The 283,911-nt window shown below is 35.3% G+C and overlaps 25 protein-coding genes, 1 long non-coding RNA gene, 1 other non-coding gene and 4 pseudogenes across 51 annotated transcripts; 17 read left to right on the forward strand and 14 right to left on the reverse strand.

Moving 5' to 3' along the window:
• Window positions 1-22,883: 22,883 nt before the first annotated feature.
• Window positions 22,884-25,406, forward strand: LOC116127749 (annotated as a pseudogene).
• A 1,755-nt stretch (window positions 25,407-27,161) lies between these two features.
• LOC116127709 (54S ribosomal protein L19, mitochondrial) lies at window positions 27,162-27,723 on the forward strand. The gene has a single exon (XM_031413349.1). The coding sequence runs from the start codon at window positions 27,162-27,164 to the stop codon at window positions 27,627-27,629; it is 468 nt and encodes a 155-aa protein (XP_031269209.1). The 3' UTR covers window positions 27,630-27,723.
• A 2,453-nt stretch (window positions 27,724-30,176) lies between these two features.
• Window positions 30,177-32,004, forward strand: LOC116127816 (pentatricopeptide repeat-containing protein At2g17525, mitochondrial-like). The gene is given in 1 exon segment (XM_031413479.1): window positions 30,177-32,004. A coding segment is annotated over 1 exon segment (1,599 nt). The 5' UTR covers window positions 30,177-30,405.
• A 2,957-nt stretch (window positions 32,005-34,961) lies between these two features.
• LOC116127773 (amino acid transporter AVT3B-like) lies at window positions 34,962-36,415 on the forward strand. Its single transcript, XM_031413418.1, has one exon. It carries the CDS (start codon window positions 35,127-35,129, stop codon window positions 36,411-36,413), a length of 1,287 nt encoding a protein of 428 aa, XP_031269278.1. The 5' UTR covers window positions 34,962-35,126; the 3' UTR covers window positions 36,414-36,415.
• Window positions 36,416-37,404: 989 nt separating this feature from the next.
• Window positions 37,405-44,910, reverse strand: LOC116127755 (epidermal growth factor receptor substrate 15-like 1). The gene is made up of 13 exons (XM_031413389.1): window positions 44,672-44,910; window positions 43,105-44,242; window positions 42,526-42,744; window positions 42,220-42,425; window positions 41,628-41,702; window positions 41,068-41,139; window positions 40,876-40,974; window positions 40,660-40,728; window positions 40,466-40,580; window positions 39,888-39,956; window positions 39,366-39,705; window positions 39,054-39,177; window positions 37,405-38,375 (listed from the first exon to the last, which is right to left on the reverse strand). The coding sequence occupies exons 1-13, from the start codon at window positions 44,813-44,815 to the stop codon at window positions 37,566-37,568; spliced, it is 3,480 nt and encodes a 1,159-aa protein (XP_031269249.1). The 5' UTR covers window positions 44,816-44,910; the 3' UTR covers window positions 37,405-37,565.
• Window positions 44,911-51,313: 6,403 nt separating this feature from the next.
• Window positions 51,314-54,969, forward strand: LOC116127766 (SRSF protein kinase 2-like). Its single transcript, XM_031413412.1, has 4 exons — window positions 51,314-51,744; window positions 53,081-53,863; window positions 54,310-54,357; window positions 54,440-54,969. Exons 1-4 carry the CDS (start codon window positions 51,562-51,564, stop codon window positions 54,758-54,760), a joined length of 1,335 nt encoding a protein of 444 aa, XP_031269272.1. The 5' UTR covers window positions 51,314-51,561; the 3' UTR covers window positions 54,761-54,969.
• Window positions 54,970-57,610: 2,641 nt separating this feature from the next.
• Window positions 57,611-57,683, forward strand: TRNAR-ACG. Its single transcript has one exon. It is a non-coding gene; the product is annotated as a tRNA-Arg (tRNA).
• Window positions 57,684-58,349: 666 nt separating this feature from the next.
• LOC116127791 lies at window positions 58,350-60,656 on the reverse strand. Its single transcript, XM_031413447.1, has 2 exons — window positions 60,507-60,656; window positions 58,350-59,795 (listed from the first exon to the last, which is right to left on the reverse strand). Exon 2 carries the CDS (start codon window positions 59,709-59,711, stop codon window positions 58,539-58,541), a length of 1,173 nt encoding a protein of 390 aa, XP_031269307.1. The 5' UTR covers window positions 59,712-59,795; window positions 60,507-60,656; the 3' UTR covers window positions 58,350-58,538.
• A 1,180-nt stretch (window positions 60,657-61,836) lies between these two features.
• Window positions 61,837-69,687, forward strand: LOC116127719 (DNA mismatch repair protein MLH3). 3 transcript variants are annotated; one of them, XM_031413356.1, is made up of 25 exons: window positions 61,837-62,009; window positions 62,146-62,197; window positions 62,272-62,319; window positions 62,430-62,584; window positions 62,693-62,750; window positions 62,874-62,931; window positions 63,075-63,167; window positions 63,249-63,414; window positions 63,514-63,529; window positions 63,637-63,857; window positions 64,000-64,069; window positions 64,161-64,241; window positions 64,394-66,019; window positions 66,100-66,193; window positions 66,277-66,389; window positions 66,725-66,804; window positions 66,913-67,110; window positions 67,593-67,637; window positions 67,713-67,766; window positions 67,863-67,969; window positions 68,270-68,318; window positions 68,547-68,606; window positions 68,710-68,782; window positions 69,165-69,250; window positions 69,360-69,687. In XM_031413356.1, exons 1-25 carry the CDS (start codon window positions 61,884-61,886, stop codon window positions 69,531-69,533), a joined length of 3,903 nt encoding a protein of 1,300 aa, XP_031269216.1. In that variant the 5' UTR covers window positions 61,837-61,883; the 3' UTR covers window positions 69,534-69,687. The 3 variants fall into 3 exon arrangements, 2 of the variants coding, with proteins under 2 accessions (XP_031269216.1, XP_031269217.1); XM_031413357.1 differs by lacking the exon at window positions 64,394-66,019; XR_004127638.1 differs by lacking the exons at window positions 69,165-69,250; window positions 69,360-69,687 and having other exon boundaries at window positions 67,863-67,950; window positions 68,710-68,739.
• A 1,584-nt stretch (window positions 69,688-71,271) lies between these two features.
• LOC116127721 lies at window positions 71,272-71,923 on the forward strand. The gene is made up of 3 exons (XR_004127639.1): window positions 71,272-71,287; window positions 71,368-71,461; window positions 71,545-71,923. It is a non-coding gene; the product is annotated as an uncharacterized LOC116127721 (long non-coding RNA).
• A 939-nt stretch (window positions 71,924-72,862) lies between these two features.
• On the forward strand, window positions 72,863-74,957 carry LOC116127720 (DNA mismatch repair protein MLH3-like). Its single transcript, XM_031413358.1, has 8 exons — window positions 72,863-72,907; window positions 72,983-73,036; window positions 73,133-73,220; window positions 73,540-73,588; window positions 73,817-73,876; window positions 73,980-74,052; window positions 74,435-74,520; window positions 74,630-74,957. The coding sequence occupies exons 3-8, from the start codon at window positions 73,195-73,197 to the stop codon at window positions 74,801-74,803; spliced, it is 468 nt and encodes a 155-aa protein (XP_031269218.1). The 5' UTR covers window positions 72,863-72,907; window positions 72,983-73,036; window positions 73,133-73,194; the 3' UTR covers window positions 74,804-74,957.
• A 344-nt stretch (window positions 74,958-75,301) lies between these two features.
• LOC116127817 lies at window positions 75,302-77,668 on the reverse strand. The gene is made up of 5 exons (XM_031413481.1): window positions 77,417-77,668; window positions 77,011-77,095; window positions 76,825-76,879; window positions 76,001-76,139; window positions 75,302-75,790 (listed from the first exon to the last, which is right to left on the reverse strand). Exons 1-5 carry the CDS (start codon window positions 77,594-77,596, stop codon window positions 75,692-75,694), a joined length of 558 nt encoding a protein of 185 aa, XP_031269341.1. The 5' UTR covers window positions 77,597-77,668; the 3' UTR covers window positions 75,302-75,691.
• An 848-nt stretch (window positions 77,669-78,516) lies between these two features.
• Window positions 78,517-80,762, reverse strand: LOC116127767 (WUSCHEL-related homeobox 13). Of its 2 annotated transcripts, XR_004127641.1 has the most exons (4): window positions 80,253-80,762; window positions 79,307-79,747; window positions 79,123-79,196; window positions 78,517-78,868 (listed from the first exon to the last, which is right to left on the reverse strand). XR_004127641.1 is itself a non-coding variant. In XM_031413413.1 (3 exons), exons 1-3 carry the CDS (start codon window positions 80,509-80,511, stop codon window positions 78,783-78,785), a joined length of 786 nt encoding a protein of 261 aa, XP_031269273.1. In that variant the 5' UTR covers window positions 80,512-80,760; the 3' UTR covers window positions 78,517-78,782. The 2 variants fall into 2 exon arrangements, 1 of the variants encoding a protein (XP_031269273.1); XM_031413413.1 differs by lacking the exon at window positions 79,123-79,196 and having other exon boundaries at window positions 80,253-80,760.
• Window positions 80,763-85,171: 4,409 nt separating this feature from the next.
• Window positions 85,172-91,209, reverse strand: LOC116127809. 3 transcript variants are annotated; one of them, XM_031413472.1, is made up of 6 exons: window positions 91,020-91,209; window positions 89,928-90,130; window positions 89,374-89,450; window positions 87,324-89,036; window positions 87,035-87,203; window positions 85,172-86,225 (listed from the first exon to the last, which is right to left on the reverse strand). In XM_031413472.1, exons 2-6 carry the CDS (start codon window positions 90,007-90,009, stop codon window positions 85,594-85,596), a joined length of 2,673 nt encoding a protein of 890 aa, XP_031269332.1. In that variant the 5' UTR covers window positions 90,010-90,130; window positions 91,020-91,209; the 3' UTR covers window positions 85,172-85,593. The 3 variants fall into 3 exon arrangements, with proteins under 3 accessions (XP_031269332.1, XP_031269330.1, XP_031269331.1); XM_031413470.1 differs by having other exon boundaries at window positions 89,928-90,137; XM_031413471.1 differs by lacking the exon at window positions 91,020-91,209 and adding an exon at window positions 90,305-90,319 and having other exon boundaries at window positions 89,928-90,137.
• A 3,456-nt stretch (window positions 91,210-94,665) lies between these two features.
• Window positions 94,666-139,725, forward strand: LOC116127759. 3 transcript variants are annotated; one of them, XM_031413398.1, is made up of 23 exons: window positions 94,666-94,893; window positions 132,842-132,972; window positions 133,061-133,145; window positions 133,251-133,304; window positions 133,397-133,488; window positions 133,592-133,692; window positions 134,010-134,076; window positions 134,305-134,698; window positions 134,895-135,221; window positions 135,310-135,498; window positions 135,739-135,834; window positions 135,930-135,990; window positions 136,582-136,709; window positions 136,817-137,063; window positions 137,195-137,349; window positions 137,450-137,698; window positions 137,785-137,843; window positions 138,089-138,185; window positions 138,284-138,473; window positions 138,615-138,719; window positions 138,825-138,946; window positions 139,137-139,196; window positions 139,388-139,725. In XM_031413398.1, exons 1-23 carry the CDS (start codon window positions 94,855-94,857, stop codon window positions 139,490-139,492), a joined length of 3,153 nt encoding a protein of 1,050 aa, XP_031269258.1. In that variant the 5' UTR covers window positions 94,666-94,854; the 3' UTR covers window positions 139,493-139,725. The 3 variants fall into 3 exon arrangements, with proteins under 3 accessions (XP_031269258.1, XP_031269260.1, XP_031269259.1); XM_031413400.1 differs by lacking the exon at window positions 94,666-94,893 and adding an exon at window positions 131,434-131,451; XM_031413399.1 differs by lacking the exon at window positions 94,666-94,893 and adding an exon at window positions 132,707-132,754.
• Window positions 104,165-114,207, reverse strand: LOC116127760. 5 transcript variants are annotated; one of them, XM_031413403.1, is made up of 7 exons: window positions 114,019-114,207; window positions 112,927-113,136; window positions 112,373-112,449; window positions 111,452-112,035; window positions 106,317-107,445; window positions 106,028-106,196; window positions 104,165-105,218 (listed from the first exon to the last, which is right to left on the reverse strand). In XM_031413403.1, exons 2-7 carry the CDS (start codon window positions 113,006-113,008, stop codon window positions 104,587-104,589), a joined length of 2,673 nt encoding a protein of 890 aa, XP_031269263.1. In that variant the 5' UTR covers window positions 113,009-113,136; window positions 114,019-114,207; the 3' UTR covers window positions 104,165-104,586. The 5 variants fall into 5 exon arrangements, with proteins under 5 accessions (XP_031269263.1, XP_031269265.1, XP_031269264.1 ...); XM_031413405.1 differs by having other exon boundaries at window positions 106,317-107,416; window positions 111,423-112,035; XM_031413404.1 differs by lacking the exons at window positions 104,165-105,218; window positions 106,028-106,196; window positions 106,317-107,445 and adding exons at window positions 108,171-109,224; window positions 110,034-110,202 and having other exon boundaries at window positions 110,323-112,035; window positions 112,927-113,129.
• Window positions 139,726-139,928: 203 nt separating the features above from the next.
• Window positions 139,929-152,092, reverse strand: LOC116127763 (cancer-related nucleoside-triphosphatase homolog). Its single transcript, XM_031413408.1, has 7 exons — window positions 152,037-152,092; window positions 151,857-151,944; window positions 151,688-151,778; window positions 151,273-151,357; window positions 150,864-151,020; window positions 150,422-150,517; window positions 139,929-139,977 (listed from the first exon to the last, which is right to left on the reverse strand). The coding sequence occupies exons 1-7, from the start codon at window positions 152,076-152,078 to the stop codon at window positions 139,958-139,960; spliced, it is 579 nt and encodes a 192-aa protein (XP_031269268.1). The 5' UTR covers window positions 152,079-152,092; the 3' UTR covers window positions 139,929-139,957.
• Window positions 139,935-141,689, reverse strand: LOC116127761 (cancer-related nucleoside-triphosphatase homolog). Of its 2 annotated transcripts, XM_031413406.1 has the most exons (6): window positions 141,589-141,689; window positions 141,409-141,496; window positions 141,240-141,330; window positions 140,829-140,913; window positions 140,420-140,576; window positions 139,935-140,073 (listed from the first exon to the last, which is right to left on the reverse strand). In XM_031413406.1, the coding sequence occupies exons 1-6, from the start codon at window positions 141,628-141,630 to the stop codon at window positions 139,958-139,960; spliced, it is 579 nt and encodes a 192-aa protein (XP_031269266.1). In that variant the 5' UTR covers window positions 141,631-141,689; the 3' UTR covers window positions 139,935-139,957. The 2 variants fall into 2 exon arrangements, with proteins under 2 accessions (XP_031269266.1, XP_031269267.1); XM_031413407.1 differs by lacking the exon at window positions 141,589-141,689 and having other exon boundaries at window positions 140,829-140,908.
• Window positions 147,082-148,602, reverse strand: LOC116127764 (high mobility group B protein 4). The gene is made up of 8 exons (XM_031413409.1): window positions 148,450-148,602; window positions 148,301-148,355; window positions 148,084-148,182; window positions 147,925-147,982; window positions 147,788-147,832; window positions 147,620-147,700; window positions 147,446-147,532; window positions 147,082-147,351 (listed from the first exon to the last, which is right to left on the reverse strand). The coding sequence occupies exons 2-8, from the start codon at window positions 148,345-148,347 to the stop codon at window positions 147,331-147,333; spliced, it is 438 nt and encodes a 145-aa protein (XP_031269269.1). The 5' UTR covers window positions 148,348-148,355; window positions 148,450-148,602; the 3' UTR covers window positions 147,082-147,330.
• An 8,345-nt stretch (window positions 152,093-160,437) lies between the features above and the next one.
• On the forward strand, window positions 160,438-163,831 carry LOC116127797. The gene is made up of 7 exons (XM_031413458.1): window positions 160,438-160,722; window positions 160,832-160,911; window positions 161,255-161,325; window positions 162,556-162,626; window positions 162,711-162,792; window positions 163,111-163,160; window positions 163,680-163,831. Exons 1-7 carry the CDS (start codon window positions 160,609-160,611, stop codon window positions 163,746-163,748), a joined length of 537 nt encoding a protein of 178 aa, XP_031269318.1. The 5' UTR covers window positions 160,438-160,608; the 3' UTR covers window positions 163,749-163,831.
• Window positions 163,832-165,372: 1,541 nt separating this feature from the next.
• On the forward strand, window positions 165,373-168,562 carry LOC116127784 (heterogeneous nuclear ribonucleoprotein F). Of its 2 annotated transcripts, none has more exons than XM_031413438.1 (2): window positions 165,373-165,545; window positions 167,588-168,562. In XM_031413438.1, the coding sequence occupies exons 1-2, from the start codon at window positions 165,529-165,531 to the stop codon at window positions 168,363-168,365; spliced, it is 795 nt and encodes a 264-aa protein (XP_031269298.1). In that variant the 5' UTR covers window positions 165,373-165,528; the 3' UTR covers window positions 168,366-168,562. The 2 variants fall into 2 exon arrangements, with proteins under 2 accessions (XP_031269298.1, XP_031269299.1); XM_031413439.1 differs by having other exon boundaries at window positions 165,375-165,545; window positions 167,677-168,562.
• Window positions 168,563-169,254: 692 nt separating this feature from the next.
• LOC116127798 (rab escort protein 1) lies at window positions 169,255-173,448 on the forward strand. Of its 2 annotated transcripts, none has more exons than XM_031413459.1 (9): window positions 169,255-170,462; window positions 170,545-170,682; window positions 170,766-170,865; window positions 171,476-171,514; window positions 171,654-171,900; window positions 172,005-172,080; window positions 172,230-172,425; window positions 172,664-172,744; window positions 172,916-173,448. In XM_031413459.1, the coding sequence occupies exons 1-9, from the start codon at window positions 169,801-169,803 to the stop codon at window positions 173,009-173,011; spliced, it is 1,635 nt and encodes a 544-aa protein (XP_031269319.1). In that variant the 5' UTR covers window positions 169,255-169,800; the 3' UTR covers window positions 173,012-173,448. The 2 variants fall into 2 exon arrangements, with proteins under 2 accessions (XP_031269319.1, XP_031269320.1); XM_031413460.1 differs by having other exon boundaries at window positions 170,560-170,682.
• Window positions 173,449-173,676: 228 nt separating this feature from the next.
• LOC116127818 (protein RKD5) lies at window positions 173,677-177,667 on the forward strand. 5 transcript variants are annotated; one of them, XM_031413485.1, is made up of 6 exons: window positions 173,677-174,326; window positions 174,907-174,955; window positions 175,098-175,347; window positions 175,988-176,235; window positions 176,444-176,664; window positions 177,115-177,548. In XM_031413485.1, the coding sequence occupies exons 3-6, from the start codon at window positions 175,196-175,198 to the stop codon at window positions 177,304-177,306; spliced, it is 813 nt and encodes a 270-aa protein (XP_031269345.1). In that variant the 5' UTR covers window positions 173,677-174,326; window positions 174,907-174,955; window positions 175,098-175,195; the 3' UTR covers window positions 177,307-177,548. The 5 variants fall into 5 exon arrangements, 4 of the variants coding, with proteins under 4 accessions (XP_031269345.1, XP_031269344.1, XP_031269343.1 ...); XR_004127644.1 differs by lacking the exon at window positions 173,677-174,326 and adding an exon at window positions 177,580-177,667 and having other exon boundaries at window positions 174,682-174,955; window positions 177,115-177,383; XM_031413484.1 differs by lacking the exon at window positions 173,677-174,326 and having other exon boundaries at window positions 174,682-174,955; window positions 176,054-176,235; window positions 177,115-177,553.
• Window positions 177,668-180,004: 2,337 nt separating this feature from the next.
• LOC116127793 (probable serine/threonine-protein kinase PIX13) lies at window positions 180,005-183,857 on the forward strand. Its single transcript, XM_031413449.1, has 6 exons — window positions 180,005-180,141; window positions 180,263-180,603; window positions 181,024-181,159; window positions 181,268-181,410; window positions 182,775-182,898; window positions 183,090-183,857. Exons 1-6 carry the CDS (start codon window positions 180,057-180,059, stop codon window positions 183,506-183,508), a joined length of 1,248 nt encoding a protein of 415 aa, XP_031269309.1. The 5' UTR covers window positions 180,005-180,056; the 3' UTR covers window positions 183,509-183,857.
• LOC116127795 lies at window positions 181,735-182,514 on the reverse strand (annotated as a pseudogene).
• A 2,483-nt stretch (window positions 183,858-186,340) lies between the features above and the next one.
• LOC116127794 (dehydrodolichyl diphosphate synthase 6-like) lies at window positions 186,341-188,655 on the forward strand. Of its 6 annotated transcripts, none has more exons than XM_031413452.1 (3): window positions 186,368-186,610; window positions 186,880-187,023; window positions 187,109-188,655. In XM_031413452.1, exon 3 carries the CDS (start codon window positions 187,157-187,159, stop codon window positions 188,231-188,233), a length of 1,077 nt encoding a protein of 358 aa, XP_031269312.1. In that variant the 5' UTR covers window positions 186,368-186,610; window positions 186,880-187,023; window positions 187,109-187,156; the 3' UTR covers window positions 188,234-188,655. The 6 variants fall into 6 exon arrangements, with proteins under 6 accessions (XP_031269315.1, XP_031269312.1, XP_031269311.1 ...); XM_031413451.1 differs by having other exon boundaries at window positions 187,124-188,655; XM_031413454.1 differs by having other exon boundaries at window positions 186,880-187,005; window positions 187,124-188,655.
• Window positions 188,656-192,253: 3,598 nt separating this feature from the next.
• LOC116127819 lies at window positions 192,254-198,636 on the reverse strand (annotated as a pseudogene).
• A 2,930-nt stretch (window positions 198,637-201,566) lies between these two features.
• On the reverse strand, window positions 201,567-202,268 carry LOC116127750. Its single transcript, XM_031413386.1, has one exon. It carries the CDS (start codon window positions 202,266-202,268, stop codon window positions 201,567-201,569), a length of 702 nt encoding a protein of 233 aa, XP_031269246.1.
• Window positions 202,269-208,521: 6,253 nt separating this feature from the next.
• LOC116127729 (ubiquitin domain-containing protein DSK2b-like) lies at window positions 208,522-214,484 on the reverse strand. Of its 2 annotated transcripts, XM_031413371.1 has the most exons (9): window positions 214,401-214,442; window positions 213,889-214,139; window positions 211,835-212,608; window positions 211,047-211,288; window positions 210,855-210,968; window positions 210,402-210,460; window positions 209,680-209,708; window positions 209,034-209,123; window positions 208,522-208,949 (listed from the first exon to the last, which is right to left on the reverse strand). In XM_031413371.1, the coding sequence occupies exons 2-9, from the start codon at window positions 214,124-214,126 to the stop codon at window positions 208,801-208,803; spliced, it is 1,695 nt and encodes a 564-aa protein (XP_031269231.1). In that variant the 5' UTR covers window positions 214,127-214,139; window positions 214,401-214,442; the 3' UTR covers window positions 208,522-208,800. The 2 variants fall into 2 exon arrangements, with proteins under 2 accessions (XP_031269231.1, XP_031269232.1); XM_031413372.1 differs by having other exon boundaries at window positions 211,047-211,285; window positions 213,889-214,484.
• A 14,019-nt stretch (window positions 214,485-228,503) lies between these two features.
• On the forward strand, window positions 228,504-236,803 carry LOC116127790. The gene is made up of 15 exons (XM_031413446.1): window positions 228,504-228,610; window positions 228,732-228,798; window positions 228,918-229,022; window positions 229,519-229,616; window positions 229,727-229,810; window positions 229,927-230,063; window positions 230,216-230,288; window positions 230,412-230,457; window positions 230,577-230,686; window positions 230,938-231,045; window positions 231,137-231,196; window positions 231,847-231,908; window positions 233,818-234,094; window positions 234,854-236,302; window positions 236,395-236,803. Exons 1-15 carry the CDS (start codon window positions 228,545-228,547, stop codon window positions 236,488-236,490), a joined length of 2,838 nt encoding a protein of 945 aa, XP_031269306.1. The 5' UTR covers window positions 228,504-228,544; the 3' UTR covers window positions 236,491-236,803.
• Window positions 236,804-252,697: 15,894 nt separating this feature from the next.
• LOC116127752 lies at window positions 252,698-254,048 on the reverse strand (annotated as a pseudogene).
• Window positions 254,049-283,911: the final 29,863 nt, after the last annotated feature.

The following is a 283,911-nucleotide window of genomic DNA, read 5'->3' on the forward strand; positions in this document are numbered from 1 at the left end:
TCAGCTTCGCAGTACTTGAGCAACCAACTCTTGCTTCTTAGAGCACATGAGAACAACCCGAACCAAAATGAAACAAATCAGTTGTGCTCCTCATATGATCAATTGAACCTGCCCAGTCACTATCTGAGAAGCATGAAATTCAAGGACTGAACACTGTGAGAATTTACAACCATAGTTGGCAGTGCCCTTCACATATTGACAACTCTCTTTGCTGCTTGAAGATGCACTTCACTAGCACAGTGCATAAATCTTGAAGCATACTCACAGATATAAGATATCAGGCCTGGTTGCTGTGAGATAGATCAGGCAGCCTATTAAGCTTCGATATAACCCTTCATCAACTTTGTTAGACCCATCATCCTGTTGAACTTCTCCTTTGAACCATAGGAGGAGTTGTAGCCTTGCAACTCTCCATATGAAACTTCTTTAGAATCTCCTTGCTATTAGTCTGACAAATAAAAATGTCTGTTTGCCTTGCCTACCTCTATTCCAAGAAAATAAGACATCAAGCCCAGATCAGTCATTTCAAACACTGAACATTTCTGTTCTGAAGTCTTTATAAGCTTTTCATTTCCTCCTGTGATAAGCAAATCATCAACATAAACAGATACAATAATTAAGTCAGAATCCACCTTTCCACATACCAAGTGGCTTCACTAAGGCTCTTATCAAAGCCTAGGCTTATAAGTGATCATTAATTCGGCTGTACCAGGCTCTTGGTGCCTGCTTAAGACATACAAACCTCCTTAGTAGATACACCTTGTCCTCATGACTTCACCACAAATCCCTCTGGGTGCTCAACATAAATCTCCTCCTGCAAGAAACCATTAAGAATGCTGACTTTACATCCAATTGATACATTTTCCAACCCCTTGTGCAGCCAGTAACATTTGATGGTATCTAACCTTGCAACAGGTGCAAAGGTCTCTGTGGAAGTCCACACCAAACCTTGAGCATACCCTTTAACAACAAGTCTTGCTTTATACTTGTTGACTGAACCATCTGAGTTGTATTTGGTTCTAAACAACCATTTAACTCCAATAATTTTCCTATCTTGGGTTTATCAACAAGCTCCCAAGTATGGTTTTCTCAATCATCTCATTTCTTCCTTCATGGCTTCCACCCATCTTTGGTGTTTCTCAGCATCTTTGTACTCTGCAGGCCTCATCACAGCAACGTTACATTTTGATAGATTTCTGAGAGATATCTGTCCTCTTACAGGTGGATCATCTATGTTGCTGTCATGAGTACATAGAATTTCTGAACTTGCTCCTCCTTGGTTTGATCCCAATTCCATTGTTCATCTTCATGAACACAACATCTCTGTGGTCAGAATTTTTCTAGTTTGTGGTTGGAAAATCCTGTAAGCTTTAGAAGAGCTGTTGTAACCAATAAACATCCAGGCTCTACCTTATCAAGCTTGTCCCTCTTCACTTGAGGAACATGTGAAAAAACAAAACAACACCGAATATTTTTAGATTCAATAAGGAGGGTTAAATCCATACTAGACTTGAAAAGGAGTTTTATTTTCCAAAGCCTTGTGGCAACCTGTTTAAGAGGAAAAAAGCAGTACTAGCAGCCTCTGCCCAAAAATTTTAGGCATTCCTTCTCATGCAACAGCACTTGTCATTCCATGATCGATCTATTTTTTCTTTCACTTACTCATTTGTTGTGGAGGATAGCAGGCTGTCAGTTGGTGTTCAATGATCTTCTCACAAAATTGATTGAATTGAGTTGAGGTGTACTCCTTCATTGTCTGACCTTAATATTTGCATCTTGCAGCCACTGGTTCCACAAAAGCCTTGTATCTCCAGAACACTCCGCCACTTCAGACTTGAACTAATCTTACAGATATGCATGTTAAGTGAATAAATCTATAATAGGATATTAGGATTGAAAATACAATAGGAACAAATCTGAAAATAGGAAGTTAGATTTTATTTCCTAGATTAGATTATTTATTCCTAGATTAGTTCTTTATTTTCCATATATTGAGTATAATTTGTCAATGCAATACAAAAGAAAAATACAATCAGTTCTCTGTTTGTAACATGGTATCAGAGCAATACAAGCAATTCTAGGTTGTTTTTTTTTTTTCAGTTTGTTTTTTTTTCTTTTCTGCCCAAGTGAGCATTTTTCGTGAGTCACCCTAGAGAGTGGCCATTTTTTTTTCACGCCTGCTAGGAAGAAGCCTTGTCTGCCGATCAACCATTCCTGAAGTCCGGTCAGGAAGAGTAGCGCATGAGTCTCACGCGCCACCCTTTTTCATCTGGTCAGATCCACGCGCCGGCGCGTGTGGGCGCGTGTGAGGAGGAAAGTGCTCCGATCACCCTTCCGGCTTCGTCTTGTTATTTTCGGCAAGTTTGTGTGATTAGTTCCTAGTTTCCAGCCAGGTCAGAACTTTTGTTGATTCTGTTGATATCAGTTTTGTTCTGTTGATATAGAGTTCGTTCATGAAGAGTTTTTGTTGGCTATTTTCGTCTTCTTACCAGACTGTAGTCTATAATTGATATGGTTCCTGTAATGTCAAAAATTACGGAACATAAGCTTAATAGGTCTGATAACTTCTTGATTGGAGTAAGACAATTCGTTTTATCTGCGAAGCTTGGTAAAAATGATCATCTCACAAAGATTCATTGAAGACGATTCAAAACAAACATGGTTAAGAGAGGATGCCGGGTTCTTGCAGATGCGGAACTCCATCAACAGTGAGGTACTTGGTTTAATTAATCATTGTGAATATGTGAAGGAATTGATGGACTATCTAGATTTTGTATTCTGGGAAAGGGAATGTTTCTCGTATTTTTTATGTATGCAAAGCTTTTTATCGAGCTGAGAAACAAGATAGGTCTCTTACGGCCTATTTTAGGATTTTAAAAAGACATATGAAGAACTTAACATTCTTCTACCGGTGAGTGCTGATGTGAAAGTTCAACAAGCTCAACGAGAGAAAATGGCTATATGAGTTTCCTAGCTGGACTCCCTTATGAGTTTGAATCTGCTAAATCTCAGGTTCTTGCTAGTTCTGAGATCACCTCCCTCTAAGACATATTTACTAGGGTTCTTCGTACAAAAAGCACTCCATCTATTCAATCGAGTAGTGCTCGTGAGTCAGAATCAGACACTGGGCGTTCATAACAGGAGCAATAATAGAGGAGGGGTTCGAATTATCGTGAGAATCGGAGTTGGAGTCAGGAGGGATTGTGTGCTACTATTGTCATGAACCCGGTCATACAAGCGCACGTGTAGAAAGTTGCAAAATAAGACCCAAAAACTCAGTCAGCTCATGTTGCCGCTACGATACTTCTGAGAAGAAGGTTATGATTTCAGCTGATGAGTTTGCAAGTTTTCTCAGTATCAAGAATCATTGAAGTCCTCTCACTTCCATCACTGCTCTCGCCGAGTTAGGTAAACCAAACACATGTCTATTTCCTCATCCTCCAAATGGGTCATTGATTCTGGTGCCACAGATCATATGACAAGTAATCCTAGTCTCTTTCATCATATCAGTCACATAATTCCTGTCTAGTTACTTAGCTGATAGGTCAACTTCTTGTGTTCTGGGTCTGGGTCTGTTACCCTACTCCGTTAATTTCCCTATCCTCTGTATTGAGTCTACCACATTCGCTTTTAATTTAATTTCTGTGAGTAAACTCACTCGCGCTCTAAATGTTGCATCTATTTTTCCCTGATCATTGCCTGTTTCAGGATCTTACGACGAGGCAGATTATTGGAAAGGACATGATCTAGAAGGCTTTACATCCTGACACACAGGTGCCCAAACCAGCATGTTCCAGTATTTCGACCCCTTTTGAGGAGTATTGTCGGTTAGGACATCCTTCTTACCTTGTTAAAGAAACTATGTCCTCAGTTTAATAAATATCTTCGTTAGATTGGGAGTCATGTCAATTTGCCAAACACCACCGTCTTTCTTCAAGTCCAAGAGTCAATAAACGGGCTAGTACCCTTTTGAATTAGTTCATTCAGATGTTTGGGGTCCGTATTCTATTGTGTCTAAACTGGATTTAAATATTTTGTTACTTTGTTGATGACAACTCTCGTGTAACTTGGCTTTATTTAACGACGAATCGTTCTGAGTTGTTTTTCTCATTTTGTGCCTTTTGTGCGAAGTTAAACTCAATTTAATACTTCTGTCCAGACATTAAGAAGCGATAATGCCAAAGAGTATTTCTCAAGTTCTTTCAGTCTATATGCACCAGCATGGCATTCTCATCAATCCTCTTGTGTGACACACCATCCCAAAATGGAGTGCCGAGGAGAAAATAGGCACCTTCTTGAAACCGCTCGAGGCCTATTATTTCAAATGCAAGTTCCTAAACAGTTTTGGGCCGATGCAGTTTCACAGCTGTTGTCTAATAAACGCATGCCTTCCTCTATTTGAAGGTTCCACTCCTTACAGTGTTTCTTCCGTCTAGTCTTTGTTCCTATTGCCCCAAAGATATTTGGTAGTATTGTTTTGTTCGTGATGTTCGACCCCAAGTAACCAAGTTGATCCCAAATCTCTTAAATGTGTTTAGTTACTCTCGTCTTCAGAAGGGAACCGATGTTATTGTCCTGGTCTTAATAGATATCTGGTGTCACCTGATGTACTTTTAGAAAACACCCCTTTTTCCCACTTCGTCTACCTATACACGTCAGGGGAGGACGATGACTTACTAATCTATACATCACACACACCTGAGTCTTCCCCACATACTGTCCTCCCTGGCACCACCACTTGTCTGTCCACTACCTCCAATCGCATTGTCTATTCTCGTCGACAGGAACCCCTGTACCAGTCCTTCGTCGTTAGACCCAGTCCCAGTGATCCGGAACCTGTGTTCCTCGTCAAGAAGACACCAGACTTCATGTCCTACCCAAGACTCTTCGTCGTTGGGACAACCTTGAGTGATCTTGTCTTCCTATTGCTGTTCGGAAAGGTAAACGTCAGTGTACTTATCCATATCTTCATTTGTTTCTTTGATCACCTATCATCTTCTTCTGTTCTTTTGTGGCATCACTAGACTCTGTCCTTCCTGCAACTGTCTATGAAGCTTATCTCATCTTGGTTGGCGTGAGCTATGATAGAAGAGTAAACGCTTTAGATGTTAATGGTACTTGGAACTTGGTTGACTTACCTACTGGAAAGAGCCTATTGGATGCAAATGGGTGTTTGTGTTAAGTAAATCGCTGGGTCAGTGGCTCGGCTTAAAGCTCGTCTTGTAGCTAAAGGCTATGCTCAAACTTATGGATGGATTATTTTGACACTTTTTCCCCTGTGGCTAAATTGACTTTGTGCTTATATCTCTATGGCGGCTAATCATTCTTGGCATTACACCAGTTGGACATAAAAAATGCCTTTTTACATGGTGACCTTCAGGAAGAAGTCTATATGGAGCAACCACCTGGATGTGTGCTCAGGGGGAATATGGGAAAGTTTGTCATCGCAAATCGTTGTATGGTTTGAAACAGAGTCCACGTGCTTGGTTTGGAAAGTTCAGTGAGGTAGTTGCAAAGTTCGGAATGACAAAGAGCAAGTCGATCACTCAGTCTTTACAAATAATCGGCAGTTGGCATTTTCTTCTTGTGTATATGTTGATGACATTATCATCACTGGGAGTGACATACAGGGATTGCATTACTTAAGTCATTTCTTCACACTCAGTTTCATACAAAAGATTAGGAGTGTTGAAGTATTTCTTAGGGTTGAGGTAACAAGGAGCAAGAAAGGCATCTTCCTCTTCAGAGGAAATATGTACTTGACTTATTAATGAGACAGGAAATGAGTGCTAAGCTATGTAGTACACCAATGTTTCCTAATTGCAACTTACCAAGATGGTGAACTATTTGAAGATCCGAGAGGTATAGAAGAAGGTTGGAAAGTTGAACTATCAACAGTCACTCATCCTGATATTGCGTACTCTGTATGTGTAGTAAGTCAATTCATGTCTTCTCCTATGTTGATCATTGGGCAGCGTTAGAACAGATTCTGTGTTATCTGAAAGGAGCTTCAGGACGTGGTATTTTGTACGGAAATCATGGACATAATAATATTGAGTGCTTCTCTGATGCAGATTGGGCGGGTTCCAAGATAGATAGGAGATCCACTACGGGTACTGTGTTTTATTGGTGGAAATTTGGTCTCATGGAAAGTAAGAAGCAAACTGTTGTGTCCGATCTAGTGCAGAATTGGAATATAGGGCTATGGCCCAGTCTGTGTGTGAAGTAATATGGATATATCAGTTTTTGACTGAAGTTGGCTTATGGCCTCTTTGCCAGCAAAAGTGGTGTGATAACCAAGCCGCTCTGTATATGCTTCTAATCCCGTATTTCATGAATGAACTAAGCACATTAAAATTGACTGTCATTCATTCGTGAGAAAATACAGCAAGGTTAATTTCACAGGATATGTGAAGACTGGGAGAGCCACTAGGAGATGTTTTCACAAAGCTTTGAATGGGGTTCGGATTGATTATTTTGTAACAAGCTGGGCATGATTAACATCTATGCTCCATTTGAGGGGGAGTGTTGTAGATTGTTGTAGAAATCATGCAAAATTTACATATTGCATGATTAAGTGATAAAATCTATAATAGGATATTAGGATTGTAATCAATACATAATAGGAACAAATAGTAAAATAGGAAGTTAGATTTTTTTTTATTTCTAGATAGATTATTTATTTCCTAGATTAGTTTTCTTATTTCATATATGATGTATAATTTGTCAATGCAATACATAGAAAAATACAATCAGTTCTTGTTTGTACACTTAAAAAATAAATCCAACACATTCTTGTAGATCATCTATAAAACAATAAATACCTATTCCTTTAAGTGATGGGTCTTCAGTGGTTCTCCAAGGTCAGTATGCACAAGTTGCAACTTTGTGAGGCTCTCCAGGATTTCTGAGGGATGGCAACCTATTTTGCTTGCCATACTGACAAGCTTTGCAGTTGGTAAGTGATTTTCCAGTGGAGGTAGGCCCTGTACCAACTCATGCTTCGCATAAACAAGAGTGCTTGATGGTGAAAATGGCCTAATCTATGCCATGTCATTGCATTGTTTAATGAAATTGATATGCAGCTTGTTCCTCTTCCATGAGATCTAGTGAAAAGCATGCCTCTCATCTTATAGTAAACCACTCCTGATCCTCGCATCCTTAATGATACCCCTCTTGTTCTCAAAAAACACTTAACCCTTTCTCAAGAAGTGTCCAACACTTAGCAAATTTTGGTCAATCTCGGTACATATAAAACATCATTGATTAGTTTAGTACCTGTAACACTTTCAATAGCTATGGTCCCTCGACCTTTAACTTCAACATACTCTCCCTTGCCGACTTTGACTTTGGAGAAGACAGACTTATCAACACCTTGAAGAGCTCGGATCATTCGTCATGTGGTTTGTACAACCACATCTATAAGCCAAGCCTCACTCAAGCTACTACTTGCAAAACAAGATGCAACAAACAGTTGCTCTTCTTCCTCTTGAACCACAGCCTTAGCCTCATCTTCCTGCTGGTACTATGCTCTTGCAAATTCTTTCCACATGGCCCATTTGATTGCCTCTATTGCACTTAACATCAGGCCTACTCGCCCCTGTTCTGAGAGTGATTAGTCCTTCCACACGTGAGGACATGAAGGAAACCTTCCAGCATTACTGTTGTTGTTTGAGCACTGCATTCCCATTAGCTGTTGGCTCCAGCACTTTGTGTTTCCTCCATTTGTCTTCTTGTCTTTACCACTTTATAGATTTGCAACTTTGTTTGTAAAGCACTCTTCAATAGACCCTCCTCTCTAATTTGTCTCTTTGCTGTGCTTGCAAAGATTTAAAAGTTCTGCCAATGAGACCTCTACAAGATCTCTAGACTCCTCCAAAGCAGATATCTTGGCTTCAAACTTCTCAGATAAGGTCACCAGAATTTTCTCCACAATCCTCTGTCAGAAAACTGCTCTCCAAGAAGCCTCACTTGGTTAACAATGCTCAAAAGCCTGTTGCAACTCCTTGATAGTCTCAGATTCTTTCACTTTGGAGCTCGAATTCCCTTCTGAGATTAACACCTGCATACTTCTTGTTCTCACGTTGCCTTGAAAATCCTCCCTGAGATACTGCCAGATTTCAAAAGCTGAACAAGTTCATGATCTTGGTAAATAATGCTCAGACACTGCTGAATAGAGGCATGATTGGCCTTGAACTTCTTAGTTCTTCTCTCCTGTGAACCTTAATTTGGCATAATGGGATTGTCAGGGAATGGGTCAATCATAGTCTTCCTCGACTGCCTCCAAAGGTCCACAGCTTGCAAAAAGCAGACATCTAACTGCCATGTATGATAGTGTGCAGTTTCACTAGTGAAAACGGTGGAGAAACTGGAGAGAATGCATTGGAAGCCATTAAATCAAGGTTTCGTTTTCCGGTTTGGTGTTTGCAAATAACACTACTCACAAACGTCACACAGATCTTAAGAAAAAAATGCTCTGATACCAATTTGTAGTCTTAATTGTGCAAGAAAAAATCTGAGCAACTATAATGCAAAAAAAGGCTTAATACAGACAGCAAACTGCAACAATCTTTATTGAATCAGCAGCAATATATACGGATTTTGTAAACAAAATACGTAACAAACTTGCTAAAAACACTGAACATGACTCCACCCACTACAAACTTATTCACTACTGAGATAACGTATTCCTAAAAAACAGCACATGACCAGCTCTACTTCAAAGACAAATCTGGAAATACACACGTTTAACAACTTTCAGCACCAAATCAGCAACCATCCATATGCAGCAATCCTTGACCAAATCATAACCACCTCATCTGCCAAATCAGCAGCTGAGAAATATTCAACACTATCTGAAGTAATCTCATGGGACCTGTCACACCAGTCTTATCCTGTAAATATTATGTAGCAACAGATTCCCTCCATTAAATGTGCTCACTGCATCAGAATGAAAATCTTTCCCTGTATATTTGAAATTTACGATCCCTGGAAAATGAAATATTTCCCCCCTGATTGAAAAATGCATCAATTGCATCAGCAGAAGCCAAACTGTATCATAAGCATAGAGACCATAAGCAGTCAACCCAATTAAGCCATTAAGTGTCAAGTTCTTCTACACTTATCACAAACTCCCTTTTTTATATATGGAGGATTTTTTTCTCATGTGAGAACCCTTGAATATTATCATATACCCCTAAAGGCAACAAAGAATTAGTATCCAAGACACTTGACAGCAGTCTGTAGTATCACTGTTGGTTCAGATGGAGAGATGATGAGAGTAAAGTGAGAGTGTTTTGCAATAGAGAGGGACGACAAAAGCTGAAAGTTTTCTCTGTATGTATCATTCACTGAACAAAAAAATATTTATACAAAGCAGCCCACTGTTTTACCTAAGCAACCTACTGCAGTGGATTAAAAATATACATTTGAATTTAAACAAATACAATACCCAAACAAGTCTTAATCTCAACAAAAATGTCATACAAAAGCAATGACTGTGCCAAATATCTGCTACATCAACTACTGCAGCCTGACCAAAACAGAATTGTTGGCGCCAAAAATATATTTTGAACCTCAACCGAATTTTGTTCCATTTCAGCAAGTTATCACCAACTTCATCACTCCTCCTTGATAATCTTGCTGGAAACACCAAGTCTAGTCTTAAATTCTCAAACTTGGTTTTAGGTAAAGCCTTAGTCATATATCAGCTATTTGTTCTTAACCTTGCAGTGGATTAGCTTCACTTCACCATTACTCTCTGCCTTCTCACAGCATGGAAATTGATTTTGATATGCTTGGTTCTGTTGTGTAAGATGGGATCTTTGCCATTGCAATCTGACTAATTGTCACAGAACATCACAGTGTTCATTCTGAGTTTGTTCAAATCTTGCAGAATTTTTCTAAGCCATATGGCCTAGTTTACAGCGTAGCAGAAATGTATTTGCTTCTGCTGTGGACTGAGCAATGGTGTCGCTTCTTGGAAAGCCAGCATATAGCTCCTGAATTAAAAGAAGACATAACCTGAAGTTTCTCTTATCATCAATGCATCTAGCTAATCATTGTCAAAGTACCCAATAAGCTGCAGATTTTTGGTCTTTTTGAACCGTACACCAAGCTCTGCACTCCCCTTAACATGCTCAGCACCCTCTTGGCTGCTGAGATAAATTTCACTGGGCTGGTCATGAATCCAGGGAGAAGCTGTTGCAAACATCAAGTCTAGTTGGTGGCAGTCAAGTACAGTAGGCACCCAATCAGATTCTATACATTTTTAATCAATTTTCACAGCCCCATCATCCTTGCTCAGCTTCAAATTTGCAACTAATGAAGTGTCCACTGGTTGCATATATCCATGTCAAAATTATGTAGAATTTCATTGGCAAACTTCTTGGTTAACAAATATCCCATGACGACTTTGATGAATCTCCATTAAGGAAATATAACATTTCCCCAAGATCAGTCATTTCAAATTCATTGTGCATGGCATCTTAAATTGTTCTAGCTGAGTGGAGTTGCCCCCATGATGAGTAAGTCATCAACTATAATGACACTATAGTGAATTACCCTTCCATCCTTCTCACATATAGTGTATATTCATTTGAGCTCACATATCCCAAGCTAACCAAATGCTCATTGATCCAACTATACCAGGCTCTAGGAGCTTGTTTCAGACCTATAGGGCCTTCCTAACAAATAGACTTTATTCTCCCTGCCCTTCCACTTCATAACCCTCCGGTTGTTCCACATAGATTTCCTCATTGAGCCAACAATTTAGGAAGGCCATTTGACAACTAGTTGATAGATTCTCCACTCAAATTGGGCTGCAAGGCAAAGAGAAGCCTAATTTTGTCATGCCTAGCCACAGGTGCAAATGTATCCGAAAAGTCTACTCCAAATGTTGAGCAAACCCCTTGACAACCAATCTTGCTTTATGTTTGTACATTGTCCATCAGGTCTCAGCTTCCTTTTGAAATCTATTTACTTGAATTACTCTCCTAGTTGCTGGTTACCTACCAATTCCCATGTGCCATTCTTTTCAATCTTTTATCCCCCTCCATTGCATTCCTCCAAACCTCTGACTTAGCAGCCTCTTTGAAATTTGCAGGTTCAAGTAAGGTTGCATTACATCTTCATAAACCTCTTCCAGAGGCCTTGTACCCCGAACTAGAAAACATCAACTGAATCTGCCTTTCTGTACATGAAATCTATCTGCTGCAATCTCTGTAATTGCCTCTTGAGTCTTCTAACTCATTTTTTCCAATTCCAGAACCTCTTCATCTCACCTTCACATCTCTAGTGAGTGAATTTTCTTGGTTGCTGGAACATAGCTCTATAGGCCTTAGACTGCTTACTGTATTCTATAAAGATCCATGTATAGCCTTCTCATCCAGCTTGCTATTTTTAACTGCTGGAATGAGTGCATTGCTTACACTCCCAAAATTTTCAAATTTCTAACCGAAGGCTTCACTCCATACTAGGCCTCATAGGGTGTTTGATTTGTTAAGGCCTTAGTAGGGAGTCATTAAGCAAATAGACCCCTGTGTTTATGCTCCGCCTAAAAAGACTTGGGCAGTTCTTTTCTGCAACCATGCACCTGGCCAACTCTATAATAGTCCTATTCTCCTCTCACTAACTCCATTCTGTTGTGGAGTGTAGGGATTGCTAAACTAGTGCACAATTCCAGCCTTCCTGCAGATTGTTCAAACTCACTAAAGGTGTACTCACTCCCATTATCACTCCTACAGTTTTGGTAAGTATGGTTTGTTTTTCAACCTACAGCTTAAACCTTTCAAACGCAGCTGCAACTTCATTTTCTGTTTCAAAAAGGAAACCCAACACATCCGGGACAAGTCATCATGAATAAAAAATTATTTGCTTCCATTTAAAGATGGTGTTTGCATAGGTCCACACACATCTGTGAAGATAAGCTAGAGCTTTCAGCAGCTCTCCAAGCTTGTTTGCAGGGAATGGTAATCTATCATCTTACCAAGTTGACAGGTAGCACATACAACTTTGGTTTCCACAAATTCTGGTAGATTGTAGACCAATTCTTTGGTTTGAATTTCCCTAAGACCATGATAGTTGAAATGCCAATCTTTTGTGCATAATTCTGACTAATTCACATCAGCAACATAAGCTTCAAGTTTTGGTTTTTTCCAGCTAATAGGGAAGCTTTTCCATCATTCTAACGATCATTAACTCATTGCCTTCACTGTCCAAGATTGTGCAAAACTGATCCTGGAAGTGTAGGGCATACTCCTTTCTAGCATTTGTCCTACACTAAGCAAATTATGGCTTATATCAAGCACATACAAAACGGTAGGGATTAGTTTGATATTGAACTTGTTTGCAAACAATATAACCTCTCCCTTTGACAACCACAAACTCCCATTTCCAACTTTAACTTGGAATGGTATGACTTGTCCAAATTGATAAAACCTCCAGGTTGCTGTCATATGATTGGTGCACACCACTGATCAGCCATGCACTTGTAAGTTGAACTGCATAGCATGGAGCCACAAAAATTGCTCAGAATCTAAATTTGGCTGCTGATCCTCAACAATTTGTGTTTGCTGTGTTGGCGATTTGGTCTGTTCTTGCACACTTTTTCATTGATCATATTGCTGCATGCCCTACATTAGACATTAGGTCTGAACAGCACTTTTTCAACACCCTTTTCTTGCAGTGAAACAGGTGGAAAGTCTCTCATTCCACTTGGTTTGCTCACTAGTTGGCCATCTTCTCCTTCCCATTCTATCTCCCGTAAGACTCTTGCTTCCTCCTGACCTGGTTTGCCTTAATCTTGCCACCATTGCTCACCTCACTTGAATCCTCTTGCCTCAACAATCTCCTTTGCTCTTGAGCTTGCAAAGCAATACTAATTCGGTGAGAGAATTTAGGACAAATCCTTAGAACCTCAAGTGAAGATATCTTGGATTCAAAAACTCTTAGGTAGATAACTACGACTTTACCACTATCCTTTTTATCTATCATTTCCCTCCCATTAACCTGATTTTATTCACCACATCATCAACATATCTACATAATCTTTACGATTATAACTCCTGCATCTCAGCATTTCAAACTCCCTCCTTAAGTTCACACCTGCATGTTTTTGTTGTATCACTGCCACCGAACTCGTCCTGAGTTTATCCCATGCTTCCTGGTGTCTCATAGCCATGATTCTTTTAAACACTTGTTTGTCACTGCACATGAATATGTGACCAAGTTCTAGGAGATTTGTGGCTTCTCATCATGCAACCTGATCTGAAAGAGGGGGTTTGGCCCCAATGCTGGTGGTTGTCTATTTTCTTCAACATACTGCCATAAACCTTGTCCCCCAGAAAGGTTTTCATTTGATGACCATAGTTGGTTGATCACCGTTGAAGGTTGGAGGAGTAAGAGAGGTTGTGTACTGTGCCATTGAATAAGGCTATGGGAGTTGACAGGAGGTTTACCAGAACAAAGGCTGAGAAAATGGGGTGAAAGAGATGAGTTTATCAGGCCCTTAAGATTAGTAGAGCTCTGATACCCATTGTGGTTCAGATGGAGAGATGATGAGAGTAAAGTGAGAGTGTTTGCAATAGAAAGGGACGACAAAATCTGAAAGTTTTTTCTCTGTATGTATATTCACTAAAACAAAAAACATTATCCAAAGCAGTCCCACTGGTTACCTAAAGCAACCTACTACAGTGGATGAAAAATATTACATTTGAATTTAAACAAAACATATCCAAAACAAGTTTTAATCTAACTAAACATGTCATACAAAAGCAACTTGACTATGCCAAATATCTGCTGCATCAACTATGCAGCGACCAAAACAGAATTATTTCAGCCAAATTTGTTCCACCTTCAGCGAATTTGTCCAGTTCCAGTAGATTATCACCAACTTCATAATCCACATGCTCATATTTAATCATCCAAGATCTCGTGTACACACAAGCATTGTAATAAACTGTCATCATCATAAAATGAAGAACAATAACCCGAGAATCCATTAAAGCACACAGTAGCAAGTGTATTGGTTATCACTGGTGGCGGTAGGACTCAAGGGTGCTTGTGATGAGAGTTTATAGCGCTTTTCGGCCAGCTTGCCTCCTAGTGCGCAATAGTATTACGTCCATGATATCATCCAAACACATAGCTATACATCTCCCATCCATAGTAGTCCCAATATCAGCTACTCACAGCCTCTGAAAGAGATCACTCTGTGTTGCTCTAACAAAGAATGGATACTGAAGTGGAGTTAGGTTGGATCTGTTGCTGAAAATGATAAGAGAGGGACTTGAAGCTCATTAGCAATGTGTGAACCAAATGAGCTGTAATGAAAATTGTGGGCCTATACAGCCACAGTTCTCTTCCAAAAACACCAAAAGCTGGAGACAATGATAAAAGAAATAAAAATATGAGAAAACTCTGAATGCTTGCTTTAGAAAGAACCAAATGAAATGTTTTAAGGATTAACCACTCAAGCACGGCCAGAAACCGCTGTAATTTGTGTCCTGCATTGTTAGCTTGAGCTTAGTTCCACAGAGGATACTTGGGTCAGAATTCAACTCTTCCACGCATCGTCTACAGCAACTTTACAACTTCCTATGGTAGAATTGAAAAAGAAAAGAACCCCAATATTTACAATAGGGGGCAATAGCAAGATTTGAAGTATCCCAACGAAATAAAACTATAGAAAACACCCTAAACCCAAAAGCAAAAATTAGTCACGGTGAAACAACGAAATAAAGATTGCAGATATTATCAGCAAATAGCAATGTGTAAAATTTGAAGGAACACTGTCAAGAGACTTCTAATATGAAGTCATAAAGATATAAAAGGAAAAAGACAAGCTAAAAAATCAAGGAAAGTTGAGCAACATGAGAAGAAATGAAAAGAAAAGCACAACTTTATGAAGAACAAGGGGTGATCAAAAATTGAATGGCAGCAATTTTGAGAAACTTAACTGTATGGAATTGGAGTTGGGGCTATATTTTATTACCCCCTATTTTCATTACTTGCAGATTAAGCTCATCCAAGAGTTTGCTAACAATATAAGGGGGGAAGAATTTAAAAGTAATAACTGATAAATGGGCTCAAAACTAGATATGGTTCACTTTACAGGCAACAAAAAAACAAGCAGAGTTAACAAGGAATCCATTAATGTGGAATCTGTAGTGGTGTGAACAACTCTTGATTCCTGGTCAAATTTAATCGAGAGTATTCTAAAGTTATGTCCCCAAAAGATGAAAATGATCAAAAGTTAAAGCTTAATTGAATAGGGAAGACTAGCACACAGTTCTAACTTCTAAGCAATTGCTGGAATTATAGGGAAAGAACAGTAGTATCTTGTAAAGACACGAGTTTAGCTTAAGCCAATGTAAAACAATGAAATTCTGACATATCAATTTGAAGGCATTAAAGCAATCAAATATTTCTGGTTGATTTACACAAGAGCATGGCAGAATGATAGCAAAAATAGGAGAAAAGAGACTGCATTTTTGTATTTCTTTCATGAGAAAAGTGCAATTTATACAAGTAAAATGCAACAGAAAAAAAAACATGAAAAAAAGCCTAACAAATGCTGCACGTTACAATGAAGAGCAGCTAACAAACTTAATGCCTAATTTCTAGCAACAACTAGTTTGACAGCTTCAAAACTGACTTATTCTTCAACCGCAACTAAAACACTATTCTCCAACTTCCACCTCATCAATTAGTCACCAAGTTAGCAACTCTATGGCAGCATCTTGAGACACACTTCAAAACTCCTCCTTGTATCAGATGACTGTAAATTCCCAGCTTTCCTCTCAGAAAAACTAATCTGGCTTTTGGCAGTGCATAAACAAATGTACTTCTCCTTCGTTCTGCACATCCCTCAGAAAATAATATTAATTTTGAAACTGGTCCCACCATGAAAATATGGATTGTTAGATATAGTTATAGAAATTGGTATCTACAAATATTTGTGCTTTCTTTCTGCTCATATGCAAAACATCAACACACTTCCTGAACCATAAAGCATGATTAACAGCGCATAGCAGCTACATAATCAACTTCTGCAGTACTTTGTGCCACTAATTGCTCTTCTTTGAGCACCAAGAAAACATCCAGGACCAAGCTAAAACAGAATCCAGTGTACTTCTCATATCATCAATGAACCGTGCCAATCAGTGTCAGAAAATCCATGAATATTTAAAATTTTGACAGTGACAGATCTAATACCATAGTCGACTATGCCTTTGATATATTAACAATCCTTTTGCAGCTTGAAAGTGTGTCTCACTGGCACAGTGCATAAACCAAGACAATAAGCTCACGCATGCATTTATGTCAGGCCTAGTTGCTGTAAGCTACATTACGCCACACAATCAGACTCTATAAAGCCCTTCATTAACCTTGTCAGCTCCATCTTCTTGCTGAATCGGTCCTTTGATTCATAGGAGTAATTGGGCTTTGTAGTCTTCATATGAAAATCTTTGAGATCTCCTTTGCATATTGGTTGAAAGATAAAAATTTCATTCTAACGTTGCTTCTTCCATCCAAGAAAGTTAAGACATCATGCCAAGGTCAGTCATCTCAAAAACCTTTAACATATCTGCCTTAAACTCCTTATAAGTTCTTCATTGCTTCCTGCACAAGTAAATCTTCAACATAGACAATACTATAATCAAGCAGCGCAATCTTTTAACATACAAGGTAGCTTCATAGGACTTTTCCAAATTCTAGACTGCAGATGATCATCCATCTGTGTACCAAGCCTTCATGCTTGTTTAACCGTGTAGAGCCTTTTTCAGCAAGTACACTTTGTCTCATGTCCTTTACAGCAAATCCTTTGGCTGCTCCAATATATCTCTTCCTGCAAGAATCCATTTAGGAAGGCTGATTTAACATCACAACTAGTACACTTTCCAGCCTTTTGAGCTGTAATTGACTAGTAACATTCTAATTGTATCTAACCTTGCAACAGTGGCAAGGTTTCAGAAACGTCCACTCCAATATCTGAGCAGAGCCTTTTACCCACAAGCCTTACCTTGTGCTTGTTGACAGAACATCTACATTCAATTTGGTTTATACACCCATTTAACCCTAATATCTTCTGTTTTGAGCCTATCCACTAGCTCCCAAATGTTATTCTTCCTACATTCTTAGTCTTCCTCCATAGCTTTCAACCACTTTGCTCTTCTCAGCTTCTTAAATCCTGCAAGCTCAAAGGACAGCAACATACACATTTTGGTAACAACATCGACAGCAACCTTGTTCCTCTAACTGGCACACATCAACATACTTCAAAATGCGTCAAAAACTCAGAGTTTCAATTCTCCTACCTTTCACCAACTCCATACTCATCTTCCATGCATGTGAATCTCTGACTACAGAAGTCTTGCCTGTTTGAGGTGGAAAATTTTGTAGCCTTGAGATGTACTGTAGCCAATAAAATCCAAGTTTGCATTCTTGGTCTAGCTGTCTTTCTCACCTGAGGTACATGTGAGAAACATAAACTACTAAATATTTAAAATTCTGCGAGGATGGTTTATACCCATGCCAGCTTCAAAAGGTGTTTTTGTTCCAAAGTTTCTTGTTGGAAGCCTATTCAGCAGGAGGAAAACAGCAAGTATTTGCAGCCTCTGCCCAGAATCTTAGGCAAGCCCTTCTCATGTAGCATTGCATTTGGCATTTCCATAATTGTTCTGTTTGTTCTTTCAATCACTCCACTCTATGGTGGAGTGTAAGGAATGTAAACGGATGCTCTATTTTCTGCTTCCACACAAAAACCTGTTGAACTGATTCTGAAGTTATTCTTTGCCATTGTCTGATCTTAACACTTACATTCTACAGCCACTTTGATTTTCAATCCATGCCTTGAATTCCAGAACACAACAGAACCTCAGATTGAACCTTAGAAAGTAATCTAGCAAATTCTAGTTAATCATCAATAAATGTTATATAATATTTACTTCCCTTCATGATGGGTGTTTTCTGAGGTCCTCCAAGACAGTGTGAATGAGCTGGAAGCTTTTGTGATGCTCTCCAAGTAGTCTTCGAAAATGGCAGCCTGACTTGTTGCCATATTGGGAGGCCTTGCAATCACGTAAGGCCTCCTCCAAGTGGTAAGCCTTAGCCAACTCATCCTTACATGAACAAAAGTGCTCTATGATGAAAATGACCTAGCTTTGTGCCATATCTCTACATTGCATAAAACTTGGAAAAGCTGATGCTCCTTCTCATTAGATTCTAGAGAGAAGCTTTTGCCTCTCATTTTGACTGTGAAACTCCCTGGCACTTGCTTTCTTTGATCCTGCCATTTTATCCTCAAAGAGCACTCTAAAAAACTCTTTTCCAACAACTGACCAACACTTAACAAATTTGGTCAATACAGGCCACATAAAGAACACGGTAATGAGTTTATTACCTGACAAGCTTTCCAATGGCCATATCCTCTAAGCTTAACAGCAATGTGTCACCATTCCAATCTCCCTTGGGAAATTGCAAATTTATCAAGCTCTCTAAAGAGTCGTCATCATTTGTCATGTGGGTTGTACAACCATCTATCAACCAACATCACTCGAGCTATGTTTGCAAAATAGGAACAACAAAACAATTGCTCCTCCATCTGTTGGTCAGCAACCTGAGCCTCCTTCTCATGTTGATTGCCTTTGTTCTTGCAAATCTTTTCCATATGGCCAATTTGGTTGCACATTCCTACACCTCAATCAGGCCTCCTCCAACACTTATATTGAGGTGATTAGTTCGTGCACAATGCTGACATGGAGGATGTTTTCTCCATTGCATTGTTCCAGATCTCTTTGTTGGCATTATTCTTCCCTTCTTTTTCTTTCTTGCCATCATCTTGAATTGCAAATTACGCTTGTAAAGCACCTTCCACAGATCCCTCTTCTCTGATAACCTCCTGCTCTTGTGCCTGCAATGCATTCAACTAATTCTGCCAAGGAAATACTTGACAGATCCTTGATATCTTAGAGTAGATATTGGATTCAAACCTTTAGGAAGAGTCACCAAATCTTTCTACGATTCCCATAGCAGACATTTCTTCACCAAGAATTCTTCTTTGTTGACAATGCTGAAGCCTGTCAGAGTATCCTTGATGTCTCTGTTCTTTCATTCTTGCATCTCAAATTCCCTCCTCAGATCCGCACCTGCATGTTTCTGGTCCTTTCATCCCTTTATATCTCTTTGAAGAAGTCCCAGATATCTTTTGCTAACTCTAACTGTATTATCGGTGAAAATGCATCTGACACGCAGCATATAAGCAAGCCTTCTTGTACTTCCCTATCTTCCTCTCCTTATTGATCCTCAATAGAGCCATTGGAGGATTGTTTGGCAATGGGAAATCTCGTAGTCTCTTCCACTGCTCCCATAGATCATGAGCTTGCAGATGATGTGTCATCTGACCAGCCCAAGCTCAAATTTTCTCTAAAAAGAGAGGTGGGACTGTTGAAGAATAAGCTTCTGCGGCCATGATGAGTTGTTTTGTTTGTGTTTAGGTAACTCACAAGACCAAACTCTCACAGATTCCCTTAAGAAATCAGCTGATACCAAATATGTGTTGTTTAACAAGAGCACTGGCGAAATAGCAAAAATAGGAGGAAAAGGAGACTGCTATTTTGGTATTTCTTTCATTGAATGAAAAGTGGTACATTTATAAGAAATGCAACAGAAAAACATGAAATAACAAAGATCAAAAGCTGCACTTTACATGAAGAGCAGCTCACAAACTTCATGCCTATTCTAGCAACAACTAGTTGACAGCTTCAAAACTTGACTTATCACAGCAACTAAAACACCTAATTCTCCAGCTTCCACCTCATCACTCTAGTCACCAAGTAGCAACCCTTCTGCAGCATCTGAGACACACTCAACAATTTCGACCAAAGAGATATTCAGGGCTTTTCAATATCCAATTAATGTTTTGCCAAGAGTGACTCCTTAACATCCTAGAGAAAAGTCAGTGATCCTATTGCAGGGGGGCTGCCACTGGACTTGACAAAACCTCCAAGTTTTCTCATGATAGCCAGCGATAAAAAAAACATTTTTGTGTTTAAGTGAACATGATTGAATAATCACAAAAGTGAAAGACAGTCTATTGGATTGGTATCTCGAACATCGTGCAATAGTCATGTAATAGAACCAAAAACGGTTCCCGATTCTAGTGTATAAAAGAAAAGAAGTATCCTGAAAAACTATGGAGAGATGCCCTAAAAGAAGTAAGCGAACAAATTCGCTCTACGGAATAATTATGTCTTCTTTGCATCTATCTTAAACTAACCTTGTTGTTACTTCAGGCCAAATCACCGAACAATATCTGAAATAGAACAATTTAACAAGACTTTCGTCTTATATCCTTGGCCACAACCAAAAATACGTTCCAGAAAAATAGGTTCTGCGTGAATATGAAGCCATTTCAAGTCTTCTGAGATGGGTTGGAGTGGCTATGCCTTTTCGCAAACAAAATAAAAGAAAGTGTCGAAGACAGTGTGAATTGTGATTTTCCATCTGCAGATCAACCTTATCAGGTTAGAATGGATGTCTGGCAAACTGGTGGACTAAATTTAGGAATAAAAATGACGTCAATCAGTAAACGATAATGAAGCCATTTCAATTTTCTTCTCCTGGAGTGGGTTGGGAGTGGCTTATGCCTTTTCAAAAACAAATAAAAGAATGTTCGAAGCATGTGAATTGGGATTTCCATCTGCAGACTCAACCTTATCAGGTTAGAGTGATGTCTGGCAAAATGGTGGAATAATTTATGAAATAAAATGACAGCAATAAAGCAAACAGAACCACACATAACAAATAGACCCCAAAAGCTTCTGAGATGAAGTGTTCTACTTCTTTTGTGCCTTGTGAACTGCAAGCACTTCGAAACATTTGTCATGAATTCTCTGAGCATCTCCATCTCGGCTAGATGTAGAATGGAGTGTGACAAGTCAACGCCAGCGGTGAGTCCTGGAAAGCCTGGTAGAGATCAGAATTAAATTCATTGAAGTATAGAATCCAAGATTACAAAATTAAGTTCAATTGAAGAAGAAATAACAAATCCCACCCTGTTGTGAATCTCTGAACTATGATACTGAATGGCAGTGAGGTGAGAGGAAGAACATTAACTGTCAAGTTGGCCATTAACTTTCAAGTTGTTCTTCCATTTAGTCACAAAATCCCTTTTCTGTTCACAACGGAGTGTCTTTCCTTAATGTCTAGTGTCTTAGATAATAATTCTTGTTGGCCTTTAGAGTGAATGATAAAATTCAAATACTTGCTTATCTCCGAGTTCAGCAAAGTATTAATTTCTTCCATGATCATCATCAATAACACAGCTATTACATCTCTCATCCATAGTAGTCCACAATAGTGTGTGGTATCAAAGAAGGGATACTGAAGTGGGGAGTTAGCGTTGGATCTGTTGCTAAAGGGACCTGAAGCTCATTTGCAATGGGAAACTAATGGGCTGTGACTGAAAATTGGGGGCTATTACAGCCACAATCTTCTTCTCCAACACCACTCAAGCTGTAGACAATGATCCAATTTAAAAAATGAGAAAACTATGGCATGAATGTGATTCAATAACTTATCTAAATTGTAAGGATTCACCTGACCATGGCCAGAAATCCGTTTGTAATTTGCATCCTCCATTATTAGCTTGAGCTTATAGCTTGGGTCAGAAAATCAGAATTCACACTTCACCCTAAGGCGTCACTGCAACTTTGCCGATTGGTAGAATTGAAAGGGAAAATAGCCCAATGTTTACAACAGGGGCATTGTAACAAACGTTTGAAGTAATCCCAGATGAAAACGAAGTGTATAAAACTATTAAACCCAATAGCAAAATCTAGTATGGTGAAAACAACCAAATACAGATTGCAGAAATCATCAGCAAATCTCATGTTATTTAGAGATATAAAAAGGATGTTGGCAACTTCAGACGAAATGACAAGAAATGGCACAACTTTATGAAGAACAATGAGGGTTATCAAAAGTTGAAATGCAGCAATTTGTCTCGCAGGCTTAACTTGCCTTGAAAGGTGAGCTCTTAGGAATCGGAGGTAATTATCCAAATCGTGTAGATATTCCTCATTGATCACAGATTTTTTGCTTTTCCAATAGATGTTTAAGAAGGATTATACTTATAATCTATGTGAATGAAAGCTTTTCTCTGAATCCCATTTTCTGATTATAATAATAGTTATATGGCAGATGGGTTCTCACTGTTTACAGACCTCTTTAACCCATTGATTATATAAAAACAATATACAGTTTTAGTGCTTCTATGAATAATCCATAAAGCTATAGCTAGCTAACACTTAATTGAGACAAACTTGTGTATCTTTTTATCTGTTTATAGTAATAAGCTAAATTCTTCATGCACCGAAAGGTCTCAGTTTCACCAAATCTGTAAATTAATTTATATTCTTTTTGACCGGCATCTATAGACTATACCTAGGCATATTATGACAATCATTATCAACATGTGTAACACATGTCAACAAAATTCTATGATATCATGAAGGTTAGATTGGGAGGAATATGATAACCAATATTCAGGCACTTATGTTAATTTTCCATCAAACTTTCAAATTTTCTGCATAATGCATGTCCTACTACATTAATCTTAAAGTATTTAAAAATAGTTTAATATAGAAATAAATGAGGCAAAACTGTGAAATATGTAGATAATAATCTCCTCAATTTATAAAATCTCAAAGATCTTGTAACAACCTCAAATCTCTGACATAAAATATGCAACACATATTTATATTTATAAACATTGTTATATGAATTATATAAGTAGAATTAAGAGAGAAACAATTACGAGATAACTAAATAAACTGTAAAATCAAACATAAGCAAAGCAAGACAGGGGGGAAGAGATCCTGATGGGTAGTGAACAAGAAGATCTTAAAGTCAAGCACGCGAGAACCCCAGTGACAAACCTCCGTCCGGTTTACCGGGAAACTGGAATTTCCAGTGGCTTAACTTAACTACTTTTCTTTTCCCCTTCCCTTCCCTACTACTATGCTTCTGCCTTTCCCTCTTCTTTCTCTTCTTCTCTTCTTCATCCTCCTTTGAATTCTAAATTCTTTCAGATTCTGGGGTTATCGTGAAACCACCGTTTAAATCTTGGACAAGTTATTATTACAGTTTCTGACAGCTTTATTGTGGGGTTGTAAATATGCCTTCTTTTTAAGTTGTTTTCAAGGCTCAGCTAAGTGCATTGTATATACGAAAAAGGCTGGCTTTTTGTTTTAATTATATTGAATGGAGTAGGAGGAGTTAGTTTATTATGTCTGTCGGATTGTGGGGGGGAATGGCTGTTTCACACAAACACATAGCCAGATGGATGCCAAAAGTGTGTAATGGGAAGTGTCAGCAATTCAATTGAGGAAATGATGGAGTTTGGACATTCCAATCAAATCTCTCGGGAAACCCCCCAGGAGTCTCTCTACTGGTCAGGCATTGCAGTAGCTCTGCTTTTTGTCTGAACCGGTAGTAAAATCTTTATCTTTTTTCAATTGGGTATGCTCAGCAGTTAAGTTTTATCAATTGGGATGATGATTTTTTATGATTTGGGTTAAGAATTTTTTTGTAGTGGTGTGTTTGTTTGTGTAGAAAAGATATGTGAGAATTTCATGGAAATTTTGTGGGGATCCTTTTGATTCTGCTCATGAAAAAATAACAGCATTTTGCCATAGAATTTGTTGAAATTAAAGGGTTATTCTCTCAAAAACATCATAACATAAATCAGGAAAAAAGATTTTTTCTCTGATTCACTTTATGCCAAAAGTAATTCTGAAAATGTTTAAAATGGAAAATCAAATGCTGATTTTCTCTAATCTTGATACCGAGTAAGTAACACACATATAGGATTAGGACAGAAAGATGCAACCATGGCAAAATCTGAAATTCCTACAGCAAAGTGCTTGCTGGAAGTGGTATAACATTCTCTTTGAAGCGGTGCCATAATGCCCCATGATTATTTGAGCCCAAAACCGCTGCGTCTATTATCTGTCTGCTAATCTGGTTTATTCTGTGTGCTTCTGTGTGTACGTATGTGTGTGGATGGTTTGTTAGCTAAGGGGAACGCATATTTCTCAGTAGTTTCTTGATTAGTCTTTATAAACTTATCTCAGCCCATTGCTTTGATACCTGAGAATGAGAAACAGATTTGATTATTCTCACTGCCGTGAATGTGGAATAAGATTTATCTAAATATTTTCACTCTTTCTTCATGCAGGAACTAGAAAAGGAATTACAGGCTTAAAGCTACTGCCAGCTGATATCTGTGTTTTCACCTGTATTTCGTTCAGAAGCTATTCTGAGAAAGGACCAAAACAGTACATGGAGATGAGTTCATCTGTGTTGACAATCTTCGTGAAATCTTCCTTCATCTTCAAATTCCTCTTCTCCCGCAGCATTTTATGGGTATTAGCTGTGCGTTCCGTTGAAATACTTGTGATATATAGATGAAATCTCTGTTAATTTCATAATGACAGTTTTGGGGCATGACCAAACCAAGACATATGTGGCAATCTGTAACACTAAAATGATAATTACCTTGTATCCGAGTTCAATAGGTTGTGCACTGAAACATTTGCTCATAACTGCAGGTGTTTGATGGACATGGTGGCATCGATGCAGCAACTTTCACCAGAGTACATCCTCAAGTTTATAGTCGAAGACTCCCACTTCCAGCCGGCATAAAAAGGGTGTTAAGAATGCTTTTGCCAGGCTGACATGCACTTGCAGATGCCAAGTCTCTTGATAGTCCTCCGGCACCACTGCCTTGCTGTTTGTTGGACAGGTGTGGTCTTCATAGTTATAATCGACACATCCATAACTTCTGAATGTTGTTTGACACCAATCTTACAGAATGATGCTGATAGCCAATGCTGGAGATTCTCGAGCGAGCATAGTAGGCAAAGCTGGAAGAGCAATCGAATTGGCAAAATCATAACCCAAGTGTAACCTCCGAAAAGAAAAGAATCGAAAATAGGAGGTGTTATATACGACGTGTATTGAATGGCCAATTATCAGTAGCCGCGCTACTTGGAGACTGGCACATAGGGCTCAAAGGGTCAAATTGTCCCTCTAAGTTCAGAGCCAGAGTAGGAGAAATAATCCGGACGAAGAAGATGGATTCCATATCTTGGGGTGTGATGACTTGGATGTATGAGTAGCCAATGTGCAGTGACAATGGTGAGGAAAGCGCTAATGCAACATAATGATCCGAAAAGTGCTCAAGGCACTTGTGAAGAAGCTCTCGCGCAACCCATGTGACAATCTTACAGTTGTAGTAATCTGTTTTTCTGCAATCCACCTCAAGCATTGAAATTCCTAAATATCATAGAAGAAGAAGTATATCAGTGAAGGCCTGGATCATCTTAGGGCGCCTTGAATAGCTTATGAGCACGGTAGACTTGTTATGTAATTTTTTGTTTTGTTTTTTTTTTTTGGTTGTTGTTGTTGTTGACATGACTTAATGTAAGTCTTTTAACAGTTTTGGTAGTGTTTGTATTTTTGAGTTAATGGTGATATTCAAACATGTTATCTAATGAGAAATAATTCTTCTTCTCTTAATATGCTGAATGGATTGCATTTATTCTCACTGTAATGTCAAATGTGTGTACCACTGTGGAGAGCATAAATGACGTAGGTGTGATCAAATAGCAAGACTTTGGGTTGTCAGACTCTAGAGATCTTATGTTCGAGTCCTCCAAAGTGGTTATTTATTATAATTGTGACTTACTTGGCTTATTGAGGATTAGTTGAAATACACACAAGTTTTACCTGACCCATTAGATTTGTAGAGTATTCAATAGACCCTATAGATTAGTTAAGGTACACAAAAACTTTTTCTGGCCCATTGGGTTTGTAGGGTATCAAATGGACTTTGGTAGAATGTTCAATGAACTCCAGAGATTAGTTAAAGTAGGTACAAGCTTTACTTAGCTCATTGAGCTTATAAGATATTCAATGAATTCCGAAATTAGTTAAGGTACGCACAAACTAGCTCAAACATCTCGATTACCCCAAAAAAAAAAAAAAAAAAAAGGAACTGAGTTAACTAGTCAAAGAAGTTGCAATATGAATAAGGGCATATGCATAATAAATGATTGTATTTATTCCCATTATTTTGTGTCTAACATTACCATTGTTGAGAATAAAAACAACTTACCTGACCCATGAAATTTGTAGGTATTCAATAGACCCCGATGACTTACTTAGTCCATTGAGCTTGTAGGGTTCAATAGACCCCGATGACTTACCTGGCCCCTTAGGTTTGTAAGATATTCAATGGTCCTTAGTGACTTACCTAGCCTATTGGGCTTGTAGAGTGTTCAATGAACCCCGGACTTGTAAGGTGTTCAATGAACCTTGGTAACTTAATTGGCCCATTGGGCTTATAAGGTGTTCAATAAACCCTATGATTACTTGAGGTACGCACAAGCTTTACTTAACCCATTGGACTTGTAGGGTGTTCAATAAACCCCATAAATTATTTGTGGTACGCACAAACTTTACTTGGCCTATTGGACTTGTAAGGTGTTTAATAGACCCCAGTGATTAGTTAAGGTACACACAAATTAGTTCGGACAACCCAGTTACCAAAAAAAAAAAAAAACTCGGTTAACGAGTCAAAGAAGTTGCAATATGAATAAGGGCATATGTGTAATAAATTATTGTATTTATTCCCATTATTTTGCGTCTAACATTACCATTGTTGAGAATAAAAACAACTCTTATCTTTCTTTTCTTAAAGAAGAAATTTGTTTTCATAGAATAGTATTACACATACAATATTCTCATACAATATTTTTCATACAAATGACAAAAGATGATTAGGTAAAAGTTTAATTTTAATTTAAAATCAATCAAAAGATGATTGGACGAAAGTTTAATTTTAATTTAAAATCAATTAATTATATTTTACCACGTAATATTATATAAAAATGACATTTACATGCATCATTGTTGAGATTAAATATGATATCATTTTTCTCTTTTTAAAGAAAAATAAATAGCACATGATATGGGCTGGGCCTGGGATTCTCAAGCCCAACCCCAAGTTTGAGAAATTGCAAATAAACCCTCTTTGTCTCAAACTCAAGCAACTTACATTGCTCTCAGTTTACACTCCAAAACCCTCAGGCTACATGGCAACTTTAAAAGAGATCCTCACTCGCCGCCCGGTCGCCGCCACGATCAGGCTGACGGTGCCAGCCGGTGCCGCAAGGCCGGCTCCTCCGGTGGGTCCAGCTCTGGGTCAGTACCGACTCAATTTAATGGCTTTCTGCAAGGATTTCAATGCCCGTACACAAAAGTACAAGCCAGACACGCCGATGGCGGTGACGATTACGGCGTTCAAAGACAACACCTTCGAGTTCACTGTTAAGTCTCCTTCAGTCACGTGGTACCTTAAAAAGGTGGCGGGGATCGAGTCCGGTAGCGGCCGGCCTGGGCACGTGGTGGCCTCGACGTTGTCGCTTAAACATATTTATGAGATAGCAAAAGTTAAACAGTCGGACCCGTATTGCCAGTATATGCCGTTGGAGAGTATTTGTAAGTCCATTATTGGGACTGCCAACAGTATGGGGATTAAGGTTGTTAAGGAATTGGATTAAATTACATCAGTGTTTAGGGTTTTGTCTAAACAAAAATTTTGAAATGTTTGTACTTTTTTTATTCGGTGGATACGAATTGTTTTTGTTTTCTTAAGCTTTGATTTTTATGGGTTGTACCTCCCATTTCTCTAGTTAACGTTTATCAATCACACATTTTATGTGACTAAGATAATGTAGTGTATATTGCATAGTTTTTTATTCTGTTAGCCGTCTGTGTTATGAAAATGATATTGTGGTTACTATGACCCTTTGATTTTGTAGCATTCTCATGCATGATCTTAACATGGCGTGGTTAGGCATGGACATTGCCTTCTTTTTGGTTTTCCAAGAGTTCAGGCAAATGGTTGTTTTAATATCCTATGATTAATATGATTTTTAGCTTGAATTAACAGAGATCTATGCTGTGTATGGTGCCAGTTTGCTGAATATGTTGTCGATATTTGAGGGAGAATATTTGTTCTTGGTTAATGTTTCATCTTGAGGTGAATAAGTTGTGTTTGTATATTTTTTTTTCTTAAGTTCTGCTTTAATGGAAGTACTCCCCATTAGTGTAGTTCCATACCTATCATACACAGATCACACATCCCAGTCAGTGAAATGATTTTATTTACTATTCATATTTCGTTACTCCATTAAATTTTGAGGTGTTTGGAAATTTACATTGTAGGTTACAGCAACCCATTTGATTCAGTAGGACTAACCTGCATTATGCAAAGTCACAAGATTAGGCACTGTCAATGACTTCATTTGCACTTTAATAGATAGATGGTGAAATTTCAAGGGCTGTTGTTACTTTAATGTTCATTGAAATATTGGATTCAGTGCAAAGGTTATTTTGATATCTTGATTTAATGGAGATCTAATGTAGAAGTGTAATCCCCATCAAGCTAGTTAACATTTATCAATCACCTATTTTATGTTACTAAAATGATGATTTGTACATTTCATATGTGGTTACTTTGTTAATAATTGTGTTGCCGAAATGACATTTTGGTTACCATAATTTGTCGGTTTTGTGGCATTCTCATGCTGATCTGAATGTGGTAAGATTAGGCAGTGGACACTGATTTCATTCCATTTTTCAAAGGTAGTTGTTACTTTAGTGTTCATTGACTTGGTCGGTTCTGGAAAAAGGTTGCTTCCATATTGGATACGATTTTGAAGTTGGAATAATGGAGATTTATTATGTGACATCTGCCAATTTGCTGAATATGTTATCAAATTTTGAGGGAAAAATTCATTCATAGTGTGTTTTGTCAAGCAATTTCAATGGTTTTTAGCATATCATGAGGTTGCTGAAAAATAACTTCGGAGTAGTGGTTTAAACACTTGAACTAGATTTGCTGAAGGAGATGATACTGGTAGTTTTTTCTTCATATATTATTTGCTTGGTTGATATGGACATTGTGTGGCTCTATATCCTAGATTTCGCTGGATGCTAAATAAATTTCTTGGTTTATAGCTTTGAAGAATTATCTTTGGGTTTTGATTCTTAAGTTTGCTGGACTTAGCTCCTACTTTATCGTTGGAACTCAATCATCTATTGTCTTGTTTTTCTATTCCAACCTCCTTAGCATTACATCACAAATTGAATGCTAGAGATAGCTTTTTTTCTTTCGGGCATTTTTTTTTTTTTTTCTCCTATTGCTTGCAGTGTAATAGAAATTTGCTTTGTTTAAGCATGTTGAGTTTGTATTTCTTCTTGATTTTCTGGGTTTAGCAGCAAATCTTGGTATATTGTTTTAATATACAGTCTACTGGCCTCTGCTTGTGACCATTGATGGTTCCACCAGCTGCAATCTTTTCGTTCCTTGACTGATCTCTGAACAAATCATCTCCTATCTCTTTGTCTAAGACAAGAATTTGAATTGATTAAAATTCAAACTAATTAAGGAGAATGTCAACTTTATCAAGCTTAATGTGTTTGCTAAATTATTCATGCCAACTTTATCAAGCTTAATGTGTTGCTAAATTATTCATGCCCATATTATTGCTGTGATCACTTCATATCTTGTGAGTTATGAACTGACTAGCGACAGCAAGTTCCTGTCAAGTGGCAATTTTGTCAAGTTTTTGTCACCTATCATTCCATTAGGAACTGCAGATTTTTTGGTACTCAACAAGATATATTTACTTTTTTGTATAAATTAAGTACTCCATGTGCAAAATCCACCAGCCAGCAGCTTCCACACAAGTGAGTTTGCTAAGAGCAGTGGGTGATAAATGTGGAAAGAGTTCTATTTTGATGAAAGGGTTTTGTATAAACTCCATTACATCACAATTTGGATTAGTCAACCAAACATGAAAGAGTGATTTTTTACTTCATTTTTCAGTTTTGAATGGACTGAACTGAAGTCTTGTAAGCTTCCTTTTAAGTTGTGAAGTAACGAAGTATCGACTCTGAAACACTCCAAGAAGAAGAAGTGAGTCAGTTAAGAAAGTCGTAATTAACCATTGGAAAGAGCGTCCAAGAACTTCCTCAATGCTCAATATCTCAAACCCTTTAAAGCTTAGACTAATAAAAGCTACTACTTGTCTTAACCCACTTCTCACCTCGCAATCAAAACCCAGTTCCTCGTCATCCTTTCCAGTGCCAACTCACGAACATATAGCCCGTCTCATTTTAGATCAAAAATCAGCCTCCCAAGCTCTTCAGACATTCAAATGGGCTTCAAAAGTCCCAAATTTCACCCACTCACAATCCACTTACCGTGCTTTGATCTACAAATTATGTGCATTCCGTCGCTTTGACACCGTCAAGGAACTGCTTGATGAAATGCCCCACTCAATTCAATCACCCCCGGATGAATCTATTTTCATCACAATTGTCCGCGGTCTTGGCAGGGCGCGGATGATTAAAGAAGTTACTAAAGTCGTTGATTTGGTTTCAAGGTTTAATAAGGCGCCATCCCTTAAAATTTTTAATGCCATTCTTGACGTTCTTGTTAAGGAAGATATTGATTTGGCAAGAGCATTTTATAGGAAGAAGATGATGGCAAGTGGGATTCAAGGTGATGAATACACGTATGGTATTTTGATGAAGGGTCTTTGCTTGACTAACAGGATTGGTGATGGTTTTAACCTCTTGCAAGTTATGAAATCTCGGGGTGTAAAGCCGAGTAGTGTGATTTATAACACGTTGCTTCATGCACTTTGCAAAAATGGAAAAGTTGGGAGGGCAAGGAGTTTGATGAATGAGATGCAGGAACCCAATGACGTAACTTTTAACGTGTTGATATCTGCTTATTGCAAAGAAGAGAATTTAGTTAATGCTCTTGTGTTATTGGAGAAATGCTTTAATTTTGGCTATGTACCTAATATTGTCACTGTTACTAAGGTTGTGGAACTTCTATGCAATGCAAGCCGTGTAACGGAAGCTGTTGAAATTTTTGAGAGAGTAGAGAGCAAGGGAGGTGTAATTGATGTCACTGCTTATAACACCTTGATAAAGGGTTTTTGTAGATTAGGGAAGGCGAAAGTTGGGCATCGGTTTTTGAAAGAGATGGAGAGGAAGGGTTGTCTTCCGAATGCAGACACATATAATATATTGATTTCTGGTTTTTGTGAATCTGAGATGTTGGATTTAGCTCTTGATATGTTTAATGATATGAAAACAGATGGGATCAATTGGAACTTTGTTACATATGATACATTAATTAAGGGTTTGTGCTCAGGAGGGAGGATAAAAGACGGGTTTAAGATTTTAGAACTGATGGAGGATGGTAAAGAGGGTTCCAAGGGCCGCATTAGTCCATATAATAGTGTGTTGTATGGTTTGTACAAGGACAATCAACAGGATGAAGCACTTGGGTTTCTAACAAACATGGAAAAGTTATTCCCAAAAGCTGTTGATAGAAGCTTAAGGATATTAGGCTTTTGTGAGGATGGTAGCATAGATAACGTGAAAAAGGTCTTCAATCAGATGACTGAAGAAGGGGGAGTTCCAAATGTTCTTGTTTATGATTGCTTAATCCATGGTTTTTGCCGAAAAGAGCACGTGCGAGAAGCATTTGAACTAATGAATGAGATGATTGAGCATGGCTATTTTCCAGTTGCATCGACATTCAATGCTCTGATTAGTGAGTTTTGCAGGCAAGGAAATGTTGTGACAGCTTTGAAGCTGATGGAGGATATAGTAAGGAGAGGCTCTGTACCTGATAGAGAAAGTTATAATCCTTTGATTGATGCTTTTTGTAGGAAGGGAGATATCCAGAACGCTCTGAAGATCTTCTCACACATGGTGGAGAAAGGTCTCCTTCCAGATTATTCAACATGGAACTCTTTGCTTCTTTGTCTTAGTCAACAAACAATATGGTTAGAGAGCAAGAATATGTCCAATCTAAACAAATTATTGCAATAGATTATAAAGACTTGAATCATCATTCTTGGAGCTATAGCACTTACATATTATCTGCAGTGGTATTTTGATGTGTTATTATCACCATCAGTGATGCCCCAAATGGTTTTAACTGGTCATTAATGAACAAAACTGTCAAAATTCTAGAACAGAAAGGTATAATATCACAAGAGTTCTTGCTTACTTATCAAATTTGTCATGTCACTTTCTCCGCATAACAGTTTTAAAGAAGTGGTAAGGAGTTTTAGTTTTACCATTAAAATGAAATCTTCTATACAATGGATGTTCATACAACCAACTAATCATAAGACGTGTTTATGTTATTCTTGTTGATGTAATACGTCATTATTAGTTAATTGTATACATAATATAGCATTAGTGCATCAAATAGACATATAATTAACTAATAAGAGTTTGTCTATATAACTTATTTGTGAGTGGTCCAGATAGTTAAGATGGATTGGAGATGATATGAATAAACATATGGTTTCAAATTTAATTATCTAACAATAAATTATTGTGTTAATTTCTACTTAAAATTAATTGAAATATGTGTAAATGGACTTATTTGATTATAAGATGGTTTCCTGCCTATATAATAGAAAACAAAGTGAATTGATATACGTAATATAAATGATAAGATGACTTGCCTCTATACAAAGATAAGAAAGAAGAATCAAAGACAGGCAGGCAACCTGGTCCAATAAGACTGAGCCATAACGTGTACGGATAGTAATAAAGTCTTAGTCATTTGGCCCACAACATGTTAGGTTCCTTGTATTTTTCCATTTGTATGGTGGAGGTTGCAGAATTTATGCGCATAGCGACACTTTTATCAAACATTTTTGTAATTGTATTAGCCGTTATAATTGACTGTGTGATCGATTAGATGTCGACTCAATGATTTGTGTTCGTTGTTTTTGTTAGGCCATAAAAATCTGGGCTGCTTATTACTTACTATCTATGATCACATAACCTATTTATCAAATGAAAATGATTTTACCTTGACCCAATTGAATCATTCTGCCAAAGATAAGAGATTTGTTTTTATTTTTCGTCCTTTTTTCACTTTATGTCTTGTTGAGATCTTGTTTTCATGGAGGATGGTGTCAATTTCCATATGGGTTCTTGGACATTCTACCAACTTCTTACCACTCCATTTCTTTCCAATTGGCTTCTTTCATGATTCAAATTTGTCAAGTGGTATTCTATCAATCACAATAATATTACTTTATTTGCACAATTAAAAGGTAAAGAAAAACTTACCTATAACTATCTATAAGTAGTTTAATGGTTCATTTGAGATTTATTGGTGTATTATTTAAGAGAGATTAAGTTTGAATTTTTAAGACTATTAATAAGAGGTAGTTATTAGAGGTTTATTTGACCGTTAACTTTAAGGTTTCCAGGAAATTAGTTATAGATAAACGTCTCCAAAGTTTTTTTTTAATTTTCATATTTAGATTAAGGACGGACGTTCCTTGTTTGCAGACACCTATCCAAAATGAAGGGATCCATCCCTAAATGTTTTTTAATTTTTTAAAAAGAATTGTTAATAGACGGGCGTCCATTAAAATATGAACGCTCGTCCAATATTTAGGGACAACCGTCCATAACCTATGAACGACCGTCCCTAATTTTTATAAAAAAAAATTATTCCATTTTACTGATGGACGGGCGTCCTTTAAATGGGGACGCCCGTCCGTAGTAAATGGACCCATGTCCACATAATATGGACGGAAAACGTGTCTGGTTTGCTGGTGTGAATCAAGGGATACGTAGGGCAGTATAAGATTTTGGTATAAAAATACCGGTGTCCGTAGCATTATTGTTACTTTATTTGCTCAATTAAAAGGTAAAGAAAAACTTACGTATAACTACCTCTATGTAGTTTGGTGGTTCATTTGTGACTTCTAAATGTATTATTCAAGAAGTATTGAATTTGAATCCTCACGACTATTAATAAATGGTAGTTATTGCAGATTTACCTAACCGTTAACTTTAAGACCCCCGAAAAACTAATTTAGGTACGCGTAAACTGACCCAAATACCCTAGGATGCCAAAAAACCCGAGAATTAGTAGAGGTAAGACGTATATATGAGTTTATATATAATTTGTATGGATAGTAATACACAATAATCACAATTCGGACACGGGATTTATTTTCTGTGGGTTCACATGTACTGGATAAAAAATATTGGCACGAGGTTTATTTTCTTATTATTTTATAGATACAAAAAGGTTTAACTTTAGTCAACAAAAGTAAGCAAATATATATCGGGCAAGTAAGGGCATTATTGACATTTCAGTGGTTTTAATAAAGGAAATCTAATCACTTTTATCCTGTCGGAGAGATTTGTTCAATTATAGGGCTTCCCTTGAAATTAAAATAAATTAAGATTTTTTAGTTTTTACCCAAAAGAAATTAAAACCACAATAGTTAAGTACATATAGATCCCTCGAGTTTAGACTAATTTTCCACTAATAATATTACACTCACAAATCATTTTTACTAACTTTCTTTCACAAACATGACATGTCAACTCATAATTTATCAGCTCGTAATGAGTCTCGTCTGTCCAAATGTTAGCTAACCAATTGCAAGCTGCCACGTTAGCGTTTATGAGAGAAAATTGTGAAAAGTGTTTGTAAACCTATCTTTATTCATTTTTCACTTATCAATCATAAGACATAAAGTAACACTTTGCTTTCTATCCGTTTACAAAGAAAAGGGTGCTCTTGTAATTTCATTGTTTTATTTTAATAGTTGAAACCTGACGACATTATACTGTTGGAGATATTTTTTAAATTTTAGGGATCACAAAAAAAAAACCGAAAATACGAGTAGATGATGTGTTACTTTTTAACCAAATAAAAAGTGGATCAATGTGTTACTTTTTTAACTTGAGGGATGTAAATGTATTTATCCCAACACCTATTATTTAACATTACACAACAGTACGAACTCTCGCGATTATAAATCTTTTCTTCATCTCCAGTCTCCATCTTTCATCGCCATAAAGCAACAATCTTTCAACAACTCTTCTCAAAACTTCTGAATCCCCATTTGCAAATCAACCCATCTCTCTCTCAAAATTTCACCAATTCGATCAAAATTGGAGCTAATTAAAATCAAATCATGGGGTTTGATAAAGAGGCAAGTTCGTCTTCACATGTGTTGCCTCCTTTTCCCAGAGAAGATACTCCACTTTTAACCAAATCACCGCAACTTTCTACTCGATCCAAGACCTTTGCAAACGTTTTTATAGCCATAGTTGGTGCTGGAGTTTTAGGCCTCCCGTACACCTTCAAAAAAACAGGATGGATCATGGGCTCACTCATGCTCTTCTCTGTTGCAGCTTTGACCTATTACTGTATGATGCTCTTGGTTGTCACACGCCGGAAGCTTGACACTCTTAATGGCTTCTCAAAAATTGCCTCATTTGGTGATCTCGGGTTTGCTGTGTGTGGTTCAATTGGTCGTCTTGTTGTTGATGCCATGATTGTCCTTGCGCAAGCTGGGTTTTGTATCAGTTACCTCATTTTTATTGCTAATACTTTGGCTCATTTATTTAATAAATCATACGATGATGTTACTAGTGCTGGTAAAATTCTAGGTTTTTTGACCCCAAAAGCTTTATATATTTGGGGTTGTTTTCCTTTTCAATTGGGGTTAAATTCAATTCCATCATTGACCCATTTGGCTCCTCTGAGTATTTTTGCTGATGTGGTTGATCTTGGAGCTATGGGGGTGGTGATGGTGGAGGATGTCATGATTTTCCTCAAAAAGATGCCTGATTTAAAGGCTTTTGGTGATTTTTCTGTGTTTGCTTATGGTATTGGTGTGGCAGTTTATGCTTTTGAAGGTGTTGGCATGATAATGCCACTGGAATCTGAGACTAGAAACAAAGGTAGATTTGGGAAAATACTAGCCTTATGTATGGTTTTCATTTCTTTGTTATATGTAGCATTTGGGGCTTTAGGTTACTTTGCATTTGGTGAAGACACGAAAGATATAATCACTACCAACCTTGGACCAGGAGTGGTGAGCGCTCTGGTGCAGCTGGGACTGTGCATCAATCTGTTCTTCACTTTTCCACTGATGATGAACCCGGTTTATGAGGTTTTCGAGAGGCGATTTTGTGATTACAGGTACTGCATGTGGCTGAGATGGTTGATTGTATTGGCAGTGAGTCTGGTGGCTCTACTGGTGCCTAATTTTGCAGACTTTTTATCACTGGTGGGGAGTAGTGTGTGCTGTGTCCTGGGATTTGTGTTGCCTGCTTTGTTCCATTGGTTGGTGTTCAAGGAAGAACTGGGATGGAGCGGCATTGCTTGGGATGGTTGCATTGTGGCATTTGGAGTGATCATTGGAATCACAGGAACCTACTCTTCACTAATGGAGATTTTTGCATCCAAAGCTTAAGAGTTGAGTTGAGTTGAGGCCTTTTGATTGTTATTAGAAGAAATAAACCAATGTTGTTAATATGAGTTAGTTTTTTGAATGTGAAATTGTGTGTTGTAATATTATTATTAGTATTATGTGTAGCTTGTTCAAAATTATTGTGAACAGGTAATCAATCAATTGCAGCTGATCTATTATTTTATCTGTAATGTTTTAAATCTATCAATCTTTTGATGTTGGATGAAATAATGGGTGCGTCCCTCCCTGAAATGGTTAATTAGATGGATCCACACGTCTTTTTGTTTCACATTTACACAAAGGCGTGTAGCATTTGAGTTCTCCTTTTATTTAAGGCTATCAAAAGGAACTGAGTTGTATAAATTTTTTCTATTTTTGTCCTCATCTGTTAACTTATTTAGAAGATTCCTTGTACAATATTTAGGCTGTTGACGTGTTGGATAACTTTCAAGTAAACATAATTTAGAAGAGATTACGTGTCAAATATAATAATAATATATTGTTTGTTGACTATATTATTTATGGCTCCTTTCTATCAAAATGTGAACTCAACCCATTTGTTCATTGAGTTATTAGTTTATGGTAACCCCTGCGTCAACCCAATAACTCATTAAAGTTACAAGGCCTTCACAAATGCCCAAGAGATATCAATGTAGATCACATACTGAGTACCCAAAAAGCACATTTCAAAAATCCCCAAGTATGGCAAACTTGGATCCTCCATTACAAATTGAAGACCGACAAAGGAGTAAGAAAATGTAGTCGAGGAACAAGATGACGCAGATTATAAATATCACAAATAATGATTAACGCCTGATATTTGAAAGTGAATTACATGTATATCAAGGCTATCCTGATGATGATGATGATGAAGAAGAAGAAGAAGAAGAAGAAGAAGATATTACAAAAGAATACAACACAATAAGTAATTCAATCATCAAAAAAGAAAAGAAAAGAAAAACAAAAATTGAAGAACAAAATGAACCTTATGGCACAATCACTCAATTGTCACATTATATATACTCTCTTCAAAGAACCCAAAGCCGCCACACCTAATCCAATATTTAATAAATCTTACCAGCAAAGGAAGGAAGGCTTCAATTTGTCAAGAAAGACAACATGTAATCTAATAGTACCGCACTCCCTTCTCTCCTACTAAAATGCACTCCATTCTGAGGTTTTCTTTGGAGTTTGACTCTCTACTGATGTGCTAAACGGCCCTGTTGAACCAAATGGATCTGAGTACTCAGAACTTCTCTTTTGACTTTCTACTGACATGCTAAATGGTCCGGTTGACCCGAATGGATCAATGAAGTCAGAACTACTCTTTGGAGTTTGACTCTCTATTGATGATGTCTTAAATGGTCCACTTGATCCAAATGGATCTGTCTCATCAAATGCTGGGAACCCATGACCATGATCTGAGTCTCTGGCGCTGCGGACGGAATCAAACCTTGCAAGGGAACTCTGTGACGATTGGAAGAATCCGCTATCATTTGCATTAAATGAATCAAACCTCATTGAGAGACCATGACTCTGTTCAGTATCTTTGGTGCTACGGATAGAATCAAATCTATCAAGAGTATGGCGTGGAGACTGGAAGAATCCACTGTCACGTGTGTTGAACGAATCAAACCTAGAGAAGCTGTCAAACGAAGGCTCCTCTGATCCCATACTAAACCTTCGTGGGGAGTTTCCAAAACTATAGGCAGGAGTGCTAGGAACAGAATCTGCAAATATACTCTTCCCCTTGTCGAAGGAATAATCATCTGGCCCTGAACTAAATCTCCGTGGAGAGTTTCCATAAGTACTGTAAGCAGGGGTGCTTGGAACAGAATCTGCAAAAATTGATGAGCTCTTCCCCAGAAACATGTTATTGCTGCGAGAGGAATCTGTTTTTATGGGCTTCAGACCAAAGTCATCAAGACCATATAGAGAACTTTCACGTCTGTCATGATCCATGTCCTGCATTGGAAAAGAGAGAAAAATCATTGAACCAATGTATGTGCATTTTAAGAACTCATCACACTTGACAAATTTTCTCATGCAACAAGTTCACCAAAAAGCTTTCACAAATTTCTCAACAAGCATGCAAGCAGCCAATTGTTCCCTAGCTTTACAAAATGATCCCCGTTTCAAATTACAGTTTTTAAAGCAACATCTAACGCATTAGATACAATAAAATGTTCTAAAACACAGAAGAAGAATAAAATATTTAGGTTTTTGATGCATGAGTTAATCTGAGCAATTTCTCCAAGGATAACTGAGCCAGTTCACATGTCTAGAATAGAACCAAAAACAAACTAACAGGCTAACACCAAAAGCCTTGCAGATATAAAAATATTAATAATATATAAAGTTCTCTTCTTCTTTTTCACCTATCAGTATAAAACCAAAACAAAACATACTAAAAGTAGATAAAACAGATTTTAGCCTCCTGCTTCAACTTAAAACAGATTACAGAATACTTGGATGCTAAAATAGGATTCATGTAGCCTACACAATGATATAAGAGAAAATAAATGATCATATGATAAGATAAATCAAAATAAAAGAGCACTGCATTCAGTGGCGCTCTCCAGTATTGCAGTGTGGCACGACTAGCACATGGAATGCAGTGCACAACAATAATAGTTCACAAACCTTGGTACTCTCAGTGTCAAAGCCCCAAACTGATTCTGTATCATAATGAGTATCAAATGTTCCCCAACTAGGTTCATCAAATACTTTGTCTCCCGAAAAAACGGATTCAGTACCGTCCTGATCACTGAACAAGTAAATCACCAAAAGTTTCAGTCTAATGAAGCATAACATAAACGAAGTAGAGAAATGATAATGAAACAGAATCCCAACTGCAAGCATGCTTCACACAACATTGGCTTCCTGCAGACCCTTTCCAAAGATGAAAAATGAAACAAACTAAATTAAATTAAAATAAGAAAGAAAGCCACAAACCTTCGTGTTTCTTTATCATGGGGTGAGCCATCAGCACCAATGTTCCTCATTTGGGAATCTTGGACTTCTTGAGATTTGCTCTCTGCTGCAGCACTTCCAGCTGGACTGTCAGGAGGACTTCTTGCCAAGCCATTCTCAGTTTGATCATGGGCCAATTCATTTTCAGTGTTCTCTTCACCTTTACTCATGACCTTCTCGGGTTTAGCTTCAGTATCTGAGGATGAAGTATTTAAACCATTGTTCATAGAAGTCACATCTTTTCGAACTAGTGAAGATTTTGGTTTTGGCGGGGCTATGACATTTTGCACATCAAGCGTGAGTTCCTTGACAAAAGTGAATCCTGAAATACATAAAAGATAACAATTCATCCAAATAATATTGCAATGCAATTTACAACTAAAAAGTTTAAACAAACCATCAAAAGAATACAATTCTATGATACCAAATAAGTTCTGTGTTACAAATTCTCAGGCCAAACAAATAATAATAATAACAAATCCCAAAGGCAACTCTTTGACAGACCTTCGTCTTCAAACTTGTCCCAATCTTCATCCCAATCAGCTGTTCCTTCTTGGATTCCAGGTTGCCAACCTTAAGGAATACCATTAAAAAAAAATTGAGAAAAGTTAAAGCATGATCTCTTATAAATAAATAAATAAATATCAATCACGCAACTAGATAAAAAGGAAAATTAGAAGGATGAGAGATAATATAAAACTCAAGAAAAAAAATTATAACACACAAAAACCCACTATAACAACTTTTTTATCTATACAATTAAACCTATGTAACCCATTTTATCAAAGTACAGCCCTTGTCATTTCAAAAAACAATATCCCTATACATACATCAAAGAGCACATTATATAATGTACAAATACATCATATTCAGTATGGTTTACTCTATTCAAAGATCAAAACGACACATATACAAGAGATTTATTAACGTACAAAAATTGTGATTCTCATATACTAAAAATAATTGCAGAAAATAGATATTTTGATTTAAAAGATATTCCTCATCATAGTCAGATAAATAAAAGCCTCCAATGGGGCATGAATTAAGCAGACCATAACATTAGTAAGACAGTAGAAAAGTACCAAAGGGAAGCTCAACCAGTGAAGTTGGTTTAGCACGCAATCCATATTGTTTGCAGCGTTCATTCAAATTTTTCACTAGTTCTTCCAGGCCTACTTGGATTGTATCAGCACGTTGCTGCAAAGCCCAATAAAAATTGACTTAAATATATGTTCTCATAAAATCTCCGCCTAACTAATCACAGTAAAAAGCATACCTGAAGAGAACCATCACCACTATCTCCTTCCATTTTGACAATTGCCTGATATAAATCCATTTTTTTCTCCTGCAAGTAAAACCAATTGCAATATCATATAGTTAGATAAAAGGAGAACTATACAGCAGTTAGAGAAGCCAAAATTAATAGCAAAATGACCTCAACTGACTCCAAAGAAGAAAAAACATTCATTGGCCATCACTGAACCAAAATTACCTGAATATCACGAAATGTGGACTCTTCAAGAGTTAGTTTGGAGGCTACATCTCCAGACTGCTTATATTTCTCCTCATACTTCTTCGCCAACAACTCGACCTGAATTACAAGTCACCCCAATTGGTCCAATACAAAGCAAAATAATATAACGAACACATGTATAGCAAATAAGCAAATAACAAAAGGAGATACCTCACGTCTGTCACCAGCCACCCTTTCTGTGATCTCATTTAGTCGATTGTCACATCTGCTTTTGTATAAAATCTGAACCGGGTAAAAGAAAAATAAAGAGTAAAGAAAAGGAAATATCAGCACTTCATCTTGACATTTCCATCACAAAAATGACAAATATAAAAATTTTCCCCCTAAATTGCCTTCAATGAACTATCATAAATTAATGATTCCTAGCCAAAACCCCAACCACCCCAAAAAATATTTTCAAGAAATAAAAAATTAAAAAAATATAAAAGAGAAATCTGCAACTACTTGCACCATATGTATGGAAAAGGCAGCTAAACAGATTTTATACAGAAAGAAAACTTAATTATGTAATATTAATTGTTTTGTTTATAGCATAACTATTTTTAATTTCCCAAAACTCACATAACATGTGAGCATAAAAGCATGAAATCATTTGAAACCTAAGTTTATCTATCATTATCGTGGTCGTTTGGCATAATTCAAATCAATATGACTACTTTTAAAAATCAGATGGTTGTTGAAAAGGAAATACTTCAACGGGGCATACTCACAAGTTCCTGCATCTTGGCATGATAGAATTGTATCTTCTCTCTAGAAGTCAATATCTCCTTTTCCAATTCTTCAACCTTAAATAATAGAGGAGAAACAAATCAGATTTAAGATTTCCAAAAAAAGCTACAATGAGTACTTCCACTCAAAATATAGCCATAAGAACAGTAGTTAGTGCAATTCAAACCATTCCACGTCTCAATACAATTGATTGGTCTCACTTAAATGCAAAACAATATATATAAGACTGCGAAAGTCAGTCAAATTCTACTGATTTTGATGCACACAGAAAGAAAAAAAAATTAACTGTAGACCGAATACTCTGGAACACAACCATAATTTATAGAATAAACAAACATGTAAAATTTGATTTAACTGGATAAATCAGTGTCAGGTCAATGATTAAAGAATTAACAAATTGCTCAAATGATTTGGAAGAGATTCCTTAAATGTGGATTCCGATTGAAATTATTCCCAGATATATTTGGAAATGATGTAAACATATATGACTTTTATATTAAAAGAAATACAACGCATGAGCCTTAACAGGTGATGCATGCTTTAAACTAGACATAGTAATTGCATAGTAAGTACCTTTTTATCTGCCTCAGTTGCCTCTTTAAGCTTTGCGTTCAACGATTCCTGTTCTTCTTTGCTTAGTTGATCCACAAGATGCTTTTCCAGAGGAGGAACTTTGGATTTTTGTTGAACCGGCTGTACAGTTCTATCAGGCTGATGAGCAGGAACCGGCCTTGGTGGCTTTCCTGCAGGAGGTCTAGCACCATGTGGTGGTTGTAAACCTGTTCAAAATTTTCCTTTTTAACTTGCAAATACATAAATAAAAGGGAGACAGGGTTGCAACTACATCGAATGATTGTGACACAGTAAGAAATACTATACCTCCAACATGGCCCCAAGCTGCACTACCATGTGGAACTGTAGGCTGGCCTGGAAGAGAAAATAGAGCATCTTCAGGCACGATGGTGCTTGGAAGCATCGTAGGAAGAGGGCGCCCTTCTCTGAAACGTTCCATCAAATAGAGAGCAATGCAGAATTCCTTCAAAGAGAGCATACTGTCGTTATCTTGGTCAGATAGATCCCACACCTGTTTTAAAACCTCTGAAACACCAACAAGAATAACATACACAATTATCATGTGGTAAGAGAAAAATTTAGTTCCCACCAACAACCAACCTGTTCACAAATTTGTATAATCCAAATTTATTATAGTGTCATGTCAAATGTTCAGCCAAAAGCTAGCAAAGCATATTGCAAAACATCCCAACAGTTATCTCTTTCTGACCAGATGACCACAAACCTTATCTTTAAATGAATAGCATGCCTTACAACCAAAAAATAACTAACAATCAATATAGAGATACAAGTTAGACTAGACCAAAATTGAGCTCACACTTAACCAACAGAAGGATCCTAGCAGGAAAAAAAAAAAAAGGAACATCTCAACATCTCAAATACTACCTCTTGGGAGCCTCCAACTCAAGAACAGGTTACGCGCCTGTTCACCAGTGATTTTCCCATCTCTATCTGTGTCTACTTGCACAAAAACTTTAGTATACTTCTGAACCTCAGACTGAGTCATTTTTGACCATGGAATATTGGGCTGAGTAGAAGCTGGATTTGCAGCTCCAACAGGAAACCCAGTTGAAGTAGAAGCAGTGGTACTCTGAACTGGAAACTGGTTATTCAGTTTCACTGCTGACCGACCTTGCTGATACTGACCACCCAAAGGTTGCTGAGGAATTGAAGTCTGTAAGGATTCAACTGAACTGGGTTTCACTGATGGTTCAGGCGCAGAGGATGCTGGAACAATTGTGCTTGAGACAGGTAAGCTACCTGCAGAAGATGTCACGACAGGTTGCTTTGGTTGAACTAGAGTTGCAGAAAATACATCTCCAAAAAGTGAGCCAGAGGCAAACCCATTGCCTGAAACAACCAAAGCTTCAGAATTTGAAACTTGGTGCGCTGGAGCAGTAGCTGGAGTCTGCCCTGATGTTGCTGGTGGTCTAGGTTGAACAGAGGGAGTCAAACTTGAAGCTGTCAAACCAAATCCATCCTGAGCCTTGGAAGGACTAATCCCTCTGGTAGGCACTTGTGAAGTTGCAGGCCCCAAAGGACCACCTGTAGCTCCACCAAGATAATTAGTTGATACATTTGAAGTTGGAGGGCGAGCCACTTGCATAGTACTTCCACTTAGCATACTTCGGCTTGCAAGCATTTGTTGGGGATGAGGTCCAGCACCAGAAGACACTGATTGGGGTGGCCTAAACTGATTTGGTTGAGATGGGAAAAACTGTTGGTTTGTGCTTGCATTTCCAAGGCCTTGTGGTCCTCTAACACCAATGTTTTGAGGTGATGGTGGTTGGTTAGCACTCAACTGTGGAGCAGGTGCTCCCGGCCTAGACTGAGAACTCGGTGTAGCTGCAAGATTTATTTGGGGAGCAGGGATTTTAGCTGAAGCAGGACTGTATAATGCTGCCTTCACTATGTCTGGAGTCAATTCTCGCTTACTTTGTGCCACAGTAACGAGTCTAAGAGCATTGTAAAATTCTGCTCGATTAAGAAAGCCAGCTTTTCTCTGATCAGCATGTGTCCATACCTGCACAAAACAGAACCATCCATAGAGTGCCAAGAGATCAAGTTCCCAACAAAAAAGTGTGTTAAAAAAATTGCGAAACCATTATAGTAAATCACTCAATCCTGACACACACACAACGCTTATTCTTCTCCCAACACTGCCTCTGGACTCAAAAACGAAACTAAAACTATTAGCATCTCAACAAAACCAAACAGCCATTACAAACACGAAATGCCAAACATCCAATCAAAACAAAGCCAAATAATTCAACATCGCCATTCTATTCAATCTCAATCAAACTCCAAAGCTTAGCCCTAACTAACTGTCCCACAAACTAAATCTCCAACTCAAAATTCGCAACAAATTCAACGAAACAAGCAACTCTCGAAAACGAAAAAATCGAAGGAAAACAAAAACGGTACGGATTGGATTGAATTAGAGGATGAATACCTGCGCGAGGACTTGTTTGGGTAAATTTGAGCCTTGGAAGAAACCGACGGCTTCAGCTCCACTGATCTGACCGTCACCGTCCAAATCTGCTCGTCTGAAATACGCATCGAATAGATCAGTGTTGGTCGCATTTTGCCCCGCCATTTCTGATCGATCGAGAGATGAAACTCTCGCCGGATCGCGACGAGATAATTAAATAAATCAATGTTTCGAGACACCGTAAAAAAAAAAAAAAAAAATAGTGTGGGGAAGCCCAAAAATGTCCTTAAAATGCCGAGAGTTGGCTTGATCTCATTCGCTAAGCGGAGGAATCAGTATTTCAATAACTGTACGGTTTGGTCTGCCCTGAAACGATGTCGTTTGACGGAATCGAGTTATGAGTAGACAGGAACGATTTATATAAACGCCGGCATTCCTCCGTGTACTGACGTTCCTTTACACGTGTTAAAACTAAGCATGTGTTTAGTTAGGGGTAATTCCCCGTTAATGTCATTTAATATTACTTAGATTACCACGTTTGTTTATCAAGTAATATAATATTCTTATAATCTTCCCAAACTAGTAATAATTGATGTTGGTTATATAGGAGATAATAATAACCTCCATTCTTTAAAGGTTGGTTATATATGATGGATTTGTTTAAGGGAATGTTATATTACTAAGAAATATTATATTACTAGAAAAATATATTACTAGGGAATCTTTAGAGAAATGTGTTTGGTGAGTACGTTATAATAATATGTTTGGTTGGGAAGATAAATGAGTGGGTATGTTATATAGATTACTAAATTGCCCTCATTTTTAAATAATAATATAATAATATTTTTATTATTATTTTATTCTATTATTTTTTAAGTTATTTTTTTTAACCCCCCTACATTTGAAATTTTACTAAAATACGCCAACCATATACAACTTTAATTTATAACAAAATCACCCCCACTCACCCCAAGCCACCACCGTAATGGCCCACGATCGGTCGGATCTGGCTAGTCATACACCGATAAGGACTAATCCAGCCAGATCTGGCTGTGAATATGGTTGTGAAACAACGACCATTTCACGACCAAAGATCTGGCCTTTTCACAGCCAGATCTATGGCATTTCACGACCACATCTTTGGCCGTGAAACGACCAGATCAAGTCGTTTCCGGCCATGGATCACAAATCCATGGCCAAAAACGTCCTTATCGGCATAAGACCGACAGGATCTTGCCGGTCTTGTGCCGATACAACGACTTTCGCTAATGGCTAGTGGTGGTGGCTAGCAATCGACGGTGGTCTTGGGTGGTTGGGGGTATTTTATTAACTTTTAAACTTTTTTGTAGCCGGGGTATTTTAACTAAATTTTCAAATGTTGGAGGTCTAGGTAATTGTTATTTGATAGGCATATGAGGGCAAACGTGTCCGAAATGATAAAATATTAAGGGCAAAATAGGGTCAAAATTAAAATTGTCTCGGTAATCTTATATTAACACCCCTTGGGAAGGTAATTTGATTACCCCTAATATTACCAGCAGTAAACACTATCTCATAAAAGATTACATAATATTTTATTACTTGACAACCAAATGAGGGAATCTTGAAAATTAAACAAAGATTACAGGATTAATCTTATATCACCCCAAACTAAATGTTACCTTAGGTATTTTAAGATTACTTAATAATCTTATTTTTGTTACTATTTTACCCTTTATTAATAAAATTTTTGGACAATAATGTCTTTATTTTGAAATTATTTTACACGAATCTTGCATTATAATTTTACCTCTAATTAATTAAGTTTTTGGATAATAATATCATTATATTTAAAACAAATTGCAGGTCACCCAAGACCATTGCCGCCTGGTAGCCACCACCATCAGTAGCTGGCCAACCATCGTCTTCAATCACCATAACGATGCACAACCAGTTGAATCTGGGCGACTGTGCACTAATCTGGCCGTTTTCAGCCATATTGATGGTCGTAGATTTGGCCAAAAACGGCCAAATCCATGGTTGTAGATGCCAGAATAGATCTAGCTATTAACGGCTAGATCGATGGCCACAGATTTAGCCATTAACGATCATTGATCTAGTCGTTTCCGGCCAAATTAGCGCATAATCGGCCAGATTCTGTCTGTCGTGCACCATTCCAGCCACTTTCGACGACAGTTAGCGATGGTGGATGGTGGCCAACAATGGATTGGGATGGGTGGGGGCGATTTTGTTACAAGTTAAAGTTTTATATAAGCTGTGTGTTTTAGCAAAATTTCAAATGCAAGGGGTTAAATGAAATGATTGAAAAAATAATTTTATATTAATATTTAAAAAGGGGGGCAATTTAGTAATCTATATAACATACCCATTAATTTATCCTCCCAACCAAACATATCAATATAACATATCGACCAATTTATTCCAACTTAACCAAACACATTTTCCTAAACATTATAGTAATTTTTAAGGTAATCTATCTTTCCATTAATATAACATTTTCAATAATACAACATTCCCTGATAAAAGAAATAAGAAAACATATCAAAATTACTGAGATATTAAAAATAAAATAAAAAAAAAAAAAAAAAAAAAAACTTTGTTATCTTAATAATTTACCCAATTTTATTTTAACATACTCGAATAAAATGAATACCCCGACCAACTGTTAGATATTGTCCACTTTGTGCCCTCCTTCCGGCCTTGCCCTTCATGTGTCTCACAACTTTGCTCGGGCCTTGCCTTTCCTGGGCCTCACGGTTTTGCCTAAAACACCTCCCCTTTGGGCTCAACGTCCTTGCTGACACCTTGCTTGGGGCTACTCTAGTTTTTTGCTCGGGACTTGCCCTTCTTGTGCCTCACGGTTTTGCCCAAATCACCCCTCCCCCCTTTGGGCTCAACGTCCTCGTTGACACCCTTCTTGGGCCTACTCTGATCATCTGCACACCAACCCAACTGTCAAATATTGTCCGCTTTGGGCTCTCCTTCGGGCCTTGCCCTTCCTAGCCCTCACGATTTTGGTTTTGGGCTATCCCTAAAACGTGTCTAACAAGTTAAGAAACCTTAGGATATTTAACTAGCTCAGCCCACTCATTCACAAACGATGTGGAATGTTAACAAAAACATCTAATAAATATTTTGGGTATGTTTGTTTATATACTCAATTCTCTATTTTCATATTTTGGTCTTTGAAAAATGTGAAGCACTAATTCATTTATGTTTTTGCTCTTTGTTGTCCAAGTAAAATAAAGAAAGACATAGATCTTGTAAATCAACAGTAACATAGGTCATAGATATGAATTTTGTTGAATTATGACCAAATAGTTTGTGATTTAAATGTATAATAGCTACCACTATTTGGATATTGTGACTCGTTTTCTTTTATGTTCTCATGTAAAATAATATGTCCTTAGGAAAAGCTATTTAATAAATAATACAATTGTAAATAAAAATATAATTATATGAGTTTTATTAGGAATTAAAATATAGATTCTATTAAAAATAGAATGTCTTATATATTACCTATAAATATAGAGGTAATAACCAATTCAATATTGTGAGAGAATATGAGAACATAAGGTATTTAATGTAAAGGTTATTAGGTGTGCATTAGAAAGTGTACTGGTTGTGTATCGGGGTTTATGGTGCTGTGTACTCTTGTATATCGTGTTCATGAAATTATGTCGGCCGATTATGTCAAATCACGTAAATATTGTACCTCTTTGTATGGTGTGATTTTATTCCTATGTTATTAATCTTGAATGTATGTTTTCTGCTGTGCGATCTCCTAACAATGATAAAATTTTTAATTTTTGGATTAGCATTAAAAGGACTCTATGATTTAAAATTAAATTTACAAAAAAAAGTTTTTGATATATGTTTTTAATTCATATAAAAAAAAATACATAAACATAATTAGAGATACCATATACCTTTAAAGGGTCAAAAAATGAAAAGTCAGTATGATTTTAGATAAACAACTAGGATTAGTTGAATTAGTAGCCTAATGGATTAATTGAAGTCAAATTGACTAATTAATTTTCCAGTTAAGCAATTATATTTGATAAAACCATTATGGTTCAACAATATACAGTAGAACTTCTTTATACTCATAATGTTGAGACCAACTAAATTTATTACTACGAAAAGATTATAACTTAATAAAGGTGTAGTTACAATAATTATTTTTTATATTCAATTTTTTATTTTTTTTTATAATTCATGTATTAATAGTATTAGGATTTCAATTCATTATTTTAGTTGCATTAGGATAGTACGAAAAATGGATATCAAAGAGTTATTACATAATTAAGTTATCAGATTCGACAACTTAATTACACTAATCAAATGGATATTAATGTGTTCCTCAATCATCCAAATGAGTAACAAGTCATGTATGTTTTAACTGAAGAAAAAAACATTACTAGAATTCGACAAGAAGAGGAAGGAGATAATCTTGAGGATGATAGTATGAAAATACGAAAAGTTTCGTGTCAAGAAACTCTAAACATACTTGAGAAGTTAGAAATATTTTGATTTCAATAAGAAGGTGTTTATGTTGGCGACTTATTATGAACCCATAAGATAAAAGATGTGGTAACAACTCTATAGTATAAATCATTGTCAAACAACTTTAGATAAATAATTTATTCCATCTTAAACCTTTAATGTAACATAACATATATTTTTCAAATATATATATAATTATTACTATGTAGAGGCAAGTTCCTTAAGACGGAACCTAGAAAAATTATAACTTATTATAATGTGAAATTTATTCTTATTTATAACTAGCCCAAGTTAGGACTATAAATTTTTATGACTACATGGAGGTTATTCCTATATAGAGTATCACTATAGAGAAATTATACTGTATGTGCATTACTTAATATTAATTAAGCCTTTCTATGATTAAATTTGTTTATGCAACATAATACATATAATACTATTTAATCACTATATATTATTAAGGGTTTTAATTTTAAAAATATTCAACTTTTTGTGAGGATAAAAAAGTAATTGTATATATTTAAATTATTTATTTGATCACATATTTATATGTAAAATGGAGTTTTTTTTTTTTAGCAATGCTAAATAGACCCCACTTATTTCCTAAAAAGCCCCCATTTCCAATTTTAATTAGGAAAAAACTATAAATAAAAATAAATAAAAGGGATTGCTCCACCATTATTATTATTTTCTCTTTTTATGTCTTTTGCAAACTTTTCTATTGTTCCACCATTTTTTTTATTTTTTTTATGTATTAAAAGGGATTATTTTTTAATTATATTATCGACTATAAAACTATTATGTATGTCAGTATAGTGAAGATGTCTATTTAAAAGTTTTTAATAATGGTTGAAAATAAGAACGAAAAGCACTGAAAAAGAAAGGTTTTGATTTGATTTGAAACTAAACTGATAAATATTAATAAATAAATGAGTGCACTTTAAAGTGTAAATTACTTTTTTATTTTATTATGACGTGTATAGATATATGTTGTTATTTTGGCATGCATTTGATAATGAGTTAGGGCAGATGGCCCAATCATAAAGCTGAGCTCTTCCTATCTTCTTAGTCCAACTTTCCAATTATCACCTTCTTCTTTTTCCTCAATAAATAAAGTCTTTTATCATCCCCTTTTTTAAAAAAAAAAAAACTCTATTTTATTATCCTATTTAAAATAATCAGTAAAAAACGTGTTTATTTTAATATTGATGGAATTAAATTCAAAATTCAATCCTATTTTATTTAACTCAAAACATTTAACAATTAAAGTTTATAAAATGACAAAAACACCCTCACCCACCCAAACCACTATTAGTTGCTAGCAACCACCGCCGGTCGCCAGTCGTCGCCACTACCACCATCGGCGATAGAACGATGCACGACCAGTCAGATCTAACAGGTCATGTACCATTCTGACGACTGCCAGCTACCATCCGATGGTGGTGGCAAGCTATTGACAGTCGGTTGGGTGGGTGAAGTGTTTTTGTTAATTTATAAGTTTTTATTGTGAGGGTGTTTAGCTAAATTAACAAATATAGAGAGTTAAAAAATAATCTAAATATTTTCAGAAAATATTTTTAAAAAATATACCAAACACATTCTTAAAATCTTATCCTATTTGATTTAATCATATTCTATCATATTCAGAATAGTTTTTTCATAATATCACATTTCAAATAATGTACTAAACAGACCCATTATTATTCTAATATTTTATTTAATAAAATAAATAAAATGATAAACATAAAATATAGTTTGATTAAGGAATTATAATCTTACTCGTAAAAAAATTCACACACACACACACACACACACACACACATATATATATATATATATATATATATAATTTTCTGGTTTAAAAGGAATGAAAACTGTTGTAAAAGTGAATTACCGGATATACCCTCCAAACGATGATGTAAATAAAATAAAAAAGTGAAATGGATTAATTAACCATGATCATGAAGCAGTTGGCTTACCAGCATCAGCCATCAAACCAAACCTGTACAAGAAAATTTGATCACAACACTCTACCTAATAAAAAATACATAACACGTAAGGTAACCAACCCCGACACGGGGCCGGGAGGGGCAAAATAGGAACCCCAAAAAACTCAACTTTAAAAAGGGCAATTACGAAAGTTAAAAAAAGAAAGAAAGAAAAAAAGGGAGAGAGAGAAGAGTCTTCTATTGAATCGAACCGACGCCACACCACAGAGCTTGCAAAAAAGCAGGAAAACCAAAAGCAAAGCATTAACTAGAAACCAATTTCAAAATCATATTTCTCGTTTTTGTTTTTTTAAATCTTCAAAACGTACATCATCGAGATTCAATAAAAAATAAGTTTAACTCGAATTGGAAATCAAATCGAAACAAATCAAATCAAATCACACGGTTGATACAAAGATGTCGTGTTCATCGTCATCAGGTTCGGAGGAAGACGATGAGGGAGTCGATTCCTACCGGAAGGGAGGTTATCACGCCGTTAGAATCGGCGATCCATTCGCTGGCGGTCGTTATATAGCTCAGAGGAAGCTCGGTTGGGGTCAATTCTCTACTGTCTGGCTCGCTTACGATACTCGAACCTCGGTACGTTTTGCGTTTGATTTATTTCTTTTTTTTGGATTTATTTGTTATGATTGTGATAGTATTCAACGAGATGATGCGTGATCCCGGTTCTGTTACCAGAATTTACGATCATTTTGTTAAGATAATAGTTAGTTAGCAGTAACGTTACTGCGGCTGTATCATAATGCTCTTTTGTTTATACGTTGTTGCTTTATGAACTTGCGTGATTAGTTGTAGATTTGATTAATTTTGATATATTTTTATTAATTTTATGTTTTGGTTTTGTTCACAGTTTGGTTGAGTATATCTAGATTCTGATGCTTAGATCTTCATTTTTTTAAATAATTATAATAATTTTAGGACGTAGTTTAGGATTATTTTATATTATTCGTATCAAATTCTCTTTTTATAGAAAAAAACATGGGGTCATCTTTTCGAAGGAATAAGTTTCTTGTTTCTATATTTGACTTGATATTTCCACTCCTTTATTGTAGACGATGCGATCAATGCTAATGTTAAATGATGATTTGACTGCTATAAATATGGATAAAAATGATCTACTTGGTTTTATCCTTAACAAGTAAATTTTTGTCTTGTACGTCTATTTTTTGACATGTTTGATAATGGACAAGCGTATATTTAAACTTCCATGTGTTTCATTATGGGCTTACTATCTATATCTTGTTTATTAAATATGCAGCAATGGTATAGGTATTTACAATAATCTTGATCTGCAACTTCCGAGAGAGGTTGTGGTTAATGCAAATAAGTCAAAAACACAATGTAAATAATGTTGCTTGCTGCAAAATTATGCTGTATCTGAGAGTGTAGATTATAGGACATTGAATATTTGGTCATGGAGTCTTCTTTTAAACTGTTAAAATTTTCTTTTCTTCATATTGGTAACTTGTATAGTTCATCACGGATAGAATATGGTGAGATCATTAATTAATGACATAACCATAAAATAAGAAACTCGCATGAAATCATTCCTTTGTTTGAATTCAGAACATATAAGCATTCACGAAGGTGACAGTAATTAAATTTAGGAATCCTATCCTTTCATTTGGGACTTGGCTTCCATATGCATTACATGCGTGTAATAAATATGGTGTTGTCAAGTGATCACTAACAGAAGCCTCTTGCTAAAAGACTTCGGGATGACCGTATTCTTTTATTGCTTCCATTTTCTTAATACATCAATGTGAAGTTTAAAACAATTATGGAAAATATATTCTTTATACATGCATTCTTCTCCATTTTTTTCATAAGATCATTCCTCTTCATTTCCCAGCGGTGGAGTAAATTTTTTTTGATCTGGTTCCTGCATCCTTATTATTTTCTTTTGCTTTCCCAGAGTTATGTTGCTCTTAAGATACAAAAAAGTGCTGCAGAATTCGCTCAAGCTGCTCTTCACGAGATTGGAATTCTTTCAGTTATTGCTGACGGTGACCCCTCTCATTCCAAGTTTGTTGTCCGACTGATTGACCACTTTAAGATTTCAGGGCCAAATGGGCAGCATCTTTGCATGGTCCTTGAATTTTTAGGCGATAGCTTACTCCGGCTGATCAAGTACAACCGCTACAAAGGGCTTGAATTGAATAAAGTTAGGGAGATTTGCAAATGCATTTTGACAGGTCTGGATTACTTGCATAGAGAACTTGGTATATTACACAGTGACCTAAAACCGGAAAATATTCTTCTCTGTTCCACCATTGATCCTTCCAAGGACCCAATTAGATCTGGACACAGTCCAATTCTTGAAAAGCCTGAGGGAAGCCTAAATGGTGGAGCTACCATGAATCTTATTGAGAAAAAGTTGAAGAGGAGGGCTAGGAGAGCAGTTGCCAAAATTTCAAGAAGAGCTTCAATGGGAGGGGTAGTAGCAACAAAGCCTGAGAGATCTATGGATGGGATTGATGTTAGGTGCAAGGTTGTGGACTTTGGAAATGCATGTTGGGCAGACAAGCCGTTTGCGGAAGAAATTCAAACAAGGCAGTATAGAGCTCCTGAAGTCGTACTAGGGTCAGGATATTCCTTTCCTGTTGATATGTGGTCATTTGCTTGCACAGCATTTGAACTTGCTACCGGGGACATGTTGTTTGCTCCTAAGAGTGGACAAGGCTATAGCGAAGATGAGGTAGGAAGGCATTCTATTAGTTAACTGATATCTTTGCTGGGTTATAAGTTTCCCTTTGAATTCTTTGTTTTCTAGTAAAAATTTCCATCTGAATATTGTATTATAGCAGACTGATTTCTCTTTATTCTGTGACTAATCTTTGGTTATCAAAAGAGAGAGAAACCAAAAAATAGTGAAGGGGAAACATATGCTACATGTGGAATCACATAATCTACCATAAAAAACCCTTGGTACTTCATTAAATCTGTAAAAAATCATTAGTTATCAATATGTCAAATGTCCTGTTGATTAGTCTGGTAAATTTAAAAGTATCTTACCTGTTAATCTGTTTTACATTGTTTACATTATGATGAACACACCCTCTTCGCTGCCCTGGGCGAAAGAGAAGAAAATGATAAAGAAACTGTTTATAGATGCTGATGAACTGTTCATTGGGTTGATTTTAGGATCACCTTGCACTCATGATGGAACTCCTTGGAAAGATGCCTCGAAAGGTAAGCAGATTATAGCCACAATATGTTCCATTGTTATTGACGTACCTTAATACCATTTCTCCTCTAATGCGTATATGAGCAGATAGCTATAGGAGGAATTCGGTCAAAGGATTATTTTGATCGGCATGGGGATCTTAAGAGGATTCGGAGGCTGAAGTTCTGGTCACTAGATCGATTGCTTGTTGAAAAGTACAAATTCTCTGAGACTGATGCTCGTGAGTTGGCAGAGTTTCTTTGTCCCATTCTCGATTTTGCACCAGAGAAGAGACCAACAGCACAGCAGTGTCTACAACATCCGTGGCTCAACCCCACGAATACTCCTCAAAACGAAAAGAAAAATAACCCTAAGGTGGAGAAGCTGGACGTTGGAATGAGCAAACTTCAGATTAAGGTGGGTAAATGAAGAAGGAATTGCTAATGCTACCACCACCGTCGCAGCCACCACCAGAATCAAGTCCTCCCTCGTTCCTCCTGTATGAGTATTGATTGTGATTGTCATTTTTTGGTTTGTTATATTTTTAATAAGATTAATTTTTGACTAATGATTAACTAAAATGTAAAATAGTAATGTACGTTGTGCGGAAATGACATGAAAGAGAAGTTTAACTGCAATGACGAACACTAGTGCATCTTGAATGGTACCGTTTTACGCCCTCTTACTTCTTCTTAATTGAATATCAACCTTTGTTTTGTCATCAATCAAGAATTAAGTGACAAACTGAGGCATAACTGAGAAGTGCATGAGACTTCAATATGCTTGCTTAAAGTATTTTGCTGAGGGTTGAATGTATATTGAAAAGGTTGCAGATTTGCCGGGAGGCAGATATCGTAGATAGCTCTCTTCATTGTACATTGCCTATATGAAAACTTTCAATTCAGCATGTTTTGGGTGGTGGGTATCATATAGTCATGAAGACACTTTAGTTTTGCTAATGTTCCTCTAGTCGATTTTCATTCACTGCAGTGTCATGTCATGCTTTCACCATGAAAAAGAACATAGATTCATATGTGAAATGAGTTTATTCAACGAGTGTTCCAATGATTTGAGAACGGGTTGAATGTATAAAATATCTTACTTGGTTTCATGATAGCTCTCTTCATTATGTTCCTCTAGTCTATTTTCATACACTGCAGCTTTCACCCAGAAAATCGTAGATGAGATGGTTGTTTTGGATGAGGTCGAGTCCATAGATGACGATAGATTTTCACTTTGAATCTCCATAAGTGAAAACTTCTTTTCCAGCCTAACAGAGCTTTTACCACCACAATGGAGAGCTGAGGAGAGGACCCATGAATGAGCGGTATCTTTGCCACATTCACTCTGGGTCATTATTAAGCGTGGCAGGCAGTGGCTGCAACCAACAAAACCTTATGGTATACAAATTCAAAGTGGCCGACTTGATAGTTTGGTGGCCTCTTTTATGCCCACACACAATGATTATATAATTCAGCGCTTTTGTCCCATTTGGAAAATTGAGTCTTCCTCTTCCAACTTAAGAGAATTAGCAAAGCCTATTTCTGTCATTCTGTGCAAATTCTGATCTCCCCTCCCAAATAGAAGTGTGAAATTGGAGCACGGCCAATATTTTGTGGACCCTGATCTGATTTCTAAGCTTGCTCTAAGATTTTTACCACTTTTATTTTTTAATTAGCTTTCGGACTTGCTTTGTTTTGGTAACAAGGCAGGTTGATGAGTTCTTATACCCAAGTGGGTTGGTCCCCAACATTATTTATCATCTAGGAAAAAGGTCTCCGGACGTACATTCTATTAGTTAATGAAAAAGTGTATATATCACATAGGTTGATATGACGCGTTTTTATTAATTGATTGTATATATATCCAAAACCTAACTTCAAACGTCCGCATCTGAGATTAATTGATCATTATACAAGTAAGATCATCTTAATTAAATCTTAAAAAATCTTATCATACTAAAACCAGAAAACCATAGGGTTTTTAGTGAAATATTAGTTAATTTTTGGTGAGGGTGAGATTGGGTATAAAGGTTACTATATACACCCATAAGAGATTTGCATCTAAGATCTCAGAATGACAGAACAGGACAACCACAAACAGCTAATAAACACAATACCAAAATCAAATTTCATGTGGGCAACTAGTTAACAGTCTTTGTATTGATTATAATATCAAATAAGTCCATTCATTTCAATTAGTTACATCACGTGCCCATTTTGTTATTATTATTATTATTCCTAATCACGTAATTACGCAATCTTTGTATGTTTTGTTTATTCTTCACTAATTATTTTCAGTATGTCGGTGGCAGCTTCTTTATATACATTTAATATTTCTTTAAAGGACGATTCTTTCATAACATGACATGGGCCACCCAAGGCAACTTGGACCTAGTGCTATACGATTTTTTTTTTCTTCAATTCCAAAATTACCCTTCTACATTGGGCACTATCGTAATACTTGGCCTATAAAGACAAACGGAAATAGGTTTTATTTATTTATTTTTATTTTTATTTTTTAAGATGTGTTATCTTATGTGAATAGAGACGGAGTTACTTAATATCAGATTTCATTCCTTAGAATTTATTGTTTTCTTTATCGTTAAACCCCCATTTGTTTAACTTGACCTTCTGATCCCCCCATGTGGCCATGTCCATGTGTTGAACTCTACTTCATTTGACCCCCTCATTTGTTGTACTGAGCTTTTTTTACTGCCTCATTTGTTGAACTCTCCTTTGCCCCCCTTCCCCCACCAAATGTAATTCCTTGATTCTGCCCCTATATTTGATGTTACCTACTTACCTTATCATTTATTACGTCCACTTCCCATAAAGATGAAAATTTGAGATTATAACTTCAAATGTGTAACATTTTTCACTAAAACTATTAACTCGACAAATAGCTATTTTCATCTCTATCATTTGTATTAACTTTGAGATTTGTATCGATGATATTGTATAGAATCATAATGGTCATTTTAAGTGATTCTCAATTCAATAAAGATTGACTCATAACCCAAATTTACAAATTTTATCTCACAATTTCGACTTGACAGTTTGCAATTGGGTAGACGAGACCCATAATGAACATATTAGACTCATTTGTAAACTGCCACGTCAAGATTATAAGAGAAAGTTTATGAAATTGAGTTGTAAGTGTAATATTGTCATTCTCAATTAACGATGATGAAAAAAATATGCAAATTGTAACTTTTTATGTAAAGATAGCCAACAATTAAAAGATAGTAAATAATTACAGCGGACGCAATACTAAAAGGACTCCATGGCCCAATGGATAAGGCGCTGGTCTACGGAACCAGAGATTCTGGGTTCGATCCCCAGTGGAGTCGTCCTTTTTCCTAATATTTTTCGCCAAATTCCAATACTGATGAACAGGAACTCTGTGGTACTGGCTATCAATTATCATATATAACATTACTGTCAATATCTTTTCAAAGCCATTAATGTCAATATAACCATTTAAAACTAATCCTTCTAAGATTACAGCATAGGCCATTCACAATCCTGAAAGGTGTTACAACTCAAGAATTCATCATTCTGAATCTAAGGCCAAATTTTTTAACTTGATTATGAAATCATGCAATAAATTGAAGTAGTCATGCAAGGTAGTAAGAACATGATTGTGAAAGATAAATAAAGTTGTTCGACTTGGAACAGATTGGTTTTATTCAACTCTCTCAAATACAATCTGATCATTACATAAACATTATTGTGTCTTGAGCAAATCCCAGTTCCCCAACATTGTATCATCAAAATTACTAATGAAAACTGCAAGACAGGACTATTGAATCTCAAACCCTAATTCTTGTATGGCAAAAATTTCAATATAAGCAAGCAACAAGAAAGAATAACTTGCTATGAGTACAAACCAAAGAAATTAACATTAACTTTGAAAAGATGCAAAAGATCAATATAGTGCTATCTAATATTGCATCCCTCTCTTATCTCAAACTCCAAGCTTTGTTGTCATGTAAAGCAGCTGGCACTTTATCAAATGTAAAAGGTAAAAGCAAGCATTTAAACATTAAACATATACAGGGCAATTCAACTTCCTTACAAAGCCAGAGATGAGCAAAAAGATCAAATCAAAAGAAGCCGTTTCTATAAAAAGAGCATCACAAATCCTACCTCAGCTAACAACTTCTATCATGGTAGTCACCTGTCTCCACAACAAGATTTAAACATTATGATTGCACGACTTTGTTTTGTTTGACGCATGCAGGTGCCTTGAACTCCTGGCATTTCCATGTTGGTGTAGGTTCGATTGGCATCACACCGTCGGAAGAAGGCTCCAGAGAAAACAAAGGCATGTTACCAGGGGGTGGATTACCCATGTTCTTATCAGCCAGCGGAGAAGCTCTACTAATCAGTTCCTCTTTAGGATTTACTCTGTCCCTGTAGTTGCAAATGCTTAAGGGCAACTTTTTTAACTTGAGCCTTCCCCTCTTTTTACCAGGAGAATTTGTGTCTTCCAAATTTTTCTCCTTTAAGTGACTTGATTCCGCTATCCCACTGTCCCTCTCTACTTGGCCAGATTTTTCATATTTAGAAGCCTTTTCGTCTGCTCTAACTGTGTATGCCTCCCGAGTGGAGACCTGATTTTCAGAGTCCAACTTGCCTTCTACAGCATGTCCACTGGATGCACAAGCTGGATTTCCTCTCAAGATCAAAAGCCCATTGGGAACCCTAACTTTCTCAGAGGTGTGCAAGTTTTTAGGCCTCTTATGTTTATGACCTTTCAAATCAGAACTTGAAAAGTTCTTTGAGATTCTGGGAGAGCTGTTCATAACTCGATGCAACCTTCGGGCTAGTTCTTCATCACTCTTATTATTCTCAATGGATTGATGCTTTTTGTACAAAAGCTGAACAGGAACATGCTTCTTAAACTTATTCTTTTTCAAGCATCTCTCCTTGGAAGCCATCTCTTCGTTAAAAGAAGCAACCAAGTCTAAAGCACTCTTAGCAGCAGTAATCGCTTTTGTGGCAACAGCAGCCTTCTCCTCGGCAGCAGCTCTTGCATCCTTTGCAGCCTCAATCGCAGTGATAGCTGCAGATTGAGCCAACTCTGCAACCTCCTCATGTGAAAAAGTTGAATTATTCATTGTCGAATTCAATAAATTGTTAAGACGGGCATTAAATTCAATTGAAAATTCACTTGAATATTCACTTGAATAAGGATTATAAGGAGGAGATGAAGAAGAAGCCACTGCTGGTGGAGGTGAAGCGCCATCACCATCACCATCACCATTTCCATTGGCATCAGAACTCTGTTTCTTGAATCCAGCAAGAAGACGCTTTCGGGGAGGCAAAAGGACATCAGCATCCAAGTGGTTGATGTCACAAATATTAGCCTCCATTATTCCTCGGTAATCAAACCCTAGACACCCAAATGATGGAAAATTCTCTAAACCGACGATATGATCACCCCAACTACATTCACACTAAAACAAGATGAACCAATACTCAGTTAGAATTAAGCCTATAGCCAAACCCTAAACAAAATCTAAATCACTTAAAAAACCACAGAGACTTTATAAAAAATTATTCAGAACCAGCATAGATTTAACCACACTTTGCAACTGAATCAGATTTCAGCAATGCTCAATTTTTACAAACAGAATCCAACAAACCAAATATAAACGAATAAAAACTTTGGAACCCTACACTTCATTTCCATTCAAGATTTACAATACAAAATAAAAAAAACCAACTTTAACTAAATTCCACAATCATTTTATCAGATTTGAAGATTACGTTCTTCTCTTATCTTAAAAACCAAGTAATCCACAATGCAAAAGCTCAAGTTTGATTCTATCCCACCTTCACAACCATCCAACCAAACCACCATTAAAATCCAAAACTCATCAACACAACAAGTAAAGATCAAAACACAAAAGAATTCACACAAACAAGCACCATGCACAGAACTCAACACAAACAGTCAAGACAGTTATTAAGAAAAAAAAAAAAAACAAGAGAATTCCTTTATTCCCATCTGAATTACAATCCCACCCACCAAATAACACAACAATCCGGAACAACAGAAGCTTGATTCAATGGAATTACGTGAATCAGTTCAAATTCAGGGCCATTTTACGTGAAATTAAACAAGGGTAACAGCTGAATTTTAATAACAATATAGGCGAGCGAACCTGATGATATATCAAATGATGTCTTGATGTTAGGTGTTGTGAAAGATATAGAAGAAGAAGAAAGAAAGAAACGGCTGAGTTGAAATTAGGGTTTTCGATAAAAGGAGAAGAACAAATCCAGGGAGTTGAAGAAAAATATAAAAGAGACGAGAAAGAAGATCTTGCGTTGTCTATTTGTTTAGTTTATATATGTTAGAATTTATTTTTTTTCAATTTTTTTAATATTTTTGATTGGTTCTGATTCTAGAAACCCATTAAACTAACACACCTTCATCACCACTACCATAGTTTTAATCTTGTCCTTTTCTTACAACTCCCCTCCCTCTTGTCCCTTAATTACATCAACACCACCCCTTCTCTCTTATGATAAATTCATTTCATAATTAGGGTAACTAAACTTGTCCTTTTTTTCTTAAACCAAGGTGTTCGGATAAGTTTACACGTACTTTAATTAAATATTTCAGAATAAACTAGCACAGTAACCCACCCGTCACAACTCCCTACTTAAATCGTGAATGCTCAGATAGAGAATCGAACCCAAAACTATACGCCTATCTACACTATCTCTGATTCGCTCTAACCATTTGAACTATCTATAAATGGGTCCTTGAATTTGATTTAAAACTGAGTTCTCAAACATTAAAATATCTACTTGTTTATATTAAAAGATTAGGTACCATCAAGGGATATGAAAACAAATTAAGCAACTTGCTTAGTTAAACTTATCACACTATTTCTAATCATGACTCAAATATCTTTTATATTTTCTTCTTATTTACTTTACTTGTTTTAGTTGCCAAAAGAGATAAAAGGGTATTTTAATAATTACAAAATGACGTGATATTATACTAGGGTTTTAGATAAATAACACTTACGTCAAACTTAAAAATACGTTTTTAAATATAAATAATATATAATTATCTATGTTTTGTCAAATTTTATTTAATTTAGTTTTAATAATGTATGTTAAATCTATCATTTTTAGATTAAATATGGTAAAAGGATATCAAAATTAGGTTATTAATCAAAAAGGGATAAAGGGTAATCTAGTAATTTCAAAATTTCTCTTCTGGGTTTGAGAATGGATAATAAGTATTTTACCCGGGAGAGCAAAAAATTAATTACGGCAGTCAAAGTTTAATTAATTAATAAAAAAAGAAAATCATTAACTCAGTGGACACGTGTCGGTCGATGAGACAAGACAACTAACACCCTCACGTGTGATTTCATCAACACAAGTCTTCGGAAAAAACAAGATACGCTTACGGCGCACATTAGCTTAGTTCGTTACGCATAGTTACATAAACCGCCTTTTTTGTTTCTCCTTTGAGGTTTCAAAACTCCCCCACCTGAAAAAGGAGAGAAACTTTTAGGTCAATGGGGACTATCAAAAGATTACCAGAGACTGTTCGCAATACGGTGCGTTCTGGGGTTGTCTTGTTTGATCTAACTCGGGTTGTGGAGGAGCTCGTTTTTAATAGCCTCGATGCTGGTGCAACCAAGGTACTTACTTTGTGCTGAGAAATTGTTCCAATTTTTTAGTTACATCTGGGTTTTTGAAAATTCACTTGAAATGTGAAATTTTTGTTGCTACTTTACCACTGAAGCTAGGTTTTTGGACATTTGTTTGCTGTTTCAGGTGTCAGTCTTTGTGGGTGTAGGGACTTCTTTTGTGAAAGTAGTGGATAATGGTAAGTATTTTAGTAAACTTTTGTGGGTTAAAGTTGATAATTTGTGTAGTTGATTCTGTTTTTTGTGTTTTCAGGTTGTGGTATTTCTCGAGATGGGTTGATGCTGTTGGGAGAAAGATATGGTAGTTGAATTATTGGTTTTTTTATTTATTTATTTATTTTAGGAGTTTTTGCTAGTTTTCATATAGTTTAGTGATAATGGTTGTGTGTTGTGTTTACAATTTGTTGATAGCAACATCAAAACTTCAGCATTTGGCTGATATGGATGCTGCAAGTAGGACATTTGGATATCGTGGAGAAGCATTGGCTTCTATTTCGGACGTTTCATTGTTAGAAATTATGACAAAAGCGTATGGGAGGCCGAATGGATATTGCAAGGTCATGAAGGTATGTTTGTATTTTTATGGGTTTTTTAAGTCTATAAGAAAATCTTTGTCATCGCTGCTATTTTTGGCTAGATTCATTTTTGTTTAAGCATTTGACCATTCTTTACAGGGATCCAAGTGTTTGTATCTTGGAATTGATGATGATAGGAAAGAAGTCGGCACAACAGGTAAAATATTGTTAGCATGTTACTTGGAACTTCCATTTCATGAGAAGGAATTTTGTCTTTCTCCCTGGTGCTTAACTATCAGAAAGTAAACATCTAATACAGTAATGACTTGGCTTCTTTCAGTTGTTGCTCGTGATTTATTTTACAACCAACCAGTTCGGAGGAAATATATGCAATCCAGGTTTTTTTTTTTCTACTTTAGTTCATGGTGATGGTTCTCAAATTTCTCTAGCCAATTTTTTTTTTCTTTTTTTTTTTTTTTTTTTGCTAGCAATGCTTTTTACTGACTTGATGTGCATGTGATTTGCATTACTACATTGGAAGCCCAAAGAAGGTCTTGCATTTGGTCAAAAAATGTGTATTCCGGATTGCCCTTGTGCATTCCAAGGCTTCATTCAAAGTTGTTGACATTGAAAGGTTTTTTCCTGTCACAATTCTAATTTAGAGCTTGCATGCGTTGTTTTGTTTGTTTATTGACATTTTATTTCTTTGTTTCAGTGAGGATGAGCTCCTCAGCACACATTTTGCTTCTTCTCCACTGTCACTATTGAGGAGTGGCTTTGGGATTGAAGATTCCAGTTTTCTTCATGAAATAAGTGCTAAGGATGGTGTATTAAGAATTTCTGGCTACATATCCAGTCCTTGTGATAGTTTCTCCATGAAGGTATAGCAATTTATATCAAATAACTGACTGAAAAACTGTATTAATTATACTTTCTTTTGGTTTTCCCTCTTTCTCATGATAGGATATTGTTTTTTGCAGACCTTTCAATATGTCTGTATCCATGTCTGTTTAAATCCACTATTGATATGCAGTTTTGTTTGCTATCTTGGGATATAGAGGATTTGGTACATCGTGTTTGGTTGTTGACCTTCATAATGGCAGATATCAACTCACGATTCATATGCAAAGGTCCTATTCACAAATTGGTGAATAACTTGGCCTCTAATTTTGACTGTTTGGATTCATGGAAGGCAAATAATGGATCCCAAAAAGGAAAGAAAAGTAGGTCTCAAGTATGTCCAACCTACATTTTGAATTTAGGTTGCCCGCAGGCTCTATATGATTTAACCTTTGAACCATCAAAGACATATGTTGTATTCAAGGTAATCCTTTTCATGTCTGATCATAAATTATGACCTAATTATATACATGTAATTAACATCTTCAAGATTTTAAACCCTAAATCCTAAGGCTTAAAAATTCTTTGTTCGCCACTGAATTTTTTATGTCTCTACCTTTTGCCAGGACTGGGAACCTGTACTTACCTTGATTGAGAAGGCTGTTCAGACTGTCTGGATGAAAGATATAGTGTATGGTATACCCACTCACCTGTAACTTTCTTGTTATGTAATTGCCTTCGTAAAATGACATTTACGATGATTATTTAACTTTTGAGACGTTTCCAGGAGAGTCCTTTAGTCATGCAGCTGATAAACTAGGAAAAGATGAACTGTGGAAGAAACATGACAACCTCATATCAGCTGGAGGTAACATTCATAGTCTTGAGCTGTTTAGATTAGGATTTTTTCATTAAATGGGAAAAGCTATCAGGGTAAAAAGCTTCATGATTAACTTTGGAATTATTTTATTTTTTACTTATCTTTCATATCCAAGGAATTTTTTCCCCTTTTGTTGCTAGAGTTTTTTGACGGAGATGGGGATGCTGAATTTGCATTAGAGACTAGCAGGTTCCCAATTGATCAGGCTTCTTTTCGCCTTCCCTCCTCTTTGGAGAAGCTCACCAAAAACAACAGCCATTTGTATCATGGGGAACGTGAAAGAACCACTTTTCGGGAGTTTCAGATAGATACTGCAGAACTTGACGAGAAAAATACAGAGATGGAATTTGTTTGTCAGAGTGACTATTCTTTTCGATCTTCTGATGGTTCATTCACTGAATGGTTAACTTCAGTTCCCCAGAGGGAGGTTCAGATAGATACTGCAGAACTTGAGGAGAAAAATACGGAGATGGAATCTTTTTGTCAAACTGACTATTCTTTTCAATCTTCAGATTCTTTGTTTGCCAGATGCTTAACCACAGTTCCCCAGAACATTGACCAGCATCCTTGGACAGCTGATATTTATTCTTCATCTAAAGAAGATTATTTGTTGGATAATAGCTTCTCAGCTTCTGGAAAATCTAATACTTGTGTGGAGGATGAGTTGATGAGTTTTCAATTTGGGAAAGAGTACGTTAAAATTGAACCTGCTGTGAGCAGTGGACTGTCAGAAAATGCATTAAATTTTGATAGGGATGAATTTAGCCATGAATTAGAGACAAACATGAATATCAAAAAGCCTTATCTGTCAAGTTGCTCCTCAGGGAAAGGCCTGCCATTTGGTGGGGCTTCATTCGCTGGTGTGGAAGAATTTGAATGTCTGATTGATAGATTCAAGTACAAACGCAGGAGGATTTTGTCTGATGAAAGAGATGATATCCTGGAAGTTGATGCAAGTGACCAAGGTTCTGATTTATATTCAAAGAGTTTATGGCAGGATGAGGCATCCTGTGCTCAGCATGTCCCCAAAGTCATGAGTAAACGAGACATACCAACTAGTTTTGATCTTCTGTCAAGAGTTTCTCCAAAGACATTTCCATCTTATGGCGAGTCTTTTACTGAAGAGACTAGCCTCCTCTCAGATTCAAACACACGACTGGGGAAATCAGGCTCAGGTCATCGGTCCTTAAATTCTGAATGGTGCAACAGAATCTCAGATCCCTTCTATCAAGCTGCTTCTTGGGATGTTGGACATTTTGACAATAAAAATGGTCTTGAAGGAAGCTCCAGATTGGGTAAAGGGGCTAATTACGGGCAATTAGACGATACTCTAGAAAACTGCAATTTTGGTTATGACATTAGGTTGAAGAGCACCAACCAAGAAAACTGCACCTCTATTCACACAAGTACTGCATTGGATTTTAAGGATTATCATCAGTCTAGCGAATACTTCTTCAAATTGCTTCAGGAACAAAATCTTCCTAATAGATTCTCCCCAGAACATTCTGATATGTTAGTTGACGAGACAGACTGGTTACGCACTGTCTCATATGGTCAAGATTTTAGTAAAAATGAAAACCTAAGGCATCAGTTTAGATATGATAACCGTAAACCAAATCCTATTTCAAAAGAAAGGTCAAGAAGAAGCCGTTCTGCTCCACCTTTTCACAGACATAAGAGGAGGTTTATCTCCTTAAGTCATTGTTCAAAAATGCAAGCTGGAGAATCAAATATTAACACCTTCCATTGTGCTCTAACTTCTCCAGGTGGTTGTCCTGATATGTATTGTTCTTATGAGACTTGGCACAATGATGCGAGATTAAATATTATGTCTCTATTTTTGCAGAAGCTGGTCTGATGAAGAATCTCCATCGATCTTCTGGCGAATGTCATCCAAACTTAAACTCAAGTTCTGAGGAGGACTTGGAGTTAAGCATGAGGTGCTACAATTTTTTTATAGTGCCCAAATAAGTTGTTTTGAAGTTGCAAATTAATTTTTTTTCTAACCCTCGCATATGAGCAGACCAACTATTTTGAAGAAGCCAGATACCGTGATAAACATGAAGAAAACTCAAAAAGTTGAAAATTTTAAGCAATTGCAATGTTTGCAGGCTCACCATGCAGCTAATATTAAAGGTAATTATGCTTTTTTCGGCTGAAGTTGGACTTCGTTTTAGGTTTAAGGATGGTAATCATATCGAAGGAGCTTGTATAAATGTGAAGTTATAGCAGGAACTGTCAATGTTACAAATTATAAAAACTTATAGAGCAGCTTGTTTCTTATTCTCAACTTATTTTCAAAGAACTCTGATGAGAATAGTTGTGTTAATTGACAAACTGTAATGAATCCAAATTATGCCTTTTGTTTTTGAAAAAATTTCCCCATTATTAAAATATGGCTTGTACTCCTGGAAAACATAAGAATTTTTTGTCTCAATTGATATATTACCAAGCAATTATCTCCTTTTCAGACTTTATCTCTAAGGAAATTCTGGATTCAATAGATTCTGGGACCAAATGGCGGAATAGCTGTCCACAGGCAACAGTTGAGGTGCTTTTATTATTTGATTCCGTTTTCTATGGGTTTCTTTTAGTGCAGATAAGTTTTACGTGATTGTAAATTAGGCTTCAATAATTTTTATCTTCTTTGTTTGGTCAGAATAACAACAGATCAAGTGATATTGACAATCAAGATAATATCCTTGACATCTCTTCGGGACTCCTGCATCTTGCTGGTGATTCATTGATTCCTGAATCTATCAGTAAGAATTGCCTTGAATATGCCAAAGTTCTCCAACAGGTGGATAAGAAATTCATCCCAATAGTGGCTGGTGGAACACTTGCTCTTATTGATCAGGTTCATCCTACACCTCTATTTTTATTTTTATGTCTTTTGTCATAGGATGCATTTCTTGGAAAGTGTGCCTAGAGATCATATATTCTGTACAATAAATTTGCATGGATATGATCTGGATTTGACTGTTACTTAAAACACATATATGCTTTCTAAGGGAATTGGGGAACTAATGTTTGATATCAGTGTCTATCTGGTATGAATTTCTTCATTGCCTTGTTTGATGAAAACATGGGCGCTGCAGCTATGATTTAAAGCAAATTCTCATATGTAAAGATACTTGTACACTCAACCACAAACGAGTTAATATTAATACTTTGCTCATTGTGAATATGCTTTATACACACAACCATGCACAAGTTTTTTGCCTAATGTATTTATAACTGTTCCACTCTTCTGGATATTATCACTCTCAAACACACAAAAGAGGAATCCTCACTAAGAATTTCAGCATTATTGACTTTGATTATGGTCTTCTTCTGCAGCATGCTGCAGATGAAAGAATCCGACTGGAAGAACTTCGTAGAAAGGTAAAGATTATATTGTAATTTAAATTTGCAAAATTTGTATCTAGTTCAACTTATAGGACTTAGTTGAATGTTTAGGTGTTATCTGAGGAAGGGAAGACAGTTACCTATCTAGATGCTGAACAAGAGCTGGTATGTTTTTCCAAAAATTTAACGCTATATAAGGTTTGCTGCAGGCCTGCTAAGATTGATTTTGCATGGTCTATGATCCTTAATATATAATAACAGGTCCTTCCAGAGATTGGGTATCAGTTACTGCATAACTATGCTCAACAGATGAAAGATTGGGGATGGATCTGCAATATTCACAATCAAGGTTCGAGGTCCTTCAAAAAGTAAATCTCTATCTATCTAAGACTGCTTTCATACTTAAATAGCATCTAAGTGAAAAACATAAAATTGATGTCAGTCTCTTGAGTGACATCCAATTACAGAGATTGATGTTATTGGTTGGAATGAATTGAAATAGGGATTTTGCCAGCTGTAATGTTTCCTACATGTGTTTGTAGAAGTGTTGAGGGTTCTAAGTGTGGTTGATTCACATGTTCTATTACTTCATATAGTTCATCAAATTATATTCGTTGATTATTACTTATCATTTTGAGTGGGGTTTGTGACTTGAAACACGTGTTTAGGAATTTGAATCTCCTTCATCAGCGGCCAACTATTGTGACACTTCTTGCAGTAAGCACTGTCACTTCCTATTTGACTTTATTTATTTTCTTTCTGCTAGTTGAATTCTTGTTGGGCGAGAAATTTATTATCTATTTTTAACTTTGTGGATCTACGGTTGGAAATGATTCTTTGAAACTTATAGCTGATCTCTTGTTCACTTTTAATGTGCAAAGTAGGCTTCTTTTGAGCTGTTCGTTTCATTGTTAATATAATCGTTTCATGTAACATGGCATGCAGGTACCTTGTATTCTAGGTGTCAATTTATCTGATGTAGACCTTTTAGAATTTCTTCAGCAGGTAAGCTAGAAACTTCATCTCATTTTTAACCATTCCTCTTATTATTGTTTTTGTCTCTTTTCATATTTACTGTTTCTAACTCTAGTTTGTATTGCACTTCTAGCTTGCTGACACAGATGGATCATCAACCGTACCTCCTGCTGTTCTTCGAGTCCTCAATTCCAAAGCATGCAGAGGTACATGCTTAGTCTTGGTAGACATGCTTGCCATGTGGCGTGATTAAATGTAAAACTTGTCCCTGTCAGTTTTCACTGACATACGACGAATATGTGATCGTAAATCCTTTCTAGCAAAATACTTCTACATGGACAAGTACTACTCTGGAGACGCAATACGTCACCAGGCACATCTAGGATTTCTTTTCCCCCTTATGCTACATTTCACCAAGTCCAGTCTGTTAGCCAAATGTGCCAATTTTTATTTCTTTGAACTCGTTTTTTCTTTTCTAAGTTGTGCTGTTACAACTTGTATGTTGGCAGAATTTTTTTCTCTCTCTAATTTCCTCCCAACTTTTTTAACGAACTAAATTTATGGAACTGGTTTTTTTGGATTGTTAAGGAGCAATCATGTTTGGAGATTCTTTGCTACCTTCAGAATGTTCACTAATTGTCGAAGAACTAAAGCATACCTCTCTGTGTTTCCAAGTAAGTTAAGCTTAGATGAAATTTTCGTGGAAGTGATATCGTGAACTTTGTAGACTTTCTTGTTTAAGTGAGAGATTTTTTGGATAATTAGAAGATATTTTTTTTGCAGTGTGCTCATGGGCGACCAACAACAGTCCCGCTTGTCCACTTGGAGGCATTGCATAAACAGATAGCTCAGCTCAGAGTATTGAATGATAATTCAAGTGAGTCATGGCATGGGTTGCATCGACATGAAATGAGTCTTGAACGTGCAAATCAGCGTTTACGTGCAGCTAGAGGATAGTGTTCTGTATATGTAATTGAGACATTCATTCAATGTAAATTCATTATCATTCTTTTTTCCAGTTTATAGCTTTATCCTTATACGATGATTCATCCTGTAATAACAGATTTTGTATGTAATAAAACATAATTTCCTCTCTTCTGTTTCTTGTTAACTTTTTTTCTGCTCTATGGGTGTGCAGCATCTTAAATAACCCATCTTGAATATGAGATTTGACTCTGGTTAATGTAAGGGTTTCGTTTCATCTGCATGAGATCAGTAAATGTATAAATCGTTTAACTTCATTTCAGATGAACTAGTTTAGGCGTTTATCTTTTCAGTAGGAACTACAATGTTGCATGTATATGTTGAGATCAACTGATTCTTGCATTTGCTTAGTCACCCTCTTCAAAAACAGACAACAATAAGATAATTGAGAGGCGACACCAATTTTTTTTTTTAACTTTCTATTAAACTGAAAGATAACTATTAAGAAAGAAACTATCATAGAAGATCCAAGTAAAGCCTCCTGAACTATCGCTAGCAGTATCATAATGGGGTTGCACATTGATTATAAAACAAATGTACATGCAACAAGTTAGTGTACAGTGTTATGACACTCATTGAAGCTTGTTAAGTCTGCAGATGCATTTCACCTTGATCAGAACTCAAGCTTGTAAGTTCATCTTCTTTGAAAAGTTTGATTTAACGCTGCCCGTTCAGCGAACAGACTTACTCCAACAATCTCAAACAACAGGACCTGATATTCTACATAAAGTGGAGTGGTTGAATTGACAACAGTAAGTTGGTTGAACTCGACGACCATGCACCTCCACTTATCCCATAATGTGTATTGCCCACAAGTGGTTCTCCATTAAATCACATTTGTTGATATACAACTCTATAAAATCATGAACCATCATCCGTATCTAGTCCTTTTTTATCATCAATGTTGGCACACAGAGCCTTCCAGATGGGAACTAACATCTTTACTGGTGGACGTAATTCCTGAATAATAGATTCAAAGTTTTTATGAACCAAAAAAAAACCCATAGGCAACAATAGAATTACATTAAGCTGGTCAATAATCCGTCTATTTTTTTTTTTCTTTTTTTGTCTTTATTGTCCTAAATTGCCTACTGCTAAATCTTAACCCACATGCATTTTCATAGCCATCCGTTTAATAAAAGTTTATTTTGAAACAAAGATGAATTTTACCTGGAACACAAGCATCAATTCTCCTTCATCACGTACAACTAATGATAGGCGAAGTGTTGAGGGTTCAAGTTTGGTTGATTCACTGTTCTATTACTTCATATAGTTCATCAAATTATATTCATTGATTATACTTATCATTTTGAGTGGGGTTTGTGACTTGAAACACGTGTTTAGGAATTTGAATCTCCTTCACACAAGTACTGCATTGGATTTTAAGGATTATCATCAGTCTAGCGAATACTTCTTCAAATTGCTTCAGGAACAAAATCTTCCTAATAGATTCTCCCCAGAACATTCTGATATGTTAGTTGACGAGACAGACTGGTTACGCACTGTCTCATATGGTCAAGATTTTAATAAAAATGAAAACCTAAGGCATCAGTTTAGATATGATAACCGTAAACCAAATCCTATTTCAAAAGAAAGGTCAAGAAGAAGCCGTTCTGCTCCACCTTTTCACAGACATAAGAGGAGGTTTATCTCCTTAAGTCATTGTTCAAAAATGCAAGCTGTAGAATCAAATATTAACACCTTCCATTGTGCGCAAACTTCTCCAGGTGGTTGTCCTGATATGTATTGTTCTTATGAGACTTGGCACAATGATGCGAGATTAAATATTATGTCTCTATTTTTGCAGAAGCTGGTCTGATGAAGAATCTCCATCGATCTTCTGGCGAATGTCATCCAAACTTAAACTCAAGTTCTGAGGAGGACTTGGAGTTAAGCATGAGGTGCTACAATTTTTTTATAGTGCCCAAATAAGTTGTTTTGAAGTTGCAAATTAATTTTTTTTCTAACCCTCGCATATGAGCAGACCAACTATTTTGAAGAAGCCAGATACCGTGATAAACATGAAGAAAACTCAAAAAGTTGAAAATTTTAAGCAATTGCAATGTTTGCAGGCTCACCATGCAGCTAATATTAAAGGTAATTATGCTTTTTTCGGCTGAAGTTGGACTTCGTTTTAGGTTTAAGGATGGTAATCATATCGAAGGAGCTTGTATAAATGTGAAGTTATAGCAGGAACTGTCAATGTTACAAATTATAAAAACTTATAGAGCAGCTTGTTTCTTATTCTCAACTTATTTTCAAAGAACTCTGATGAGAATAGTTGTGTTAATTGACAAACTGTAATGAATCCAAATTATGCCTTTTGTTTTTGAAAAAATTTCCCCATTATTAAAATATGGCTTGTACTCCTGGAAAACATAAGAATTTTTTGTCTCAATTGATATATTACCAAGCAATTATCTCCTTTTCAGACTTTATCTCTGAGGAAATTCTGGATCCAATAGATTCTGGGACCAAATGGCGGAATAGCTGTCCACAGATAACAGTTGAGGTGCTTTTATTATTTGATTCCGTTTGCTATGGGTTTCTTTTAGTGCAGATAAGTTTTACGTGATTGGAAATTAGGCATCAATAATTTTTATCTTCTTTGTTTGGTCAGAATAACAACAGATCAATTGATATTGACAATCAAGATAATATCCTTGACATCTCTTCGGGACTCCTGCATCTTGCTGGTGATTCATTGATTCCTGAATCTATCAGTAAGAATTGCCTTGAATATGCCAAAGTTCTCCAACAGGTGGATAAGAAATTCATCCCAATAGTGGCTGGTGGAACACTTGCTCTTATTGATCAGGTTCATCCTACACCTCTATTTTTATTTTTATGTCTTTTGTCATAGGATGCATTTTCTTGGAAAGTGTGCCTAGAGATCATATATTCTGTACAATAAATTTGCATGGATATGATCTAGATTTGACTGTTACTTAAAACACATATATGCTTTCTAAGGGAATTGGGGAACTAATGTTTGATATCAGTGTCTATCTGGTATGAATTTCTTCATTGCCTTGTTTGATGAAAACATGGGCGCCGCAGCTATGATTTAAAGCAAATTCTCATATGTAAAGATACTTGTACACTCAACCACAAATGAGTTAATATTAATACTTTGCTCATTGTGAATATGCTTTATACACACAACCATGCGCAAGTTTTTTGCCTAATGCATTTATAACTGTTCCACTCTTCTGGATATTATCACTCTCAAACACACAAAAAGAGGAATCCTCACTAAGAATTTCAGCGTTATTGACTTTGATTATGGTCTTCTTCTGCAGCATGCTGCAGATGAAAGAATTCGACTGGAAGAACTTCGTAGAAAGGTAAAGATTATATTGTAATTTAAATTTGCAAAATTTATATCTATTTCAACTCATAGGACTTAGTTGAATGTTTAGGTGTTATCTGAGGAAGGGAAGACAGTTACCTATCTAGATGCTGAACAAGAGCTGGTATGTTTTTCCAAAAATTTAATGCTATATAAGGTTTGCTGCAGGCCTGCTAAGATTGATTTTACATGGTCTATGATCCTTAATATATAATAACAGGTCCTTCCAGAGATTGGGTATCAGTTACTGCATAACTATGCTCAACAGATGAAAGATTGGGGATGGATCTGCAATATTCACAATCAAGGTTCGAGGTCTTTCAAAAAGTAAATCTCTATCTGTCTAAGACTGCTTTCATACTTAAATAGCATCTAAGTGAAAAACATAAAATTGATGTCAGTCTCTTGAGTGACATCCAATTACAGAGATTGATGTTATTGGTTGGAATGAATTGAAATAGGGATTTTGCCAGCTGTAATGTTTCCTACATGTGTTTGTAGAAGTGTTGAGGGTTCTAAGTTTGGTTGATTCACATGTTCTATTACTTCATATAGTTCATCAAATTATATTCATTGATTAGTACTTATCATTTTGAGTGGGGTTTGTGACTTGAAACACGTGTTTAGGAATTTGAATCTCCTTCATCAGCGGCCAACTATTGTGACACTTCTTGCAGTAAGCACTGTCACTTCCTATTTGACTTTATTTATTTTCTTTCTGCTAGTTGAATTCTTGTTGGGCGAGAAATTTATTATCTATTTTTAACTTTGTGGATCTACGGTTGGAAATGATTCTTTGAAACTTATAGCTGATCTCTTGTTCACTTTTAATGTGCAAAGTAGGCTTCTTTTGAGCTGTTCGTTTCATTGTTAATATAATCGTTTCATGTAACATGGCATGCAGGTACCTTGTATTCTAGGTGTCAATTTATCTGATGTAGACCTTTTAGAATTTCTTCAGCAGGTAAGCTAGAAACTTCATCTCATTTTTAACCATTCCTCTTATTATTGTTTTTGTCTCTTTTCATATTTACTGTTTCTAACTCTAGTTTGTATTGCACTTCTAGCTTGCTGACACAGATGGATCATCAACCGTACCTCCTGCTGTTCTTCGAGTCCTCAATTCCAAAGCATGCAGAGGTACATGCTTAGTCTTGGTAGACATGCTTGCCATGTGGCGTGATTAAATGTAAAACTTGTCCCTGTCAGTTTTCACTGACATACGACGAATATGTGATCGTAAATCCTTTCTAGCAAAATACTTCTACATGGACAAGTACTACTCTGGAGACGCAATACGTCACCAGGCACATCTAGGATTTCTTTTCCCCCTTATGCTACATTTCACCAAGTCCAGTCTGTTAGCCAAATGTGCCAATTTTTATTTCTTTGAACTCGTTTTTTCTTTTCTAAGTTGTGCTGTTACAACTTGTATGTTGGCAGAATTTTTTTCTCTCTCTAATTTCCTCCCAACTTTTTTAACGAACTAAATTTATGGAACTGGTTTTTTTGGATTGTTAAGGAGCAATCATGTTTGGAGATTCTTTGCTACCTTCAGAATGTTCACTAATTGTCGAAGAACTAAAGCATACCTCTCTGTGTTTCCAAGTAAGTTAAGCTTAGATGAAATTTTCGTGGAAGTGATATCGTGAACTTTGTAGACTTTCTTGTTTAAGTGAGAGATTTTTTGGATAATTAGAAGATATTTTTTTTGCAGTGTGCTCATGGGCGACCAACAACAGTCCCGCTTGTCCACTTGGAGGCATTGCATAAACAGATAGCTCAGCTCAGAGTATTGAATGATAATTCAAGTGAGTCATGGCATGGGTTGCATCGACATGAAATGAGTCTTGAACGTGCAAATCAGCGTTTACGTGCAGCTAGAGGATAGTGTTCTGTATATGTAATTGAGACATTCATTCAATGTAAATTCATTATCATTCTTTTTTCCAGTTTATAGCTTTATCCTTATACGATGATTCATCCTGTAATAACAGATTTTGTATGTAATAAAACATAATTTCCTCTCTTCTGTTTCTTGTTAACTTTTTTTCTGCTCTATGGGTGTGCAGCATCTTAAATAACCCATCTTGAATATGAGATTTGACTCTGGTTAATGTAAGGGTTTCGTTTCATCTGCATGAGATCAGTAAATGTATAAATCGTTTAACTTCATTTCAGATGAACTAGTTTAGGCGTTTATCTTTTCAGTAGGAACTACAATGTTGCATGTATATGTTGAGATCAACTGATTCTTGCATTTGCTTAGTCACCCTCTTCAAAAACAGACAACAATAAGATAATTGAGAGGCGACACCAATTTTTTTTTTTAACTTTCTATTAAACTGAAAGATAACTATTAAGAAAGAAACTATCATAGAAGATCCAAGTAAAGCCTCCTGAACTATCGCTAGCAGTATCATAATGGGGTTGCACATTGATTATAAAACAAATGTACATGCAACAAGTTAGTGTACAGTGTTATGACACTCATTGAAGCTTGTTAAGTCTGCAGATGCATTTCACCTTGATCAGAACTCAAGCTTGTAAGTTCATCTTCTTTGAAAAGTTTGATTTAACGCTGCCCGTTCAGCGAACAGACTTACTCCAACAATCTCAAACAACAGGACCTGATATTCTACATAAAGTGGAGTGGTTGAATTGACAACAGTAAGTTGGTTGAACTCGACGACCATGCACCTCCACTTATCCCATAATGTGTATTGCCCACAAGTGGTTCTCCATTAAATCACATTTGTTGATATACAACTCTATAAAATCATGAACCATCATCCGTATCTAGTCCTTTTTTATCATCAATGTTGGCACACAGAGCCTTCCAGATGGGAACTAACATCTTTACTGGTGGACGTAATTCCTGAATAATAGATTCAAAGTTTTTATGAACCAAAAAAAAACCCATAGGCAACAATAGAATTACATTAAGCTGGTCAATAATCCGTCTATTTTTTTTTTTCTTTTTTTGTCTTTATTGTCCTAAATTGCCTACTGCTAAATCTTAACCCACATGCATTTTCATAGCCATCCGTTTAATAAAAGTTTATTTTGAAACAAAGATGAATTTTACCTGGAACACAAGCATCAATTCTCCTTCATCACGTACAACTAATGATAGGCTCCAGTAACAAGTGATTGGAGTCACACATTCAAGCAATACAGGTCTCAAAATCTTGTCAAGGGGGAAAAACTGGCGTATAATTCTTCCGCTGAAAGTAAAAAAAACATATATGAATAATAACAATGAGGGACATGTCCTACTACAGGCAGTATAAAAATTGAAAACCACAAAGAACTGGTTCACAAAGGAAATAGATCAAAATCCTCAGCTGTCTCTACTACATTAGCTTCAAAGGCCAAGGCAAGATTAATCATGTTTGCGTGTGGCAGAAACACCACAGAATCACTTTCAGGTCCAAGGGAGAAACTATAGAGGAGAAATTTGGTCCAAGAGAATCAAGGTGCATTTGACTAACAGTTGCCAATATATTACAAGAGAAAGTTCGGACGAGAAACATGGCTCAAAAAGACTCAAAATGGATCAGCCTAAAGTTTGTAAAAAGAAGCAAGTTTCTACCCAATTTATTGCCAGACCTTAACATATGTTATTAGTAACAGTAGACACTCCCCTCTTCCATTATAATTTTTATTTGCCTGTTTAGAAAGGAACTAAATGTCCACATTATTTTGAAACACAGGGACATCTATTGCAAACATGTCCATGCGAGAAAGTTAAAACAACAAGCAGGATGAAAAGAGATAATAAAACCCAAAGAATAGTTTATACTGGTAATGCCCGTCAGAATAACTACTTAGAGATATAACATAACTTCACTACTCCAATCAATTGAAAAATATCATATCCAACTAGAAAGAAAAGAGTAAAATAGTTACCTTAAATAGTGAGTTTCAAGTTGAACTCCCAAAGCTGGCATAATTATAACAGTTTCTGAAATAACTCCAACATTAAAACAAAGTTAATTGATGCCAAATTTTTTCTCAAATTGATAAGATAAATAACTCAATCTTTTGTGATTACTCTTCAGAACATTAGCAACAGAAGTTTATTAAATTTCTAACCTTTTTCAACAGGCTTCCAAAGCAACAGCTTAATAAAGAATCCACTTAAAATAAAGCTCCATAAAAGAAAAGGAATTGATTGGTCCTGTTGTTAAAACAGTATTTACATTAGATACTAACTCAAACAACTCTACTGTAAAAATTAAATTTTGCAGAATTCATTCAAAAATCAGCACTAAATAAAAAACCCCACATGCATTTTCAAGAACTAATACAAAATTCACCATTATAATGATCATTAACGAAAAATATTCAGCATAAAATTCTGGGTACTTGTCTAAACCCTAAAAAAAAAAAAAAAATTTGAATAACACCTAGAAGCTAAGATTCACGAGAATGCTAATCTGGGAAACGAAATTGAAGCAAAAGGGTACTGAAAATTACAATGAAGATAAGAAGTTGATACCTTGGATAGAAGAAGAAACAATGATTTTGATAAAACAATGATGACGGACAGATAAATGAAGAAACGCTTCGCCCTGCTTCTTCTAACAAAAATATGGTGTATGTCAATGGCTTCAATGGGCCATTTACATTCACGCGTGTAAGTATATCTTCGATTAACAATTGAATTTTCATCCACCATTTTAATACTTCAAGCATTCCTTGTTTATAACTACGGGAAATTATGAATTCCTGCTCAACAAGAAAGTAAACAAAACCATGTACTGGGGGCTAGAGATCGAGCTCATGAAGGAAACGGCGTCGTTTCGTTTATATATGTTAAATGAGTGAAACATTATATCTCACCTTTTAAAAAATAAGCTTCTTATTTTATTTTTTAAAATTTAAAATTTATATTCAGAAATGAAAAAAGTGAAAACGGATTTGTTGTTATTTTCTTAAGATAAATATGAAATATTGTGATAACAGTAATGCTATGTCAGGTCCGCAACCCAATCTCATAACCTTCTTTCACAACCTTTGAATAACAGCTTGTAATTAATCCACTCGTAAATGAATCCTGCTTACTCACTATAGAATCATCTATCTATTTGTGAACTGACCAATTACAAACTGTTACGTCTGGGGTTGTGAGATTAAATTGTAGACATTGCATTACTATTATGATAAAAAAGAAAAAGAATTGAACAAGTATTATACACTATCTTAAAAAAAAAAAAAAAAAAAATCATTTTGGGATAAGAGTTATAAAATGTAGCATTTTTTTCTTTTTTGGTTGTAACTGGGGTGTTCGAGTTAGCTTGTGTACATCTCAATTAATCTTCGGAATCTATTGAACACCCTACAAGTCTAATGGTCAATTAAGTCACAAAATGTAATAGATTACCATTTTGTCTGACTCGAACATAAAACCTTTGGACACCCACAGTCTTGACATTCAATCAGAGGCCGAGTGTTAAGAGTGAAATAAGAGGACCTTCCAAATTAACTTGAGCAAACAAAGTAATTAATGAATGATAAACACATCCAAGAAAAGCAAGAATCAACAAATGCAAATCTGAAGACCATTCTATTAACAAAATGGAAAGAGGGGCTTTAAAATTGAAACTCAAAAGCCAATACAAAATTATATTAATGCCATACATACTGTAAAGAAAGTTCATTCTTCAAATTACATAAACCAGTTCATTTGATAAAAATATCAAACCAGAAGAAGATGAAACTTTGCTACATCAGGCATTAATGGTGTAAGTTTCAATAATCAGACTGAAGTGAAACTACCTCTTCATATCATGGCTTCTACTCATTACATAAACTTTGTCAGACAAATTAATCACAGCTAATAAAATTATTATAATGAGTCTCTGTCACCCAGCCATGCTGTAGTCTTCTGCATGCTCATAAAGATTGTAGCTCCCTCCCATTCCCATTTTTCCAGATAGGTGTTCATCTCCTGCATCAAGTAATTTTGGAGTTAATAACAGCAATGTCATCTGGATTCAAATTGGAGAAAGAACACCAAAGTTTTTCTTTAATGGAATAAGGCTTCTAAACTTAAAACTGGGAAATTTTCAGAAGTTATCTGTATTTATCATCAACCTAGAATGTTTTTATGCTAAAGAGACTAGATCACACTTAGAACCGGCTACTTTTAGCATATTCTCTTGATAAATGTAAGTAAAAGAAGTTAACTCTAATCAATCTTACCAGGAAATATGCACCATTACTTGATTGACATCTACTGACATCTTTCAGAGGACATCAAAGCTATTCTGAAGTTACTGAAATTTCAAGTTTTATTAGCCTTTTGCTTTCTTGATTGTGTAAGCTGTTTAAGATTCAAAGTTTTGGCTTGATATAAAAAATAAATCTAAACAAGTTATGCACTTACTTGCATTTGACAAAACGCCCAGAAAATGCAGTTCAGGGGCAATCTCGTTGCTTTGAAAGCAAAGATCATCAGCCCTAGGAGCTGTGTTCTGTTGGGAGCTAAAGTTTTCTGGTTTAGCCTTCTGTTCAATCATTGAATCAACCTCTGTCTCTACTTCTGATTCAGCATTAGACGATGAAGCAACTATTTGCTTCCTCTTTGATCTAGCACGTCTATTTTGGAACCAATTGTAGACATTTGTTTCAGATATTTGGCCATGCTGGCTGAGCTCAGAGGTTATCTCTTTAATCTTTTGCTTGCTTGGAGTTCCATTTCCTTGATCAAAGATGCTCTCAAGAATTTGAAGCTGCACAGGCGTCGGAGTCCACCTCTGTCTGGCCGTAATCTTGTGCCCGGAAGAAGTCATCAATGGATCACAGTAGAGATTCCCTAACCGGGCTCCTGCAAGAAAAATTCCATAACTTCGTAAAAACACTAATACAAAACACCTCTAGAACAGAGAGTCAAACTCAAACTCAAGCCAAAGTATGTTTTAGTTTACAGTTCAACGCCCAAGCCGCAACCAAATCTTCTAAAAATTTCATAGAATTTCCCAATTGCCTCCCATATGAACACCCCAAATCTGAAGTATTCATATGCACACACCATACAAAGAGGTCTGAAAATCTAGGAGACAAAACTCTACACTAGATCAAGCAACTTTAAAGTACCATAAACAGAATGAAATTGAAAAATAATTTCAATTCAACCAGTTAAGCATAGTTAACCTACCAAAACATTAAAGAGAAAATTGGCAAGTAATTCAACATCAAAATGAAAGATCAAGCTGTATATATATAAACAGAGAGAGAGAGAGAGCCTTAAATCATACAAATCATAAACAGACATTACCTTTCACATTCAACAAAAGAAGTAAAAGAGAAAGAAGGTTGAGAAATTAAAAAACCTGCAAGATCTTGCTGGGCAGAGAGGGATTTATGCATTTCAACGAGCTGATCACAAATAGTAGCGTAAACCGCAATCTGTTTCCTCAGAGTTTCAAGTTGTTCATCAGTCATAACCTTCACATACATTGCTCCATTAACACTACTTCCATTCTGATCACCTCTCTGGTTACTATTATTATTGTTGTTATTATTATTACTATTATTATTATTATTATTCTGATGATTCTCCAACGATTCTTGATTATCCCATTCCATCATCTTCTTGCTCTTGCTCACTTCACACGCAGTACAATTACATCAAGCTCAATCAAACCTTTTTTCTTTTGAGAGCTCTCCCTGTGAAACCGAAAGAGAAGTCAGTGTTTTGAGTGGGAAAAAGAAGGAAACGGACAAGAAGACAATAAAGAATAGGCGTGGAAGAAAGTGAGGCGATGATGGAAGGTGGGTTTATGTCCCCTCCGGCGTACTTTAGCACCAGCTCTTGCTTTTCAAAGCCTTTGTTTTGTCTTCTTCTTTCACTTTCTTTATGGATCATGGAAGATTAAGAATAAAGATTTCATTTTTATTATTATTAACGGTCAAAAACCACCGTTTTTCGGAAATATTTTCTTTATAAATATCAATTAATATAATAAAAAAAATAATTATTAGTTGGGGACTTATATTTACCTAACTTAGAAAAACCTGGCCGTTATGTTTGAAATTATTTTGTTATTTACTATTTAAAGATTTTTAATTTAAAAAAAATTTGAAGGTTTATCTTAATATATGCATCTTAAAATTACTATAAAAAATATGTTCATTATATTGATATATTGAAAATATGTTTTTTTTTTCTTGTCAATAAAATATTTTTTTCTAGTAAATAAAATAATTATTAGTTGGGGACTTATATTTACCTAACTTAGAAAAACCTGGCCGTTATGTTTGAAATTATTTTTTATTTAATATTTAAAGATTTTTAATTTAAAAAAAAAAAATTGAAGGTTTATCTTAATATATGCATCTTAAAATTATTATAAAAAATATGTTCATTATATTGGTATATTGAAAATATGTTTTTTTTCCTTGTAAATAAAATATGTCTTTAATGATCTTAATGTATGTTTTAGAGACACATGTTAATACGGTTCATACTTAAAAAATATCGATATAATTAACAATTGATAAGTTTTATCTTGTGATATGAAGCGGGCATAGTAGAAATATTGTGAACGGGGATACGTTAGAAGTTAAATTTGTTCTCTCCTTCTGGAGTTATATGTGGTTGAATTCTCTCCTTCTGGAGTTAGTTTTTAGGAGTGAATTATATCTAATCCATTTTATTATGGTATTAAAGTCAAGTTTGTTTGAGACGATAATTACGTTTGGACCCTGATCCTACGCGCCGAGAATGAAAAAGAGTATTTTTTAGCTGACTTTTGGGCTTAGCTTCTACCAAACCTATTTTAGGATGTATGTAACTTAAAAAGTAAAACATTGGATGAGTTAAATGGGTAGATATCAATAATAATATTTAACTTGAAAAATCAAAATAAAATGATGAAAACTTAAAAAGTGAAAAAGTTGAAGCTTAAAGCAAAAAAAAAAAATAAAAAAAATAGAAAAAATCAAGGGCTAGTTCTACTAGATTTAGTTACAAAGTCTAAGACTAAGAGTAGGTGTGTTCTGACACAAAGCCCAAACATTCCTATTTATATAATTCATTAATTAATTAAATAATTTGTAAATATTAATTGCAGGGAGATGAGATGATGTGGGCAGGGCCGGCGGAGGCCTGGCTGAGAGGCTTTGGAGAAGCGTGCCGCCTCTGACAATTTGATTTTGTATTGGAATTTAATTATGTCCGAACCCACACCTGTCTCTTTCTTATTGGCTGTCTCATTTTTAGGTCGGTACGCTCACCAGTTCTGACATCTACACTCTAACGAACTTATTAACTTCTGCACTTCTAACCCCATAGTATTAAGGAGGTAACGTTACCCATTTGTGGAAAAAAAAAAAAAAAAATGTGAGCCAAAAATCATATAAAAATGAGGTAATGTTACCTATTTCTTGATCGAATTTCACATCAATCTGTTATGCGAGTCTTTTTTTTAACTAACTATTTGAATCATCTTACGTGTACCTCTACTAATCTTTAGAACAAACTAGAGCAACAAACCACTGTTACAATTTCTCACTAAAATCGTGGATACTCAGATCAGAATCGAACCTGAGACTATGCATCTATCAATACTATCTCCAATTCGTCCTAACCATCTGGACTGCCTATATATGAGTTTATGTGCATTTCTCATTCTTTAGGATTATTGAGAAAACCCTTTAAGATTAGTAGAATAGTAATTGGGTCCGTTTGTTTCATTATTTCTTATTCTATTTTCAATCATATCCTTAAAATAAATGTTTATTTCATTATCCTCAAAATACTATTATATTTTCTTCAACTATTTTTAAATCCCTTAAGTTTATTAATTTAAATAAACACCCTCAGAAAAAAAGTTTAAAAATTAAGAAAAACACCTCCACCCCCCCACATTTGTCAGATTCCAGCCACCACCGTCAGAAGCTGGTCAGAATCTGGTATAATGGTACACTACCGTCTGGATCTGGCTAATAATATGCCGATTTATCATTTTCCGGCTAGATCTACGGCCAGATCTTTGGTCGTAATTGGTCGTCAATGACGACTAAAAATGGTCGTAGATCTGGCCTTCTACGGATCTGGCCAGAAAAGGCCATATCGGCACACGAACGGCCAATCATGCGCCATAACGCCAAATTCCGATGGTGGTGGCCGATGTGGGTGGGGGTGTTTTTTTGTCATTTTATAAAATTTTTATATATTGGGGTGTTTAGTAAATTAGCAAATATAGATGAGTGTTTTTATCAATTTTCAAATCCTACCTCGTTATTCCCACCCAACTTTAAAAATATCAAAAATCCTATCCAAAATACTAAAACAAACGGACTCATACTTTTTTAGATTGGTCCAATAGTACAAATTGGGAAAATTTAGAAGTTGAGTTGATGAACGTGTTATTATCCTGAATGCATGTGAGAGTTGGGCATGTTAAACGATTTGATGAAATGTATTTGGAGTATGATCCACATGGTGATGGTTTGGCTTTGTCTTTATGCAGAAATTTCTGGTTATTCCAATTTGACCTAATCATTATCATTCCACACAATTTTAGATTAGATTAAGATTAAGATTGAATATTAATTTGACAAACAAAACCACCCTATTGATATTATTCTTTAATCTTTGTGTTTTATTATTGTACTATTGACATGCATGTGCCCCTCCACCATCAACTCCGGGTCAAAAGTTGAGAGGACCCACCCACCCGCCTAAACTATTAAATCAAATACCACTTGTATTTTGTATTTTCTACACCTTTTACTTGGGCTTTTTAATATTTATTAAATTCACATTTTTCACAAAAAAAAAAAATATCTATAAAAAATGAGTAAAACTTTGTCGTTTTAACTTATTTAAGTCAACACTATCAAATACCACTTATGTGTTATGATTTGAAGTCTCATATCGCTTCCGTGTGAGAACAGTTGAGTGTTTAAATTGAGTTAATAAACTTATTCTTATAACAAATCTTTGAGGCAATGTCTTTTTCGGGGTTTAATGAAGTCAAATATTTTCATAGAAAAGTAGGTATACATTCATATAGGAAATTTTATTTCATTTGAAGACTTGAAGTCTACATTTCATCTTCAACATTGAATAAATAGCATAAAGAAGATGCTAATGTTGAAAAATATTCATTTGGATAATACCAACAGCCTTCTCGTGAGTTGGAGTAGGTATATAAATATCATAAATTTATAATGTGGATATTGTTTGTATATATATATAATTATTCTAAACTTATCATCTTATATCGTAGAAGTTGTATTTATCCCACATCCTTTGTAGGAGTGAATTCTATCTAAACCTGTTTATTATCATATATAACTGGGACTCCATCTTTTGTAAGATAGAATTGTTTAACTAAAGTTTAACCGGGAAATCTATTAACAAGGAAGAAGGGAGGTACTGATACGGTATGAAAGGTCTATTTGACAAAGAAAATTGTATAAAATAAGGACTTGTTTAAGTGATTTTCTCTCACTTTCTCTTTAAGTTGTGGCAATCCAAACATTTATATTCAATCAATATCAACAGTTTTTAGTACTTTTGAGTCTTTTAGCAAATTCCTTCACCATCAAACCTTATGAAGCTTAGCTTAACAGATGAAGTGTGGGTGGGAGTGGGACAATCCAGAAGCTGCAAAATAGTGAACTTCTGGTAGAATGTTGCTCTCACATTTTGACAAAATATTTGATGGTTTTGATTGGCTCAACTTGGTTAAGATATCCTTTCAAAATCATAACAATCTCTTGGATTCTTTCTTCTTTCTTGGATTCTTAATGTATTTTCACTATTTGGTATACCAAACTAAATCACCAACCGAAAGCCTACTTCCCATTGCAGATTTACATTCCTTTTTCTCTCCCTTTTTTGACTTGTGGTAACAGAACTTGTTGGACTCTCTGTTTACACTAAGAGGGATTAGTTAATTAATAGATAGTAATTAGTTTGAAAGTTGGGAAATTTCTAGACAAAGCAAAGTAGAATTGAACCATAATGATCACTTGACCAACACTTTTTTCTTTGTCACACTCACTTTGTCATGTACCAATACCCATTTGGAAATCAATTGTAGCTAGCAGGCCCAAAGCTTTTCCAGAGTCCATCCAAATGAAATGGTCACAATACAAATGATTTGTTCTACCTTAGATTTATGAGAATGAACATCATTTGCTTGTTCAATAACAACAGATTCTTGGCATCTGCTGCAAGTCTTGGACACATAACACAAGAACATGTTAAAAATCATACCCATAGGTGAAGTAGTTATCTCCCTCAAAGGGGATTCAAATTGTTATATTTACTATGACCTTTAAACATTCAAATGTTAAGATAAAAATCAGAAAATCACATCCAATAAATTGCCAATTAAACAATAGATATATAAGAAAAATAACCTAATGATACATGCAATCATGTACAATACGTACAACTTCGATCGATCAACTCCCCCGCACAATATATATACAAGCACCTGCAGTCTCCCATCAAACACTCTTCTGTGTCAAGAAAATGTGAAAATACCCAATTTAGGATTTAACCATTTAATCATGTATAAATCTTGCCTCCATGTACAAGTCACTCCTCAGCAGCCTTCTAGGCTGGTTTAGTTTCTCTACTGAAGTGTGATCACCAGCTGAACATGAGAATGATCACATTTGAGAATGTCAAAACCTCAATAATGTAACCATTTATAACTGCATATCCTTGAGAATATCTTCAACTAGATCTCCAATAATGTGACATTCCACCTCTCTTCCTAAAGCATTAGTTTCTTCATCCATCAAGCCAGACCAAGGGGTGGATCCTAAATCATCTGCCACCATGCTATCAAGTGAATAATAAGATCTGTCGGTTGGAGGGTATAAATATACACGAATAATTTCCCACACAGATTCCAACAATTTTCTTCCGTGTGGAGGTGGCAACATCGAAGAACCAATAATCTTTCTCCTGAATCTGGATTTGGTCACAGGTGGTCCTAGTATAGTTGAAAGTGCTTCATTCAATAAGTCAAGTAACATTTTGCGATCACCCTTCTTCTCAATATGTTCCTTTATCAGAACTTCATTTTCTTCCGCTAATTTTCTGTAAGATTCTTCCACTTTTTCGAAGACTGAGCTACTGATAGGCTTTGCAAGTGGATCCCACCTCGATAAAGATTTATCGGATGAGCCGTCATAAAAACCAGATGCAACAAGCAGGTCTCTTATGTAAGCTTCTGCCTGATCATCTAAGTCAACTATTTCAGACTCAGTTGGATCCTGTTCAACATATATGTCCTCTGGCAGGTTGTCAAGTTGACTCAGTTGTCTGCGCAGTTCTGTATGGTCAGCAAATAAAAAAAGGCTATCAGAAAAGAGTTTCATAAATCAGCTTACCTTTGTATTGATTCATATTTCAGTTTCAGTTGACATTTTAATTCTTGTGTTCACGAATGAGTGGACACCATATTAATGGGTGCATTCATACATACGTATCAGCATAATATTACGGAAATACATTTAAACATTCAAACATCAGATACATCTCTCTTTGTATTAAAGGAATAACATATTCATGAATATGCACACACATGTATATGTTATTATGTTGTGAATGTCTTTTCTTTCCCCAAATTTTTCACACAACACCAATAATCAAATTTCTAGCTCAGATGCCATTCTGAATAAATCAGGAAAGCAAGTCAAAACCTACAGTTCAAGAAATTCTTGGTTCTTGAAAAACCATATTTCAGAATGTCAAGTATTTCAGCAAGGTAGTAATTGCATCATCAAAAGGCTTTAAAAGAAGTACATAATAACTAAATAATGAACAGGATCAACATCTGGAATTTTTCGCACAATTTCTGTGGTTGATACTGAGTGTAGGAAAAAGAGGAACATTAAATCTAGTCAACTGGTGATTCCCTCCATCGTCTTGAAGTGTATTAACAAGAAAATTCATCTGTTTGTCTATAATTTTAAAATCCATGACATCATCAAATGGCTAATTTGGCACCTTGAAGATATTTAGCCATGAAATCAAGTCATAGGCAAACATCATCACTGAATTCATGCATGCACCACATTTGCAGCATCAAGACTCTCATATGTAATCTATATAAAAGCCTTAGAAATAATGTTTCCATACCATTCAGATTAGAACTGATCTCTCTAAAAACTTGTGGCATAGAATTGTCTTCTCCCGGAGTCACATCTGGTGTTGATATTGGACTGAGATAATCCACTGGCCTCCAAAACTCTTCTTGAGAGCTACTGCAGACAGACGCAGGGCTAGGAGGCACCTCAGTGGAGTTTTCCTAAGACCACATGACAGCGGATATGTTAATTAGATACAAGCAGAGATGCTTAAGCAAATCCATAACACGGAAAAGTCAAGAAAGAAGAAAGAAAATGAAAGAAAAAGATTCTACTCTTACATGCCTCTCGCCAGAGTTCATGATCACTGTTGGTCCACTGAGGATATCTTTTACAGGATTATATTCAGAGCCATGAAATTCTGTCATTGACTGAATCTTCCGACCAAACAGCCTTCGTCTAAGAGTGAAAGTATATCTGAAATTGGAAACTCTTTCTCTGAAATTAAACCGCTCTTTCTTCCTTTTTCTCACATCCACTAAAACATTGTCAATGGCTTCATGCTTCCTCCTGATTTGGGCACCAGTTAAAATATGACGGTCCTCTAGAAGAAGCTGCCCAAATGATGTTCCCGATACAGGGGCTGACAAAGACCTAATGAGATTTCTTGGAGACAATTCTCTGTTCAGCACTCCATTGTCATCTCCATGTCTGAAAGATCTCGTTTGCATTTCTTGTTCATTTCTCTCAATTTCCCAGTGATTCAACTCATTTCTAGCCATTGAGGTGTCTCCCGATTGCTTTAGCCCAACCCTTCCATTATCTAGTAAGGAAGATCTTGATCTGCCACTAACAACTTGGGGAGCATCCGAACGCGTTTCTCTCTTCAGAACATTCCTTAGTCTCTCTGAGAGGAATCTCCTGGTATCCCTGTTGATGAACTCTGGGGAACCTGGACCATTGAACTGAATTTCACTTCTATATGATCTTGTTGATTCTGATCTGAGCAGATTCATTCCAAGGTCTCTAGTAACACTCTCTCGGACATGCTTTGCTATATGCTGAGCAATCTGTTTTGGATTTGATGGCTTTTCACTGAAAGGGGTTTCAATTCCACTTCCTCTGACCACTGAACCTTTTTTAAGAGTTTTACCCTGCAGTTCGCATTTTAGTCGATCCTTCACCTCCTCAAGAAAATCTTCTATACTACTTCTCTCCTCTAAAGTGCCCATGGAACTAGTCCAGGATTCATCATGGTCATAAATCTTATCAGGACCGGGCTTCAAGATCACTATCTTTGTAGGAGCAGTGTCCAGTTTCTCTTCATAATTCAACAGGGAGGATTGCTGAAAGTCTACACTTTTGCTTCTGCTTCTTAAAGGAGTAGATTCCTTCTGCTCTATGGGGAAGGATTCCACTTTATGTCTGTGATGTTGTAAACCATCCCTGTCATATGATGTTGATTTTAATGTTCGACTCTTTGATTCTACAAGCTTCTCACTTGAATTTGCCCAAGAATTTGCATAAATCGCCTTATTTTCCCTGTTGAGGTTCTCTTGTACAAGCCACTGTCTAGGCATGCTGTCAAAATCAACAATCTTTGAACATTCCCTAAACCTGGCTGCCTGCCAAGCCTCAAATTCTTTCTTGAACTTCTGTAGTTCCTCCTCTTGTGGATGTTCTCGAGGCCTTGGCCTTCCAAAATTCTCACCATTGCTCCATCTATCAGCATCTCTGTCTTTACTCGGGTAAATGGAGTCGAGTTCCATATGCCTGGAAGAATCTGTGTTAAAAGAGAAATGATCAACTGAGCTCCTTCCATTCTTTTTCGAAATCTTGCTTCCTGCTTGCTCATTCTTCTTTTCAATAGGCTGAATTACAGGTTTTGTATCCACTGGAAGTACGTCCATCCCCATCAGTCTAGCCACAATGCTAGGTGCACTTTGTCTGGTGTTAGATTGTTTAGATATTTCCTCATTAATTAATTTCTTCATTGAAGTCTCGGTTGGATAAGAGCTCTTTTTAGACCAGTCTTCTTCCAATGGGTAAGAATACTGAATTCATGGAAAAGAACATTTGAATTTGTAAGCCTAGAGGAAGTGTGAAAATGTTAATTTATTCATAGAACTTAGTCTGCCTCGAAGTAGCAAAAGAATGCAAAGTGTAGAAACAACTTATTATAAATGACAAGAACACTTTCTACAAGACTCTGAACTTGGAATAAAAACCAGAAATTGAAACTGAAGAGAGAATATAAAAGTGAAACCATAAGGCACCTAATTTCAACAACATAAGGCCAAATTTATTATGCAGTATCACAAAAGAAGTCACAATTTCAAGGACCCAGAAGCATTGTTAAACAGAATAAGAGCAATATAAAGCAAATCTTACTGGCACATCTCCTACTGCAGGATAGGTGTTCGAATTCTCTACTTGCAATTCCAAGCTATTCCGAGGAGCTTCCAAACCTGCACAACAGTTGAATCAACAGCATTACTTTTCTAAGCCAAGAAGGGGAGATAAAAATTAAAAAAGATTAAAAAATTAAAAAAAGACATAAATTGAAGTTAATTTATCCCATTTGATAGCAAAAGAGCTTGTCATTCTATGGAAAATCGTTAACCCTTTCAAAGGTGCAAAGAAACTGGGGCATCTCCTCTGTCTAAAGAGCCTAGATATGTCTTGCTTGACTTTGAAACTTCTCCTTAAGAGATTAGACAACCAATTTTATATCAACATAAAATTTAAAGCTGCTGATAGGATAAGTCATAATATTGCCACAAAATCAACAAGCTGTGCCATTATGGCCTTCGGCGATTAAAAGGGAAATAAAGTAAATCAAATGAAACTCTTAATTCAGCTCGTACACAAGTCATTCTCGAACCAAGATTTCTTATTTTATCTACAGTTTTCCATGATGAGTACTAAAGAACAATATTACTTACCATCAGCATGTTTCTTATGTGCAAGAATTTTCCTGGCCATACTGCTCTGATTGAAATCAAAAAAGTGCAACAAGCGTCCCATGCAGCCAAGAAATTCTACCAAATCGCTTTCATTTCCTTGTTACTGCTGCATCATCTAACTCTACCCCATTAAAATCCAGAGAAACTTCTTTCTTTCTTTCACCAAATGTGGACACAGATTTCTGTATTCTGCAAAGAATCAAATTAACTCCATATCACCTAAAGACAATAAAAGAATGCCAAGAACAAACTCGTTGAAACTTTGATTATCAAATTAAATCAACAAAGAAATTCAGTTTCATATAAGCAACTCTTAATTAATAACATAAAACATTCTCATGGTCCAATAATAAAACCTGAGAATAAATACATTTGATCAAAAGGCTTGATCTTGTGTTCTAAGCCTCTAAATTATGCCATTTTCACTTTCTTTTTTTGTTCCTTCTTCTGGGTTCTTGATTGCAGTCCAAAATTAAAACTGATAATTACAGTAACATTTATGCAATCCAGAAAATAAAAAATAAAAAAAAGTTGCCGACAGTTTAGGATGGGATAAAGCTGGAATTGAAAATAATGCAGCGTCAAATCACATCTTATTCCCCAATTCATGGGCATCAAGACAATTACAGCAAAAAATTCAATATTAATTAAAGGTACTCCGTACTACACATTAAACACCACCGTAAAAACATCATAAATTTAAAAAGAAAAAAAATTCTTTTAATCATCAAGCAATCAAATTAAGAAACTGGAAAAACCATACACCTGTTTCCAATTAACAGAACTATATCCATGAACCTAAATTCAGAAGTCAGAAGCCTTTAGTAAACTTATAACTTAACCCAGAAAAACAAGTTGAATTACACCACCAAACCAGAGCAAACCCACCATGAAAAAAACCAAAACTTTACTCAGAATCTCAAAAACTTAAAAACAAAACAACAACTTGATCGTAATGCAGAACAAAACACCAAAAAAGAAAAAGGTTGAAGACACTTTCAGGTTCGTTTCCCACACTCTGCAAAAGCACGCACTTAAAAACTCGACACCTGGAACATTCATCAAACTTACCGTTGAGACCAAATCAAGAAGAAACATGAAGGGTGAGAAGTGAAGTTGATGATTAAACAGAGGATCTTGGATGAACAAGAACAAGAAGAACAACAACAACAGTGGAAACTTGAAAAAGCAGAAGAATTGTAACAGTTGAACGTAAAAGCTGAGAAGCTAATAATAATAAGAATAATGATGAAAGTGGTGATGATAAAATTAATAATAGAGACGAAAAAGTTAGCTTTTTGTAGGGGAGTTCATGGCTAGACTGAATAAGCTATAAACCACCCAGCAGAAAGCGAAGGTTCCATATTTTTTATTTTTTATTTTTTTAAGATACTTTTTTTCATGTAATAATAATAATAATAATAATAATTATAATAATAATTATTATTATTATTATTATTATTATTACTTCCTTGTTAATTGAAAGCTATATATTATAATCATGTCGTTTTGGACCACTTAGGATTATAAAGGATGTCGTCTTGTTGTGTTGTGTGGTCGCAATCTCTCATTTAATTTCATTGACTAACCAATTTTTCATCTCATTTAAAAAATATTTTTAAGAACATTTTAACAAAAAAATATTTAAATTTGTTTAATTTATTTAAAAAATAGTATTTAAATTGTTACTACATAAAAAAAATAGTTATTAATATAAATGATAATACGAGGAGTCAAAAACAAAAGAAAAAACAAACGTAGATGGCGTGAAGAGAATTAAATTATATAATTAAGAATTAATTAATATAAATTAAGTGTAACGAACAGCTCATGGACAGTTGATTCTGCGCACGACACTTCCATTTGGCGCCATAAAAAACGGAGAGTATTATATCTATTTTGTTTAATTGTTATTCCCTGCGTATCCAACTCATTACCCATCATACACCATCGTCAATCAGAGCCGTCTAATTGAATATTTTAATCAAGTATTTTTTTTATTAGATTTGATTGGCCACTTTGTTTGACCATTAGGTTTCGCTGTTTTAGACTTTTTTGTTTCGTAACTACTTTGACATACACGGTTTGTTGTCCCTATTCACACTTCGACTACTCCTGGAGGAGATTAACGGGATCGAGATTATATATTCGTCAAATTAACTTATAAATTCTAAAATTAATTTTATAATTTTATAATATATTTTTATTTTTATATTTCAAACCGGTTATATTATTATAGTATTATTTTTAATCATTTTAATAATAAAATGTACTTATAAACCATATTTTACCAAACGCGTCAACTACTTATCAATCACTTATAAATACTTTAACCAAACACGTAACTGCTTAAATTTCAAATGCTTATAAACTCAAATTAGCTTATAAGCTCAGACAAACACCCTCTTAATAACCTATTGAACCTGATATCGTTCAGTTATTCATACTATCTCTTATTCGTCATAGCCATTTGGGTTATCCACAGATGAGTTCAAAATTCAAACTTGATCAAATACATATTACAAAATACAAAGACAACATTCGTGTATACATTCTACCATATTCTTTCATGAAAATATCGAATCGAAGATATTACGCTTGTATATGATAATAGACATGGAAAAGTGTATAATTTACATGTGGAAAGAGTAACAAAGCTGATGTTACATTAAAATGGTAGTTTTATTTGACCAGTAATAGTATTTGTATGAATGAGATTTAATGTAAGAAGAAGCCTCCACAGGTTAGGTTGGGGACATGAGTGGTTATACATGGAAGAACTAAAACAAAGAGGAGAAGAGTGTTGAAGGAAATCAGGAATCGTATACCAAATGAGTGTAAAGAGAAAGAGAGGGGCGGGATTCCCAAGGAAAAGGCAAAAATAACAACTCATGAAGATGATGAAGGTGGTGGTGGTGGGGGCTAAAGGGGGGGTTTAGTTGTAAAGGGGGGAAGTAGGGACTAGGGACGACGACGAAAGCCTCCTTATCTAATGATGTTAAAGGACGTCTGTCATGTGGGTGAGTTTAGGTTAATGTGTGATTGAATCATAGCATTATTGGGGCCTTATGAGTTAGGCTAACTTTTGATTGAGAACAACGTGGAACAACAAGACTAGGGGGGGAAGGACAAAAGTTTATTCATTGTAAAGTTGCATTGTTCCATTATTTTTGGGGGCGGCTTTCTGTGTTGTTAGGGAGCTTCCTTATCAATACAATGGACCACCTGTCCCCAAAGTGCTTCCACTTTGGTTCTGTTGGCTTTTGAGCTCATAATAACAATTGGGTTGTCTTCTTTCCTTTTAACGCAAACCCACAATCACACAACCAAACCTTAAATTACTTCTTCTGAGATCATTTAATATAAACCCACTACCATATGAAAAGTGTTAGGTTCACACCCCAATCTCACTTCGTAATTCGTCAACTCAAAAATTGGTCACATCTACTTACTATAGGTCCTGCCTATCTGACTAATTGCGAGCCGTTATGTCTTATTGGAAGAGGGGGTGGTTTTGATGCTTTTGAAAAAGGGGTTTTTTCGTATTCTTTTTTATAATTAACAGAGTATATAAGAATTGGGCTGGTTTCCACTTTGGTTCTTATGTTTCTTGGGCTGATAATAAGAAATAAGCCTTCGATCCTTTTAACAAAGCCCGCAGACCTTAAGAATTTGGATTACCCTTGACATAGCGCCATGAACTTCTGTAAAAGAAGGCCCATAAGTCAATTTCATTTTCATCCACATTAACATTATTGTTGTGATGTCATAGTTTACAAGGGTATTTTAGTAAATATGGAAAAAAAATTTAATCTATTTTATAAAGATATTGTTCTTACATCACATAATCTTATTAATATCATGATATCACAATTTTTTTCTCACCTAATTATCACTTCACGTATCATTTGTCACGGATCTAGAGTTTCAACAAGGTAGAACAGCCCGTGTAGCACCCCAACGTCCCACTTGAGAGTGAGGTAAATCTAAATGTACGTCGTTCATCGGTTTGAAGTTTATTAGTTTCATCATGCATAGACTTATTAAGGAAGCGACTCCCAACTCTCAACCAGTTTGTACATGGATGGTCTAATCCCTTATTCATTGTCGACTATAAAAAAAAACAACTTTTAATGGTTCCCATAGTCCCCTTTCATTGAGAAAATACATTTCAGGTCTCACTTATGACACCCCATATATATATAGGACAAAAATATTCTAAATAAATGTGTTGGATTTTGTGACTTTATAATACCATTGATATTGACCATCAGCAACATGTACAAACGTTACATATTATAAAATTTATCATATCCATTAATTGTTGAGCAAAATTAGTACAATTTGAATCAAATAAAGTTCTTTCCTCTCAAAACAAATAAAAAAAGAAAAAGAATTCAATTGACGTTACACAAAATGAAAGGCAAAAAAGTTGGCAGCTTTCGGTATTGCCACGTAATCTCACCAAATAGCTGGGACCCAAGTAAAGACCCCACACAATCAGATCATATCTTCCACGTGTTACTTCTTAACTTGTCCTGGGACGGTCAGTTTCTTATTTATTGTCGTGTATCGTTGAAGTCACATCGTCAAAACAATTTCTTTTCTCATAGATCACCTAATCAACCTCCACGTGTCCGTATCACCTTCGTCTTCATAAATCTCCAAAATAAAACTATAAAAAACCGCTCAGTTTTTGTCAGTCAGTGTTATCAAACAAACTGCAATCGGCCTTGTTTTCACTCACTCGTAAACAAATCTCTCTCTCTTGTCGGTTATCTCAAGGCAGCAGTGGACAGAGTCTCTTGCTTTTGCTGACTCTTTCTAATTCAGTTTTCGTTTTTGCTTTTTGTGTTGACTGAAAATTTGAATCGTCATCTCGATCTTGAAGCTTTGATTCTCAGAAATGTTGAAGAAGCTGGTGGAGAAGGCTTCTATGAAGAAGGTAACTCAAACTGATTCGTTTGTTTGATCTATCTTTTCTCTTATCAATTACTTCTAATTATTTCGGTTTATTTGGAATCTTTTCTTTTTCTTTTTGAGTTTTTTGTTTTTAGAAAATGATAATGCTGCGGTCGTTGCCTTGATAACTCAATAGAAGATTTAGGAAACATAAACGGAGAAATAGAAATTGCTTGATTTTCAGTTTCAGTTGACATTTAATTCTTGTGTTCACGATGAGTGGACCATATTAATGGGGCATTCATACATAGTTCAGCATAATATTACGGAAATACCTTTAAACATTAAACATCAGATAATCTCTCTTTGTATTAAAGGAATAACATATTCAGAATATGCACACAACATGTATGTTATTATGTGAATGTCTTTTCTTTCCCCAAATTTTTCACACAACACAATAATCAAATTTCTAGCTCAGAGCCATTTGATAAATCAGGAAAGCAAGTCAAAACCTACAGTTCAAGAAATTCTTGTTCTTGAAAAACCATTTCAGATGTCAAGTATTTCAGCAGGGAGTAATTGCATCATCAAAAGGCTTTAAAAGAAGTACATAATAACTAAATAATCAACATTCAACATCTGGAATTTTTCGCAATTTCTGGGTTGATACTGAGTGTAGGAAAAAGAGGAACATTAAATCTAGTCAATTGTGATTCCCTCCATTGTGAATGTATTAATAAGAAAATTCATCTGTTTGTCTATAATTTAAAATCCATGACATCATCAAATGGCTAATTGGCCCTTGAAGATATTTAGCCATGAAATCAAGTCATAGGCAAACATCATCACTGAATTCATGCATGCACCACATTTGCAGCATCAAGACCTTATATGTAATCTATATAAAAGCTTAGAATAATGTTTCATACCATTCAGATTAGAACTGATCTCTCTAAAAACTTGTGGCATAGAATTGTCTTCTCCCGAGTCACATCTGGTGTGATATTGGACTGAGATAATCACTGGCCTCCAAAACTCTTCTTGAGAGCTACTGCGAAGACGCAGGGCTAGGAGGCACCTCATGGAGTTTTCCTAAGACCCATGACAGCGGATATGTTAATAGATACAAGCGAGAGTGAAGCAAATCCATAACACGGAAAAGTCAAGAAAGGAGAAAGAAAAGAAAGAAAAAGATTCTACTCTTACATGCCTCTCGCCGAGTTCATGATCACTGTTGGTCCACTGAGGATATCTTTTACAGGATTATATCAGAGCCGTGAAATTCTGTCATTGACTGGATCTTCGACCAAACAGCCTTCGTCTAAGAGTGAAAGTATATCTGAAATGAAACTCTTTCTCTGAAATTAAACCGCTCTCTTCTTTTTCTCACATCCACTAAAACATTGTCAATGGCTTCATGCTTCCCCTGATTTGGGCACCAGTTAAAATATGACGGTCCTCTAGAAGAAGCTGCCCAAATGATGTTCCCGATACAGGGGCTGACAAAGACCTAATGAGATTTCTTGGAGACAATCTCTGTTCAGCACTCCATTGTCATCTCCAGTCTGAAAGATCTCGTTGCATTTCTTGTTCATTTCTCAATTTCCCAGCGGATTCAACTCATTTTAGCATTGAGGTGTTCCCATTGCTTTAGCCACCCTTCCATTTATCTAGTAGGAAGATCTTGATCTGCCACTAACAACTTGGGGAGCAACGAACGGTTTCTCTTTCAGAAAATTCCTTAGTCCTCTGAGAGGAATCTCCTGGATCCCTGTTGATGAACTCTGGGGAACCTGGACCATTGAATGAATTTCACTTCTATATGATCTTGTTGATTCGATCTGAGCAGATTCATTCCAAGGTCTCTAGTAACACTCTCTCGGACATGCTTTGCATATGCTGAGCAATCTGTTTTGGATTTGTGGCTTTTCACTGAAAGGGGTTTCAATTCCACTCCTTGACCACTGAACTTTTTAAGAGTTTTACCCTGCAATTCGCATTTTAGTCGATCCTACCTCTCAAGAAAATTCTATACTACTTCTCTCCTCTAAAGTGCCCATGGAACTAGTCCAGGATTCATCATGGTCATAAATCTTATCAGGACCGGGCTTCAGATCACCTATCTTTGTAGGAGCAGTGTCCAGTTTCTCTTCATAACAACAGGGAGGATTGCTGAAAGTCTACACTTTTGCTTCGTCTTAAAGGAGTAGATCCTTTGCTCATGGGGAAGGATTCCACTTTATGTCTGTGATGTTGTAAACCATCCCTGTCATAGATGTTGATTTAATGTTCGACTCCTTGATTCTACAAGCTTCTCACTTGAATTGCCAGAATTTGCATAAATCGCCTTTTTTCCCTGTTGAGGTTCTCTTGTCAAGCCACTGTCTAGGCATGCTGTCAAAATCAACAATCTTTGAACATTCCCTAAACCTGGCGCCTGCCAAGCCTCAAATTCTTTCTTGAACTTCTGTAGTTCCTCCTCTTGTGGATGTTCTCGAGGCCTTGGCCTTCCAAAATTCTCACCATTGCTCATCTATCAGCATCTCTGTCTTTACTGGGTAAATGGAGTCGAGTTCCATATGCCTGGAGAATCTGTGTTAAAAGAGAAATGATCAACTGAGCTCTTCCATTCTTTTTCGAAATCTTGCTTCCTGCTGCTCATTCTTCTTTCAATAGGCTGAATTACAGGTTTTGTATCCACTGGAAGTACGTCCATCCCCATCAGTCTAGCCACAATGCTAGGTGCACTTTGTTGGTGTTAGATTGTTTAGATATTTCCTCATTAATTAATTTCTTCATTGAAGTCTCGGTTGGATAAGAGCTCTTTTAGACCAGTCTTCTCCAAGGGTAAGAATACTGAATTCATGGAAAAGAACTTTGAATTTGTAAGCCTAGAGGAGTGTGAAATGTTAATTTATTCATAGAACTTAGTCTGCCTGAAGTAGCAAAAGAATGCAAAGTGTAGAAACAACTTATTATAAATGAAAAGAACACTTTCACAAGACTCTGAACTTGGAATAAAAACCAGAAATTGAAACTGAAGAGAGAATATAAAAGGAAACCATAGCACCTAATTTCAACAACATAAGGCCAAATTTATTAGCAGTATCACAAAAGAAGTCACAATTTCAAGGACCCAGAAGCATTGTTAAACAGAATAAGAGCCATAAAGCAAATCTTACTGGCACATCTCCTACTGCAGGAAGGTGTCGAATTCTCTACTTGCATTCCAAGCTATCCGAGGAGCTTCCAACCTGCACAACCGTTGAATACACAGCATTACTTTTCTAAGCCAAGAGGGGAGATAAAAAAAAAAAAAAAAAAAAAAAAAAAAAAAAAATTGAAGTTAATTTATCCCATTTGATAGCAAAAGAGTTGTCATTCTATGGAAAATCGTAACCCTTTCAAAGGTGCAAAGAAACTGGGGCATCTCCTCTGTCTAAAGAGCTAGATATGTCTTGCTTGACTTTGAAACTTCTCCTTAAGAGATTAGACAACCAATTTTATATCAACATAAAATTTAAAGCTGCTGATAGGATAAGTCATAATATTGCCACAAAATCAAAGCTGTGCATTATGGCCTTGGCGATTAAAAGGGAAATAAAGTAAATCAAATGAACTCATATTTAGCTCGTACACAAGTCATTCTCGAACCAAGATTTCTTATTTATCTACAGTTTTCCATGATGAGTACTAAAGAACAATATTACTTACCATCAGCATGTTCTTATGTGCAGAATTTTCTGGCCATACTGCTCTGATTGAAATCAAAAAAGTGCAACAAGCTCCCATGCAGCCAAGAAATTCTACCAAATCGCTTTCATTTCCTTGTTACTGCTGCATCATCAACTCTACCCCATTAAAATCCAGAGAAACTTCTTTCTTCTTTCACCAAATGTTGACACAGATTTCGTATTCTGCAAAGAATCAATTAACTCCATATCACCTAAAGACAATAAAAGAATGCCAAGAACAAACTCGTTGAAACTTTGATTATCAAATTAAATCAACAAAGAAATTCAGTTTCATATAAGCAACCTTAATTAATAACATAAAAAATTCTCAGGTCCAATAATAAAACCTGAGAATAAATACATTTGATCAAAAGGCTTGATCTTGTGTTCTAAGCCTCAAATTATGCCATTTTCACTTTCTTTTTTGTTCCTTCTTTGGGTTCTTGATTGCAGTCCAAAATTAAAACTGAATACAGTAACATTATGAATCCAGAAATAAAAAAATAAAAAAAAGTTGCCGCAGTTTAGGATGGGATAAAGCTGGAATTGAAATAATGCAGCGTCAAATCACTCTTATTCCCCAATTCATGGGCATCAGACAATTACAGCAAAAAATTCAATATTAATTAAAGGTACTCCGTACTCACATTAAACACCACCGTAAAAACATCATAAATTTAAAAAGAAAAAAATTCTTTTAATCATCAAGCAATCAATTAAGAAACGGAAACCATACACCTGTTCCAATTAACAGAACTATATCCATGAACCTAAATTCGAAGGTCGAAGCCTTTAGTAACTATAAATTAACCCAGAAAACAAGTTGAATTACACCACCAAACCAGAGCAAACCCACCATGAAAAAAACCAAAACTTTACTCGAATCTCAAAAACTTAAAAAAAAACAACAACTTGATCGTAATGCAGAACAAAACACCAAAAAGAAAAGGTGAAGACACTTTCAGGTTCGTTTCCCACACTCTGCAAAAGCACGCACTAAAAACTCGAACTGGAACATTCATCAAACTTACCGTTGAGACCAAATCAAGAAGAAACATGAAGAGAAGTGAAGTTGATGAAAACAGAGGATCTGATGAACAAGAACAAGAAGAACAACAACAACAGTGGAAACTTGAAAAAGCAGAAGAATTGTAACAGTTGAACGTAAAAGCTGAGAAGCTAATATAATAAGAAATGATGAAAGTGGTGATGATAAAATTAATAATAGAGACGAAAAAGTTAGCTTTTTGTAGGGAGTTCATGGCTAGACTGAATAAGCTATAAACCACCAGCAGAAAGCGAAGGTTCCATTTTTTTATTTTTTATTTTTTTAAGATACTTTTTTTCATGTAATAATAATAATAATAATAATAATATAATAATAATTTTATTATTATATTATTATTCTCCTGTTAATTGAAAGCTATATATTATAATCATGGTCGTTGGACCACTGGATTATAAAGGATGTCGTTTGTTGTTGTTGTGTGGTCGCAATCTCTCATTTAATTTCATTGACTAACCAATTTTTCATCTCATTTAAAAATATTTTTAAGAACATTTTAACAAAAAAATATTTAAATTTGTTTAATTTATTTAAAAAATGTATTAAATTTACACATAAAAAAATAGTTATAATATAAATGATAATACGAGGAGTCAAAACAAAGAAAAACAAACGTAGATGGCGTGAAGAGAAATTAAATTATAATTAAGAATTAATTAATATAAATTAAGGTAACGAACAGCTCCTGGACAGTTGATTTGCGCACGACACTTCCATTTGGCGCCATTAAAAACGGAGAGTATTATATCTATTTTTTTTTTAATTGTTATTCCCTGCGTATCCAACTCATTACCAAATACACATCCCAATACAGACCGTCTAATTGAAAATTTAATGATGTATCAAGATTTTTTTTAGATTTGATTGGCCACTTGTTTGACCATAGTTTCGCTGTTTTAGATCTTTGTTTCGTAACTACTTGACATACACGGTTTGTTGTCGTTAAATACACCTCGACGGAGGAGGTTAAAGAGATCTGAGTTTATATGCTGATCAAATATTTATAGGTTCTAAAATTAAATTTATATGTGTTTATATTTTTTTGGACTTATAATAAATAAAAAAGTAAAAAAAGTTGAAGAGAAAAATTTTAAAATTTCAAATATATCCATTTTATATTTCATACAGGTCTCTGTTACTATAGTATCATTTTTAGTCATTTTAATAATATAGTAAAACCTCTCTATAGTCATAATTGGAACTACTAATTTTATTACTATAAAGAGATTATAACTTAATGAAAGTGTAGTTTAAAATTATAGTTTTGATTTTTATTTGATAATTTATGTTTTAGTAATACAGTATTAGGATTCAATTCATATTTTTGAATAATTAGGATTTCAATACAGCGTTTCAATTACCTACTTTTAAACGAATAAAGATCATTTCTTAGAACCAGCAAAAATAAGTGTCATTGATGGAACTGTAAACATAGTTGATGCATGGTCAATTGATGTGAAGCCACAGAAAATTGTTGATGGTTTTAAGCGTGCAAAATTGAGACCATTAATGTTAATGAATTGTAAGTTACAATGAAGTGGATGAGGAGAATAAAAGAGTCACCATAGAATTGAGTGATTAGATTTGACAAATTCACTACACTAATACGAATGTTTTATAATGTCTTTTTCGATTATCCAAGTGAGTAACAAATTGTGTATACTTTAATCAAATGAGAAATCATTGTTGTAATTAGATAAGAAGAGAAAGAAAATAATCCTAAGGATAATAGTACGGAAATCCAAAAAGTCTTATGCCATGAAGCTCTAACATGCTTGAGAAACTTAAAATATTTGGTTTCAACAAGAAAGTATCCATGCTAATGAGCTATTATGTATTCGTAAGGTAAAAGATGTGATAAAACTCTAAAACATAAAATTATCCAAACAATTTTAAATAAATATTTTTTTATTTAAACCTTAATTTTACAAACATATTTTTTTTTGTAATATACAGATATTATATATATTAGAGGTAACTTCTTTAGGTGAGAATTAGAAAATTTTAACTTATTACAATGTAGAGTGTATTATATTTATTAACTATCCCAAATGGGGATTAGAATTTTTTTGACTATGTAGAGTTTATTCCTATATAGAGTATATTTATAGAGAGGTTTTACTGTAAAATGTACTTATAAACCATATTTTACCAAACGCGTCAACTACTTATCAGTCACTTATAAGTACTTAACCAAACACGTAATTGCTTAAATTTAAATGTTTATAAACTCAAATTAGCTTATAAGTTAATTTTCATAGTTCAGACAAACACCTTCTCAATAACCTATTGAACCTGACATCGTTCACTTATTCGGACTATCTCTTATTCGTCATAACCATTTGGGTTATCCACAAATGAGTTCAAAATTCAAACTTGATCAAATACATATTACAAATACAAAGACAACATTCGTGTATACATTTACCATTCTTATGAAATATTGAATCTGAGATATTACGCTTGTATATGATAGTTGTTATGCTGGGAACATAGGGCTGATGTGGCGCCCAGTTAAGTGCGAAAGGTCAGATCTCAAGAAGAGTCTACTGCCATTCTGGCATAGCTGGCTTCGTCAGAATAATGGGTACACTTCAGGCCAGCAAGAGTGTGATGGTCCCGTGTGTCCACTCCCTGCAGCAAATCGTGAATTACTCTAAATGGATGATTTGCACAGACCTCCCACCACATTACAGACAGTGATCATTACCTCAAGACATTCCACTAAAAATGGGAGCTCCTCTCTCATTAAGGGGATTCGCACTTTTTACTTTGACAAAACTCTTCCTCTCTAGAAAAGACAGTCTTTGAATACTTGTATCATCAGTGTAAAGTCAGTCGTCTAAAGCGACCTGACCATTATCATTAATAAAAATATCAGTGGACGTAGGATTTGCTTCCTTACATCCTAACCACTTTAAAACTCATTTTTCTTTCCATAAGAGGAGCAGACATTGAAAGGAGTAGCCCTTGGCTATTAGTGGTTTGCTAAGGGATTGATTCCCAGCAACCCTACTAATAAAGGAGCTCGAAAGCCACAACACAATTAAGGGTTTTAAAACTCGCGTTTTTGCATTTAGTGTTATTTTTCTTTCAATACGTGTGTCTTTTGGGGCCAACCAACATTTTACACGTGTATTTCGTTGTGTCAAAATTACACATCGATAATAGAGACATGGAAAAGTGTATAATTTACATGTGGAAAGAGTAACAAGCTGAGGTACTTACGGGGTTTAATGAAGTCAAATATTTTCATAGAAAATTAGGTATACATTCATATAGGAAAATTCTTTTCATTTGATGACTTGAAGTCTACATTTCATCTTCAACATTGAATAAATAGCATAAAGAAGATGCTAATGTTGAAAAATATTCATTTGGATAATACCACCAGCCTTCTCGTGAGTTGGAGTAGGTATATAAATATCATAAATTTATAATGTGGATATTGTTTGTATATATATATAATTATTCTAAACTTATCATCTTATATCGTAGAAGTTGTATTTATCCCACATCCTTTGTAGGAGTGAATTCTATCTAAACCTGTTTATTATCATATATAACTGGGACTCCATCTTTTGTAAGATAGAATTGTTTAACTAAAGTTTAACCGGGAAATCTATTAACAAGGAAGAAGGGAGGTACCGATACGGTATGAAAGGTCTATTTGACAAAGAAAAGTGTATAAAATGAGGACTTGTTTAAGTAATTTTCTCTCACTTTCTCTTTAAGTTCTGGCAATCCAAACATTTATATTCAATCAATATCAACAGTTTTTAGTACTTTTGAGTCTTTTAGCAAATTCCTTCACCATCAAACCTTATGAAGCTTAGCTTAACAGATGAAGTGTGGGTGGGAGTGGGACAATCCAGAAGCTGCAAAATAGTGAACTTCTGGTAGAATGTTGCTCTCACATTTTGACAAAATATTTGATGGTTTTGATTGGCTCAACTTGGTTAAGATATCCTTTCAAAATCATAACAATCTCTTGGATTCTTTCTTCTTTCTTGGATTCTTAATGTATTTTCACTATTTGGCATACCAAACTAAATCACCAACCGAAAGCCTACTTACCATTGCAGATTTACATTCCTTTTTCTCTCCCTTTTTTGACTTGTGGTAACAGAACTTGTTGGACTCTCTGTTTACACTAAGAGGGATTAGTTAATTAATAGATAGTAATTAGTTTGAAAGTTGGGAAATTTCTAGACAAAGCAAAGTAGAATTGAACCATAATGATCACTTGACCAACACTTTTTTCTTTGTCACACTCACTTTGTCATGTACCAATACCCATTTGGAAATCAATTGTAGCTAGCAGGCCCAAAGCTTTTCCAGAGTCCATCCAAATGAAATGGTCACAATACAAATGATTTGTTCTACCTTAGATTTATGAGAATGAACATCATTTGCTTGTTCAATAACAACAGATTCTTGGCATCTGCTGCAAGTCTTGGACACATAACACAAGAACATGTTAAAAATCATACCCATAGGTGAAGTAGTTATCTCCCTCAAAGGGGATTCAAATTGTTATATTTACTATGACCTTTAAACATTCAAATGTTAAGATAAAAATCAGAAAATCACATCCAATAAATTGCCAATTAAACAATAGATATATAAGAAAAATAACCTAATGATACATGCAATCATGTACAATACGTACAACTTCGATCGATCAACTCCCCCGCACAATATATATACAAGCACCTGCAGTCTCCCATCAAACACTCTTCTGTGTCAAGAAAATGTGAAAATACCCAATTTAGGATTTAACCATTTAATCATGTATAAATCTTGCCTCCATGTACAAGTCACTCCTCAGCAGCCTTCTAGGCTGGTTTAGTTTCTCTACTGAAGTGTGATCACCAGCTGAACATGAGAATGATCACATTTGAGAATGTCAAAACCTCAATAATGTAACCATTTATAACTGCATATCCTTGAGAATATCTTCAACTAGATCTCCAATAATGTGACATTCCACCTCTCTTCCTAAAGCATTAGTTTCTTCATCCATCAAGCCAGACCAAGGGGTGGATCCTAAATCATCTGCCACCATGCTATCAAGTGAATAATAAGATCTGTCGGTTGGAGGGTATAAATATACACGAATAATTTCCCACACAGATTCCAACAATTTTCTTCCGTGTGGAGGTGGCAACATCGAAGAACCAATAATCTTTCTCCTGAATCTGGATTTGGTCACAGGTGGTCCTAGTATAGTTGAAAGTGCTTCATTCAATAAGTCAAGTAACATTTTGCGATCACCCTTCTTCTCAATATGTTCCTTTATCAGAACTTCATTTTCTTCCGCTAATTTTCTGTAAGATTCTTCCACTTTTTCGAAGACTGAGCTACTGATAGGCTTTGCAAGTGGATCCCACCTCGATAAAGATTTATCGGATGAGCCGTCATAAAAACCAGATGCAACAAGCAGGTCTCTTATGTAAGCTTCTGCCTGATCATCTAAGTCAACTATTTCAGACTCAGTTGGATCCTGTTCAACATATATGTCCTCTGGCAGGTTGTCAAGTTGACTCAGTTGTCTGCGCAGTTCTGTATGGTCAGCAAATAAAAAAAGGCTATCAGAAAAGAGTTTCATAAATCAGCTTACCTTTGTATTGATTCATATTTCAGTTTCAGTTGACATTTTAATTCTTGTGTTCACGAATGAGTGGACACCATATTAATGGGTGCATTCATACATACGTATCAGCATAATATTACGGAAATACATTTAAACATTCAAACATCAGATACATCTCTCTTTGTATTAAAGGAATAACATATTCATGAATATGCACACACATGTATATGTTATTATGTTGTGAATGTCTTTTCTTTCCCCAAATTTTTCACACAACACCAATAATCAAATTTCTAGCTCAGATGCCATTCTGAATAAATCAGGAAAGCAAGTCAAAACCTACAGTTCAAGAAATTCTTGGTTCTTGAAAAACCATATTTCAGAATGTCAAGTATTTCAGCAAGGTAGTAATTGCATCATCAAAAGGCTTTAAAAGAAGTACATAATAACTAAATAATGAACAGGATCAACATCTGGAATTTTTCGCACAATTTCTGTGGTTGATACTGAGTGTAGGAAAAAGAGGAACATTAAATCTAGTCAACTGGTGATTCCCTCCATCGTCTTGAAGTGTATTAACAAGAAAATTCATCTGTTTGTCTATAATTTTAAAATCCATGACATCATCAAATGGCTAATTTGGCACCTTGAAGATATTTAGCCATGAAATCAAGTCATAGGCAAACATCATCACTGAATTCATGCATGCACCACATTTGCAGCATCAAGACTCTCATATGTAATCTATATAAAAGCCTTAGAAATAATGTTTCCATACCATTCAGATTAGAACTGATCTCTCTAAAAACTTGTGGCATAGAATTGTCTTCTCCCGGAGTCACATCTGGTGTTGATATTGGACTGAGATAATCCACTGGCCTCCAAAACTCTTCTTGAGAGCTACTGCAGACAGACGCAGGGCTAGGAGGCACCTCAGTGGAGTTTTCCTAAGACCACATGACAGCGGATATGTTAATTAGATACAAGCAGAGATGCTTAAGCAAATCCATAACACGGAAAAGTCAAGAAAGAAGAAAGAAAATGAAAGAAAAAGATTCTACTCTTACATGCCTCTCGCCAGAGTTCATGATCACTGTTGGTCCACTGAGGATATCTTTTACAGGATTATATTCAGAGCCATGAAATTCTGTCATTGACTGAATCTTCCGACCAAACAGCCTTCGTCTAAGAGTGAAAGTATATCTGAAATTGGAAACTCTTTCTCTGAAATTAAACCGCTCTTTCTTCCTTTTTCTCACATCCACTAAAACATTGTCAATGGCTTCATGCTTCCTCCTGATTTGGGCACCAGTTAAAATATGACGGTCCTCTAGAAGAAGCTGCCCAAATGATGTTCCCGATACAGGGGCTGACAAAGACCTAATGAGATTTCTTGGAGACAATTCTCTGTTCAGCACTCCATTGTCATCTCCATGTCTGAAAGATCTCGTTTGCATTTCTTGTTCATTTCTCTCAATTTCCCAGTGATTCAACTCATTTCTAGCCATTGAGGTGTCTCCCGATTGCTTTAGCCCAACCCTTCCATTATCTAGTAAGGAAGATCTTGATCTGCCACTAACAACTTGGGGAGCATCCGAACGCGTTTCTCTCTTCAGAACATTCCTTAGTCTCTCTGAGAGGAATCTCCTGGTATCCCTGTTGATGAACTCTGGGGAACCTGGACCATTGAACTGAATTTCACTTCTATATGATCTTGTTGATTCTGATCTGAGCAGATTCATTCCAAGGTCTCTAGTAACACTCTCTCGGACATGCTTTGCTATATGCTGAGCAATCTGTTTTGGATTTGATGGCTTTTCACTGAAAGGGGTTTCAATTCCACTTCCTCTGACCACTGAACCTTTTTTAAGAGTTTTACCCTGCAGTTCGCATTTTAGTCGATCCTTCACCTCCTCAAGAAAATCTTCTATACTACTTCTCTCCTCTAAAGTGCCCATGGAACTAGTCCAGGATTCATCATGGTCATAAATCTTATCAGGACCGGGCTTCAAGATCACTATCTTTGTAGGAGCAGTGTCCAGTTTCTCTTCATAATTCAACAGGGAGGATTGCTGAAAGTCTACACTTTTGCTTCTGCTTCTTAAAGGAGTAGATTCCTTCTGCTCTATGGGGAAGGATTCCACTTTATGTCTGTGATGTTGTAAACCATCCCTGTCATATGATGTTGATTTTAATGTTCGACTCTTTGATTCTACAATGACACCATCAAACCTTATGAAGCTTAGCTTAACAGATGAAGTGTGGGTGGGAGTGGGACAATCCAGAAGCTGCAAAATAGTGAACTTCTGGTAGAATGTTGCTCTCACATTTTGACAAAATATTTGATGGTTTTGATTGGCTCAACTTGGTTAAGATATCCTTTCAAAATCATAACAATCTCTTGGATTCTTTCTTCTTTCTTGGATTCTTAATGTATTTTCACTATTTGGTATACCAAACTAAATCACCAACCGAAAGCCTACTTCCCATTGCAGATTTACATTCCTTTTTCTCTCCCTTTTTTGACTTGTGGTAACAGAACTTGTTGGACTCTCTGTTTACACTAAGAGGGATTAGTTAATTAATAGATAGTAATTAGTTTGAAAGTTGGGAAATTTCTAGACAAAGCAAAGTAGAATTGAACCATAATGATCACTTGACCAACACTTTTTTCTTTGTCACACTCACTTTGTCATGTACCAATACCCATTTGGAAATCAATTGTAGCTAGCAGGCCCAAAGCTTTTCCAGAGTCCATCCAAATGAAATGGTCACAATACAAATGATTTGTTCTACCTTAGATTTATGAGAATGAACATCATTTGCTTGTTCAATAACAACAGATTCTTGGCATCTGCTGCAAGTCTTGGACACATAACACAAGAACATGTTAAAAATCATACCCATAGGTGAAGTAGTTATCTCCCTCAAAGGGGATTCAAATTGTTATATTTACTATGACCTTTAAACATTCAAATGTTAAGATAAAAATCAGAAAATCACATCCAATAAATTGCCAATTAAACAATAGATATATAAGAAAAATAACCTAATGATACATGCAATCATGTACAATACGTACAACTTCGATCGATCAACTCCCCCGCACAATATATATACAAGCACCTGCAGTCTCCCATCAAACACTCTTCTGTGTCAAGAAAATGTGAAAATACCCAATTTAGGATTTAACCATTTAATCATGTATAAATCTTGCCTCCATGTACAAGTCACTCCTCAGCAGCCTTCTAGGCTGGTTTAGTTTCTCTACTGAAGTGTGATCACCAGCTGAACATGAGAATGATCACATTTGAGAATGTCAAAACCTCAATAATGTAACCATTTATAACTGCATATCCTTGAGAATATCTTCAACTAGATCTCCAATAATGTGACATTCCACCTCTCTTCCTAAAGCATTAGTTTCTTCATCCATCAAGCCAGACCAAGGGGTGGATCCTAAATCATCTGCCACCATGCTATCAAGTGAATAATAAGATCTGTCGGTTGGAGGGTATAAATATACACGAATAATTTCCCACACAGATTCCAACAATTTTCTTCCGTGTGGAGGTGGCAACATCGAAGAACCAATAATCTTTCTCCTGAATCTGGATTTGGTCACAGGTGGTCCTAGTATAGTTGAAAGTGCTTCATTCAATAAGTCAAGTAACATTTTGCGATCACCCTTCTTCTCAATATGTTCCTTTATCAGAACTTCATTTTCTTCCGCTAATTTTCTGTAAGATTCTTCCACTTTTTCGAAGACTGAGCTACTGATAGGCTTTGCAAGTGGATCCCACCTCGATAAAGATTTATCGGATGAGCCGTCATAAAAACCAGATGCAACAAGCAGGTCTCTTATGTAAGCTTCTGCCTGATCATCTAAGTCAACTATTTCAGACTCAGTTGGATCCTGTTCAACATATATGTCCTCTGGCAGGTTGTCAAGTTGACTCAGTTGTCTGCGCAGTTCTGTATGGTCAGCAAATAAAAAAAGGCTATCAGAAAAGAGTTTCATAAATCAGCTTACCTTTGTATTGATTCATATTTCAGTTTCAGTTGACATTTTAATTCTTGTGTTCACGAATGAGTGGACACCATATTAATGGGTGCATTCATACATACGTATCAGCATAATATTACGGAAATACATTTAAACATTCAAACATCAGATACATCTCTCTTTGTATTAAAGGAATAACATATTCATGAATATGCACACACATGTATATGTTATTATGTTGTGAATGTCTTTTCTTTCCCCAAATTTTTCACACAACACCAATAATCAAATTTCTAGCTCAGATGCCATTCTGAATAAATCAGGAAAGCAAGTCAAAACCTACAGTTCAAGAAATTCTTGGTTCTTGAAAAACCATATTTCAGAATGTCAAGTATTTCAGCAAGGTAGTAATTGCATCATCAAAAGGCTTTAAAAGAAGTACATAATAACTAAATAATGAACAGGATCAACATCTGGAATTTTTCGCACAATTTCTGTGGTTGATACTGAGTGTAGGAAAAAGAGGAACATTAAATCTAGTCAACTGGTGATTCCCTCCATCGTCTTGAAGTGTATTAACAAGAAAATTCATCTGTTTGTCTATAATTTTAAAATCCATGACATCATCAAATGGCTAATTTGGCACCTTGAAGATATTTAGCCATGAAATCAAGTCATAGGCAAACATCATCACTGAATTCATGCATGCACCACATTTGCAGCATCAAGACTCTCATATGTAATCTATATAAAAGCCTTAGAAATAATGTTTCCATACCATTCAGATTAGAACTGATCTCTCTAAAAACTTGTGGCATAGAATTGTCTTCTCCCGGAGTCACATCTGGTGTTGATATTGGACTGAGATAATCCACTGGCCTCCAAAACTCTTCTTGAGAGCTACTGCAGACAGACGCAGGGCTAGGAGGCACCTCAGTGGAGTTTTCCTAAGACCACATGACAGCGGATATGTTAATTAGATACAAGCAGAGATGCTTAAGCAAATCCATAACACGGAAAAGTCAAGAAAGAAGAAAGAAAATGAAAGAAAAAGATTCTACTCTTACATGCCTCTCGCCAGAGTTCATGATCACTGTTGGTCCACTGAGGATATCTTTTACAGGATTATATTCAGAGCCATGAAATTCTGTCATTGACTGAATCTTCCGACCAAACAGCCTTCGTCTAAGAGTGAAAGTATATCTGAAATTGGAAACTCTTTCTCTGAAATTAAACCGCTCTTTCTTCCTTTTTCTCACATCCACTAAAACATTGTCAATGGCTTCATGCTTCCTCCTGATTTGGGCACCAGTTAAAATATGACGGTCCTCTAGAAGAAGCTGCCCAAATGATGTTCCCGATACAGGGGCTGACAAAGACCTAATGAGATTTCTTGGAGACAATTCTCTGTTCAGCACTCCATTGTCATCTCCATGTCTGAAAGATCTCGTTTGCATTTCTTGTTCATTTCTCTCAATTTCCCAGTGATTCAACTCATTTCTAGCCATTGAGGTGTCTCCCGATTGCTTTAGCCCAACCCTTCCATTATCTAGTAAGGAAGATCTTGATCTGCCACTAACAACTTGGGGAGCATCCGAACGCGTTTCTCTCTTCAGAACATTCCTTAGTCTCTCTGAGAGGAATCTCCTGGTATCCCTGTTGATGAACTCTGGGGAACCTGGACCATTGAACTGAATTTCACTTCTATATGATCTTGTTGATTCTGATCTGAGCAGATTCATTCCAAGGTCTCTAGTAACACTCTCTCGGACATGCTTTGCTATATGCTGAGCAATCTGTTTTGGATTTGATGGCTTTTCACTGAAAGGGGTTTCAATTCCACTTCCTCTGACCACTGAACCTTTTTTAAGAGTTTTACCCTGCAGTTCGCATTTTAGTCGATCCTTCACCTCCTCAAGAAAATCTTCTATACTACTTCTCTCCTCTAAAGTGCCCATGGAACTAGTCCAGGATTCATCATGGTCATAAATCTTATCAGGACCGGGCTTCAAGATCACTATCTTTGTAGGAGCAGTGTCCAGTTTCTCTTCATAATTCAACAGGGAGGATTGCTGAAAGTCTACACTTTTGCTTCTGCTTCTTAAAGGAGTAGATTCCTTCTGCTCTATGGGGAAGGATTCCACTTTATGTCTGTGATGTTGTAAACCATCCCTGTCATATGATGTTGATTTTAATGTTCGACTCTTTGATTCTACAAGCTTCTCACTTGAATTTGCCCAAGAATTTGCATAAATCGCCTTATTTTCCCTGTTGAGGTTCTCTTGTACAAGCCACTGTCTAGGCATGCTGTCAAAATCAACAATCTTTGAACATTCCCTAAACCTGGCTGCCTGCCAAGCCTCAAATTCTTTCTTGAACTTCTGTAGTTCCTCCTCTTGTGGATGTTCTCGAGGCCTTGGCCTTCCAAAATTCTCACCATTGCTCCATCTATCAGCATCTCTGTCTTTACTCGGGTAAATGGAGTCGAGTTCCATATGCCTGGAAGAATCTGTGTTAAAAGAGAAATGATCAACTGAGCTCCTTCCATTCTTTTTCGAAATCTTGCTTCCTGCTTGCTCATTCTTCTTTTCAATAGGCTGAATTACAGGTTTTGTATCCACTGGAAGTACGTCCATCCCCATCAGTCTAGCCACAATGCTAGGTGCACTTTGTCTGGTGTTAGATTGTTTAGATATTTCCTCATTAATTAATTTCTTCATTGAAGTCTCGGTTGGATAAGAGCTCTTTTTAGACCAGTCTTCTTCCAATGGGTAAGAATACTGAATTCATGGAAAAGAACATTTGAATTTGTAAGCCTAGAGGAAGTGTGAAAATGTTAATTTATTCATAGAACTTAGTCTGCCTCGAAGTAGCAAAAGAATGCAAAGTGTAGAAACAACTTATTATAAATGACAAGAACACTTTCTACAAGACTCTGAACTTGGAATAAAAACCAGAAATTGAAACTGAAGAGAGAATATAAAAGTGAAACCATAAGGCACCTAATTTCAACAACATAAGGCCAAATTTATTATGCAGTATCACAAAAGAAGTCACAATTTCAAGGACCCAGAAGCATTGTTAAACAGAATAAGAGCAATATAAAGCAAATCTTACTGGCACATCTCCTACTGCAGGATAGGTGTTCGAATTCTCTACTTGCAATTCCAAGCTATTCCGAGGAGCTTCCAAACCTGCACAACAGTTGAATCAACAGCATTACTTTTCTAAGCCAAGAAGGGGAGATAAAAATTAAAAAAGATTAAAAAATTAAAAAAAGACATAAATTGAAGTTAATTTATCCCATTTGATAGCAAAAGAGCTTGTCATTCTATGGAAAATCGTTAACCCTTTCAAAGGTGCAAAGAAACTGGGGCATCTCCTCTGTCTAAAGAGCCTAGATATGTCTTGCTTGACTTTGAAACTTCTCCTTAAGAGATTAGACAACCAATTTTATATCAACATAAAATTTAAAGCTGCTGATAGGATAAGTCATAATATTGCCACAAAATCAACAAGCTGTGCCATTATGGCCTTCGGCGATTAAAAGGGAAATAAAGTAAATCAAATGAAACTCTTAATTCAGCTCGTACACAAGTCATTCTCGAACCAAGATTTCTTATTTTATCTACAGTTTTCCATGATGAGTACTAAAGAACAATATTACTTACCATCAGCATGTTTCTTATGTGCAAGAATTTTCCTGGCCATACTGCTCTGATTGAAATCAAAAAAGTGCAACAAGCGTCCCATGCAGCCAAGAAATTCTACCAAATCGCTTTCATTTCCTTGTTACTGCTGCATCATCTAACTCTACCCCATTAAAATCCAGAGAAACTTCTTTCTTTCTTTCACCAAATGTGGACACAGATTTCTGTATTCTGCAAAGAATCAAATTAACTCCATATCACCTAAAGACAATAAAAGAATGCCAAGAACAAACTCGTTGAAACTTTGATTATCAAATTAAATCAACAAAGAAATTCAGTTTCATATAAGCAACTCTTAATTAATAACATAAAACATTCTCATGGTCCAATAATAAAACCTGAGAATAAATACATTTGATCAAAAGGCTTGATCTTGTGTTCTAAGCCTCTAAATTATGCCATTTTCACTTTCTTTTTTTGTTCCTTCTTCTGGGTTCTTGATTGCAGTCCAAAATTAAAACTGATAATTACAGTAACATTTATGCAATCCAGAAAATAAAAAATAAAAAAAAGTTGCCGACAGTTTAGGATGGGATAAAGCTGGAATTGAAAATAATGCAGCGTCAAATCACATCTTATTCCCCAATTCATGGGCATCAAGACAATTACAGCAAAAAATTCAATATTAATTAAAGGTACTCCGTACTACACATTAAACACCACCGTAAAAACATCATAAATTTAAAAAGAAAAAAAATTCTTTTAATCATCAAGCAATCAAATTAAGAAACTGGAAGAACCATACACCTGTTTCCAATTAACAGAACTATATCCATGAACCTAAATTCAGAAGTCAGAAGCCTTTAGTGAACTTATAAATTAACCCAGAAAAACAAGTTGAATTACACCACCAAACCAGAGCAAACCCACCATGAAAAAAACCAAAACTTTACTCAGAATCTCAAAAACTTAAAAAAAAAACAACAACTTGATCGTAATGCAGAACAAAACACCAAAAAAGAAAAAGGTTGAAGACACTTTCAGGTTCGTTTCCCACACTCTGCAAAAGCACGCACTTAAAAACTCGACACCTGGAACATTCATCAAACTTACCGTTGAGACCAAATCAAGAAGAAACATGAAGGGTGAGAAGTGAAGTTGATGATTAAACAGAGGATCTTGGATGAACAAGAACAAGAAGAACAACAACAACAGTGGAAACTTGAAAAAGCAGAAGAATTGTAACAGTAGAACGTAAAAGCTGAGAAGCTAATAATAATAAGAATAATGATGAAAGTGGTGATGATAAAATTAATAATAGAGACGAAAAAGTTAGCTTTTTGTAGGGGAGTTCATGGCTAGACTGAATAAGCTATAAACCACCCAGCAGAAAGCGAAGGTTCCATATTTTTTATTTTTTATTTTTTTAAGATACTTTTTTTCATGTAATAATAATAATAATAATAATAATTATAATAATAATTATTATTATTATTATTATTATTATTACTTCCTCGTTAATTGAAAGCTATATATTATAATCATGTCGTTTTGGACCACTTCGGATTATAAAGGATGTCGTCTTGTTGTGTTGCGTGTCGCAATCTCTCATTTAATTTCATTGACTAACAAATTTTTCATCTCATTTAAAAAATATTTTTAAGAACATTTTAACAAAAAAATATTTAAATTTGTTTAATTTATTTAAAAAATCGTATTTAAATTCTTACCACATAAAAAAATAGTTATTAATATAAATGATAATACGAGGAGTCAAAAACAAAAGAAAAAACAAACGTAGATGGCGTGAAGAGAATTAAATTAGATAATTAAGAATTAATTAATATAAATTAAGTGTAACGAACAGCTCATGGACAGTTGATTCTGCGCACGACACTTCCATTTGGCGCCATAAAAAACGGAGAGTATTATATCTATTTTTTTTTTTAATTGTTATTCCCTGCGTATCCAACTCATTACCCATCATACACCATCCCCAATCAGAGCCGTCTAATTGAATAATTTAATGAGAGAGAATGTATCAAGGATTTTTTTATTAGATTTGATTGGCCACTTTGTTTGACCATCACGTCTCGCTGTTTTAGACTCTTTTGTTTCGTAACTACTTTGACATACACGGTTTGTTGTCGTTAAATCACACCTCGACCGGGAGGTTAAAGAGATCTGAGTTTATATGCTGATCAAACTAGTTTATAGGTTCTAAAATTAAATTTATATGTTTGTTTATAATTTTTTTGGACTTATAATAAATAAAAAAGTAAAAAAAAGTTGAAGAGAAAAATTTTAAAATTTCATAATATATCCTTATTTTTATATTTCATACAGGTCATGTTACTATAGTATCATTTTTAGTCATTTTAATAATATAGTAAAACCTCTCTATAGTCATAATATTGGAACTAACTAATTTTATTACTATAAAGAGATTATAACTTAATGAAAGTGTAGTTATAAAAATTATAGTTTTGATTTCTTATTTGATAATTTATGTTTTAGTAATACAGTATTAGGATTTCAATTCATATTTTTGTAATATTAGGATTTCAATACAGCGTTTCAATTACCTACTTTTAAAACGAATAAAAGATCATTTCTTAGAACCAGCAAAAATAAGTGTCATTGATGGAACTGTAAACATAGTTGATGCATGGTCAATTGATGTGAAGCCACAGAAAATTGTTGATGGTTTTAAGCGCTGCAAAATTGAGACCATTAATGTTAATGAATTGTAAGTTACAAATGAAGTGGATGAGGAGAATAAAAGAGTCACCATAGAATTGAGTGATTAGATTTGACAAATTCACTACACTAATCGAATGTATATTAATGTCTTTTTCGATTATCCAAGTGAGTAACAAATTGTGTATACTTTAATCAAATGAGAAATCATTGTTGTAATTAGATAAGAAGAGAAAGAAAATAATCCTAAGGATAATAGTACGGAAATCCAAAAAGTCTTATGCCATGAAGCTCTAAACATGCTTGAGAAACTTAAAATATTTTGGTTTCAACAAGAAAGTATCCATGCTAATGAGCTATTATGTATTCGTAAGGTAAAAGATGTGATAACAACTCTAAAACATAAATCATTATCCCAAACAATTTTAAATAAATATTTTATTTTATTTTAAACCTTTAATTTTACATAACATATATTTTTTTTGTAATATACAGATAATTATTACTATGTAGAGGTAACTTTCTTTAGGTGAGAATTAGAAAATTTTTAACTTATTACAATGTAGAGTTTATTCTTATTTATAACTATCCCAAATGGGGATTAGAATTTTTTATGACTATGTAGAGTTTATTCCTATATAGAGTATTATTATAGAGAGGTTTTACTGTAAAATGTACTTATAAACCATATTTTACCAAACGCGTCAACTACTTATCAGTCACTTATAAGTACTTTAACCAAACACGTAATTGCTTAAATTTCAAATGTTTATAAACTCAAATTAGCTTATAAGTTAATTTTCATAAGTTCAGACAAACACCTTCTCAATAACCTATTGAACCTGACATCGTTCACTTATTCGGACTATCTCTTATTCGTCATAACCATTTGGGTTATCCACAAATGAGTTCAAAATTCAAACTTGATCAAATACATATTACAAAATACAAAGACAACATTCGTGTATACATTTTACCATATTCTATGAAATATTGAATCTGAGATATTACGCTTGTATATGATAGTTGTTATGCCTGGGAACATAGGGCTGATGTGGCGCCCAGTTAAGTGCGAAAGGTCAGATCTCAAGAAGAGTCTACTGCCATTCTGGCATAGCTGGCTTCCGTCAGAATAATGGGTACACTTCAGGCCAGCAAAGAGCTGTGATGGTCCCGTGTGTCCACTCCCTGCAGCAAATCACGTGAATTACTCTAAATGGATGATTTGCACAGATCCTCCCACCAACTTACAGATTCAGTGATCATTACCTCAAGACATTCCNATTTGAAGGTTTATCTTAATATATGCATCTTAAAATTACTATAAAAAATATGTTCATTATATTGATATATTGAAAATATGTTTTTTTTTTCTTGTAAATAAAATAATTATTAGTTGGGGACTTATATCTGCCTAACTTAGAAAAACCTTTTTCAAGTTCTTTTAAACCTCCTAAATTTGTTAATTTAATTAAACATCCTCAAATATTTTTTTAAGAAATTACAAAAACACTCCGACCACCCTCCGATGGTCGTCGCCGACTATCTGTATTTAATGAGTGGGTTGAGGGTATTTTTGTTAACTTTTAATATTTTATTATAGAGGTGTTTAGTAAATAAACAAACATAAGGGATATTTTTGTTAATTTCCAAATCCTACATCGTAATACCCGCCAAATTTAACTTTTTTCAAAAGATTATTGTAAAAACTATCAGAATAATGAACCAAACGGAGCCCTAGCCGTTATGTTTGAAATTATTTTTTATTTAATATTTAAAGATTTTTTTTTTTTTTAAATTGAAGGTTTATCTTAATATATGCATATTAAAATTATTATAAGAAATATGTTTTTTTTTCTTGTAAATAAAATATATATTTAATAATCATAATGTATGTCTTAAAAACACATGTTAATATAGTTCATACTTAAAAATTATCGATATAATTAACAATTGATAAGTTTTATCTTGTAATATGAAACGAGCATGGTAGAAATATTGAGAATTGGGATATGTTAGAAGTTAAATTTGTTCTATATTGTTAAATTGTTTAACTATTATGGTGTATATATATGATTGAGTTCTTTCTTTCTTGAACTAGTTTTTAGGAGTGAATTCTATTTAATCTATTTTATTATAGTATCAGAGTAAGTTTGTTTAAGAAGATAATTGCGTTTGGACCTTGACTATGCACGCCGAACATAAAAAAAGGTTTGAACCTACACGTCGAGAATGAAAAAGAGTATTTTTGAGCTGACTTTTGGGTTTGGCTTCTACCAAAACCTATTTTATCAGGATATATGTAGCCAAACCTACGTAACTTAAAACGTAAAACATTGGATAAGGTAAATGGGTAGATATCAATAATAATATTTAACTTGAAAAATCAAAATAAAATGATGAAAACTTAGAAAGTGAAAAAGTTGAAGCTTAAAGCAAAAAAAAAAATAAAAAAAATAGAAAAAATCAAGGGCTAGTTCTACTAGATTTAGTTACAAAGTCTAAGACTAAGAGTAGGTGTGTTCTGACACAAAGCCCAAACATTCCTATTTATATAATTCATTAATTAATTAAATAATTTGTAAATATTAACTGCAGGGAGGTGAGATGACGTGGGCAGGACCGGAGGTGGCCTGAGAGGCTTTGGAGAAGCGTGCCGCCTCTGACACTTTGATTTTGTATTGGAATTTAATGATGTCCGAACCTACACCTGTCTCTTTCTTATTGGCTTTCTCATTTTTAGGTCGGTACGCTTACCAGTTCTGACATCTACACTCTAACGAACTTATTAACTTCAGCTCTTCTAACCCCATACTAAGGAGGTAACGTTACCCATTTTGTGGAAGGTTAGTGAAAAAAAAAAAAAAAAAAAAAAAATGTGAGCCAAAAATCATATAAAAAGGAGGTAATTTTACTCATTTCTTGATCGAATTTCACACCAATCTCGTTATGCGAGTCTTTTTTTTTTTTAAACTAACATGTTTAAATCATCTTACACGTATTTCGATTAATCTTTGAAGCAAACCAACATAACAAACTGCTGTCACAATCTTTCACTAAAATCATGGATACTCAGATGAGAATCGGATCTGAGACTATGCATCTATCAATACTATCTTTAATTCGTCATAACCATCTGGACTACCTACATATGAGTTTATGTGCATTTCTCATTCTTTAGGATTATCGACAAAACCCTTTAAGATTAGTAGAATAGTTATTGGGTCCGTTTGTTTCATTATTTCCTATCATATTTTCAATCATATCTTCAAAGTAACTATTTGTTTCATTATCTTTAAAATACTATTATATTTTCTTCAACTATTTTTAAATCTTTTAAGTTTATTAATTTAAATAAACACCCTCAGAAAAAAGTTTAAAAATTAACAAAAACACCCTCACCCACCCAAGGTGGCCGGAATCTGATATAATGGCATACTACCGGCTGGATCTGGTCGGTAGTATGCCGATCTATCATTTTTCTACCAGATCCACAGTCAGATCTTTGGTCGTAGCTGTTCGTCAATGACGGCCATATCTATAGCGGTAGATCTAGCCTTCCACACACACGAACAGCTAGTCATGCATCGTAACGCCAGATTCCGACGGTGGTGGTCAGAATTTGGCAACTGTGGGTAGGGGTGTTTTTGTCATTTTACATAAATTTTATATATTGGGGTGTTTAGTAAATTAACAAATATAGAAGAGTGTTTTTATTAATTTTTAAATCTTACCTCGTTATTTCCACCTAACTTTAAAAATATCAAAAATCTTATCCAAAATACTAAAACAAACCGACCCAATACTTTTTGGGATTGGTCCAACAGCACAAATTGGGAAAATTTAAAAGTTGAGTTGATGAACGTGATATTATCCTGAATGCATGTGAGGGTTTGGCATGTTAAACGATTTTACGAAATGTATTTGAAGCATGATCCATACGGTGATGGTTTGGCCTTGTCTTTATGCAGAAATTTGTGGGTATTCCAATTTGACCTAATCATTATCATTCCACACAATTTAGATTAGATTAAGATTAAGATTTAATATTAATTTGACAAACCCTATTTATATTATTCTTTAATCTCTGTGTTTTATTATTGTACTATTGACATGCATGTGCCCCTCCACCATCAACTCCGGGTCAAAAGTTGAGAATGAGAGGACCCACCCACCCGCCTAAACTATTAAATCAAATACCACTTCTATTTTGTATTTTCTACACCTTTTACTTGGGCTTTTTAATATTTATTAAAATTACATTTTCCAAAAAAAAAAAATATCTATAAAAAAATGAGTAAACTGTTGTCGCAGTTCCTAATCCCCTATTTACCCAGTCAACACTATCAACATACCACTTATGTGTTATGATCTAAAGTCTCATATCGCTCCTGTGAGACAGTAGTGTTTATTGATTAGAAAAATTATAACTGGAAGTTTCGGGGTTAATGAAGTCAACATATTTCATAGAAAATTAGGTATACATTCATAGGAAATTCTTTCATTTGATGACTTGAAGTCTACATTCATCTTCAACATTGAATAAATGCATAAAGAAGATGCTAATGTTGAAAAATATTCATTTGGATAATACCACACAGCCTTCTCGTGAGTTGGAGAGGTATATAAAATCATAAATATAATGTGGATATTGTTTATATATATATATATATATATATATATTATATTAATGTATATCCCGTGTAGGATGAAGTTATCTAAATCCTTTTATTATCACTTAGAACTGGGACTCCACTTTTGTAAGATAGAATTGTTTAACTAAAGTTTAACGAGAATCTATAACAAGGAAGAAGGGAGGTACTGATACGGTATGAAAGGTCTATTTGACACAAGAAAATGTGTATAAAATAGGACTTGTTAAGTGATTTTCTCTCATTTCTTTAAGTTGTGGAATCCAAAAACATTTATATCAATCAATATCACATTCCTTAGAAGATTTAGCTTAACAGATGAAGTGTGGGGGGAGTGGGACAATCCAGAAGCTGCAAAATAGTGAACTTCTGGTAGAATGTGCTCTCACATTTTGACAAAATATTTGATGGTTTTGATTGGCTCAACTTGGTAAGATATCCTTTCAAATCATAACAATCTCTTGGATTCTTTTCTTTCTTGGATTCTTAATGTATTTCACTATTGGTATACCAAACTAAATCACCAACCGAAAGCCTACTTCCCATTGCAGATTTACATTCCTTTTCTCTCCCTTTTTGGATTGTGGAGAACAGGTTAACTGTTGGAATCTCTGTTTACACTAAGAGGATTAGTTAATTAATAGATAGTAATTAGTTTGAAAGTTGGGAAATTTCTAGACAAAGCAAAGTGAATTGAACCATAATGATCACTTGACCAACACTTTTTTCTTTGTCACTCTCACTTTGTCAGTACAATCCCATTTGGAAATCAATTGTAGCTAGCAGGCCCAAAGCTTTTCCAGAGTCATCCAAATGAAATGGTCACAATACAAATGATTTGTTCTACCTAGATTTATGAGAAATGAACATCATTTGCTTGTTCAATAACAAGATTTGGCATCTGCTGCAAGTCTTGGACACATAACACAAGAACATGTTAAAATCATACCCATAGGTGAAGTAGTTATCTCCCCAAAGGGGATTCAAATTGTTATATTTACTATGACCTTAAACATTCAAATGTTAAGAAAAAATCAGAAAATCACATCCAATAATTGCCAATTAAACAATAGATATATAAGAAAAATAACCTAATGATACATGCAATCATGTACAATAGTATAACTTTGATCGATCAACTCCCCGCACAATATATATAACAAGCACCTGCAGTCTCCCATCAAACACTTTCTGTGTCAAGAAAATGTGAAAATACCAATTTAGGATTAACCATTAATCATGTATAAATCTTGCCTCCATGTACAGTCACTCCTCAGCAGCCTTCTAGGCTGGTTTAGTTTCTTACTGAAGTGTGATCACCAGTCGAACATGAGAATGATCACATTTGAGAATGTCAACACCTAATAATGTAACCATTTATAACTGCATATCCTTGAGAATATCTTCAACTAGATCTCAATAATGTGACATTCCAGCTCTTTCCTAAAGATTAGTTTCTTCTCCATCAAGCCAGACACAAGGGGTGGATCCTAAATCATCTGCCACCATGCTATCAAGGAATAATAAGATCTGTCGGTTGGAGGGTATAAATATACACCGAATAATTTCCCACACAGATTCCAACAATTTCTTCCGTGTGGAGGTGGCCAACATCGAAGAACCAATAATTTCTCTGAATCTGGATTTGGTCACAGGTGGTCCTAGTATAGTTGAAAGTGCTTCATTCAATAAGTCAAGTAACATTTTGCGATCCCTTCTTCTCAATATGTTCTTTATCAGAACTTCTTTCTTCCGCTAATTTTCTGTAAGACTTCTTCACTTTTTCGAAGACTGAGCTACTGATAGGCTTTGCAAGTGGATCCCCTCGATAAAGATTTATCGGATGAGCGTCATAAAAAAACAGAGCAAACAGCAGGTCTCTTATGTAAGCTTCTGCCTGATCATCTAAGTCAACTATTTCAGACTCAGTTGGATCCTGTTCAACATATATGTCTCTGGCGGTTGTCAAGTTGACTCAGTTTCTGCGCACGTCTGATGAGTCAGCAAATAAAAAAAGGCTATCAGAAAAGAGTTTCATAAATCAGCTTACCTTTGTATTGATTCATATTTCAGTTTCAGTTGACATTTTAATCTTGTGTTCACGAATGAAGTGGACACCAATATTAAGGGTGCATTCATACAATGTATCAGCATAATATTACGGAAATACATTTAAACATTAAACATCAGATACATCTCTCTTTGTATTAAAGGAATAACATATTCATGAATATGCACACACATGTAATGTTATATGTTGTGATGTCTTTTCTTTCCCCAAATTTTTCAACACAAACCAATAATCAAATTCTAGCTCAGATGCCATTCTGGATAAATCAGGAAAGCAAGTCAAAACCTACAGTTCAAGAAATTCTTGGTTCTTGAAAAACCATTTCAGAGATGTCAAGTATTTCAGCAAGGAGTAATTGCATCATCAAAAGGCTTTAAAAGAAGTACAATAATAACTAATAATAACAGTTTCAACATCTGGAAATTTTTGCAAATTTCTGGGGTGATACTGAGTGTAGGAAAAAAAGAGGAACATTAAATCTAGTCAAATGGTGATTCCCTCCATGTCTTGAATGTATTAAAGAAAATTCATCTGTTGTCTATAATTTAAAATCCATGACATCATCAAAGGCTAATTTGGCGCCTTGAAGATATTTAGCCATGAAATCAAGTCATAGGCAAAACATCATCACTGAATTCATGCATGCACCACATTTGCAGCATCAAGACTTATATGTAATCTATATAAAAGCTTTAGAAAATAGTTTGCATACCATTCAGATTAGAACTGATCTCTCTAAAAACTTGTGGCATAGAATTGTCTTCTCCCAGAGTCACATCTGGTGTTGATATTGGACTGAGATAATCCACTGGCCTCCAAAAATCTTCTTGAGAGCTACTGCAGAAGAAGCAGGGCTAGGAGGCACCTCAGTGGAGTTTCCTAAGACCCATGACAGCGGATATGTTAATTAGATACAAGCGAGATGCTTAAGCAAATCCATAACACGGAAAAGTCAAGAAAGAGAAAGAAAAGAAAAAAGATTCTACTCTTACATGCCTCTCGCCAGAGTCATGATCACTGTTGGTCCATGAGGATATCTTTTACAGGATTATATTCAGAGCCGTGAAATTCTGTCATTGACGGAATCTTCGCACCAAAAAGCCTTGTCTAAGAGTGAAAGTATATCTGAAATTGGAAACTCTTCTCTGAAATTAAACGCTCTTTCTTCCTTTTTCTCACATCCACTAAAACATTGTCAATGGCTTGCTTCCTCTGATTTGGGCACCAGTTAAAATATGACGGTCCTCTAGAAGAAGCTGCCCAAATGATGTTCCGATACAGGGGCTGACAAAGACCTAATGAGATTTTGGAGACAATTCGGTCAGCACTCCATTGTCATCTCCATGTCTGAAAGATCTCGTTGCATTTCTTGTTCATTTCTCTCAATTTCCCAGGATTCAAACTCATTTTAGCCATTGAGGGTCTCCAATTGCTTTAGCCCAACCTTCCATTATCTAGTAAGGAAGATCTTGATCTGCCATAACAACTTGGGGAGCATCCGAACGCGTTTTCTCTTCAGAACATTCCTTAGTCTCTCTGAGAGGAATCTTGGTATCCCTGTTGATGAACTCTGGGGAACCTGGACATTGAACTGAATTTCACTTCTATATGATCTTGTTGATTCGATCTGAGCAGATTCATTCCAAGGTCTCTAGTAACACTCTCTCGGACATGCTTTGCTATATGCTGAGCAATCTGTGTTTGGATTTGATGGCTTTTCACTGAAAGGGGTTTCAATTCCACTTCCTGACCACATGAACCTTTTTAGAGTTTTACCTGCAATTCGCATTTTAGTCGATCCTTCACCTCCTCAGAAAATCTTCTATACTACTTCTCTCCTCTAAAGTGCCCATGGAACTAGTCCAGGATTATCATGGTCATAAATATCATCAGGACGGGCTTCAAGATCACTATCTTTGTAGAGCAGTGTTCCAGTTTTCTTCATAATTCAACAGGGAGGATTGCTGAAAGTCTACACTTTTGCTTCTGCTTCTTAAAGGAGTAGATTCCTTCTGCTCTATGGGGAAGGATTCCACTTTATGTCTGTGATGTTGTAAACCATCCCTGTCATATGATGGTGATTTTAATGTTCGACTCTTGATTCTACAAGCTTCTCACTGAATTTGCCCAAGAATTTGCATAAATCGCCTTTTTTCCCTGTTGAGGTTCTCTTGTGCAAGCCACTGTCTAGGCATGCTGTCAAAATCAACAAATCTTGAACATTCCCTAAACCTGGCTGCTGCCAAGCCTCAAATTTTCTTGAATTCTGTAGTTCCTCTTTGTGGATGTTCTCGAGGCCTTGGCCTTCCAAAATTCTCACCATTGCTCCCTTTCAGCATCTCTGTCTTTACTCGGGTAAATGGAGTCGAGTTCATATGCCTGGAAGAATCTGTGTTAAAAGAGAAATGATCAACTGAGCTCCTTCCATTCTTTTTCGAAATCTGCTTCCTGCTGCTCATCTTCTTTTCAATAGGCTGAATTACAAGGTTTGTATCCACTGGAAGTACTCATCCCCATCAGTCTAGCCACAATGCTAGGTGCACTTTGTCTGGTGTTAGATTGTTTAGATATTTCCTCATTAATTAATTTCTTTGAAGTCTCGGTTGGATAAGAGCTCTTTTAGACCAGTCTTCTTCCAATGGGTAAGAATACTGAATTCATGGAAAAGAACATTTGAATTGTAAGCCTAGAGGACGTGTGAAAATGTTAATTTATTCATAGAACTTAGTCTGCCTCGAAGTAGCAAAAGAATGCAAAGTGTAGAAACAACTTATTATAAATGAAAAGAACACTTTCTACAAGACTTGAACTTGGAATAAAAACCAGAAATTGAAAATGAAGAGAGATATAAAAGTGAAACCATAAGGCACCTAATTTCAACAACATAAGGCCAAATTATTATGCAGTATCCAAAAGAAGTCACAATTCAAGGACCCAGAAGCATTGTTAAACAGAATAAGAGCAATATAAAGCAAATCTTACTGGCACATCTCTACTGCAGGATAGGTGTTCGAATTCTCTACTTGCAGTTCCAAGCTATTCCGAGGAGCTTCAAACTGCACAACAGTTGAATCAACAGCATTACTTTTCTAAGCCAAGAAGGGGAGATATAAAAAAAAAAAAAAAAAAAAAATAAAAAAAAAAAAAAAAATTGAAGTTAATTTATCCCATTGATAGCAAAAGAGCTTGTCATTCTATGGAAAATCGTTAACCCTTTCAAAGGTGCAAAGAAACTGGGCATTCCTCTGTCTAAAGAGCCTAGATAGTCCTGCTTGACTTTGAAACTTTCTAGAGATAGACAACCAATTTATACAACATAAAATTAAAGCTGCTGATAGGATAAGTCATAATATTCCACAAATCAACAAGCTGTGCCATTATGGCCTTGGCGATTAAAAGGGAAATAAAGTAAATCAAATGAACTCTTAAATTCTGTACACAAGTCATTCTCGAACCAAGATTTCTTATTTTTATTACAGTTTTCCATGATGATACTAAAGAACAATATTACTTACCATCAGCATGTTTCTTATGTGCAAGAATTTTCCTGGCCTACTGCTCTGATTGAAATCAAAAAAGTGCAACAAGCGTCCCTGCAGCCAAGAAATTCTACCAAATCGCTTCATTTCCTTGTTACTGCTGCATCATCAACTCCCATTAAAATCAGAGAAACTTCTTTCTTTCTTCACCAAATGTTGACACAGATTTCTGTATTCTGCAAGAATAAAATTAATCTCATATCACCAAAGACAATAAAAGAATGCCAAAACAAACTCGTTGAAACTTTGATTATCAAATTAAATCAACAAAGAAATTCAGTTTCATATAAGCAACCTTAATTAATAACATAAAACATTCTATGGTCCAAATATAAAACTGAGAATAAATACATTTGATCAAAAGCTGATCTTGTGTTCTAAGCCTCTAAATTATGCCATTTTCACTTTTCTGTTTTTTGTTCTTCTTCTGGGTTCTGATTGCAGTCCAAAATTAAAACTGATAATTACAGTAACATTTAGATCCAGAAAATAAAAAATAAAAAAAAGTTGCCGACAGTTTAGGATGGGATAAAGCTGGAATTGAAAATAATGCAGCGTCAATCACATCTTATTCCCAATTCATGGGCATCAAGACAATTACAGCAAAAAATTCAATATTAATTAAAGGTACTCCGTACTACACATTAAACACACACCGTAAAAACATCATAAATTTAAAAAGAAAAAAAATTCTTTTAATCATCAAGCAATCAAATTAAGAAATGGAAAACCATACACCTGTTTCCAATTAACAGAAATATACATGAACCAAATTCAGAAGTCAGAAGCCTTTAGTGAAATTATAATAAACCAGAAAAACAAGTTGAATTACACCACCAAACCAGAGCAAACCCACCATGAAAAAAACCCAAAACTTTACTCAGAATCTCAAAACTTAAACAAAACAACAACTTGATCGTAATGCAGAACAAAACACCAAAAAAGAAAAAGGTTGAAGACACTTTCAGGTTTGTTCCCACCTCTGCAAAAGCACGCACTTAAAAACTCGACAACTGGAACATTCATCAAACTTACCGTTGAGACCAAATCAAGAAGAAACATGAAGAGAAGTGAAGTTGATGATTAAACAGAGGATCTTGGTGAGAACAAGAAGAAACAACAACAACAGTGGAAACTTGAAAAAGCAGAAGAATTGTAACAGTGAACGTAAAAGCTGAGAAGCTAATAATAATAAGAATAATGAGAAAGTGGTGATGATAAAATTAATAATAGAGACGAAAAAGTTAGTTTGTAGGGAGTTCATGGCTAGACTGAATAAGCTATAAACCACCCGCAGAAAGCGAAGGTTCCATATTTTTTATTTTTTATTTTTTAAGATACTTTTTTCATGTAATAATAAATATAATAATAATAATAATAATATTTATTATTATTATATTATTAATTCTCGTTAATTGAAAGCTATATATTATAATCATGTCGTTTGGACACATTGGATTATAAAGGATGTCGTCTTGTTGTGTTGGGTCGCAATCTCTCATTTAATTTCATTGACTAACAATTTTTCATCTCATTTAAAAATATTTTTAAGAACATTTTAACAAAAAAAATATTTAAATTTGTTTAATTTATTTAAAAAATAGTATTTAAATTACTACATAAAAAAATAGTATTATATAAATGATAATACGAGGAGTCAAAACAAAAGAAAAAAAAAAAACGTAGATGGCGTGAGAGAATTAAATTAGATAATTAAGAATTAATAATATAAATTAAGCGTAACGAACAGCTCATGGACAGTTGATATGCGCACGACACTTCCATTTGGCGCCATAAAAACGGAGAGTATTATATATTTTTTTTTTAATTGTTATTCCCTGCGTATCCAACTCATTACCCATCATACACCATCCCAATCAGAGCCGTCTAATGAATATTTAGAAGCAAGTATTTTTTTATAGATTGATTGGCCACTTTGTTTGACCATTAGTTCGCTGTTTTAGATCTTTTTGTTCGTAACTACTTTGACATACACGGTTGTGTGTCCCTATTAACACTCGATACTTCGGGAGGAGTACGGGATCGGATCTAATCTTGATAATTATATAAAATTTAAATATTAATTTTTAATGTTAATATATTGTTGTTTATATTTCAAACCCGGTTATATTATAGTATTATTTTTAATCATTTAATAATAAAAATGTACTATAAACCATATTTTACCAAAGCTGTCAATACTTATCAATCACTATAAATACTTTAACCAAACACGTAACTGCTAAATTTCAAATGTTATAAACTCAAATAGACTTATAAGCTCAGACAAACCCCTCTAATAACCTATTGAACCTGATATCGTTCAGTTATTCATACTATCTCTATCGTCATAGCCATTTGGGTATCCACAGGATGAGTTCAAAAATTCAAACTTGATCAAATACATATTACAAAATACAAAGACAAATATTGTGTATACATTCTACCATATTCTTTCATGAAAATATCGAATGAAGATATTACGTTGTATATGATAATAGACATGGAAAGTGTATAATTTACTTGTCGAAGAGTAACAAAGCTTGATGTACATTTAAAATGGTGAGTTTATTTGACCAGTAATAGTATTTGTATGAAAGAGATTTAATGTTCAAAGGTTGGGGTGGGGACATGAGGGTTATACAAATGGAGAAACTAAAACAAAAGAGGAAGAGAGTGTGAAGGAAATCAGGACAGTTATACCAAATGAGTGTAAAGAGAAAGAGAGGGGCGGGATTCCAAGAAAAATGCAAAAATAACAACTCATGAAGATGAAGGAAGGTGGTGGGGTGGGGGCTTAAGGGGGGGTTAGTTGAAAGGGGGGAACGTAGGGACTAGGGGACGACGACGAAAGCCTCCTTATCTAATGTGTTAAGGACGTCTGTATGTGGGTGGTTTAGGTATGTCGTTGATGAATCATAGCATTATTGGGGCTTATGAGTTAGGCACTTTTGATTGAGAAACAAGTGGAACAACAAGACTAGGGGGGGGGGAGGACAAAAGTTATTCATTGTAAAGTTGCATGTTCCATTATTTTGGGGGGGCTTTCTGTGTGTTAGGGAGTGCTTGTCAATACATGGACACACTGTCCAAAGTGCTCACCATTTGGTGGCTGTGGCATTTTGAGTCATAATCACCATTGGCTGGGTTGGTCTCTTTCTTTTCTAACCGCAAACCCACAATCACACAACCAAACCTTAAATTACTTCTTGTGAGATCATTTAATATAAAACACTAAAAAATGTCTCGGCTCAAATAGGATAACACATTTGACAAAGAGGAAAGCCTAGGTCTAGTCCTAGTCCCGATGTGGCCCAAGCCAGAATTCCCCAGATGAGGCACATTCGGTATGAAGTATAGTCGGTCTATACCATCTGGACCCAGACCTCCTGATCCCAGCACACCATTTGGGCCTATGGTCCAATTCGGAGCCCACAATCACCTACGTATCACACTCCTACTTGAACTCTGATAATGCAGTCCACTACTATCCCAATTTCTCCAAGATTCGTATCTGAATCATACTCGGACTCCCTTTCACGCTAGGATAAGGTGGCCAAATGATACATCCCTAAGAGGAACAACTACTACGAGGACTCCCAATCCCACCAGGATTGGGAGTCCACACAGTCACTATTTAAACAGAGGCTAGCCCTCCCACAAGGCAGATGACATTACACCTTCAAACCCTAGAGTTCCCACTTGAGAACTTCGCATTACAGCCGTAGTCACAGTCCCCGACTAGACTTCTGTTAACCTCTCTTCTCCCTAGCCCTCACTAAATTAGCCTCTTTCAGCCTTGCTGACTTGAGCGTCAAAGTGCCTATGGCAAACACTACCCCGGTGTTTTTCGTCACTTCATATTTATTTCCTTACGTGTGCAAGTGCAGCAGATCGCTAGTGGCCTCAACCTCACGGGATTAGTCCCTCCTTCCGTACATGTAGATTTTTACGTCTACAGTAACTACTATCATATAAAAAGTGTTAGGTTTACAACCCAATCTCATAACCATATTTCACAACTCCAAACGTAACAGTTTGTAATTAGTCAACTCAGAAATTGGTCACATCTACTTATTATGAGTCTTGCCTACCTAACCAATTGAGAGCCGCTATGTGAGAGGTTACAATTGGGTTATGGACCTACTATTATTGCTATCATATACCTCCCTATTGGGGGAGGGGGTGGTTTTGATGCTTTTGGAAAAGGGTTTTTTTCATATTCTTTTTTATAATTAACAGAGTATATAAGAAGTGGGCGTTGGATGGAAATACACTTTGGTTCTATGTTTCTTGGGTGATAATAAGAAATAAGCCTTCGATCCTTTTAACAAAGCCCGCAGACCTTAAGAATTTGGATTACCCTTGAATAGCGCCATGAACTTCTGTAAAAGAAGGCCCATAAGTCAATTTCATTTTCATCCACATTAACATTATTGTTGTGATGTCATAGTTTACAAGGGTATTTTAGTAAATATGGAAAAAAAATTTAATCTATTTTATAAAGATATTGTTTTACCTCACATAATCTTATTAATATCATGATATCACAATTTTTTCTACCTAATTATCACTTCAGTATCATTTGCACGGATCTAGAGTTCAACAAGGTAGAACAGCCCGTGTAGCACCCCAACGTCCCACTTGAGAGTGAGGTAAATCTAAATAGTCGTTCATCGGTTTGAAGTTTATTAGTTTTCCATGCATAGACTTATTAAGGAAGCGAATCCCAACTCTCAACCAGTTTGTACATGGATTGTCTAATCCTTATTCATTGTCGACTAAAAAAAAACAACTTTAATGGTTCATAGTCCCCTTCATGAGAAATACATTTCAGGTCTCATTATGACACCCCATATATATATAGGACAAAAATAATTTCAAATAAATGTGTTGGATTTTGTGACTTATAATACCATTGATATTGACCATCAACAACATGTACAAACGTTACATATTATAAATTTATCATATCCATTAATTGTTGAGCAAAATTAGTACAATTTGAATCAATAAAGTCTTTCCTCTCAAAACAAATAAAAAAAGAAAAAGAATTCAATTGACGTTAACAAAATGAAAGGCAATAAAGTTGGCAGCTTTCGGTATTGCCACGTAATCTCACCAAATATCTGGGCCAAGTAAAGACCCCACACAATCAGATCATATCTTCCACGTGTTACTCTTAACTTGCTGGGCGGTCAGTTTCTATTTATTGTGTGTATCGTTGAAGTCACATCGTCAAAACAATTTCTTTTCTCATAGATCACCTAATCAACCCACAGTGTCCGTATCACCTTCGTCTTCATAAATCTCCAAAATAAAACTATAAAAAAACGTCAGTTTTTGTCAGTCAGTGTTATCAAACAAACTGCAACGGCCTTGTTTCACTCACTCGTAAACAAATCTCTCTCTCTCTCGGTCGGTTATCTCAAGGCAGCAGCGGGCAGAGTCTCTTGCTTTTGCTGACTCTCTCTAATTCAGTTTTCGTTTTGGTGTGTTGACTGAAAATTTGAATCGTCTTCGATCTTGAAGCTTTGATTCTCAGAAAGTTGAAGAAGCGGTGGAGAAGGCTTCTATGAAGAAGGTAACTCAAACTGATTCGTTTGTTTGATCTATCTTTTCTCTTATCAATTACTCTAATTATTTCGGTTTATTTGGAAGCTTTTCTTTTTCTTTTTGAGTTTTTGTTTTTAGAAAATGATAATGCTGCAGTCGTTGCCTTGAAAACTCAATAGAAGATTTAGGAAACATAAACGGAGAAATGAAATTGCTTGATTTCATTGGAGGAATTTTAAAGTGTGTTTTTCGATGCACCGTATCGATTCGCCAACATACAAATATCTTCTGCTTAGATATGTATATATATACATATAGTATGACAATATAGTGGCAATGTGTTTCTAAATATGAAAAATGTAAAGGTTATTTTACTTTAAGTATCTTATTCTTAAATATAACAAAATGATACGAAAGTATTTATATAAAAGAGAAACATTTTGTAGTACAATGTATTCGACCAATCAGAGTTAAGTTTTTTAAAGGGTATAGAATATAATTATTTTTTTTTTTTTCTCATATCTAATAGTAAGATGGTCCTAAATCTTAATTAGATTGTTAGTATTTATCAAGGTGAATATTATATGTTTTTTTTTTTCTCTATATCAACTTCTTGATATAATCTATACTGTTAAGGCTTAATTACTTTAATACCTACATAGTAAAACAAACCTTGGATTCTTTTATTGAACTTTAATAAAGATTTTCATTTTAACACACATTATGTCAATGGTCAATATCCAAATTTAATAGCTGTTATAAGAATCCAAGTAAAGGAAAAGAAGCTGTCTTATTCTTATGACAAAAACTTCCATCAAGGAGTAATCTTTGAGATGGGTATTTGTCTATTTGAAAATGATTTTTTTATAAGTGCTTTTGATATATTTTCAAAAGGGCTTCATGTTACGCAACCCATTTATAAATAGAACCTTATCCACTTATGTCGTAATTTACTCATCAATTACCGGTTCAAGTGGTGGTCGTTGGCTACGACGGTACCCCACTGTCCGAAAATTATGCTCACAGATTTTAGAAAATAATAATATATAGATCAACGGTCAGAGATTCGGAATGTTCATGTGATGGTCGGTGGTTTTTTAATGTAAGAAGATTGATTGGGCCCATGTGGTGTGAAACCTATCCACGCAAGCTAGATGGGTTTTTCAGATAGGCCCACTAAAAAGCCCAATAATTTTGTGTTTACAAACAATTGTATACATCAAATCATTACATGCATACGGATCAATTTCATAACATGGAAATCATTAATTTGACCAAAAAAAAAAAAAAATCTTTGCATGATTTTTCAGTTAAATGCAGCAATTAATATGGTATTAGCAATAATATTACAAGTTACTTCCTAATACAAAAATATGCTACTTTTATTTGACATTTTTTTTGAGGTTGTCTTAATGCAGCCTGGAGGAAATTCAGATGGTTTGAAGTCAAGTGATGTAGAGCCACGTGAGGTTTTCCATTATGGAATCCCTTCAGGATCTAACATGTTTGCTTATGATCCTATACAGAAAATTCTTGCAGTTGCCACAAAGTGAGCTTCCTTAGCCATTACATGTACCATGTCTTGTCTTAATTAATGTTGTGTTGTTGAATTAGTACTTTCCATTCTTTTTACTTAGGGATGGGAGAATTAAGCTATATGGAAAAGATAATACTCAAGCTTTGCTTGAATCAAATGAAGCTGTATCAAGCAAGTTTCTTCAGGTCTTATTTTCCATGACTTTTTTTTTTTTTTATCATGCTTATATTTTGATTAGGTTGTTTAGATTTTATTAATGTACTTATAGCAGTTATGATTTTTGTCTTCAGTTCCTTCACAATGAAGGCATTCTTTTAAACGTAACTTCCACAAATCACATCGAGGCAAGTACTGCACTAAATTATTCAAGTGGTTCTGTATACAATTTTTTTTGAGCTCTGAATATTTATCATGTTTGAAATAATTATGAACTTAGGTTTGGGACATAGACAAGAACCTTTTGTCTGACGTTCATCTTAGTAAGAAAGAAATTACCTCTTTTACGATCATGCAAAGCAGTCACTTCATGTAAGTTTAGCTTGATTTGAAAAGAACGAGATGATAGAAGATACGAATGAACTGCTTTTCATTTGTAAAACTTTATGGGTGAAATGTTTGTTGATATTGGCAGGTATGTTGGAGATGCTGGAGGTAACATAACCGTTTTGAAGCTTGATCAATCATCTCGTGTAGTACAAATGAAGTACACTATACCTCCCTCAGCTTCTCATGGTGAGATACATTCCTTTTGGCCAATTCTTTTCTGTTGATTGCTTTATATCTTTTGATTGTCTCGAGCACTGTTGTATCGCTAGTTGTCTGATTTAGGCTTGGCTGTTGCTATTGCTGGTGCTGCATCTATTAACCAAATATAAGAAATAAGTATCATTAGTAAGAATCTTTTGTGTTCCTGCTGATAATATACTGTTTCTGCATCATTTGAATGCTTATGATGCTTCTTTGAGGATTTTTATTTCTTTCTTCTCTTAAATTCCATACCTATTTGTCATTTAATGTTACAACTCAATCTGGTCAATGATCTCGTTTAGGGAATGAAGTTTCTGGTGATCCTGCTGTGTCACATGTACTGCCTCCACCTATAGCTGAAAGTAAGAGGTAGTAATCTCCGGCCACGATTTTCCTTTTAAGTAGCTTTCTCAATGTTTAGAAACGGAAATTAATAACTGTGACAGTAGAGTTTCAATTTTGGAGGTACACAATATTTTGAATTAATTTTTTTTGCTTGTCTTTCCGAAAAGCTGGCCAAGAAGAAACAACTGTTTTCGTGCATTTTCTTATATTTTGTGATCTGTGAAGCCCTCAAGTTGCTTTATGTCATTGCAGGATTCTTATAATATTTAGGGATGGCCTTATTACATTGTGGGATATTCGAGAAAGTAAATCCATTTATGCAACGGGTGGGAACATATTGCAGTCACTATACCATGAAACAAAACAAGTGACATCCGCGTGTTGGGCATGCCCTGTTGGAAGTAAAGTTGCTGTAGGATACAACACTGGGGAGATTTTCATCTGGGGTGTTCCTTCTACCCCAAACGTCAAAGCTGAACTATCATCAGAGTTTAATACTCAGAGCACTCCTATTTGTAAACTGAATCTTGGATATAAATTGGAAAAAATTCCTATAGCATCATTGAAATGGGTTTATGCTGATGGAAAGGCTAGTCGACTATATATCATGGGCACCTCAGACTTGGTTTCTGCAAACTTGCTGCAGGTAGTTGAACGACAAGTTCTAAATAGTTATGCATGCCAATACGTTGAATATGCTAAGCATCATGAAGCAGCCTGGTCCTAATTCCTTTAAAAATTTGTTCAACCATATAATACTTGCGTATATGATGTCAATTCCTTAGTAAATATGTGTTTTTCTTATCTTGGTCACAAGTTCATTGAAGATTGTGGTGTGTCAGGTAATCTTACTTAACGAGCAAACTGAATCCCGCACAATTAAATTGGTGCTACCTTTGTCTGAACCATGTATGGACATGGAGATTATTTCAAGCTCTAGTGAACAAAGCAAGCAAAAACAAGATTTTTTCTTTCTACTTGGAAAGTCTGGGCATGTTTATGCTTATGATGACGGTCAGATAGAAAGGTATCTTCTACAATACCAATCCCGGTCTCCACCTTCACTCCCAAAGGAGATCATGGTGAAGATTCCATTTTTTGATTCAAGTGTCACCGTAGTTAAATTCATTGCCGAGAATCCATCATATATGTTAAGTTCTACGGATGAGGTAACGTTGTATACAACTTAACTAATTGTACAGGAATGCATTCTGTCTTTAGCATGTTATAATCTTATTTAACACTTGGATAATGTAGGATTACATGCTTCTGGCGAAAAGTTCTCCATCTCTTCTTCCTTTTGAGACAAAGCAAAAAGATGTACCACAGTCCCATGGATTTGCAAAGGTTAAAAACTTGTTCATAACCGGACATAGTGATGGAGCCATAAACTTTTGGGACGTATCATGTCCAATTTTTATCCCCATTTTATCAGTAAAGCAACAGGTAACTCTTTACAAGGCATTACAAGTTTATTGTTACAAGCTGCATGACTGCTAATTCCTTTATTTATCGTGACAGATTTTCTTTTTGTTAACTTCATAATCATATTGACTGTACCACAGTCCCATAAGTGGATGTGTGTCTCCGTCTTTCCAGTCAAGGAATTCATACTCATTTCACTTTCATTAGGCAGTGGATAATTCTGTTTTGGTTTTGCTTATTCTATTGGTTTTTCTAATGCAGAGTGAAAATGATTTTTCATTGAGTGATGTAGCGCTGACAGCACTGTATTTCGATGGCAACTCTCGAGTTCTTGTTTCTGGAGATCAAAATGGAATGGTAAAGGGCCACAGCTAATGTTTTTAATTAAATATGATAAAGTTTTTTATGTTTGGATAATTTTTTAATAATTTTACTTCGTATATGATCCGCAGGTTCGCATTTACAAATTTAAATCTGAGTTACATGCCATGGACAACAGTATGCCTTTTTCAGGTATGTGTATGCACATGATTTGGCTTTCAGATTTACAGCCAAGTGTTTCCTAAATCCCGTTGCAGGAATCTTTAATAAGAAGTCTACACAGAAACTTTCAATATCTTGTAGTCTTTCATGTTATAGAAACCATGAGGTAGAAAAATTACGCACTGTTTTTTAAATTTAGAGAGTTCTCTTACTACTAATTGGAATATTTTAAGGGAACAGCCTAGACAATAACCAACTTTCTCCGTTAAAAACGTAGTTCAAATTATTAGTTTACAAAATGCAAGATACTAATTCCTTCTCATAAATTTAAAGATACAGTTTCCCTTTTTATCAGTTAGGAAAGGTTTCAATGCCTATATATTAACTCCATGTTTAATGTTGCAGGCCAAATTAACCTTCGTTTATGATCTTTTAACAATCAGTTATTCATATCTAAATTGTAGGAGGTCTGTGGTTTTGCTATTACCTTGGGACCAGTCTGAATCTTTCATTAGTTCATATGAATATGCAAATCTAATGGGTCATAGGCTTAACATTATAGTGAAATACTGCATTCTAAACAGGGTAACCTTTCTGACATTCTACTGTCTGTTTCGCCAGGTATTATGAAGAAAGGAAATAGCCACATCTTCCATAGTGTTAAAGTTATAAAGGTTAATGGTTCTATACTCTCTCTAAACATAAGCCAAACTTCACGACATCTTGCTATTGGATCTGATAAAGGATATGTGAGTCTTGTTTTACTCTTCTTTCCCTTCCTCTCTTTATGTGTTAGAATATTGTGTTAGATAGAACTGATTCATAAGTAGTATAATTCTACCAATTTCCCTTGCAGGTTTCCTTAGTTGATATAGAAGGCCCCACTGTGTTATACCAAAAACACTTTGATAGTGAAATTTGTACTGGCATCATATCTATGCAATTCGAAACTTGCAATTTGCATGGTTTTGACAAGAATGTTTTGGTGGTTGGAACAAAGGATTCATCAGTTTTGGCTCTTGATTGTGATTCTGGAAACATGCTGAGCACTAACACAGTTCATCCCAACAAACCGTCCAGAGCTCATTTCATGCAAATTCTAGGTAGGCAATGCACTACTATCTTCATGTTGCAATATGTATTGATGGCCAGTGTTTGAACTTACAATATGCACTTTGGTGACCTTAAGATGATAAAGAACCACTGTGAAAGAATCATCTTTGACTGAGTGCAGATGGGCAGGATGCATTAGCTAGAGGGGCAAATATATCAAATGGTATAGATTTCAGCAAAGGGAGTCCTGCAGAAAATGTAATACCCAAACAGTTGTTTCTATTGTTATGTTCAGAAAAAGCGGCATATGTATATTCCTTAATTCATGCTGTTCAGGTACTAAATTTATAGCTTATTTAGCTAGGCACAAACGTTAAAAAAAAAAAAAAAAATAGCTTGATACACATAATTCACTTTCTTTTTCTTTCTGTCTCAGGGAGTTAAGAAGGTGCTCTACAAGAAGAAGTTCAATTCCTCTTCTTGTTGCTGGGCATCAACATTCTACAGTGGCTCTGATGTTGGCCTAATACTGCTGTTTACTAGTGGAAAAATCGAAGTAAGATCCTTGCCGGAGTTAAGCTTATTGAAGGAAACTTCAATTAGAGGTTTCACATATTCTATGCCAAAACCAAATTCATTATCCGACACTTTAGTTTGCTCTTCATGGGATGGAGAACTTGTCATGGTATAGTCTCATAATTTCACTATCTCAATTGAATTGTTTTAAGGATACAATTTTTTTGTTTTATGACTGCCTTATTCCTCTCTCAGGTAAATGGAGATCAAGAAATCTTTTTTGTCTCAGTGTTGCTACAAAAGGATTTCCTTAGGTATATATATGACACTAAATATAACTTCTACTGTCCCTGTCAATAATTACTAACTCCAAAACATATGCATCATGTTCTTTTCTTTGATCCTTCTGTAGATTTCATTTCTCTAATATGAATAAGTAAAGAGTACTAATGTTTAAAAGGGATAAAAAGAAAACAGTACAGCTCAAATTCAATCTGTTAAGTCTAGATTGATTGATTAAATACGTTAATGTCTTGCTTTATGGTTTACTTCTTTCTAGGCTTTTGGACTGTGTCAGCCAAGTTTACAGGAACGATCAGACACTTTCACAAGAAGGGCTTGTGTCTGGACCCATTGTCCAAAAGGAGAAGAAAAAGGTATGTAGTTAGATATAAAACTGTTTGTACTAACTCTTCCTGTCACCAAGTTGTTGTTGTGGAACTCATGGTTTCCATAATTGTATTTGGTGTGGTAGGGTATATTTGGTTCTGTTCTTAAAGATGTAAAGGGCAGCAAAACGAAGCAGGCTCCTGAGGTGGAAACGGAAGATACCAAAGAAAGTATTGAAGAACTTTCAACAATATTTTCTATTGCTAATTTTCCAAGTGAATCTGAGAATACAGATAACTTGGCACTTGAAGAAGATGAGGTTGAGTTAAACATAGGTACAACATTAAATGCCTTAATTATGTTCCTAGTCACCCGTATTCCATTAAAAGCTGTTTTGCTGGCACTCAAAACATACTGATTTCATATCAAATGCTTCCTCAAGATGATTAACTGTTTTTGTTTTCTTTGTTTGGAAGATGATATCGACCTGGATGATAGTATTGGAGAAAAACCAAAAGAACGGGGTATGTTGGGAAACCTGAATAAGCAGAAATTGTCAAGCAAATTCCAGGCTTTTAAAGGTGAGTGAAAGATGATAGATATCCTCTCCTCAGCTTATTGCCAGGGAAGCTTTGTCCCGCTGCAGCCTGTTCATTTGCTGATGCGATGAAAGTTTTCATTTTCAGGTACATTGAAACATATGAAGGTTAAGAATGAGAAAAATATTAACATCAAGGAAGAGCAGCAGGATGATAAGAACAGTGCAGTTGATCAAATTAAGAAGAAATATGGGTTTTCTTTATCTGGTGTAAGTGTACATTCATTGCATAAAAACTCGATAAAATTGTTGGATAGGCATCTGATATTTCTATGCCTTCCCAGTCCCATTGATGAGCTTTTAGGATTTTGCAAAAGCATCCCACGATTACATATTATAACACCTTCTAATAATCAAGATGAATGAAGTTCATTTGTTTTGTTTCTACCTCCGGATGCAGGAATCAAGTGTTGCTAAAATGGCCGAAAGTAAGCTGCATGAGAATTTGAAAAAGTTGCAGGTAATGTTTAACCATTGTCCTACAGCCCTCCCTGTAATTTCCAGATTGTCACTAGTTTTTGGTTAATGGGGCATAGTAAAGCAAGACTCTCTCTTGCATAAGGAAAATGTTCTAAACTCAAGGGTAATTAGAGGTCTTGCACAGATTCACAGAAATTTCATTACATACAAAATTACTTTCTTTATTGGCAGGGAATTAGCTTGAGAACCACAGAAATGCAAGATACAGCTAGGTCATTCTCCTCCATGGCAAAAGAGGTGCTGAAAATTGCAGAACATGATAAACGGAGTTCATAAACTCTCTTTCTTCATTGTGATTGGTAAATTATATAATCTTCTTTTCCTTTTCTTCAATTCTTTGGTTGTGTATATCCATTTCCGTATTTCTGAGTTGAAGATTGCTATGAGGCTACTACAATATAGTATTGTACAGGATTGGTTTTAAACAGCTATGTAAAGTTTGTATTTTCTTACTCCGCTCGTTCGATTTCCATAGACCATCCTGTATAAAGCGAATATTTTTCATTCCACTTATTTTCATCCTTCCCATATTAAAGATTTCTTTTCGTCTTCATTGCTATGAAGCATGAATTTTCTTTCACTTCTTTTACCCATTTCAGAAGCATTAAGAAAAGAAAATAAGTTGCCACTAAGTAGATTTGCATCTCAAAATTTTATACCTCACAGACAATATGCTTAGTCATATTAGCTGCTCGGGGTATTCCTCACAACATGAAAAAGTCGGGCTCATTTTGCAGCATATTAATGTTTAGATAGTACATCTACTAACTGGGAAGAGACATTTTCTCTTATAGCTTCCCTGTTACTTTGGCTCAGTGTAAAAATGGTTGCCCCTGGATGATTCTTCAACCTCGCAACTGCAAAAGTTAGACAACACAGTCAAATATATTCTCAGAAGAAGGGGGGAAAAAAAAAAAAATAGGAAAGGGGCAAGGGATCCATTAGCTTGTGGCTCTAACACATTTTACAAAGGCATCCTAATTTTTTGCATCACAAAAGTTTAAAATCCTATACAATTACAAGTTATCAAGAAGAAAGTGTTTTGAGTTAATGTTTCCATAATCAATTGTAGAACTCCTTTCATCAACCAGAGGTCGTTGGTAACAGAAATGTATGAAATATACCAACAGTGCAATGCAAGGTAAGCGTATTTACGAGTAATTATAAATTTTCGAGAAATATAACAGCGTAAGGCAAGTGTACCTGCAGGTATATCACGGCCAGATTTTGGAATCGGAATGGAAGCCAGAAGTGGTATATCTGATTCCAAAACTTTTAGAACAGCAGGGAAGAATGATGAACTAAACAATTCCATTTTACCAACTTCGTCAATGACAAAGAGATCAGTATCTTCCCTGACCTGATAACAAAACACATGCCTTTAGACCTTCAAACAACAGCTTTGAAAAATCCAATGAAAATATAACTATTCAACCAACAAATGTAGTCCCAATAAGGAGGTAACAAATCTAATAGTGAAGACGTTTAGTACTCCAGCGCATTCGTTGCTCTTCTATAACCAAAACGAACATGAAAAATACCTCGAATAGGGTAATTCGTCTATCACAAATTATATCCACTCATCTCTAACAAACAAAACAAACCAACCAACCTGCAACTCCGGCAATGCCAGTGACTCAAACGATGCTACATCGACTCTGTATTTCCCAACAGTTGGCCATCTGTGTGACTCTGAGCTGCCACAGAAAAACACGGTTTAGCTGGAGATGAAAAAACGTGACATGAAAGCCAAGACATGAAGAAAAACTCAAAGGGTTGGGAATTAAAATTCGAAACAAAATTTCACAGCAAATACAGATCGCCATGCACAATCCACAAATGAACAAAACATAATTTCATGACTTTCCACACAAATTTTCATGCTTGAAAGTAAAATAAAAATACAAAAGACATAATTTCATAAATTAATTATCGAATTGAGACTTATCAGCTAAGTGCCAACAAACCCATATGATTAAACAACAATTAGAAGCAATGAATCAGAGAGAGAGAGAGACAAAACCTTGAAACAATGGTGGAGGCAAGTGGGCCTGTACGACCATCTAATGTAACAACTTCGAATCCAACTCTTTCACCTCCTTGTCTAATTTCTCCTATTAATAATAATTTCAAAAACAAATCACCATCACCAGCCAAATGAAACGAACTAAACTAAATGGAGCATAACTTACGAGTATAGAAACCCTGAACCTTTAAGCTGGGTTTTGAGACTCTGAGGCTTTCGAAAACTCTCATTATCAGAGTGGTTTTGCCTACTCCCTACACAAAGAGAGAGATGATACCTAATCTGTTCAAATTAAGATTTCAATTGAAACAAACAAACAATTGAATCGGGTTAGAGATATACTCACCGGAGGGCCCGTTACTAGGAAGCATTTTCCGGGTCCTGCCATTTCTATTTCTGAATTCTGAGACAAGGCGAGTGAAACTGAGAAAAAGGACGCTGTAAAAGCGGGTCGGTTCAATTAAAAGACAACTTTAACCTGAGCTCGACTCTCCAATTTTTAATAGAGTTAATGCCTTTTTTTCCATCCCAATAATAGTTTAATTACACTTTTTCATTTATATACTTTTAAAATATTATTTTATTATCCAAATTTATATTTTTACAACAAAGAGGGAGAAAACTTGACCTAAACTATTAAAACTTTTGAAAAGGAAGGTCGATAAATCTTTTAATGGTAGAAGATTGGATTTTGGTGATTGAGATTGATCAGAATTTGATTTGGGAAGAACAGTTGCGCAAACACTCATCACTCAATTATAGACGACTAACGGGATCGATAAGAGTAAAGTTTGAGGGTTTTGATGAGTGATGATTAGAAAAGAAAATGACTGTAGTATAGGATCACAACGATGTCGAAATCGAAACAAAATATGAATTTAAATAGAAAAAATGGTATTAAAAAAATTTATGGGTGAAAAAGTATCATTAAATTATTATTTAGGTGAGAAAAATCGTTTACTCTTATTAATAATTAGAATTTGATAATAAACTGTTTAAAAACAATAATTTACCGAGGTGTTGGGCTAACCTGACAGAAATCATGCACAAAGAATCAAAGGGCGCGTTTGGCTAAGTATTTTTATTCATATTTTAGACCGGATTTTACAGATAGTGTTTGTTTTATTATTTACAGAATCCTGTCCTGATAATTCAATCCTGACAAATTTTTTTTTGACCGTTACAATTTGTTTTTTTTTTTCACTGCATCTTCACTGCTTCACCATTTCACTTTCTCATATCCATCACCAGCTTCGTGCTTCACTTCTCAGTTGGCATTGCCGTTTTCAGTGCTTCACTTTCTCAGTATCCATCACCACCATTTCAGTTTCTGATAATCCATTACCAGGTTCAGTGATTCACTTCCTAGTTTGCATTACCACCATTTCACTTTCTAGTATCCAGTACCAGCTTCAGTGCTTCACTTCTCACCGTGAACCCGCAATGCCCTCTGTCACAATACCACATCCTAACCCAACGTGAACCCACCGTGAACCCGCAAATCCCTCTGTCACAAACCCACCGTGAACCCACCTCAGATCCCCAACCATGAACCCATCGTGACTCGATCTGTCACACACAAACCCACCGTGACCCGATTTGATCCTCATAACGCCACTGTGACCCGATTTATCGCAAACGCACCCGCGGGACCCGATCTATCGCAAACCCACCCACCCTGACCCGATCCGATCCTTAGAACCCCACCGTGACCCGATCTGTTACAAACACACCCACGGTGACCCGATCAACCGCAAACGCACCCACGGTGACCCGATCTATCACAGACGCACCCACCGTTACCCGATCTGTCGTAAACCCACACCCTGAGCACACACAACCCCACCGTGACCGTGGCCCGATCTACCGTAAACCAACCCACCCCGATCACACCGTCACCGTCACCCGATCTGTCGCATACCAACCCACCCCGATCACACACAAACCCACTGTCATCGTGACCGGATCTGCCGCAAACCCACACCCCGATCTGGATCAAACCCACCTCAGATCTGTGTACAAGGGGATGCTGTTTTGCGTTTTTTCTTTGTTTGGCATGAATGGATTGTGAATGTGCATGGATGGGTTTTTGTTTTAATTGGGTTTTTATTTTTTTCGACAATTGGCACAGAATTGTTTTAATTGGGTTTTTATTTTAACAAAATGCAATAAAATATTATATTAATAAATCATTTATAAAAAAATATATTAATCAAATATTCAACACAAATATCAAGGTCAAAATACTCTACCAAACACATATTTTAAAAATCCTATTTTCGTAATCATAACCCTATCCAACTATCCCCAAAATTATATCCAAAATAATAAACCAAACGCACCCAAAAATGTTAAATGGAGATAAGCTTAGAAAACGAGAAACCACGAGTTATAAAAACCAAACTATCAATAAATGTGCAATTGAAAAGAATTCCGTACTTACATCAAGTCTTCATATGATAAAAACAAGTAGCCTCTTGATCAATTCAATTGAGAATAGTTATCTTTCTATTCTATTCGAGTGGTGATATTGAACTATTTCTAAACTTTTCATTAAAAAATAAACCCGTTTTGCTTAAGAATTATTTTTTCCTCTTTACCGCTAGACTAAACTCCTTGGGATTATAATTATTCGCTTTTTGATGATAGTATTTCATCTACAGTCTATAAGATGATCTAAGAGTAATATTGAAACTTTTAAGGGCGTGTTTGGCTTATTATTTATTTGTATTTGAAATCGATTTTCGCAATAGCGTTGGCTTATTATTCAGACAATAGGACTTTGAAAATTTGATCCTGACAGTTTGGACTTTTACAATTTGCAACTTTAATTTTCTAGCTTTTTCTTTACTGACCGTTAAGTTTGCAGTTCTTCTCTCTCTCATTTGTATTTCATTTTGTCAGTTTCTTCACTGCATTTGTGTGTCATTTCTCAGTTTTCTTCACTGCATTTGTGTTTCATTTCTCAGTTTTCTTCATACCGGGAACCACCCATACCATCAGATCTGTCACACATTTACCATGACACCACCACCGTGAACCATATCGTAATTGTTAATAGAGTATACATGTAATACGATTGTAAGGGTTAATAATTAGTACTTTTGTCATATATGTATTAATTGATGTTTTAAACAGTTGGATTAGTACTTGAAATTAATTAAGTTTTGTTTTTTTAATATTAAGGGTGACAAATTACCAATAAAATATTTAGTATTATTAAAATGTAACTTGATATAGTATATAATAATACATTATTTAACAAAATGCAATAAAATATTATTAATAAATCACTATAAAAAAATATATAATCAAATATTCAACACAAATATCAAGGTCAGAATACTCAACCAAACAATATTCTGTAAATCTTATTCTCGTAATCATAACCCTATCCAACTATCCAATACTATCCCAAAATCCTACAAAATAATAAACCAAACGCACCCAAAGATATTACATTTACACTGGACAGAGAATCAAATTGTACAGTCCCTTGATTCACTTTTACCTCGTTCTGACGCTGGACTGCCATGAGTGGGTAATTTACTTGTTATTTACCAATTAAAGATGAAAGTCATAAATACATTTACTAAATTTAAAATATGGCTAGAATTATTCTTAAATAAGAATTTAATTTATTTTGAAATAAAATTTAGGAAAGTTAATACATATTTTATAAATGATAAATATATGGTAAAGCATAGTAATTTAAAATGATTATAATGTAATTAAACAATATCGTCATCCACCCTAGTACATGGCTTCTGATGAATTAATAGCTAAAATTTTGGCATTAAATTTATAAAGCCTCACCCTATTATAAAAATAATATAACACTCTTTTTTTTTTTTTTTTTTAAATAACTAAATACTACGTCAGTTTACGCACACATCAACTAATTCTATGTCGTAGTCCCACCTAACTAATCCTTAGAAAAAGTTATCCCACGATAACCCACGTTGTAACTTTCCAAGTAAATATGGATAAAGGTAAATCTTCTCATCTAGTGAGAAATCAAACTTGAGACCGTCGTTTGAAGTCATGAACAACCCTTGCACTACCGGGTGGGTATAAACACCAATTTAGAGGACAAAAGATGAATGACAGGCTCCGTTGGTTCACAATTTTGTGTTTTGGGAAAAGTTTTTTGAAAAAGTTAAAAAAAAAGTTGATTGGACGGGTATTCGATGTAGGATTTACAAATTATAAAAACCCCCTATGTTTGTTTTTTTACAAAACACCCCTTATAATAAAACATTAAAGTTAACAAAAATACCCCAATCCACCCTCAAATACGGACGACCGGCCACCACCGCCGGAGGGTGGCCGGAGTCGCCGTAACAAAACATTAAAAATATTTAGGGGTATTTAATTGAATTAACAAATTTATGGGGTTTAAAAATATTGATAATATTGTGAGTTTTTGAGTATTTTACTGTTTAACTTTTTGGGAATACTAAAAGTAGTATTCCCAAAATCCAACCAAACGAAAGCCTAAAACTCCCACTTTATTAAAAAGTTCAAAATTTCAAATAATTAATGGAAGAAATTTACACTATCTTTTAATCCAAATTCAGAACCCACTAAAGAATTTCTGCAGTTCTTACTTTTGTCAAGCAACAATAATTCCAACATACATAAAATTCACACAACCATTCTTCATTATACAGCACATTGATGGTCAAGAAATTATCCACCTCAATGATAATAGTCAATCATTATTTAGTCCAAAAGTCAAATGGACACAAATATATGATACTTCTCATCATTTTTTCTCTCAAGTACTAACGTAATAATTCATAATTGATTACTTTGTACTTAGTCAAATAAAAGTTATTATTAGATAAATGAGATCTATTACGATTAATTAAAAATTGACACATCATATTTGCGGAAAAAAAGACAATTGTACAAGAAAATTAGTGTAAAGGGGTTTTAACAAATATGCGCTTTGGTTATCATGGGACCCCCAAATCTTTTCTTACATGTACTAGTAAATCTTTCAGAGAAAGTGTCATTCAAACTCTGCATCAGACTTTCAATCACAAAAAGGCAAAGCACAATCCACTAAAGTTTTACATATATATGAACTACGTAGCCAAACACCTCAATTATTGATTAAAGTCAACAAACCATTCCCCCTGCACGGTACCAACTACCAAAACCAGGCATGGCCAATCAATTTTAACATCATATATAATAGATGCACCGAAATCCATGCACTAATTGTTGAATCAAACCTGCACAAATGATAACACTTTCGAGAATGTTAGCGGATTTTAGAGCTTTGGGAACTGAAGATTTCCCAAAATCAGACCATTTTCATACAATATGTGATAAACGACAGTTATTGCTGTTGACACAAAATCAACAATTCCAGCATTTCGATGCAATAACCAGTAAGAGAGCAATTTATTCACAACTCGAATATTACCCACCCACCATTAACCCGCCACTCATACAGTGCAGAGAATATGCTTAGCTAAATAAATCTTATTTAGCTTTGTCAGAAGAAACATAAACATAAACCAGACGGAAAGAAACTGAAATAGTAGGAGAAGTTTCCAGTTAACTATTGCGTATCATATTAGCAATCCACGTCCAGTGATGCCAACCTATTCTGCAAATCAACAGATATTTCTGAAAAAAAAGTCAAACTTATAAAAATAAAGTAACGCAAGTGGCAGTCTTCTAGTTACAAAAAACAAAGGAAACCAAGATACGAAGGACAGGTCACTGGTCCCAAAACTGAGATGTTTTTCAGAATTATCAGATCAATCCACAGCAACTAATGGTCTCAGTAATTATAAATCGGATGCAATAACAAACAAGATAATTGATGAAAGACTGAAACTAGATCATTAAGAATTACTGAATTACGGAACTTTAAGTACATGATCCATATGTGCTCACAGTAAATTCCTGAAAGGCTGAACTGAAACCAGTCCTTTCTCTGTTCTGTGTTTTTAAACTAATAAACTAATCTAATTAATCTAATCTAAAACACTAATTATGTTTTATCATATTATAAGCAATTCTACTAAACTGCTCATGTCCCACATGGATCTTCCTCCTCTGCCTTTCTCTAATCATCATCTTCATCCTCCTAAAAAACCAAACAGTACAGTTAATTAAAACCCGTATTATTTTTTCACTATGCTTATTCAATTAAGTCATTGTTTCAAGTATAAAAGAAAAACCTCTCCAGTGCCATCTTCATCCTCGTCGTGCACTTCAGACTTTGACTTGTCAGATTCATTCTCCTCAACTCCATTTTCTCCGTCAGCCTATTATATATATTATGAAAAGCCCATTAATCACCAAAATTTTCGTACTTCAAATTTAAGTTAAAAAAGCTTTAAAGATTTATTCACCAATTTCTTGTTGTAAGCCGTCATGTTCTTGTTGTAATCATTCTTTCTTGACTCAGCCCTAGCTACAAATGGAGCTTTCTCCTGATATTGTAGCAAAAACAAATTAAACAAATTTAATTATGAAAAGTCAATTTTAAAAAAGCTATAACTAAGTCTGATAATACTCACAGCGTCACTCAAGGACTTCCATTTCGCTCCACCAGCTTTGCCAACCTGATTCGTAAAAATAATATGAAAAATGCAAAAATTAAGTTCCCGAGAAATTAAAAAGAACTGTGCTTATAATTACTTATGTCATTACTTACAGCAGCCACGGATTTGTTGTTAGGATTTTCTCTTTTGAATTGCTGCCTAAACTCCTCCCTTCATTACACAAAGATATAAATAAATAAATAAATAGCAAAAATAAATAAACTCACGACAAAAAAAAATTAATAATCAAACAAAAAAGAAAAAACTCGTACATGAAAACGAAAAAAGCACTAGGAGGTCTCTTCGGCTTGTTTGGATCCTTCGGAGCCTTTGCCTTTCGCTTTCCGGCTCTCGCGCCTCTGCTCTTCAGCCTATAAAACGAAGCGTCTAACATGAAAACGATCGTAAAACTCAAGCATACTAACAACAACACGTCAGCAAAACAGATCTACGGAGACGAAGAACGAGAAATAAACAATCAAAACGTACTTCGTATCATTGTCATTCTCATTAGCTCTTGATCTTCCTCCCTTCATGACGAAACCTGCGGGAAAAAAGAAAATCGAAAACCGGTGAGAATCACAAGGAAATCGGTGTGACTCGGACTGAGTCAGCGCCGCACAGACTCGCCGAGTTACCTGGAGCGATTAGGGTTTTTGAGAAAGAGAGACCAAATGATGTGCTGGTTTGTAACTTGTATTTGTTTGTTGTTTTTTATTACGTGCGTGCGAGAGGGGACTTTTTTTGGGGCTCAAGGAACGTAGCGAAAATAACGAAAGGATTATTTGGGAAACTTAAAAAAAGAAAACAAATTATATTTATGAAAAAATTGAAGTCCGGGTTTAGGCGGGATTTCGAATTGATCTGCCACGTCGTCTATTCCAGTGCTTTAATGTCATTGGCTAGATGCCAGTTCTTTCCTTGTTGAAGTGGATGAAAGAGCACGTCACGTGATAGATTATGACACGTGACCTCACTTTGTCTGCATTCATCTCTTGCGTACACGTGTTTATAGAAGATCTGAATCACGGATTTCACCTTCGGTGTAGATTCATTGACGTTGTGTGAATTCAATTGTTGGATATTTTGCTTACGCACTGTTGTCCACGCAACCGCTAGAAGGAGGGGCCGAGGGGGTAGAAGAATTTTTATAGAATTTGTCAAAATCATTCTTGATTATAATAATAATAATACGATAATAATGTTCACTAATTACAAGGCATGATCCTGTAATGTTGGCAATGTCAGATATTATTAATAATTATTTATATATTTATTGTTTTTCAATATCGTGCCACGGTGTATTTATAATGATAAATAACGGTAAAGCATAGTAATTTAAAATGATTTAATGTAATTTAACAAATATGATTATATGTAATTACACATTATCGTCTATCCACCCCTAGATCATAGGCTTCTAATGAATTGATAGCTAAATTTTGGCATTAAATTTATAAAGCCTCACCCTATTAAAATATATATAACATCCTCTCTTTTTTTTTTTTTTTTTTTTTTTTTTTTTTATAACTAAAGTACTTGGGTTATTTACGCACATTAAACTCAATTCCATGTCGTAATCCCACCTCAACATTCTAGAAATTATCCCACGATAACATCATGTAACTTCTCAAGAAATCAGTGATAAAGGTACACCTTTGCATCTAGTGGAGAAATCAACTGAGACCATCAGTTGAAGCTCTGAACACCCCCTTGTATTACCCATGGGTGGGTATAACCACACAATTTGAAGCAAAAAGAATGAATACATCTCCCACTTTATTGTTCAAAATTTCAAAATAATAATGGAAGAATTTACACTATCTTTTAATCCAAATTCAGAACCCACTAGAATTTCTGCAGTTCTTACTTTTGTCAAGCAACATAATTCCAACATACATAAAATTCACACACATTCTTCATTAACAGAATTGATGGTCAAGAAATTATCCACAATCCATATCTTTAGTCCAAAAGTCAATGGACACAAATATATGATACTTCCATAATTTTTTCCTCAATACTAATGTATAATCAAATTGATTACTTGGTACTTATCAAACGAAAAGTTATTATTGATAAATGAGATCTATTACAGATTAATTAAATTGACACATCATATTTGCAAGAAAAAGACAATTGTACAGAAAATTATTGTAAAGGGGTTTTAACAATATGCGCTTTGTTTCATGGGACCCCCAATCTTTTCTTACATGTACTAGTAAATCTTTCAGAGAAAGTGTCATCAACTCTGCATCAGACTTTCAATCACAAAAAGGCAAAGCACAATCCACTAAAGTTTTACATATATATGACTACGTAGCCAAACACCTCAATTATTGATTAAGTCAACAAACCATTCCCCTGCAGGTACCAACTACCAAACCAGGCATGCCCATCAATTTAACATCATATATAATAGATGCACCGAAATCCATGCACAATTGTTGAATCAAACCTGCACAAATGATAACACTTTCGAGATGTCTGCGATTTTAGAGCTTTGGGAACTGAAGATTTCCAAAAATCAGACCATTTTCATACAATATGTGATAAACGACAGTTATTGCTGTTGACACAAAAACAATTCCACCTTCCTAGATAGTACATCTACTAACTGGGAAGAGACATTTTCTCTTATAGCTTCCCTGTTACTTTGGCTCAGTGTAAAAATGGTTGCCCCTGGATGATTCTTCAACCTCGCAACTGCAAAAGTTAGACAACACAGTCAAATATATTCTCAGAAGAAGGGGGGAAAAAAAAAAAAATAGGAAAGGGGCAAGGGATCCATTAGCTTGTGGCTCTAACACATTTTACAAAGGCATCCTAATTTTTTGCATCACAAAAGTTTAAAATCCTATACAATTACAAGTTATCAAGAAGAAAGTGTTTTGAGTTAATGTTTCCATAATCAATTGTAGAACTCCTTTCATCAACCAGAGGTCGTTGGTAACAGAAATGTATGAAATATACCAACAGTGCAATGCAAGGTAAGCGTATTTACGAGTAATTATAAATTTTCGAGAAATATAACAGCGTAAGGCAAGTGTACCTGCAGGTATATCACGGCCAGATTTTGGAATCGGAATGGAAGCCAGAAGTGGTATATCTGATTCCAAAACTTTTAGAACAGCAGGGAAGAATGATGAACTAAACAATTCCATTTTACCAACTTCGTCAATGACAAAGAGATCAGTATCTTCCCTGACCTGATAACAAAACACATGCCTTTAGACCTTCAAACAACAGCTTTGAAAAATCCAATGAAAATATAACTATTCAACCAACAAATGTAGTCCCAATAAGGAGGTAACAAATCTAATAGTGAAGACGTTTAGTACTCCAGCGCATTCGTTGCTCTTCTATAACCAAAACGAACATGAAAAATACCTCGAATAGGGTAATTCGTCTATCACAAATTATATCCACTCATCTCTAACAAACAAAACAAACCAACCAACCTGCAACTCCGGCAATGCCAGTGACTCAAACGATGCTACATCGACTCTGTATTTCCCAACAGTTGGCCATCTGTGTGACTCTGAGCTGCCACAGAAAAACACGGTTTAGCTGGAGATGAAAAAACGTGACATGAAAGCCAAGACATGAAGAAAAACTCAAAGGGTTGGGAATTAAAATTCGAAACAAAATTTCACAGCAAATACAGATCGCCATGCACAATCCACAAATGAACAAAACATAATTTCATGACTTTCCACACAAATTTTCATGTTTGAAAGTAAAATAAAAATACAAAAGACATAATTTCATAAATTAATTATCGAATTGAGACTTATCAGCTAAGTGCCAACCAACCCATATGATTAAACGACAATTAGAAGCAATGAATCAGAGAGAGAGAGAGAGAGACAAAACCTTGAAACAATGGTGGAGGCAAGTGGGCCTGTACGACCATCTAATGTAACAACTTCGAATCCAACTCTTTCACCTCCTTGTCTAATTTCTCCTATTAATAATAATTTCAAAAACAAATCACCATCACCAGCCAAATGAAACGAACTAAACTAAATGGAGCATAACTTACGAGTGTAGAAACCCTGAACCTTTAAGCTGGGTTTTGAGACTCTGAGGCTTTCGAAAACTCTCATTATCAGAGTGGTTTTGCCTACTCCCTACACAAAGAGAGAGATCATACGTAATCTGTTCAAATTGAGATTTTAATTGAAACAAACAAACAATTGAATCGGGTTAGAGATATACTCACCGGAGGGCCCGTTACCAGGAAGCATTTTCCGGGTCCTGCCATTTTTTATTTCTGAATACTGAGACAGACTCTCCAATTTTTAAAAGAGTTACTGACTTTTTTTGACCTGGATAATAATTGAATGATAATTTTTTACACATAGGTTTTTAAAATATTATTATTTTTATTTGAATTTATATTTCAACAACAAAAAGAGAGTGAACTTGATTCAAACTATTAGGACTTTTGAAGAGAGAGGTCGATAAATCTTTTGATGATAGAATATTAGATTTTGGTGATTGATATTGATCAGAATTTGACTTGAAAGGAGCAGTTGTGCAAACACTAATCGTTCAATTGTAGACAATTGATCGGGTCGATAAGAATAGAGTTTGAGGGGTTTTAGTGAGTGATGATTGAGAAAGAGAATGACGGTAGTATGAGATCACAATGATATCAGAATTGAGACGGAATATAAATTTGGATAGTAAAATAGTATTTAAAAAATTTATAAAATGAAAAAGTATCGTTAAACCATTATTTTGTGAAAAAAAGTCGTTTACTCTTATTAATAGTTAGAATTTGATAACAAACTGTTTACAACAATAATTTACCGAGGTGCTGGGCTAACCTGACAGATAAATCATGCACAAAGATGTTAAGCTTACACTTGACACAGAATCAAATTGAGACTATAGATTATACAGTCCCTTGATTCACCTTTACCTCGCCGTTACCGCTGGACTATCATGAGTGGGTAATTTACTTGTTATTTACCAATTAAAAGATGAAAGTCATCAATATATTTACTAAATTTAATAAGTATGGCTAGAATTATTCTTAAATAAGATATTTAATTTATTTTGAAAATAAATTTTAGGAAATGTTAATACATATTTTATAAATGATAAATATACGGTAAAGCATAGTAATTTAAAATGATTATAATGTAATTTAACAAATATGATTATAATGTAATTTAACAATTATCGTCTCATCCACCCCTAGATCATAGGCTTCTAATGAATTGATAGCTAAAATTTTGGCATTAAATTTATAAAGCCTCACCCTATTATAAAATATAATATAACATACTCTATGTTTTTTTTTTTTTTTTTTTTTTTTTTTTAATAACTAAAGTACTTGGGTTAGTTTACGCACACATAAACTAATCATTGTCGTAATCCCACCTAAATACTTAAGAAAGTTATCCCACGATAAACCTATCGATGTAACTTCTCAAGAAATCATGAATAAGGTATACCTTTGCATCTAGTGAGAAATCAAACTTGAGACCATCAGTTGAAGCTATGAACAACCCCTTTGTATTACCCATGGGTGGGGATAACCACCACAATTTAGAAGACAAAGAATGAATGACTAAAACTCCCACTTTATTAAAAAGTTCAAAATTTCAAATAATAATGGAAGAAATTTACACTATCTTTTAATCCAAATCAGAACCCCATGAAGAATTTCTGCAGTTCTTACTTTGTCAAGCAACAATATTCAACATACATAAAATTCACACAACATTCTTCATTATACAGAATTGATGGTAAGAAATTATCCCTCAATCATTCTTTAGTCCAAAAGTCAATGGACACAAATATATGATACTTCTACATATTTCTCCAATACTATGTAGTAATTCATAATTGATTACTTTGTACTTAGTCAAATAAAAGTATTATTAGATAAATGAGATCTATTACGATTAATTAAAAATTGACACATCATATTTGCAAGAAAAAGACAACTGTACGAGAAAATTAGTGTAAAGGGGTTTTAAAATATGCGCTTTGGTTATCATGGGACCCCAAATCTTTTCTTACATGTATAGTAAATCTTTCAAGAGAAGTGTCATTCAAACTCTGCATCAGACTTTCAATCACAAAAAGGCAAAGCACAATCACTAAAGTTTACATATATATGAACTACGTAGCCAAACACCTCAATTATGATTAAAGTCAACAAACCATTCCCCCTGCAGGTACCAACTACCAAAAACAGGCATGGCCAATCAATATTAACATCATATATAATAGATGCACCGAAATCCATGCACTAATTGTTGAATCAAACTGCACAAAGATAACACTTTCGAGAATGTTAGCGGATTTTAGAGCTTTGGGAACTGAAGATTTCCCAAAATCAGACCATTTTCATAATATGTGATAAACGACAGTTATTGCTGTTTACACAAAATCAAGAACCAGCCTTTCCATGCAATAACCAGTAAGAGAGCAATTTATTCACAACTCAATATTACCCACCCACCATTACCCGCCACTCATACAGTGCAGAGAATATGCTTAGCTAAATAAATCTTATAGCTTGTCAGAAGAAACTAAAACATAACCAGACGGAAAGAAACTGAAATAGTAGGAGAAGTTTCCAGTTAACTATTGCGTATCATATTAGCAATCCACGTCCAGTGATGCACACCTATTCTGCAAATAACAGATATTTCTGAAAAAAAAAGTCAAACTTATAAAATAAAAGTACCCAAGTGGCAGTCTTCTAGTTACAAAAAACAAAGGAAACCAAGATACAAGGACAGTCAGGTCCCAAAACTGAGATTTATTCAGAATTATCAGATCAATCCACAGCAACTAATGATCTCAGTAATATAAATCGGATGCAATAACAAACAAGATAATATGAAAGACTAAACTAGTCATTAGAATTACTGAATACGGAAATTAAGTACATAAACCATATGTGCTCTCAGTAAATTCCTGAAAGGCTGAACTGAAACCAGTCCTTCTCTGTTCTGTGTTAAACTATAAACTAATCTAATAATCTAATCTAAACACTAATTAGGGTTATCAATTATAAGCAATTCTACAAACTGCTCATGTCCCACATGGTCTTCCTCCTGCCTTTCTCTAATCATATCTTCATCCTCCTACAAAAAACCAAACAGTACAGGTAATAAAACCCGTATTATTTTTCACTATGCTTATTCAATTAAGTCATTTTCAAGTATAAAAGAAAAAACTCTCCAGTGCCATCTTCATCTCGTCGTGCACTTCAGACTTTGACTTGTCAGATTCATTCTCTCAACTCCATTTCTCCCTCAGCCTAATATATATTATGAAAAGCCCATTAATCACCAAAATTTTCGTACTTCAATTTAAGTTAAAACATTTAAAGATTTATTCACCAATTTCTTGTGTTTAAGCCGTCATGTTCTTGTTGTAATCAGTCTTTCTTGACTCAGCCCTAGCTACAATGGAGCTTTCTCCTGATATGAGCAAAAAAATTAACAAATATAATTATGAAAAATCAATTTAAAAAAGCTATGACTAAGTTGATAAACTCACAGCGTCACTCAAGGACTTCCATTCGCTCCACCGCTTTGCAACCATTCGAATACATCAGAATAATATGAAAAATGCAAAATATTCCCGAGAAATAAAAAGAACTGGCTTTAATACTATGTACTACTACAGCAGCCACGGATTTGTTGTTAGGATTTTCTCTTTTGAATTGCTGCCTAAATCTCTCCTTCATTACACAAAGCTATAAAAAATAAATAATAGCAAATAAATAAAACTCACGACAAAAAAAAATAATAATCAAAAAAAAAAGAAAAAACTCGTACATGAAAACGAAAAAAGCACTAGGAGGTCTTTCGGCTTGTTTGGATCCTTCGGGGCCTTTGCCTTTCGCTTTCCGGCTCTCGCGCCTCTGCTCTTCAGCCTATAAAAAGAAGCGTCTAACATGAAAACGATCGTAAAACTCAAGCATACTAACAACAAACGTCAGCAAAACAGATCTACGGAGACGAAGAACGAGAAATAAACAATCAAAACGTACTTCGTACTTGTCATTCTCATCAGCTCTTGATCTTCCTCCCTTCATGACGAAACCTGCGGGAAAAAAGAAAATCGAAAACCGGTGAGAATCACAAGGAAATCGGTGTGACTCGGACTGAGTCAGCGCCGCACAGACTCGCGAGTTACCTGGAGCGATTAGGGTTTTTGAGAAAGAGAGACCAAATGATGTGCTGGTTTGTAACTTGTATTTGTTTGTTGTTTTTTATTACGTGCGTGCGAGAGGGGACTTGTTTTGGGGCTCAAGGAACGTAGCGAAAATAACGAAAGGATTATTTGGGAAACTTAAAAAAGAAACAAATTATATTTATGAAAAAATTGAAGTCCGGGTTTAGGCGGGATTTCGAATTGATCTGCCACGTCGTCTATTCCTGTGCTTAATGTCATTGGCTAGATGCCAGTTCTTTCCTTGTGAAGTGTGAAAGAGCACGTCACGTGATAGATTATGACACGTGACTTCACTTTGTCTGCATTCATCTCTTGCGTACACGTGTTTAAGAGATCTGAATCACGGATTTCACCTTCGGTGTAGATTCATTGACGTTTGTGAATTCATTTTTGGATATTTTGCTTAAGGACTGTTGTTACGCAACCGCTAGGAGGAGGGCGAGGGATTAGAAGATTCATAGAATTTGTCTAAATCATTGATTATAATAATAATAATATACGATAATATGTTCACTAATACAAGGCATGATCCTGTAATGTTGGCATGTAGATATTATTAATAATTATTTATATATTTATTGTTTTTCAATATCGTGCCACGGTGTGGGTCGTTTAAAGGAGATACTATACCATACTATACACGTTTAATGTTAATTTTAATTATAATATTTACTTTAAAATCCTGGACGATCAACTAGTATTAAGATTTGCACGAGCTTTAAGAGTTAATTTACGGGTAAGATGGCTTATGGTACATCCATCGCAACATATATATTAGTTATTGTAGCATTAATTTTACTTTAGAGTTAAGTTATTATAGATTAATATTTTAATACCATTGACATATAAATTCGAGACGTGATTTTATGTAACGTTCAAATTTATGTTTATTTTTAGAGTAACTACTTTTTTTCACCAAAAAAATGGTTCAATTGAGTGATTATGGTCGCGTAGCCGTCCCTCTAAGTTAAATTCCGATCAATCTTAACTACTAAAATCCAACTTTTAACCCCTAAAAGACTTGTTAGCCTCCCCTTTTTAAAAACTTCAATAGCTTGGACGAGTTTGTTCTCTATTCACAGTCGAAATAAAAAGTTTGGGGTAAAAAAAATGTGTCATTAAACCATTATTTGGGTGGGAAAAAGTTGTTAACTCTTATTTTTAGGTGTCTAATTCAAACCCTCTCGTGACCATGCCTATGAACAAAAGCTATTGTTTTTCATCTTTTAACTCAATTCTCTTATTCATCGACTCATTTGACTAATAATTAAGAATTTGTGTCAATTGTTTGATTTTTGTATAACATAATGTAACATTTTTTAGTATATACTCCCTCCGTTTTTTTTTAATAGTTGTTTTAAGGGTTTTTAATTTTTTTCAAAATAACAGTCGTTCTTGTCTTGTCTTTTAAAAAAAAGTATACAGATGAAGGAGAAATGCAGAATAAATGAAATACAATAAGACAAAAATGTTAATTATTTAAATAAGCGAGAAAGTTTCCTACTTGTAAAGTCTTCTCCCATCTGCAAAATCAGGGGAAAAAGTTGGTGGGAGAGATAAATTTTTTTTTTATTAAAACCCATACCCAAACTTAAAACGACTATTAAAAAAAAAAGGGAGAGAGTATTTGACTATTTGATAAGCAAACTATGTCAATTGTATGTTGATTAATTATAAATTTAGTGGTGATGAAAATTTAAGTATTATTTGTGGTATGTATACAAAAATATATATGGTTGTGAATTGCATATTGTTGATGTTTAATTTTGACACCAACAACTTTGCACGTGTAGAATGCTATAAAATTACATAAGAGTTGATTATGGTGAGTGGGTGAGATATTATGAGCACAATAGCATGCAAATACTTTAATGTAAAGTTGACAAAATGATTTTTAAAATGGTTCATATGCTTAAAGCGAAATATACATCTACTGTATTTATATAAATTACTGTATAATCGCTAGACAAGCTTACAAGAGGTCGCAAGCTATTATATGGGATTACAAGTGTTTGATGTTCTAAGTGTTTTTAGAAAATGTCAAGCTAGTCTCTTTTTAGTAACGTGTTTTTGCTATTTTATTTGTTGAATGCGTGAATGTCTGATGAGGGGGAGCTGTCTATTTATATCCTTTTAGCTCAAGGTAATTATTACACTTTTGTAAGTGGTCTGATGACGTGAATATCTCTCTTAACTTCTCATTTGTTGAAAACTCAAAAATATCCTTAAATTAAATGGGGTTCGGACAGGTGTACGAACCAAATTCATTAAGGCACAAATTATTGAGTCGGCTTGGGTCAATTATATTCCTTTTGCCTGTGGAGACATGTCATATTCTGGACGATAGAATGTTTTTTTGGATTTTTATTGGTGCTTAATAACGTTAGTATAGATCAACCATTTTTTTAGGCATAACACACACACNTGGGAAAAAGTTGTTAACTCTTATTTTTAGGTGTCTAATTCAAACCCTCTCGTGACCATGCTTATGATCAAAAGCTATTGTTTTTCATCTTTTAACTCAATTCTCTTATTCATCGACTCATTTGACTAATAATTAAGAATTTGTGTCAATTATTTGATTTTTGTATAACATAATGTAACATTTTTTAGTACATATTTGATAAGCAAACTATGTTAGTGGTATGTTGATTAATTATAAACTTAGCGGTAATAAAAATTTAAATATCATTTGTGGTATGTATACAAAAATATATATGATTGTGAATTGAATATTCTTGATCATTGATTTTGACACCAACGATTTCGCACGTGTAAAATGCTATGAAATTATATATGGTTATAAAAGTTGATTATGGTGAGTGGGTGAGATATTTTGGGCACAGTAGCATGCAAAGACTTAAATGTAAAGTTGACAAAATGATTTTTTATAATAGTTCATATTTTTAAAGCGAATCCTACATCCACTATATTCGTTTATATAAATTACTTTCTAATCACTAGATAAGCTTACAAGAGGTCGCGAGCTACGATATGAGATTACAAGTGTTTGATGTTCTAAGTGTTCTTAGAAAATGTCAAGCCAATCTCTTTCTAGTAATGTATTTTTGCTATTTTTATTATTGAATGTGTGAATGTCTGATGAGAGAAAGCTGCCTATTTATATCCCTTTAGCTTTAAGGTAATGATTACATTTTTACAAGTAGCCTAATGACGTGAAAATCTCTCTTAACTTCCCATTTGTTGAAAACTTAAAGAATATCCTTAAATTAAATAGGATTCGAATAGGTGTGCGAACCAAATTCATTCAGACATAAATTCTTGAGTCAATTTGGGTTAACTATATTCCTTTTGCTTGTAAATTAATTACATCTAATATGCGCATAAAACATGAAAAAACAACATAATATAAACAATATATAATCAATCACTGTACTTCTAGACGTGATTGAACATGATTGAGCAGAAACGTGAACATACCAATTTCTATTTTAACCTGTTTTTTTGAGCGAATGATTTACTGTTGAGTATGAGATTGCTATTTTACAGGCACCCAATATTATTATAAGGGGAGTTGCTATTCTTACAAAGAAGTCTACAAAGTAGGCATACAAAGTTAATTTCCACCCTTCATCTTCATCATTTCTCTCTCTCTCTCTTTCTCTTTTTCCGTTTTTCTTTTGTTTTTTCTTTCACTTTGTAAGCTACTTTGTAAACTTCTTTATAAGGATAGATTTATCCTAGTATAAATTCCACTTTTAACATAATTAAATCCCTAATGTGAAAATACGTACCTGTTTACCCATTCCTGGGTAGTTTAACAATAAGGACGTTTTAACTTATAGTCTCAGGTTTAATTCCTCGTTGGATCTAGCTGGTTATACGTTAATCTAATATTTTTTGACTAGATCCACATGGATTTGACCGAAAATGGTTAGATCTATCATCAGAATATGACCAAATGGCTAGATCAACCAAATCTGACTAGTTGCGCGTCTTTCCAGCATTGACGACAGGCAATGGCAACGGCAACGACTAGCAGTCGATGATGGTTACTAGCGACCGACAATTGCTTGAGTGGGTGAAGGTGTTTTTGTTAATTTATAAATTTTTATTGTAAAAAATAATTGTTAAATGTTTTGAGTTGAATAAAACATGATTTGATTTTGAATTGAATAATCAATATTAAAATAAACACGTTTTTTTATAAAATAAGATAATAAAATAGAGTTTAAAAAGTTAAAAAAAATAAGAGGAATACTTTCCTTATGATTTACCTATAAGATTGCGACAGAAATTGACCTAGACACCTATTTTAACCAAAGAAAAAAAAAAAAAAAATACCTCTTTTATTTCACGCACTCATATTAAAAATGTTTTTTTCAACTTTGTTAATTAACACTATAAATACAATTAAATAAACAGTAACACTATAAACTAATAAAGTAATAACACAGTGGCATTCCTTGTCAAGAAGTTTCTCTAATCTGACCATCCGATCCAACATGACCCGACCCGGAGCATAGATCCAAAAGAAATATACACAACGAAGAAGAAGCAACAGTAGAGCTCGTGTTTATCAATTCTTCGTCAAAAAAGAATTTCCGAGAACGAGGACGATCATGAGAGAAGAAGAAATCATAGAACAACAGGGAAGCTCTGTAGCTGCGCCGCTTATTTTACTTATTGTCTTCGCATTTCAGTACGTTTCACGATGGCTCCAACAATTGAAGAAGGTAACAAATTTGTCACGTATAATTGTTTTTTCATAATCTAATTTATCAGTGATTGATTAATATTCAGAGTTGATAATACGTGTATTTTACTACGGCTGTGTTTTATCAGAAAGGATCCACGAGTGATAGAGAAATGCAATTGCGGAGAGAAATAAAACAAATCTTGAAAGAGGCCAGCTCTTTAACGCAGTGAGTGGTTGAATTTTGATTTAGTGGAAGTTTTATTCACACAATAGGATATGCATAGAGTAATTTTTATGTGATGAGCATTACCATTGTTATCATTTCGGTTTTAATATTTTTATGTTCTCAAGTTCCGACTGAATGCAACTTGTTTATATAAACATTTATATAATTGAAAGTCGTTTATACCTAATAACAATGACTTGGTAGTTGCTGCTTTGGTTAAAACTACTAGTAATCCTTTATGCTGGCGTTTACAAACATCAGGTTTAAAACAAAAGGTGTAGATAGATGGTGATATGATTTTTAATGGATACATCTGTGTGATTGGGTGTTTTATTGATTATAGGCCATCAACGTTTGCACAAGCTGCGAAGCTTAGGAGGTTGGCAGCTGCTAAGGAGAAGGAACTTGCAAATTGTGAGGCCATTTTCTGTTTAAGTGTATTTGTTTATTTGTTGTTTCTTTGAGATATTGATTGCATAAGTTTAGGTGATTTTTTTTAACGTTTGATTAGGATGTGTGTTCAGAAGCACATAGAATAACTTCTTCTTGGTTGTTAGGTTATAAAAGGTTTGTTTAGAGTATTGAAAAGTGAACTTGATAGGACTAAATCTCACTCACATTAGGGTAGGAAGGGGTATGGTTTAAATTTATAGGTTAAAATAAAAACAGTTATGTGTTTGAAGGGTGGACTTGATACATTAGGAGAGCAAGAGTAAATCCTGACAATAAGGAGGATTTCGATTTTAGGGTGCTGGAGTAAAATGTTCAATAGGTGGGGTGCTGCTTTTGATTAACTGAAATTTTCCATTATGATTTCTTATAGGTAGGCTTTTCAAAAGAAAAAAAAAAAAAAAAAAAAGAAATGAAAAAGAGAATTTGCAAACAGAAAAGAAGTACACTCACTTCATGAACTATATCTATCTGCTTTTCTAGCTATAATGTTTGTATTTATGAGTATCAAGTATGAATAAATCCTTATTTTTGGTATATATTGCTTAAAAGTAACTTAGGGTTGCATAAAATTTAACAATTTTATACTGATTGTCCTGTGGTTGATTTATATATGAGCTTTCATTCATCACACTCTTTTAGGCCCTGAAAATGCATGTTAGTTGACTGATGTAGGACCTGTTTATGCCTGAAGTTTACAACTTCTGTCTTTTATATTTTGTTTACAACATTTGGAAAGGCCCGTTTGAGAACTAACTGATTGGGGGTAAAGTAATTCCGGAGGAGAGAATTGATATATTCTGAGTGGAGTTTGATGAATCGTGATTTCCAGGGAGAAGTTTGTCATATGGGTGGCAAGCCAATCTGCCAAACTATTGGCTTCTCTGTATACATTTCCCAACCTAAACTCGATTCCTTTGCCATGATCTCTCTCTACTTCCGTAACCAAGACTGTGTTATTGTTCTTTTTAGTTAACTTCAAATTAGGAACTTTTTAGGAATCATAATTACCTAAAATTGAAGTTTCAAGGTCTCTTATCATGATAATTAATAAAAAATGGAATGAATCTTTGAATGTCATCAGTTGTGCTTTTGCTATTTTTCTCCGTTCTTGTTTCTACCCTAGTTGTCCATTTGTATTACATATTTTCTATTCTTTGTTAGAAGCTTCTAACACTATTATTTGTCAAGCAGATCAAGAATTACAGGGCAAGGAGATGAAGTTGTCTTATGATCTGTATTTGAAAGTTCTGTTAATTTCAAAGGTGGTTCTGGTCAGATTAAGTTGTTAGAAGTTTGTTCCTTTTCCATCATTGAGGTCCTAAGAAGTCTTTCTTTTGGTTGTGTAGGTTCTTATATATTTTGTGCTGGTTTGTTTGTTTTGGAGAACCCCTGTTGCGGCTGTTTCCCGGCAACTTGTGCAACCTTTTGGTAATTAATATATTTCTCCCAGGAATCCCTTGAATCTCTTGTTTCTTTTTTCCTAGCTGTTTAGCTGTTTATTGCATCAATGTTATCTGAGTCCTGCATTCACAGCACCATAGTGCTCTTAATTTGATGGTAAGCTTAATGACATACTTTGCAAATTATAAATAAGATAGTTGCCTCACCATAAAGAAAAAATCGTTAATAAGAATAGAATGAGTGGAGAAGCAGCAGGTGGATATTTATTCATTGAGAAATGACAGATCTTTTATAATTGGCCGGTTTCCGCTGTAGCTTGATTCAATTATATCTACATTTTTGCAGGGAAGTTTTTATCTTGGAGGACTGGAGGTGTTTCTAATAACAATGTTCTGGTAAATATGATTGCAATATTCTCCCCTTGTATATTTTGTTATGCATGACTGAGCTTTTACCGTGGTGGGTTATTTTCTCTCTTGCCTGTGTTTGCTTAAAGAAATCTTATATTTAGTTTAAACTTTATCACAACAGTGGCTCCATTTGGTGCTTCATGATTTGTTCTACTTATTAAGCCTGGTTTAAATATAATGCAGAGGATTATGATGTAGATAATTGATAGTTTCTTCGGCATGAACTATGTTTGCAGTGCTTTTTTGTATATTATGTATTTAATTCAATAATATTATGGGAACTTAGCTAAGGTAAGTCTTTCCTGAAATTTGGAGCTTACAAGATTTATACTATTGATGTGTTGCGCCCTCTGCACTTGGGGTGCGAGTTGTGCGACCACTTGTATTTTTTTTCTTTGTAACCTGCTGGTTGCTTATTAAGACCCAAAAAAAAAAAAAAAAAAAAAAAATCATGAAGATGGATGGCTATGAATGTTCATCTGATTCGTATAATTTTAACTGCAGGTTGGGATTATACCTTGGCTGATATTGTCTACCAGGGTTAGCAAATATGTTTGTCAACTCTTCAAGTAGAGTAAGGACTAGTAATCTGCATTTCTTCCTCATAGACTAATTCTGCACCGACTATTTTTTTTATATTTCCTAGCTTTTTTCTGTATTGACATTCTTTTCTTTTCCTTTTTCAGTCTATATGTTAATTCTTGGATAGTGAGTTGAAAATCGGCCTAGTGTTGATTGAAGAAAGAAAAAAAAAAAAAAAAAAAAAAAAAACAATGGAAGATGTCCCAATGCTGGACAGTGGATAATATAAATGTTTACTGTTTAATATTTAACATCCCATGGTTTATTGCATTGTGTTTATTCTTTTGGTCGCACATTAATATGTGTCTGTCAAACACTTCTTTGTTTGGAATGTGGTTTCATTAACGGTGGGTTGCTGCGTTAATCTTCTCCGAGGATAATACCTTGGGTACAAAAAAAATAAAAATCTATGCTTACCCTTTTCTGTTTCTTGTACCCTTTTTTATTTCTCTTTCATGGACAAATTTAGCCAATTTTCCTTTTCTTATCTAGGAATTACATAAGCAAATAATGCATATATTACTGTCTAGAGTCAATTTCTTAGTATTTATATATTTTGATTTAAAAAAGCAAGGGAGTAGAAAGTTGAAAAGATTCTAGTAGATGGTGAATGTATGATTGAATTGGTCGTAGTCATGTAGGTATAAGATTCAAGGTTACTGGTCTGTTAGAATGTCTTAGTTGCATACTTGCATGCACCATTGAACTTTCATTTGGTTTGTCTTGTTGTGATCTTCTCTTGAATTCCCAAAACTTTTACTACTATGTTCCCGTGGCCGTGGGACTATTCATTGAACTATTGTTGGTACTCCCTAAGTTGGAATAGGGCATTCCTTCCTTGAATACACGTAACAAAGAACTAGTCAATCACCAAGCACCATGCTCATATAATTGGAGTGTTCATCGTTCTCCATTCATACACCCGCATCATCCTGGCCTCGTCATTCTCCAAAGTTGATTTCCATGTTTTGTTTCGTCTTTCAATCAGTTTTATGTATCGGTTTCTTCTCATTTTCATTGCCTCTTTCACACACTTTTGGCTCCCCAGATACCATTGAATTGAAGAAGAAAAACAAAAATAATATTTGAAAGTGAGAGCCAAGTAGACATATTTAAAGTCATCCACCGCCATCAGACTCAATTATAGTAAATACGAAAAAAATAAATAGATTTAACGATTGAGATATTATTAGATAAATATATAGATGATGTAATACGTTTAAAACTTTTTTTTAAAATAAATTAATTATTAAGTATTAATTCATCAATTCCTACTAATAAATATATATACAAATTTCCAAAATTATTTTTGAGTAAATCTATTTCATTATTTCTTTTCTAATTTTGTGATAAATGACTAAGTGAGGCACGTATAAGGAAACATATATGGGAAACGACGTCGTAATATTGATATTAAAACAAATACCCGACAGTTTTCCGTAATAATGAATATTAGCCTATAATACTATTTTAAAAATAATTTTATTCCCTAAACCACCCTCATATTTGACCGCATCGACTCGTCGTTTTGACTGTTTAATGATGGAACACAAGGCCATTTAGGTAAACTACATATACATCCAAGATTTAGTAAAAAAAATAACTGGCAATTTAAAGCCCGAAACGTGAAAAATAGAACGGACAAGTTTGCGTTTTATTCATCTAGGGTTCTTCTCTCAATCAGACATTCAGCTTTTCTGAGGGATTTTTTCTTTTTATTTTTTATCGGAGAATCGGAGAGTGTGAAGAAGATTTATTAAGGGCAGGAACCATGTACGGATCAAGGGGGTAAGTTCTTAGATGTGTGATTAATGCTTTGTGTCAATTTGGTTGTTCTGTTTGTGAATTGGTGATTGTGTGAACCTAATTTCATGTTTGATTTTATTTTTATATTTTATTGTTTTCTGATTATATTAGGTTATAATTACAATTAATCGGCGCAAATAGGGGAATTGTTTTTATTGAATTTTTAGGTTTTAATTTAATACTAGATAATTAAACTAGACCCAGAAAGCTAAAACTGATTGCAATAACATAGTCAGTAATGGTAATATTTGGAAAACATTACCAGTATGGAAGAGCTAGGTTATGTAGAAACTTGAATTGGAGTATGGCCCATAAAATTGATTTGTTTTCAGTTGAAAGTGTGTGCAAGGTGGTGTTTGCTTAAAGAATTTAATACTAGAAATATGAACAATATGGAAATTAAAAGACAAGTTGGATTTGGTAAAGAATGTATGTATTAACTCTGCACCACGACAAGGTTTTAGTGAAATTTGTATATATAGCTGTAGTTACTATTGAGTTTTTAAAAGTCTAGGCCAGCTTTTCTAAATCAAACGCATTAACCTATTATAGATTTTTCTAAAATTGGTAGTGTTAAGTCTGTCGAAAAAACTCGTTGAAAGACTGTGAACCTATGGCACTTAGCTAGGTTATACAGCTTAAACTAACGACATACTAATATAACTTTATCGAGATACAATATTTTTGACATAATTTTAAGATGCATAACATTATTGATTATTCGTAGGGTGCGTTTGGTTCAGGGAATGTTGTATTACGTGGGAATGTTGTATTTCTGGAAAGATAAAATACCAAGGAATCTTTAGAGAAATGTGTTTGGTTGGTTGGCATAAATTGGTGGATATGTTATAATAATATGTTTGGTTGAGAGGATAAATAAGTGTGTATGTTATGTAGATTACTAAATTGCCCTCTTTTTTAAATAATAATATAATATTCTTTTTATTATTAGTTTATTCTATTATTTTTTAAATTATTTCTTTTAATCCCTTGAAATTTTGCTAAAACACCCCAGCCAATGATTGAAATAAATTATTCACAGTGACACCAATTAACCTCTTTTTTGCTACTCACCACAGACAAAAACTTCCATACAAACTGAGGGTGAGATTGAGAAGAGGAGAGAAAAGGGAAGGAAAATAAAAGAAAAAAATCATTACCCATTCACTCAATTGCCTTTATTTCAAGTTGATGTGCATAAAACCCATTTGTTTAGACAACGAATATATAAATCAATACAACAATAACAAACCTGGACTCGTTATATTTCTCAAATGATGATGATCACGTACTTTGTTGAATAAAACTAAAGAAAGGGTCCAGATAGCCAAACATTGGTTTCAGACAAATAAGTTCAGCATGAACTGCAACAAGCCATTTATAAGAATTGGGAAAGCAAAAGTTAAAACGAGGGTAAAAAGAATGATATAGTTTGATAATGTTCACAGTATTATGCACATAGTTTTTCTTCTATCCTTATCAGAGCATACTAAGTTTAAATTATATTGTCTCTCACCAATAATTATGATCTAAGGATACAACAAAGCCGTAAATAGCTGAAATTAAAGGTGAACTATTAAGATTGATATGGATTTATTACATTAGTTTATATTGTAGTGTATTAGTTCCACATGTCCTGCCTTTATGAGAATCATTTGTTTGCTATGTGTGTGTAAATTTGCCTGATACTTGGTGCTTTCTCTTTGTATTATATGTTATACTGTTAATGCAAATAATGAGGATAATGTTATTTGACTTCGGTTTATTTCCACCATCACTTAGTTTAGATTTTGTTTACTGTCCATTGTGACCACTTGTGTTTCTACTCTGCTTTGCTTTGCATCTTGAGTGTTTGTATATATTTTACATTTTATATGTTGATTCTTGGGAGGGTTTATCATGATAATGCTTTGAAATTATGAAAAGTAGGATTAGACATTAGGTGTCAGGGAAAAGTGGGTTGGGTTTGGTTTATTAACAGGTTGAGTGGGGGATTTTTTTCTTTTGGGTATGGATAATTGAAGGGCAATGTTGGGAAGCGGGGGGGTTTCGGACGGGTACGAGGTCGGCTCAAAGAGACAAAGAATGATGGAATCAAATCCCTACTTCGCAGTGAGCAGCAGCTCCAGTGGTTTTCAACCATACGGCTATGGTGGTGGCTTTCAGCCCCCTTCCTTTCCTGTGGTTCGTCTCAGAGGCTTACCTTTCAACTGCACTGATATTGATATCTTCAAGTTCTTTGCCGGACTAGACATAGTGGATGTGTTGCTGGTCAACAAGAGTGGACGGTTCTCGGGAGAGGCTTTTGTTATTTTTGCTGGGTCCATGCAGGTTGATTTTGCTTTACAGAGAGACAGGCAAAATATGGGGCGCAGGTATGTGGAAGTTTTCAGGTGCAAGAGACAAGATTACTACAATGCTGTGGCTGCAGAGGTGAATTATGAAGGAATTTATGATAATGATTACCATGGAAGTCCTCCACCATCTCGTGCAAAGAGGTTCAATGACAAAGATCAAATGGAATACACTGAGATTTTAAAGATGCGTGGTCTCCCTTTCTCTGTTAAGAAACCTGATATAGTTGAATTCTTTAAAGACTTCATGCTTATTGAAGATAAGATACACATCGCATGCCGCCCTGATGGGAAAGCTACTGGTGAGGCATTTGTGGAGTTTGCTTCCGCAGAGGAGGCCAAGAGAGCAATGTGCAAGGACAAGATGACAATAGGTACAAGGTACGTCGAGCTATTCCCTTCGACAAAAGATGAAGCTCGACGTGCTGAGTCAAGATCGAGGCAGTGAATAGCCATTGAAGCTGGGAATTTTGATGGCTGACTTTTTTTGTTATCTCTGTAGTTCTTTCAGCCAGCTGTGCATATTATGCATATGCACCTTTTTGTTCTGTGTGAAGCTTACATTACATTGTGCCTCAATATTGCTTATGTTTAGGTTATATGCATAGAATATTCATTAATATATTTGTTATCCTTTGAATATTAGATGGTGATAATGAACTTTCAAGATTGTTTATTCCCATTGGTTGCTTACATTTTTTGGTTCAGGCTCTAACGCAAGTTATTTTTTATTTTTTTTGGAGAAAACATTACATCCCATTTCAACATATTTGGCAATAAACTAATGAGTTCATATATTAATAAACTTTATAGAAGGGTTATCTATAAGAACAATACGTTTAACAATGTAGATCTATGTCAAATAAATTAGTAACATGTCAGAAGAAATTGGTACAATCGTGAATACACTTATAGAGAAAGGATTGAATTATAAATGTGTAGAAAGAAATTGGTACAATGTGAGGGAATATATTTTTTAACTTCTTGGCAAATAGATCGATTATTTAGGATATCGATTATTTTTGTAAGATTTCTTGTATCTTTTCTTTTCGAAAACAAAAATCTATATTTCATAAGAATTTTTGTATCTCTTATTGTCGAAAATAATAACCTATATTTTAATTCTATATCATACACCATAAAAATAACTATAACCAAACTTCATTGTCAGATATTCTTCACAATTAACAAAATGGGTCAAATCGGGCCCAAACAACCCAATCTAATGTGAAATTAATTTTGTCTAGGCCCGGCTCGGCCCGGCCCACAAACTTCCTTGCCCGCCCTTTCTTCTCTACTCCACGACACCACCATTTCAATCTCAGAGTTTACTTTGTTTTGACCGAATCGACTTCGCAGCAAAGATCCACTTTCAATTCTTCTCACCCAAACCGTGATACAATTTCGGGTACTGAATTCTTCTCTTCATATCTTTTCCCTTTGAATGTTTCATACTTGATTTTACACGAAGATATTGAACTCTTCGAATTGGGAGCTTATATAAATATATATTTAATTTGAAATTTAGTATCTCAAGGGGCGCTATATTGAGTTTCTTTTTATTAGTTGGTTGAGAAAATTTTAGTTTCAACTCGTTAATTTCGAAGTGAAATATAAAAGTCCGCAAATATGGCAGAAAATTTTATGCTGCTGAAGAGGGAGTCTTTTCATTTTAGTCGTTATATTTTGTAAACACTAACCCAGTTTACAAATCCATTCAAATGCTTAGGTACTGCCCTGTACTCAGATTCTTGTGTTGCTGGAAATGAAATGTTATTAGAGCAATAAGAAGACATCTCAGTCCTGCTAGTGAAACCCTAGAGAAAATCAAAGTTGCTCAGAGTGTATATCGTTGGCAACTAAATAACTCTAGAATTGACACAATGAGTGACCTCCCACCGTACCCTCCGATCGAGCCCACCACATTTGACCTCATTATAATTGGAACTGGCTTACCAGAATCTGTAATTTCTGCTGCAGCATCAGCCGTTGGGAAATCTGTCCTTCACCTAGACCCTAACCCTTTCTATGGATCTCACTTTGCCTCCCTTTCCATCCCAGACATTACTTCCTTCCTAAATTCCCATTCTACTGTTTCCTCTGATGACCATGATCTCACCACCCACCCACTCTACTCTGAAGTAGAGATTTCTAATTCAGCTCCTGAACTTCTCAATGAACACTCTAGAAAATTTAATTTAGATTTATCGGGACCTAGGGTTTTATTTTGTGCCGATCAATCAGTGGATTTGATGTTAAAATCGGGGGCGAGTCAGTATGTTGAATTCAAAAGTATTGATGCCAGTTTTGTGGGGGATGGTGATGGGAAGTTATGGAGCGTGCCAGATTCGCGTGCAGCAATATTTAAGGACAAAAGTTTGGGGTTGATGGAGAAGAATCAATTGATGAGATTCTTTAAGCTTGTTCAGGGACACTTGAGTGAAAATGAGCATGAAGACAATAGCATGAAAATCTCAGAGGAGGATTTGGAGATACCATTTGTTGAATTTTTGACGACAATGAAGTTGCCACAGAAGATTAAATCGTACGGTCATCTCCTGCTCGTGAGAATTTCCTTCTTCTATTTTATTTGTTTCCATTTGTAAGTTGTTGATTGTTTCTTCAAGTTTCTGGTTTTGTAGGATGATTCTCTATGCAATTGCGATGGCAGATTATGATCAAGAAAATACAGAGGGTAGTAAAGACGTACTAAAGACAAAAGATGGAATAAATCGATTAGCTCTCTACAATTCATCTGTTGGCAGGTTAGTCGTAGAGTTAATGCTCTGCCTTATTTATTATTTGTAGTTTTGGCCATTTGCAGCTCATCTCTTACTGCCTTGTTTAGGTTTCAAAATGCACTCGGGGCTTTGATATATCCTATCTATGGGCAAGGGGAGCTACCACAAGCATTTTGTCGTCGTGCAGCTGTCAAAGGTTGTATTTATGTAAGTTTGAAAAGATGCCTTTTTCTTTATCTTTCATGCAGCCTTTGTTGTTGTTGATTTTATTGGGTTGCCATGATTACGTAGTGTTGTTACATATCATGCCTATAATAGGGAATAACATGGTAAGAATTAATGATCTAATATTTGCAGTAATGGGGGTGGGATCAGGTAAGTAAGACTAACTTAGGGAAGATCTTTGGATATCAAGTTAAATGTACTAGAGCATTGGGTTTGGAACATGAAGTACCTAATTGATGTCTTTGTGTGTATGATTTGCCATATTTGTTCCCTGTAGCAGTATGTTCATTGATTAACAAGTTTAAGGGTATCTAGAAACCAAATTTCATAGCTTTAGTAATTTAAAGGAAACCCTGCAAATAATTTTATTTTAGATTTTAATTTTGTGGTTCTTTTCAAATTCCAATTTGAGTTAATGTGTCTGATCTTTTTGCAAAATTACTGGGTGTTTGATACCCTGCAAAGGAAAAAATTGAAACGTGTTTATTTATTAGGCAATATTAATTTTTTTTTGAAGTGGAGTTATTCTGTTGCATGCTTGTAGTTTTGCTGAGTTAATATTCTTATCTTCCTCTGAAACTCTATGATACAGGTTTTGCGTATGCCAGTGATTTCTCTGCTTAAGGACGAGGTACAAAGTTTACTTACGATTTATTTATTCATTCTTTTGCAAGGGAAAAATTGTTCTGGAGTAGTTACTTGAAATAAACTCAGTATGGCTACTTTTCATAAGGAAATGAATTGTAAATTCTTATTTGGAAACATTGCAGGATAGTGGATCCTATAAAGGTGTTAGATTAGCTTCAGGTCAAGATATATTCAGCAACAAGCTGGTCCTAGATCCATCCTTTACAGTTCCAGGAACATTAGCAACTCCTCCATCTGAGCAATTGCCAGAATGTTTACTAGCTTATAATCCCACAGATGTTAATAAGAAGGTGTCTAGGGGAATATGCATCACCAAGAGTTCTTTGAAACCAAATCTACCAAATTTTATGGTGGTGTATCCTCCTAAATGTAAGATAATTTTTTTATGCTTTTTTGTATATGCTATCCAGAAGACTTGAAATCAACACAAAAAGTATTGACTTAACTATTTCTTCTTTTTTCTCTCGCTGTAGCTTTGTTTCCAGAGCAGGTTGCTGCAATCCGAGTTCTTCAGCTTGGTGGCAGTTTAGCTGTTTGTCCTTCGGGCATGTAAGTTTTTCTTTGTCTTCAAGCAGATAAAAATAGTTGTAATGCCTTTCTAATTTCTATTTTTACAATGAATTTTATAACTCTTCCTGCTTCTTTTCAGAAATTTTGTGATACTTGAGTTCACATTTTTTGCTTTTCTTCTTGCTCAGGTTTGTCTTGTATTTTTCAGCTTTGTGTGCTGATGCCGATCAAGGAAAGAAGTTGCTACATGCAACCTTGAATGCTCTCCAGAAACTTCTTGATTCTGAAAATGCTGAAAGTAGCTTGACAATTCAAGGCAGGGATGCAGAAGAAGTAAAACCCACTATACTTTGGAGTGCATTGTATGTTCAGGATCTCGTAATGGTATATTTCTCATCTTCACTTTTTCTTGAACTTCTTTCTTTCTATAATTGGTACTAATATCATCTGTTTTTATGTTTTGTTACCTTTTAATTTTCTCTGTGTCTTTTTGTGAAAAGATCTCTAGGTTAGATGGTTATTTTGGGGATCCAACCTTTTGCTTTCAAAGCTGAGTGGGTTTAGGGGGATTTCGTTTGTGGATAATGTTAATGTTTGATAAGGTTTTTATGTTCATTTTCAGGGTCAATATGGATCTATTAGCTCAACTATAATGCCAGACGGAAATCTGAACTACACTGATCTTTTGGACACTACTGAGAAGGTACTTCGTAAACTTTGAATATTTTACTTGTAAATTCCGTATCATTCCTGTTAGCAAGCTTTCTCTGTTTTTCTTTCACCGGGTTGTCATATTGTGGATTTTATTTACTAGGATTGTAAAATTTTTTACAATTTGGGATGCTGATTGAAATTTGGTACTATTAATTGATAGCTATTCCACAAGATATATCCAAATGAAGAATTCTTTCCAGAGACCACTTCACCTGAGAACTGTGAGGATGATGCTGGCCTTACTCTAGAGACCTGAAGTACTTTTTCTGCTCTCTATTGGTTTATCTATCATACCAAAAGCATTAAATTAGTTTCAATAGTTGGAGAGCTAATATGGCTTATGAAATGCGGCCACTCTTTCAGACACTGTTGCCCGTGATCGACAGCCTGTTTGTTTCGTTTTCATGATTTTGAAAGCACTAGAAATAGAACTTGGGCACTTTTTATATCCGTTTCCAGAACTTGGCAAAGAAACTGACCAGGAAAGGATTCTTTCCTTGAAGTTACTGATAGTAACGCCCTGCTTCTGGATTTCTGTTGCAAAACAGCGGAACACCAATCAGGTTGACATTTTCTGTGTTGTATTTGTGTTCCTTGCTGCATGGATACATTAATACTCTTTTATCACTCTGTACATGAACACATTTTTTTTTTTTTTCACTAAAGAGAAATTGGAAGGATAGTTTTTGTGCATATTGTAGTTTCTAGCCATTAAGAGTTGGTCAGAAGATGATTTTCATTAGAAAACCATACATAAGATGAATATACCACAAAATCTTGAACTACGAACAAGATAAAAACCGCTCAATAATAGTTCTAAGATGAAAATTTGTTAGTTGAATAGTCAGACTTATGGTTTGTATTCTTATTATCGGCAATGTTTTAAAACTCAAGCCGAGGTGAAACACGGGAAAGGGATTGGGTCTCCGGTTGGGTGGTTGAACTGGTGGATCAGACTGGTGTTTGATGTCAGCATGATTTAGCCCTTAAAAGTTAATAAATCCTCAAATAAAACACAGGGGGCAGCGGCTGCTTCATCTTCTTCTTCCTCCTCATAACCAACTCTGGGTGAAATGACTCCCCCGGTTTTGAGACTCTCCTGGCCATGCTCACCGGTCGGGTTTCGTCTAACCGGCCGGGCCGAAAACAATGATTATCAGGACTCAAATTTCCTTTGTTATTTCTCCCTTCTTAAAGAGTGGAGGGCTCATGGGCTTCAGTTTTCTAACTGTCAAACAGCGTCCTACGTCACTATACCGGTCGAACAAGCAGCCCAGTGGCACATTCGTTATTTCTGTGTAAAATAGATGTCAAATGTAGTCATAACTTTAACTTCCTTTGCCACTTCTCAGACATGCGCCGAAGGTAGTTGGTACGGCTTTCGTGAACAGATTGTTTTGCATTTGGACAAAAGTACCCCTCACAATTAAGTCAATGACAGCAAATCAGAACTCAAGAAGGAGAATTTTTGAACAGGTTTGATAGGGGTAATCTGGTAACTGAATCGTCAGTAATAAATAAATTGTCTGATGGCTTTTATTGGAATTTGGAACGCCTGAAAGAGACCAAAGGTAAAAGAGTGTTAATACTTCGGTACAAGACAATATTTAATCCTCGGATTCTTGTTTGTTCAAATTTAATTCCCCAAACTACCCTTTTTGTCCTTCGGTCCTTTCCTGCCTTCACAATTTATTATTTCATTTCCCAAAAGTTTAACCATATTTCTAAACTATTGAATTTTCTTGATAAAGGGTTTTCCAGACTTTTACGAGGAGTTTTTGGTAATCTCAATAGTTTTTTTTATTAAACTTAATTAATTAATGTTCTTAATTTAAGAAAAAGGAAAAAGAAATTACTCATCATGTTTCACCAAATTGGTCCAATTTACATTGACTACTTGATGGATATTATTTTAATTTAATGCAAAAATTATAAAAAAAAAAAAAAAAAGGTAAAATACAAAGCAATCTGTTTATTTATGCTTGGCTATGGGAAGTGAAACCAGCTTGAAGACAGAAATCATGCACACTTCTTGTTGTTGTTGTTGTTCTTCTTCTAAACTCTCCATTCTCTTCTTCAGTCCATTGTTTTTCATTTCAATGCTTATTATTTGATCATAATGATCTCTTCTTTCTCATGGATTCTATTCAGCAACCTTCCATTTCTGCTCTCTTTGTCTTTGAAAACACCATCAACAAAGGTAACTCAAAAACAGTTAAAAACACTTTTGTTTGTTTTTCAAAACTAGTATTTTTTAATCAAAAACTGAGATTTGTATCGTTTCTTCATCAAAGTTTTGGTTTTTATTGTGTTTCCTTCTTGGGGTTGTGCTTACTTTGCAGAGTTGATAAGGAGCTTGCATGTCTACCGATTGAAAGACGGAAAAGAGAAACAGGTCGAGAGAGAGTTTTTGTTCAAGAAAAGAGGTTCGTATGTTGAAATGGCTGCCACCCCACTTCTTAGATTGCGAGGATTTCAAGTTTCTGAGCTGTTTGAAGGCCGAGTCATTGGTTTGTGGCTCTGTCTTTTCGCATTTCATGCTGATTCTTCTCCTACTTCGATTAACATTCCTCCTGTACTATTAATTTCAAGGTATCATTTGTCTTTTGCTGATGATTAATCTGTTATAAAGACATGCAAAGGCTTCTATTTGTTTATCTATATTTGTAAAGTTGGAATTTCGGTTACAGAGAGTTTATGTTTAAATATTATACCCTAAATGGGTGTGCTTTGAATCATGCATTTCAATTAAAACCCATTTTGTTGTCTAGCCATCTTTCATCCCCAGAAACTAGTTATGCTTGAAGTATATATTTGTCTCTCTGGAGGCATTACTTATAGTTATATCTATTCCTTTTTCTCAAGGCTGACGTTTTATGTTTTCTTGCAATTTTTTTTTTTTTTTTGGGTGAAATAGCTTCCTTGTAGATATACGTATATGTATGTATGTGTATATATATAGCATTGATGTGGTGTCCTGGGTTTCAAGGTTCAGTTTTTGTAGTTATGATTACTTCTGTCTACATTGGGATGTGATTTCTACATTGAACTTATTGTATCTTTTTAGTAGCATTTCAAAGAATCTATACAAACCCTTGTTTAAAATGATGGTAGTTTTAGGTTTCGAGGAATGTATTAGTGCTGATTTTGGTTTGTTAGACTCGTTTATGCAAATAGTATTGCTGACATGTGTGTGCAAAGTGCTAAATTTTTCTAGTTCTTTCACATTCAGAAATTCGAAGCTTAAGTCAATTCCAAAGCTGGCCAATGATCTCCAAATAATTTTTCAATTGAGCAGCAGAACAGGAGATCTGGAGTTGTCACAGTTTACAGAGCAGGCAATGGATGAAACAAACCAAGAGCATTGCCATCTGTCTCAGAGAAGTACCCATGAGTTTGATCAGGATCTTAATTCTCTTCCTAATTCAGCAACAACCAGCGAATATTCTGGGAGTCAAGAAACTGAAGAATGTGCATCAGGTCTTTCCCAAAGCTTTCTTGTTAACCAACTGCTTTTTCTTTATAATCATATCAATTACTTGGTTTTGTTTGATGAATAAGCTAGTTGCTCTTTTAATTGTTGGCAGATAGTAGTGTTGCTAGTTCTAAAAACTATTAAAGAGTTGTACTTGGGTACTTTTCAAGTATTTATGCTATAAGTATGATGTTGTACAAATGTGGTAAAAAGTTTCAGGTATTGTGGTGAAGAAGAAAAGGGCAGCCTCTGAAGATATTGCTAGAATTGCTTTGGAAGATCTCGTTAAATACTTCGATCTTCCAATTCTAGAAGCTTCGAGAAACTTGAAAGTTGGCCTCACGGTTTTAAAGAAGAAGTGCAGAGAATTTGGTATTCCCCGTTGGCCACATAGGAAGATCAAATCCCTTGATGGTCTAATTAATGAGCTCCAGGTCTTTTTCTGTTCTTTCCCATTGTTGTTTAAATTGTCCTTCATATGATATCTTTTTGACTTGACTCAATTAATATGCTTCTTACACTTTTGCATTTTGAAAAAGGGATTTTAATGGACTTTTAAATGTGATACATCATACATGCCCCACCATTATCCAAACTACCTTTAGATCGACTAGATGATTTTTATTGTGACCATATCGAAGTTTCAGCATAGCAAATTGAAATAGCTGATATTTGAATGTAATGCTTAACCAAAGAATATATTCCAGCTGCTGAATCATATTGTAATTTTTTTTAAGACCTCTAAACTGTTGAATGCCATGCACTGCAGTATACAAATTGATAGCATATGCATACATATCTAACTCAGAAATGCCTGCTTAAAGAGAATTTTCATACCGGTGTCAAATGTATAGTCATGCTTGTTTACTGACAAATGTATGCAGGAGGCGGGACGACATCAGCAAGAGGATCAGGCTGCAGCCACGGCAGTTGCAAAGAGGCGGCAAATGTTGGAGGAAGAAAAGGAAAGCATAGAGAGGAAACCCTTCATGGAGATACAAAGTGAAACCAAGAAATTCAGGCAAGACATTTTCAAGAGAAGGCACAAAGCTAGACTTCTAAAAAAGCAGGACTAGTCGCAGTCTCTCTCAGTCAACATTAACTGTGAAAAGACGTAGATTAGAGGATGAAGAACTTGTCATTTTTAGGACATGTATGATCACCAAACTTTCCCATATGTACAAATCTTCACCTATTGGTAAATTATATGGCTTGTATCGCGCTTCTAGCTGGATTTTTGGAATTGTTCTCTGAGTTGATTCCATATCAATGAGATTATATGTTTTAGAGCCCCATATACTTCAATTTTAGTCATCAATGGTGGTTTAATCTGCCAGAAACACATTCAGGGTTGAGCAGCAGTTTGGTTGAGCCTGGTCTAAGTGTTTCTCTCCAGCTAAACGTGGATCACATTCATGCGCATAAATTATGTCCATCAACATATCTACGGATCTACCCCATTTTAGAAGAATCATGTGACATCATGAAAACTGCTTGTATATTTACAGAATGGTGCTGTGCAGTTCTCTTCCAAGTATGAATGCTTCTTTCACTTGCGTCTGCTGGTCTTCTTTTATCTCAGCGTGGTGACTTGGGAGTTGGGACCCTCAACACCTGTTTCGAAACCCTTTTTGCTCTTTTGTTGAAGTCAATAAGTAGGTAAGACTTCTATAAATTGGTGCTTGTTAGGACAAAATGGAAGGAGCACCATTTTGAATTATACATTACAGAGGTCAACTTGAGGTGCACAACTTGGTTTCATTTCTTAGAAGCATTTAATAGACTGGTGGAAGGGTCAATATCTTTATTATTACACGATCCACCCAAATGAGATTGCAAGCTATTCAGCTCTATGGTAGAATTAGTTTTCTCATTTTAATATTATTTTGGTTAACCAAAATGATATTAAAATGAGAAACCAAAATGAACAAGACTGGGTTGTCCATGGTCACGGATCCTATATTGGAAGCGCATTTAAAAGATCTTAGACTTATAAGGAGGAGTTCTTCCACCTAATGAGTTAGCCTTTTGTATGTGAAACTTTCAGTCTGTGGTAATGGTATCAGAACAGACCCAATCTCCACGTGTGATAATGAGTTCACTCGAGAGTGAGATAGACGAGTAAGTAAAGGGCCTTACTAGCATCACAAGATTAGGTAGAGGAGAATGTCATTATCCCACATTGAAAGTGCATTGGAGAGATCTTGGACTTATAAGGAGAGAGTCCTTTCAATTAATTGATTAGCCTTTTAGGTGTGAAACTTACAGCGCATGACACCATGTGAAGCTTTATTTAACCATTTCCAATCTACGTTTAAGTAAATAATAACACATTCCCACTTAATATACTGATATTTTCATATGATATAGTTGATATCTTTAATATTTTGTGTCAAATTACAGATCTTATCTCAACTTCAAGTTGTGGGTTCTCAATTTATCTATCAAAATAGTTCCTTAATGTTGGCATTTAACATTCTCAAGTCAACCCAGTTGCAATTAAGAAATTAATTAAATTGACCAGTATTCCACGGATCCAATGTCAGCCTTATTGAATATAGAATGTTAGAATGTATATTCAAATCAATAAAGATACAAGAGGATCTTTATTGATTTCCTTAGATTTGAAGTGATTCGTAACCATGTGGGAAATGTAGGAAAATAAAAAGAGATTTCAGAGAATATTGAAAGGATCTTATGTTCCTACACTTTCTAATCTATTTCAATACGCTACAAAAGAGTTGTACAACATTTTCAAGTTAACCCTCTACAAGTTTTACTTCTAAAACAGGAACGGGAAGCTTCCATGGTGCTGATAAGGAAGGAGAAAATCTTCCACGAGAAAGCTCAAACGAGGCCTCTGACTAATGCAAATGTAAACCCAGAAAAATTTGACATTGATGTACTGAGTTTGAAGTTGCCATGCAACTGCTTAACCTAGGCTCACAGTCAGCAACATTTTGCACTTGCTAATCACGTTTCCATTGAACCTGTAAAGGAGCCACGGTTGTTTGACTTTCTTCAATTTAGTAGACCCCATCTCCTTCTCTCCTCCATTAAACTATACAAAGAAAATTATTTATTTGTTTAATGGCAGGTAACCATCATCAATAGCTGTCAATCCAGCTTCATCTAGCATGCTGTTTGACAAAAATTGGAACCATGAATCAAAATAAACTAATGGGTTCCATATTAGTTTATAAAAATTCCTTCAGAATTACAACGTAGTGTTGTTTGTTTTAAGTTTCACAAAAAGATTCTTCATTTTTAACAGTTTTGTTTTTGGTTTTCGTCCATGAAACTCAAAGCTTAGAAATTTTCATATGTTTTATTAATGAAAGGAGTAAATAAATAATGGATTAGTTGAATAGTATTCAAGGCTCTATGCTTAATGTTCACAAGGTGACAAGGACACATTTAAAAGCTCCGAGAGACACGGCAGTTGACTGCTACAGGAAATTCGTTGGTCTTTAAACGCAAAAGGTTGTAGTTGTTAACATTTTTGTGTATAAAAAATTAAAAATTGGACAAGAGAACACAAGACAGGACAAATTATGAAACAGGAAAGTGGGTACATGGTAAACTCAAGGAAATTAAGTGTCTAAACAAGAAAGTACTGTAGTCTATTGTCCAAAAAGAAGGCTTTAAAATCCCCTTTCCATTTTTCTACTTTTCATCTTAGCCTCCTCTTAGCCTCTTTGGCTGATCTTTCCAAGCTTTGACCTCAACCTTATATTACGCCTCAACACAACACAACACACAAATTCTCTCTAAATTATGCTGCTTTTGTTCTTCAAATATCTTTCAAAAGCAGCTCTAGTTTGACATGGGTAATTGCTGGGGATCTTTTTCCAAAGAGGCTAATCCTACTACTCCTAGTAACACCTCCATCAACAATCCTACAACCCCAGGTTGTTGAATTTATGATTGAATATCTTAAAATTATAGTTTTGTTTAGTTAGATTGGTTCGAGTTTTTATTTATTCTTTGATGGAATGGTTTATTAACTCAGTCTTTTTGGAATTCTGTTAGGTCTGTCAAATAATTATAGCCACACTACAGAGATATCAGTCACTAGTAGTAGTGCAGGCAAAAGTCAATTTTCTGAGGCTGTTAGTGAAGGTGGAGAGGAGGCAAGTGCAAATGGGCAAATTTTGGAGACGCCAAACTTGAAAGTGTTCAGTTTTGCAGATTTGAAGGTTGCAACTAAGAACTTCAAGTCTGATACTTTGTTAGGGGAAGGTGGTTTTGGGAAAGTTTTCAAAGGTTGGATAGATGAGAAGACATTAGCTCCTTCTAAAAGTGGTATTGGAATGGTGGTTGCCATCAAGAAATTGAACCCAGAAAGTATGCAAGGGTATCAAGAATGGCAGGTATTCATCTTGAATTTTAAAATTTGTTTTTTTTTTAATCACCCACATTTAGAATTTCGAAGAATTTCAGAAAGAATTCAAAGTAAAGAAAAGAAAAAAAAGAAGTGCTGGTATTGTTGGCAACAACCTTCAATCATTTCCCACTGTGATTGGGCTTTAGATAAAGGCTGCTGGTCCCACAAAGCATTACTTGGCTGCATTGCTAAAATTCCAAGGCTGATAATTGTGATATGTGTTTGCTTAATGTTAATTACTTTTAAGAATATTTGCTGCCTTTAATTGATCTGTATAATGCAAGGCCAGTGGCACTCTCCAAACTAGATTAGACATAAAAATTGGTTTAAGAAGCGTTCTTTGAATAACATGTTCTAAATATGCTCCTTAATTTGATGATAATGTAATTTATTTTCTTTTATGCAGTCAGAGGTTAACTTTCTGGGAAGACTTTCTCATCCCAACCTTGTCAAGCTATTGGGATACTGTTGGGAGGATAAAGAGCTGCTCCTTGTGTACGAGTTCATGCAGAAGGGAAGTTTGGAAAATCATCTTTTCAGAAGTAAGAGGTTAAGCAAATTAAACACAAAGTTAGCTAAAAAAATAAAAAAAGAAAAAAATGTGCATTCATGAATTTGGGTATTGATTGTTGGATTGCTTTGTTGTGCAGGAAATCCCTCCATTGAACCACTATCTTGGGATATTCGGCTTAAAATTGCCATCGGAGCAGCTCAAGGACTGGCTTTTCTACATGCTTCAGAGAAGAAAGTCATTTACCGAGACTTCAAGGCCTCAAATATACTGCTTGATGGGGTTGCTTTTGATCTGACTCTTGCCCTTTTATCTAAGTCTATTTTAGTGTTAAAAGTAAAAACATAGAATTAGTGCAATATAATTTGAAATATGATAGATATTTGAGAATGATATGACAGTTTCAATTCTAGATTTCATTTTTCCCTTCTTTATTTATTTATTTATTATTTTAGCTTGGAAATAGGGTTTGATTGAAATGCAGACTAGATTATAACATATTCTGAATCAGAAGTAGCTCTTTTTTTTTTTAACCAAAAATGATTTAAAAGATTCATACAACTGCTTAGATAAAAGATCAAGTCATACGAAAATAATATCCACCAAACAGTAACTAATGTAAATGAACAGCAGCTTGGCAGCCTGCCTCTTCCTAGCCTCCTCAATGATAGACAACTTGATACCCTTGGCTTTGTTCCCTTACCAATGGTGAACACATTGCCAAACGAGTTGCAAACTCATGACTAGTGGCATCCTGAATATGGATGGTCTCAAAGCTGCCCTTATGCTTCTCCCTGTTCTTGATTACTCGAACACAACCTCTGTTCCTTTCCCCAGTAACCATGACAACATTCCCAACATCAAACTTGATAAAGTCTGTGATCTTTTGGGTCTCTAGGTCAAGCTTGATGGTGTCATTAGCCTTGATGAGTGGGTCAGGGTAGTGGATGGTACGTCCATCATAGGTATTAAGGTATGGGATGCCTTTCTGTCCAAATTGAACAGATCTGACTTTGCAAAGCTTAAACTTTGGCTCGTCATCCCTGAGAGAGTGAAGACGGAAGCAACCATTCGTGTCATAAAGGAGTCGGAAGTTCTCATTTGTCTTGGGAATAGACTCTACATCCATGAATCCAGCAGGATAGTTCTTATCTGTCCTAACCTTGCCATCAACAAGAACATGTCGTTGCATGAGGATGGCAATAACTTCACGGTATGTCAAAGCATACTTCAACCTGTTTTGCTGGATAAGGATCAATGGCAAGCATTTCCTGGACTTGTGGGTTCAGATGATGGCTTGGGTGCGAATGCACCACCAAGCTTGTCAAGCATCCAATGCTTGGGGACATTTAGCCTCTTCAAGTGTTTCTTAAATCCGCTAGCCATTTTTTGAGAAAGTTGAAGCTGCGGCCTTGCTGCAGCTGCTGGTTCTCTGGCTTTGTGTGAGGTGTCGAATCAAGAGTAGCTTGATATCTTGTTGTTGACAATTTTTTTGTGGCGTCTTCCTTTAGTCTTATGACGGGAGGAAAAGAATCAATGATCTGTTGCTTTACAGAATATATGCATGTATTCATTAGATAATCTTTCCTTATATAAGTATTCTAACAACATTGGGTATTCTTTCCTTGTGTTGTTTTCTTTAACAGAACTACAATGCGAAAATATCAGATTTTGGCTTGGCGAAATTGGGGCCTGCTGGTGGAGAGTCCCATGTCACAACGAGGGTTATGGGCACATATGGTTATGCTGCTCCAGAATATATTGCAACGGGTAATTATATCTCTATATAATTTGGAAATACTATACACTGTTCAAGATATATGTTTAAGAATTTTGGATATTTATGTTTGTTTCAGGTGTTTAAGTGGACCATTCTGAGTTACTTGTGAAAAATTAGGAAGAATCTAACTCTTTTTGGTTAAATAAATTGATTAACTGGGGATTTCATCATTATGCAACAGGTCATTTGTATGTTAAGAGTGATGTATATGGCTTTGGAGTTGTGCTGCTCGAAATGTTGACGGGTTTAAGGGCACTTGATACAAAACGCCCCACTGGAGAGCAAAATTTGGTTGAGTGGATGAAGCCAATGCTCTCTCAGAAAAAGAAGCTGAAAACCATAATGGATGCACGGATAGAGGGCCAATACTCAACCAAGGCAGCACAACAGGCAGCACAGCTTGCTCTAAAATGCCTAGAGGCAGATCCTAAACACCGTCCCTCCATGAAAGAAGTTGTGGAAACTTTGGAACGTTTTGAAGCAATTAAGGAAAAGCCAAAGAAAGTGTTTAGCTCTTCACGTCCTACTACTAAACACGGTGCTCAACCACCTTCTCATCTTCGTTCACCCCTTCACTCAAAGCACCGTGTCAAAACATGAGCTCGAAAATGAATCACACGTAAAGGTAACAAGACAAAACCCAAAATTTTACATTGGGACAAAAGCATGTATGCCTTTTCTCTTCTATAAGTTGTTACTTTATCAACCTTCATTCTTTTAGCTGTCTATTACAAAAGCATGTGTGCTCCCTGAGATTATGTAGTAAAACCAGAAAATTTATTGTCTGATGTAAATGTGAAGGTTCTGGAGAAATCTCAATTGTTCAGTTTTATCTGCATTTCTTATTTGTGCAGCACACAGGCTGAAAAGTTGAGTAATCCATGTGTGTGTGTATATACGTTATGTCAAAAATTTGAATGTCTTTACTTAAATCTGGGCCATTCATAAACCTAATAGTCTCAAAACTCTCCTTTGCTAATGTTACTGAATACTGATATTATGACTAGGCTGTGTCAAATTGGCATTATCGCCAAAAGTTATATTGGTTTAATATATGTAATATATTGAGTTTTCATCTACAAGCTTAAACTTTTAGGTAAGATGACAACTTAACATGGTATCAGAGCCGAAGGTTTCAAGTTCGAATCCCCACATACAAACTGGATAAAGAAAATGAAAAAAAATCCAAGTTTGACGTGAGAAGGCCTATTAGTTTAATATATGTAATATGTTAAGTGTTCACTGATAAGCTTAAGCTTTTAGGTGAGACGAGAACTTAACAAGTTATACTATTACTTGGCAACTTCTTTTGTATCCATGGATGAAAATCAAATACTTGTGCGTTGTGATCTCGAAAGGAAACTCGAGTGATGCTGCTTGTAGCGCTGTTTTTAGATCGTTTATAGGGCAATTTATCAGTTGTTTAATTGTTGGGAAGGGGCTTTGAAATGACTTTCTATGCTGGGATTTTGATTGTTATCTTTCTTGTTGAGATCAATTTTCACAAGGGTGAATATCTCTACTGATGGAGTTTGATTTTTCATTGTTGTTTTGTGTATTAATTCTGCTCATATTCAATACTGGCAACTTCTCATCTGTTGTTTGATGTATTAATATGGATTATTATGGCATGCTCCTTATCAGAGGCTTTTATTTGGGGTTTTAATAATTATAGGGTGATTTTGATAGTATCAGAGGGTTTTATATACTACTTTTCAATAATAATGAGTGTGAAAAGTTAACTGATTATTTGAGGGGCTTTATGTAATAATACTGTTGATTAATATTTTTCTTGACTTTCAACATTGGCAACTTCAAATAATGTTGTGGTCCATTTCTAAAGGAAAACAAATTAAATGCGTATTTATTGTTCTCATTTCTACTAATGAAGATAATAGTTATTGATAGCTCTATACATCACTGAAAATTATGTATAGAACTAGAATAATACTACATTCATAACTTTTTTCACAAATTTTTTCTTACATTTTCAACGTGACAGCTTGTAATTAGTCAGTTTACAATAAGACCCACTTAATAAATTACAGTTGATCAATTGTAAGCTGTCACGTCGGAGTTGTGAGAGAAAATTTGTGAAAAAATGTTATGTGTGTAGTAGTACTCATAGAACTATTATCTTCATTATTAGACTAAATTGTAATTTTTAGTGGTCTTTGGCAATATTTTAATAACCAACCTGGGGGCAAAGTTATCGAGTCCAAGGTTGATCGATTTGACAAGCCAGTCAAATCCGGTGGTCAAAAATTTAAAATTCAGCAATTACACCATTGAAAATTACAAGGAAGACTTTATAGGTCTTAAATTTAGCAATCACACCTCAAATATAAATCGGCGGTCGATTGGTTGGCGGCGATGACACACCAAATGCAATCCCAATCATCCACTAAGCCATTCCTCATAGCCGAAATCGATTCGATTTCGACTAAATCTTGCCATTGTAGGAGTTAACAACCCAGGCCATATCTCACCACCGTCGGCGTCAACAACCCTCCCCATCACCATGAAAATACTTCTCTCAGCCTCTTGACCAAAACCATCTCACACCATCCCCGTTCGCCTTGCCAATCACGGGCAAAAGTCGGTTGTTGTCCCCACGAATTTTTCTTTGATTTTTGATCGATTCACTTACCAGAAATCACCTCTGTCACCACCATTGCACTTACCAGCTATTCCTTATCAAAAGTCCCAACATCCTGACCTTCAATTGTTTGCCAATCACCGTCTCAATTTCTAGGGTTTTCGATAAATCAGAAAATTGCTAACTCGACCTAATGAAGGCCTAAAGTCCTGGTTGAACCGGTTCAATTGACCAGACTGGGTTGGACTGCGTTAGGTTTTAAAAACATTGCTCTTTTGTGTAAAATTTTTATAAGGGTAATTAATAAATAATTTACAAATAGTTCATTACTCTTCTAAAATTTCAATAATATAATTTAAAACGAAATAATTTCCCGAAAAAATAAAATAAAAATAATAGCATAAAAAAATCTACTTTACCACGTACAACTATGCAACCCTCCAATACGTGCGTGTCACATCAGTTTGCGTGTGTCTGACGTAGTGACACCCACGCGCCACATGATTGGATAGTTGTATGAATAATACTTTGGGTACTAATGGATGGGTACTAATTTGTGTACTAACTAAAGCATAGTACCCGTACTATGCGCATAATACGGGTACTATGCTTTAGTTAGTACACAGATTAGTACCCATCCATTAGTACCCATAGCACCACTCTAGTTGTATTATCGAGTCCCTTTGTTCAAAGCTACAACGCTCACCGATCGATTACCACTAATAAGCCTAGTAATAGTAGTGCGAAAAGTGCGCGGACCTAGAAATTTAGGAAGGCCCATTTAAATTGGGCCCATGAAATAATACCTTTTCTTTCCCGCCACCACAGAGCCGCCGGTATTAAATTACTCGTAATGCGCATGCTTAATCGTTTTTTCTATTTGTTTAAGTCTGAACCGGTTCCTCTGTTCGTTAAACAAGTGTTTTGTCTTTATCTATTTTGTTTATGCTTTTTGTGTTTAGTTTATTCTCTTATTCTTCAGTGGTGTTCAGCCTTCATTATTGAACTGTCTGACCAAAGATTAACGCTGATTCGGATGCTCTTCAGCATCTTGATCTTTATTTGAATCTAAGAATCAACGGCCATCGATATTATATTCCTCTGTGAGTTTCTGGTTTTTGTTTTCTGGGTTTATTTATGTAGTCTTTTCAAGCCCTCACTTGTGTTTGTTAAAATGCTGCAGTGAATGGATTTGTTTAGCTTCCCTTGATTAAATTGAATGACTTTGCAGGAGTTGTTAGTCGTTGTTGCTATTTCTTTGATGGGTATTTTTTTGCTTCAGTCATATTAGCCTTAGTTTACACTAACTTTAATTGCATGTGTTAACTTTCACTTTTATTTTCTCTATGATCATGTAATATTTATGAGATAGATCAATCCGCATGTTACGACAGAATCAAATTGTATGCATGTGTGATATGACTCCTTTGTCTATGGCTCGTCGATGGGCTACTGGCTAGAGTTTTTGATGCTACGGAATAGGACAGACATTATATTAGTTATTGCTCTCAATGGGGTTTGGTTTCTAATCATCATTCTTTTTCTGCTCTCTATACATGTTGATAGATAGTAATTTGGTACCAATGTCAATTGATCATTAGTTTTCTCTGAAACAGGTTGCTTAGAAGATAGCGGTTAAGGGTTTTAAAATGGAAAAATATGATGATGGTGGTACTGCAAATCAGCTGTTTAGTGGTCTGAATACTTTCTTGAGAAGATGCTTGTTCCGTGTTCTTTCTGTGGGTCCTATTCCGAATCATTTTGCCTTTATCATGGATGGAAATCGAAGGTATGCTAAGAAGTGTAATCTGGAAGAAGGGGCTGGCCATAGAGCTGGGTATTCATCTCTCATGTCTTTACTCAAGTATTGCTATGAATTAGGGGTGAAATATGTGACAATCTATGCCTTTAGCATTGAAAATTTTAAAAGAAAACCTGATGAGGTTCATGACTTGATGGATCTAATGCTGGAGAAGATGCAGGCAATGCTCAAGGAAGAAAGTATTGTGAACCGGTATGGCATTAAAGTGCATTTTATAGGTAAGTTAAAACTTTTGAGTGAGCCTGTCAGGGTTGCAGCAGAGAAGGTGATGAGGGCTACTGAAAAGAACAGCAAGGTGGTGCTTTTAGTCTGTGTAGCATATACTTCAGGTGATGAGATAGTGCATGCAGTTCAAGAGTCTTGTAAGCATAAAAGGGATGAAATTGAAGCTTTGAATGAACGTAAAACTTCTAATGTCGTTCCTAATGTTGTGGAATCCTACAAAGATAGATTGGATGGATCTCAAACTCCAAAGGCAACTGGAGCTTGCAATGGTGTGATTGAAGGAATTGATGGCACTAATAAGATTAATGTTGCAATTGATTGTACTGGTGAAAAATTATGTGATGATCAAGATGAAGCTCAAGCATCGAAGGTTAGAATTGGCAATGGTTTGGTTGATGAAATTGAAGAGAGAGAGAAGATGCAAAGGCAGCATTGTGTAATAAATCTGGTAGATATCGAGAAGCACATGTACATGGCTGTAGCTCCTGATCCTGACATCCTTTTGCGAAGTTCTGGTGAGGCCCGACTGAGCAATTTCCTTCTCTGGCAAACCAGTAATTGCCTACTGTATTCTCCAGCTGCATTGTGGCCGGAGATTGGTTTGTCACACTTGGTGTGGGCAGTGCTAAACTTCCAAAGAAACCACGCATACTTAGAGAAGAAGAAAAAGCAATCATAACAATTTTTACCCCGCAAAAAACAATAATTTCTCTAATAGATTATGGCAAGGTGTGCATTGGGTGACAGTATTATTTCTCTATTTCAACTGGAAGCCTAGTACCTGTAGTGTTGGAATGCACTTCCAGAGTTACAGTGTCTTCGCACTTCATGTCCGGGCAATAAAATATTTTGGTGGCTTATCATATACTGGCATAAGCTCCTATGTAGGAATCAGGTCAGATTAAGTAATATATATGAAAATACATTTATCTGTAGATTTTAAATTATGAAGAAAAAATATAAGATAAAGCAGTTGGATTAAGCATGCCAATTTTCTCACGTAGAAGTTTGAAGTTTGTATGCTTAGAGTTCTGCTATTGTAATTGTTTTTGAAAATTTATAGAATACTTTTCGAGTTCTACTCCTTTTGTATCAAAATCCAGTTTGTATGCTTAGAGTTCTATTGCAGTTGTTTTTGAAAATTTAGAATACTTTTATGAGTTTCACTCCTTTTGTATCAAAATGTTGTGCCACTTTAACACCAAGCTTTAAAGGTTTTGATACAAAAATCTACATCAACCAGAGAATTTCGATTGACCGTGTTGGAACTGAAATAGATGTGCGTGTGATTATAGATAATCAGTAGTAGATGAATAATAAATATAATAAAGTAAATGACAGAAAAAATTTTAAAATGGTTCGACAAGTTAGAACTTGAGCCTACGTCCACTGTTATTTTATTGTTTTTTAGAGTTTACAAATATTAGTATAATTGTTAGGAAAATTTTCTCAGAACAATTGCCTAGCCCTCTTGAAAAAAAGTTATGATGGGTTTCCATAGCATCCATTTACATGATAGAGTTGAGATAAGATTCAAATACGTAGGATTAGGAAGTTGCATGATTTTCGGCTACCTTAGTTGAAATCTAAGTCAATCTAAATATCTTCCTTCCGAATTGAGTCAATCTAAATATCTTTTCTCCTAATAGGGAATTATCCTTTCTGGATTGACTGCACAACAATAGCCCCCCAGTTTTTTGAGTGCGTAATCGCGCTTCTAAAACTCATGTCTTTGATCTGGATGGTTGTCGCACTATAGGTTGCAGTCTCAAACTGAAGAACTTGAATTATGCTTGCTGTGATCTAAGAGATCTGAGAGATCTTGAACACGTGATCTCAAGCGAATGAGCGAGCTTATGAGATTAATCAGAGAGCATAAAAAGCTTAATCTGAGAGCATAGGGAGCTCGATCTGAGAGCATAGGGAGCTCGATCAGAGAGCATAAGGAGCTCGATCTGAGAGTGCAAGGAGGTTGATTAGAAAGCGCAGAGAGCTTGATCTGAGAGTATAGCTCGATCAAAAAGTATGGAGAGCTTGATCTGAGAGCATAGCTTGATTAGAAAACATGGAGAGCTTGATCTGAGAGCATAGCTTGATTAGAAAACATGAAGAGCTTGATCTGAGAGTATAGCTCGATAAAAAAACATGGAGAACTTGATCTGAGAGCATAACTCGATCAGAAAGCATAGAGCGTTTGATCTAAGATCATTGCTCAATCAGAAAGTATGGAGGGCCTGATCTGAGAGCATAGCTCGATCAGAAAGCATGGAGAGCTTGATCTGAGAGCATTGCTCGATTAGAAAGCTTGGAGAGCTTAATCTGAGAGCATAGCTTGATAAGAAAACATGGAGAGCTTGATCTGATTGAGCAAAGAGCATTGCTCGATCAAAAAGCATGGAGAGCTTGATCTAAGAGCATTGCTCGATCAGAAAGCATGGAGAGCTTGATCTAAGAGCATAGCCCGATCAGAAAGCATAGAGAGCTTGATCTAAGAGCATTGCTTGATCTAAAAGCATGGAGAGCTTAATTTGAGAGCATGGTTCGATCAAAAAGCATAGAGAGCTTGATCTTAGAGCATTGCTCGATCAGAAAGCATGGAGAGCTTGATCTGCTTTCTGATCGAGCATGACTCAATAAAAAAGCATGGAGAGCTTAATCTGAGAGTATTGCTCAATCAGAAAGCATTGAGAGCTTGATTTGAGAGCATTGCTCAATCAGAAAGCTTGGAGAGCTTGATCTGAGAGCATGGCTCAATCAGAAAGTATGGAGAGCTTGATCGAAGAGCATGGCTTGATCAGAAAACATGGAAAGCTTGATCTGGGAGCATGACTTGATCAAAAGGCATGGAGAGCTTGATATGAGAGCATGACTCGATCAGAAAGCCTAGAGAGCTTGATCTGAGAGCATTGTTTGATCAAAAAGCTTGTCGAGTTTGATCTGAGAGCATAGCTTGATCTGAGATCATAGCTTGATCTGAGAGCATTGCTCGATCAGAAAGCATGAGGAGCTTGATCTGAGAGCATAGCTCGTTCAGAAAACATGAAGAGCTTGATCTGAGAGCATTGTTCGATCACAAAGCTTGGAGAGCTTGATCTGAGAGCATAGGTCGATCAGAAAGCATGAAGAGTTTGATCTGAAAGCATAGAGAGCTTGATCTGAAAGCATTGCTCAATCAGAAAGCTTGGAGAGCTTGGGAGCTTGAGAGCTAGAGAGTTAGAGAGCTAGTGAGCTCTTTCTAATCTGAGAGATTTGAGCACGCGATCTAACCACGTGATCTTAAGCTGAAGATTAGAGTTATCTAAGCGCCCAATCTGGCCACTTGATCTGAGAACTCTGATTTGAAACATGTTTCGATATCTTGATGATAACTTGAGCCGTAGACCTTATATTTGAATGATTCTTGGACCGTCGAAAAGCTAACTTGAAGGGCTACAATTCTTGTGTTTACCACTTAGCCAGATTCAGACTTTATCCTGCTCAAATTTTCACATTTGATGACGTGATTCTAGATTAAGAAGTTGGGATTTGTTGAAGAAGTTGAGACTTGAGGGAAAAACATGGAGAGCTGCTATATCAGGCCCTCCTTTTAGCGTTAAAATGTTGATACAGAAATTTGCACCAACCAGAGAGATGAGATTGACCCTGTTGGAATCGGAATGGATGTTCACGTAATTACGGATAACCAGCAGTGGATGAATAATAAATGCAATAAAGTAAATGGCAGAGAAATTTTTAAAGTAGTTCCGCAAGTTAGAACTTGAGCCTACGTTCACTGTTATCTTATTGTTTTTAAGAGCTTATAAAGAACAGTATAATTCTTAGGAAAATTTGCTTAGAACAATTGCCAAATTCCCTTGAAAACAAGTTATTATGGGTTTATATAGCACTCATTTACATGATAGAGTTGAGATAAGATTCAAATACGTATGATTAAAAAGTTGCATGATCTTCGGCTACCTTAGTTGGAATCTAAGTCAATCTGAATATCTTCCTTCTAAATTAAGCAAATTTAAATATCTTCTCTCCTAATAGAGAATTATCCTCTCCGGATTGACCGCACAACAAAAGGCATATTAGTATGTGTATACTTCCTCAGTTCCTCTTATCTAGGAAATTGTAAAGTCTTTATTGGTTCAAAAAAATTATACTGATTTACAAGGAATTTTTTTTTCTTGTGATTGAGATGTCTAGACTAACTTATGCACATCTTAACTAATCCTCTGAGATCCTAAAATTGACAATCGGGTAAATCCCCTCAACAGTCACCCATATTAACAACCCCAATGAATAGAACTCAAAACTTCTTAAATAATACACCTAAGAGTCATAGGTGACCACTAAGCCATCCAATGGTGGTTTACAAGGGAATATTTGATGTATACTATATATATTTGGGTTTAATATAATTTCCCTAGAGTTCCATGAATAAATGTCCCTTCCTCTTTGTGTTTCATGAAAGTTTATTTTCCTCTAATTCGCGCGTATTACCTTACACATATTGCCCTTCTTCGTGAAGTTGAAGTTGAACATTGGAACCCCAATATAACACTTCCAACAAAACACCAATGACAAAATTCTAGTTACAACATTGCTACTACAGACTTCCACAGGAAAATCGACTCTTACAAAGAAAAGCATTTCCATATCATCAAATGAAATACTATCGAACTTCTATATGAGACTAATAAAGAATGGACTACAAAAATTTGGAATCAAAGAAATAAATAATAATCAGCCAGTTGATAGCTTCACAATGCAAGTGGGAAAAGAAAAAAGAGTTAATAAAAAATGTGTATAAAAAAAATAATACACAATCAGCTTCTGGGCTTGTGCAGACGAGGCCGATTGCAAAATATCCTACCATTAGCCCTCACAAATGCTGCAAGAGCAACACTTATCCCTGCCCACACAAGTGAAAAAAATAGATGCCGAAAATCGTATTTAACTGCGAAGAAAAAATAGGAAATGTCAGATTTCTGGAATTGTATTTATTCGGTTACAGTAAGTTGCTATATTCTATCATGAACAAGCACAAACTTTTTAACTCACCTTGCCTCAGTGACAAGGTTGCAAAAAATAACCCAGTCACGACCAACGATAGAGCCAATGGAACTGACTGTAAAAGGAGATGATATAAAGTTTCAGATAGAGAACAAAATTTGCAAGTAAATAATCTTACGATGTATTAAAATTTTGTTTAACAAGTTAAACTTGTGCACTCACAGCTATAGCCTCAAGGCCTCCTTTTTGGGATGGAGGGGCCACCTCTCGACTCACCGATACGATGTAGTGTCCTTGCAGGAGATCAATCGCATCCTTTAAATAAGTGCCAAGTACATAAAACAAAAATCAGAATTGTTATTAGATATATGTGGATGATGAACTCTTTACAAAGAAGTGAAAGCATGTATTCTTTAGAAAGCCTAAAAAAGAAATTGCAAGAAACATTGATTAGGTCCTCCAGAAAATTTAAAGAATCTATTATAATGAACACTCATGTGAATTGTAACAAGGCTTTAAAAATAATAAAATTCTACGCAAACAGGAAGACCTATAAACCATAAAAATAGAAAATAAACAAAATTTATAGTACATGAGTGATTTAACTTGTGCCTTTGACCACATTAATATAATGAAAGTTGTGTTATTGTCGCTAAAAAGAATAATATTAATATAAGAAATATTTGTTTTTCAGAGCCCTAAAAAAATCTAAAAAACCCACATATAAAGTTCTTTTAGAAGAGACCAATTTTACAAGGTAGCAGTTGGGAAATTTTGTTGCTTCTGAAATGTTAAAGGTCCTCTACCATTTCTCAGTCATTATGAGTATCTACACCATTAATGAAGATATAGACATACAAACCTGTTTTGTTCCATCGCAGAAGTTATTCAAATTAGCGTGAAAGGGCATTCCATCCATCTTTGACAATCCCTTGCATTGTCCGTCTGCCACATCTATAATCCAACCATAAAAAATTAATAGGACGTTAAATTTAGTTTTCACACTATAAATCAATGCCTTCCCTTGTATCACATAAAATACAGCCATCAAAGTATTTAGCAGTTACTTAAATCGCTGATAAATCAATCCATAAAAATATATGTTTCTCAAATTGGGTCAAATATTCCTTAAAAGCTCTTACTAGCCACTGTACAATATCAGGCTTCGCAGCCTAAAAATATGTATAATATTAATAAATTGCAAGGTTACTGGAGTCCAACAGCAGTAAACAACTAAAAGAGGAAGCAACAGGTGCTTCAAGGGAAAATATGGTTTGGGCAGCTTTACTACTTTTCTTTGCATCATTTCAAATTTTGTTCAGAATGAAAACTTTGCCATGGAGAAATCGCTTTTGAAGTAAGCTAAAAAATTTCATACATGCACTAGCACAGAGACACTGATACTCAATATAAAAAGTCAGACGCTTCAAATAAATGCCATCTCAAAAACTATTCAAAAGCTTTTTACCCATGTTCTTGAACCAAGGTAACTTTTCTATTATAAGGAGGCAGATAAATCAAATTAGAAAAGTACCTGACAAATCTCCTTTTAGAGCAGGAGTACCAGAATATTGGATGCTAATGTCATCCCATGATTAGCCCACACTAAAGATAAACAGTGAAAAAACAAATATCAAAATCTAGGAAAACCATGTCAATAGCACTAGGAAACACAAAAGAAAAATAGCACACCACCAATAGCATGGCAGGTCCGAAAAACGACTAATTTGAATAAAATAAGTGAATATACTGACGTATTTTATAGCTTTCATCAAAATTTGGATGTGAGGTAATGGTTTCTTCTCAGCACCAAAAATGCCAATCCTTCTAAGTTGGATTTCCAGCTTCTTCGGGCTATCATGCTCTGCAGCCATAACTTAGAGCAGTTATCAAAAGGAAAGAGCATAAAACTATATGACAAAAGCAATCACATGACAGCAAGCAAAGTGCCCTAACTGTAAGACAAAAGCAATCACATGAAGCTTCTGTCTAACACGTGCCTGCATGTTTGTACAACAACACATATAATAGAAGAATTACATGCTAAAGACTAATGATTATCATAAAGAGAATAAGAATTGTATCTGAAGTTAGCCTACTGGGTAACATTGGTACGACTAAACAATCAATACAGTTTTTTCTCACAACTCCAAGTTGCTCCTTCTTTTTTTCACCCTTCTCATTCAACAAAGATACCTAAAAATTTATACAGTGTCAAAAAGCAACACAAATATCCACTAGCAATTACTCTTATTCAAGTACAATCATCAAATTGTGTTTGAAATCATTGATGATTAGATGAAAATCCTTACCCATTTTTCTCAAGGAAATCCTCAATTTTCTCATAAAGGATAGAGAGGCGCTCAAAGTGAACGTGTCCACAACTTGGTGAAAATCAAAGTGCAGATATCTACAATGATAGAACATCTTTGCATTAAATGGAAGAAATTTTTTGTTAAGACAAAAAAGACAAAATAAAGGATTAGGGAAGGAAACCCTACCTTACATCTTCACTTATGACATGCTGCATGCATTTGCAAATTTTTCACATAGCGTCCCTCTCCCCCATGCTGATAGAATAAAGGGGCAAATAGTGAATGCAGAATATATATGCAAATCCGTACTTCTACACATCGCTGCAGACACCCACTCCACATCCACATCCATTCACATGCAACATTTCATGTGTGTGGCAGCACAGAGCACATTTACCATAAGCTTTTAGCAAGATATCTAATCACGAGTTAAAAGCTCATCAAGCAATTAGTTTCTGACTATCATCAGGTAGTAAATATACTTAAAATCACATAATCCACCAAAAATAATTACATTAAGAAAAGAATATGCACCTTGTTAATCAGGTCAATAGCTAACACACTTCCATATTTTTTCTTAACAGAAAATGTCTTTCCACCACTCAGGGCTGCAATATGCAGTAAATCAATAATCATTTATAAGGTGGAGAAGGTTTTGTATATAATAATAAATCTGTGAAGGAAATTTCTACTGTGCTGGAAAGGTATGATAATAGGATGTGACTAGTGAATGAGGATCATTTTCCTCATCCAAAACTTGGCATCCTTATCCAATGATCTCAGTTCCCCTAATTATATCCTTCCCACTATGGTAGTATGACCCTGCCATGCAATGAACTAGTAAGTACTCACAGCTTCCTCCGGTCTCACAATCTCAAATTTAGGCTTATATGTCAAATCAACAATTTGCTCCCAAAGAAGAGGTATTGACCCCCGACCTGCAGATCCAATAAAAAATTATTATTATTATGAGACAATTAGAGTGTAAATACATAGAGAATATAATTCACAATCAAGCAACTAAAACGTTTTTTACTGGTAATTGTCAAAGTTTATAATCAGCAATCTCAAAACATGAGAACCACGCTCACACTTATTCTGGATTTCATGTACTTATATGCAGTTTTTCCAGGTCATTTAGCTTCCTTCAAGCACTAGCATTCAATTTCCGCAAAATAGAAGGAAACCCTATTTATGCAGTAAGTGCAAAACTTGTGAGTAAAATTTAGAATTTCTGTGATAGAATTAACTATTATAGCTACATCAATCAATATAGGTGTGATGTGACGAGGGTAACTTCACTCTGACCACATATAGGAGATCTCCAGTCCAATACCTGAACCTGGTTCAAAATAATAATGGAAAATATGTTTGGCATATCTATATTCTTTAATTACTTTCTCCTTTTTGAGTTTAAAGCTGGTTATTCATGTATAGTACTTTGCCAAGAAATGATGCTGTAAATCCCTCATTTTAAATAAATAAGTACATCAAACATTACCTGAACAAATGAAGCAGTGAACCCATTCATTGTACAATTTGTTCAGTTTCCACAAAATTTGCTACATACCCATCAGAATCACTTCCTCTTCTCCACATCCGAGTTCCTATTAAGCATGAACATTAAACTAGTTGGTATGACAAAGGAAGCACAACACAGGCACTATAAGTAAACAAACTCCAAACACTTAAATAACAACTGATTTGCCAACAGCAACATAGGGCTAGATATATACAATTAGTTAATTCCTCCACCAAAAACAAGTTATTGAACTAAAATACATACAATCGAATATAGTAAGCTTTCAGTACCATTTCTCCTAGTGCATCTCCTTGCAATCAGAGTAACATCACGATGTCCCTTCCAATGGCGGTCTGGAAGTTATGAAACGAAATCAGTTAAGGAAACACTTCAAACAGAAAGACAATTAGAGGGTAATAAATTAAATCAGCCATGAAATAGACAAACTCAAAATGTCCACATGTCACAACAACAAAAGTAAAGTTAATGATGTGATAAAGGATATTCCCTTGGATTATAGGAAGTAAGAATGGATCAAGCTGCACATGAGACCAAAAGAACCATCAGCAGTGAGTGACATAAATTGTAGAAGGAAGGACAGTGATGAAACATGTAACATTTAAAAACAAGTTAGGCAAAATTGACCTGTTTATCTATGAGCACTTCCAACATATAGTTGTTCCGAGAAATCTGGGTTCCGCCTGCCACAAACAATTGCAACTTCCAAGTTTCTTGTTATTGCATTGTAACAATAAAAGTAAACATTGAAAAAACTTTAAAGTGCTAAACATAAGATTTAAAACAATTTCATACATAGTGAAGAGGACCAATGTAAAAAAGGATATTTCAGTTTATAAGCATGACTATCATTTAAAAGATTACCTGTCTCCACAAAGGAAGCAATTTAGATTCGTCCCCAAGTCATTCAATCGCTGTGCACTGCAACTACCATAACTACAATTATGATTCTAAATTGAGCCATGAATTTAAGTTTAATGTGAAAAGAGAGAAGCAAAAGCTAATTAGTTACAAAAAAATAAATCACAATTGATGATATGTCACTACTCATTAGTAACCTATTCCTCAAACAAAACTACCAGCACTAAAAACTTCAAAAGAAGTAATAGTTATCACTTTTCATTAAGTTGTACAACAAAATAAGAAAATGGATAAATGCCATTTACGGAAAAACATTCACCTCATGTTAAATTGGTGTCATACGAGAAATACAGACCACATGTCCTCTCAGCAACTTTAAGGAGCCGGAAAACTCAGTCTCCACTTTTTTCTGCCAAGTCAGCACAACAATTTTAGGTTCGCAATTAACTAACACTCTTAAATGCGAAAATAAATCATAAAGATTAATCAGTAGCGTCACATTCACCTGTTCTGCTGATGAATTATTCAGAGAATATCACAGGGAAGAATGTTTAAAGATGTAACTTTGTACATAGGAGTCCCAAGTACGATCCACACATTCACGCTCCGTTATTACTATCAAATATGAACCTAATCGTACAATCAAAATAGATTACACATCAAGTTTCCTTCTCAATTTCTTCTCTTCCCATTTCAGTAACGTTTCTGAGAATTTTTTTTTAGAAAAAAAAAAATACCATTTCAATATCCTATATTGAAACAAAACATTCGGTTCCAAATAAAAACAAACAATTTCTGGAAACGTTACTTTGATTCTGAAAATTAATTCTCCTCACAATCACGAATCGGTATAAATTTCCCTGCCACGAGCTTTAACATTCCGGCGATGCCAAAATGAGCGAATTTTCGGACACGAAGAGACGTGCATTCTGGAACTTCGTCGATCAGATTCATTGAACCATCGGCGCGATTAATCGCCAACGACGAACCACTGGAACCGTCGGTGGGCTCCACCACATATTGATCTGGAAATTCCCAAAGACGCATACGTGTATACAGCTTTTGACCTGACTCAGCTCGCTCCATCATTATTTCAAATCTAATTCTCTACAGCAAACATGTGAAAAAAAAAAAAAATTCCGACATTCAATTACTATTTTCTCGGAAAAAAACAAATTCTAAGAGGCGCGAAGTTAACCAAACAAACAAATTCTAAGAGCGCCAAGTTAGATAGTTACCTGAAATACGAGATCTGAAGTGAAACTTTCGAGCGTCTGTGTTTGTGTTTGTTTGCGAGTGATTTTTTTTCAAAATGTAACGGGTTTTTTGGGCGGAATATTATTTAACCGATTCGCTAAAACTTTGCAGGGTCGACTTTGCCCGCGTCTCGGGTGTATACGTGGTAACCATTTATTGGCTGGCGTCAAACTGGTGTGGGCCCTAGCTTTTTGTTAGTTGGTCCCATTATTAATCATCACAAAGTTCATTAACTACAATGTTATTGATGTAATTTTGGTGTTCGAATATGAAAAAATATCAATTTAATGCCTATAAATTCAAATTCTATTGGACCCCATTAGTTTTTAGAGTTAACACTTTAGTCACCATAAATGTAACTCTTGTTAATTAGTATAGTATAGCATAAGCATAACATAGTACCATTTTTTTTCTCTTCAACTCAAACAAATCATGAATTTTTCTCGGACAATATTAAAGATCTCATAAATTAAACGTAAAGTTAAGAGAAACTAAGTAATTCATATTTATTATGGTCCAATTATTATTAATGGTGAAAAAATATATATAGAATGTATAGTATATATAAGTTTGGAGATGGTGCATTAATTAAAATGATGCATGGATGGCAATGTGTATATGAAAGAGTTGTAAAAGAATAAATAGTGTAGACAGCAAATCTCTGCTGTAAACACACAAAATGCATGCAATAATAATTAATTATACATTAGTGGTGGCCAACAAATAAACAACCCAACTTGTCTATATGAGTTATGACTATAAAGTGCGTTTGTATTGAATAAGATATTATCAAAATTAACATATATAAAAAGTTCCAATAAATACTACAGATTTATCTCATGCATGTGTAATAGAAGGGTGTGAAAAATTTTAGGGTCGAACCGGAATCGACGGGTACTCGAGGTTTTGATTCCAAATTTGGTAGAACCCACACTATGCGGGTCTAGTCCACCACTTCAAGAACCAGACCGAGATTTGGTAACCAGACCCGTAACCGAGATCTGGATACTCAGGATGGAACTAACAAATACCTAGGATGTATTTATAATGTTTGTAAACAGTTGGAGGTGTATTTGTAATTTATATAGGGTATATTTGTCATTTTGCAAATAGGAGTGGTGCATTGTAATTTTGAGTGAACAGTGTCGGGTACCCAGAACTGGAACTAGAACCGATTTTAGGCATTTAGGAATCGGAATCGACTGAGTATGATTCCGCCAGGTATATACAATCAGCTAAACACAGTGTCACGTCAATGTGCATGATATACACACATCACATGGTTGATTGGTTATATATACCAATAGAGGTATTGTAGATTTACATAATAAACCTGACAATCGAATACTAAAATTGAAGCAAAAGCTAGAGAAAACTCAAGTTGGAATATAACATTTCACTTAGTAACATTAATATCATCTTCTTTGAATGATTAGATCCTCATTTAATTGATTTTTGAACTATAAAGATAATACTAACATCATTTTAGCATAGATGAATAAATACTTAACTATATATATATATATGTATCGGTTCAATCACACATATTTAAACATATCAGAAGTGAACATGTATATATATAGAAAGAGAGAAAAGGCAATGTTGATTGGTTATATATACCAACGGAGGTATTGTAGATTTACATAATAAACCTGACAAACGAATACTAAAATTGAAGCAAAAGCTAGAGAAAACTCAAGTTGGAATATAACATCTCACTTAGTAACATTAATATCATCTTCTTTTAATGATTAGATCCTCATTTAATTGATTTTTGAACTATAAAGATAATATTAACATTATTTTAGCACAGATGAATAAATACTTAACTACATATGTATCGGTTCAATTACACAGATTTAAACATATCAGAAGTGAACATGTATATATATAGAAAGAAAGAGAGAGAGAGAGAGAGAGAGAGAGAGAGAGAAAAAGTAAATGTCCAGAATCTATCTTCGATCTTATTTATAGACTTGAAAAATACGGACACAACCGTTAGGATAATATATAACCGTTAATTAACTTCCAATAACCGCTAAAAAGTTAAATTAACCCTATTTGGTCTTTTATGCAAAGTTTACTATAAAGAGTTGTATATCTTTATGAAAGTATTTTGTTTTTTTAAAGTATAAGAGTAGTTTGTGATAAACTCTCTTAGGTACTTTATTTCTTGCATGTAACCATGCATATTTAATCATATACTATCAGTTGTGAACCTGAGACATTACGAGGAAAACTGACTAATCTAGCTTCCCTGACTGCCCTTTTGCCATTCATGCGTATTATTTTATTTTTAGTCCATCTTTCAACTTCTTCATAAATCCTGCATCTCTCACGGAGGGTCTCTTATCAGGCACTTGCAAACTAAGAAAGGCCTTGAGCAAATACCAAAAGAAATGCGATATCGACTATCGAGTGTCCGGCCCAATCCAAAACAAAGCGAGGTTTACTTTCTTCAACAAATTTCAGGGAACCAAAGTATGATTTAGAGGATTTTCGTTCATGTTGTAGTCAGGCCAGGGCAAAAAGAGAGATTATAAATTGCTGCTTTTGACTCTCTTATGGCTTATTTAATTTAAGCGTTAGATCCAGTTTCATGTTGTATAAAACGGTGGAAATTTTATTCAATTATAATATCATTTTTCATTTTCTTCTTCAGCTGATCTTCAAATATGTATATGCATGAAACCAAAGGGAAATTACTATTGAAGAATGATGGGAAATAAAAATTCTGCGCATTAAGTTTCAACAAACCAAACCATACATTACATATGGTTCATCTTAAGGCATAAACTAGAAACACAAACAGAAATACAGAAATGGCCGCGTTCTTCCTGGGTACAGGAATCACATAAGGCATAAACTAGAAACACAAACAGAAATGCAAAAATGGCCGCGTTCTCCTTCATATAGGAATCACATAATTAAATAAACTTATGAAGGGACGCATGCAACGTAAATAAATAAATAAATAAATATAAAGGTAGAACAGTACGACCATCAAACCCTACGCAAGCCAACAATTCAAAGACTCATCATGCAGAACCAGCACCACCATCACCATCACCATCGCCACCCTCCGGAGCGGGCGGCTTGTTTAGGTCCAGTTTTCTACCACCATCTTTCTTAGGAGAAGATGGTGTAGAAGTCGAAGGACTTTCATGGTGGGGCGGCTGCTGGTTTAAATCAATGTTTAGCCCTCTGGAGACGGAAGAAGACTGTCCACGAGGTCCTTGCAAAACCTCTTGCGCAATGTTCAGGAGAGTTGGAGCCAGTTGCTCTTGGAGACCGCTTACCACCCTTTGAGGAGAACCTGGAGGAGTAAAGACTGGCGGAGGAAATGCACCCCTTACACGTTCCTCTCCGATTTTATGCGCACGCATATGTCCAAACACAGCCTTCCAGGACTGAAATTTCCTCCCACAGAGATAACAAGAAGGAGATCTGTTTGGAATTTCAAGCAATTCTCCTTTCTTCCTCTTCTTCTCCACACCACTGCTGCAAGAAGCACCTGCATCATCCTTTCTCCCTCTTTTCTTCTCTACAGGGCCTTCAGCTGCAGGAGCAACGGTTCTTTCCCTCTCACCAGGAACCTCCTTTGCACCTTCTTCTTCACCAGGAACTTGAGGCGTAGGAGTGATATCCCTCCTTTCTCGTCCTGGTGATTCATTTTCGCTAGCATCTCGACCTTTTTCGGGAACGCTTTTTTCATGAGATGAATCTCCAGGGTTGGCCATTGTTTGGGAGGGTTAAATCAAAAGGGTTACTGTGGATTCTGAAAGATCAACTATGGATTTTGGAGCTGTGTGTCTTTATTACAACCATTGATGTGGAACCCTAATGTATGAAAATCGAAACAGAAGAATAAAGGTGAAGGATGAAAGGCTAGCTGCAACTCTTCATGCAGAACCTTTAACCCTACTTGGTGTTGATGATAGATGTTGCAGAGAAGGTGAATTTATATAGGGTTGGTGAGTGGTGATAGAGATGAACACAATACAACTATACCATTTCGGACAAGCACAAGCACAGCCACAGCTGTTGAATCATAAATGGAAGATTAGGATTTCTAAGTAAAGATGGAAAGTAAGGACTAATTAGTCAGTTTAGTCAATAGAAAGAAACTTCAATAATCAGACAAAAAGTTCTGATAAAATTTTGGTAAATCAAATTGAGGATTGGACTAGTGCAAAGTATGATCTGTATTAGGACATCATAGTTCGGAAACAGTCATCCTATAATATTGATATACTATGAATAATATTTAGTATTATGTATCCTAAAGTTAGATATATACTTCAAAAACTTGATAGATTTCCATTTCTACAAAACAAAGCTCCAAGTAGTCATGACACAAATGATCCTCTTATGATATTGATTATAAAATAAGAATAATTGTGTAGTGTTAAATAAGATTATTGTAGTTTTATTAATGACTAAAGTTGAAAAAAAATTCAATATCCACAAAATGCAACTCCGGGAAGTAGCACCACAACTCTGGAAAAATCATCATATGATATTAGTATATTATATAATAAATGTTAGAGTTATATATGTCTCACATAGCTAATTTGGTAGGCTATTATGGTGTATTTATGTGGTTGGCTTCCTCTTCCGTTGAGAAGAGTGAGTTATATCCAAACTTGTTTATCATGGTATTGGATCATCAATTTGATAGGTTGTTATGGTGCCCTAACCCGTATATTAAGTAAGATTACTATAGTTTTACTAATAACTATTTATCTTATGAATGAATAAAGTTTATGCACGATTAGATATGCACTTCAACGAGTTGCCAAAATTCAAAAGACAGTTAACGCCGAGTTATGACATAACAATTTTGGAAGTGATTAGTTTTTGAAAGTCGGTTTTACCCAAACCCATTTATTAAATAAGATTATTATAGGTTTATTAATAACTATTCATCTTATAAATGAATAAAATTTATGCATGTATCTAAAAGTAAGATATACATTATACACTTCAACGAGCTGCCAAAATTTCAAAAATAGTTAACTCCGAGCTATACATGACAATTGGGGAAGTGAATATTCTATGATATTGATATATTATAGATTTAATATATACTATTATCATTAACTAATATGAAATAAGATTAATATAGTTTAAAACTCATCTTGTAAATAAGAAAGGTTATGCATGCAATCAAAAGTTAGATATATATTTGGAGGAGGCAATCATTCATTCTATAATTAATATATAGTATTCAAATAAGGTTGATATAGTCTTATTAATAAATATTCATCATGTAAATAGAGAAAGTTTAACGAGCATCCAAATGTTAGATACTATATATACTTGAAGATGTAGATTATTTTCCATAATAAAATGCAATTGCTAGGTGCATATGATATGCTTCCATTTTTTGCCACTTTGGAGGTGAAGATTCACCAATTAATAACAAGTTTTAATAAGCCCCAACCGTATATGCAAGAGAAAATTATAATCAGTACATCTAACTTTAAAAAACTGACAAGTTTACACTAAGGATTATTACCCACACCTCCCTAAGGTTTCGGTTTTGTTATTCATACGTCCCTTTACATTGTGTATGGTCTACTTATTTACCCCCTATGAGATTGATTAATGTCACACTCATCCACTTTGTTTTAGGGGAATTAAAAATACCCTTGTTGTCAATGATATGTTATGATTCCATCCAATTATTTAAATTAAAAGTCTAATTTACCCACCCATCATCTACTAACTCAGCGAATTTCTTAAATCCATCACTCAATAAATATCTGAAAACATAAAATCAACCTTGAACTTACAATTATATTTTCCTAGGGAATGTTACACATTTATATAATACATTTAAACAAAAAATTAATTAAAAAAAGAATTTTGGTAAAATTGTCTTTCCTTTCAAAAAGATAAAAATAAAATAAAATCATAAATAAATATTCAATTATGTGGAAGCTATTCTACCATTTTAATGTTTTATAAAAACAATAATGTAAGGTGGAATAAAAGATATACACTTCAACGAGTTGTCAAAATTTCAGAAACAGTTAACTCTAAGTTATGACATGACAATTGGGAGAGTTATTAGTTTTCGGAATTGAGTTCTACCTAAACCCGTTTATTAAATAAAAGTATAATAGTTTTATTAATAACTATTCATCTTATAAAATGAATAAAGTTTATGCATGTATCTAAAAGTTAGATATACACTTCAATCAGTTGCCAAAATTTTAACTCCGAGTTATGATATGACAATTGGGGAAGTGATTATTCTATGATATAGATACATTATAGATTTAATATATGGTATTATCAACAACTAATATAAAATTAGTAAATAATATGAAATGAGATTAATATAGTTTTATTAATAACTCATCTTGTAAATAAGAAAGGTTATGCATGTAATTAAAAGTTAGATATATATTTGGAGGAGGTAATCTTTCATCCTATACTATTGATATATCACAAAATTTATACATAGAATTCAAATAACATTGATATATTTTTATTAATAAATATGCATCATGTAAATAGAGAAAGTTTACCAAGCATCAAAATGTTAGATACTATATTGAACATTTGGATTAAATGATTAATTTCCATAATAAAATGCAATTGCTTTGTGCATATGATATGTTTCCATTTTTGGCCACTTTGGAGGTCACCAATTAATTACAAGTTTTAAAAAGACCCAACCGTATATGCAAGAGGAAATTATTAAGTAGTACCTCTTACTTTAAAAAACTGACAAGTTTACAACAAGGATTATTAGGACACCTCCCTATGGTTTCGGTTTTGTTACTCACACCCCAAAGTTATGAAAATTACCCTGACCTCCCTTTTACATTTTAAGAATTTTCCAATACCTCCCTTCATTAGCCTTAATTGATAGATTTGTTTTGTATGGTCTAGTTCATTTACCCCCTATGAGATTGATTAATATCACACTCATCCACTTCGTTTTAGAAGTATTTAAAAAAACCTTTGTTGTCAATGATATGTTATGATTCCATCCAACTTTTAAATTAAAAGTCTATTTTACCTCTCCATCATATACTAACCTCTGTTTTAAAAATCGGATTGGATCGGGACCCAGGGCCTTCTCTGGGTCGGGTCACTCTTTTTAACTGTTTGAAGTTTAAAATATAACAAACACACCTCTGATCATTACCATTAGTCCCTGAAGGTTTCAAATCTAGCAAACACACCCTCTAGCCAAATGCAAATCGGCAATGACCTCCCCTTTTCCGGCGACCTTCCACCTTCCCTTTGTTTGAAATCACCTTCTGAGTTTTGACTTTCTCCGGCGCTATCACGCTTCATCTCCAGCCGCCGCGTGACATTTCGTCGTCCACCTTTGCCGCGTATTTTTCTTCCATTCCCAGCGTCGATCGGCCTTCTCCGGCATCGATAGGCTTCCTCAACCACTAATCTACCTTCTCCCAAGCTCCCTTGCCATCGTTCACGAAGATCCAGTCATCTCACCCAAAAAAAGCCACTGCGACCAGTGACTTCCACCACCGATCTGCCATTTTCCGGCGATTCCTCTACTTGTTACTGCCGATTCACCCTCCCCATCATCCGATCTACCCTCCCTGATGTGTCACCACTGCTGTCCCAATCGATCGCCGATTTGCATTTGGCCAAGGTTGTGTTTGCTAGATTTCAAACCTATAGGGTCTAATGGTATTTATCAGGGGTGTTTTTATTAGATTTTAAACCTGTCAAACCATCGGTTCAACCGGCGGTCCAACCGTTTGGACCGCTTGAACCATGACCCGGCCATCAGAGTGGGTTGCCCTCCGGTTCGGTTTTTAAAACAATGATACTAACTCAATGAATTTCTTAAATCCTTCACTCAATAAATATCCAAAAACATAAGATCAGCCTTGAACTTACAATTATATTTTCCTAGGGAATGTTACACATTTATATAATACATTTAAACAAAAATTTAATTAAAACATGAATTTTGGTAAATTTGTCTTTCCTTTCAAAAAGATAATTAAAATAAAATCATAAATAAATAATCAATTATGTGGAAGCTATTCTACCATTTTAATGTTTTATAAGAACAATAATGTAAGGAGGAATAAAAAGTATTTTTTTTTTTTTAAGTTGGTAAGTGATGGGAAGTGATAAAATAGACTTATATTTTTAAAATTGAATAGAGTCCTAATATATCTCTAAAGGCAAAGGTGTTTTTTAATTTTTGAATAAAATGGTGTATTTGATATTAACAAATCTCATATCATAAGATTAAATGAAACAAACCAAATGGAAGAAAATTATCAATTAAAGCCAATGAGAGGAGGTATTGAATAATTGTCAAAATGTGGAGGGAGGTTAAGGTAATTTTTCATACCTTAGGGGTATGAATGATAAAATTGAAACCTCGCAGGAGGTGTGGGATAGTAATCCTTATGATAATTATACTCACATCAATGTTTATAAAGTTTGAGACAATATGTCATTTTTAATCAATCACCACCTTGACGTTTCAAAAATACACAAGAAATCTTATGCACGATTAGCACTTTTATATTCAAACTTATAAAATATGACAAGCAATTTTTTCCTTTAAACTCATAAATGTTTAATAGTTGTTTTGTTTTATATTTTTAATATGATAGTGTTGATTGTGTGGGCAAAATAGTCATTTTACTCATTAAACTTAACAAATTGTTAATAATAGCATTAAAAAAAAAAAAAAAAAGATAGTTTTTGATGAATTTTTAAAATGTCAAAGGGATTTATTGAGAAAAAAAAGGAAATAGATGGAACAAATTGGATAATATGTAAAAATACATCAAGGGGATAATTGATTAAAAAATGTATAACTCCACAGGAATTTCACAAAAGATGGGGGTTGTATTTGATAAAATCCGTAGATGCTAGAGATGATTAAGAGATTAACACATGTCAATCGTAGACTCCAAAGGTTTCATTGAAACGGTGTAATAAAATATGTGGAATTGGGTTAACTTTGATTGGTACGACTTACACGAAGTTGGTATTCTTTCATATTCTTTCGGTGATGGTCGAATGACAAGACTTTTGATTGCCTAGAGATTTTGTGTTCAAGTCCTATAAAACGATCATTTATCACATTTGTGACTTATTTAATTCATTAGGTTTATAGAGTATTCAATGACCGTCAAGAATTAAATCATTTGTGACTTAACCCATGGACGAACTCCAAAGATTACCATATTTGTGATTTATTTGATCCATTGAATTTGTAAGATGTCCAATAAACCTTGAAGATTAATCTTTTATAACTTACCTAACATTGAATCAATTACGAGAATTATTAAAACACGCATAAACTGACCCATATAAGAACACATATTGTCTCTGACCCTTTGGGCAAGATTGATCTTCATCTACCCACAAACAACGACTTTATCATATCATTTTCTTCATATTTTACTTCACAAGAACACATTATTGTCTCAAAGCCATTTGGCAAGAATGATCTATAATACATATATTCACAACTTTGCCAGATATTTACTTGAAAAGGAGCACATGCACATGATATTGTCCCTCCTCTTTTGGCAGGAAATAATTTCATTGTTTTGTTTGTGCTCTCAAATTATGATTACTTATCTGCAAAAAGTTCTACCCATGAACATCTTTCCATTACCATACGCGTGTTATATCTTGACCAAACAGGGAATAGGATTGTGATCAAAATAAAATGAGACAAAAAGTAAAGCTTGGCCATGCAAAATCCACTTCCTGTAATACTAAATTTATAATGTATCTTTAAACTCTCTATCATCATCTTCTTTGCTCCAATACATCAAGAAACTTGCTAGACTTCCCCTCGGGAACTCATCTCCTGCCAGCAAATTTATCTCTAACTCTTAAGCATTCTTAAATAATCCTCTCCATTGCCACCTTTTGATTTTCCCTCCTTAGAGATTAGATTTACCAACAAAGGGGGTAACCTTAAATTGGTATCAGGTATAAAACCATGCAGTAGGCAATTGACACATTGAAAAGTAAAATTTGCGCATTCCAAAGGGTAATAAATTTTGCAAACAATTCATATGAAAGTCTTAATACCGAGTATGTACAAGACACTCCAGCCTGATTGATTGATCTCTCTAGAGAGAGAGTACACAACGAAGTTTGAAGCCCTTACTATATAGTAAAATGATATCCAACCCAAACTGGACTTGAATAAACTCCGGTCCAACTGAACTATTCCGGCACTCCATAAGTCCATATGAAGGGCAACAGCCATATAGTATTCAACATTGATAAAATCTACTGACCAGAATTCCCTAAAAGACGCTCCACAGCAGCATGAACATTTCCTGCAGTGGCAATTAAAGCCCGTATATTTTCTTGAGTATCAAAGAAACCCATTTCTTGAAGTTGTGACAATTGGGTGGCATATAATTGTTCCGGAGGCACTGAAAAGACCAACTAAAATAAGTACAATACAGACAAAGATTAAGGTAAGTCATACAAAATAATAATGAGGATGCAAGTGTAACCATCAGATCTGGGAGTAGCCAGGCTGCCAGCTCCAAGTCCACCAAACATGTTCATCAACATCTCCAAGCCACCCATGTTGTTAGGTGCTCCTAGAAATACAATTTTCACATTAAAGAAAAATGAAAAATGAAAAAACTACAGAGTCAGTATAACTTTTAGCACATACGCATACAAGATGCTGCAGGGGAAACGCAAACAGAATATAGAAAACTGACAGAACATCAATAGGGATCTATGCAGTAACCTTCCACAAACAAAAATAACTAAGCACAACAGCCATTGTCAGCACAATTTCCAGTACATAGAACATATACCAGAGGGCAATCTGAGCAGAATATAGAAAACAGCCAGACATTCAACATGAAGGATCTTTCTCATGGCCTTACTAACAACAATCACCAAGAAAATGTTTCCTGGTAATAGAAGAATTCTTATGAAAAATCCTTTCATGAGGTAAGAGGCATCTCATATCTATAACAAACCACCATTTGTATTTAAAGCTTGTCAACTGCAGAAATGATAATTTTGTATGGCATGCTGCAAAGCAATAATCTTCCTCAAAATCATCAAATATGATTGTAGAAATAATAATTCCAGAAAAAGAGAAACGCAGGGAAAAGAAAGTATGGACAGTCAACTGGATACCTGCCCCTAAACCAGTCTGGCCTGGTTCCCTGCAAGAGAGCACCAAATTCAGGGAAAACATTAAGATATAATTAAATATAATAATAGTAACTCAAATGAATATTATTACATTAATCAACCGTCAAAAAAATGAACTAAAACTAGCCTAGTAACTGAAATGAAAAACCAGCCACTAAAATAAGCTCAAAAGTTGAACCTTTTGAAATAGATTCAACCAGGAGGGAGAACCAAATGATTCAGCGTGCTAAGGACAGCAGGGAGGAAGACAATTCAATTCTACCCTTCTCATTTCTTTCTTGTTAAATGATAACATTCTAAACTGGAAGGAACCTGAAAATAATTAAGCCCGGATGCTAACTATGACAAAGGCTTTTTATTGGGCTAAGTCCATTTCTACTATTACCCAGGGTCAAGCAAAATATGGTAAGCCAAACTCTTGATTCAGAAGTTGAAACCATGGCTCATGACCCAATTTCTAGAACAAGTTTTTCAAGCAACAAGCTAAAACCAAAAGAGTTATCCGGATAAGTGCACTAAATCTAACGTAAAACAATCGAATCATGTTTTGACTAAAAAACTACTAAAATAAAAAGATAAGAATCTAGTCAAGGTTCCTCATCAAATAAAACCCAATTCAACCCAAAAAGAAAAAAGGACTTAATCCTGCATCTGGCTACATGAAGTCTTTCAGAAAAAATTAAGAGAATCAAGCCACTGCTTACTGGGGAGACTGTGACCGACCAAGTTGAGCCAACAGGGATTGCTGCAAAGTCAACATTTGCTGCAAGAGAGAAAAGGAAAAACAATAAGCAACTCACATGTCAACCTTACCAGCACATCATTCCACACACTACAATTCAAAAATCATTCCTATACACAAAGCCTTCAACTTCACATAAACTAATTATAGGTTTGGATGAGAAAAAATATTCATATACAAATCTCAGTAGCTTATACAGGAAAAAATTTCACAATAGGCAATTCCAATCCAGCATGCCATGTGTACTTTTGCAACTGTGAAGGTGTTCGATGGGAGGTGGATGGAGAAATAAATATAAATGTTCCATGAGCAAAAGGAGGATTGCAGGTTCCGAGTGAAAGGGAGGAAGAGAAGGAGATAAAGAGACACACTGAGCAAAAGCATGGCTGAACAGCTGCAAACTAAATAAACATACCTGCATTGTCTCAGGAGAAGTCAACTGACGAAGAAATTCAGGATTTTGCATCATTTCTCTGAGTTGAGAATTGGAATCAAGTACGTTACGCGTCTGGGGATTAAGCCCAAGAATCTGTAACTTCATAATGTTAGATAACAAGATTCATCAATCTGAACCATATCTTTTGCAGGAAACAGTAGAACTTTATACCTGGTTCATGTACTGTGGGTTGGAGAGAAGGCTTTGCATCATTTGTGAAATAGCCGGATTCTGCATCATTTGTGAAATAGCCGGATTCTGCATCATCTGATTCAGTGAATTAGTATCCTGCATGGCACCCAACATGCTTTCAAACCCCGGGAGACCAAGTCCACCTAAGCCAGCAGGTGTCTGTGGCCTCGCATCCCCAAGCGGATTAGACCTTGCGGTGTTAGGCGGGGCACCTCCAGCTGCTAAATTTAAACTTAGTCAAGAACTGGTTGTCAGGAAGTAATGAACATCTATTAACCAGCACTTTTAAACACAAATGATGAATTTGAGGAGGGGGGAAAAAAAAAAAAAAGAGAGATAAGAAGAAGAAGAAAAGTTGCCTGCCTGAAAATTGTATAAATGTATAGAAAATAACTCAACAGATGTTGCAATCATTCAAACACTAGAGTATAGCAAACAAACTGTTTTCCTCCAAGTTCCACAAGAACTCACAAAAAACTGTTTAGTCAGCCAAGGGATCTATGAAAACAATTAAAAGAAAAAAGGATCCTCTTTTATAAGACGTAAAAGTTTGTGCTAAACCCATCATATTTCACACATAGCTAAATGTAGAGCCTCAATGAGTTTCTCATCTACTGAAATCCAGAGAACAATAAAAACGATACAAAGAAGATGGACAAATATATTGCTTAAGAACCAAACGTCATTAAGAAAAAACCAAGGCATTAACTGCTTAAGACTTTGAATATCTTGAATAAAACAAGAAGCAACCGAGAGCAAAAGCTTACTGCCACCAGATGCCCAAGGATTTGGAAGTGGATTAGTATTGGGAGCAGGAGAACCAGTAGTATCAGAATTAGTGGTTGACGGGTTAGTTGACCCATCTCTGGCTTGATTCCCAGCTTGATTACCCAAGAGAGCAGTAAAAGGATTTGCAGTTTCATTTCCAGCATTTCCAGTCATTGAGGTTGCATTAAGAAATGGTTCCTGAACAGTTTCATACATGCGCCGAAGCATATTGAATCCCTCGGGAGAAGATTCAATGTTGCTCATTGCTCTATCAGTATTGCGCATCATTTCCCGCATAAGCTCTGGGTTTCTAGCTGCTTCAAGCGTCTGACGTAGTGTGCCAGGATCATTAAGTACGTGTGCTAGCTCAGGGTTTCGATCAATGATTTCACGCATTTGAGGATTGTTCATTATCAAGTTTCGCATTATCTCTGGGTTATTCATGAGGTTCTGCACAACAGGCATGTTCATTATTTCTCTCATGATGTTAGGGTTCCGGGTCAATTGTTGCTGCACTTGTTCAAACTCAGGAAGTCCAGCTCCAAATAAACCGCCAGGTGCACCACTGCCACCTAAGCCATTCATGCCAAGACCAGGAAACAGTGAAGCTCCAAAACCAGATCCTCCCAGAGTATCACCTTCATTTGTACCTACAGCTCTAGCAGCATTTTGAGCTGGAGTTGAACCTCCAGTATTGGTTGCTACAGTAGGGTTTGGTGCTGCCGCAGCCGCAAAACCACGAACCAAGTGCACAGTGTGATCCGCCTCCAGACCTAACCATCAAAGAAACAGAACGTTCACATTAATCATGGTACATAACATTGCAAAAATCTTTGCTTCCAGCAATTTATCATTCACTCTAGCAAGTTTCCATCAAATATAAAAATTTATGCTGGTAAACTATTTACCCCAAAAAAGTGTACAAATGCGATTCTAGGGCAAATAATTTCCAGTGGAAGCCACTGACAATACCTTGGCACAATTCTACACTAAATGCTCAGGCAAGCAACAAAAAAGAGTTGAATAATAGTAATAATAATAATTACAGAACTTCTACTACAGCATAAGTTGTCGCTCAAATTGATGGAATATAAAAACTCTTCGACATGCTGTCCTCTGATTTCAACTCTGAACTATGTTCCAGAGAATCAAGAGCATAACCATGTCAAAGGAAAATACAAAATCATAAGAAACTCCTTTCCAGTTTCTAAGGTGATTCAGGACTACAAATACAAATTACTTACTACAAATATAACACCACTTATCATAATCAATCATTTTATCCTTACATGTTGAAGTTTACCATATTTGTAAACATTACATAAGACAAGGATAACTTAAAAAGATGATTCTCTTCCTTTTTCTTAACTTTCTGTCCAGCTTCCATCCCTTCATGTAATGATTACGATTTGAACATCAACGGTTTGACGTTATATTGTTTCCCCTTCCTTCCCATCTGACCTTTTTGAATTTCCTCCCTACTTCTGACCCTCCTATCTTCATTCTACAGAACGCCCCAAAGATACATCATATTAATAAATCCAAATGAAGTTTTAAAAAACACTGTTAATCAAAGAGGTTTTAGATGGTGGCATCTTTTAAGAAGTCAGATAGACTGTCGGAAAATTGATGGTCTATGATAAAAATTTAGCTCCAACATGTAGGTGTGAGAGGGAAGACTCACTTTCCAAAATCCATACTTTGGAGCACAACGCAACTGAGCATCAATTCTAAACTAGGTGTGTTCACAGCTTCCCATACACAAACCACGGTTCAATACTCCCATCTTCAAATAAACCCAGTAGCATAAATAGTTAATATCCTGTGTTTTATCGTCATCAACTCATTTAATCGAACATATAAAACCAAAAATCGTATAATAATCCCTAAAAATGAACTCCAATTCATGCTCCTTAATTTAATTATCCACATCAATCACTCAACAAATCAAAACGAAGATTCCACGACATCAATTCAAAAAAAAAAAAAAAAAACCAAAAAGGTACAAACAGATATATATTATTATCAAAAAAATGGAATGATAAGACGGTACCATAGCTTTTTAGGGTTTGATCGTCCTTCAAGATCCGACCCTTGTAAATCAACCGCTGTTGTTCAGGTGGAATTTCGCACTTCTCAGAGAGAGCAGTTTTGAAAGATTCAACGGTGGATTCGAGATCGATATCCACAGAAAATTTCGAGCCGTTGGAACATCTGATGTTGACCTTCACCGCATCTCCACCGTTTGATTCGCTTACCTCCTCCACTGCTCCGTCTACTCCACCCCCCATCCTCGGGAGGCCCCTTCAATAATATTAAAAGAAAGAAAAAAAAACTAAAAAAAAAAAACAAAAACAAAAACAAACCGATCTATCAAATTAAAATTTTACCAAACCCTAGCCCTAAAATAACGAAAAAAAAAAAAAAGCAAAATCGATTAGATTTAAGAACCCAAAAATGCAACAAAGTGTTTGTGTTCGTGTTCGTGTTGGTGCGCGTGTTGCTGTGTGACAAGATTTAATACAAATGGAGGAATCGCGTGATACTGAGTTTTGGTTAACCCACCTAAGACGTGAAACAAAAACAACAAAAATACGATAATAAAATAAAGAGGACAAAAGAAAGAAGGGAGAGTTGTTTGTTTGTCTGTTGGTTGTGGTGCTTTGTTGAAGAATAGAATTGATGTGATATTCACGGGCTGATGGCGCGAGTTTGTCACACTCGAGAAGAAGAAGGTGGGTTGTCCGTATGAGATGATTGCCCAATTGATTTTGAGCAAGCTTAATGGGAGATCTTGTTCCTCCTCCACGCTCCTACGGCACGCGTCACTAGAATCTTCTTCTGTCATCAAACCTCGTTTAATGGGCTTCAGCCTCGCCTACTTTGGGCCTGATGGGCCGTTAACGATTAGGTGCCCAAATTTTTAATGAAGATGTTGGGTTTTGTTGTGGTAAAGCTAATTAAGGAGTGTTTGGTTTAGGAGATTTAATCGAGTGGAGCCCATGCATTTCTTTTCGTATTTCACATCAATGGTCATTGGTCAGAGACGGTGACTGGTGAGACGTTTCAAAGGGCATGTACAGTTAACACAACCTATATATATATATATACACAAAAAACCCTGGGGACCCTTTTGCATTTTACTCAACTTACCCTTCTTAAAACGGATCTGGAATAATTGATTAATAGAGCAACTCATTAAGTGTGTAATGTGAGCCATCCTCTACCATAGTGTAAGGTTCATCAAGATGTATAGGTGCACCGCAATAGCCGCTCTCTGCCTAGCATGAATGAGAAAAAAGGGGGTTTTCGCATCTAGATGGATCATCAGGATTAGGAAGCGGGCTCTAAAGGCCCTTTTTTCTTGAGATTACCCATCTCTGCTACCACCCTACATGGATTCTCCTCAAAGAGATTAAACATATATTTTTAGCTTCTCATCTATTCAAAGGTAGCAAAGTGGACTTATTTGCCCCTGTCTCTCTTCTCGAGCTATTCCCAATAGTTTGACGTTCGGCTGTAAAGAAGAAAGTGACTTGTTCTACTGAAAGCATAGGGCACAAAACTACCCTTTTTTCATAAGATTGCAGAACTCTGCTACTCCCCTACATGGGTTACCCCTAAAGGGAAAGGGATTAAAACAGAGTTTCCTAGCCTCTCAATGAAGGGTGCCCCTACGGGAGACTGAAAAAGACGAATTATTCGAACGAAAAAATGAGTAGAACGCCTTAGATCTACTTGAGAATGGGTATCTGCCAAAGTGGAAGAATGCCTTAGGCCGAGTAGAACCAATGATTTCACACTCGTAACCATCGAAAAGGGAAGCCGAAGAGCTCCAATCCCTTGATTTCATAGCCATTGCCGGGAAAGAGTCAGAAGACAGTAGGTCGGGAGGAAGGGATGTAAGCCCTAGAGGTTGGTAAATCAGTGTGGGAAAGCCCCTCGTTTGAGTATGCGCCATCCCCCTCACTTCTAGAAAGTCGTTAAGCGTATGTGTCGCTTGAGACTTTGGTAGAACATCCGGCTGCAGAAGGCATCTAGTTTGAAGATTTGTTCCGAAACCAGTAATCATCAGAATATGCAATTACCTAATCAAAATATACAAAACTGGATCTGGAAGGAATGTCATTAAGTGAAGGAGTCCTCATAAGCGCATAGACAAAAGAGCTTGGTGCTTATTGTTCACCTGTTACATACACATGGGCAAGACGAAGAAAAGCCCCATTTATATAGTTGAGCAGTGAGAACTGCACTTGCATTAGTAGGGGCGATTAAATATACTGTCCACACTCTTGTCTGCGAAGCGAAGCAAGGTTTTGAAAAACCAGTTACTCCTCTAATAATGGCATAGGCGAAAAGTTTCCTACAGCAAGCTCGAGCAGAAGGCAAAGACAAAGGACAATAAAGCCCTACTTCTATCCAATTCCGACAAGGTAATCCAATTGGAAAAACCTGACTGAACGTGAGGATGTTATGTCGACTTAATCCGTGGTTGAATATGTTATGTCGGCTTAGCCAGAAGTTGAAGATTTCGATGGTCTAGCCCGAAATAGGAGTGAGAAATCTCTAAAAAGGCGAGCTGGGCTCAGGAGCCGCTCAAGGGAAGAAGGATCTCGGGATTAAACCTGATGTGATGAATTAGTCCTCCTACTCAAAGTCGTCATCAACCACTTTCCGTCTTGGATCTGAGTCAACGGCATTAGCATTTTCTTATCACTACGCTGTCTATGAAAAAAGAAGCTAGGCAGCTTCGCCGTATTGCCACTTTCTTGCTTTTAAAAGCTTAGGTTTGAGAGTCTTTACATGATACCTAATAGGTGTAAAATAGAGGTTTAAAGGTCTCTAGCAGCCTCTAAGCCCGTTTCACTCTTTTTCTACAATCATTGGCGTAACATAATTGGCAGATGCCCTTACTGCGGATTCGTCTAGTCATTGAGATTTGCCTCTTTTGCTCTCCCATTCAAAACCAGGCAGAAAGACTTTCTACCCATCATGTTGTCCAAAGGTCGAACTAGATTACTATACAAACACAAAAACAATGTGGCCGTTTGCAGATTCTGCCTCGCTGAGTGGTTTTGTATCACAGTCTTCTAGCCCTGATGCCTATCCTCAAAGGAATAAGGCAGGCCAAAGTGATAAACTGATCCATTGACCCGTTCTTTTTCGGAGTTTAGGTCTATTACCAGGCTTAGACCAGGTCTACCAAACGGTGATGAACCAATTCCTCTTTTCGCTTCCGTTACAACCGGAGGTCTTTCGCTTTAGTTGTGTCGCAGCATATACTTCCATATATATGTTTACAAAAGAATCTCACAAATCTCTCTTGTAAACTCTGATATGACAACAGAGTTGGTAGCTTCACCATACTTAGGATACAAAATAATTTTGATTAGACTCAAGAAATGATCGTTTATAAACTGTTCCTCTCTAAGGAACGGTCATTCCTTCCTTGTGGAATGGGTCATTCCTTGAAGGAACGGTAATGGTAATTTCTTATGGAACAGTCATTCCTTCCTTGTGGAACGGCCATGTAAAGAAAAATGGTCATGGAATGATAATTTCTTATGAAGGAACAACCATTTTCTTTTTATGGAATGAGAGTTTCTCATTCCTTATAAAGAAAATGGTTGTTCCTTTATAAGAAACAACAGTTACTTATGAAGGAACAGTCGTTCCTTGTGAAATAACAGTCGTTTCTTATGAAAGAATGACTAAAGGAGTGACTGTTCCTTGACAAAGAATGATTGTTCGTCCCTAAAAAATAACTGTTTAAACTCAGGTGTCACGTCAGTTTGTGAGATTCGTTTGTCAACGTAGTATTACAATTAAGAGTCATTTTAAAAGTTTTTATGGTTTTTAATCAGATTTTTTTTTTAATTTTATATCAGATATATTTTCAAATATTAAAATAGAATTTAAATATTTGAATTAAATTTTACTTTTTTAAAATTATTTTTGAATCACATCCAACTGACCCTTTAACTTTTTAAGTTTTTTACTATACAAAGTTTGAAAAAAAAAAAAACCACTGACCGTGTGTTGATACAATAATCTACACCAACTAGAAAATTTCAATTAACCCTGTCGAAACCAGAATGGATGTGCGCGTGATTACAGATAACCAACAGTGGATGAATAATAAATACAATAAAGAAAATGGCAGAGAGATATTTAAAGTGGTTTGGCAAGTTAGAACTTAAGCCTACGTCCATTGTTATATTATTGTTTTTGAGAGCTTACAAAGAACAGTGTAATTCTTAAGAAAATTTGCTTAGAACAATTATCCAGCTCACTTGAAAACAAGTTATGATGGGTTTATATAACACGCATTTACATGATAGAGTTGAGATAAGATTCAAATATGTAGGATTAGGAAGTTGCATGATCTTCAGCTATCTTAGTTGGAATCTAAGTCAATCTAAATATCTTCCTTCCAAATTGAGCAAATCTAAATATCTTCTCTTCTAATAGGGAATTATCCTCTCCAGATTGACCACACAACAATAGCCCCCTAATTTTTGGAGTGCGTAATCACACTTCAAAAACTCATGTCTTCGATCTAGATGGTTGTCGCACTATAGACTGCAGTTTCAAACTGAAGTACTTGAATTATGTTTGTCGCGATCTAAGAGATCTGAGAGATCTTGAACACATGATCTTAAGCGAATGAGCGAGCTTATGAGATTAATCATAGAGCATAAAGAGCTTGATCTGATAGCATAGGGAGCTCGATCAGAGAGCATAAGGAGCTAGATCGAAGAGTGCGAGGAGTTCGATTAGAAAGCACAGAGAGCTTTATCTGAGAGCATAACTCGATCAAAAAGCATGGAGAGCTTGATTTGAGAGCATAACTCGATCAGAAAACATGGAGAACTTGATCTGAGAGCATAGCTCGATCAGAAAGCATGGAGAACTTGATTTGAGAGTATAACTTGATCAGAAAGCATGGAGCGTTTGATCTGAGAGCATTGCTCAATCAGAAAGCATGGAGGGCTTGATCTGAGAACATAGTTCAATCAAAAAGCATGGAGAATTTGATCTGAGAGCATTGCTCGATCAGAAGCTCGGAGCACTTGATCTGAGAGCATTACTCAATTAGAAAGCTTAGAGAGCTTGATCTGAGAGCATAACTCGATCAGAAAGCATGGAGAGCTTGATCTAAGAGCATTGCTCGATGAGGAAACATGATGAGCTTGATCTGAGAGCATTACTCGATCAGAAGGCTTAGAGACCTTGATCTGAGAACATTACTTGATTAGAAAGCATGGCGAGCTTGATTGGAGAGCATTTCCCAATTAAAAAGTATGGAGAGCTTGATCTGAGAGCATTACTCGATCAGAAAGCTTGGAAAGCTTGATTTGAAAGCATAACTCAATCAGAAAGCATGGAGAGCTTGATCTTAGAGCATTCCTCGATCAGAAAACATGGAAAACTTGATCTGAGAGCATTGTTCGATGAGAAAGCTTGGAGAGCTTGATTTGAGAGCATGGCTCGATCAAAAAAATGGATAGTTTGAGCTAAGAGCATAGCTCGATCAGAAAAGCATGAAGAGCTTGATCTGAGAGTATTACTCGATCAGAAAGCATAGAGAGCTTAATCTAAGAGCATTGCTTGATCAGAAAGCATGGAGATTTTGATCTGAGAGCATGGCTCGATAAAAAATCATGGAGAGCTTGATCTAAGAGCATTGCTCGATCAGAAAGCATGAACAGCTTGATCTGAGAGCATGACTCGATCATAAAGCATGAAGAGCTTGAGAGCATAACTCGATCAAAAAGCATTGAGAGCTTGATATGAGAACATGACTTGATCAGAAAGCATGGGGAGCTTTATCTGAGAGCATGACTCAATCAAAAAGCATGGAGAGCTTAATCTGAGAGCATTGCTCGATCAAAAAACGTAAAGAGCTTGATCTGAGACCATGACTCAACCAAAAAGCATGGAGAGCTTGATCTAAGAGCATTGCTCGATTAAAAAGCATGAGGAGTTTGATTTGAGAGCATGACTCAATCAAAAAGCATGGAGAGCTTGATCTGAGACCATGACTCAATTAAAAAGCATAGAGAGCTTGATCTGAGAGGAAACTCGATCAGAAAACATGGAGAGCTTGATATTAGAGCATTGCTCGATTAGAAAGCTTGAAGAGCTTGTTTTGAGCGCATAGCTCATTCAGAAATCATTGAGAGCATGATCTAAGAGCATAGCTCGATTAGAAAGCATGAAGAGTTTGATCTAAGAGTATTGATTGATTAGAAAGTGTGGATAGCTTGATCTGAGAGTATGACTCGATCAAAAAGCATGGAGAGTTTGATCTGAGAGCATGACTCGATCAAAAAGCATAGGGAGCTTGATCTGAGAGTATGACACGATAAAAAAACATGGAGAGCTTGATTTGAGAGCATTGCTTGATTAAAAAGCATGGACAACCTGATCTGAGAGCTTGATTGGACCAAAAAACATAGAAAGCTTAATCAGAAAGCATTGCTCGATCAGAAAGCATGAAGAGCTTGATTTGAGAGCATGACTTGATCAAAAAGCATAGAGAGCTTGATTTGAGAGCATGGCTCGATCGGAAGGCATGAAGAGCCTGATTTGAGAGCATAACTCGATTAGAAAACATGGAAAGGTTGATCTGAGAGTATTGCTCGATTAGAAAGCTTAGAAAGCTTGATTTGAGTGAATAGCTCAATCAGAAAGCATGGACATTTTGATATAAAAGTATAGCTCGATTAGAAAGCATGAAGAGCTTGATCTAAGAGCATTGCTTGATTAGTAAGCGTGGATAGCTTGATATGAGAGCATTGCTCGATCAGAAAGCATGGAGAGTTTGATATGAGAGCATGACTCGATCAGAAAGCATGGCGAGCTTGATATGAGAGCATAGCTCCATCAGAAAGCATGGAGAGCTTGATCTGAAAGCATTGCTCGATCGAAAAGCTTGGAGAGCTTGATCTGAGAGTATAGCTCGATCAGAAAGCATTGAAAGCTTGATTTGAAGGCATTGCTCGATCAGAAAGCTTGGAAAGCTTGATCTAAGAGTATTACTCCATCAGAAAGCTTAGAGAGCTTGATTTGAGAGCATAGCTCGATCAGAAAGTATGGAGAGCCTGATCTGAGAGCATAGCTCAATCAGAAGGCATGACAAGTTTGATCTAAGAGCATTACTCGATCAGAAGGCTTGAAGAGCTTTATTTGAGAGTATTGCTCGATTAGAAAGCATGGCGAGCTTGATCTAAGAGCATAGCTCGATCAGAAAGTATAGAGAGCTTGATCTGAGAGCATTGAGAGCTTGATTTGAGAGCATTGTTCGATCAGAGAGCTTGGAAAGCTTGATTTGAGAGCATAGCTTGATTGGAAAGCATGGAGAGTTTGATCTAAAAGCATAGCTCCATCAAAAAGCATGACGAGCCTGATCTGAGAGCATTACTCGATCTGAAGGCTTGGAGAGCTTGATCTGAGAGTATGGCTCGATCAGAAAGCATGGAGAGCTTGATCTGAGAGCATAGCTTGATCAGAAAGCATGAAGAGCTTGATTTGAGAGTATGACTTTTTCAAAAAGCATGGAAAGCTTGATCTGAGAGCATTGCTCGATCAAAAAGCATGGAAAGCTTGATTTGAGAGCATTACTTGATTAGAAAGCATAGAGAGCTTGATAGGAAAACTTGATCTGAGAGCATTGCTTGATCAGAAAGAATTGAGAGCTTGATCTGAGAGCATTGCTCGATTGGAAAGCATGAAGAGCCTGATCTAAAATCATTGCTCGATCGAAAAGCATGAAGAGTTTGATCTAAGAGAATAGCTCGATCAAAAAGCATAGAGAGCTTGATCGAAGAGCTTGATTTGAGAGCATTGCTCGATCAGAAAGAATGAAGAGTTTGATCTAAGAGCATTGCTCGATCGGAAAGCATGAGGAGCTTGATCTGAAAGCATTGCTCGATCGAAAAACATGAAAAGCTTAATCTGAGAGCATAGCTCGATCAGAAAGGATGAAGAGCTTGATTTGAGAGGATTGCTTGATCAGAAAGCTTGGAGAGCTTGATTTGAGAGCATTGCTCAATTAGAAAGCATGAAGAGCTTGATCTGAGAGCATTGCTCGATCAGAAAACATGGAGTGCTTGATTTGAGAGCATTGTTCAATCAGAAAGCTTGGAGAGCTTGATTTGAGTGCATAGCTCAATAAGAAAGCATGAAGAGTTTGATCTGAGAACATTGCTCAATTAGAAAGCATGGAGAGCTTGATTTGAGAGTATTGCTCAATCAGAAAGCATTGAGAGCTTGATTTAAGAGTATAGCTCGATCAGAAAGTATGGAGAGCTTGATCTTAGAGCATTGCTCGATCAGAAAGCATGGAGAGCTTAATCTTAGAGTATTGCTTGATCAAAAAATATGACGAGCTTGATCTGAGAGCATTACTCGATCAGAGGGCTTAGAGAGCTTGATCTGAGAGTATTACTCGATCAGAAAGCATGGCGACTTTGATCTGAGAGCATATCTCAATCAGAAAGCTTGGAGAGGTTGATCTAAGAGCATTGCTAGAGCAGAAAGCTTGGAGAACTTGATCTGAGAGCATAGTTCGATCTGAAAGCATTGAAAGCTTGATCTAAGAGCGTAGCTCGATCAAAAAGCTTGGAGAACTTAATCTGAGAGCATTGCTCCAACAGAAAGCTTGAAGAGCTTGATTTAAGAGCATAGCTTGATCAAAAAGCATAAAGAGCTTGATCTGAGAGCATTGCTCAATCCGAAAGCATGGCGAGCTTGATCTGAGAGCATTACTCGATCAGAAGGCTTAGATAGCTTTATCTGAGAGCATTGCTCGATTAGAAAGCATGGCGAGCTTGATCTGAGAGCATAACTCGATCAGAAAGCATGAAGAGCTTGATCTTAGAGCATTGCTCGATCATAAAACATGGAGAGCTTGATCTCAGAGCATTACTAGATCAGAAAACAAGGAGAGCTTGATCTCAGAGCATTGCTCGATCAGAAAGCATGGAGAGCTTGATCTGAGAGCATGGCTCGATCATAAAGCATGGAGAGCTTGATCTGAGAGCATGACTTGATAAGAAAGCATAGAGAGCTTGATCTGAGAGCATTGCTTGATTATAAAGCATGGAGAGCTTTATTTGAGAATATTGCTTAATTAGAAAGCATGGAGAGCTTGATCTGAGAGCATTACTCGATCAGAAAGCATAGAGAGTTTGATCGGAGAGCTTGATCTGAGAGCATTGCTCGATCAGAAAGAATGGGGAGCTTGATATGAGAGCATTACCCGATCGGAAAGCATGAGGAGCTTGATCTGAGAGCATTCCTCGATCGAAAAACATGAAGAGGTTGATCTAAGAGCATAGCTCGATCAGAAAGGATGAAAAGCTTAATCTAAGAGCATTGCTCGATTAGAAAGCTTGGAGAGCTTGATCTGAGAGCATAGCGCAATTCGAAAGCATGGAAAGTTTGATCTGAGAACATTGCTCGATCAGAAAGCTTGGAGAGCTTGATCTGAAAGCATTGCTCAATCAGAAAGCATGAAGAGCTTGATCTGAGAGTATTACTCGATTAGAAAACATGGAGAGCTTGATTTGAGAGCATTACTCGATCAAAAAGTTTGAAGAGCTTGATTTGAGTGCATAGCTTGATAGAAAATATGGAAAGCTTTATCTGAGAGCATAGCTCAATCAGAAAGCATGAAGAGCTTGATCTGAGAGCATTGCTTGATCAGAAAACATATAGAGCTTGATGTGAGAGCATGACTCGATTAAAAAGAATGGAGAGCTTGATGTGAGAGTATTACTCAATTAGAAAGCATGAAGAGCTTGGTGTGAGAGCATGGCTTGATTAGAAAGCATTGAAGGCTTGATTTGAGAGCATGACTCGATCAGGAAGTATGGCTCGATCAAAAAGCATGGAAAGCTTGATCTGAGAACATAACTCAATCAGAAAGCGTAGAGAGCTTGATCTAAGAGCATGAATCTATAAGAAAGCATGAAGAGTTTGATCTAAGAGCCTGGCTCGATTAGAAAGCATGTAGAGCTTGATCTGAGAGCATTGCTCTATTAGAAAGCATGAAGAGCTTGATCTGAGAGCATGACTTGATCAGAAAGCATAGGGAGCTTAATCTGAGAGCATGGCTCGACCAAAAAGCATGGAGAGCTTGATCTGAGGGCATTGCTCTATCAGAAAGCATGAAGAGCTTGATCTGATAGCATTTCTTGATCAGAAAGTATGGGGAGCTTGATTTGAGAGCATAGCTCAATTAGAAAGCATGAAAAGCTTGATCTGAAAGCATTGCTCGATCAGAAAGCTTGGAGAGTTTGATTTGAGAGCATAACTCGATTAGAATGCATGGACAGCTTGATTTGAGAGCATTGCTTGATCAAAAAGATCAGAGAGCTTGATCTGAGAGCATTGTTCGATCAGAAAACATGAAAAGCTTGATCTGAGGGCATTGCTCGATCAGAAAGCTTAGAGAGCTTGGGAGCTTTAGAGCTAGAGGGCTAGAGAGCTAGCGAGCTCTTTCTAATTTGAGAGATTTTAGCATGTGATCTGAGCGATTTGGCCACGTGATCTGAAGCTGAAGATTAGAGTGATCTAAGCGCGCAATTTGAGCGATCTGGCCACGCGATCTGAAAACTCTGATTTGGAACATGATTTAGTATTTTAATGATAACTTGAGCTGTAGACCTTATATTTTGATGATTCTTAGACCGTCAGAAAGCTAACTTGAAGGGCTACAATTCTTGTGTTTATCACTTAGCCAGATTCAAACTTTATCCTACTCATATTTTCACATTTGATGACGTGATTCTAGATTAAGAATCCTAAACCCAAAAATTGATATATTTGGTCGTAATTTATGAAGTTTGGTAGTAAAAAACACTAGGACGTTCAGTGAGAGATATGGGATGAGATCTGTTCGTTGTTTCTAATATGATTTAATTTCATGTTACTAATATGACCGTATTTGCATTGGAATAACTTATGTTTTCCTTTGGATTGTTTAACTCTAGCTTGTTTTGAGCTGAATCCAACGTTTAATTCTCTTAAGACAGTGGTTTACTGATGGTTTTACTTCTGGTTTCTTTTATTTATTTATTTGTTTTATGCAGAAAATGTTATCTAATTTGGACAAACTGGTTTCTTGTGATCGGCCGGCTGATTGCATTTTGTGGTGAGCCAACTGTTTGCTTTTTTTTATTTATTCATAATAATGATATGATACTTATCACAAGTGTCATTGTAAAATTGGTGGATTGACTCTATTGAACCTTCTTTTTCTTTTTTTTTTTTTTAGTTTATGGAGGTTTCACGATTCTCCAGTTAAACTTTGACTGCATGATTATAATCTATTCTGTAGTAACTCATTGCAAATAATGGAAACAACCACTGGTGTTAAGGTGTCAGAACCAGTGGCTTCGTGAAAAGCATATGGATCATTCTTACTTGTTCAATTGTGTGCAGTTTATGTTCTGAAGTAAACTGGGATTTGTTAATCTATTTTGGACTGTGGTCATATAATTTTTTTTTTTGGTTCATTTTTGCAATCAAGATTCTGTGTTTAGGATGCAATTGATGATCTTATTTGGTGTTTTGTATAGGGTAGGACTGTTGGCATTTCACCAGGCATTAATCAGTAACCCCCAAGATGCTTTTGAGATCTGGGTTTTTGCTTCTGTTCTGTATAATGGAAAATGGGAGGAAGGTGTTAAATTTGCAAGCGAACATGCAAAAGATCAAGGTAATTTTGCTCTTGAGATCTCTGGGTTTTCTGAGATTGAATCAGATGAAGAACTTGCAGCAAAAGTTACTGAGTTGGCATCTTTAGTTCGAGACTGTGTCAATGGTTTGACTTTTAATGATACACACTCTTACATGGTAAGTGCATTTAAATTTGGTGTAATATATATTGCTGATAACTTCATTGACTTTGCATTGTATAACAATTTTCTGACAAATAGTACTTCGTCCAGCATATTTGTATTCATCTGAATCTAGTATCAGATGATGCCTCGTATCACTTTCGAATTAATAGTCACTGTTGAGCAGAATACCTGATTTTCCAACTAAATACCCCAGTGTGCCTTATTTTCTTTAGTAGCATAGTAAGACAAAATCATCAAGCATATGTGTGATCATCCTTCTCTTCCATATTTCATGGTAATGCCTTTACATAGACAGGCATGTTATGTTACAAATTGTGTAAGCACAAGTGTGAATGTTTGCTGTGTGAAAAAAACTATATACAGAGATTAATGGGGTCATATTTGAAGGCAAAATGACTATTTGGTGTACTATAGTGCAGACCAGACTTAAGTCTATTCTTACTTACCTAGCCTCAAACTTGAGTTTAAACTTTTCTCATCTAGTATTCTGCAATATGGACTAGATAAGCATGCTAATAACTGAGACTTAGGGCAACTTAAGTAGTTCTTCTTTTTCCATTTTGGTAGTTAACATGATAGAAAGTTTTAGCATTGCAGCCGTGGTTGTAATTCTGTGACAACCAATTGACTATGTCTGTGTGTACTGTATACGTTTTTTTCTTTATTTATGTTTGCTTTGGAATAAATACCCATAAATTACTCGTGTAGTTTAGATATTTGTTTAAGAACAAAAACATGTGGTGATCCAGGCGTTTGTTTCAAAGAAAATTGGGGAAGGTGCTGGTCAAATTTTTGATGTACTAGTGAATTCTATTGAATCTTGCAACAAAGGAAGAAACAGTTTCATGATTGACTATCACTTACTTGGAAAGGGATATATACCTGAGACGAGATTTGTTCTTGGCAAAATTATTTTAAAAACCATTAGTGTTGGGCTTGTTGGAGGAGAGAGGGAGGTTGATGGGGAGAAGAAAATTAAGTCACTGTTGGACTCAGTTGAGGAAAGTTGCCACCCGAGGCCCTGTGATTTGACAGAGAATGAATTTGTGAGCAAGAAAAATAGAAAGCATAGTCTAACAATTCCTGACTCGGAATCAAATCTAGAGAGAACCAAAAAGCAGAAGTTATCTGGGAAGGAACGCAGGCTTTCTCAGCAGAAGCTAAATATGAACAAGCAGGACAAGGTTTCAAAAGAGGACAGCCACCAGAAAGGTAAGGAACTCCAGAATTTGGTTGAGACTTGCCTATTAGCTGAAGAAGAAACAAAGATGACACAAGAAAACATATCAGAGAAGAAAGATTGCCATTCATCATTAGAGGAAGTGATCTCTAGGAGGATCAATAGACACAAAATATAGTTAAGGAGAAGAACAGCAGTCGGCCTCCACTGTCTAGTCTCTCCAGAAAGAAGTAACTGCATTTGTTTTTTGTACAGTATATGTTAGACTCCTTGACACAGTTTTACCTCATAATTGACAACTGACTGGTCAATACCCTTCTCCCTTAATCTTGTTTGTAATGCCATTCAACTTAATCTTCTCCATTTTTGCTTCCGATATGCAATCTCTGCAGGTGTAGTAATTTAAAGGCAGTTGATGGGTAAAGGCTACAAGTTTTGGCCTGATCATGGTGATTGGTGTTTCCATTTCTAGGCTGCAGCCTTTTTTTTTTTTTTTTTTTTTTTGTAAGAAAGAATAGAAGGGCCATTCACCAAAGTTTTTGTAGAGGGCAATTTATTATGGTGTATATATGTATACGTGGTTAGGCTTGCTTTTGTGCTTGAGTCTACCCAAACCAGCTTGATTATTATAAATATCTTTCATTCTTTTTCACTCTTCATTTTAAAGGTACCTGAAATAGTAAGAAAAACAATTTAAATGATTATTTTCTTTTATCACTTTTTTTCTTTTTATAAAAATACATTTATAGAATTGTTTCCAAAAACAATTTTCATATATAATCCTAAAAATTAGTGTAAAATTAGAAAACGATTATTAGTTGTTTTCACAGTTTTCTTTCACTTTTAATTTGAAAACAATTTTTAAATTTTATGTTAAACACTTTTCAAATGTTAAAAATTTTAAAATACAACTCAAATATTTGAATTGTATTTAGTTTTTGAAAATTATTTTTGAATCACAAATCAAATAGGTGCTTAACTTTGTAACTTTCACTTTTCCGTTTTAGTTCATATTTATATACAAAGTTAAAAATAGCAAATATCATATAACAAGGGGTCAGGCTACTTGGCTACATGACTTAATTTTGTATTACAATTTCTTAACTTAGATTCGTTACAGTTTAATAGTTGTAAATTAGAAGTTAAATATAATTATTTCATGTATTGGTTTTAAATATCTCAATATAAGTCGATTGTTAAATTTTCTACATAACACGACCTTTTTATGATAAATGAAATTAAATGGTTGGAATAATATCATACATGATATTAATATATAATTTAATGAAAATTGAATATCCATTAAAATATGTGACATTATTCTTTATTATAATTACTCATATTGTATTGATTTTATTATAAGTAATTATTGCATTATATAACTGTTTATTGTTTAATTTATTAATATTGGTTGAAATTATATAAATATGTCATTTCACATGATACAATTTCTTTGACCCATAAATACATGTAGACCTATATATCATTTGGATGTAATTAACCGGGTTATTAAGCCGACCCATATATGACCCGCTAACCCACTTCTCACCCCGATGAAAATAGGTCAAGAAATAACATGCATTAATAGTCCCCGTCAGCAGCTCAAGCTACAAACATATAGTGGCCAAAGAGCGCGCCATGAATTTGCTATTCTGATGGCAACATTCGTTAAAGCTAAAGATCGTCTTTTATCTCGTTTCGAATCATTAACTTGGATTCGGGTCCCTCTCTATCTTCTTTTAAATAGATTTATTTAGTTATTTTTATTTAATTTCTTTCTTCTGTGTGAGGCATTTCTTCAAACACTTTATAATCATTAACGTTCTTGTCATTTATTGACAGAGATTCAACCATACTTTGCAGCCCCAGATCTCCCGTAAAGTGAGGTCTGATTCTGTAACTCACAAAGGTATGCATTTGTGTGAAAGCTTGTTTTTGTGTTTTAAGTTCCATTTGTGCAGCCATTGTAATAATTTTCTCGTTGTTTTCTATTTGAGAGACTTAATTTTGGTGGTTGTTTTGGTGTAGTTGACGTGTCAAATTGGAGACGAACGGATGCGAGGAAACTTGGGATATATAGTTCTGTGATTCCACAACCCTCGTGGATTGTCTTGAAAATTCTGAGATATGAAGGTGCATAACTTTTATTCACTAACTTTTTTTTTGAGTTTTAATGTTACTAGTCATGTTTAGTTCCATTGGATAAGCTTGTTGGTATTTTTTATTTTCTTATAACTTAGAAATCCCCAACCCACTTAGCATACTAGATTTTGAAACTGGGGTCCTTGATGTTATTTGTAGTTTATAGATTATGATTGATACGTGCTGTGTGATGTGTATGTGACCAGAAGAAATTATAATTTGGAAGCTTTCCATAGATGGAAAGCCAATTCTTAAAGGGTCATTTCTGCAATTAGGTTGGACTATTGGGTAAGCATGGTTTGTGGAAAGCTGGATGTGTTAAGCCAAAGTGTTTATCATTCTGTCAAATTTTGTATTGCTACTTGTTTTATTTAATTGCAGCTATAGGTTATATAATGCATTGTATTCCACAGTTATCTTATTCTGCATGAATTTTTGTTTTTTTATTTGTTCATGTTTGTTGATACCTTTTTCTCATATGATGCAGGTTTCCAGTCTTACTTAGTTGGTGGATGTGTGAGAGATTTACTTCTGAATAAAACACCCAAAGATTTTGATGTGATCACTACAGCTAACCTTCAACAGGTTCTGTGGCACTAGTTTAGTTTTCTCCTCTTGAATTCCTGTTTGTGGTTGATGAAAAGTGCTTGTGAATGAAAAGTTCAATTTGCTGGTTTTGCAATATCTTACTGCAGGTTCGGAAGCGATTTCATCGTTGTGAGATTGTTGGACGGCGGTTTCCTATATGCCGGGTGCATATTAAAGATTCTGTAATTGAGGTCAGCTAATATAGTAATATCAAATGCTTCTGTGCTTCTCTACATCGGGCTATAATCTTCCTGGTATAAATATTTTTTGGCTTTTAATCAAGTTTCCTATCTTGATTTTTATTCAGGTATCAAGTTTTGAGACAGTGGCACATAATGCTGAAGGAAAAGAAAAATTCCTTTTATCTCAAGCTCCTCGTGGCTGTGATGAAAAAGACTTAATTCGCTGGAGAAACAGCATGCACCGGGACTTCACAATTAACAGGCATGATTGTTCTCTCGTTCATTTTTTTTTGTGTTTTCCCTTAGGAGATGATTTTTCTACTTAATGGAGTCAAAGTTGGCCTGTGATCTGAGTGTGAGTTTGGTTTTTTAAGCCATTTCAATAAAAAATTGTTTTTGAACTTGTGAAAACAGTTTATTTTACGACCCTTTTCTGAATATAATCTACGATTACGCCAATGGAATGAAAGATTTGAGGTCCTTAAAGGTAGTTCTCTACTTTCATTAATAAAATCCCTATCCATTTTTCAAATTTGATTTCAATTTGTGCTGTATGAAGTTTGCTGAGATTGGCTTTTACTCATTTTGTTTGGTGGTCTTGTGGAATCAGCTACGAACATTAATACCTGCCTACTTGTCATTCAAAGAGGATTGTGGTGGGTATTTCTATCTTTTATAACTACCGTTTTTCAGCACCTTGAAATTTTGATTAAGTGGTTGATTATGGTATCAAAGTATGCCAACTGGAAAACTGTGTGCAATCCCTGTCGTACAGCTAGGATATTGAGGGGCTTAAGAATTGCAGCTCGTCTGGGCATGTCATTTTCAAAGGATACTGAGACTGCTATACGTAAGCTTTCATCATCTGTTGAGAGACTGGACAAGGTATTTATGATGAGTTGAAGAATACCATCATCCTACTTGAATTTCTTGTTTTAGATTATTAGGCTTTTGGTGGTGTTGTATCTTCCCATTTATTTTTTGTACACGAAGAGAGTTTTTACGTTCATATCGTCCTCTTTTTCACTCACCAAGTCTACTTTTTTAAGGTTTTATCTGTGGACCCATGGTCACTGCTCATTTGCTTGTCCGGTAAATGTCACTATGTTACAACTTTTTTCACTTTATTTGTTCAGTTCAGGATAATGATGGAAATGAACTACATGATGTCTTATGGAGCAGCTGAGCCTTCTATTTGTTTGCTTCAAAGATACAACCTTTTGAAGACTTTTCTTCCATTCCATGTTCGTAATTTCTTGGTTTTCTATATACCATGTTACATCACAGATTATTAGCTTGGATTCGACTTTATGTCTAACATGTGTTCTATTGCAGGCAGCATATCTTGATGAACAGGCTAGTGAAACACCTGCTGAGAATTCCGTGATGCTAATGGTAAGCTTTGTTTTGTGGAAAAAGCAAGTTCCTCAATATGCCATGACTGTATAAATGATGAAGACCCTCCTATCATGTGAAATATAGGGATCTATGACAAGCCTTATTTTGTGTTGCAGAATAGTAATGCTTGACCTTGATTTGTTTAGAACCACAGAATAGGATGGGAAAATATTGGAATTCTTGGGAGACTATTTTGTGGTGCAGAATAGTAATGCTTGTTCATAAAGATTTCAGGATTTGTTGTTCTTGAACAATAAGTTGGTTTATTCTAGAAATTGCAAGCAGTTTGGGAATTACAATATCTGTTAGGATAAAAAAATTATTTTTGAAATATCAGCTTCGATTAAATGTATTAGTCAGCTTAAAACTAAAATTGATATATTTGCTCGTAATTTATAAAGTTTGGTAGTAAAAAACACTAGGACATTCAGTGAGGAATGTGGGATGAGATCTGGTAGTTGTTTCTAGTATGATCTGATTTCATGTTACTACTATGACCGTTTTTGCATTGGAATAACTTATGTTTTCCTTTGGATTGTTTAACTCTTGCTTGTTTTGAGCTAAATCCAATGTTTAATTCTCTTAAGACAGTGGTATACTGATGGTTTTACTTCTGGGTGTTCTTTTTTTTTTTTTTTTTGGTGCAGAAAATGTTATCTAATCTGGATAAGCTGGTTTCTTGTGATCAGCCTGCTGATTGCCATTTGTGGTGAGCAACTGTTTGCTTTTTATTTATTCATAATGATGATATTTAATCACAAGTGTCATTGTAAAATTGGTGGATTGACTCTATTGAACCTTTTTTTTTTTTTTTTATAGTTTACGGAAGTTTACGATTCTCAGTTAAACTGATGCTGCAGATTATGAAGGACCCATCTCTAATAACTCAATAATTTGGGTTAGGCCATGGGTCTTCATGGGCTTGGGTAGAATCTCCTTGGAAAACGGTTGCCAAGGGAGGGTGCCAAGCCTTTATAACCACATGCCCACCCTTTTCCCTTTCAATGTGGGAACCTACAATTCCACCACGCTTTCGCAACCGACGTCCACGTCGGCCTCTTTACCCCTTGGATGCTACGCGGCAATGTTCTGAAACCCGGACTGGACCGGCGGTTGAACCGGTCCGACCGGGTTTCGCTTATATTTCCGGTTTAAAAATAGTAGAAACCGGATTTTTACATCAGATCGTTTCAAACCATAGTTGGACTGTCTTACTGTAGCAAACCGACGGTCTAACGGTATAACAAAGAAATTCGGTCCACATCAATCCCGTCCACTGCTTAAAAATATGAAAAAAAATAAAAAAAATTTAAAACCAAAACACAAAATCAAAACCCCCAATTTTTTAATACATTTCAATTTGCTTTTGCGAGCTATCTGCCACTTTTAAAATTTTGCTTTTTGCTTTTGCCTTTATCATTTTAGTTTGCTTTTTTTTTTTTTTTTTTTTTTTTCGGTTTGCTACTTTGCCATTCGCGATCTCTAGTCCAGTCCTCTCATCGCGCTGGATCTCCTTCAAGCTTCAGCTTCAGCAGTTCAGCCTTTAAGTCTTCGCTCTTCAAGTCCTTCAATCATCCAGATCTCCTCCTCTCAATCAACCTCTTCAGGCTCCACTCAGTCCTCCATTCCGGATCTCCTTCAAGCTTCAGTTTCAGCCTTCAAGTCTTCAAAAGATGCAGAAGAAGAAAAGGAAGAGGAGGTGAGAAAAGAGAAGAGAATATGGAAGAAAGTAAAGAAGAAAGGAAGAGCGGCGAGAAAGAGAGGGAAAAAAAAAAGATGAAGTAAAGAAGAAGAAAGGAAAGATGAGGTGACGGGTGAGAAGAAGAAGAGAAGATGAGGTGACATTTGAAAATATATAATATAAAGAAGAAAGAGAGGACGGAAAGAAAGAGAGTGGAAAAAAAATGAAGGAGAAAAGAAGAAAGAGAAAGATGAAATGGCATGATAGGAAATAAATATTAAAATATAATATTTGTGATATCACCAGTCGACGCCGTCAGGGACTGTTCAGACTGGAAACCGGTCATTGAGCGAGTCACCTTTCGGTCTGGGTTTCGGAACCTTGCTACGCGGATCCCCTTTCCCTCGGGCCTCCATGCCCTTTCTCAGGGTAGCAGCCCGGGTCCAAGGTAGCCTACCACGGGTCAGCCTGCCAGTGTGCGCTGCCACATAGGCGCAGGATCATGCTCTGATACAATGATAGGAACCCACTCCAAAACTCAACATTTGACTGGGGCATGGATCTTTCATGGGCTTGGGTAGAACTCTCTTTGGAAAACCGGCTTGCCAAGGGAGGGTGCCCAAGCCTTATAAACCACATGCCCACCCTTTTCCTTTCAATGTAGGATCCTAACAGATTATAATCTATCTGTAGTAACTCAGTGCAGATAACGGAAACAACCGCTGGTGTTAAGGTGTCAGAACCAGTGGCTTTGTGGAACGATAGGATCATTCTGATGTTCAGTTGTTGTGTTGTTTATGTTCTGAAATAAACTGGGATTTGTTAATCTATTTGGACAGTGGTCATACAATTTTTTTTTTTTTTTTTTTTTTCATTTTTGCAATCAAGATTCTGTGTTTGGGATGCAATTGATGATCTTATTTTGTGTTTTGTATAGGGTAGGACTGCTGGCATTTCACCAGGCATTAGTCAGTAACCCCCAAGATGCTTTTGTGATCTGGGTTTTTGCTTCTGTTCTGTATAATGGAAAATGGGCGGAAGGTGTTAAATTTGCAAGAGAACATGCAAAAGATCAAGTTAATTTTGCTCCTGAGATCTCTGGGTTTTCTGAAATTGAATCAGATCACAAACTTGCAGCAAAAGTTACTGAGTTAGCATCTTTAGTTCAACATTGTGTCAATGGCTTGACTTTTAATGAGACACACTCTTACATGGTAAGTGCATTTAAATTTGGTGTAATATATATTGCTGATAACTTCATTGACTTTGCATTGTATAACAATTTTCTGATAAGTAGTACTTTGTCCAGCGTGTTTGTGTTCATCTGAATCTAGTATCAGATGAAGCCTCGTATCACTTTTGAATTAATAGTCACTGTTGAACAGAGTACCTGATTTCCAAAGAGATACTTCAGTGTGCCTTGTTGAGTTTTCTTTAGTAGTATACGAAGACAAAATCATCAAGCATATGTGTGATCATCCTTCTCTTCTATATTTCATGGTAATGCCTTTACATAGACAGGCATGTTATGTTATGAACTGTGTAAGTACATAAGTGTATGTTTGCTATGTGAAAAAACAGTACACAGAGATCTAATGGATCATATTTGAAGGCAAATTGACTATTTGGCGTACTATAGTGCAGACCTTACCTAAGTCTATTCTTACTTACCTGGCCTCAAACCTGAGTTTAAACTTTTCTTGTCTAGTATTCTGCAATCTGGCCTAGATAAGCATTGTGGTAACTTAGAATTAGGGCAGCTTAAGTAGTTCTTCTTTTCCCATTTTGGCAGTTAACATGATAGAAAGTTTAGCATTGCAGCCGTGGTTGTAATTCTGGGACAACCAATTGATTATGTCTCTGTGTACCATATACATTTTTTCTTAATTTCTGTTTTCTTTGGAATAAATACCCATATATTACTCGTGCAGTTTTAGATATTTGTTTACGAATAAAAGCATGTGGCTATCCAGGTGTTTGTTCCAAAGAATGTTGGGCAAGGTGTTGGTCAAATTTTTGATGTACTGGTGAATTCTATTGAATCTTACAACAACGGAAGAAAGAGTTTCATGATTGACTATTACTTGCTTGGAAAGGGACATATACCTGAGACGAGATTTGTTCTTGGCAAAATTATTTTGAAAACCATTAGTGGTGGCCTTGTTGGAGGAGAGAGGGAGAAAAAATCTAAGTCGCTGTTGGACTCATTTGTGGAAAGTTGCCACCCGAGGCCCTGTGATTTGACAGAGAATGAATTCTTGAGCAAGAAATATAGAGAGCGTAGTCTAGCAATATCTGACTCAGAATCAAATATGGAGAGAACCAAAAAGCTGAAGTTATCTGGGAAGAAAAGCAGACTTTTTGAGCAGGAGCTAAATGTGAACAAGCAGGACAAAGTTTCAAAAGATGAGAGCCATCAGAAAGGTAAGGAACTCCGGAATTTGGTTAGGGCTTGGCTATTAGCTAAAGAAGAAACAAAGATGACACAAGAAAACATATCAGAGAAGAACAATTGCCATTCATCATTAGAGGAGGTGATCTCTAAGAAGATCAATAAACACAAGAATGTAGTTAAGGAGAAGAACAGCAGTCGGCTTCCACTGTCTAATCTGAAGATTCTTGGAAATATTAATTTGAAAACCATTATTGGTGGGCTGCTTGGAGGAGAGAGGGAGGTTGATGAGGAGAAGAAAACTAAGTCGCTGTTGGACTCAGTTGAGAAAAGTTGCCACCAGAAGCCCTGTGATTTGACAAAGAATACAATTTTGAGCAAGAAAAATAGAAACCATAGTCTAGCAATTCCCTACTCGGAATCAAATCTAGAGAAAACCAAAAAGCAGAAGTTATCTGGGAAGAAGCGCAGAGTTTCTGACCAGGAGCTAAATATGAACAAGCAGGACGAGGTTTCAAAAGAGGGGAGCCACCAGAAAGGTAAGGAACACCAGAATTTGGTTGAGACTTGCCAATTAGCTAAAGAAGAAACAAAGATGACACCAAAAAACATATCAGGGAAGAAAGATTGCCATTCATCATTAGAGGAGGTAATCTCTAAGAAGATCAATAAATGCAAGAACGTAGCTAAGGAGAAGAACAGCAGTCAAACCAAAAAGACGAAGTCATCTGGGAAGAAGCGCAGAGTTTCTGAGCAGGAGCTAAATATGAACAAGCAGGATGAGGTTTCAAAAGAGGAGAGCCACCAGAAAGGTAAGAAACACCGGAATTTGGTTGACACTTGCCAATTAGCTAAAAAAGAAACAAAGATGACACAAGAAAACGTTTCAGAGAAGAAAGATTGCCATTCAGCATTAGAGGAGGTGATCTCTAAGAAGATCAATAAACGCAAGAACGTAGTTAAGGAGAAGAACAGCAGTGAAACCAAAAAGACGAAGTCATCTGGGAAGAAGAGCAGAGTTTCTGAGCAGGACGCCGTAAATATGAACAAGCAGGACAAGAAGCAAGCAGTGAAACCAAAAAGACGAAGTCATCTGGGAAGAAGAGCAGAGTTTCTGAGCAGGAGCTAAATGTGAACAAGCAGGACAAGAGCAGCAGTGAAACCAAAAAGACGAAGTCATCTGGGAAGAAGAGAGCAGAGTTTCTGAGCAGGAGCTAAATGTGAACAAGCAGGAGAGGTTTCAAAAGAGGATAGCCACAGAAAGGTAAGGAACTCCAGAATTTTGTTGAGACTCGCCTATTAGGTAAAGAAGAAAGAAGGATGACACAAGAAAACATATCGGAGAAGAAAGATTGCATTCATCATTGGAGGAGTTTATCTCTGAGAAGAAAAATAAACACAAGAATGTAGTTAAGGAGAAGAAGAGCAGTCGGCCTCCACTGTCTAGTCTCTTCAGATAGAATAACTGCATTTGTCTTTTGTACAATATATGTTAGAGTCCTCGACACAGTTTACCTCATGATTGACAACTGACTGGAAATACCTTCTGCCTTAATCTTGTTTGAAATGTAATGCCCGTGTGATCCATTCAATTATTTAACTTAATCTTTATTTTTGTTCCGATATGCAATCTCTGCAGGTGTAGTAATTTAAAGGCAGTTGATGGGTGAAGGTACAATTTTGGCATGATCATGGTGTCTCCATTTCTAGGCTGCTGCATTTTTGTTGTAAAGTAAGTGTAAAAGAGCCATTCACCAAAGTTTTGTAGAGATAGTTTCCATAATTAGCAGTTGCACCCTTCTGGAACTAACAATCCTCAAGTATTTATTAGGCGGCAATTTTCGACAACAATAGTTTAGTTGAGGCAGTAAAGGGGGAGCATCAGAAAAGAGTGTAGTGTATTTGAGTTATTGAATTGTTGATGTGGTTATTGTTGTAGTAGAAAGTTATTAAACAATAGTGTGGATATTGGGATTATTTCCTTTAACATTCTTAATAGCTTATTAATTTTATTTAGAGTTAAAGGACAGAGAATTCTACGTTTGAATGTCATGTAATGAAAAAATACTACTTGAAGTTAAAACTAGAATCATATAGGTAGAGTTGATAAATATATATTTTCTACTATTTATTTAAAACTAAAAAGTAGGTGAATTTTTATTATTTTAAAAATATTGAAAAGATTTTTGTTATTACGGTTTGATTTCATTGGCTCTATTATTAATTGAAAGTTAGATGAGGGTATTTTGGATCATGGTTTTAAAACCTGGCTTAGCTGGTTGAACCAGTTTGACCGGGAATCGGTGGTTAGATCGGCTCGGTTCATATAAAAAACTGTAATCAGCAATTGACCCGTTTTAGATCGTGGCTGGATCGGTTTTTTATGACAAACTATTGGTCCAATTGGTATAATTCGGGTCTGACAGTAAAAAGAAATAGATTAATAATTAAAATAATAAAATTAAAACCTTTTTCAGCTTTCACCCTTCCCCATTTCATTCAAATAACCAGCACCAGTAGAAAAGGAAAAATAAAAAAACCATTACCAAACAACGATATCAACTTCTTCGATCTTGGAGTTCTTTGATTCCGATTTCATTCATCAAAATCTTCAACAATCTTCAACTTCTGCCTTGAACGACTTCTGAATCTCTGATTTCTAGCTTCAGCTTTGATAGCTTCTTCTTCTTTGATCTTCGATTTTCGGCAGTTCCCACAAAGTTTGTGTATTTCATTGTTCTAACTTGTTATCGCTCTTTGTTTGCTGTGAGATTGTTTGATATTAAAGAAGTGGGTTTGAAACCTGATATTAGAAGAGGTGATTGTTTGTGTGAGAGTGGTTGTGCTTGAGGATTGAAGTGTGTAAAAATGGCTGGTTTTATTGTTTGTGTGCAGTGTGCAAAAGGGACTGCAGTGTGCGTTTTCACACACTGTTTTTGCCTGACAGTGCATTGCTGCGCTGCCATAAATATTAGTCTGCGTCGAACTAGAGGGTTATAGCCAAATGCGCCACGGTGCCTTTCTATGTGTGCGCATTTTAGCACATCTAGCACGTAGCTTGGTAACTTCTTTTGAATTTCTGGCTTTTTTTTTTCCTTTTTTTTTGGACCCCCACTTCAAGCCAGTCTACTTTACTTAAAGCTGTTTCATATACATGCTTCTCTTCGAGTGAAAGTACAAGAGCAGATTTATTTTCCATATCAATTCTAATGGTTGCACTAATCTTGTACTTGCTTCATCGATAGCAGTGGCATGATATGCAACGACTATAACGGATAATACAGGCCGGCAATCTCAGATTACTTACAGCTTTTACCTTCAAGAGTGCCATTATGTGTATTTACTCTTATTCGCATCCGATAGCCTTACTATACTTTCGATAATCTTTCGAGCTATGTATGAGTCGTTCTGCATTAAACAATAGCCATCTATATCTCCGATGATTCTGTCTGAAAGACATAAGTCTTAAGGCCTGTTCAAGCCCATGAGGCTCCTAAGTGCAAATCTAATCGGAATTGTAGGATTTTATCTTCCCCCATGACCTATCATCGGGTGCCTCAGTGGGATGATGCGGACACATTCAGATAAATTAAAAAATTAGAAGCTCGACCTAGCTATGATTGAACTATTGAATGAAATCCCCCCCGTGATGTGGCACCTCTAGCTGCATTTTCAGCCTCCACAATGACCTTCCCATTACTGAACTTACAGCATAGCTTATTCATGCGATTAAAGATCGAGCAATCCATCTGTATATGGCTGCTAATTGGCTAGCGCCTTCAGGGAGGCCTCATTCATTTGCATCCTTTGAACTCTGATATCTCTTCTCCCAGCATCTAGCTCCTCTCTGCAGACGCAATGACTCTCGCAGATCCTATCCTTTAATTATGATCTCTTGTAGCACGTAGGTTATATGACTCTTTTGATTTCCTCATGATCAGAGCTGTTTACAATAACTCCTATGGTGGATAACGCCCAATTCGGCCCTTACATTGTTCACCGTATATACGATGGCTATTTCATAGGCAAAGGCGATTATTTGGTAATTTATTTATAAAAAGTAGAATAATCTTATATCCCCATGCAGCTCCTCACGTGGTATGTCAGTACCATCGGACAGGCTAACAAACGTCGATGCTGAGCTGCTAATGACTATATCATAATCTCGGAAATTATATGTTATTTTTACAGGGAAATCTGACGAAGCGCTATCTGCAACTTGGTTGCTGCCATGTCGTAGCTCTCAAAACGATTGCGACTCTTGCGATGTGCTGCCTTCAATGATATCTTCGAATCCAGCATCTTAGTTTAATCCATCAGCAGCTGAGACCTGATATGTTTTCATCTCTCAAGATAGTCATGAATTGACACATGAAAACAGGTATTATATTGGTCCAGGAGCAATGGCGGCAAGTCAAACAGTATCTCCAGTCGCAGATGATGCCGTCCTAAAAAAACATAGTCACTCGTCTCTGTAATTCTCGAATCTAATATATGCATCTAGAAATAAAAATGCATTCATACATTACTAACAAATAGCCTCTACAATATGAGGGCCTAGCGCCCATGATTACGGAGAACGCTAGGATATCTTAGTCCTGATGGTCATATGTTCATGATCAACCCTCCCCCCCCCCCCCCTTTTTTTTTAGCCTAAAAAGGCTGCATCCAACCCAATGCCTACAGGGTACAGTATTAACCAACTTCTCATGGAAGAAATTGCCCCAGCCTCTTTTGTCTTCGGTTATGGAAAGTGCCTCAATTGTGTGTTCCCAGGTATAACAGTCGTAGATTCTTGTGCGTAGTAACATTTGTACTAATGGCCTTATACTCTATATCTCCGATTGCCAAGCGTCTACTTTCACTTGAATGCAAACCGATACCGATCACATAGCGACATTACTTGACCAGCAGTTTTTTATCTGGAATAGATATCCGGCCCTCATTATAATAATACTGCCCCCTTCAATCACGATATGGTCATTATAATTTCCGTATACCGCTAACAATTCTCTGGTTCAGCAAACTAAAGAGGAAAAAAAAAAAAAAAAAAAAAAAAAAAAGGAATCAGAGTATTTTCATGTAAAACTCAGCAACATTATCAACGATAGAGGGAGAATTGTATCCGCTCAGCTACTGGTTAAAAGCTCAATGAAATTTTTAGGCCAAAGGGTGATCATTGTCAAATAATTATTCCACGTTTTGATTTCATTAGAAGAGTAAAAGTGACAAAGATGATGCCAAACATTACACCACTTCACGTCATTAATTATAATATTTTTTCATTTTGTTTTTTTGGTTGATATGTCTTGAAATTATGCTTTGTAAATTGACTTAAAATTAATATATATCCATATGAAATCCAAAAGGGCAATACTAAACTGTTATACTTACAAACAAATTTCACAAACTTTTTCGTAAACTTTACTGACAGCTTTCAGTTTCGTAAACTCATTCTCGTAACTTTTACATGATTAGCTTTCAGTTTTGTGCAGTTGCGAACATAAGATCAAAATTTCCATATATCGATAAAGTCGTGCATGCATTTATTCAACCGACAAACTTAAACCACTTCTACTAAATCAAAAGGTAATTCCGTTTTGAATGTCTTAATCGGCAAGCTCAAATGCACTTCTTTCAAAATCAGTCAAGTCAATTGGAAAGGAAGAAAAAAATAAAGAGATTAGAGATGGAATGGTAATTACTGTCTGAAAAGTGGGGAAGTCTTATGCTCCGTTTACGTTATTATTTTATCCATATTCTAATCCTACTTCCAAAATATTTATTTATTTTATTATTTAATAAATATTAATATATTTTTTAATTATTTTTAGTCCATTAAGTTTATAATTTCATTAAATACCCCTAAAAAATTTAAAAATTAACAAAAACATCTATCCATCCATACTTGTCAGATTCAGACAACCACCGTGCAGTGGTAACCAGAATCTATCACAACAGCTTAACTATATACGATACGAGAATAGCCTGTAATTCACCAATTTGACATTTTAGGCTAGCTCACAGTGGATCTGGCTGGAAAAAAAAAGCCAGATTAACTATAGATTGGCCTTTTTCGATCGGATCCATGGTAGATCTAACAGAAAAAGGTCATATCGATGCCTCTACCACTAGATCCGATCGGTCTATACGTAATGCCATTTTTGGCCAGATTCCGATGGTGGTGGCCGAAATCTGACACTATGGATGGGTGGGGTGTTTTTGTTATTTTACAAAAATTTTATATATTAGGGTATTAGTTAAATTAGCAAACTTATAGTTTTTTGTTAATTTTTAAATTTTACCTCGTAATACTCTCCCTATTCAACTACTCAATATCATTCCCAAAATCTTATCCAAAATCTTATCCAAAATGACCAAAACAAATGGACCTTTAGCTATTGCTCGGGGGAGAAGGCCGAAGCCTCCTCGGCTAACCTTCTTTGACACAGCTTGGAGATGCAAGCCATCCTCTTCCCCTATTCATACGGTTCTTACTGACAACTCTGCTAACTCACCTAATAAAGAGAGGCCTTATCGACGATAACACATAGGTATCTTTCCCCCACAAAGAACTTTCTTGATATTTGTTATTATTACCACTATTGCTAGTATATTTTGAAAAATTGAACAACTTCCAACTTTTTTAGTGCCAAGAATTCTGCCAAAGCATGAAACTCATGGAGGGAGAGAGGGTAGAAATATAAGAAAAGATAAGATGGTGTTTAAGTTAAAGATCAGGCCGCCAAAATACTCACTCCCTTGCACTAATTTTAGAATAAATTTGGTGATATGGAAGGTGGGAACTTATTTAAAATGGTCAAAAAAGCTATCGAAGGCTTACTGATTAGAGCACTTCACAAAAGCCATGGAAGTGACTATTATTATATTTAAATATTTTTGTTTATTATTCTATATGACTATGAATATGTACACAGTTATATCCACACCCAGGTCAGAAATACTTGAATTTCTTCAACTTAATCAATAGATGTGTTGAATGTGTCTCTTTCTCTTTTTATACAGTCCATGTGGGAAACCAAACATAACCATGCAGAAATAGAGACACAAGAGAAGAGAAAGACTGAAGTTACTGTTGTGTGCATTAACACAAACATATGGAGAAATAGAGTAACAAATAGAAAAGAAATAATGCATATCCCTTGGTTCAATAAAATTAAAATACAAATGGAGTATTCATATGCTTTGTAATCTTCAATATAATTATTAGAAGCACGATAGCTTCTTTCCAATACTCGGCAGCTTGAATGAACCAAGCACTGCAATTTGAGAATCTCCTAAGGAATGGCTCTGTCTTCTTGGTGAGAATGGCAGTCAAATCTTTTTGCAGAGCCCTCTACTCTAGAGATTACTAAAATATTAATCACAATGTGCATGTTTCTATCACATCTCCCATGTAATTTTAACAAGTTTAGGACTTATACTCTTGTCTGAATAAATCTGAAATAAGTAAAGATAAAGGTGGGTGTTCGTTGCTGTTTGGCCATCACACAATCGTCACAATCCTGTAGGAATTGTGTCAACAATAAAAACGTTTTGAAAATAAAAGGTTTCTTGTAGCAAGTCTTGAGGCCGAATAACATTTTGATTTCGGAAACACCTTTTGTCAATTCACTTCACAATATAACTTTATGGAGACAGAAAATCTAATCTTACATTAGGCATAGATAAAATTGCCCATGATTGGATATATAAGTTATGACTTTTAACACCAGAATGCAAAAAATGAGGGTAAATGGGTGCTTTAAAACCAAGGAAAAAGTTATCCTTCTTGATAGATTGAGAGTAAAAATATCATTCAGTTTTCTACGTTTCAATGAAACTAGAGAACAAAGTCAAAAGTATCGGTGATGTCTGTATTTTTCGGTACAAGTGTCAATAAGGAGTTCCTATTCTGTAGAATTTGAGAAGATATTTCCACGGCAAAAGTGAGTGGTTGTATGAACATGTGTGATTTTTACGTATAAGTAGCAGCGCCAGCAGAGCTAACTTACCATACCCATATACATATATAATAGTTCACTCTCTGATAATTAATTTTCTGTGTTCTTGTTAGTTATATATGGAGGTTTCTCAAGTTTTATCAAAGATTGATTCTAATGTCAGGTGGCAATACCAACCAGCGCGCTGCCGCATTTTGAGAGTTTTGGAGGACGTGATTTGTTGGTTAGAGACTGGACTGCGAATGGAGATTTCATTCTCGACTAGGAAGAAGGCCATCCCGAGCCTGTTTTACTGGTGATTGGGTTAGATTTGCTCAAGCTAAGCGTCCAACTTAAGATTTACTCATCTTTACTCAGCTGGAACACGGTCAATACAGAGTTGAGGTGTTTTAGAGAGACCGTTTGAGTATTGGGTCAAAAAGTAATGTGGATTCATGTGGATAAAGCTTCAGCTTAGGTTCATCCCCACGCATGCATGCTACGACGTCTTGAGGTTGAGTGTGTTCAAATAATGAAGCTTTTTAGTCTTCTTAATATCTCTGTTTTTGATTTTGTTGGTGTAGAAGTACAGTCCTTGATGGTTGTAATTTTGATATGTTTTTCTAGCCCCCGAGTCTCTTTGTAGTATTCCTCAACACTTTAAAATGTTTTCCGCGCGGCGACTGGGATTCTGGGAATGTTTAATTGTTGTAAGATCTGCAACAGTTTAAACTGTTTAACGCAAATCATGACCACCAATTTTAAAAAGGGTTAATAAGTAATTTTCTTGGAAATTGACCACATACATCTATGATTTGAGTAATGCTAAATAATAACTCTCTCATAATCCTCGATGTGTCAACTAGTCGTTATTCAACTCGCAAAATAGGTCTTATCTATTTGTATGATCCCGTCTACCCATTTGTTAGCTAACCAGTATAAGCCATTATGTCAGAGGTTGTGAGAATCCTACCCGCTTGAGGTTGTGGCCTTTAACGACCATATCTAGGCAAGATATGGCCGTTAAGAGCCAGATCTCACCCAGATCCGCGGATAATGGCTATGGATATGACAAAAATGGTTGAAATAGATCTAGTCATTTCCAACCAGATCTACTCCGATATGACAGTTTCAACCATCAATAAGCTAGAAAACGGCCATATCGGAGCCTCTCGATGACTCTCAGTGACTCTTGGCGACTTTTGGCGGCGGTGGTTGGCAGCTGCTGAGAGGTGACTAAGTGGCAGTAATGGTCTGTAATTGTTTTAAATATAAAGGCATTATTATCTAAAAACTTAATTAAACAAAGGTAAATTGTAATAGTAGATTAATGTAAATTGATTTAAAATAAGGGTATGTTCAAAATTTTTATTAATAAAGGATAAAATTATAATAAAAATAGATAACTAAATAATCTTTAAACTGATAAATGGAAGTTATCAGATTACCTTCAATATTACAACAGTAACTACTAGTGGTATTAGAAAAATTACCAGAATCTTATTGTGTTGACAATTAAATATAATAATCAATAATAGAAGATGACAGTACCTCAATAATCTTTTATAGCCTCTAAACCCAAATGCCACAAAGAGTATTGTTGCTCCCATACTTACTAATCTTTAATAACAAGCGCTTTCAAATTCTAAATACAAACTGATGTTAAAAGAGGTTTTCCCTTAGCTTACCAAAAACTGTACGTTTAATACTAGTGTATAGGAAGCCCGCCTGTATTTTCCAAAAGTGAGTCAATGAAAACTGATGTTAAAAGAGGTTTCCCTTGCTTACCAAAAACTGTACGTTTAATAATACGGCTGTTAGGAAGCGCCGGTGTATTTCCAAAAGTGAGTCATGAAAATTTCTTCCCCTCTTTGATTTTTTATCCATATGGGCAATCAGTCAAATTGCGTTTAAATCATAACTTTTTTAACTCTGAACTAGAGGCCTAAAGCAGCTAGGTACTGAATTCCAAAATATCCCATTCTACACGTGTGCAACTCAAATATCTAAAGCATAACTTTCAAGACTTTAATCCAAGTCTGTATTATCATATAATCCGGTAAACAAACAAGGTAGTGTTAATCTGGATAAGATTGTGCACTAATTTCTATACTGGGAGACTGGATGTTGCATATCTCTTTGGTTCGACAATTAATCATCCAATGGAGTATTCCATAGCTTTGTAATCTTCAATATATTTTGCGATTCATATAAATATTAGAAGTGCTATAGCTTCTTTCCAATACTCGGCCGTTTGATTGAATTTGAACCAGGTCTTTGATGATAGAACGGTATTAAAAGAGGGTTCCCTGTAGGCGAATCTTCAAGTTTCAACTTTCAATGTCACAATCTAACCTCGTTGCAAGTGTCAATAAAAAGTCAGTCTTTGGTGGTATTGAATAAAAATTGATAAGAGCAGACAAAAAAATAGAAATAAATTTAATAAAATGGATATTATCAATGAATGGGAAGAATAGGAAATAAATAAGATCTAAGACCCCATGTGGATGAGACTGATAGAGATAGGCTGGACGGAGTGAAGAGCAAAGAGAGAGAAGTGGACTGGAACGGTACTTGTAACTAAACGAGGGGTGGCCTTTACGCGCGGCTTCGTTTCTTTCGAAAAAAAAAAGACGTTTATCTTTAGACTGACTCATGTTACAGTTATCGACGGATGTGCACCGATTTTATGCATTAATGACTTGATAAAATCCTGACGTTGATTCATTATAAATAATATTAATTAATGATCAGGATTTTATCACGCATTCAATAATAATTTCGGTGTACAATTTTTAATAATTCTATCATTTTCCTTTAGAAATTGCGTGGTTATTGTAAATTCAAAATTGTAATAGAAGCGATTGCGATGTGCGGAAAATGGTGTCTGCACGGTGGCGCTAACTTAAATGAGTAAAACGAACTAGAACACTTCACAAAAGCCATGGAAGTGACTGTTATTGTTACGTTTACAACGGTTTTATATCCACACTATTACCAAAACCAGTCAGAATTTCTTCAACTTAATACAAAAATTATTATAATTAAAACATGTGGTGTAATATTGAGCACTGACATCTCTACTTGGAGATATGGAGTGTTGTCTGAAACTAGGGGTGTTCAAAAAAATTGGTTAAAATGAAACTGAAGAGTATTCTGGGTTTGGTTCGGTCCTATTAGAACAATCATCAATGGGTAGGTTCCGGTTCCAAATTTTTAGAACCGAAATCAAGAACTAGGAACCGAGTATAATAAAATAAAATTAAAGATTAGAGGGGTTAATAAAAACTTTGTAGAAAAAGTAATGTAAATACATTTTATTTAATTTATAACATTTAAAGTAAGTTGTTTTGATTTGAGAATCTACCTTTACCAAGAATAGAGTTTGTATTTGAATTTATAATTGTTTTTTTTTTTTGTTAACAAGTGCCAGCGGGGGTTATTTTAAGTTTTAAGGGTTTTTTTTCTATTTTAAAAACTTTTAGAGGGTCAATAATTTTACAGGGTATCCAGAATTAGAACCGGAACCAGAACCAGAACCGTTGTTATAGGTTCTGGTTCTGGGTATCTAGGAATCGGAATCGTCGGTTCCGGTTTTGATTTAATTTTAAATAACCGTCGATTCCTATTTCTTCAAAAAATGTGGAGATTGAAAAACAAACACCCCTACTATAAACTGTATTTACTAATTATATGAAAATGATGAACCTTTGGCCCAATAATTTCCACAATCCTGTCAAGTCCAACATCGATTTCCATAATCTTTGTCAGGTCGATCGCAAATTCGTCAATTGGGACTCCGTAACGATGAATATTCCAACGTGTGGGGTCCACGTGGTGCATTCAGCGCATATTTTTTTTCCAAACTAAAATATGAAGAAGAAAAAAGGGGGAAATAAACTGACCTCCATTTCAAACCGAAACATTATTGCCAGATTAAACAGATGCAAAAGTTACCAATTGTCTAAAGCTATAGTAAAACTAGTCGTAGCCAATTCTTAAATTTATTTAAAAAAAAAATATGTTTTGATGCGTGATTTGACACCAACGAAACGCCATGTGTGAAATATTGAGTTGACCCAAAAGCACAAATGAATGGAAAGGAAAATCACAGAAATAGTGTGTAAAATGAGTTTTAAAGTGTTCGGATGCTAAGGAAGCAACTCTACGTCCAAAGTTTTATTAATGATAAGGGTCAAGTCATTTAGACGACTGACTTTACTGATGATACAAGGTATCAAAGGCTGTCTATTCTAGAGAGAGAGAGGATTGGTCAAGAGTAAATATGTGAATCCCCTTAATGAGAGAGGAGCTCTCAACTTATAGTGGGATGCCTTGAGGTAATAATCACTAAATATGTAAGTTGGTAGGATGATCCGTGCAAATCCTTCTTTGAGTAATTCAGTGATTTGCTGCAGGGATAGACATGCGGGATCATCATAACTCCTGGTGGCCTGACATGCACCCATTATTATGACGGAAGCAAGCTGTGGGTTGTAACCATAATCACACGACGTGGCTGCGATGGAATGCCGTAAAATCTTTCCGAGGTCGACCTTTCGTTTACTAACTGTGGAGTGTTATAATCCTTTTTTGGATTAACAGTGTAAAGTCATTATTAGTGATGAGTTTATGCCATTCCTGCGTGCAGACAATGGTGACATATAAATTTTTATAGATTTTATGTTTTAAATCAAGTGAAAAATCAGAAATTTCTATCTGATTAAGGGTAAACAAAAAGTAGCAGTGTTAATTTGGACAAGATTGTGTCATGTCCACTAAATTTGGGTTGTGTCAAACCGCTCTGCTGGATTTTAATTGGTTTAGAAATTCTCAGTCAACTCCATTAACAAATAAATAAATCTGAAGGGACCTCATCACTAGGGGTGTTCAAAGAACCGGGGTAACCTGGGTTAGTTCCGGTTCCTACCCAGAACCAGTCGTCAATGGGTAGGTTCGGTTCAAATTGTTTGGAACAGCTTACTGGCGTTCCGTTCAGGTTCCTATTTGTGGAACCAGAACGAAACCAGGAACCAGGAACCGAGACTAATATAAAATAAAAATAAAGATTAGGGGAGTATAATATAAACTTGTAGAAAAAATAATGTGAATACATTTATATTTATATTTCATAACATTTAAGTAAGTTGGTTGTACTTTGAGATCTACTTTACAAAGTAATGGAGTTTGTATTTTGAATTTATAATTTGTAATTTTATTTTTGTTAACAAGTGCTGAGAGGGTTGTGTGGGGTATTGTACGTTTTTAAAGTTTTTTTTGCCATTTTAAAAACTTTTGGGGGGGTCATGTAATTTACAGGGTACCTAGAACCAGAACCGGAACGTTGTACAGGTTCTGGTTCTGGTACCTAGGAATCGGAAACCGTCGGTTCCGGTTCTGGTTCCAATTTCAAGGAACCGTCGATTCCGGTTCTAGTTCCGGTTCCTTAAAAAGTATAGGGTACTCAGAACGAACACCCCTACTCATCACCTGAAAACATCTCAATATGTTATTAACTTTATGCATATATTATTATAGTACACACGGACCCCAGGCCCTTGAGGGTAGACCAGCCTGCCCTCAACTTATAAAAAAATTTGAAAAGTTTTTTTAAAATGTAAAAAAAAAAAAAGTTCAAAAAATAAAAAGTGGGTTTTTGTCTTTTTTATTAGAAGTTTTTCTTCCCAAATTACCAACTTCCCTTTTACACGCATATCTAAACGTGGGGGTGTAATCCATTTCTTTTAAACCTTTATGTATTTATTTTATTTTACTTTATTAAAGTTGTGATTGATTCTAAATTTATGTAAATATTTTTATTGGATTTGTAATTGTTGTAAACATTTGATATATTGATTTAGTGGATCGTAGATCTTATGGGTTTTTATCTCTTTATACGAAGAAGTTTTTCCACGTAAAAAAATTTTCCTGTGTTCCTTGTGAATTGGATATTATTTTTTATATTTTCACTAGTTGATTGCAAACAGTGACGCTCTAGTAAAATACCTGGTTACTATTATATTATATATATATCTCCCACAGGTAACCAATTCTAATCGGGTTTTTACTTTTATAGCACACAATTGTTGTTAGCTAAACACCAGGTTCTTGCGCAGTAGAGCTAACGTACCATACCCTATACAAATAGCTAACTCTTTGATAATTATTGGTGTTATGTTAAGTTATTTATGGAGGTTTCTCTAAGTTTTTATCAAACACTGATTCCACTGTCAGGACTGGCAATACCAACCAGCGCGCTGCCACATTTTGAGATTCTGGAGAACCTGATTTGCTGGTTAGAGACTAGAATGAACAAGAATGGAAATTCCGTTCTCCACAGGAATGTAGGCCATGCCAACTGCATGTTTTATTGGTGATTGGGTTAGATTTGCTCAAGCTAAACATCGCCAACTTAATGATTTACTCATCTTAATCAGCTAGAAGACGGTCATTACAGAGTTGAGGTGTTTAGGGAGACCCATTTTGAGTTATGCTTCAGCTTAGGTTCATCCTAACCTCAAGCATGATACTTCTCATTGTGACATATATGTGCAGTTGCTTAGGTATCTGACCACGTATGTTTGGGTTTAAGTTTGTTGTTGTGTATATACTATATGTGTGTGGTTGATGACCCTGCGTCGGTTTGTTATAGTGTATATATGTATATATGTGGTTGATTAGTCCTGTATACGAATGTAAGAAAGAGTTTTTATGGTGTTATTATGCAAATTCATATGTGTGTGGTTGATATCATATATTATGCAGGAGAAATAGTTGTTATAATGTATATATGTGATGAGTTTTTTCCTTTTTAAATTAGTTTTCGGGTAGTTCTAAACAAAAACCGCTTATCAATTTTGTTTTTGGAATGAGCTCTTATCGATTATGATTTATATGTTTTCTTTAGCCCTACGACTCTGTTTGTAGCTTCCTTCAGCACTAAATTTTTTTTTTGTGCGGCAACACGAAATGTTTAATTGTGGAGATCTGCACACTTTGGAGTTTGGAGAGTAAAGCTAATTTTGTATAACCCCCATTTTTTTACTAGTTTTTATTATAAAGACTTTAAAATGTTAATAAAAATGAGCGGGACCAATTTTAAAAAGATTAAATAAGTAATTTGCTCGAAAAATTGGCCACATCTATGTATTTACTTGTCTGTTTGTATGCAGTTGGAGCAAAGTATTGGGCTTTTCTTTGAATGAAAACCCAAATTGAACCAAAAAATAAATAAATAAAAAGTACACAACGGTTGAAGAAGAAGGTGTTGTTCCTTCCGCGACTGATTCTGGCTTAGAGGAGAATGGACCACAGAGTTAGATGGGAAGTTGTGGTGATGGTTGTATAGAGAATAGTTACGCTTGGAAAAGATGGAAGGATTGTTGGCGCATTAAGTTGGTTAATGCTAGAAATTTTGATGGTATATTTTTCCGAAATATAATACTTTTAAATATCAGTAGGGGGAAATGCATCTGTTTGCTTAAAACTAAATGATTATTTTATGGAAATAATTCGAGAATTTGTGTGATTGTAATCACTAGGAATTCAGCGAGACAGAGAGAGATGGAACAGCAACTTTTAGTTGTTCTATACCATGACCTAATGTCCATGTTACTAGTATGACCTTATTCACTGGAATAAGGTGCATTCTCCTTTGGATATTTATATCCACTGCTTGAACGTACTCTTTTTAGCTCAGCTTGTTTTGAGTTCAAACAGGTTTTATTTTCAAAGAATGCAGACTATAAACTACCTTGTAGTAACTCACTGCACATAAAGGAACCACCACGGTGTTTAGGTGTCGCACCAGTGGCTTTTGTGAGAAGCATAAGGAACATTATGTGTCGATGGATAAAGCTTCAGTGTAGGTTCACTTCACGCATGCATGCAACGTACGTACGTTTGGGTGTTCAAAAAAATAAGCCTTTTCGGCTATAATTTCTCTGTTTTTTTTTTTTTTTTTATTTTATTTTTAGGCGAAGTACTGCCCTGATGTATGATTTTTATATGTTTTTTTTTAATTCCACGGGTCTCTTTTGTAGCTTCCTTCAGCACCAGATTATTTTTTATTGCGGGAACTGGAAATGTTTAATTGTTGGAAGACTTGGGCTATTTTGTATAACACCATTTTTGACTAGCTAATTGGGTCAAAAAGTGATGCAATTCGTGGATAATGTTAAAATAACATATATGTTGATACTTTATTTTAACATTTATACTGATGGTACAACTTAATTACAAGAACAGTGGAGAAATAGGGAATTGTTCGTATTGGAATGATAGCAACTACACATATCTAAACCAACCCCACGTCGATATATTGCCAACCTGCTTTAATAAAATTGATATCCTTATCAGAGGTAAACTAAATGACCTCCATTTCAAACCCAAATATTATGCCATGATAAAGCAATGGAAAGTTCTTTTACTTTGTAAAGCTAATGCTGCTCATATGGAGAGAAGAGAAAAGAAATGCCTTTATACATGCAACACACTAAGTAATCAACTTGATAATAACTTAATCAGCTAATCAGCGTCCAGTGTGATTTCATAAGATTATTTTTATCTTTAACAAGACATAAAGCGTGTACTTGATAATGCTATTTTTCTCCACTTTAACTCTCACGGCTCACCTCTATTCAATGGCAGAAAATGCACTTCTTACTTGTCTATGTTTTTTGTTTTCATTGGAGATTTTCTTTTACCCTTCTTGATTTTCATTCAATGCGCAGAAGAGAGTCTTTGGTTGGGCTGTAACTGTAACCCAAAAATGATGGACCTTATGCTTGAATGTTAATAGGAGACTTCTACTTCACGCTGCGCTGCAGTAGACCGCGCAATGCGTAACGCTCCACTGCTGTTTTAAAACAGGCGTCCCCTTCCCCTCTGAAACAACATGAAACTGCAAAACACTTTCACTTTTGTTAATTTGCATGAAAGTCTATTTAAAATTATGAATAAACTTTAATATATCGAATTAGCGAGAGCCAAAGCCGCTATCTAATCGTTTGTGTTCATATTAACAAGGGCTTTATCTTCTTACGTCTTTCAACCGAAAACATATAGTAACTTCTACCCAGCTTCATAATAATTGAAACTTTCAAATGAAGCTGACCCTTTTGACACGCTATTAATCTTTCTAAAACTTATAAATAATCTCAACAGATTGTTCAGTTGAGATTGTTCATAATCATATATTATATATCCATGCGTGCATGACTGTCTAAGATCTCTATTATTTCTAATATTTGACAATTACACAATTACACAATGACACCATAAATCTTTTATTAGATTATCTTTTAAATCAAATAGCACGTAAAATCATTGCAACGACAATATCTAAACCTAATCCCACTTCCGTATCGACAAAAGAAACACGAAAATTCATGCAAGCATTTAATGTTCTATGCCTCTACGAAAGCAAAAGGTAATCCGCGTTCAATGTCTTAACCCTAAACCGACAAAAGAAACACGAAAAGTCATGCAAGCATTTGTGTGCAGTGTGCTTCTGCACTTTCAGCCCTACTTTCTGCTTCATATATGTTCTCTTTCAGTGACTCAATGATATTTTCCATTTCTTCAAGTTGCTCTTGACTTGATTCATAGGAAGCATTAACATTCATCAGCCGGATCTCAGATTCTTTCAGCTTTTCCTCAAGTGATTTTACTTTTTCCTTCGATGTTAACACTTCACAACTTTCAGTAGAATGTTCTGCATTACTGCTCTCAAGTTTCTGTAAAGCAAAGTCTTTGGCTTTCAGCTGCCCAATGCAATCTTCGAATTTAGATTTTATCTCAGCTTCTCGTGGGAGGGAACCATTCAGATTAAATTGAAAAATCTGGAGTCGACCTAGCAATTCCTTGAAAATCCCCATGAGCACCTCTGCTGCATTTTCAGCCTCCACAAACCTTCCCCAGACTACTTCAGGTGCTTCTTCCATGCGAAAAGACAGCTCCTTTGTATGGTGTAGCTTTAACTTCAGCTGCTCTTCATTTTGTTTGAACTCTGATATTTTCTTCTCCAGATCTAGCTCCCTTGCAAGTGACTTCTCCAACATCCTTAAAATATGTCTTTGTGCCGTAGCTTTTTGAACTTTTGATTTCCCATTCATGTTTGATAGCGGACTGTTTACCAATAACTCCATGGTGTCATCAATTTCACCTATAACGAGCATTTCATGGAAAGTTTAATGATCAAAAAGTAGAGTAATCTTATATCCCCATGAAGCTTACATTATTCATACCAAGGAAACAAGTCGATGCTAGGCAAAACTTCATAACTTATAGTTATTATGTTTAAGAAATGACAAGGCTCTCTGCAACTTGGTTGACTGCATTTTCAACTCCAAAACATGCTCTTGCGACGGCTTTAATGAATCTTCAGAATCAAGCAACTTGTGTTCTATCATAGTGAATATCTTTCTCAAATGTCTGCATGAAGATATTTTATGATGGGCATCAACAATCTCCAGTTGGAGAGCATCCAAAAAAATGTCCACCTCTCTGAATTCAGAATCTAAAATGCCAGATAAAAGATCATATACCAATGCCTTCTCAATGGAGGTTGCTGGGATATGTATATTACCCATGGTCATTGTTTCAAGATCAACCCCCCCAGCTACAAGGTGCATCAAAAGTACATGTAAGTTTACCAACTTCTCATAAGAAAGTGTCAAGTCCAAGTTAACTCTAGTTAAAACTTTCATGGTTCTCTCTATCTCTGACACGTCCTTTCCACTTGATGAAATCTCTCCATGCGAGAGAGTTTTTTCTGGAATAGAATCCCCCATATATATGCATGCTGTCAACAGATTGGTCATTTATTTCCATCCCTCAATTCTCTGGTTTAGCAACCTAAGAAAAAATGTGGAAAAAAAAAAAAAAAAAAAAAACAAAGGAATTCAGATTTTCATGTAAAAGTCAGCAACATTTCAAGATAGAGGGAATTGTATCGCTCAGCTACTGGTTAAAAGTTCTATGAACCAGATTTAAAATCTGCATTTAATTTTTTTTTTTTTTTGGCTGATGTCATGCTGACATTAGCATGATGTCAGCATGATGACGTCGAGGTCCGAACCGTCGGTCGTTCGACCTGTCAAACCGAGCATCCGATGGCTTGGCCGGGTTGCCCCTCAGGTCGGGTTTTAAATCCTTGTTTTGGATTAAAAAAAGATTAGTTTACAATCAAATTTTGTAAACTCTCTTTTATAACCCTTGAGTGACCGTTCTTAGTTTTTTGTTGATGAAATTTGAATTTTAGAAATTCATTTATAAAAAACTGAAAGCTATCATTCAAGGGTTATGAGAAAGAGTTTGTAAGATTAGTTTGTAAATATTGACAGTGTAATATTGCCTTTCGGATTTCATATGGATATATATTAATTTTAAGTCAATTTACAAAGCATAATTTCCAAGACTTATCAACCAAAAAAATAAAAAATAAAAAAATGTTATAATTAATGACGTGAAGTGCTGTAATGTTTGCATCATCTTTGTCAACTTTTATTCTTCTAATGAAATCAAAACGTTGAATAATTATTTGACAATGATTTGGCCTAAAAATTTCCATCATCTTTTCGTCAGTTGTGCACATAAATCAAAATTTCCGTATATCGATAAAGTCAGGTTTATGCATGCATTTATTCAACGGACAAACTTAAACCACTTCCACGCTAAATCAAAAGGTGATTCCCGTTGAATGTCTTAATTGGAAAGCTAAAGTGCCACTCCTTTCAAAATCAGTCAAGTCAATTGGAAAGAAGGAAGAAAAAAAATAAAGAGGTTAGAGATGGAATGGTAATTACCGTCTGAAAAGTGGGGAAGTCTTAGCTATTTGCTCGGGGGAGAAGGCCCGAAGATGCAAGCTATCCCCTTCCCCTATTCATATGGTTATTCTAGTTAGTAAATACGTATTTTATATGCGAATTATATAGTCAATCAGTTGTATAATTCACGTATAAAATATATATTTACATACTTTTTAAATGATTGTCGAATTATTCACGAATTATTGGAATATCCATATACAAATGATTGTAAAAAAAAAAAGAAACTGATTGAAACGACGTCGTTTTAGTAAGGGAAGAGGACATCAATTCAGTGGAAATTAAATAGCCAGATGTTAGAAGAAGAGTGGAATGGGACAAGATCTAATTATTTTGTCTAAATTCAAAATCCCAAAGCAACTTGCGACGTGTAGGGTATAAATTAAGTGATGATTTATTAGTCACATGAGATTATGAAATCGAAATAAAATACTAATTAGCCCAACAAAAAATGTCTGGGGTTTCCTAATAATAATTATTATAAAAATACAATTATATTGTTTTCTTTTTGTAAGGGAAGAGATTGGAAAAGGCGTTTTTAGTTTGGATTAATGATATTAAAATAATCTTATTCTTTATGTTAAATAACCTTAACTAAGGTTAAATAATAATTATTATAAAAAATAACTGATATTCAATCTAATCGAGTAATCTTAACTTTTATTGAATCAAAATAAATAAATAAATAATAAACAATTAAAGTCATATATTATAGGTATAAAATAATAGTTAGACTATTGTAACACTAATATTTTATATAGATTTGTGAGACAAAATTTTAGTTCTTGATTTAATATAATTTAATGGATTAATGGGAAGTTAAAATTGGTTGAATTTAATATCAAAACTTATCAAGTTTAAATTAGTAAAAAATCATGGCTAAATTTATGTTTGAGTCGGAGAGACTATAATTTGAATTCAGTAGTCTTTATAATAATTATATTTAACCTTATTTAAGGTTATTCATAAAGATAACGTATTTAACAAGTAATCCATAAAGTATTAAATTAGATTGTATTACCATATTTTTTAAACGTATTATTGACAATACACCATATTAAATCCGTATATACCCGTACTGTATTTTCTCGTATCAGATTTTATGACCAAATTTATAAATATATTTTACCGTTCGTATATTATACCCGTAAAATTTTCGTACCCTTTTTTTGCCGTACCGCATTTACTAACTAGGTGACTTTTACTGACAACTCTGCTAACTCGCCTAATAAGAGAGGCATTATCGACCCTTTTCAGGACAGATAACACATAGTTATCTCCGGCAAAGAACTTTCTTGATATTTGTTATTATTACCACTATTGCTAGTATATTTTGAAAAATTGACACTCCAACTTTTGGTGCCAAAAAAGTCTGCAAAGCAGAAACTCATGGAGGGAGAGAGGTAGAAATATAAGAAAAGATAAGATGGTGTTTAAGTTAAAGATCAGGCCGCCAAATATTTCTCACTCCCTTGCACTAATTAGGAATAAATTTGGTGATATGGAAGTTGGGACTTATTTAAATCAGTCAAGGCTTACTAATTAGAGCACTTCACAAAACCATGGAAGTGACTATTATTATATTTAAATATTTTTGTTTATTATTCCATATGACATGAATATGTACACGGTTATAACCACACCACCAAACCAAACAAGTCAGAAAATCTTGAATTTCTTCAATTAATCAATAGATGTGTTGAATGTGTCTCTTCTCTTTTTTACAGTCCAATGTTGGGAAACCAAACATAACCATGCAGAAATAGAGACCAAGAGAAGAGAAAGATTAATTTACGTTGTGTGCATTAACAGAACATATGGAGAAATAGAGTGACAAATAGAAGATAAATATGCATATTGATGTCCCTTTGGTTCAATTAATAATGCAAATGGAGTATTCCATATGCTTTGTAATCTTCAATATAATTATTAGAAGCGCGATAGCTTCTTTCCAATACTCGGCAGCTTGAATGAACCAAGCCACTGAATTTGAGATCTCCCTAAGGATGGCCTGTTCTTCTTGGTGAGAATAGGCAGGTCAAATCTTTTTGGTAGAGCCTCGTACTTAGAGATTTACTAAAATATTAATCATACTGCATAGTTTTTATCACATCTCCGATGTTAATTTTAACAAGTTAAAGACTTAATCCTCTAGTCTGAATAAATGTGAAATAAGTAAAGATAAAAGTAGGTGTGTCGTTGCTTGTTGGCCAAGTCACACATCGTCACAATCCGTAGGAATTGTGTAATGTCACAATCTCAATAAAAAACGTCTCTGAACAATAAAGGTTTTCTGTGCGTTTGAGGCCGAATAACATTTGATTTCGGAAACACTCTTGTCAATTCACTTCACATATATAACATCATGGACACAAAAATCTAATCTTACATTAGGCATAGATAAAATTGCTCATTTATAGGTAAGTTTGACTTTTAACAACAGAATGCAAAAACTTGAACGAAAAAAGACAACAACAGAATAAAATATAATAGTAAAACAAATAAAACAGTAAACAAAGAAAAATCAAGTGCGATTACCCTGGTTCACCCAATGTGGGCTACGTCCAGCTGAGTCAATATTATTGCAATATGCCTCACCTCTCTCGTTTACAATGAAGAATTGCTCTCACACACATACAGGAGAAAATATGTTATATACTAGGTTTAGAGACTAAATCGAGTTTTACAAGGATTCATATTCTAAACCCAACCCAATAAGGAATAGTAACTTAAAAGAAATCCTACAGCGGAACCCCGAGTCCGTCTTCGTTACCCATTAATGCTGAAGTAGTCGACAACTCCAACCAGACTGAGGGTTGTGTGTTTAACCAAGGGGAAAAATTCCTTCTTGATAGATTGAGAGTTAAAATATCATTCAGTCTTCTAAGTTTCAATAAAACAAAGAGAACAAAGTCAAAAGTTCGGTGTGTTCTATATTTCGTGTAAAAGTGTCAATAAGAATAAGGGTTCCCATTCTGTAGAAGTTGAGAAGATATTTCCACAGCGAAAGTGAGTGGTTGTATGAACATGGGTGCCTTTTTACCGTATAAGAAGCAGCGCAGCAGAGCTAACTTACCATACCCATATACATATATAATAGTTCACTCTTGATAATTAATTTTCTGGTGTTCTTGTTAGTTATATATGGAGGTTTTCTAAGTTTTTATCAAAGATTGATTCTACGTCAGGTGGCAATACCAACCAGCGCGCTGCCGCATTTTGAGAGTTTAGAGGACGACGTGATTGTTGGTTAGAGACTGGACTGAACAAGAATGGAGATTTCATTTCTCGACTAGGAAAGAAGGCCATCCCAAGCTGTTTTTACTGTGATGGTGATTGGGTTAGATTGTCAAGCTAAGCGTCTCCAACTTAATGATTTACTCATCTTACTCAGCTGGAACAGGGTCAATACAGAGTTGAGGGTGTTAGAGAGACCGATTTTGAGTTATTGGGTCAAAAAGTAATTTGGATTCATGTGGATAAGCTTCAGCTTAGGTTCATCCTCACGCATGCATGCTACGTACGTCTTGAGGTGAGTGTTCAAAATAATGAAGCCTTCTCGTCTTCTTATATCTCTGTTTTTATTTTGTGTGGTGTAGAAGTACTGTCCCTTGATGGTTGTAATTTTGATATGTTTTCTCTAGCCCCAGGGTCTCTTTTGTAGCTTCCTTCAACACTTTAAAATGTTTTCCGCGCGGCGACTGGATTCTGGGAATGTTTAATTGTTGTAAGATCTGCAAACTTTAAACTGTTTAAAGCAAATCATGACCGCCAATTTAATAAGGGTTAAATAAGTAATTTCCTAGAAATTGGACCACAGACATCTATGGATTTGAGTAATGCTAGGTCCACAACCTTTTTCACAATCCTCGACATGTCAACTAATCATTAGTCAGCTCGCAAAATGGTTTTGTGCTTGTATGGTCCCGTACACCATTTGTTAGCTAACTAATGATAAACTGTCAGGTCGGAGGTTGTGAGAATCCTGCTGGTTGAGGTTGTGGCCTTTAACGGCCATATCTAGGGAGATATGGTGGTCACAGCTAGATCTATGGCCGTTGACAGCCAGATCTTGCCCCGATCTAGTGGTAATGGCCATGGATCTGGCCGGAAATGGTAGAACAGATCTAGCCATTTTCAGCCAAATCTACTCCAATATGGTCATTTTCAAATATCAATATGGCCATATCGAAGCCTTTTGGCAACTCTCGGTGACTCTTGGCGACTTCCAACAACTCAGCAACGGTCAACGGTGTTGGTCTGCAATTTATTTTAATATAATGTATATTGTCCAAAAACTTAATTAAACAAGGGTAAAATTGTAATGGTGGATTAATGTAAATTGATTTTAAAACAAGGGTATTATAGTCCAAAATTTTATTAATAAGGGATAAAAATTATAACAAAAATAAGATAACCAATAATCTACAATATCTGATAAAATAGAGGTTATCAGTTACTTCAATATTACCAACAGTAACTACTATTGGTATTGGAAGATTATCAGAATCTTACATATTTGACAATTACATGATAATTAATAATATAAGATGACATTACCTCGATAATCCCTTATAAACCCCAACCACATGTGCCCAAAGAGTATTGCTGCTCCCACACTTACTGATTGTTGTGTCGTTTGCAACACACTAGCAAGTGCACTAGTCTCAAGTAATATAGTATATAAAATAAGGTTATCATACCCAAGGGATTGCGTAAACAAGTACTGAAATATTATTTATCTTAACTTTATCTAGATAATCAAAACTTAGAATGGTGATCTTTAAACTGAAAATATTAAAATCTAAAATATTAAAAACAAATTGCAGTAAAACTAATTAAGATTCAATGAGAGAAAACGGCTAAGACTTCAGGCTCATCATAACTTCTCTGCACCGCTCAATTTACTATGGTCAATGAATTTATTTAATTAATTGACAACGGGATTTCCTAGGTTAACCAAAATCTCTCTCAAGCAATATAATTCTCTTCTATTTCACAACCTAGATATTTCTATATAGATTTAATGAAATAGACGAGCATTTAGCTTTGTGAAATCCTCTAGCTTTCAGCAAAAGTTAATCCTGCCTGGGCTATTGCATGTATCAATTCATATCTCTATATCCAATTAATCCTAGGCTAATTACTAGAGCACTCATGTGAGATCTTACTCTCGGTCTCAATCACACAAAACAATTCTATCAGAATTGATCAAGTTCCTAATAGCATTAAGCACATATATAGACTCATCATTAGAAAAATAATTTACTGACCAAAAGTAAAAGATTGATCAAAGATCCATAATGACTAACCCTAGTCTCAGCCTGGGAAATTAGTTCATAATAAAAGAAACAGAGTAGAATCCAAGAAATAAATCATATTGAAAAAGTAAAAACAAACTCTTTGATGAATTTTGTTCTGATTCTCCTTTCTCTTTTGTTATACAAAATCTCCTTCAAGAATAGGTAAAATTCGGCCCCTAAGGAGTAACTTTAACATCCTTAAATACCCAAAAGAGTCTAAACGAAAAAGGAAAGAAACTAATAAAAACCCTAAAAGTGCCGACACAAGCCCAGGCCGTGTCTAAATGTACGTCAACACAGCCTAGGCCGTGGTGTTTCCTGTCCCGTTATTTTATCTTCATTCCACCACCACGGCCGTGGTAAACCACCAAGGCAAGGCCTGGCTTTCAAACTTGTCAACAAATTCAATTTTTCAAGTTTTGGTTCCAATTTCGTTCCAATGCTCCAATCTACTCAATTAACGCTTGAAAATTACAAAATTCTCCAAATCAATAGCTAACCATCATATTTCAAACTTAACAAAACTAACATAAAAACACATAAAACAATGAGAAATTAACTAAAGGCTATAAAAACAAACCTAAAAAACTAAATTATGCAACTTATCACTGATCTATTTTATAACAAACGCGTTCTAATTCTATAATACAAGTGATGTTAAAGAGGGTTCCCTTAGCTTACCAAAAACAGTACGTTTAATACTACGGCTATATAAGAAGGCCGCCTGTATTTTCCAAAAGTCAGTCAATGAAAAATTCTTCCCTCTCTTTGATTTTTATATCCATATGGGCAATCAGTCAAATTCTGCTTTAACTTTTTTAACTGAATTAGAGGCCAAAAGTAGCCAATTACTGAATTCAAATATTCCATTCTAACTGTGTCAACTCAAATATCTAAAGCACAACTTCCAAGACGTTAATCAAGTCTGTTATTATTATATAATCCGGTAAACAAAAAAGTAGTAGTGTTAATCTGGATAAGATTGTGCACTAAATTTCTCTATTGGAGACTGGAGTGTTGCATATCCCTTTGGTTCGACAATATAATGCAAAATGGAGTATTCCATATGCTTTGTAATCTTCAATATAATTTTGCGATTCAATATAAAAATATAGAAGTGCTATAGCCTCTTTCCAATACTCGGCAGCTTGATTGAATTTGAACCAGGCCTCTGATGATTGAACGGTATTAAAAGAGGGTTCCCTGTAGGCGAATCTTCAAGTTTCAATGTAATAAAAAGTCAAGTCTTGGTGGTATTGAATAAAAATTGATAAGCAGACAAAAAAATAGAAATAAATTTAATGAAAGTGGATATCTATCAATGAATGAGAAGAACATGGAAATAATAAGAGTAAATTAACAACTAAGACCCCATGTGGATGAGACATGATAGAGAAGGCTGGACTGGAGTGAAGAACAAGAGAGAGAAGTGGAACTGGAACGGTACTTGTAATAAATGGAGGGTGTGGCCTACTGGCTTCACGCGCGGCTTCGTTTTCTTTCGGGAAAGAAAGGCGTTTGTCTTTTAGACTTTGGTTATTGTAAATTCAAAATGAATAAAGAAGCGATTGCGATGTGCGAAATGTGTCTGCAAGGCACGAAGGCTAATAACTAGAACACTTCACAAAAGCCATGGAAGTGACTGTTATTGTCTATATTGAGTATGCATGTGTTACGTGTACACGGTTTATATCCACACTATTACCAAAACAAGTCGGTTAGCACTAAATTGTTATTAGTGTGGCATTGAAATGAAATTAATTCAGAGGAGCTTCCAAACATGCGCTAACCATTAATTTAAAACTTCTCTTCTTTTTTATACAATCCAATGTTAGAAAGCCAAACATAAACCATGTAGAAATGAGAGACAAGAGAAAGAACACTTATTTTACTGTTGTGTATATTAACAGAACATCTGGAAAATAGAGAAGAGAAATAAAGACTAAAGAGAATAGTAAAACTGTCGTAGCCAATTCATAAATTTATTAAAAAAAAAAATAGTTTAAAGTCAATTATTAGTGATGAGTTTATGCCATTTGTCGACATTCATAAATTTTTTATTAGATTATGTTTTATCAGTAATCAGAAATTTCTATCTCATTAAGGGTAAACAAAAAGTAGCAGTGTTAATTTAGACAAGATTTTGGCATTGGGCACTAAATTTTGGTTGTATCTAAAGTCGCTCTGCTGGATTTTACTTGTTCAAGGGTTTAGAAATTTGTGAGTCAGCTCTATTAACAAATAAATAAATCTGGAGGACCTCATCACCTAAAACATCCCAATATTGTTGTAACTTTATATTATATATATATATATATTAATATATTATTAATATAAATTATATATATATATATATATATCCAACGGAAAACCCATTTTAATTCGGGTTTTACTTTTTATAGCACACAATTATTGTTAGCTAAACACCAGGCAGCAGAGCTAACGTACCATCATATTTAGGTGTCGGCACCAGGGGGTTTGTTGAGAAGCATAAGGAAACATTCTGTGTCTATGCATAAAGCTTCAGTGTAGGTTCATCCTCACGCATGCATGCAATACGTAGTACGTCTTGAGTGTTCAAAAGAATAAAGCCTTTCGGCTACTTAATTCTCTTTTTATTTTATTTTTAGTGCAGAGTACTCCCCTGATGGTAGTGATATTTTGTGCGGGAACTGGAAATGTTTAATTGTTGGAAGACTTGGGCTAATTATGTATAACACCCATTTTTTTACTAGCTAATTTTGGGTAAAAAGTGATGCGGATTCATGTGGATAAAGCTTCAGCATAGTTGAATTAGCCACGTCATCCTCATATAGCATGTACATATGTATGGAATGTTCAAAGAAAAAACCTTTTCGGCCTTTTTTTTTTTTTTTTTTTTTTTTTTTTTTTTTTTGAAGCAGGAAATCTCTTGATTGTTGTGATTTAATATGTTTTTGTGCCCCTTCCCCCTTGGGTCTCTTTTGTTAGCTTCGTTTTGTTTTTAGTGCGGCAATGAAAAAATACAGCGTAGCTTCAAAAGTGGGCTAACATTTTTAATACCTCTCTTTTATACAGTCGACGCTGGAAAACAAACACAACCATGGGAGAATAGAGAGGCAATGGCAAGGGCAGTGAAAAGTGATTTGAGGGGCATTAAATTGTAATTGGGACAATAAAAAGGATATTAAGAACTATCCGAAATTGGGGGGTTAATATAAAACAACCAAAAATTGGGAAAAATTAATATTGGGTTGGGCCTAAGGTACTTATCTGTAAAAAGGCTTAATGTGAGTGACCCAAAATATGGTGATCCAATTCATGGATGACCTTGATGTAGAGTGATCAACTCGTGAATAAGTTGACTCGTGGTATAGACAGCTCATAAATAGGTCGGTCATAAGCAGTCACTTTACAGAATGGATCATCTTGTTGGATGGTCCTCTCACAGATGAGTTTTGATATGGGCCCAACAAATTGGGTTGTGACACTGAGCCTTATGCTTTTGGGCAAACTAGAGTCGGCTTTTGGCATGAGTCCAACAGAACTTGGGTCGAGGCATAACCCATCTGTTATTGGGCCAATTAGAGTAGGCCTTGGCATGAAGTCTTTTGCTATTGGGCCACCGAGTTGGGCCTTTGCACAAGCCTTGGCTTTTGGACCTAAGAGGTCCAACACGGAGTTGCACTCAAGCCTTGGCACTAAGCCTTAGGCTTTGGACCTATAAGAGGTCCAACACGGATTGTGCACTACAAGCCGTAGCCAATTATTAAATTTATTTAAAGAGAAAATATGTTTAAGTCAATTATTAATGATGAGTGTAAGAGGAAAAATTCTGCAAAGCATGAAAGTGTGGAGGGAAAGAGGGTAGAAATATTAGAAAGATAAGATGGTGTTAACCATTTTGTCGTGCATTGTCACGCAATGAGATTAGATTATTTCTAAATCAAGCTATATTAAGAGCAACGTATTTTATTTTCTCTTGTCCTACTAATGCAAATTGGAATCTCCATCCACCAGGTTTCTCACTCATACCTGTTCATTTCTCAAATTGCAAATTGTATTATACCATTATTACTAGTATACTTTTTATTAGATCATCTTTAATCAAGCTATCTGATTAAAACTACTTACGATTTTTTATAAAAAACGCGTTTTCTAATAAAAGTGGTGTTAAAGAGGTTCCTTAGCTTATCAAAAACGGTCCGTTATACTACGGAAGCCCGCCTGTATTTTCCAAAAGTCGGTTAATTAAAAAAAAAAAAAAAAAGAGGCGTCTATAACCATATGGGCAATGTCAAATCTGTTTTAAATCATTAAAATTTTTAACTCTGAATTAGAGGCTAAAGGAGTTACTGACTTCCAAAATATAAAATGGCTTTGTATGATGAAGTTTCATCTATATCCCATTCTAACTGCGACAACTCAACATCTAAACCCTAATTTCTAAGAGTTTATCCAAAAAGAAAAAAAAAAGATAAAAAGTAGTAGTGGTTAATTTGGATAAGATTGTGCAGTAAATTTGTGTACTTAAATTAATAACATGTGAAGTGGTGTAATATTGTCAGACTTAATAGTTGATATCTCTACTGGAGTGTTGTCTGCAAACTATATTGTAAAATGAACATTGGAAAACTATATGTTGATACTTTATTTAACATTTAATTAACTTGATGGTACAACTTAATTCAAGACAGTATTAGAAATTAGTTAAAGTCAAGCAAAATAGGGATTGTTTGTATTGGAATGATAGCAACTACAATATCTAAACCCAACCCCACGTCGATATATTGCCAACCTGCTTTAATAAAATTGATATCCTATCAGAGGTAACTAAACTGACCTCCATTTCAAACCCAGATATTATTGCCGATAAAGCAATGGAAAGTTCTTTTACTTTTGTAAAGCAACGCTACTTCCATATGGAGAGAAGAGAAAAAAAATGCCTTTACTACATGCAACCCACTAAGTTAATCCAATCTGATACTACTTAATCAAAGCTAATCAGCGTCCACTAGATTTCATAATGTTTTTTTTCTCTTAACAATGACATAAGCGTGTACTTGATAATGCTTATTGTTTTCTCCACTTTAACTCTCACGGCTCACCTCTATTCAATGCTAGAAATGCACTTCTTAACTTTTCTATGTTTTTGTTTCATTGGAAGATTTCTGTTTTTACCCTTCTTTGATTTTTCTATTCAATGCGCAGAAGAGAGTCTTGTAGGGTAACTGTAAGTTCATCAAGTCTCAGTTTCGTTGGGAAATTTCTGTTTCAATGGGAAATGCGCATGAAAGTCTATTATTTGAATAAACTTTAATATATCGAATTAGCGATAGCCAAAGCGTTATCTAATCGTTTGTGTTCATATTAACAAGGGCCTTAATCTTACGTCTTTCAACGAAAACATTGGTAACTTCTACCCCTTCATATAATTGAACATTCAATTAAGCTGACCCTTTTGACGCGCTATACTTTCTAAAACTTATAAATAATCTCAACAGATTGTTCATAATTGTCATAATATATATTTACCATGCATGCATGACAGTTCAAGATCTCATTATTTCTAATATTTGATAATTACAATGACACATAAATCTTTATTAATTATCTTTTAACTCAAATACAAGTAAAATCATGCAACGACAATATCTAAACCTAATCCCACTTCCATATCGACAAAAGAAACACGAAAAGGCATGCAAGCATTTAATGTTCATGTCTACGAAGCAAAAGGTAATCCGCGTTCAAGTCTTAACCCTAAACCATACGATTTGATGTTGATTGAAACCATTAGAAACCTCTTTGTAGAACTTAACGTTATCGAAAAGACATTTATATATGAGAAGCAAACTAATAAGAGATAAAAAAACAACCTTTTTAGCTTTTACTTGAGAAAGTGATGGTTGAAAGAAGAACTCAGCAGCTTTTCCCATGCATGTTTCTTATAACGTCTAATATGCAGTCAATCAAGTTATTATAACCGCAACTTGGTTATTCCATGATAATATTGTTCAATTAAGAAGGCTTAAAACTAAGGAATAAATCATGGTTTATAAGGGTCTTTCAACTGATTTTCGTTGAAGATATGAGCTCTAGACCCCAGTGCCACTCGGTTTTAAAACAGTCACAAGTCTTAGAGATATACGAGAAGGGTTGACTGTTGTTTGGTTAGGTTCTGCATAAGGGCACTCTACGTTATAATTTTTGTATATGTATCAATTTAGTATTATCATTTTTTATTTTAATTTGAAGACTAAGTATCTTATTTAAATAAGTTATCCCGAGACCAACTGTAAAAATATTCAAAGCATTATTTCTAATAATAATATCATCACCATGTATTTGTTATGCTAAAAATATAAGGGCTGACGTCAGGAACTTTTAGCCCGCGGAAGTCAGATCATTGGAACAGCCACCGTCTGCGTATGTCAGGATAGTGGGCGCGCGTCATGCTAGTTAGGAGGCTGTGGCGCTCTCACATGTCCAATCTCTGCTCTAAATCGCGCAAATCACTCTGGAAGGTGGGCAATGTGACATAAAGAAGGATTTACACGGATAATTCCACCAACTTGCAGATTTAGTGATCATTGCATCAGGGTACCGACTATAAATTAGGATTCATCTCTCATTAGAGGGATTCGCACACTTTCGCTTGATTAATTCACTCTCTCTTTCTAGCATTGATACCTTGTATTATTATTATAAAGTCAGTCAGCTAATAGCAACCTGACCCCTACCATCAATACAAACATCATAGACGTAAAACTTGCTATCTTAGCATCCGAACCACTTTAAAACTGTCTCTATTGCATTTACTCTCACTTATCCATTACTTTCACGTGCGATTTCTTGGCCCCTACAACGTTTCGCACGTGCGTTTCGTTGGTACAAAATCACGCATCAACATATATATAATTATATATATATATATATATATAATATATATGGGTGACACTGCAGGTTTTGTGAACTAAATGGGTCTTGTGTTAGTCTGATCAAACCTTCCTAAGGGGATATATATATATATATATATATATATTATAATATATATATATATTATATATATATATATAATATATATATATATTGTTTAAGTCAGTTGAATGATGGTTTATACCATTTCTGTGGTGCACACAATAACATTTATAAATTTTTTATTAATCCTTATTCTTTTGCTTTTTAAATCAATCACATCCTGTCACAATCTTTTAATATAAAACCTATATATATAATAAAAGTGGTGTATTTAAAGCGTTTTTCATTAAAGAATACTTTATCCCGTCAATAAAATCAAGTCTTTGCTTTTTCCGAGAAAGCAGACAAAACGGGTATATACGGTGGAATCTTTCTTGGCAAAATTATATAGGATACGGGTCACTTATTTAGTACCCGTTTTGATATGATCCATAAGCACCTACTGAAGGCTTACTAATTAGAGCACTTCACACTTTCACAGGAAGTGCCTATTATTATATTTAGATATTTTTATATATTATAGTATGCATGTGTTATGTGTAGATGGTTACCAAAGACGCAGAATTTCTTCAACTTAATTCATGTGTTTAGCACTAAATTGTTATTAGTGTGGCATTGAAATGAAATATAATGCAGAAGTGCTTCCAAGCATGCGCTAACCATTAATTTTAATACACCTTTTTTTATTTTACTTTATACAGTCCAATGTTGGGAAGCCAAACATAACCATGTAGAAATAGAGACACAAGAGAAGAGAAAGACTTATTTTAGTGTTGTGTGCATTAACAAAACATATGAAATAGAGTAACAAATAGAAGAGAAATAAAGAGAATAGTAGCCAATTCTTAAATTTATTTAAAGAGAAAAATATGTTTAAGTCAATTATTAATGATGAGTTTATACCATTCTTGTCGTACACACAATGATATTATAAATTTTTTATTATATTATCTTCTAAACCAAGCCACCTGATTAAGAGTATTGTTATTTTATTTTCTTCTTGTCCAACTAATGCAAGTTGGAGTCTCCATCCATCAGGTTTCTCACTCATTTCCTGTCTTATTTCTTGGAATTTCTCTATCGTTGCTTTTTTCCATAATCGCGAGTCGTTTTTCTTTCTTGCGTAGAAAGGATTTCTCCAGCGTATTCTATATAATCGTTTAAAAATCTAAAGTTGTGGAAAATCTTGCTTTCTTCTGGTTACTTGTGAGAATTTTCTGTATGTGTATCTCCCATTTTTTATTTGTCTTGACCATTCAGGAACTGCCGCGTGAGCAGGTTTTTATTTTGACATCAGAAAGAGAGAGGCAAATTTCCACGTCCCTTTCTGGTGTTAGGGCTAGGATGACAAATAATATCTTTTAAACTTTAAAAAAAATCTATGAAACATATGTTTGTATTATTACCATTATTGTTGGTATATTTTCCAACTTTTTGGTGCCAGAAAATTCTGCAAAGCATGAAAGTCATGGAGGAAGAGAGGGTAGAAGTATATGAAAAGATAAGATGGTGCTTAACCATTCCTATGGGTGCACACAATGACATTATATATTTTTTTATTAGATTATCTTTTAAATCAAGCTATTAAGACTTAAAGAGTATCAGAAATTATATGTTGATTCTTTATTTTAACATTTAATTAACTTGATGGTGCACTTAATTACAAGAAGAGCATCAGAAATTAGTTAAAGTCAAGCAAAAATAGGGAATATTTGTATTGGAATGATAGCAACTAAAATATCTAAACCTAACCCCACGTCCATATATCGCCTTTGAATAATCATTATACTGGTTTCTAACTTTTTTAATATAAAACCCTGTAACGATTTTGACAACAATTGTTTAACATTAAACCTAGTAGCAATTGGTCGGTGGCCTCAACATTTTAATAAGTGTAACTTTTTGTATCAATCTTTAATCAACTGTAAAACGTATTCAACCATTATTTCTAATAATAATATGATATATAGTATATTTGACAGTTACATGTACTTATGTGAAATTTAGTTATACAATTATATATATTATCCTTCCTAAATAAAAAATCTCGGCTTTGTTGAATAAGTAACACATACTGGAATGTTGCAGAATGCATATCCCTTTGGTCCAACAATTAATAAAGCAAAATGGAGTATTGCATATGCTTTGTAATCTTCAATTTAGTTTTCGATTCAATATAATTATTAGAAGTGCCAATAATCGGCCGCTTTGATGTCACAATCTTTTAATATAAAGCCCTGTAGCAATTGTGTTAATGTCATAATCTTTTAATAAAAAAACGTCTTTGAAATGTCAACACTTGAGAACTATATATTCATACTTTATTTTAACATTTAATTACAAGAAGAGTATCAGAAATGAGTTAACTTCAAATCAGGGAGCTAATTGAACACTACCAAGTGCAAGATAAGACTTTAGACAATATTTTAATATAAAGTGGACCAATAAAATGGAACGGCGTTGCAAAAGTGTAACTTTTTAGCAGTATAAGTAGGCAGAGCTAACTCACCAACACAAGAGAAAAGAAAGCCTTATACTGAGCAAGCTTGAACTACGGGCTCCATTGCTTTAATAGCTTGATCCGACCAAACTCGAGCTAAGGTAAGAATTATAGTGATATTGATCCTGGGAAGAGCTTTAAATCCTGAGCCTTTTCGGCTTCGTTATTTCTCTGCTTCAGCTTTGGTTCAACCTCAACGTATGCATGCTACCTACGTCTTGAGAGTTCAAAATAATGAAACCTTTTCGGCTTCGTTATTTCGCTGGTTCGTATTTTTCTGTGCAGAAGTACTTCGTTGATGGTTGTGATGTTTATATGTTTTCTATAGGCCCCACGGCTCTCTTTTGTAGCTTCCTTCAACAATAAATTGTTTTTTGTGCAGATGAAACGTTTAATTGTTGGAAGCAATAATACTAAAGATGCAAAAAAATTTTATAAAGATTTTCATACACAGTGATACATTAGAAAATGAATGAAAGAGTGAATACAAAAAATCAAATTCATCATATTCACTCTTCTATTTATTTTCTGTCACATCATTTTATATATAAATATTTGTAAGATTTCTTTGTACGTATAGCATTACTCTTGTTGGAAGATTTCATCTATGGATTTACTTGAATATTTGTATGCTAACAATTATTGTACACAGTATGTCTAGTGGTGGCACCAGGAGTCTTAGCCCTTACAACAGAGTGTTGTCCAAACGGTGACACCAAGAACTAATTCGTCTTGGTCACCACATACTGCAACGCCCTCACAAAGCATAAATGCAACGAGTGAACGTCTTCGCCAACAAAGGCATATCTCCAAATGCAGGTCTCCTGGCTCTCCCAAGTGTGTTGGCAATAACTCATGCTGAGAGCTTGCTCGCGGTGTCGATAATCGACATACTGAGTATAAATCACGTCGCGAAGATACCCTAGAACGACGTGTTGTTAATAACTCACGTCGCGAAGATGCCCATAACCAATGTGCTGGTCGTAACCCACTCCAAGAAAGGTCAAAATCTCCTCATGTAGAACACTCACTCTTTTAGAGTAGCAATCCTCTTCCTAGCGTGTTTGAAAAAATTGGGCAAGTAGAGCAACCTGCCCAAAGGGAAGACCTTCTTGACTGCCTAAACGTGTCACAAAATAGTAGGAGAACTCATATCGAGGTCGTAGAAAGCAACCGTTCAGCCGACTAACAGTTGGACGCGTTGCAAAAAGCCCTTGATGAACTCTGAGCTCATCAGGGCAAGCAGGAAACCTGACAGGGAGAATCTCCTTTTTCTTCAGTAACGCTTTACGCACCTCTTTCGTCGAGATTCAGAATGCTTGATGTGAAGGCTTTTGATGGGAAAGGTGACCCCTAAGATCACCTATATGCTTTCAATGACTTGATGGAGCTGCACTAGGTCTCAGACCTAGCCAAATGTTGCTACTTGACTGTTACTCTAATTGCGGGAGCGAAGAGATAGTTTAGATCGCTCCTCGCCAGATCCATATCCTCCTAGAATCAATTAAGTTCGCAGTTCCTCAAGCATTTTCAAGCGAATAGGGAATTTTCAATGCCTCTGACCTACTTGAGCAATTTTCGATGGGAAAGGGACGAGAAGTTGAAGTCTTAACTAGAAAGATTTAACTCCAGGTTGAATAGGGTAGCCAATGCACCTGAGGAGTTAGTCTGCATCCTCATCATCGCCAGAATTCACCCACACACTGATATGTGGAAAGAGCTTTAAGTTGAGGACCACGTGTTTGTTGCCCGATTCTACAAGGTGGCTAAGAAATACTTGCGGATCGAGAATTTCGTAACCACCCTGAGGCACAACGACTTTAGAGCCTTGACCAGTGCTCATGTCCTTATTCATTGTTGTAGATACAGGTGTTCAAAACCAGTTAACCGATTTTGTGAATTGAATCGGTTTTTCGGTTCAAGAATTTTCCTGAACCGATACCGAATTGGTTAAAGAACAAACCGGTTTTTTAGTTAACCGATTAATAAAAATCGGTTAACCGATTTTGAACTGGTTTTAATTTAATATTTAATATTATATATATTTTTAATTTAATATTTTTATAATAAATCGGTTTTTTTATTTTTTATTTTAATTTAATATTTTTACAATAAACTGGTTAGTAGAACGGGTTCGGTTAACCAACTTTCATATTTTCCTAAACCGGTAACCGAACCGTAAATTTGGTTTTTTTATTTTCTTTTGACCGAAACCGAACCGGTTTTTTGGATAACTGAAAATTTGGTTCTGTTACCAGTTCGGTTTGGTTTTTACATTTTATCTAGCACCCCTAGTTGTGCAGTAAATAAATTGGGATTTGGTAATTTATCTGGACACTGGACATGCACTTTTTTTTTTCTATAGGTTTTGCGACCAAGATTCTGTGCTTCGGATGAAATTGCTGATCTTATTTTGTGTATTTTATAGTGTAGAACTGTTGGCATTTAACCAGGCATTCGCCAGTAACCCTTAAGATGCTTTCGTGATTTGGGGTTTGTTTCTTTCCTTTATAATAGATAATGAGAGGAAGGTGTTAAATTTGCTAGAGGACATGCAAAAGATCAAGTTAATTTTGTTCCTGAGATATCCGAGTTTTCTTAAATTAAAGATGAATTGCTTGCAGAAAAAGTGACTGAGTTTAGTGTCCTTAGTTTAAGATTGTGTCGATGGTTTGAATGAGACACACTCTGATATGGTAAGTCCATTTAATTTTTGTATAATATATACATATTGCTAATAACTTAATCAATTGTATAAGAATGATCTGACAAATAGTGTTTCATCCTGCCAAATTTATGATCATCTGAATTTAGTATCAGCTGGTGCCTTGTAACACTTTTGAATTAATAGTTGACTGCTAAGCAAAATACCTGATTTTCCAACTAAATACCCCACCGTGCCTCAGGGAGTTTTCTTTAGTAGTTTTCAGAAATATAGAAAAGGTTTTTGTTATTATGTTTTGATTTCCTTAGCTCTATTATTGAATTAAAAGTTAGATGAGGGTAGCTAATGAGGGTCCCGTGTCCTTAAGGGCAATCTCCAGACTCTGACGGTGAAGGCACTTAAAAACTTGCTTCAGTCCTTGTACAGACTTAACCCCTATCTTACGTTTGGATAATGATACACCCACAATTTTTTCTCACAATCTTGACATGACAACTCACAACATGACAATTAGTAATGGGTCTCATTTGAATCCTACTTAATAAATTATGACTGATTAATTATGAGCTGTCAATTCGGGATTATAAGAGAAAGTTTGTAAAAAAAGATTATAAGTGTAATGTTACTTCATATGCCCTTCTCTACCCCCTTCTCCCACGGGGTGAGGGTTACTGCTTATGCCTTTCTCTACCCCCTTCCCCAAAGATATTGGAATATAATTAATGGAGTAACTGGCACGGCTCAAAGAGGTTCATTGTTAATTCATAATCAAGTTTATATATTAATCTGAGATTTTAATATATTATATTCATATCAATAAATCAATAATTTAGTGATCATGATATATAAATTTTTGTATAATTTCTAGTAATAATATGATCAATTATTTGACAATTACATGTGAAATTTAATTACATGATTATATCTTTATCCTTCCCAAATAAGAATTTCAGCTTTGTTGAATAGTTAACAAATTCTTAGTGTTGCATATCCCTTTGGTTCAACAATTACTAATGCAAAATGAAGTATTGCATATCCTTAAATTTGGAATTAAAACCTCTCTATAATCGTAATGGTGTGATCAAATTAATTTATTATCATAAAGAGATTATAACTTAATAGAAGTGTTATTACACATCCACCAGTTAAAAGATACGGTGACAACTTTAAAATATAAATTATTATCCTAAACAACTTTAGATGACTATTTTATTTCATTTTAAAAATTTAATGTAATATAACACTTTTTTTTTTTTTTTTTTTTTTGTAATATACAAATAATTGTTATTGTGTATGGAAACAATTTTTTTAAGACGGAAATTAGGAAAATTATAACTTATTACAATATTTAGTTTATTCTTATTTATAATTATTCTAAATTAGAACTAAAAGTTTATATAATCACGTGAAGATTATTCTTATATGGGGTATCATTATAAAGATGTTTTAATATATAATACTAAACCATAAATTTATAAACGCTTTGTAATATTCAACCAAATTTAAAGAAGTTTTTATTACATCAAGTTTAAAATTTAGTTTATAAAACTTTGTCCTATTATCTGAATAAATTATAAATGTGAATTCGAGTGATATAAGTCCAAAAAAGAAGAAAAAAAAAAAAAGAAGGCAAAGACAAAAATATCTTGGAAATGACTTCCAAATGTCACAATGAACACCATATTTCTTTATCTTAGAGTGGTGAACAACTGAATATTTTAATAAAAAATATTGAAACTTTTTGGCTTTATAAGTAGCTCAGCTAAGTAGCTAACTCACCATACCATGCTCACTCTCTTGTAATTCTCGTGTTCTTGTTAGTTATATATGGAGATTTTTTCTAAGCTTTTATCAAAAACTGACTCGACTGTCAGGTTGGCAATACCAGCCAGTGCACTACCGCATTTTCGTAATTTTGTAGGACGTGATTTGCCGGTTATAGACTGGACTGGACAAGAATGGAGTTTTCGTTTCTCCATTAGGAGGGGAGGTCATCCCAAGCCTGTTTTTATTGGTGATTGGGCTAAATTTGCTCGTGCTAAGGGTCTCCAACTTAATGATCGACTCATCTTTACTCTGGAAGACGGTCAATACAGAATTGAGGTGTTTAGAAAGACCCACAAGAAGTTATTCGGTCAAAATTTAATGTGGATTCATGTGGATAAAGCTTAAGCTTTGGTTCATCCTCATGTATGCATGCTACGTATGTCTTGTGTTTAGTAAGTACGTATAGAAGTATTCCCTTGATGGCTGTGATTTTTATATGTTTTCTGTAGCCCTGTAACAATCTATTAATTGTGTCTCTGTCTACCATATATATATATATATATTTTCTTTTTGTTCTCTTTGGATAAATTCTCATATGTTGTAAACTTTTAGAATTGTGTTAATGAATGAAAACGTGTGGTTCTAGCCCCCACGGCCAGGGGTCCCTTTTGTACCCAACTGGAAATGTTTAATTTCTCGGAGAGTAAACAAATTTTTCCCGTCCAAGGTTTGCCTTAATGATATTTTTCCATAAAAAAAATTTTAAAATACCAATTTTCTATCCAAAATTTATATTCTATTAATACAAAAAATACATTTCACTTTCTCAATCAACGTTTGATGAGTTACTAAGAGTCAAGGTAAGAGAGGTTTTTTGGAATAAAGGAAGATAGATCGAATGGTGGTGATTAGGGTTGTAAGCTAAGCCGAACAGCTCGCGAGCGGCTCGGACTCGGCTCGTAAAATCTCAGGTTCGACTTGACTACATTGTTGAGCCGAGCTCAAACACTCACTCAGCTCATTAAGCTCGCGAGGTTTAACGAACTCGAGGGTATATTTGATAGTTTTGAAACTAATAGGGGATGATATGAATTTCACAACAATTATTAAAGATCAGCTCTTTTCAGCCAAACAAAATCCAGCAACCATTATTCAAAGATCAACTCTTTTCAACCAAACAAAATCCAGCATCCAGTATGGATAAGATTTTCATTCGATTAATTTAAACAAATCAAGAAAAATAATAGATCTAGTCATTGCAAGGCCTTTGAGCAGTTGACCAGTTACGGTTGTCGCATGAGAGCCTTGCGACGGCCAAAACAAGTCGTCGATAAGCTCCATCTCATGACGGTTGTCCAAGCCAGGGAGAGTAGAAAGAAAGGAGTAGAGAGAGAAAAAGAAAGAGAAAAGAAGATAAAGAAATAGAAGAGAAAAATATAATAGAAGAGGGGAAAGAGGAGAAAGAAAAAAAGAAGATGAAGAAGGAAGGAAAAAAAAAAAGTTTATGAACCGATGAGGTCGTTCGAACTTCCATTTTAAAGAGTATTTTCATTTATTTTTAAATATAAAGAACAAAATTTTTATCCAACTCAGATAGACTTTTTAGATTTTAGGAGAGAGAATATGTTTTTTTAAATAAAGAAACTTAATAGGAGAGATAAATTATAAATAAAATATATAGAAACTTATAATTTATTATTTAAAATTAGGATAGAGAGTGAAATTTGACTTTCTAAATGTGAGAGTTAAACTCATTTTTTAATTTATATTTAAAGAATAAATAGTCTGTTGAACTCTTGTTTCTATGGATAAACTCTTTATAATAAAGAGTTTGAATCATATAAATAGTCTTTTAGAGATGCTCTTAGGGGTGTGAAAATCCGATTAACTGAATCGGATTGCACACTTTTTGAACCGAACCGATTTTTCAATTCAAAGAATAAACCAAATCGAATTAACCTTTGAACTGCTTATTAACCGAAACGAATTATCACTTAACCTTTGAACTGCTTATTAACCGAAACGAATTATCACTTTAGTTATCAGTTAACTGGTTTATAAACCGATTTAAAAAAAAATTGAAGTTGGACTCTTTAGATTCTTATAATAGCAAGGACACCAAATGGCCATCTCACAACCGTTGATTTCAAATACCCTAAATTAAAATCCAATGCTTACATTACAAACAAACCAACACCTAAGACGCACATAATCAGCCTCACAGATTGAGACATCTCATAAACAAAAACGCGGATGCAAAGCTTCCAAACAAACCCTAAAGCTAAAAATATACCAAATTACCATAGAAGAAGAAGAACGCTAAAGTCCGATCGTGACGTTCACTTCTCTCCTCTTATCCAATTCCAAACAGAAAAGTAGTGAAGGAGAGGAAATAGAGAAGTCGGAGAAAGAAAAAGGAACGAAAAGTGAAAGGAGAAGAAGACAACAAAAAGAAAAGGGAAAGTGGAGAAGGAGAGTAAGAGAAGAAGACGAAAAGAAAAAGGAAATTGGTGAAGGCGAGGAAGAGAAGAAGAACAACCAAAGAGTCTAAAAGAAAGAGAAAATAGTGAAATGAGAAGAAGACGAAAAGAAAAATAATTGAGTAGAGAAGCAGACCTAAGAGAAATGTGCAGGAGAATAGTCCGTATACCCAATACCCAAGAAAAAGTGGGGAAAAAAGCAGGGATACTTTTTTTTTTTTTTTTTTTTTTTAACAAAACCGGTTTTTAAAATTGGTTTTGATTAACGGAGTCAATATTATCTTTCAACCGTTAATTGAATCAAAAATTCAATTTAATTATTTTTGAAAACTGAAACCAAATCAGTTAACCTGAAAATTAAATTTTTTGGTTTGGTTTCAATCTGATTTTTCGATTCGATTCAGTTTTCGATTTGTTTTTTTCCTTTTTTTGGTAGTCCTAGAGGTCATGTCTTACGTGTATACCACATTAGTCGTCTAAGCTTTAACTTGAGAGAGTAGCGGTTGAAGACAGCCTATAGTAGCGTTAACTACTGGCATGCATGTTACTTATAAAATTAGCATAAAATTTAATTAGTATCCAATGCAATTCATTTTTACATATAGTATTGTTAACAAACAGGTTTTTATTGTGGGTCGTTCATTGGAATATAATAATCATATCACTTAAAATTGGAGTAACTGAACTGGCATCAGGGCCGGCTCAAGGGGTAGGCAAAAAATAGGGTAAAAAAAAGTCCAATTTTTTCATTATTTTTTTTAAATATATTACAAAATAAAAATAGTGTATAATGTCTCATCCAGGTCGGCCCAAGGGGCCCAAAAAAAAAAAAAAAAAAAAAAAAAAGCCCAAATTTACTATAACTTTTTACATATATTCCCACCCAAAGTTCATATATCCTAATTTACACCCCTAAATTAACACATTGAATTTCTTGTAACAATGAAAGGCTAAAATGATCATTTACATGTCTCAAATTAGTCACCTCCAATTCAATCCCACAATTTGACATTCACATAAATCATCTCCACCCCTCTTTCACTGTCGGCCGTTTGGAGCTGATTTTGGTTGATTTTCTCACCAAAATCGATCCCAAATTCACAATCATCACTTTAGCATTTCCCAAGTGTTTTCTCACCCTTGATAGCCCTTAATTTGGCCAATTTTTGATGAATCTCACAACCTAACTCCACCGCATGCGAAAGCCATTTTCGACCTTTTCGGCATGTACCCGACGTTATTGGCCTTCCCTAACACCACCATCTTCATCCCCTCAGCCCTCACCAAAACTCCTATCATACCTCATCCGTTTACTCTGCCAATCACCGACCACTAATACCTTTTGGGTCGCGACTTCTCAAGCTTTTTTTTGGTCAATCCTGGCATTGGAAATCACCCATTTCACCAGCCATCGCTTCTCCAACATCTGCTCTCCAAAACCCTCCACCAACCTGACCCTGTTAGCTTGTGGGTCATCGTCTACCTCTCCTATTGATTTTGTGTCTCAAAAGGCAAGAATAATAAATTTAATATAATTTTATTAATATATGTTTATATTATTAGAAGACCTCCAAAATAACTCTTGACTAGTGTCACAAATGTTATTGAGTCAACCTTGTATTAATGATGAGTTTATACCCTTTTGTGGCATTATAAATTTTTTATTCATGTTTTTAATATATGATAAAATATAATAAAAGTGGTGTCTTTAAAGCGATTTTCATCACCCATCTAAAGAATGTTTTATCCTGTCAATAAAGTCTTTGCTTTTTCGGAGAAAGCAGACAAAACGGGTATATACGGTGGATTCTTTCTTTCTTGACAAAACGGGTATTTTATCCTGTCACTTATTTAGTACCCGTTTTTCAAGTTCACTTGAAAGGGGTATCAAGAGAATGAGTTTTGGAGTTTTTGGAAGCAGATAATTGGTTTATTTGAATACCTCTCTCCTTTTTTATACAGTCCAATGTTTGGAAAACCAAACATAACCGTGGAGAAATAGAATAACAAATAGAAGAGAAATAAAGAGAATAGTAAAACTAACTGTAGCCAAAATCCATTATTTTTGAGGTTGTTAAAATTTTTAAACGTTTTTTTCTATTTTATTTGGAGTTTTTTCTTATTTTATAATTAAGATTCTATTTAATTGTTTAATTGAGAGTTTTGTTAACGTTAACTGTCATCACCTTATATCTTTTGGATATAGAATGATTTTTCAATTTTTTCTTCAACTTTATGAATTAAGCTTCTGCGATTTTAACTTATTTATCAATCTTAACGGCATAATCGAGTGTTAGCCTTTCTTCTTACGCTACACATTATATCAATTAGTTTTATTAAAATCAATTATATATATATATATAAACTGACCTTCATTTCAAACCCAAATATGATTGCCATGATATATAAAGCTGTTATGCCTGGGAAATCAAGGGCTGACGTGGAAAATCACGTGACGGGATGTGACCTGCTCCCGTCAGAACGGTAAGCACACGTCAGGCCTACAAGACGCCGTGGAGCTCCCACGTGTCCATCCCCTGCTCCAAATAGCGTGAAATCAGCTTAGAAGGTGGGCAATGTGACGTAAAGCCGGATTTAGTCCTAACATTCACATCAACCCACGAATTTAATGATGATTATCTGCACTCATCTTACTATAAAAAGGAAAAACCCCTTCATTGAGGGGATTCGGCTTTTTACACTTTGAACCAGCTTTTTCTCTTTCTCTTGTATCTTNCCCGACGCAAGCCTAGTGTCTCAGAATTAGAGATGCGAAGCTTGGAACGTAAAAATATGAAGGCAAGTCAGCCGAGACTTTTGGTGAACATTTCGGCAATATGTAAGCGAGTGGGGACATAACAAATCTTGAGTTCTCCGGAGGCCACCAATTCTCTCACAAAATGATAATGCAAATCAATGTGCTTAGAACGCTTATGAGAGACTTGATTGATAGCGAGAAAAATGGAGCTTTGATTATCACAAAGCATGACTGGAGGAGATGGAGAAGACACATGAAGATCCTGAAGAAGATGTCGTAGCCACTTAACCTCAGTAGCAGTGAGGGCCAATGCCCGATATTCAAATTCACAGCTGGATCGGGAAACCGTTGGTTGCTTCTTGGAACTCTAGGACACTAGATTACCACCAAAATAAACGGCATAACCAGAAATTGAGCAACGTGTATCGGGACACCTAGCCCAATCGGCATTTGAATAAGCAATGAGTTCTTTAGAAGAAGATGGAGTGAAAGATAAACCAAACCGAAGAGTCCTCTTAACGTAGCATAGTATCCTTTTAACAGCCTGAAAATGAAAAATAGACGGCTCATGCATGAACTGACTGACAACACTTACAGCGTGAGCAATATCTGGACGAGTGATTGTGAAATATTGAAGGGCACCTATGAGCGGCCAGGAGAGGGATGGATCATCAAAATCTAGGCCAACCATGGAAAGGTGTTGAGCAACCACCATGGGAGTACCCACCGGTTTGGAGTCAACTAACTGTGCACGCTGTAGGATCTCATGGGCGTACTTGGCTTGGCTAAGAAAAAGACTTGTAGATGTGTGATGAGCTTCCAAGCCCAAAAAATAGTTCAAAGATCCAAGGTCCTTGGTGGCAAATTCACGAGTCAGCTTGCCAATAAATCCATCGAGGAGTGTCAAATTGCTGCCAATCATGACAATGTTGTCAACATAAAGTAATAAATAGATTAAGTCAGCACCCTTGGAGAGAACAAATAAAGATGAGTCAACACGACTACAAATGAAGCCAATAGCCAAGAGAAAAGAGCTAAAGCGATGGAACCAAACACGTGGAGCTTGCTTGAGACCATAGAGAGCACGGCGAAGCCGATAAACATGTTTGGGATATTTAGGATCAACATATCCAGACGGTTGATCCATATAAACCCTTTCCTGCAAAAGACCATTAAGAAATGCATTTTTTACGTCAAGTTTCCGGAGAGGCCAATTATTAGAGATGGTCAGGGATAAAACAACTTGGACTGTGGAAGCCTTGACAACAGGACTAAAAGTATCAGTGAAGTCGAGGCCCAGTTGTTGTGTGTAGCCCTTTACAACAAGACGAGCCTTAAGACGATCCACAGTGCCATCGAATAGATATTTGATGCGAAAAACCCATTTGGAGCCCACAACATTTTTGTTGGTCGATTTAGGTACCAGATCCCATGTTTGATTCTTATGAAGGGCCTGAATTTCTTCATCCATGGCAGCAATCCAACCGAGATGTTTGACAGCGGACTTAAAGCCTTTGGGCTCGTGCATGGTGAGAAGAGAATGGAACAGGCCAGAGTGAGGAATTGTGCACAATGGGATCGATGGATAAGCTTGAAAATGCCCGATTTAGCCCGAGTCTGCATCGGATGAGTGCCAATTAGAGGAGGACAACCCGAGGCTCTAAGGGAGGATACGTTGGTGACAGGATCTGGGTCAGCGGGCATGAGAGTTGAGGCATGCAAAGGCTCATGCAACGAAGGGATAGTGGACTTAGCATCGGGTGCCTGTAAAATAGAAAGAGGCACAAAACTAGCAGATAGGTCAATTAAGCAAGAACCACACGAACATGGTATGAGATTAGGCTGAGTCGATAATTCGGCCACTGGAATGGTAGGAGGCTCAAGAAATGCACTAATAGGAGAGTTAGGCAAGGGCCTAGAGCAAGGAGTTTCCTTAAAAGGGTAATTAAGTTAATCAAAAATAGCATGCCTGGAAATAAAGACATGATTAGTGGAACGATCAAGACAACGAAAGCCATTGTGAGACATACTGTAGCCAAGAAAAACACATGGACGACTGTGAAGGGTTAATTTGTGAGAAGCATAATCGCGTAAGTATGGACATACAAGGCAACCAAAAGGATGAAAATTGGAATAAATGGGAGACTTACCATACAAAAGCTCAAAAGGAGACAAGCCATCAAGAGTAGGCGTAGGCAACTGATTAATGGTGAAAGCAGTTGTGCTAAAGGCATCAACCCAAAATTTCAGAGGGACATGTGATTGAAAGAGCATCGCTAAAGCAATTTCAGTTATATGACGATGTTTGCGCTCGGCACAACCGTTTTGGGTCGGTGTATAAGGACAAGACATTTGATGATGAATGTCACAATTTAGTAAATGATCTCGAAAATTATGATTGGTAAATTCAGTACCTCCATCACTTTGAAATACTTTGATTTTAACCGAAAATTGATTTTCCACAAATTTCTGAAATTGAAGAAAAATGCGGTAAAAATCGGATTTAAATTTCAAAGGATACAACCACGTAAATCGGGAATGATCATCAACAAAAATGACATAATATTTATAACCCAAATTGGACGGAATGGGAAGTGGACCCCATAAATCACAATGAATAAGATCCAAAACATGAGATGGCCGTTTGTCATTATGTTGAAATGGAAGTCTATGACTTTTTGCAAGTTGACAACTAGAACAAATAGTGGGAGTAAGAAGCAAACAAGTCACACATAATTGACGATTTTTATTCAAAAGAGAAATAATAGAGTGAGACACATGACCCAAACGAGCATGCCAAACATCGAATGAAGCTCAAGGACAATTATTAGAGAAAACATAAATTAAAGATTGATGTCCACGCTCAAGCACATAAAGACTATCTTCACGTCATCCGGTTGCCACCACCTTTCTTGTTACTTGATTCTGTATAATAAAGCAGTCATTAGTAAAGGTGATAGAAAAAGGGAAATCAGAGGTAAGTTTACTAATGGAAATCAGATTTTTGGTTAAGCTAAGCACAACTAAGACATCCTTTAAAATAAGGGAAGAGGTTGGAGAGAGGGTACCGGTGTGAGAAATGGGAAGAGAGGCACCATTACCGACAATAACACGATCCTTACCAATGTACATATCAGACTTGTCCAACTAAACAGCATCATTAGTCATGTGCGCAATGGCTCCGGTGTCCGTATACCAATCAGAAGCCTGATTATCATTGAGTGTGCATAAGGTAAAAGCCTCCACAAGGTTGGTAGCATTTGAGGAATAGGAGTAACGGTCACGACAAGAAGTGGCGTAATGCCCTTCCCCATGACAAATTTGACAATGAATATGACGGTTGCGTTGATGACGACCACCACCACGGCTACGAACCCCTCGAGAAGCACAACCACCCCCGCGAGCAGAGGCAGATTTGTTATTGTGAGAGGCAGTGAAGGTGGCAAAAGTGGATCTCGTGGAAGGCAGCTCCAATGATTTAACAAAATTTTCATAACTCTCTACCATGGGAACAATCTCAGTAAAAGAAGGGAAAGATGAAAGAGATAACTATGTAGTAGAAAAGGTGGAGAAAGCAGAGCCAAGTCCACGTTAATACCAGTGTATTTTGTCGAGATCATCTACGGAGCAGCCCATGGCAGCAAGCTGGTCACAAACAGATTTGAACTCACAGGAATATTCAACAACAGACCGAGCATCTTTCTTCATTTACTGCAATTCATCTTTTAAAAGCAGCTCCCGAGATTTGGAACGATGACTGAAGGTGGTCTCCAAAGTGGACCAGACTACATGCAAAGAGGTTAGGCCAACAACAACAGACAGGGCTTCTTCCATCAACGAAGCAAGGAGGAGGCTTAGTACAAGTTGATCGGTCTGCTGTCATTGAGCAAATGTTGGATTGACAGTGGCAGAGGCACCAAAATCGATAGTTGCAGAAGGAGGTGTGATGGAGCCATCAACGTATCCAAGGAGATGTTGACACTGCAGCAATGGCAGTACTTGACTACGCTAGAGGAGAAAGTTGGAAGAAGATAACTTGATGGTCAAGAGGTGGACCATGGTGTTGAAAGACAGGGTAAGGGATAGAGTTTCAGAGGCCATTTGGATCGATGGAGGTGAATCCTTAGAGGACTATTGATACCATGACAAGGTTTGAAAAACCACCTTGAAGTTGTCTGGTGGTGCACGTCTCATTTATAGAATATACAGAGCAATATTGCAGTAAGATGACTTACGTACAAAGTCAACATTTCCATCTATAGCTATTGTCTATAATCAAGAGATTGCCTAGAATCATGGGATTGGGTTTTGATAAAAGATACAACATGAATTGAGGAGGATCTTGCGAATCCTTCTATATTTGTAATAGTTGTGCAATTTATTGTTTTTGGTAGCAGACCTAAGTTCACTTGAAAGCAGTATCAAGAGAAAGAGT

This window comes from Pistacia vera, unplaced genomic scaffold, assembly GCF_008641045.1.
Source record: "Pistacia vera cultivar Batoury unplaced genomic scaffold, PisVer_v2 Contig195, whole genome shotgun sequence".
In the NCBI taxonomy this organism is placed as follows: domain Eukaryota; kingdom Viridiplantae; phylum Streptophyta; class Magnoliopsida; order Sapindales; family Anacardiaceae; genus Pistacia; species Pistacia vera.

What these genes read in the sequence shown, in the direction of transcription:
- LOC116127709 (XM_031413349.1), top strand. Translation starts at nt 27,162, where the DNA reads ATGGCAACTTTAAAAGAGATCCTCACTCGCCGCCCGGTCGCCGCCACG.
- LOC116127773 (XM_031413418.1), top strand. Translation starts at nt 35,127, where the DNA reads ATGGGGTTTGATAAAGAGGCAAGTTCGTCTTCACATGTGTTGCCTCCT.
- LOC116127755 (XM_031413389.1), bottom strand. Translation starts at nt 44,815, where the DNA reads ATGGCGGGGCAAAATGCGACCAACACTGATCTATTCGATGCGTATTTC. An exon ending in ATGCCAAGATGCAGGAACTT is followed by an intron (nt 41,140 to 41,627) that starts GTGAGTATGCCC and finishes TACCCGGTTCAG; the next exon opens with ATTTTATACAAAAGCAGATG. An exon ending in GTGGTGATGGTTCTCTTCAG is followed by an intron (nt 40,581 to 40,659) that starts GTATGCTTTTTA and finishes TGGGCTTTGCAG; the next exon opens with CAACGTGCTGATACAATCCA.
- LOC116127766 (XM_031413412.1), top strand. Translation starts at nt 51,562, where the DNA reads ATGTCGTGTTCATCGTCATCAGGTTCGGAGGAAGACGATGAGGGAGTC. An exon ending in CTTACGATACTCGAACCTCG is followed by an intron (nt 51,745 to 53,080) that starts GTACGTTTTGCG and finishes TTGCTTTCCCAG; the next exon opens with AGTTATGTTGCTCTTAAGAT. An exon ending in TTGGAAAGATGCCTCGAAAG is followed by an intron (nt 54,358 to 54,439) that starts GTAAGCAGATTA and finishes GTATATGAGCAG; the next exon opens with ATAGCTATAGGAGGAATTCG.
- LOC116127791 (XM_031413447.1), bottom strand. Translation starts at nt 59,711, where the DNA reads ATGGAGGCTAATATTTGTGACATCAACCACTTGGATGCTGATGTCCTT.
- LOC116127719 (XM_031413356.1), top strand. Translation starts at nt 61,884, where the DNA reads ATGGGGACTATCAAAAGATTACCAGAGACTGTTCGCAATACGGTGCGT. An exon ending in TGTGAAAGTAGTGGATAATG is followed by an intron (nt 62,198 to 62,271) that starts GTAAGTATTTTA and finishes TTGTGTTTTCAG; the next exon opens with GTTGTGGTATTTCTCGAGAT. An exon ending in AGGAAATATATGCAATCCAG is followed by an intron (nt 62,932 to 63,074) that starts GTTTTTTTTTTT and finishes CTACATTGGAAG; the next exon opens with CCCAAAGAAGGTCTTGCATT.
- LOC116127720 (XM_031413358.1), top strand. Translation starts at nt 73,195, where the DNA reads ATGGATCTGCAATATTCACAATCAAG. An exon ending in CTATTGTGACACTTCTTGCA is followed by an intron (nt 73,589 to 73,816) that starts GTAAGCACTGTC and finishes CATGGCATGCAG; the next exon opens with GTACCTTGTATTCTAGGTGT. An exon ending in ATACCTCTCTGTGTTTCCAA is followed by an intron (nt 74,521 to 74,629) that starts GTAAGTTAAGCT and finishes TTTTTTTTGCAG; the next exon opens with TGTGCTCATGGGCGACCAAC.
- LOC116127817 (XM_031413481.1), bottom strand. Translation starts at nt 77,596, where the DNA reads ATGGTGGATGAAAATTCAATTGTTAATCGAAGATATACTTACACGCGT. An exon ending in TGTTTCTTCTTCTATCCAAG is followed by an intron (nt 77,096 to 77,416) that starts GTATCAACTTCT and finishes TTTTAACAACAG; the next exon opens with GACCAATCAATTCCTTTTCT. An exon ending in TTGGAAGCCTGTTGAAAAAG is followed by an intron (nt 76,880 to 77,010) that starts GTTAGAAATTTA and finishes GAGTTATTTCAG; the next exon opens with AAACTGTTATAATTATGCCA.
- LOC116127767 (XM_031413413.1), bottom strand. Translation starts at nt 80,511, where the DNA reads ATGATGGAATGGGATAATCAAGAATCGTTGGAGAATCATCAGAATAAT. An exon ending in TGCCCAGCAAGATCTTGCAG is followed by an intron (nt 79,748 to 80,252) that starts GTTTTTTAATTT and finishes TTTTTCTTGCAG; the next exon opens with GAGCCCGGTTAGGGAATCTC. An exon ending in GGGCGTTTTGTCAAATGCAA is followed by an intron (nt 78,869 to 79,306) that starts GTAAGTGCATAA and finishes TACTTGATGCAG; the next exon opens with GAGATGAACACCTATCTGGA.
- LOC116127809 (XM_031413472.1), bottom strand. Translation starts at nt 90,009, where the DNA reads ATGGGACGCTTGTTGCACTTTTTTGATTTCAATCAGAGCAGTATGGCC. An exon ending in ACATAAGAAACATGCTGATG is followed by an intron (nt 89,451 to 89,927) that starts GTAAGTAATATT and finishes ACTGTTGTGCAG; the next exon opens with GTTTGGAAGCTCCTCGGAAT. An exon ending in CTGCAGTAGGAGATGTGCCA is followed by an intron (nt 89,037 to 89,373) that starts GTAAGATTTGCT and finishes CCATGAATTCAG; the next exon opens with TATTCTTACCCATTGGAAGA.
- LOC116127759 (XM_031413398.1), top strand. Translation starts at nt 94,855, where the DNA reads ATGTTGAAGAAGCTGGTGGAGAAGGCTTCTATGAAGAAG. An exon ending in TTTCTGCAAACTTGCTGCAG is followed by an intron (nt 134,699 to 134,894) that starts GTAGTTGAACGA and finishes GTGGTGTGTCAG; the next exon opens with GTAATCTTACTTAACGAGCA. An exon ending in GGGATGGAGAACTTGTCATG is followed by an intron (nt 137,699 to 137,784) that starts GTATAGTCTCAT and finishes TTCCTCTCTCAG; the next exon opens with GTAAATGGAGATCAAGAAAT.
- LOC116127760 (XM_031413403.1), bottom strand. Translation starts at nt 113,008, where the DNA reads ATGGGACGCTTGTTGCACTTTTTTGATTTCAATCAGAGCAGTATGGCC. An exon ending in CTGCAGTAGGAGATGTGCCA is followed by an intron (nt 112,036 to 112,372) that starts GTAAGATTTGCT and finishes CCATGAATTCAG; the next exon opens with TATTCTTACCCATTGGAAGA. An exon ending in GTAGAATCAAAGAGTCGAAC is followed by an intron (nt 107,446 to 111,451) that starts ATTAAAATCAAC and finishes AAAGAGTCGAAC; the next exon opens with ATTAAAATCAACATCATATG.
- LOC116127761 (XM_031413406.1), bottom strand. Translation starts at nt 141,630, where the DNA reads ATGGCAGGACCCGGAAAATGCTTCCTAGTAACGGGCCCTCCG. An exon ending in GGTTCAGGGTTTCTATACTC is followed by an intron (nt 141,331 to 141,408) that starts GTAAGTTATGCT and finishes TATTATTAATAG; the next exon opens with GAGAAATTAGACAAGGAGGT. An exon ending in TGGCCGTGATATACCTGCAG is followed by an intron (nt 140,074 to 140,419) that starts GTACACTTGCCT and finishes TAACTTTTGCAG; the next exon opens with TTGCGAGGTTGAAGAATCAT.
- LOC116127764 (XM_031413409.1), bottom strand. Translation starts at nt 148,347, where the DNA reads ATGAAGGGAGGAAGATCAAGAGCTAATGAGAATGACAATGATACGAA. An exon ending in CGGCTTACAACAAGAAATTG is followed by an intron (nt 147,533 to 147,619) that starts GTGAATAAATCT and finishes TATATATAATAG; the next exon opens with GCTGACGGAGAAAATGGAGT. An exon ending in ATGAAGATGGCACTGGAGAG is followed by an intron (nt 147,352 to 147,445) that starts GTTTTTCTTTTA and finishes TTGGTTTTTTAG; the next exon opens with GAGGATGAAGATGATGATTA.
- LOC116127763 (XM_031413408.1), bottom strand. Translation starts at nt 152,078, where the DNA reads ATGGCAGGACCCGGAAAATGCTTCCTGGTAACGGGCCCTCCG. An exon ending in TCCTGGTAACGGGCCCTCCG is followed by an intron (nt 151,945 to 152,036) that starts GTGAGTATATCT and finishes CTCTTTGTGTAG; the next exon opens with GGAGTAGGCAAAACCACTCT. An exon ending in GGTTCAGGGTTTCTACACTC is followed by an intron (nt 151,779 to 151,856) that starts GTAAGTTATGCT and finishes TATTATTAATAG; the next exon opens with GAGAAATTAGACAAGGAGGT.
- LOC116127797 (XM_031413458.1), top strand. Translation starts at nt 160,609, where the DNA reads ATGAGAGAAGAAGAAATCATAGAACAACAGGGAAGCTCTGTAGCTGCG. An exon ending in GGCTCCAACAATTGAAGAAG is followed by an intron (nt 160,723 to 160,831) that starts GTAACAAATTTG and finishes GTGTTTTATCAG; the next exon opens with AAAGGATCCACGAGTGATAG. An exon ending in GAGGCCAGCTCTTTAACGCA is followed by an intron (nt 160,912 to 161,254) that starts GTGAGTGGTTGA and finishes TATTGATTATAG; the next exon opens with GCCATCAACGTTTGCACAAG.
- LOC116127798 (XM_031413459.1), top strand. Translation starts at nt 169,801, where the DNA reads ATGAGTGACCTCCCACCGTACCCTCCGATCGAGCCCACCACATTTGAC. An exon ending in TTGCCACAGAAGATTAAATC is followed by an intron (nt 170,463 to 170,544) that starts GTACGGTCATCT and finishes TGTTTCTTCAAG; the next exon opens with TTTCTGGTTTTGTAGGATGA. An exon ending in GCTGTTTGTCCTTCGGGCAT is followed by an intron (nt 172,081 to 172,229) that starts GTAAGTTTTTCT and finishes CTTCTTGCTCAG; the next exon opens with GTTTGTCTTGTATTTTTCAG.
- LOC116127818 (XM_031413482.1), top strand. Translation starts at nt 174,892, where the DNA reads ATGGATTCTATTCAGCAACCTTCCATTTCTGCTCTCTTTGTCTTTGAA. An exon ending in CCTGTACTATTAATTTCAAG is followed by an intron (nt 175,348 to 175,987) that starts GTATCATTTGTC and finishes TTTCACATTCAG; the next exon opens with AAATTCGAAGCTTAAGTCAA. An exon ending in AACTGAAGAATGTGCATCAG is followed by an intron (nt 176,236 to 176,443) that starts GTCTTTCCCAAA and finishes TGTGGTAAAAAG; the next exon opens with TTTCAGGTATTGTGGTGAAG.
- LOC116127793 (XM_031413449.1), top strand. Translation starts at nt 180,057, where the DNA reads ATGGGTAATTGCTGGGGATCTTTTTCCAAAGAGGCTAATCCTACTACT. An exon ending in AAGGGTATCAAGAATGGCAG is followed by an intron (nt 180,604 to 181,023) that starts GTATTCATCTTG and finishes TCTTTTATGCAG; the next exon opens with TCAGAGGTTAACTTTCTGGG. An exon ending in CAAATATACTGCTTGATGGG is followed by an intron (nt 181,411 to 182,774) that starts GTTGCTTTTGAT and finishes TTTCTTTAACAG; the next exon opens with AACTACAATGCGAAAATATC.
- LOC116127794 (XM_031413455.1), top strand. Translation starts at nt 187,157, where the DNA reads ATGGAAAAATATGATGATGGTGGTACTGCAAATCAGCTGTTTAGTGGT.
- LOC116127750 (XM_031413386.1), bottom strand. Translation starts at nt 202,268, where the DNA reads ATGGCCAACCCTGGAGATTCATCTCATGAAAAAAGCGTTCCCGAAAAA.
- LOC116127729 (XM_031413371.1), bottom strand. Translation starts at nt 214,126, where the DNA reads ATGGGGGGTGGAGTAGACGGAGCAGTGGAGGAGGTAAGCGAATCAAAC. An exon ending in TCAAACCCTAAAAAGCTATG is followed by an intron (nt 212,609 to 213,888) that starts GTACCGTCTTAT and finishes TTTGATGGTTAG; the next exon opens with GTCTGGAGGCGGATCACACT. An exon ending in ACCCACAGTACATGAACCAG is followed by an intron (nt 210,969 to 211,046) that starts GTATAAAGTTCT and finishes ATGAAGTTACAG; the next exon opens with ATTCTTGGGCTTAATCCCCA.
- LOC116127790 (XM_031413446.1), top strand. Translation starts at nt 228,545, where the DNA reads ATGGCAACATTCGTTAAAGCTAAAGATCGTCTTTTATCTCGTTTCGAA. An exon ending in CTACAGCTAACCTTCAACAG is followed by an intron (nt 229,617 to 229,726) that starts GTTCTGTGGCAC and finishes ATCTTACTGCAG; the next exon opens with GTTCGGAAGCGATTTCATCG. An exon ending in CGGGACTTCACAATTAACAG is followed by an intron (nt 230,064 to 230,215) that starts GCATGATTGTTC and finishes TTGTGAAAACAG; the next exon opens with TTTATTTTACGACCCTTTTC.